The 288358-nt window shown below is 38.7% G+C and overlaps 4 protein-coding genes across 7 annotated transcripts; 1 reads left to right on the forward strand and 3 right to left on the reverse strand.

Annotated features, from left to right (window-relative positions):
• Positions 1 to 9292: 9292 nt before the first annotated feature.
• Positions 9293 to 15415, forward strand: gphb5 (glycoprotein hormone subunit beta 5). Its single transcript, XM_072364752.1, has 3 exons — positions 9293 to 9532; positions 11935 to 12133; positions 15091 to 15415. Exons 1-3 carry the CDS (start codon positions 9504 to 9506, stop codon positions 15280 to 15282), a joined length of 420 nt encoding a protein of 139 aa, XP_072220853.1. The 5' UTR covers positions 9293 to 9503; the 3' UTR covers positions 15283 to 15415.
• Positions 15416 to 56439: 41024 nt separating this feature from the next.
• Positions 56440 to 214569, reverse strand: kcnh5b (potassium voltage-gated channel, subfamily H (eag-related), member 5b). The gene is made up of 13 exons (XM_072364748.1): positions 214431 to 214569; positions 201355 to 201478; positions 196813 to 196919; positions 194047 to 194175; positions 181784 to 181899; positions 162076 to 162468; positions 149430 to 149587; positions 147929 to 148200; positions 114583 to 114782; positions 112750 to 112809; positions 106061 to 106253; positions 86136 to 86332; positions 56440 to 57543 (listed from the first exon to the last, which is right to left on the reverse strand). The coding sequence occupies exons 1-13, from the start codon at positions 214501 to 214503 to the stop codon at positions 56440 to 56442; spliced, it is 3126 nt and encodes a 1041-aa protein (XP_072220849.1). The 5' UTR covers positions 214504 to 214569.
• A 23866-nt stretch (positions 214570 to 238435) lies between these two features.
• On the reverse strand, positions 238436 to 277680 carry ppp2r5eb (protein phosphatase 2, regulatory subunit B', epsilon isoform b). Of its 4 annotated transcripts, none has more exons than XM_072366138.1 (14): positions 277281 to 277680; positions 269095 to 269255; positions 250277 to 250473; positions 248457 to 248558; positions 247327 to 247419; positions 246809 to 246939; positions 246052 to 246111; positions 244882 to 244990; positions 244642 to 244695; positions 243707 to 243757; positions 243498 to 243617; positions 243255 to 243382; positions 242158 to 242259; positions 238436 to 241229 (listed from the first exon to the last, which is right to left on the reverse strand). In XM_072366138.1, exons 2-14 carry the CDS (start codon positions 269249 to 269251, stop codon positions 241130 to 241132), a joined length of 1404 nt encoding a protein of 467 aa, XP_072222239.1. In that variant the 5' UTR covers positions 269252 to 269255; positions 277281 to 277680; the 3' UTR covers positions 238436 to 241129. The 4 variants fall into 4 exon arrangements, with proteins under 4 accessions (XP_072222239.1, XP_072222238.1, XP_072222237.1 ...); XM_072366137.1 differs by having other exon boundaries at positions 269095 to 269258; XM_072366136.1 differs by having other exon boundaries at positions 277073 to 277680.
• A 7002-nt stretch (positions 277681 to 284682) lies between these two features.
• wdr89 (WD repeat domain 89) lies at positions 284683 to 286648 on the reverse strand. Its single transcript, XM_072365621.1, has 2 exons — positions 286363 to 286648; positions 284683 to 286056 (listed from the first exon to the last, which is right to left on the reverse strand). The coding sequence occupies exons 1-2, from the start codon at positions 286387 to 286389 to the stop codon at positions 284890 to 284892; spliced, it is 1194 nt and encodes a 397-aa protein (XP_072221722.1). The 5' UTR covers positions 286390 to 286648; the 3' UTR covers positions 284683 to 284889.
• Positions 286649 to 288358: the final 1710 nt, after the last annotated feature.

Below are 288358 nucleotides of genomic sequence, written 5' to 3' on the forward strand. Positions count from 1 at the left end.
AAACACCTGTCAGAGTCACATTCCCACATGGGGCTTTCCATTGTCAATGTTGTGCCTCGCCCAAGTCCACATGACACCACCTTTCATTGGAACCCTCTGAATGATTTCCAGCAGGTCTTTATCTAAGGCTGAGAGACACATAAATCAGTCATTGTTGCTAAACCTGACAGTCAAAGCTTTGACCGACACGCCCTGGGGGGTGTGCTAAGTGTGTAAGTTAAAGCCATTTTCACAAATTTCTTTTCAACAAAAAACACATCATAAAGGACAATATGGAACGAATCGGGGAATTGCATTTTGTTATGAAGTACACTGTAAATTGTCATTCGGACTGTTTTGGCTTGAATGAGGATTTCTTTCTTTCTTTTGCTTATATTAACAAATGCTAAATGTTATCAGTAGTTCTAGATAGACAGGTCACAAAAACCAGCAGTGACTAAAGGCCTCCTGCTGTGTCTCCTCGAGTTGCCAGCATCAGGGCATAAACCAAGTTTGTTTGAACACACCTAGCAAAGTAAGTTCAGCTGCCAGGCAGGATGTATGTATGAACTATGCCTGCACAAGAAGACTTAACATTATCATACAAATATTATTCGATAAGGTAGACTAGAACACAGTGAAGATTTAAAGAAAAGCATAAACAAAGCAATGTTCGCGTTTTGTTTTTTTTGGTTATCTCATACAGAGGTGGCTTCTCCTGAATCCTGGTTGTCAGGGGGTCTTTGGTTTGCTTCATCACATTATCACGTTCTTGTGAAATGTTGCTTGTTTTAAAGGGATGAAGATGACAAATTAGAAGAGAGTGTGTTTAACATGTTGAATTAGTCGCTTCCATTCTCTTGCATTTGTTCTATGTGCTGAACAGTTAAGATCATCATCAAAAAGAATGTGGACGGGGTCTGCAAGTGCTAACGAAGTGCTTGCACTAAAAAGAGAAGGGTGACAGACAATCACCCACACTCGTGACATTCCCTACAAACAACTGTCAGTTTGGTGTAACGGGGCCTTTTTACAGAAAATGTCATCACTAATAAAACCACACCTCTTTGTTCCTTCCAAGTTCAAGTTCTAATACGACTGGAAATAATCTATCCAGAAATTGTTATGGGGGCATATTATACTCCTTTCTAAAAATGTGCTGTATGTCCTACATGTCCCCAGAATATCAAGTGCAAGTTCAAATTTCTGAACACTACACAAACTGTGAATTACCATCCCTGTAATACTCTTTTAGCTCTGTCCAAACTGACTATTTCATCATATATATTTCAATAATTTTCACCTTCGGTTTAGCAGGCAGCTGGTAAAACCACTGTACCGTTGTAGTTATTCCGTATGCCACAAATTAAACCAGGTCATACTACTATGCATACCACTTTATCAAGTTATAATCCAGCATGCTTAGCAAAATTATTGTCACTTCACTTCAGTTATTTTTTAATCAATGTTGTTTCTTTTGCAGCTTGAAAGAATGAATGGGCATGTTACACAGTTTAAAGCAATCGATTGTGCATTGAATTACAATGAAATATAAATTTAATTAGGTTGAAGTTAATACGAAAAAAGATTGACAATCCATTAAGAAAGTATAAATGTTAAGAGAAACATTCTGATAAGTGTTTGGGAGTTGTAATACTGATACTGATAGACTGTAATAGTGATTACAAGATTTGATATACTATGTGCTAAATAATGTTTTTTATGGTCATGCATTCATTGTCATTGGTGCTTAACTAGTACAACAAATGGTGTTAATTTTCAGTCAGTGTAGAATAGAATTTCAACTGCATTTAACTAGTCGCTATGCCACTGTTGTCTATTATCAAGTAGAACTAAGTGCTCTCACTTTGATTGCAGGAATGTAAGATAATGTTGCTGTTATTAAGCTTACAGGGCCCAAAAATAGCAGCAGGGCACACGTGTGCGTGGATGTTTTCAGATCAGTTCAGTTGAGGCATTTAATGAGTCCTTGAGGAAGACCAAAGGACTTTTTAATAAGGCGGATAACAAGCGGCTTCCCTGCAGGTTTAAAAAGACTAATGAGAAGCTGTTCTCTTCACACACAGCAAAGGAAATGCAGCAATAACTTAAATGTTAATACATGGGATCAATTACTATCAGTCAAAAGCCACTTACTATTCTTTAATCTAAACTATCTGATAAATAAAAAACATTCTAAAACTTTCTTGTACTTACAGGAAGCCACAGAATATGCTTTGGGTAGGGGGGTTGCAGATGAAAGTCCGGGCAGTAATGAACTCCAATGTGAAAGAACAGATCTAGCTCTGTTACGGTTGTAGTTGTTGGAGATGAAACCTGAAGCGCAGTTTGGCAGATCTGGAGTCTGCAGAGGTCCAGAACGGGACGGACTGTCATCGGAGAAGCCAGAGCCATACCAGGGCCAAGCAGAAAACTCACTGGAACACTAAATATAGAAACAAGTCAGGGTTCAGCACACACACCCCTTCTCTACTTCAGCACTGGTGATCTTCACCTGGGTTGAATTTTTAGCCCCAACAAGTGCATATAAGTTATCTTTAAATCTAACGTTATCTCACCAGAGAACATAAACAAAGCTTGGGTCTGAATGGAACATAAGAATATATACAACTAAGGAAATACAATGTATATCGTGGAGTTTAGAGAGAACAGAAACTGAGGCTGTGTCAGTTTTCAGCTACTTTAAATGCATTCATATTATTTTACATTTAGTTTTATAGCGGTTCCAAAGCATGTTGGATTATTGAGTTTTACATGGTGACCCTGGAATTTATGGCTCACCAGATTCTGAGACACGAAAAAATAATGATAATAATGATTAACTGTTAACCAGTTATTGTGAGAGAAGTTAATAGTGTAATACAAACAGACTTGTACAGTTAGGTTTCCATTACTATAGCCATCCCAATTTGTGAAACTTTTGCAACATGTAGATATAATCCTCTGATAGCTGGAAATGCAGGTAGGGGCTGCTGCTTTGTGTATGCTTGTTCACTGTCAAGGTTCAAAGGAACTTTTCTTTGTTTTACACTGGTGATATCAAAGTATGAGGCAAAAGTCTTTTTCAAAATGTTAATTTTCGAGGCGGGACTGATGTGCCTTGGCAGAGTATGGTGTTGCCATGTGTGTTAGAGTAAAGAGGTGGGACGTGATTAATGTTGATCCGCCGCATATACGTCCAGCTAAAACATCTATGCTAAATTTTTGTGGGGTTTGGCTCCTCAGCTCACATGCTCGTTCATAGCTGTGACAAGTCATGTGACTAGGAATCATCAGTACAACTGACATACATATGCATATATATATATATATATAAAAGATCATAACTGACTTATTAGCAACAGAGAGCAAGAGCTCACAGCTAGTTGATATAAATTTGATGCTGATTTACTAATAAGATCTTTAGAATAAATGGCTTCAATGTTTGAACTAAAAATATATAGGTTAAATAAATCACGCAGGAGAAAAATATTTTTTAAAAATGACACTGTTGAACATTTAAATTGATTCTATTTCTTTTTGTATTACCTTTTTTTTAAAGTATGCGTTGGTTTAGCAGATTGGAACAGGACATTGACTTTTTTTTATCAGTACAGAATTGAAACAAAAAACAATAATTATGCTAATAATGGAATTTTTCTCAAAATAGACATTAAAATACAATTTTTTTTAAACAGAATTTTAAAGAGCTCGAATCACATTTAGGTGGCTACTGAGTGGTTATGATGTCAGCTCTCAAGTAACAAGGGTTGAGAAATTGACATCAGAGGTCAAAGTTCACACAGCCTGGCTCAGCGGTTCAGAAACACAGTTTAGCTCTGCGTGTAGCTCCCATGTTCTCGCAGATTATATTTACAAATTGCGACCCATGACATTGTATTCTATCATGTTGCACACAATAATATGTTTTACTTGAATTCCTCAAGACCCAAATGTTAGTATCAAACCTAAACTACTTCAACCTAAACATTATTTGAATTAAATCTAATCTAAACCTATTAAATCTCAATGTAACTGTTATAATGTCACATAATGTGCTAGTGTTTTTGAGAAATCTGTCTCACAAATGAACACCAGAGGTCAGCAAAGCATCATATTACTTTTGTGGACGGCGATGTCTGCAGGAAACACAAAATGTTTTGCAGTTTGAGAAGAAGAAATAATTGATTGAAAGAAAGAGCACATCATCAGAGACATTTGTAACCTTTAAAAGTCCTAAAATTGACCAGATTTAAAAAACTGTACTTTGGAACATTGTATTTTTTTTTTTTTTTTTTCAACTGTCAAGCACAACATTTGAGCATCCTTGGAGAAGATTTCCTTCAAATTCATATTTTGAAAGCTTACTAGACACACAAAGCACCTTGACAAAGTCATAAGAGATCTCTGGAAGTCTCCTAAAAAAGCCTTACCAGTACGTTTAACATCCATCCATCCATCCATCCATCATCTGCCGCTTATCCGGGGGTCGGGTCGCGGGGGCAGCAGCTTGAGCAGAGAAACCCAGACGTCCCTGTCCCCGGCCACTTCCTCCAGCTCTTCCGGGGGGACCCCGAGGCGTTCCCAGGCCAGCCGAGAGACATAGTCTCTCCAACGTGTCCTGGGTCTCCCCCGGGGTCTCCTCCCAGTGGGACGTGCAAGGAACACCTCCCCAGGGAGGCGCCCAGGGGGCATCCTAACCAGATGCCCGAGCCACCTCATCTGACTCCTCTCAATGCGGAGGAGCAGCGGTTCTACTCCGAGCCCCTCCCGGATGACTGAGCTTCTCACCCTATCTCTAAGGGAGAGCCCAGACACCCTGTGGAGGAAACCCATTTCGGCCGCTTGTATTCGCAATCTTGTTCTTTCGGTCACTACCCACAACTCGTGACCATAGGTGAGGATGGGAACGTAGATTGACCAGTAAGTAGAGAGCTTCGCCTTCTGGCTCAGCTCCCTCTTCACAACGACGGGTCGGTGCAGAGCCCGCAACACTGCAGACGCCGCACCGATCCGCCCGTCAATCTCCCGCTCCATTCGTCCCTCACTCGTGAACAAGACCCCGAGATACTTGAACTCCTCCACTTGGGGAAGGATCTCATTCCCGACCCGGAGAGAGCATTCCACCCTTTTCCGGCTGAGAACCATAGTCTCGGATTTGGAGGTGCTGATTCTCATCCCAGCCGCTTCACACTCGGCTGCGAATCGCTCCAGTGAGAGCTGAAGGTCACGGCCTAACGACGCTAACAGAACCACATCATCTGCAAAAAGCAGAGACCCGATTCTGAGGTCGCCAAATCGGACCCCCTCAACGCCCTGGCTCCGCCTAGAAATTCTGTCCATAAAAGTTAGGAACAGAATCGGTGACAAAGGGCAGCCCTGACGGAGTCCAACTCTCACCAGAAACGTATCCGACTTACTGCCGGCAATGCGGACCAAACTCTGGCACCGGTCATACAGAGACCGAACGGCCCCTATCAAGGGGTCCGGCACTCCATATTCCCGGAGCACCCCCCACAGGACTCCACGAGGGACACGGTCGAACGCTTTCTCCAAGTCCACAAAACACATGTAGACTGGTTGGGCGAACTCCCATGCACCCTCCAGGATCCTGCCGAGGTTATAGAGCTGATCCACTGTTCCACGGCCAGGACGAAAGCCACACTGCATCTCCTGAATCCGAGGCTCGATTATCCGACGGATCCTCCTCTCCAATACCCCCGAATAGACCTTACCAGGGAGGCTGAGGAGTGTGATACCCCTATAGTTGGAACACACCCTCCGGTCCCCCTTTTTAAAGAGGGGGACCACCACCTCAATCTGCCAGTCCAGAGGCACTGTCCCCGATGTCCACGCGATGTTGCAGAGGCGTGTCAGCCAAGACTGCCCTACAACATCCAGAGCCTTGAGAAACTCAGGACGGACCTCATCCACCCCCGGGGCCTTGCCACCGAGGAGCTTTTTGACCACCTCGGCAACCTCAGCCCCAGAAATGGGAGGCCCCGTCTCCGAGCTCTCCGACTCTGCCTCTTCCGAGCACGTGTTGGTAGGATTGAGGAGTTCCTCGATGTACTCCCCCCACCGACTCACAACATCCCTAGTTGAGGTCAGCAAAGCCCCGTCCCCACTGTAAACAGTGTTGACTGTGAGCCGCTTCCCCCCCCTGAGACGCCGGATGGTGGACCAGAATCTCTTCGAGGCCGTCCGGAAATCGTTCTCCATGGTCTCACCGAACTCCTCCCAGGCCCGAGTTTTTGCCTCAGCAACCGCCGAAGCTGCGGCCCGTCTGGCCTGTCGGTACCTATCAGCTGCTTCCAGGGTCCCACTGGCCAAAAAGGCCCGATAGGACTCCTTCTTCAGCTTGACGGCTTCCCTCACCACTGGTGTCCACCAGCAGGTTCGAGGGTTGCCACGACAGGCACCGACCACCTTACGGCCACAACTCCGATCAGCTGCCTCGGCAATGGAGTCACGGAACATGGCCCATTCGGACTCAATGTCCCCCACCTCCCCCGGGATATGGTTGAAGCTCTGCCGGAGGTGGGAGTTAAAGCTCCTTCTGACGGGGGATTCTGACAAACGCTCCCAGCAGACCCTCACAATACGTTTGGGCCTGCCAGGTGTGATCGGCATCCACCCCCACCAGCGGAGCCAACTCACCACCAGGTGGTGATCAGTTGACAGCTCCGCCCCTCTCTTCACCCGAGTGTCCAGGACATACGGCCGCAAGTCCGATGATACAACCACAAAGTCGATCATCGAACTGCGGCCTAGGGTGTCCTGGTGCCAAGTGCACATATGGACACCCTTATGTCTGAACATGGTGTTCGTTATGGACAGTCCATGACCGGCACAGAAGTCCAACAACATAACACCACTCTGGTTCAGATCGGGGGGGCCGTTCCTCCCAATCACACCCCTCCAGGTCTCACTGTCATTGCCCACATGAGCATTGAAGTCCCCCAGCAGAACGAGGGAGTCTCCGGTAGGAGCATTCTCCAGTGCCACCCCCAGAGACTCCAAAAAGGGTGGGTACTCTGAACTGCTGTTTGGTGCATAGGCACAAACAACAGTCAGGACCCGTCCCCCCACCCGAAGCAGGAGGGAGGCTACCCTCTCGTTCACTGGGGTAAACCCCAATGTACTGGCACACAGCCGGGGGGCAATAAGAATGCCCACACCTGCTCTGCGCCTCTCACCACGGGCAACTCCAGAGTGGAAGAGAGTCCAACCCCTCTCAAGAGGACTGGTTCCAGAGCCCAAGCCGTGCGTCGAGGTGAGTCCGACTATATCTAGCCGGAACCGCTCAGCCTCGCGCACCAGCTCCGGCTCCTTCCCCAACAGAGAGGTGACATTCCACGTCCCAAGAGCTAGCTTCAGTAGCCGAGGATCAGACCGCCAAGGCCTCTGCCTTCGGCTGCTACCCAGCTCACATCGCACCCGACTCCCTTGGCCCCTCCCACGGGTGGTGAGCCCGTCGGAAGGGGGACCCACGTCATCATTTCGGGCTATGCCCGACCGAGCCCCATGGGCACAGGCCCGGCCACCAGGCGCCCGCTGCCGAGCCCCACCCCCGGGCCTGGCTCCGGGGGGAGGCCCCGGTGTCCCATATCCGGGCAAGGGATCACGAGGTCCAAATTTTTTGTTCATCATAAGGAGTCTTTTGAGCTGTTCTTTGTCTGGTCCCTCATCTAGGATCTGTTTGCCTTGGGTGACCCTACCAGGGGCTTAAAGCCCCGGGCAACATAGCTCCCAGACTCATTGGGGCACGCAAACTCCCCCACCACGATAAGGTGACAGCTCAGGGGGGAGTGTACGTTTAACAAAGCCATGAAATATTGTTCAGACCTTTAGCCATCCACTTATCATCACTGACATTTTGTCTATAACTTTAACTGACTGAGACATCTATCAACCCTTCAATTCTTTTCCATTTCAGTGTTAAATACAGCATTTAGAGTGGATTACAAAGTAATTTTCTGAGGAGATCTTAATGAAAAGTCTGAAAAGTGCTGGAATAATAACAAGTCTGCACACCTACAGCTGTATGTTAAAGGTGGTGTGTCATTCCACTAGGAGCTCCTGCCCAGACAAAAACTTCAGGGGCCAAATGTTAATTTTCTGAGGAGATCTTAATGAAAAGTCTGAAAAGTGCTGGAATAATAACAAGTCTGCACACCTACAGCTGTATGTTAAAGGTGGTGTGTCATTCCACTAGGAGCTCCTGCCCAGACAAAAACTTCAGGGGCCAAATGTTGCCCACTATTTCTTTGTAGTTCTGTCATTTCTGAGTTTACATGGGTTCTCTCTCCTTTTTTGTCCTGAGGCACAAGCTACTGAATTGGTCTGTGTTTCTAGCAATTTCCACCACAATATATTTTAAAATGTTTTTGTTTTTTTAAATGTGTTAAAAATATCAGTAAATGGAGAGTATCGAATTTTTCCTTAACAACTTGAGGATAATTACACCAAGCCGGATGGTAGAAATCCAGGCTTATACGTGTTGTAATAGATTAAAATAAACTTATATCTACTATCACAAACTTATCTAATATCATACTACTTCTACTACTACATCTACTTACTCTGCACAGCTCAGTAAGAGTCATGCTTTGTTCAAGCATGGAAGACAAGTTCTCTGACAGGAGTACAAGCCTGCCCCTGACTCATCATCCAGACATTCTTTTTCTAATTCGATTTTAATTACTTTGTCTCAACTTTACATTTAAAGGTTCATTTTCTTAACAACCAGAGAGTAGTTACGCGTCATTGGCTGCCCATTCTTCCCAAAGGGCCTCTGGCAATTGCAGTTTCCCTATTAAGCAGAAGTCACTCAAATCAATTCAACTTCCTACCACAGGTCTTCTTTGTCCTTTTTTTGTCATTGTTTCCTATGTGGGCTGACATGCCATCCCCTCTGACACAGCCTGAGTTGCAACCAGTCTGCTGTCTCTATCTGAATGTCATGAGAAAAAAAACACAGTGATATTAATATAAGATAAAAATATGTATGTATGAAATGATTGCAGCTGACATGTGGGAACAGGAGCGGGGGCTGATTCTGGAGCCATCTAATTGAGCTTGCATGAGTGAGAGTAGACACAGGTAGGAACTGTGTTTCAGTAAGTTGTTCCCACTCTTCCATGTGAATGACTATTAACAAAAGGGTAGACTCTTTCCTTAATTAAGGTAATGGAGTGGGAACAAGCTAGCAACTAAGTAGGATGGGTAGTGACAGGTAGAATGCCCTCCAGGGAGTTTAGGGAGTCAAGAGTAGAGGGAGAGTGAGGTGAAGACTTCAGCTGCTGATTGCCATCACAGGGGATGATAAAAAGCCTCAGTTAACACTGTCAGATCCTTTAGCAGACAGTTCAGGTCTGAGGACCACACAGTGACAAGCCCTGTGATTTGTTTTTTGCAAACTATACTGCAAACAAGTAAATTAAGAATCAATAGTAGCAGTTCATTACACAGCAAAGTTTAACTTTTGATTGATCGTACAGTACCTGCGAGTTCCAGCTGAGATGACTCTTCATTGGAAAAAGCCACAATGGTGAGTGATATAGAATATACTGTTGAATAAATACTGCTGATGCTTATTGATTAAAGGGCGGGTAACATACAGGAGTAGATTTATTTAGGAAATATTGCTCAAGCTCTGCAGCAACAATTCTTCACATGGACTGTGCTGGGGATGAACCCCAAGAACATTTATTTATTTATTTTTATTTCATTGAGTGAAATCTATGAGCAAAATGAAAGTACGAAAAACTGCCTGAATGATTGTTCACATTTTTCATCATGCTTAATTACTGTTTTACTGATTATTTTATTACTTAGCAAAGATTGACACTGACATAGTTCTATATATGAGTTCTACTTGAGAACTTTGCTGAATTAATATTGCTATTCTTGAATAGTTTTAAATACAAACTAATATAACTCTAAAAGTTGGCTGATGAGAAATTAGAAATATGTTGTTAGATCTGACTTTTTTCTTTGTTTAATTATAAGGATATCTTAATGTGACTTTGGCTAATTTTCTGCTTTGCTTAAAACATTTGAAAAGAGCCTTCTAAGGTCAATAGCCTAAAACTGGGCAGCTCAAGTTTTGCTGATAATATGAGCTCTGACACCTTGATGAAGTCATTTTGGCTCGATGTTATGCTTCTTCTGTAGGGAGAAACTTGTAGGAGATCCAGATTTTAGTATACAAAGCACTTACAGTCTTGATTAGAGCAACTGAATTGAGCTGAACTCATGACAGTCTTACAGTATGAATTATTGAGGATAGATAAATAAATGCATCGGTGTATTGTGTTTGTAGCTTGACAACAGCTGAACTGATGATTTGATATGTGGTGCCCTTGGGTAAAGTGAACTCTTTCAGGAGACAACATAGACATAAACTCACAGCCAACAGTTCTATATCTGGCAGAAACTGGCAGGCTTCTCAGTAAAATGTCCAGGATTACACCATCTGTAAACAAACAGGGAAATCCCTCCACTTTGATTTCTGCTTTACATTTTCTGCTCTTTTACTACAGCTTTGTAGATAGATGTCTGAGTCTTAAATATGTTCTACACACCCATGTCTCAGGTATGACTGCTGTATCCTCATCACTAATTCAAGCTCAGCCATTTTATTTGTCAGTGCTCTCACATTCCCAAATATGCTGGAAGGAAGAAATGGTTTTAATTCCTCCTCCTTTCTCTCCTGTCGTTTAGATGATCCCTTTTATAACTCAGCTGCACTTGGGGTCTTACTTTATTAGTGTTTTGGAAAGCTCAATGAGCTGCTACATATAAACAACTTTCCCATTGGCAAAGTTAATTTCATGCATCATATCAGATGTTTAAAATGACAGAAAATATCAGAATTACCAGCAGCTCAACATTCAAACCAGCGTGAAACAATCTTCCAAAAAACAATGTTTTCAAACAGAAAATTCTAAGAACATATGAAGAAAGACACAATATAGTAAGTACAGTTTGGGTCTGTCTTTATAAGGTTTGTCCAGCAGAGGATAGAGCACTAAACCTCAACAACAAGATAATTGAGTAAAAGTAACATGACAGCACTGTGGTGTGCTGCATGGAGTATATATGAATATATATATACATACATATATATACATATGTATATAATTGGTCAGTATCAGTGTACTAAATCATCTCTGTTGTGCAGAGCATTCTGCAGCATACTGCAATTAATTTTCTTTCTTGTCATAGGGTGGAGGAGGGATGACCTAGACTTCATAGCCTCTAACTAAATATTTTCATTAGATTCATTAGTTGATGATGATCAGTCAGGATTAGCGTAAACCAGTAAAAGGCATGGCCAGTAAGAGTATGGCCAGTGTGGTGGTTACAAGTAACTTACTTTGCCTTTTGAAATAATAACACAAGAAAATATGGATTTTGAATATTTTATTAAATAAATGACGAGGAAAGATGAAGCATATAAAGATACAAAAGTGTGTTTGTTTTAGGATTACAAACAACCTTGTGATGCTAATGTGTGGATGGCTCCTTTAAAATACATAATTATGAATGTAGCCCCCAAGCCTGTGGAGCAGTGCTAATTGCAGTTGGACCTCCTCTGTGGCTGTTACTTTCAATAATGATGCTTATTGCTTGAAGTCAAGCAGCAGAAGTTAATGATTTGCAAATACTACTACCACAGAAAAGTCTAACATGTTTGAGTTTAACAAAGGTTATCATCATTGCTGGAGAGCAAAAAATAAATTTGGGCATTCAAAAAATCATCATAGTAGTCTCATGACAGGCGTGAAAATATGAATATATATCATCCAATGAAGTGTCTTTCCTTTTTTTGTTCCTGCTGGTACTCTCAGCTTTAGTGCACTTGAGCCACTTAGTTATGATCTTTTAGCTCCCTCTGTACATTTAACCTGAAAAGAAAACATTAAAAATGAACTTCACGCCCTACAGGAGGCCTGGACTGGTGCTGAGTTGGTTTCTGGTCTGGACCTCTCTACAGTCAGACTCCCCTCGTCACGTTTCAGCTGTTAACCTGAGGCGCTTCATCGGTTGTGCTGTTCGGGAGTTTACTTTTCTAGCTAAGAAACCTGGCTGTGGGGGCCTGCACATCACCACCGATGCCTGCTGGGGGCGCTGTGAGACCTGGGAGGTAAGGAGAAAGAGGACAGTTGCTGCACTGTAAATGCAGAGTACAGCAGAGGAGTGGCTGTGTAATTTTTATCACACGGAGTCACGCGCAAACTTGACACAAAACAGCCTGTCGTTTTCTAACTAATCTTTCATTTCAGGAATGAGGACAATTAACCAAATAAAGATTCACCCAAATGGGTGACCAGTTTCACATGCAAGGAGACAAATACGATGGATTGGTTGGATGAGATGGGTGATCCCTGTGGGGAAGGCCGGTTTTCAGTTACATGCCTCCATAGGCAGTTCAGTGAGTGGTTACCGGTGACAGCATGCGATAGGCAAGGCAAGGCAAGGCAAGGAACTGTTTTCAGCCTGGATTTAAACATTGTCAGAGTTGAGGCCTGTCTCACATCTTCTGGAAGACTGTTTCAGATTTTAGGAGCATAAAACTAAAACGCAGCCTCACCTTGTTTAGTCCTGACTCTGGGCACCAGCAGGAGACCCCTCCCTGAGGTTCACAAAGTCCGAGTTGGTTCATATGGCTCTAACATGTCAGAGATGTACTTTGGCACTAGACCATAAAGAGACTAGTACACAAGCATAGCTTCTTTAAAGTCTAATCTCTGAGCGACAGGAAGCCAGTGCAGAGACCTGAGCACTGGACTAATATGGTCGTACTTCCTGGTTCTAGTCAGGACTTGAGCAGCAGCGTTCTGAATGTACTGCAGCTGTCTTACAATCTGTTTAGAGAGCTCAGTGAGCAAGCTGTTACTGTAGTCCCTTTTCTGAGCCCTGACTGACTCTTCTTTGCTCCATGGCGCCTTTTGCCTACTTTTAACCATTCTAATCTTGACAGGAGCAATGGTATCCAAAACATTTAAAACACTTGATGTGTAAGAGTTCAACAGATCATCAACATTAGAACTTTCAAACCAAATAATTTCCCAGTGACTCTGTGCTGTAATTTATGAGTCTTCCCTGAACAACTGCAGATACAATTGCTGGTTTGGGTGTAACAGAAAACAGTGTTAAAGAAAACACAAAAATAATCAGATAAAGAAACATAGACAACATTTACATTTGAAATAACACACCCTTTGAAATTAGCACATCAAGAGTGTGCCCTCTGCTGTGGGTGGGCTCAGTCACGTGCTGAGATACACAAAGCAATGACTACCGACAACGCCTCCCAGTTAAAGAGCAAGTTCTTGGTTTTCTGGGAACAACACAACAGAACTACCCAAAGAACATGATTTACACTATACACGGTCTCACTCAAAAATGGGCCGACTCAAGTACACATGGCGCACGTATGCGGTCAGTCCAAGTAGTTTGCTGAATCGGCTGGATTATCACCTCAGTCTGCGAAAGACAAAGTTGCCAGTATCTCCACACTAGAACGACCACTACAACAAACACGAAAGGTATCATGGTAAATATAGCAACTTATTATCAAAACAAAAACAATCCAGGCAAGTATGTACATTAAATAATGAGTTTTAGGGAGTGGGGGAATCCACACTTAAGAACACAACATTAAAAGAAAGAAGAAAGGACGAAAATAGACCGTGATTCCCAATTAGTCTCTCCACATGACAAACAGGCACGGATTCCGCTGCAGGAAAGATAAAGTATGGTCAAATATGGGAGAGGTAAATACGGTTGTCCAAGTTTTCTTGGAAAAAAAATAGATTCAGTATGTATTACCCTGCCAAGATCTTATTATTGTCACAATGTAATGAGAAGCAGCCTGATGTGGGTGTCTTGCAGAAGAATGTAGGACGCTTTGGGAGAAGCATTCACTGAGATTAGGTTAACGTTCCACAAAAATTGTGATCAGCAGGGAAACCAGAGATAGAAGTGTCAGCAGCAGTTTCCTTCACACTGCCTCATATGTATATAAGTCAGAATTGAATTTCAAAAGTCACCTCATTCTGACAACAAAAACCCCCTTCCGAAACCTCCAGTTTCATCTGGCACATTGTATTCACTGACAAGAAGCATTAAGAAACTGAATTCATTAAGAAATTCTGATTCTGATTCTGATTCTGGGAACCTCATGAGTCTCTCAGCTTTGTTAGCGCAGTATAGCTGCTGTGCATGCAGGAGGCCCAACCTTTTTTTGTGATGCTCTTAGAATCCCATCAAAGAAGACAGATATATTATTGCCTGCTGTTCCCCGCAGTGAGATAAGACAGCAGCAAAGGGAGTTGATGTCTTCCTTTAGGTCCAGCTGGAGGTAATAGTCAGTAGAGAGTCGCACCATCGCCTCACAGCGAGAGGGTACCAGGTTCAACTCCCAGCTGGGGCCTTTCTGTGTGGAGTTTGCATGTTCTCCTCGTGTATGTGTGTTCTCTCCGGGTAATTGTCCTTAGGAGTGAGTGTGAGCGTATGTGTGGTTGTTTGTCTTGTTTGTCTTTGTGTGGCCCTGTGATGAACTGGCAACCTCTCCAGGGTGTACCCCGCCTCTCGCCTGATGACCGCTGGGATAGGCTCCAGCCCCCCCATGACCCGACCGACAGATTAAGCGGGTATAGAAAATGGATGGATGGATGGATGGGTCAGAGAGTGGAATGGATAAAGGTCTGGTTCCAGGCAGTTAGGTCAGAGAACAGTCCAGCTTCTACTCTGAAGCTTTAGAATTGGCATTCTTGCCTTCTCTGTAACTGTCTTAAAATGTGATCCAGAATAGATTTTATGAGAGTGAGATTACTTGAAGATTTGCAGTTGTATCAAAATTCCCATGAAACATGGTTCCATAAGAAATCTAAGGTTCATCGACTGACTTTGTTAGAAGAAAATATTGACAAACAGATCAAAAGAATTAATCAAACTAAAGTGTTTAATAAGAAAACTGTCTAATCTGCTCACCAATTTGGAAATACCAATCAATCTAACACGCATCAGAGATTTAAAAAAATCCAAAAACTTGACAATTGGCAGTTTGGTGAGAAAGCTCTGTTTTTTCATTTTCAGAAGCCAGTCCTGGAGCCTCCCTTCATTGAGTCCTACCAGCGGGTTTGTACTTACAACAGGACACGTCTGGTCACTGTGAAACTGCCCAACTGCCAGCCCAATGTTGACCCAACTTATACCTACCCTGTGGCCCTAAGGTGTGACTGTGGGGTCTGTCTGACAAGCACCACTGAATGCATAACGTCTGTGTGAAGTCTCAACAGAGAGAAATTGTATTTAAGAAAGTGTACTTTTTGCTTCCATTTGCTTATTCTTTTACGGCACATTTGATCAACCAGCAGGGAATATTGCAGTACGGTTTCTCTTCTTCACTGCCAGGCAGGTAAATCAGGATGAATCTTTTCACCAGCTAGTTGCTTGGATTTTGAATGCAAAATTGAATCCTTTTCTTTTCTGACCAACTCAGAAGGTGACTCCATGAATTATTATTTTGTTTACTCATAATTACTTTTATGTTGAACAAAAGGATGTCAGATATAACATATTTTCAATTGTGGCTCTAAGGAATTTTCTCAAGGATACATGTAAACTGATTTCTTTTCCCTCAAATGTATCATTAAGGTTAATCTAACTTCAATTCCATTCAAATTTCATAGTGAATGAAAAGAAGTATAAAACATTTCTATGTTTGCATTGTTTTTTATTAATGAAAGAAGCAAGTTCTGATGCTGTGTGTTCTGAATTTTCAAACCATAATTTTATTCACCACATGATTTATGTGATCCCCACAAAGGAGATATGCTACTGACGAGCTGGAAGAATGTATTAAACTCCAGACTCAGGGGGAAACAGTATACACTCCTCCTATGATGAATTCCCTCCCTTACTCTGCCAAGTTGCTAAGGAAACAATGGTTCACTTTTAGTAAAGTAAATGCTGCTGAAAAGGTCAAACCCAGAATAGATAATCATTACGTTTCATTGATTTCTGCTCCTATTTTTTTGGAAATTCATGCAGTTCTCTAAAATAAATACAAGATTATTTTAATACACTTTTTGATTTCGAGAAAATCCTGATTTATTTTTATTTATTTTCAAAGCCCTAAACATCACATACTGTAACACTGAAACTAAAGACATTATAAACAGTAATGTAATATGATATATACAGTAACTTTGTTTAAATGTTAATAGATAGGACTTCCATATAAAAAAAATTAAGTCTTCACATAATTATAAAAATAATTTACATTCACATGATGAGTCTGTAAGTATTATATAATTACAGCTTGAAAAGTGTGAAAAAAGTTTACAACTTTACAACATTTACAACTGTTGATTTGGAATGTAATCAGACAATCAATGTTGAATTCCAAAGTGGTCAGAACATGAATTATACATTATGATGTATTTAAGTATTTAAGCAGTAAGGCAACAAGGACACAGGTCTTTTTTTTATTTACACATAAAATATGCAATATGTTGTCAAATCAAATTTTCAACTAAACAGGCCTATAAAAGAGGTCAAATTAATAGAACCAGACTCAAACAGAACTAAAGAAAACTCAAACAAATGAATGGACGTAAACAAACAGACCTTCCTGCACAGACACATAAAGGGAACTTAAATACTGCTTTAGCTAAACCATGTAAAACACAAAGGGGAAACAAAATGGCTGCTACATTCTAAACCAACAGAAAAAATAAATAAACAAACCCCAAATACCCCTATGACAGTGCAGCATATGGCTCAGTCCAATGAGGCTGGCCAGTATATTAGAGTCCTCAGCCGTCCCATGCCTTTTGCTGCACCAGGAAGGAGAAGCCAAACCCCAGGTAACTCAAAAAGAAAGACAAGAGTATTAATGCAAAATAAACAGAATGCTCCCTTGTAATGTTGGTACGTGTGTACTCCATATAAACATTACAAGGTGAGAAAACAATGTGTTGAGTAGTGTGTCTAAATCAAATCAATCAAATCACAGTACTTTATTCATCCTGCAAGGGGAAATTCTCTTGATGCAGCAGCAAACAGTAAGCACACATAAATCAAGTTATATTACCAACAACAAAAGTAGAGGATAAGCCAAAGAGATATATACCTAGTATAAAAATATACTCATACATAGTATAAATAATAAAGTATTTATGATTATAATACTGTAAACTGATATGATTGGTGCAAACCAATATTAAACTGTGCAAATCCATAATAAACTGAAATGGATAGATAAAAACAGAAAAGTAATGAAATGTGCAAACTGTTTCATCTGTGGCCCAAAGGAGAGCTGAATCGTTTGATGGAGAATGAGCTCCGCTGTCCCCGCAGTGTTTTATGGAAAGGGTGGGAAGGACTGTCCAGGATGGATTGCTCATCACTGACTCAAACGTCTCCAGTTTCAGTCCAAAAACTGTGCACGCCTTTCATATCAGTTTGTTGATCCTGCTGGCATCCCTGGCACTGATGCTGCTCCCCCAGAAAACTACAGCAAAGCACAAATCACAGACTGGTAGAAGATCTCCAGCATCTTGCTGCACAGATTGAAGGATCTGAGCTTCCGCATGAAATACAGTCTGCTCATCCCCTTCTTGTACACAGCATTGGTAGCGTAGTCCAATCATGTCATGTTGTTCAAGTGCACACCTAAATATCTGTATTCCTCAACAATTCCAGCCTCCTCGCCCATGATGTCAACAGGCTTTCTCATGACTCTTGTTCTCCTGAAGTCGACCACCATCTCCTTGGTTTTGTCCACATTCAGGAGCAGGTGATTCCGGTTGCAACAATCCACAAAGTTGTCCACCCAGACCCAGATATAGAAAAAACATTTTTTTTAAATTTTTTTTACCTTTCAGATATTGTTTTAGGAGGCCTCTGATATATCAATGAAATCGCTTTAGATTTATGATTTAGTTTTCAGTCCATATTTAATATGTAAGGCCCAACGTTGTAGAAATACAACATAGACAAAACAAGCTCTAAATCAAATTAGATTTTTTTTTCAAAATAACTAAATATTTACACATTGTAATAGACACAAAAAAATATTTAGGGAATTTTACTTACTTTAATCCTGACAAATCCAGTCATACAAAAAAAGGAGATTAGCTCAAATTTGCAGGTAGAGTGAGTTCAAGGCCAGATGACTGGCCCTATAAACACTTCTTCTATCCAATAGCATTGTGAGGACAAACAAAAGGACCCAATACCTATGTAAATGTCGTCTTAAGAAGAAAAAAAAAAACATTTGCCGGCCTTTTTTTAAAACATCACTTGTAAATTTGCAACAGTGGGTCTTACAGGATTAATACGCCCAACCACTGCAGAGTCATCAGAGAACTTCTGCAGCTGGCACGATTCAGAGTGGTACGAGAAATTAAAGGTGTACAGCAGTGGCTGGGGCGCCACCCTCCCTGATAAGAGGAGGGGAAATGTCAAATATATTTTTACAAATTAAGTTAAAAATGTCAGTTTACACACTAGTGTGTGCCTAAATGCAAAATACACTACATTTCCCACCTACCGACATTCATTCACCAGTGAATTTCCACAGACAGACTCGTATCGTTTCTGTCCTGGGGCGCTGGTCAGAGCGCCAAAGCAGTGCAGCCAAACAGCCAATCGTGTACTGTTGCCAGCGTAAATTAATAAATATTTGGCCAATCAGTGTCGCAGAATTTTATGGTCTTGCAGCAGATTTCAGGTTAAAAAAAGGCTTGTGCAGCATGGTAAATCAGCGGGATGATGGCGAACTTCATGAGCGAGGTGCAGCTTCCACCAAATTCGGTGAGATCGTTATCTATCTACCCGTTTGCAGGAAGGACAATGGAGGAGAACAACTGGAGTTTTAATAGGAGTTAGTTTGAGCGTAAGTCGTGGCTGACAGGCTGTGGAATAGCCAATGCACTTTTCTGTTTTCCCTGCAATCTTTAAGTGACAAATGTGATTTAACATGGACACAGTCAGAACAAACCGACTTGAAGCACCTCTCCGAACGCATCAAGAAGCATGAACAATCAAGAGTTCATATGAAAAATTGCGTCAAGATAGCTGTGCTCAGAAACATTAGCATAGCAGCACAGCTGGGTGACGGACACCGCGTTGCGGTAAGCCTTATATGCAGTGTTGGTAATGTGAGTTGACCAGAAAAAAAAATATTTGTGACAGCTGACTTGCTACTTATTAATTTACCCATTGAACGGGTCACTTTAGTCATCATCACTACTGTTGCCCCCCCTGAGAAATCTGTCAGAAGACGCCAGTGGTGTACAGGGTGAACAGGAATGGAGACAGAACAGTCCCCTGTGTTACTGAACACCACATCAGACAGACAGCTCCCAAAATTAACAAACTGCGGCCTATCTGACATATAATCAGCAACCCAGGAGACAGTAGATTAGCTGACATCCATTCCTAGCAGCTTTTCACATGAAAGATTTGGCTGAATGATGCTGAAGGCACTGGAGAAATTAAAAAACATGATCCGCACAGTGTATCCACCACCATCCAGGTGAGAATGAGCACGCTGCAGCAGGTAGATGACAGCATCATCCACACCCACACGAGGCTGGTAGGCAAACTGAAGAGGGTCCAGTGCAGGTTTCACCAGCAGTCTCAGGTGGGACAGAACCAGTCTCTCCAGGACTTTCATCACGTGTGATGTGATTGCGACTGGACAGAAGTCGTTGAGGCCAGATGGGTTGGTTTTCTTTGGTACCGGTACTATGCAGGATGTTTTCCATAGCGCCAGTATCGTCTCCTGCAACAGACTCAAGTTGAAAATGTGTTGCAGGATATCAGACAGCTGGGCTGCACAGGACTTAAGGACCCTCGGGCTGATGCCAGGTTCTGCTGCTTTGGCATTTTGGAGTCTCTCCAGCTGTCTCATCAAATGGCCAGATGTCACGTTGGGGGGCGTGGGTAATCCTGAAGAGGTTGTTGGAGTTGGGGGGTTGTAGTTAAAGGTACTCAGCAGGGGTGGTTGTGGGGAAAGCAGTGGTCCTGAGCTGAATCTGTTGAAAAATCCATTCAGCTTATTTGCTCCGTCTGGCTGCCCCCCTGCTGGTGGTCTTTCATGTTGAAGTCAGTTATCTGCTTCATACCCTTCCACACATCCTTGGTGTTTTTTTGCTGGAGTTTGCTCTCTAGCTTTTGCCTGTAAGAGTCCTTACATCTTCTCAGTTCCACCCTCAGTTCACGCTGTGTCCTTTTCAACTCATCCTTGTCACCAGATCTGAAGGCTCTCTTCTTTTTATTCTGAAGAGCCTTCAAGTCACTGGTGATCCAAGGCTAGTTGTTGAGGAAACAGCGCACAGTCCGGGTCGGGATAGTGGTATCCTCACAGAAGTTGATGTAGTCAGTGATGCAGTCTGTGAGGTTGTTGATATTGTCCCCATGTGGTTCACAGAGCACAGTCCAGTCTGTGATTTCAAAGCAGTCCTGCAGGGCTTCGCTGGCCCCCTGAGTCCACCTTCTCACAGTCCTTGTGGAGACAGGCTGCCTTGAGACTACAGGAACATACAGAGGCGTTAACAGGACCAGGTTGTGCTCTGATCTTCCAAGTGGGGGCAGAGCTGTGACCAGTGTCCTGTTCTCCCGAGTGGGACAATCAATAAACTGGTGGAAAGTTGAGAGAATTGAGTCCAGTTGTACATGATTGAAATCACCAGTTATGGCCACAAATGCCTCTGGGTTTGAGACTGTAGCCAAGCAACAGTGGTGTGTACAGTGTCACATGCTGCTGCTCCAGAAGCTGATGGGGGGATGTAAACATCAGGATAGCGGAGGAAAATTCCCGTACTCACAGCTAAAAGTTCAATGTCCGGGCTGCGGAGACGCTCCTTCACGGTGATATGGCCGAGGTTGCACCATCTCTCATTAACAAACACTGCAATCCCTCCTTTCTTCTTGCCACTTAACGATGTGTCTCTGTCCGCCTGAATAATCCTAAATCCGGGTATGGATACACTCCGGTCCGAGATGTCCGTGTGAGATCTCCAGTCAGCCACGTCTCCGTAAAACACATGACACTGCACACCCGATTCTCCCTTTCGACCCGTAGAAGCACACACAGCTCGTCCGTTTTATTTGCCAAGGAGTTGACATTTCCCATCGTAACTGAAGGAACTGATGATTTGTAAATCCTCCACTTCTCCTTCACCCTCGTTACCAGCTCGACACCCTCGGCGTCTCCTCTTGATCTCCTCCGACACCACGGGCCTGACTCAGGACAGTCTCAATATTGAGAGCGCAAGCAGCTGCTTGCGTCTGCCAAAAAGGCCAAGAAAAAGTGAGCGTGGACCATTCCAGTGACTAATCACACAGTCCAAGCTAAAAAAGGAGGAAAGAAAATGGCACATAAGTGTAAATAACAGAAATAAAGAATCTAGGCACAGGCACCGCTGCAACAGGCTGCCACTCAAACGGCACCATCTTGGAATTTCAAAATGTTTGGAATAGTGACAGTAAAGCATACAGTGGATATTACCATGTGTGGCTGGAAATCACAAAGGGAAAGAAATAACCTTTGTTAAACAGCCATTTCATGATGAGATGTGGCTGTTGCTCAATAGGTCCATGTTTTGATCCGCACACCACATATTGGAGACTTTTTGGACAGATTATGAACCCCACACTGTCCCGATGGGTTTATTGGTGTGTGTGTGTGCGTGCGTGCGTGTGTGTGTGTGTGTGAGCTAAATGCACATAACTAAAAAGCATCTTATGATTGTGTGCTAAGGAACTTAGCAATTTAAAGTTTTTTTTAGTGGTCAACAAGATCACAAAAGTAATATATTAAACAGTACATTTAGCATAAAATCTAAGATGTGACATTTTCCAAGAATGTAAATACCTTAGTTTGCAAAGGGAACATTAAGCTACAGACAATATAGTGTAAAATAAGAATCGAAACAACATGTCTGTCATTTCACTCATAATGGTGTCTTGTTAAGTGCTGCCCCTACAAGCAGCTGGAGGGAAATGCCACCCGTATGAGTATTTCTAATAAGTCTCAGTCTTAAGTGTTTCCTTTATTAGCTTTTAACAATACATATTAAACAACAGCATGAAACATGTGGACAAGACCAACATATGAAAACTGATTTTTCGTTACGTTACGTACACTTTTCCCTTCTGGTTGAGTTTAGGCACAATCATTTCTTGGTTAGAGTTAGAAATCAAAACTACAGGGTTAGAAAACTGTTACATCAGGGCTAAAATATTCAGCAAAGCAACCATTACCTTCATGGATGACAATTTTATAAATCATGTGTAGTTTCCCTAATGGCCACTAGAAATTGCAGATTAGTTTAACGTCATCATAAGTTGTTTTGGTCTGCATGAAGCAATGCCCCATAGCATGGACTCAATGCAAATGCAAATCATTTTTATAGGAACTTGTTCTGTTTTCACTTACTCATACCAATTCAATATTTTTCTATTACAGTTTGGTATTTTTTATATATAAAACAAGTTTGTCGACAGCAAAAGCCTTTAATATGAAAAGAAATCTCACCTAGTTTACCCACACTTTGAATAATTACCTGCAGTGAGAAGGGTTCTGAAATCTTTTTAAATCTAAGGGGTGGAAAATTTGTACTTTGTGGTAAAACGTATATTTTGTTTCTTTGTATATTATCTAGTCTGTATTAATCAGTATGTGGCATGGAGGTATGAAAGGTCACTGGTAGCCTCTGGCAGATTGTTCCTTTTCTTAGCCCCTTCTTATCTATTTTCAACTTGCATACCATCTGAAACCATAGAAACCACGCTGCCACAGAAACCATCTGTACACATGCATGCAATTCAAATAAGTATTTTTCCTTTAACTTTTCCTCATTGCCAAACCTTTGTGGTCTAATCTCTTATAGGGTGCCTGAATAAAAACATGAAAGTGTTAGTTTCTGGTAGAATATGATTCCACTATATTAAAGAAGCAAGTTTCTGAGACCATTTAAATCTTTACTTGAAATGGCCAAATGCTATCAACAATTTTCTTATATCTGCAGATGCCAGGCCATACGGGGTCATATGTGTGAGTGATGAAATATTGAGATCCACATCAGAATTTTGCTGATAACCATAAATGGGAGCCGAGAATTATGATTTTCATCCTGGCCGCTTCCAGCTGCGAACCACTCCAAGGTCTTGGCTTGAAGAAGCCAACAGAACCACATCATTTACAAAAAGCAGAGATGCGACCCTGAGGTTCCCAAACCAGATGCTCTCATCTCCCCAGCTATGCCTTGAGATCCTGTCCATGAAAATCACAAACAGGATCGGAGACAAGGTGCAGCCCTGGTAGAGTCCAACACGCACTGTAAACAAGTTAAATTTAGGGCCAGGAATGCAGACACAGCTCTTGCTTTAGGGACCGTATATAGCTTGTAAAAGCCACTCTGGTACCCCATGCTCCTTTAGTACACCCCACAAAACCCCTTGGGAAACATGGTTGTAAGCATTTTCCAAGTTTACAAAACACATGTAGACTGGATGGTCAAACTCCCATGATCCCCTCAGTAACTCTGCAAGGGTAAAGATCTGGTCCACTGTTCCACGACCTGGGTGAAAACCACATTGCTCAACAATCGGTTGGAGCCTCCTCTCCAACACCCTGGAGTAAACTTTCCCAGGGAGAATGAGTAGTGTGAAAGTAATTGAAACACACTCTGGGGTCCCCTTTCATAAAATGGGAAGAACCACATCAGTCTGCCACTCCACGGGCGTGGACCTAGATCTCGATGCAAAATTGAAGGGGCGTGTCAGCCAAGACAGCCCCACCAGCGTCCTGAGCCTCTAGCATCTCAAGATGAATCTCGCCCAACCCAAGTTCTTTGAGCTTTTTAAAGACCTCAACCACTCCCCCCTAGGTGATGGACAAGTCTTCCCCTAAGTCCTCAGACTCTGCCTCCTCAATGGAGGACATGCTAGACAGACTGAAGAGATCCTCACAGTGCTCCTTCCACTGCCCAACAATATCTTCAGCTTGGGTCAGCAGTTCTCCATACAGGTCAAGCACAACCTGGGAAGGTCCATGCTTTCCTTTTCTGATCATCAAATGGTTTGCTGGGACATTCTTGACCGAAAGTCCTAGTCTCCCCGAATTCCTCCCACACCCAAGTTTTAGCTACACCTATCACCAATGCTGCAGCCCCTTTAGCCACTCGGTACCTGTCAGCTGCTTCAGGTGACCCCTGGGACAACCAAGCACGAAAGGCCTTCTTCTTCAGTTTGATGACTTCCCTCACTGGTGGCATCCACAAGCTGGTCCTCTGGTCACTGCCACAAGAGGCCCTAACAACATTCAGTCCACAACTCTTGGAAGCTGTATCTGCAATGGAGGTCCTAAACATGGTCCATTCAGATTCCATGTCCCCAACCTCCACAGGTATGTTAGAAAAATTGTTCTGAAGATTCGAGTTAAAGACCTTGCGGACAGGGCCTTCACCAGATGTTCCCAGTTCATCCTCACTACTCGTTTGGTTGGGTACACTTATGAACCACCTTATGCTCAAACATGGTCTTTGTAATGGACTATCAATGGCTCGCACAGTCAAAAAACAAGACACCACTCAGATTCAGATCAGGAGGCCATTCTTCCCAGTCACGCCTCTCCAGGTCACTCCATGACTGGCAAGATGGGCACTGAAGTCCCCCAGAATAACGATGGAATCCCCAGGTGATACCCCCTTCAGGACGCACCCATTTTTTAAAGTCTCCTCTTTATGCATATTTTAAAAGACTTTTTTTTTTAATGCCATATTTATATGATGTCTCTTTTTCTTTCCATTCCAATTGATCATTAGTAGATGGCTTCACCCCTACAAACAGGCAACTTCTGCAACACAAACTGACTCAAATGTTACTTAATTCACCTTAATCACGTTCTAAAATCTGTATCTAAAAAGATTTGAGGTGAGAAGTAGGTATTGTAGCCATTTATTTTCATTCATATTAGAACTTAAACGTCTCAATTAAAATTTTGGCGAGACTTTCAGGTGCTCTGCCGCACTTCAGGTACCTCCTGTGAGCTTTTTTTTCTGTCTCTTTGCTCACAAATACAAAACTGAACAGAATTCCCAATGAAGCTTCTCTTATTCATGTATAAGGTGTCTTAAAATTGTCAGGTAAACATCCAGACTTCAGACACATTCAGTTTGGCATGTTTTTGGTATTCATTAATGTACCTTGTATGATCCAATCCAATTTTATTCAAATACATTTGAAACAACAGAGTTGACCCAAAGTAAAGTCAGGCATAAACTTAAAAATATACATAAACACAAAAATTAAAAGATGTATTAAAGCAAACATAAAATGAAATAATAATTAAAACAATGTATAAAAGCAAATGTGGCACTATGATAAAAACGAATACACAAAAATAGTAGCCCCCCCCCCCATTTTATTTTTAGGTTAGAGGTCACTTTCAATAAGAGAAACTATTCTTCATATCTTGAAGTGTAATATAAGTTTCGTCAGGAGAGGGCGCTCGGTGTCGTATGCATCAGTAGTTGACGCTAGTGTTGGGAACTTTGACTCTTTTGGCTGAATCGGATCATTTACTCTCGAACAGTAAATTGAACGAATCTTTGAACGAATCATTTTGTTCATTTTTCCAGCAGGTGGCGCTGTAACCCTACTGTGGGTGTTGCACAAAATGGCCGCGGTTCTAAACACTTAACACTGAAGGAAACATAGTTTGCTTCAGCTGAGCTAACAAAATACAATACACAAAATGCCACAAACAATTCAAACCATGTGAAAACCTGGAAAAGCAAATACACAATAAGATGACTTGTGTCTGTATCCTCCCTGCCATTGTTGTTTAAAGCCCGACACTGACTCAGTAGCTGTCACGTGACAAATGAACGAACAATAACGATCGTTCAGCCCTGTCACGTGACAGCTGGTAGAGAACAAGTGAATGTAAAACTCACATTGATTTTGACAATTAGTAACACAATTAAGTGAGAAAAAAAGTAACAATAAGTTCCCTAAAATGTTAAATAGTGCATTTATTGTGTCTTATTATTATTATTATTATTATTATTATTATTATTATTATTATTATCATTATTATTATTATTTTATGGTAGAGTATAACACAAAATCAATATGTTGATTTAATTTTCAAAAGTATCTATTCACATTATTACATTATCATTTATCTATTTACACACAACACTATACATATCTACAAGAACCGAAGACCACTAATTAATTATGATTTCATGACAAATGAATGAACATCACAAATCAGACATCATTCATTTCCTCCTTCGTTTCTCTGTCTACAGTAGAGTCCTGTGCGGGACTGTTTTCTTCACCCCGCTCCCGCTGAATTTCTGACCATTACCACCGCAACGTGTGTGTTACACTCCCGGCTGCAGCCGCAAAACTTTGAGAATTTATGCCCGCACAATATTAGAAATGCATTGATTTTGTGTCTTCTCCTGTCCCGCAGGAGAAAACACGTCATTTTATAGGCTATTAATAAAGAGATTCACGGACAATTGAGAAACTTCTCTAAATATCACACTTGCCTTGCTTTGTCTTTGTGCTGTAAAGACCTTTTTTGAGCTTCCTTTCCACATCATTTATTGACATCCTGTCGCTAGGCTACATCCCAATCTCACAGTGTTTTTAGCCGCCAGCCTCCAGCAGTTGAGTTGTGAACGAATCAAAACTGTTTCCTGTGCGAGGAGCCATAATCCGAGGAGTTGACTCGTGAACGAATCAAAACTGTTTCCTGTGCGAGGAGCAGTAACCCGAGGAGTTGACTCGTGAACGAATCAAAACTGTTTCCTGTCCTGCTGACTGAGCTCATGCAGCTGCCGCCTGCCATGTGGCGACAGAGGGTACTGCATGGAAATGGATTAATCATTTCTGTTTCCTGTCGTGCTGACTGAGTTTATGCAGCAGCCGACTGTCATATGGGGAGGAAGGGTACTGCGTGAAAACGAACGAATCACTCACTGAAACTACTCGTTACTCCCGAGTCATATAAACGATTAGTTAATATTGAACGAATCGTTCGCGAACGACACATCACTAGTTGACGCCCCGGCCGGCAGAGGAAGTAGTCAGTACGTGATGAAACACACACCGAGTATGCGTCTGTAACCTGCTGTGTTTGTGATTTTGCAGGTAAGCTGGGTTGCAAATAATAGATAAATGATTAACAACAGTAGTAATAGAAGATAAGTGCCTTAAGATGTATTAGTGTTAAAGTGGGGATTGAGTTCGCGGGTGTAAGGGCGTGTACAGGTGATTTGCTGCAGTGTATAGATAAAATGGCGGACTTCTAGTCCATGGCGATCGCGGTAAATGAAAAAAATCAACACCTAATGCTTTTAAAGTTAATTAATGTTACATACCTCTGCTTTGGGACAGGTTTTCCTCCTCCTGCTCCTTCCTTGCTTTATAAAAGCAGCGCCTGACGGCTTGGGTGCCCTTTTTATTATAAAAGATTAAAAAAAATGTTGCTAAAACTAACACCACAAAGTCCTTGTTTATTAATTGAAGAAGCTGGGATGCGCTGCCCCTCCCCCACCTCACCTTCCATTAGCGTCAGGTTCAGGGCGCATGTCAGACGGATTTTTCATATTGAGCTTTTCTGTTCTTTTTATTATTTATTTAAAAGAAAAAGTGTCAAGAAATTTGAAGGATAGGTTGAAATTTCAAAATTATTATTATTTTTTTCCATTTTGAGAATTCAATTTTTGCACCCCTCCAGCAGATGGCGCCCCAGGCGACCACCTTGTTCGCCTATGCCCAGAGCCAGAGAAGTGTAATACTTTTGGTTTATTTCATTAAGATTGGACATATTAAAAAGCATTTATTCAAAAAGGGTTTAGTTTGATGAATACAATTCAGAAGTGATTGATAAACGGGATAGAATAGTGGTTAAAGAAACAGTTGTTAAAAGCACTATAAAACTGTAATCCAAGTTCATTATGGGATTTGTTCATGCAGTAAAAGGTATTTTTGTGATTTAGTCAGTTCATGAAAGAGATGTATGTGGATATGGAACGGTATGAATATGGAGAAAGTTATGTTATGGGTTATAATAGGAACTGTTTGTAGTGATGGGCAAATTAAGCTTTTGTGAAGCATTGAATCACTTGAGCCGATTGTTTGGAAAATGAGTTCATTACTCGAAGCTTCAGTTACAGTGACCTGTCCTTTCGAAGTGCCAGGCTGCAGTGAAATTAGGCAGGCTAGTTGGTGGACATGCTTTTAATTAAAAAAAAACAAACAAAAAACACACACTTACACTTACTTTTTTGTTTTCTTATTGTTGTATATGTAACTTTACTTTTACTGCGGTATTTATTACATTATTATACAGCCAGTACACCTACCAGGAGCGATCAGATTGTTCCCACATGTCAGAACGACCTCTCTTCCTGGCTGGCTCCATAATTATCCAAAACGCAATACCAACAAATCAACAGCAATAGCAACAACAACGCTCCTACTACAACAACCCACAAATAGTGCATTGTTTAGAGTGGTTATAAAGTGTTGAAGGCGCTCAAATTCACAACCGTCTCAACCTGTCACCTGTCAGAATCGAGAGAGGCAGTGCCAGTGAATCACCTGCTTGGACGGTGAACCAGTTAGGTGATTCATTCCGGCAACAAAGCAGTTACTGCTTCGGACGTCATATGTCACGTTTTTTTTCACACCAAAGCAAGCTTCGAAGCAGTGCTTCTATGGAATTGTAGTTCATGGTTTGAAGCACATATCGAAGCATCAGTGTCGCGCTGCCATCACTAAGTGTTTCACTACTGTGGTATTGGGTTTTACAGTACATGGTGTATGTGTAAGTATATGGTGTTACTGCTATTGTTAAACGACAGAAGAAGTAGTCAGTACGTGATGAAGCACACACCGAGTATGCGTCTGTAACCTGCTATGTTTGTGATTTTGCAGTTTCTGCATAAATACATATGTTGCACAGGAGATGAGTTGGCCCATCATTTTCAAAAGTGTAACACAAGCAGAATAAGTCAAACAACTTGAAATAAAAGTTAAAAAACTCACATTGTGGTCAAAGCTAAAGAAAAGAAAAGTGATTATTTTTTTTAAAAGATTTAAACAGGGAGAGAATGAGTCTGCGTAACTTGGATAGGCAACTTGTCCCAAAGTTTGGTAGCTATGATTGCAAAAGCTGGGTCACCTCTGATTCTTAACCTTCTATTTTTTTAAAAACAGCCAAGGTCAGGTTATCAGCAAACCTTAGGGACAGAGAAGAAACATATTGATGAAACAGGTTTGAAGAGGTAGGGTGGAGCAAGACCATTCAGACATTTATATGCCAGAAGGAGAATTTTAAAATCAATTCTATAGAACACAGGAAGCCAATGAAAAGCAGAAAGACTTGGTGAGATATATTTATGTCTGTGTGTTCCAGTTAAAATACCAACAGCAGCATTCTGGACAAGATGAAGGCGTGAAAGAGAGACCTGACTAATCCCAAAATAAGGGCCATTGTGATGTTCCAGACAAATCGTAATAAAAGCATGAATCACCTTTTCAAAGTATTGCCTTGTCAGAAAAGGCTTTAGCTTAGCTATCTGCCTTGACTGAAAGAAACAAATTTGTAACAGTACTTTTTAGTATACCAGGCACCAGAGAACCAATGCTTAGAGGGTTTAAAAGTGGGGTTAAGAGGGGTGGCATGGAGTACCACATGGACCAAATAAAATGGCTTCTGTTTTCTTTTGATTAAAACTTTAAAAGTTCAACAAAATTGGACTCTAATAGTGACTGGATTGAGTAAGCACTATCATGCTTTAAAGGAATATGAATTTGGCAGTCATCTGCAAGGCAGTAGATATCCCATGTTTCCTCAAAAAAGAGCCCAAAGGAAGCAGGTAAAAAGAGGGAACAAAGAGGGCCCAAGAACTGAACCATGTGGTACACCACTGTAGGGAGGCACTGAAGAGGACATCAAATTACGTACACCAACAGAAAAGAAGCAGGAACAAAGCCAGTCTAAGGCTGCACCTTTGATACCCATCCAATGCTCCAGGCGCAGAGTAACGATACTGTGCTCAACAGTGTCAAACGCAGAAGTCAAATCTAAAAGCACCAGGATAGAGTTACCAGAGTAAAAGGCATTCAACTGGATAAAAACTTTTTTTTCTAAAATCTTTGAAGAGTGGCCTTTAACTTTACAAAACCGAGAGATTAAGACTGGATTTTTTTTATCACTGGTTTTACAGCAGCACGTTTAAAAGTCGCAGGAACAATACTAGAAGCAAGGCTGCTTTTAACAATGGAGACGATGGAGGATCAAACACCGGGGAGATAGCTGTCAAACAAATCCAGACTCAAGTGCAGACATAGGACTCAAGGGAAGTAAAAGGAAATAGTATTTATTAAGAAGAGGTGGTACAGAGTCGAGAGTAGAATCCAGGAGGACATGGATCTCTGTGGGTGGAGGGATTTCTAAGTTGGTGTTTTAGTCCAAAAGTGGTTTGTCCTTAATTATTTCCAGAGAATGTCTAAGTTGGAGGGTAGGGTGCTGGCTGTGGTGTAAGGTTCCTGAGTCAGTAGCAGGGCGAGCAGCCAGTTAAGTGGAACAGGCTGAAAAGAGGAATCCGACCTTGAACGTCGATGCAGGCGTGAAAAAATCGGAGCACGGAGGGTGGACGAGGGAAGCAAGCACTAGGAGACAAGGCAAGGTAAATACTCGGAAAAGAACTCTCAATGACAGAACACTGGAGTCGGCCTAATTACCACAATGATAGTGAGATAATCTGGTGAAGACTTGTTACTCCTGCAGCTCCTATAAAGGTGTCCTGATGAGGGCAGACGAGAAGCAGGTGTGACAGCAGGAGCAATCCAGATTCCACCCCGGGCTCCCAGGAAACCTGCCCAACCTCACCTAAGACCCAGAAACCAAAACAAAAACACAGCCAAGCATGATCGTGACACTTTAAGAAGATGTGGGGGGTAAAGCATCTGTGGGAGAACCGGAAAATTGTATATGATCAATAATGTCTTTTAAAAATTACAGTGGCACAGGTTCAAAATAATTAAAAACAGTAGCGCATCAGACATTGATAGATAAGTCATATGAAAAAGGTCAGATAAGTGCTCTAGTGGACTTGACTTTATCCCCAAAACACAAATAATGTAAAACTCAGAAGTGTAGGAAAGCAGTACAATGTGATTATAAATAACTGCCTGCCTCTGTAGACTGCTCGTCACTCTGTTACTGTCAGACCTTTCCTTACAAGGCAATAAAAACACAGAAAGATAAATATATTTTGTGTCTTTATTTCAGTCTCAGGTGCATATTTTTTCCCCCTAAAACATACACAGTGAGTCATATCAGGATTAAATGAGCTGTTTCTCAATCATTTTCTGAAAATACTTCATTCAGGTGTTAAGGTTACTGATGACGAATGTAATTGTTAAGTGCCTGAATAGAACTGGCAACTGTATTTTCATTCTTGGTTCTTGAAGACACTCAAGTTATCATCTGAAAGAAGTCTTCAGTTCTAACTAACTAGTTGGGAGTTTCAGGAGTTTAAGTCTTTGAGGTCACATGTGTACCCCTGACTCAATCAACCATTCAGTCAGCTGTCAAAGTCTTTGTCATCTGTGAGTTGTTTACCTGCCTGACCAACATGTTTTGTTCACAAGATTCTAGATGCAGATTGTTGTGAAACAGCGATTTCAGTTGCTGAATTTACAAACAACTTTGAATCTTGGATTGAATTAGTGGTCAGCTTTTTTAAAAGACTACAGCTATGAGTGCTGTATGAACTGATATGCACCAATAATGTGACATTTTTAGCTTCATTACGTCCTCTGGTGTATGTGCATAACTCTTATAGTGCAGGTAGTCTGACAGGTTGTCATTTCAATATAATAAGTTTACAATTGTGATTTTAAAACTTTAATATAACCCTGAGAGGGTGACATAATTTGAAAGACATTCACATTCATTCGAGGCCAATCAGAGAATATATCCTTCCTGGCAATGGTATTTCTAAAACAGGTCAGTCAGACTTATTCATTAACAGCAGACTGCCATAAAGGGCAAGTGAGTTTGCTGTGCAGTCATGCCTTAAGGGCAACATTTCCTAGCTGTTGTAACAGCCTGACAGGTACCTGATCCAGTTAATCAATTATACAGTAGCTCCTGCAGAGAAGTGGAGTTAGGGATATGTGAGGATGCTGAAGCTGTGATGGAGAAAATGGCAGTGCAGCTTTGTTTAGAGCTGTTGAGGGACAGAGATTGTCATGGCCTTTATTACCATTAACAAAGGAGACCCAAGTGAGGGCTGCTTGATAAACATACTAGTTAAAAAACACATCTAAATCAGCTCATCATCAAGCTCTGCAGTGGCCTGATAAGGAGCCATTAATTTGAATCAGGTGTGGTGGAGGAGGGAAACATCGAAAACGTGCAGGGCAGTGGGTCATGAGGACCGGAATTGAGAAACACTGACCTAGAGACTGTACACTAAGCAGAAGAACAAAGCCTGGGGCCTGATTAGTGTGAGAGGCACTAGGACCAAACAACAAGATACAGGAATACATCACAAAGAGGGCACCCAGTGTTGAACAGCGGAGTGAATGAGTCAAGCAGCTGATACCCAGTGAGGAAAAAAAGGGAACCATCATGGCAGGATAAGCTACTGCAAAGCAGTGGCTGGTATTGAGAACTCCCATCAGTGGCTAGAAAAAGCTGGCAGCATGAAGGCACTGATCATAAGAGAAAAACAGGTGGTGAACACAAGAGCAGTGGAGGCCTGGGATTACCACACCAGACAGGATCCCGAATAAAGAGGTCTCTGAAACAGACCAGCACATTTTAGCAGGATGTAAGCAGTGTAAATGCAACACCATAACCAGTTCACTTCAGTTTCTTCACTACGCTTCAAGTCTTTCTCTCAAATAATTTCCAGGCTCTTTAAAAATACAATCCAATTCAAGACAATTGAAATCCAATTAAATAAAATGAATCAAAATCCAGATTAGTCCAGTTCATACAGTATAATGTCAATTCAAAAATATAAAATAGCTAAGGAAACCAACATGCCTATCCAACTTCTCTCTGATTGAATCATCACTCCTGAGCATGCATGTCCAAGTGTACAGGGGCATCTGAATGGGTTGGAAGTCCCAAGGCACAGTGGGAGATACCTCCAAAGGTATCCTCTTGTTCAAGAGTTCTACGTAGCTGTGCTGCGCTCTCTGGAGAAAGATGTTAATCCTGGGATCCGTTGGAACCATTCTCCTAGTCTGTGTGTCACATCCTCGAGTATACTGGTTACCACAGGCACCACTATTGTCTTCGCTTCCCACATCTATTAGTCTTCCACTTTCAGTCCTTGGTATTTTTCACGCTTCAAGCTGTTCCTTCTTCTCCATTTTTTTGTTGCTTGCCGATACTACATATGTTACTGCCTTCCTATTTCTGTTGTTTGTCAACCACCACAATGTCTGTTTGGTTGCAATCACTACTTAATAAGTTTGGATCTTGAAGTCCAACAGGATCTTAGCTCGGGATACAAAATGAGAGCTGGTTTTACAAACCACTGAACCATACGCCTCTGAGCTTACACACATGGCCTCCCGTCATCACGAATCACCTCCCCACAGTATTTAGTTTCCAGGTTCAGTCTCACTCATTGTGAAATCCTCACTTCACGTCCCTTTCCATGATTGAAGTCACGTTTCGCCTCATAGTCACAGTATTGTTAATCTTGTCTGTAGTTCGTAGTCTTGTTTATTTATTATACCATAGTCTTGTTTTGTTTTGCCATAGTTTTTAGTATTTTTGGATATCCGTCTCAGCCGCGTTTTCTGTTTTGACCTTGCTTTTGGAATAAACCTCAGTTACCTTCTTATGAAGTCTGCATCTGGGTCCTCCCTTCCTGCATCAAACCTGACAAATATCAGACCTGTTTCGGAACATCACAGAGGAAACAGGAAAAATATGTGAACGAGAAAAGCTTCAATAATATTCTGTGTATGTGAGCACAGGGAGTAGGAGAGAAGCAGACATGTAAAGGGCTGGACAAAACAAAATGACAGGCCAGTGATGACACTATGAGCAGCACAAGTGATTTAGTTTCCAAACACAACAGATTAATAATATCCGGCATTATTATACAATTAGCACCATGGTAGCACCTTTATCTTTAACTATGAAAGCCTTCATGACAAAAATTATTATCTCATTTCTTTCTTTTAAGTGTTGACCAAGAAACTTGCAACAGCTAACATTGGCTCTCAGGCATGCTTGACAGCTCATTACAAATCCTTTACACTGGCGGCACAGCCAGATAGAGTGATAGTGATGAAAGGGTGAATGATCACCGTTCTGCCACAAAATTTGTAGGTCTTGCACCCTTTCTCAGCATTAGAGGAGCCACGATTCATGTAGGTCTTTAACAGTCCAATATTTAAAAAAATGTATTTAAAAAAGACATTTCTGACATGGGGGCTGAAATTATTTAGAATTTCAAGCTGCTTGCTGATATTTGCACTTGTTTAGCATTTTATTCACGTTATCTGTGTAGAACTTATAAATAATTATAATTTTCTGTTTGGGATTTCCGAAAGTAAGCAGTTGTGTTGATGCTGAAAACCTTTGTAGTGTATTTGTTTTCTTGTAGAAAAATGGTTCAAGAAATCGATTAGCAAGTTGATTAAGAATCGGTTCAATAAGAAGCATCAATGGTGGCATTGGGATGGAAATCTTGTCAGTTACCAGCCTTTATCTTAGCTCTGTCATTCTTTACCACCTTTGGTTGACTCTCCCACTCTTAAGCTTGCAGGAAAGCATTTCTAGGATCATTACTACAAAAGTGTACTGTACATCAGTGATTAGTAATTGCTCTCAAAAATGGTCAGAGTAGGGATCATGACATGAAGTGTATGTAGTACTTCACATCTGCTAAAAGACTTTCAGAACGAACTTTGTCTCTTGGCTTTGGGAGAGGGCCACACATGCTCTGAGTATCCAGTTTCAAATTTCAGGTCATTGGCTGCTGCGTTACGTTTATCAGGGCTATGTAATGGGGCTTCATCCTGGCTCTGCCTTGGTGTAGCATCTTTGTTGTACCTCATCAATCTCTAGTTGTAATATCAGATTCTGATTGTGGTTGTTTCTTTATTCGTCTGTTGTTGGAGTAGATATTAGGTTTTGACATGTTAATTGTATCTCTGGTCCCTTAACATTTTTATGCTGACCTTGTTTATATTGTTAGGATTTTTAAAATGAATGCCTCAATAACAAATGAATGGAAATTCCTCTTAATGCCACTAATCTTTTTGACGCAAGATTAACATAGGAATGTTATGTGAAAGTCATCTTTGGTCCTCCCTGTAATGCAGGAAATCAAGAAAGGATGTAGCCTAATCTTGTGGATTAACTAAAACGGATTAAAATAAAAAAGGGTCTTTTGAATGCCAAGTTCATCTTTAAAACCCTGCTATATGGTTCTCTCTACAAGACCAAAGTTGTCTGTGATTACTGTCAATGTGAATTGAGTCATCACCAAAGTACATTAGATCTTATATATCACTTGCCACTAAAACACACAGCTGATGCGGAGATCTTGTATAAGATTATTTTCTTAAAGTGAATATTACACATGAAAGAATCTCACATTCAGAGCAAAGTGCTCTTTCTATAAATCTATTCTGAAAATGCTGAAGAATATTCTGGAGTATATGTCAAGACATCTTGTTTGCATGTTCTCCCCGTGTATGCGTCAGTTCTCTGGCTTCTTTCCACCGCCCAAAAACATTCATGTTACGTTAATTGGTGGCTCTAAATTGTCCCTAGGAGTGTGTGTGAGCATACATGGTTGTTTGTCTCTATGTGTCCCTGTGATGGACTGGCGACCTGTCCAGGGTGTACCCCGCCTCTTGCCCAATGACAGCTGGTATAGGCTCCAGCCTCACCGCGAGCCTCCTAAATTGGATTATGCGGGAATAGAAAATGGATGGATGGATATCTCCTGTCGCCTGGAGGTATGTATGGGTCATATCTAATAATATTAACATATGACTTTACCCTATAATGTTTTATAGGTTGGATGGGTTTTGAAAAGCAGCTTTAAGGTATTGGCATAGGAATTCATTATATAGTAAAACAAGGCGGAATTGAAAATGCTTTAATGAAAAGAGGGGGAAATCCTATAAAGAAAAAAAAAAAGGGAGTTTAGAAAATACAATGTTGAGTACTTTTAGATTTTTTCTCTACTATCTTCATTGCATCTGTGTAGATCACCCACTGGTTTGAGTCTGTCAGCCTATCAGCTTAAAATACCATTGACATATAAGATAACCACGATGGGGGGTTTTGGTGGGGTCATAGCACACCCACCTGCTCTGTAGGAAGTAAAACAATAATGTCACTACATCATCAGGAGGTCACACGACTGCTACTATACCACTGTGTTTGGCATTACATCATCCCATTCAGGCAGAAGTCAAGTCAGTGGATAAGGAGACAGACAGAAAGAGACAGCAATGACAAAGCTTCATTTTACACATGGACAAAATTAATAGCAAATGAAACACACAATAAAAACTGGTAATTTGGGGGTGTTTGCCCATGTAAATAAAAGGACACTGGTCTGATTGTTGCAACATGTTTTCATCATCTGTAATTCAATTATGGTAGAGAACAACATCCTACTCAGTCATTGTTTGTCAAAGGTTTACTAAATGTTTAAAATATTATGTAAAACTCAGGAAGGATAAATCATTAATTTTATCAATATTGTGCAGTTGATAACATGTATTTAGAATAGGAGATGGGAACATGTATTTAGAGCATGAGACCACAGATATGATAAGCAGATGGTGGCTGTAGTTCAGGAGGAAGAGCAGTCGCCTGCCAATCGGAAGGTCAGTGGTTTGACTCCAAGCTTCTTCGGGCCAGGCTTCGAAGTGTCCTTGGGCAAAACACTGAATCCAATGTTGCCCACTGATGTTCCCATCAGTGTGTGTGAATGGACAAAAAGCACTGTGTAGCGTGCTGTATGAGTGTGTGAGTGAGTGTGACATGTAGTGTGAAAGTGCTTTGAGTGGTCAGATGGACTAGAAAAGCGCTATACAAGTACAGGCCATTTACAATTAGATGTGAAAACTGACAGTGACCACCAAATGCTACGGTGTGGTGAGCTTTGCAGCAAAACTGTGACTATGGCAATAATGTCTGTGTGAGCCATATACAATAATAATAATATGAGCCATATACAATAATGGCTCTGTGGCTCTGTGGGGTAATCGGCTCTAGATCCCGGACATTCCCCCTGTCTGCTTTATGTCCACCTCCTCTCAATGATGCAATCCAACAATTTTCCTTGCACGCACTCAACAAAGCCAAAACAGATACACACACAAGATCCAGAAATAATGACAGTCCATATACAATCATACTGTAATGTACAAATAAGAGTATAATGAGAAACCAGCATATACAGTAGAACCTCATGAAGTTAATTAAAATTTGCTTTTTAGAGTTTGTGGATTTTTGTTGACTTTGATTGGGTTTTGTCTTGGTTTTTTCTGGGTTTTGTTATTTCCTATTTGTTATTTAGTCATTGGTTTTTATTACAATTGATTAATGTATTGTCTTTATTTGTGATTTTTGTTAATCATGTCATTAGTCTTGTTTTCCTTTCATTCATGTAGGTTTTTGTTCACTATTCTCTCTCATAGATTCCTCAGTCTTCATGTCTGGTCATTTGCTCCATGCTTTCACCAGTATTAATTATCTCAGCTGTTAACCATTCGCTCATCAAGCTCTCTGTAGTATTTGGTTCTCTGGTTTCTCGTAGTCATTGTCAGGTTCCTGCTGTTATTTCACCTATGGGTTGTTGTCATTGTTTTAGGTTGATTCATGTCCTTAGTCATAGTCAGGTTTTGTTATTTCTTAGGATTTTGCTTTGTCACAATTTAGTTATTGGTTGTCTGTCTTGGCTGTGCATTTTGTTATATTTTCAAACAAACCAAGTTGAGTTATCTCCTACCTCCAGTTCTCTGTGTCCGCACTTGGATCTTCTCAGAACCTCTCACCCACCCTGACACAACTTGCCATATATTCAGTTTCACTGTTGGGAGCTACAATGAACAAGTACATTTTAAAGAGCAAATGTTGATCTTGAAACTGTTACTTAAATAGTTTTACCATCAGTCATCATGCTCCTGTCTCCTGAGTTATCATGTAAAATCCAAGGTTTTCTCCATGACTCTGACTTTCATTTCTCTCTAAAGCTGAACAGTGTGTCTCTTTAAAAAGATATATTTTCCATTCTGAGAATGGAAAACACTGTGTTGAATAATCACATACTGACACATGAATCTTATACTATATGCATAAGATTCATGTGTAAATGCAGTGAAGAAGATAATGTCCTTTCTAAGGAGGGGAATGAAAAATAAAAACTTGTTTCCCAAAACAGAGAAATAGTTTATTGAAACTCATTTTTAAATCCGCTTTAGAAGTTTCTCAGACAAATCTGGACTACAGCAGTAATGCACTTGATTTGTTTTTTTTTTCATCAAAAGTTACCACATGAAACATCCAAACACATAATTCTCAAAGGAACGTTACTCCAGAACCTTAAAAGCTCATGTTCTTTGAGGAGTCCAAGTCTAATGATAGCCTTTTCTATCCATCTGGTAAAGTAAAGAAAACTCCTGAGGAAACTCCTCAAATAATTTATTATGTGCATTGTTTACTTCAAAGAGTACCAGTCATCTTGCCTTGAAGTCTTGGAAGACTTTTGCATGTATAAGATTTTAAGTAGTTCTTGACATACCCATCATCCATTTTCATCCTTACCCCCTCTATTTTAGTTCTTCATATCTGAAAGAAGTTGCGCTCATCTCAAGACTCTCATCAGACTCTCCAGTTGTTTAAGATCGGCAGTAGTTCAGTAGTTAAGCACTTATTGATGTCATTAGTGACATACATTTTATAATGAATATTGTCTTGAATCAGGGATTCAAAATACTTTCCCACAGTTTAGGATTTGAAATAAGCAAAGGACCCTTTTCCTTGCATGCCAAATTAAATCACTCAAGTTTTAGGTCTGTATCGAAGCAAAACTGAGGAACACAAATGATGCCAAGCCATAATATCCTGGATGCAGATGAGCTTGATGTCTCGGATTCTGGTGAAGAGTGTATGTCCGTGTTGATTCAGCCACGACACAGGGATGAGGTTTCATCAATGGAAAGTTGGCTTAAAGCAGTAGCTGAAGTGCAGAGATAGATTGCACAGTGTAGAAAGGAAGTATCTGTCAAGGGAATGATTTCTAATTGTTTCTTTATCCTGGTGTTATCAAACCATGAAGTTCTTGTAAATATTCATTCACTGCTATACATGGCATGTGGACCATATATTCCGAACTTGGGAAGGTCTTGTCTTGATCCCTCCGATCAAGGTATGTGCCAGCTGAGGTCTTCTCCTCACACTCCATTGCCCTGAGATCTATCATGGTTGTTTTAGTATAAGCTGTATGTGTGCAACTCTTGTGAGAGTTATAGGTTCTCTACATACAGATTTGAAAAGTACTTCCAACGAACAATTTTTCTTATATATAAGTGATATGAAGAAAATGTTCCCTTTCATTTGACAAGTTTTTGCAGGAATATATGTGAAAACTGAAGTTACTTGTGTTGATTGTACTCTACTTTAATCAATCATTAATGTATTCCATGTCTTAAAGTGGAACTCCGGTATTTTTAAACCTAGACCTCATTTCTGGCATGAAATACGTTTATCTACTCACCGAGAACAGTTTGATGAAAGTCGGCGTCCTTCAGAAGATATTTAGATCCATATAGATCTTCGAGATCCGTATAACGGAGTGAACGGGGCTTAGATGATGTAGCCTCTAAATAAGGCATTATCCGTCTTTATTTCACCAATACTTTAAGACGAATGAATGAATTAATGAACGCGTACAAATTCACTGTTAGTTCATAGCTGCTGTGTTGTTATTATTGGCGGCTATTGGGAGGTTTATAGAGGGCTTTCTACACACTCGTCTACTGGGATGACGTCATCGACACGCGCTGCTGCAGCACAGCTTATTTATTCCATGCTCTGTGACAGTCAGATAACTTATCATGTAGTTTGCCACTGATAGTTTTGTGCAACATGGCAGGATATTTATCAGATTTCGACGACGTGGACGGGAACTTTGAGTACGATTGACATCCTTACCAGAGTGAATGATCTGTGCAGCAGCTGCAGTGTCGATGACGTCATCCCAGTAGACAAGTGTGTAGAAAGCTCTCTATAAGCCCCCGATAGCTGCCAATAACAACAACATTGCAGCTATGAACTAACAGTGCAATAGTACGCATTCATTCATTCATTCGTCTTAAAGTATTAGTGAAATAAAGACAGATAATGCCTTATTTAGAGGCTGCATCGTCTAAGCCCCGTTCACTCCGTTATATGGATCTCGAGGAATCTGAATATCTTCCAAAGGACGCCGACTTTCACCAAACTGCTCTCGATGAGTAGATTAACGTATTTCATGCCAGAAATAAGGTCTAGGTTTAAAAATACCAAAGTTCCCCTTTAAATGTGAACAAATAGCTGAATATGTACATGGATAATTGTAGATGAAGTCCTATATCTTTATAGAAGCATGTCAATAAACTACACTTGTAACGTCAACAGACAACAGCGGTACATAGCATTCCGTATACTGGACACAGGTAACGTTGCACTCTGCTGTTGCAATGACAAGTTCCTTGTTGTACACCTTATCCATACCTCAGAAGGTTTTCCAAATTTCAAAATGCAACTGTTCAACAAAGTGATGGCGTAACAATAATGATGATCTTTATGAAAATAGCCTGTAAGTTTGTGCATCAGCTTCATTACTAAGGCTGTTAGTATCAGTGCTTGATAAACAGAAAAATAATAAATACAATTTAATTTTTTTTAAAAGAACAAAGCATCAGCTCAATTATTTCTCAAAACATTTTACTCATCGGAAGTTCAGCCATGGGAGGCTAGAACTGCTCCCTCTTTGAGGTACAATTTCCTCAACTCCATCGCTGAAGCTGGTCCAAGTTGGTAAAACAGTCCAATGAAAAGTGGCTGCTACACACAGTCTTTTGCTAACTCTTCCAGAAACAGTACTCTCAAATTTATCCAGCTCTCATATCTTCTGAGGCTGGGGTTGTAGGATGCACAAAACAGTGCTAAGACAACCTAATTTCCTAGCTTCATCATTCTAGCAAGTTGAAAGAAATTGAGGTGGGGGCCCAGACATCAATGGCAAACAGGAGGGGAGATGGACCTGACAGATGTAATTTTACCCTGAAAATCTCTCAATAGTTCACTGAATTAGACATTTTGTGACAGTTTTTTGTTTTTTCATAGTGTTTTAGTGAACAGTTACTTCTGACATTGAAAGTTGTGCTGTCAAGAACAGATAAGTGTTTTTTTTTTCTTTTTTCATAACATATCCCTTTTAAAAGTATTGTTTGGGCTTTGAAAATACTGAGAGAAATTACCTCCACAGCTGATGATGCAAACAAAGACAAAATACAATACAGTACGCCATTACAGACACCAAAAAAGAAACCAGCAAATACACTTAAAAATCACTATAGCTTTTATACTGTAAAACTCAGGAGTTGTAAGGAAAAAAATGCCTTGTCAAACCTTAAACCAATTAAATCTGTTTTCCAAGAGACTTTACTGGTATATCCTCTAAGCTGATGGTTGTCAGTTGGGGTAAAAGAGTGTGTCTCTTCGTATCTGTTTTCCCAAAGCAGTGAAGAGACGCTAATGGGGATAAGCATGCTGTCTTGGCACCAAAATAAGGCTTAGCTCTAACTATTGGAAACATCGGAGGCTTTGTGTGCTCAGGTAGAGCCGCAGGTAAGCCTGCTGGAGCTGCAGCAGAATCTTGACAGGATAATTTCTTAAATGCGTTTCCTTTGGCTCACCTTCAGCACTCACTCTCCCCAGGAAACTAACCGTGATAATTGTGCTGTCTACTGGTAATTGGCTTTAGAGATTCAGAGCCTTTCACATCAAAAATGGTCCCTGATGTCAGATAAATGCCTGACTGGATTAACTGGATAGATTAATGGATGGAAACAGGTTAAAAATACACTAAAACAGATATTTAGAATGTGTTAACCTTTTCAGATGGCAAAATAATATCACCACAGAAATTATTTCAAGACTCAAAGCCTCGACACACCTCTAACCTGTCAAAGTACTTCACTGACATTCTGTGGGATTAAACAGGAGAAGAAAAATGTTTTATATTACACTTATCCTCTTAAAAAGCATCAACCTAGAGTCTGTAATATGAATTTATGTCTTATTGAAATAAAAAAGAGACTGAGAAGGAGAACAATAAATATTTCAAAAGATGTCTTAAAAGGCAAAAAACTGCAGAACAGGATGACTTGAGGTTTTGACTTCTAATGGAGGAGTTGGTGTATGATACAGAACCTGCAGAGGCAATCCAATTGTTAAAAACGATGATGAACTGATCTGACCTGAGTTTTATCTACTCACTACTAATATGAGTCTGCAAAATCATGCACAAAATCTGCAAATGTTAATCTCATATGCTATGTGGGAATTAGGCTAACCTGAAATGCTAATTAGTTCTTCACTATGGGAGATGGATGATTAACATTTCAGTTTTGCCTTGGAAGAGGTCGTATAGTGCTAATTCAGCATCCTCTCGACAGAGCAGCTTGGTATTACAGTGGGGCTTGAAAGTTTGTGATTCCTTAAATATCCTTTACATTTCTGCACAAATTTGACATAAAACATTGTCACAGGTCGTGACATTAGATGCAAATTAATCTACAGAAAAACACAACAAAGGATCTTTTTTAATGGAGGAAATTAATTTAATACTGCTAAGTATTAAAAGTATATGAACCTTTTGACACAGCAACTGATCTGAGAGTAAAAGCAGATTCAGGTGTTGTAAATCAAAGAGAAGAAAATCAAGTGTGAGTGAGTGCCCTGATTAATCAAAAGAATAGAATAGAATAGAATCAAATAGAATAGAAAAGAAAAATACTTTATTCATCCCCCAGTGGGGGAAATTCAAATTAGTCGAGTAGCTAAAAATATATATAAATATTTCCAATGATTGCATACTAGACAACAACAATGATAATAATAATAATAATAATAATAATAATAATAATAATAATAATAAATGACTAAATACATAAATAAATCAATTTGAGAAGAACATGTCAGCAGTCACTATTAAAAAGCCTTATTGCTGTGGGGACAAAGGACCTCCTGAATCTCTCGGTCCTGCAGCGCAGTGAGATGAGCCTCTCACTGCAGCTGCTCCTCTGACCTGCCAGGATATTGTGGAGAGGATGTCTATTATTATCAAAAACAGAATGCAATTTCCTCCTCATCCGTTGCTCCACCACAGCACTGAGAGGGTCTAGTCTTCTGCCTACAACAGAACTGGCCTTTTTTACCAGTTTGTCCAGGTGCCTACAGTTTTTGTCTGTAGTGCAACTCCCCCAGCAAACAACAGCATAGAACAATGCCCTCTCAATGATAGCGTGATAAAACATGCATATCATATCACTACAGACATTGAAGGACCTGAGCCACCTCAGGAAGAAGAGACTGCTCTGGCCCCTCCTGTACACTGCTTCTATGTTGGCAGACCACTCCAGTTTATTATCCAGCACCACCCCCTGGTATTTGCTGGTCTGAACAGTCTTCATCTCCCCTCCATCAATGCAGACTAACTAGTGTGAAGTTTTAGATCTCCTGAAGTCCACCACCAGCTCTTTGGTTTTGGTAGTGTTCAGGAGCAAAATTTATTTTTGGTCCAGCCATAGAAGGACTCCACAAGGTCCCTGTACTCCTTCTCCTGTCCACCTCGCACACATGCCTCAACAGACTACTTCTGTATGTGGCAGGACTCTGAGTTGTACCTGAAGTCTGATGTGTGCAGGGTGAAAAGAAAAGGAGCCAAAACAGTACCTTGCAGAGCCCAATACTGCCTTCTAGTGTTCCAAAAACACATCTCCCCATCCTGACATACTGTGGTCTGGCAGTCACATAGTCTATAATACACAATGTCAGGGAGGGGGCCACACCCATACCTAGAAGCTTGTCTTTCAGTATGGGAGGCCGTATGGTGTTGAAGACACTGGAAAAGTCAAAGAACTTGATTCTCACATATGAACCAGGCACATCCAGACAAGCATATGCCCGATGCAGCATGTACAGAATCGGGTCTTCCGCTCCTATGTGCTTCTGGTAGGCAAACTGGATGGGGTCAAGCTCCTCAGCAACCTGCAATCTCGTGACGAAAAAGGGAATCTCTCCAAGGTCTTCATGATATGATATGTCAAAGCCACCGGTCTGTAGTCATTCAGCTCTACCGGTTGCCCTAATTTGGGCACCGATTTGAGACAAGAAGTGTTTTTCCATCTGAAGGCTCATATTGAAGAGCCTATAAAGAGGGACTGCTAGTTGACCAGCACAGTCCCTCAGAAGCCTTGGACAGACTTCATCTGGGCCTGCAGCCCTCCCTGACTGAAGTCTCCTAGGCTCAGCTCCAACCTCCTCTATAGTTGGACAAAGAGGTTGTAGCAGAGGGATGACGACAGGAGTGATGTTACTATCAATTTTAGAGATGGGGGTTGGGGTGCAGCTGGACAGAGGAGGGTAAGTGGTGGGAGTTGCTGCAGATGTGGAAGAGCAGCTGTGCTCAGGATGCCTGGTGCTGGAAGCTGCCGCAGAGGTGGATGTGCAGCCTGGTTCAGGTGGTCTGGTGGTAGAAGCTGCCGCAGAGGTGGAGGTGTAGCTTGGCTCAGGTGGTCAAGTGGTGGAAGCTGCCAAAGAGGTGGAGGTACAGTTGGACAGAAGAGGTGCAGTCAGGCAGAGGAGGAGGCTTGGCGATGTGAGTTGCCATTGAGGTGGAAGTACAGCTGAGCAGTGGAAGCAGTATAGAGGAAGCAGCTGTAGTGATGGGGGTGGAGGGAGCAGCAGCAGATGTGGAAAAAGCTACACTATCAAACCTGTTGAAATATTGGTTAAAAGTATTGGCTCTGTCATCATCACCTTCCACAGACTGTGAGTTTATCTGTATCCAGTGATGGTCCTCATGCCCCTCCACACCTCCTTGGTGTTATTGTTCTCCAGCTGTCTCTCGACCTTTGTGTTGTACTCCACCTTAGCTCGACGTAGTGTCTTTTTAAACTCCCTTTGTACATTCCTCCGCCTTTCTCCATCCCCATTCTGGAACGCCATCTTTTTCTGGTTCAGGAGGTCTTTGGTGTCACTGGTGATCCATGGATAGCAAAAGGGTCTTATATTTAAAACTAAAGTCAAGGACCTTCGCCAACAAAAGGTTTCCCTGCAGGGAATCCTCGCATCCCCTGTATTTGGAAATAAAAATGGCACTTGGACACACTTTAAAGACCATGTCCAACTACCAACCAGGATGTACCATTTAAGGACAAAACTCTCCAGAGCAGAAAGGGGCAGTAGTCTAATCAGAAATGAAAACCAGAGAACCCCTTAGTAAAAAAAAAATTTAAACAAACGCACCCTTCTCGTTTGCTCACAATAGAAGGCTGTGTTTACAATCCCAATTCCAAAAATGTTGGGATGCTGTGTACGTGTAATAAAAGCACAATTTGTAAATCTCACAAACCAACATCTTATTCACGATGGAACACAGAGAACATATCGAATGTTAAAAGTGAGACTTTTTACCATTTCATTAAAATTATTAGCTCAACTGGTTTTGGTGGGAGCAGTATGTCTCAAAAAGGTTAGAAGGCTGGAAAAGTGAATGGTACTAAAAAGAAACAGGTGGAGGAACATGTTGCAATTAATCAAGCTAATTTACAATTGGTCAGTAACATGACTGAGCATTAAAAGAGCACCTAAGAAAGAAGTAAAGATGGGCAGTGGTTTAGCAATCAGAAATACTTCTGCTTTTAAAAATTGTAAAGCTATGTCGGAGTAATGTGCCTCAACATGAAATAGCGAAGGCTTCCAAAAGTCCATTATCTGTAGTACAGAATATCAAAGATTTAGAGAAAACTGAAACATATCTGTGCGCATTACCAAATATTACTATTAGATGCCCATGATCTCCAGACCCTTAGGCATTACTGCATAAAACACAGCCATGATTCTGTCATGGAAATAACTGCATGTCCCTCAGGACCACTTCCTGAAATCATTGGGAAGATAGTTCACAGTTTAGTTGCTGTGAAGTGATTGTGCTAACTATCACACTGCTGTGCAGACCGACATTTGAAATTCAGTTTTGAAATCCATTGAAGGCATGTCCTCTAGACTAAAGAGGGGAGGCAGTTGTCCTCGGCACTCAGTTCAAAGACCTGCATCTATGATGTTATGGGGTGCATTAGTGCCTATGGAAAGTATCTGAAAAGGCACCATCACTGCTGAAAAGTATATACAGGTTTTAGAGAAAGTTATGATCCTATCTAGATTACCTTTTATATTACAACAGCATGATTTAGGATTCTTGGTGTTGTCTGGCCTGCATGGTGTCCAGACCTTTCACCAACTGAAAACATATCACAAATTCAAATTATAACAAAGAAGACCCAGTACTGTTGAGCAACAGATTCCAAAATCGGACAAGACTTTCTTTCTCAAAAACCCATTAACTGTTCTCCTGAGTTTCCAGATTAAGAACTGTTGTTAAAACAAACTCTTTTTCTGTATTTTGCTTTACTCTGTCTGCAAATGTCCCTACCTGCCAGTTTTTATCCTTGAAAAGAATACAATCATTATATTTCTCATTCTACTCTTTGTTAGGTGTGAATCAAAGGGGATTGAAGCTGATTGAAGCTGTATTCCTAAAATAAAACAAATGAAACATCATTATATACTCAAGTACTCTGATATGATTAATTTGAAATATGCATTATAACAGCAGCATGTTAATGCATGTTATGTTATTTATCAGAAGTTGAAAAAAAGGTCAAATAATTTCTGTCTCACAGATGAAGCCTCAGTTAGCATCTCAGTTCTGTTTCAAACTCTCCTGACATTTCTGGTGGTTTCTTTTGTCAGCCCCTAAAGCATGACAGCAAATTCTGTTTTTTTTTTTTTATAACAGTGTTACATCTCACAACTGTAGGGGGAGCCAAAGAGCAAAAACTTGCCCAATTCTCAAGTGACTTTTCAAATCATGTCTCAAACCACTGAAGCCTGTCGAAAGCAAATGCTGTACAACTGCCTACTGCGAGATGAAAACAACATTTTCATCTATTTTTGCCTAACCAGAATAGGAACTGATAGAACACACTGCCTTTACAGTAACTATAAAAAAATGAACACTTAGTTAAATATTATTGGAAATTTTAGGGCCACAAAAGGAAGTTGAATTCTGCCAGCAGCACAGTTCTGTGTTGTTAGCAGAACACTGACTTGTTGATTAGGAGATCTTTCTCCTATGCACTGCAAAACTGTTTATGAGCTTTTAGGTATTTGTAACATTTATACAAAGGCAAAGTGCCTCCACCCAGTCCAAAAACAAAGTTTGCAATGTGCAGGAAAATAAGAGGAGGCAGTGCATTAGGTGCGGTAATCCAATCCAATGGATATATGATATTTATCTTCCTTCAGTATCAGCTTTATCAAAAACAAACAAGAGCTTATGAGAGGGAAGGAGGGGTGGCGGGGGAATATCTTGCTTTCATCTCAGAGAGCTAGACTCCTACTGAAAACTATCATTGTTTTCTTTTTTTACATTGGGTATCTCTGTTTCACTCTGTGGTAAGGCCTGTAACAGCTGTTCTTTTGCTCTTTGTTTAACTTTTCTTATGTTCTGTATATGCACAAAAGCTCCCTGGTTATGTTCACATTGAAATGCCTGATTGGGCTTAAGGAAATAAAATAGTCTGTCAGTGGTGGTGCTATCAATCACAGTAGTTGCATAACCAGCAGACTACTGTCTTTACAGTATGTCACATGGTAACAGAGATTGCAGGCTCTCTTGGCTGAGGAATGGACATACGATATGTAATTGTGGTTTCCTGAAACATAACACATTATTCTCAAAAGACAGGGCTGAGCCACCACAGCTCAATAGGATGAGGGGGATGTGAAAAGATGTCCTGGTGCAGCATAACTTTTCATGTTACTGTTTTAACTCCTGTTAGGTGAGAACACAGATCAGTAAAGGCCAGTGATTATTCAATACTAATTTCAGAAAAGAGATGTTTATAAAAACAAAGAAAGAGAGACAAAGCTGGTTTGAGTATCCCATATGGATGTTTATTATTCTGACACTACAGTTTAGGTGTGCAACTGTAAAACAATACATGAGTCAGTGAGGGATTTCAGTGCTTCTCCACACCACTGCCCTGACAATACAGCAGAAATTGATAACATTCCAGCAGAGAAATGAGAAAAGTTTTTTTCTAAAGGGCCCCGGTTATTAAAGCCATCCAATTTTTTCTGACAGTCTGAGTTAAAGCTGAGATGTATGAAAAAAATACTCCTGATGATGATGGTTCTGCAGGCTGAACTGATAAAACAATAGGTTTTATGTTGTATAGCAATAAAAAGTTGTCTTCCTATCAGAAAAATGAATCCCATTTCTTTTGGAGTCATCCTCAATACAATATGAAAAATCAAATCAAGCCAAAGGAGGATTTTAATAAATGAGGCCTTGTGGTCATGCCCACCCATTCCCCAGATTGGTGGGTTTGTGGTGTCAGTCATTTGGCACGACTCAGATAGACTGTACATCATCAGCATGCTGGGGAGAGCGTAATGGAGGTGGGATTAAAGAGAGGGGAGTGGAGAGGGAAAGTAGAGGAGACAGAAAATATTGTATGCTCAAAGAGATAAGAGGTAATTTTCAAAGAGAGATGGGGAACAAGAGAACCTCGAGAGAGTTTCAAGGCTGAAAGTGTTAGAGATAGATAAGAGGGACATAGATTCTTTTAAAGAATTAAGTAATGGTGAGAGCATGAGGTGGACACGAGTTAGAGGAGGGGATCATTGTACATTCAAGTGGTAACATCCAAAAAAATTCTGCGCTGAAATGTCTTTGTGTGGGTGTGTGCAGAGCACTGATAAAAGGAGGAGTTGCCCTCCATTTTTGTCAAACAGTAAAGAGAGTGAGCCCACTGGTGCCTGTATATTCTCATACTACCTGACAAGCTGCAAATATTCTATATTAGTATGGCATCATTCAAAACTTTTAAACACAAGAGACAAAGAGCTGGCAATTTCGGACATTTCTGGTTTGCAGAAATTGAGGGTGTATCCACATGCATTGTGAGAGCCAAAATTTAACTTTTGATGCAAGTTCTAAACACAAGTTATAATCCGAGAATGTAGTGCAGAATCATTCTTATTTTTTTCCAAAATAACTAAACTTAAGGTGATCCAACAGTTCCTAATATCATCGTATAAGTGACAATATAACCACTGTTGATCTGAGGAGATAATTTCATGGAACTGTTGTTTTTTTGGTAATGTTATAAAAATCCAATTTTTCCACTACAACTTTATTTTAAGTATTGTGTTAAGTGTACACCTTTATATTAAGTCAAGTCCTATTCTTGGTTGCTGTGGTATTGGTATCTTCATTTTTTTTTAGTCTTGAACAGTCACATTTTGTCCTTTCAAACAAAATATGATTTCTTAACTCTGAGAGAAAATGGGCCAATGTCGTTCAAGATACAGAAGCTGGCCTGGGTGCATTGGAGTAAGTGAGTTTTTAAGGGTTAAAAGAACTCAAAATTTTCAGTCTTTGCAAGACTTGGTACTAGCTATTTTAATATTTCCTGAGTGCAGCAACATGAAAGAAATTGCTATTGCTTGCAGCCACTTATAGATATTTTTCCAGTTTTTCTACTTTGGATGATTTTGGGTCCAGTTTACAGGGACCATGCTGTAAGTGAGGGGAATACTCTAAGGTCTTGAGAATAGTAAAACTGCATTATAAAAGTAACAATATACATGGAAAAAGGCATATTTAATGATTTCTTTGACAATTTTTACCTTCAGCTTCATGGACATTGATTACAAGTTTGCCACTCACCATAATTGTAAGTAGCCTGACAAAAAGGTGATCAAACCTGATGTTATATGTGTAAGTTGAGAAAGATTACTCTGTCAAAATGTGAACTTGTTCTCAATTGTGACTAATCATTCCTCCCCCACATATGTTAACAAACTAGAAATGCAGGATATGTTTTTTACTTTCAGAGTCGATATAGACATGGATATCTTTGTGAACTCTGGAGTATTTATCAAGCATATTGGAACATTTGGTAAAACCTTTTAGATCAGATCCTAAATTGACCCATGGAAGACATACCTGTACCTACAGTTTTCTGATAAACAAAATGCAAATTTCCATATCCAACAGCAGTGCAACAGGACCCTCATCCACTAAAGCCATCACCTACTGTAAATAGTTATGGTAACTCTGAACTTGTAAGTCATTTATGAGATTAAATTGAACAAGAGAAATTTCTAAATGATTAATTGTATATTTTATATATATATTGTGTATTTAATGTTATCTACCTATTCAATATATTATAAGTCAAATTGTAAAAGCAGAATGTAAAGATCTATTCATTCTACCTTTTGATTTTTATTTTGCCTTGTCTGTTCTTGAATTTAAATCAAGGTGCTGAAGCAAAGTCCACCTTAGACAAGATATGTAAGGCTTAGCTACAACCAATTAGTATGTTAACTGAAAACACATAAACTATATTATGTGACATCAACCTTGCATGTTTAACATGTTAACATATTAACTGGTACCCAATAAGCATACGGGCATCAATCAGACATTAAATGGAAACTAACAGGAATTTGGCTTGTTATTTTAAGAATTGCCCTGCAATTTTAAGAATTCCCGCAACCCTACATGAAAACTCATCAAATACCCTTAGATTTTGTGAAACAAAGCTTTGGCTGAACAGAGTTGCTGCCTTTCCTATTAGATGTGCTCATTTGGTTAATTTAAGTGTCTTATTCAGTTGGTAAATACGCAACTAATATAAGTGATGTTAATGTTATGTGAAACATCCACTCTAATCCTCGCTCACCAATCGTCAATATGTCCAATGAGATAATAAAAAGTTTTCCCAAAACAAAGCATCCATTACTTGAAAATCACTCATTGCATAGCTTGGAATTATACTTATAATGTGAAAAGTCTGTAAGTGATCTATAAAGCATACTGCCATGCAAAGTTTTACATAAGGACCATAGTAGCCACCATCTAAGGCAGTTTCTACATCAGTTCTTTGGGCCAAATTGCTTGAAAATGCTGCTGAGTTGCCACTGAGCAAGGCACTTACCCCTGATTTTTGCAGGGGATCTGCTCAGCTTCCAGCAGGAGACAAAACATGGACTGAGAAACTCTAAGTAGAGACTGTGTGAATGTGAAGCAGGTTGGTAGAGAAGAATGGTCTGTGAAACTCCCAATTAAATAAAGGTTATTTGCACAACAGATGCTAAGAAATGTTTTCTTTCCAAAACATAGCAAAACAAGATTAGCATGCTGTGACAAAAAGTGGTGATTTTATGCAAATTAGCATCATAAAGTTATAATTTCTCCTCATTTTCCAATCTGTTGACAGCAGGGATAAACAAATCTGAATGATGAAACATGTGGAAAATAGCTGGGTAAATGTCAGTGCCATTAGCAGGCCTGTTGGGAAAACTGTTAATATTTTGTTTTAGATTTTTTTTTCTTCCTATGATTGTAAAACTACACCCCCCAAAAAATCTCTTCTCACAAGTTTAGAAAAAAATAAAAATAAAAAAAACCCTCACTCAGTTACTTTTCATGCAACTAGCCTGTCAGGATCAGACAATGTAAAATTTTTCAGACTGGGTGATGACGGTGCCTTACACGTGACGCAAATTAATGGAGCAGCATGTCATTATGATGAACCTGAACTGAACACAACCTGAGATTTTTGAGAGCATGGATGACTTGGAGGGATGTGAGATGGAATATCAAAATGCTTTGAACAAAGTTCTATCAAAAGGCATTTGGGTCACAGTTTAAATAAAATTGTTTTTTGTAAGTAAATGTTGTTTTTTGACCATTCCGAAATGTTGATCAAAAGAGTATAGATCAGGATAGATGTCGCATTTTACAACTGATACACCTTTCTATGTAGCACAGCATATCTTATCATCAAGTGTGATCCTTAGGATACTTCGTACAAGCTAGTTGTTTTTGAGCCTATGAACCTCTTGGATCAGCCATGTCAACTACCCATACATATAAATCCTTAGTGAGGATTTATATGTATGGGTAGTAATAATTGGGTATGGGTAATAATTGAAACATAAATGGATAATGTGTAGGCAAGAGACACGCTTGTGGAACAGGCTTTTGATGCAGAAAGCTTATTTAAAATTGTATTTTGAAAATAACTGATTCAACCTTCAAAAAGTATCTGTTTTAATTTGAAATTAGCTGGATTTAATGGAAAATTCATTACAGATATGTATTTTACTCAGACCCCCACTTGCTACACTGGATGTGGCTGACTGTTGTCCTCAGAGGGATCGTGAACAATTGATGGTATTTGCAGATTTTAAGGAAATTAAATGGAAGGAAAATGTATTCTGTCTATCTGTCAGGTTATATGTGAAACTTGTCTAAGGTTTGGCATGTATGATACTGGAGCAGAGATTTTACAGTAATGGCTCAAAAGTGTCTCTCATTGAGAGGGGTGAGTTGTTAGAATGTTTGAAAATGGAGATAAAACCTTATATTTCCTAACTATCTTTCCTGGAAGACATCTGTGGTGTAAAACCCGCAGATGTCACTTGAGGGGTGACAGAAATAGCTTGTCCTGCACATGTGATCAACCACAGCATGGACAGGATGCGAAGATTGGATTACTGGTTTAAAACGTGAATGTATACAGACTCCTCTCTTTGGATATAAGAAAGATGGAGAGGATTTTTCTATAACTGCTCGTCCCTTAGACAAACACTTGAAGCAATATGCTGGCCCCTTAAATCTGTTCATATTTAGTTTTTATATCGTCTGCAGCTTGAGTTCTGTGGGGTATGCAAAAATTATATCTTATATATTGCCTTGCTATAAATAGAAACCCAGTCTCAACTCAGAAAATGTGTAAGAAGTAAGTTTGTCTGCATCTTCAAAACATAGTTGTTTCTCAATCCATGTGGTTTTGTGTCGAGCAGCTACTATGTGACATAAAGGAAAACTGGAAAGTGTAAAACCTAAGCACAATTAGGAACAACAAAAGGGCTATTGTGAAGGTAAATTTCAACAGAATAGTTTAATAAGCAATTTATCTGGAAAACATTTGACCTTTTACCCCCTGATTACATTTGAACTATCTATGCATGTATTTTGTAACAAGTAGACTTAAGCATTAACTCTAACCCTAAACAAGTAGTCCTAACCCTATCTGGGGTTAAAAGTGGGTAAAATCGCAGTGAAAAAGTAAGGAATCAAGAATGGGAGGTAGAGATAAAAGTAGAAATGTACAAGAGGAGTCCATAAATGCTGGATTAGTACCTTCCACCTTCCCTTTCTTCCTCCTTCTAAACACGTGATCAAGGCTTACGTTTAGCCACGTGGTCATTTCAACAATGGACATCTGCTATGCGATGACTGACATGAATAATCAACATCTTGCGACATGTCGCTACATCGTGATGTACAGTAGATGTTCCATGTCTCCTTACATCCATAACCATGTCCGCATATGACATAGATACAATGCAGACACTGTTTACTTGGCCATAAAAGGAGGTAGGAGGGGACACAGAGAGGCTTTAGTTTGCCAACTCTACAAAAGACATCCCAGTTCAGCACCTCCCACATTTTTTTTCAGTCTTAGACTTTTCTACTTTTGTTTCAATCATGAATATTTATGATAAGGAGCTGAAAATAGATGGTGTAGGTTAAAAAATAGTACATGGAAAAGGAAATGTCGAAGCATGCTGGTGAGAAAATTCTCTGACAGTCCTTTACCATTTCTGAACGTCTGAGTACAATACGCTCACATATTGGTTCGGTGTTATTTGATATACTTAAAAATAAAAACATATTATGTATTATTACTGTGAGTGTGAGTGCCAATTGAAATTACATGAAAACATTGCTCTTGTCATGTTCTATTCAGCATGTGTTAGGTAACAGTTTTTGTTTCATGTTGACAGTACCGTTTTATTCTTTTTTGTTTTGTACTGGATGACTCTGTTAAATAAATCGCTCATCATTAAAAAAAAAATAATGACTGATGCTTTGTTCACAATTTCTGTCAGAACATATGATGAGGCAGAGAGGTCTCACAGTTTGTTTTGTCTTATTGTTTGTTAAGGTGCCACTACTGTATTTTTCTGCCATATTCTATATATGCTGTGCCAAATTTTTCTTTTTGTCTGGATTCTTTGAATGTTGTTCAAAGCCTAATTCTATTTTCTCTGGACAAGCAATAAAAAAATTAAAAGGTAAACAAAGAACCCACAAAATAAGTGTATTTAAAGTTGTGTCGTTGATTAACCTCAGCTTCGCAAAAGCCTACGACATATTAGAATTCATGTGTTGCAATTCCTATCATGTCATGTAAAAGATGGTTGACAAAAAAAGAAAGACCTAGTGATATGTTATTATCTCACAATTTACAGGGATAAGACTGTGACACAGCAATGTTTTGTAAAAGTGGACAAATGTACCTGTTAGACATGTTCCTTTTGAGACTGGGCTGCTATTACACATTCTTGTGTGTAAGCAGGTTGTAAATACACTTGTGAGTGGAGTCAATATGAATTCACATTTAGCTTGTGAATTTGTTTTCCTTTGATCAGCCCATTTTCTGCAACCTGCACTCAATTCCAACACTGGAAACAAGAACAATGAAACATGAGTAACATAGATCTAGTCATTCATTACTAAATTAAGTCTTTATAATGGCTACTGTACTGTACATTGTTGTTGGTCTAATTCTTTTTATGGAATATGATCTTTTGTGTGTGTCATAGGGGGAATACTGGAGAGAGAAAGGACAGCGTGTGAATTACACAACACACATACAAACCATAAATTCTGAAAAAACCCACTGATCTGCCTTCCCTGAGCCTTTAGGGTTCACATCAAGAGATACCGTCACACTGTGCTTGCACCTGCATCGAGAGTGTGTGAGTTTTTTGTCTGTTCTTGCACAAAGGATATGTAAGACCTGAGAAGCACAGGACTTCTCTCCATGCAGATTTAGAAAATTGATATAATAAAAAAAGGACACTATTCTATTTTTCATAACTCTTTTTTGGCGAAGCTGCTGTTGTTAATATAATTCAGAGTGGACAAACCTGCCCTGTGTGGTTTTGGGACTGTGGGATCACATGTCCCTGTGCTGAATGGACTCTTATGTGATTTTAACTGTGTGTCATCTCCTCAAAGATTATTTGTCATCTATTTTACCAAAGGTGCATTCTGCCATTCTTGAATCATGCAGAGGAGTCGGACAAAAACAAGTGAACTTTCTAACGTTCATTAACCAATGGTGACTATTATAAGAATATTATACCATGTTCAATTGTATATTAGTCGTGTAAAATGGGATGCATAGACACAAGGGGGATTCTGACAAAACAATAACCTCAGGGTTTATTAGACATCAAACTGTACCCAGAGGGACTAAATGGAAAATATTCTAAGCACTAAATAAATTATTGATAATTGAAAAAAACACAGCAGAATATTTCCTAAGGGCTTCATCAGATCTGGCAATCTGAGTTTATAGAGGACGAGGTCATAGGCAAAAGTCAAAAAGTAAATTAATGAAAAGGAAGGAAATAATGATAATAATTAAAAGAAAAAAAAAGTAAAACCTCTGTCGCTTTCAACTACTCTGTTTATAAATAATCCATGCACAATCCCTTTGCCGGTAAAGCCTTTTTGCTATTCAATGTCTACAGTGCTACCAGTAAGCAAACCCTGAATGTCCACATATTAAATTATCAATGAAAAATATTCATATCAGTGTAGCTCCATAAAATGTCTCTTTAAATTTGTTTTGCATGCAGCAGACTGCATAATATACAGGCAACTAGTAAGTTCAGTTGTTGTTTCTTTGGCAGGCCAGAATCCAGCTGGACATGCATAGAGAGGTATGTACAATTTATAAGAAAAAAAAACAGGTTCCAGATCACTGAGAAGTCTTTACTCTAACATGATCTGAAAAAATCTGTGTGCAAATGTTATATAGGCCATTTTGAGACCAGTGGCGTAAATCCAATACCACTGGATGCTGAAATATAAGAATAACTTTAAACTGATCATAGTTCAAAGTTGTGCCACCTGATCTGTGATTCCAGTACACTCCTCTACACCACTGGTACTGCCCTTTTCAAAGACCGTCATCCTTCTCCGAGTCTGGAGAAACAGGCCTGGAAACGGTGAAAATATCCTGACATTGTATTTTGGTTTTGGGTGTGTTGGAGGCAGACGGCGCCCCCACTGATGGCCGCCTCTTGTCTGACAGCAGTTTGATAATTTCAGCTACCTGACCTTCTAAAGCACCCAGACGGCCTCCCAGAGTCTTGATGTCTCCCCGGAGCTCCAGCCGGGTCTCATGTAGTGCGGCTTGTAGAGCCTGCTCTGGTATGGGACAGAACGGGTGAGGGGACCCTGCCCCTCCGGGCAGAGGGCTGTGGAGGAGGGGAGTGACTGCTGCAGGGGTCCGTGCCTCTCCTGCTCGGTCGATCCTCAACTCACTCTTAGTGATGCCACTGTCGCAGGAGTCAGTCTTGCGAAGGGGGTTGTTACCAGAAACACCACCCTCTCTTATATCCACACTCCTTCCTGCTTCATGACTTTTACTGTCCTGAGAGAGCATCTCCACGGAAACAGCCTTGACATTGTTGTTTAGGCCCTCCTTCCTGGCCTCTATTGGAACCATGTTGTTTTTCAGGCGCATCCATCCACTGGCCTTGGCAGCCGGCTTACCAAGCACAGGGCTGGTGCTGACTTTGAGCCTGACGGGCTGCTCACCTCCCCCTGCTGCAGAACTGGGCTGTAGCTCCATTATGTCACAGTTATTCTGCTTGGCAGTTGCTTCACTTTGATGGTTGTAGGCCAGTGAACCCTGCATGGGTGTGATTTGAGACACGGTCAAGACACTACTGCTGGGCGGGGCCCCGTTCTGCATAGAGGTGTGCGGGCGCTGTAGGCTGAGTGGCAAGGAGTGCTGCAGACTGGAGTGATCCAGCTGCAAGGTGTGGGGGTGTAGATGTTGGTGCTGCTGCTGCTGCTCCACCTGCAACTGGTTCTTTTCCAGGTCCAGCTGGGAAGTAGCTGCAGCTCCCTGGTTGCGGAGCTCCTTTTGCTGCTTGAACTTCTGGAAAAGCTTGCGGACAGGATGGTCCTGTGGGATGGTGAGCTGCACCTCATTCTTTGCTCGCTGCCTCTCTTCTTCCTCCTTCTTCACTTCACTGATTTTACGGAAAATTATCTGAAAATTAAAAAAAAAAATAACAGTATGGTGGTCATCAGAACAACTATCATTTCATGAAAATACTATGACTAATCATTCACTCCAATGTTTGTCCCGAGTTGCATCACATTAATCATTTAAATTTAACTTATTTCTTAAGAACAATAAGGACAAAATTATTTTCGTGAAAATCTGTCAAACTGTCTTGAACATTTTTACTTGAGAACACTCATATGAATACTCATACTGTCAAATTTTTATTGATTTCAGAAAATCCATCAATAATTCATCAATGCTCCTACACCTCCCCCTGTATTATTCAGCTAAGTCTGGCGCCAGGCTCTCTCCTGGCTCTCCTTACACAATAATTACATTGAGAATCACAGAAATCCCTGCCAGCCAGCCAGCCATCCAACGTTGTATTTCAGTGTTATTCTAAGTAAAAATATAATATTCTCTGGATGGTAAGCTTTAAATTACTGGAGGAGGTGATGGGAATTACCTTGCTAGCTGTCCACCTCTAAAACTTTCTCCTTTCATCCACCTGTACTTCCTGCTCATCCTACCTGCTGCTGAGAGGTGACTTGGCAAACACTGCAGTCTACTCTAATCTAATAGAGAAGATAAGAGAGGGAAGAGGACATTCTATCAATCATTTCCAGTCTCCATCGCTATGTACCTGAAGGCATAATCTGAAAGATTTACGCTTTGTTATTTTATTTCTACTTGTCTCTGAAACTAATAACTCTTTTTCTCTTTGTACAAATTCTTACATGGATATGTTATGACTGAAGTGGAGAAACGATAACACACAATCGGTCCTTTCCACTAAAGCAATGACACTTCCTCCTTATTAACATGATATCAATCTGTTTAAGGTCTGCAAGGAGTTGAAACGTAAAATATATCACTAGTGTTTCTGTCTGTTCATACATTTTACATGTTCAGTTGGCCGCCATCACAGGTTACACAGCTTACTAGGTTTCATGTCACTTATGTGTCAACTACACAAGAGCCAAGTGTCAGCTGAGTCATATTATATTTTATTAGGTTTGTGATGATTCTGTTTCTGTCGTAGGTAATGAGGACAGAAGCTGCCAGCACACAGCTCATCATTCTGCTGTTAAAATAAGGTGACATGCACATGACAAAACCTCCGAGAGGAGATGAGGACTGCACACACATGGACCCTGTGGGCACCTGATATCTTATTTTTAATATTCTCAAACACATACTCTCAGTAATTCTCTATTTTGCTCAAGAGCTCAAGAGCTCTGCAATTCAAACCGACAGTAACAATTTCTGCGCTGAGAAAATACAATGTATCCAGTAAATTTAAATTTCCATCTATCAGACTGAAGAAACTTTACAAAAACAACAACCTCCTACTGCTTTTGTCTGGACACTGCATGTGCATGCGATCACTAAAGCAACGCAAGATGAATTAATTTAGTCAAGAAGAAACATTACAGAGGTCAGCGGGTTACGCAGGTACTCAGACAACCATAGTAATATCAGTAACAACCATTAGTGGTCACTCAGTGTTGTTTTGTGCAAATCCACATTCATGGAGAACTGGAAACTACCACCAACATCTACAGTGACCATTTCAAACCTGACAGTTTAAGTATCTTTAACTTGTCAGTTAAAGGCAAATGAGGATTCATTTCTTAGTTTACCAATGTCAGTAACTCAGGCCACAGCAGCAAATGTGACTTGACAAATTCCATGGACAGTGTCATAACTGTAGTTGGTTTGGTTCAAATGCACACAGCTCAGTTCGCCTGGTTAGTTCAGTACATTTGAGTTGGTCCAGGATCTGTCTGTGTTATCCCAGTGGACATATCCCCTTTGTCTCAGAGAACACTGTTCAAACCCCAGCTGATGGCCACGTATCCTGAATCTGGTTCTGCCAGAGGTTTCTTCCTGTTAAAAGGGAGTTTTTTTCTGTCCACAGTCGCCTCGTGCATGCTCAGGACGGGGGATTGGACAGAAGTAAAGTTTCCGTGCAGTCTTTTGGCTTCCTTACCTAGGCTACTTTCTTTCAATTGGCTGCGTATGTATGAATTTGACTAATTTGGAATTGAATTAATTGGATTTGATTGGATTATGATTGAATCAAAATTAATTGGATTTCAATTGGGTTGAACTGGATTGTAGTTTTTGAAATGCCTTGAGATGACATTTGTTGTTATTTGGCGCTATATAAATAAAATATTATTGAATTAGACTGTTAATCCTATACTCCTGTAAGATAATTTCATACTCTTTGCAGTTGTATAATAATCCATGTTTGACTGGGTGGTTCATAACAAAAACTCAGAAAACACATTTTTTACTCATTTGCTTGTAGTTTGATAGTTTCGCTGAACAGTTCACCTTAACGCCATAGAATAAACTTGACTTTATCCTGTTCACTGGAAAATTAGCCAAGAGTATGATTCAGTAGATTTATTCTTCATATAAACCTGTCTCAACAAGAAATAAACATCACACTGCCTGTTCAATTGTACTGATCCTTGCTGACTTCCCTGGATTCATTCCTGGATCCATTCCTCTAAGTCCACCTTATCTCTGACTAGTTTTGCCATGATCCTGGAATCTCAAACTTGATACAGATACCAAGGACTATATTCTACACTGTTTTCGAAACCACTATGGCAAAAATGACAAATGATTTCATGTTAGAAAAAAAGAAAAAAACAATAATAATAATAATAAAAACTTGATGCATGCATACATTTTGCAACAATTAGAGATACAAATCTTATTGTGTATGTCTCTATGAGAATGTATGTCTAGCCTCTAGGAATTTGGATGGTGCCTCTTTATTAGTGGTGTTGCAGACTCTGCAACTCTACAGGCCAAACGTTTAGAAACAAGGCCAATACAGAGAAAACATTTAGGAGCAAGTTTCTGTTCACAACGCGTTTCTTAAAAATCAGTTTCTGAGTTGTAAGAATTTTGTAATGTACTGACTGCATGGTCAGACTTTGTTTTCGTTGAAATGCACCACTTTCCTCAATTTACCTTCAGGTACATATTGGTGTTACCAGACCATTGCTGAATAAATGTTGACAAAAGAAAAGAAGGGCTTAGTTGTAGGATTCAGAAAATTTGCAAGAGTCACAACTTCAGTGAAAAGTAAAAAAACAAACACAGTTTGCATTATTCACTTTAGCTCTTTGGCTTTTGAGAATTTGCATATAAAATCCCTCAAAATCTCAGCAGTTTTCATATCTCTAACAAACTACCACAGGAATGGCTAGAAAGAAACAGCTGAGTGAAAAAAAACAAGAGAATGGATTTGCGCATTGACAAAAGAAGGATACACTGAGAGAGAAATTGTAAAACGCCTGATGTCCAATAAAGGAGAACTATACCCCGAAGAGACGAGAAGAAACTGGAAGCTATTGTGATAGGAAAAGGTCTGGAAGAAAGAGGGTGACTACAAAAGCAGAGGGTAAAAATATTGTCACGAGTAAGAGAGATGAGCAAAAAAACAGCACCACAAATAAGGGAGGAAGTCAACATGACGAGGTCAAAAACCATATCCGTGACAACTGTGAAATGACGTTTGAGAAAGGCTGGTCTGACGTTTTGTGTATCTGCGAAAAAAACCCACTACTTAGTCCATAGAACAAGAAAAATATGTTGTTTTTTTTCATCATTGGGTATGAGATTTGTTTGAGGAAAAGGGTGTTATGAAGAAGGAACAGTACCACTCCATTCTCCAGCATTATGCAGTTCCATCGAGACTTGTGGGTCGAAAGTTTGTTTTGCAGCAAGATAATGACACTGAGCATTCTTCCAAGCTCTGTCAGGGTTACCTAGATAAAAAAAGAAGAGGGAGGTGTTTGGCCCCTGAGTCACCAGACCTTTCTCTACCTGAGCTTTTGTGGGATGAATTGGATCGATCAATCAGAAAAGTGTGTCCCACAAATCAGCAGTCTCTCGTTGATAAACTTAGGAAAGCTTGGAATGCAATTCCTGGTCCATACCTTAAAAACACTTGTGGAACAAATGCCTCATATATACCATGCTTGTTAAAGCCAGAGGAGGTTACTTTGAAGAAAGTAAAGTCTAAGCAAGAAAAACCCAAAAACCCTGATAATTATAGTGAAAAAAAGTATTCGGATCAGTGACTCTTTAACAATCATCATGTTTATTTTGTTTCAAAGAATACCCATGAAACTGTAATCTTTTGTTGTACAAATTTGATTTTCCTTCCACATTTTTGGCCTGTAGTGTATACTGAGCTAATATGGCATATGGTGGACATCATTTAACTAATCAGGTGACTTTTAAGTCATTTTTACTTCTTAATTTCTTGTAATTTCTTATTAATGGGGTTCATGGCAAAGGGACTGAATATAAATACATACACCACTTCTTTTTTTCTTTATTTTATTCTTGTATTATATTCTCAAATTTTTTTTTAACAATATTGTAACTTTTTTTTTTTGTCGATTCCTTCACTTAGAATCCCCAAAACATCATTTTATTTACAGGTTGTTATGCCAAAAATAGGAAAACACCAAAGTGGGTCGATAAATGCTAGCCACTGTAGCCTCACAGAATATGTTAAATGAACATGGCCTCTTAACATAGCATTATGTAAAGGAAGCCTATCATATGTTAGAATTACATGTAAGGCTCTGTCCACATGTAGCTTTTTATTTATGTGTCACGTTTGAGGTCATTGACAATGAGCTTTTCGAAAAACTCAGTTTTCTATGAGAAAAACAGGAGACATTTGGTTTGTGACACCGAGGCAGGAGGTGTTAGTTAATTGTTTGATTACGTGAGATCGTTTATTTGGTACAGTAGTTGGTGGTGCAATCTGTCATGCCACTCGAAGAAGAAGAGAAACCAAATCACCATGTGGTTTGGTTTTGAAAAAAATTGAGTTCTTATAAAATAAGTACAGATTATAAAAATGTTGCCTGCCATTTGGAAATTTATAATGATTAAAGAAAGATGCTCAGTACTTGTTGGCAGTGTTTTGCATGCTAAAGGCATAATTCATATTAGAATGACTGCTTTGACCACATTGAACCAGGCTGAGAGGCCTGACTAATTTTTCACCACTTAGCCTAATTTCTGCTGAACCAATTATTCAGGCCTTATGTCTTCTTGACAGCCAGCACTCAACAACAGATTTTCATTCAGTTGGAAGTGGCTGTCCACCATGACCCGTGGATTACGTAACCAGGAATTATGCTTCTGAATAGATCCCCCTCATCAAGAAGTGAGAAGTCCTCGGAAAAAAAGGCAAGATAGACAAGTTGCTTCTAGTGATGCACTCAGTTGAATTGTGGTCAAATTAGTGGTTACAGAGATAAATGTAAAAGTAGAGGTGTCCGTTTGAAGTCTTACCTGAGATTTCACAAAAATAGGTTTCAAAAGTAGATGAAATATTGGTTTCTATCTATTGGATGGCTTTTTTTTTTTGGTAATTTAGCTTCCTTTGTGTTTATTTTTTTCCCTTTAAACTTCATGTGTCTTTGAAAACTTCTGTTTTGTTTTGTTTTTTACACAACAGACTGATCACAGCTCATTTGGAATGACTCCACCATGCTCCAATGAAATGCCAATACAGTGTTTTAAACTACCCAGACGAAGTCCACGTTCCACGTCCACATAAAACAAAATTTTAAAACAAATTAAAAACTAAGTGGTAGAGAATGAGTGGAGTTACACCATCCTTAGCCCCCATACTTTCTAATAAGTCTCCAAAGTCTAGATCTGATATGAAAAATGAGTCATCATACTCATAGTGCGAATCATCCCCCCTAAAAGAAGTACAAATAACAGATTTTTGGGGGGGTGAACATAAAATCATAAATATTACAATACACAGTAAATTCCATATTCATGCCAAGAAGATGCTTGTAGTAAAATGTCCGACACCCCTGAAGCGGACTATACCATTTTATTGTCTGTCTGCTTGTCACTAGCTCACGTCCAAGTTGGCGCGTGCATGAAAAAAAATTTGCGCCACAGTGTTGTTTTGCAAGTAGTTGTAGATGAATGTAAGTAGCTATCTAACTAGTTTATTACACTTAAGTTTCTCACTTTCAGAGTTTCAGCATTATATTGTGTCTGGTGACTTCAGACAAATGCTAATGTGTGTGTATGGCTTTTCATCTAAATGTAAAATGTCATCATGTGAATGTTAGCTTACATGTTATTAAATGTTAGCTTTGTGCCCTGTGCACGTCACTCTAGTGACCTGCAGGCATGCACTGTGGTTGTCATGTCTATAAGTTTATCATGTTTTAGATTTCTGTTTAGTTTTTAGTTTTGCCATGTTTTTTTCCCTCAGTCACTCTTGCCCTGGTCATCAGCTTCACCCACATCACCTGTGTTTTGTCTCAGCTGCACTCACTTACCAATCACCTCCCCTCAGTATTTAGTCTCCTGGTTTTCTCATGTTCACTGCCAGATCCTCACCGTCACTGATGAAGCCACAGCATTTCAGGTCAAGTCAGGTTTGTTTAGATCAAGTCAAGTTTTTTTCAGTCATAGTTAGATTTTTGTATTTCGGCCCAACCACACTTTGTGTTGTTTTACTTTTGAAATAAATCAAGTTTTTTTTTTTTTTTTTGTATCTGCATCCGGGTCTAAATTCAATCCGCCACGCACCACAACACCCACCCTACGTGACAGTGGCCAAGTTGTAAACAATGCCTAAAGCTGCTGCGTTGCCAGGCTTGACAGTTGCCCCCTTTTCTAAACCACATTAATTTGACTTGACAAGAGAATTATAATACGGATGTTTGCATGTTTGTAGTGTTATTTGTGTATTAGCGTAGCACATCATATTATATTAAACTATTATATAATATTGCTTAATTTTAATGTGCTTTTGAGTGGTGTTTTAGATAGGCTTTTGCGTGTGTGCATGTGTGTGTCTGATTTGCTGGCAGTTTGGGTCTACAATACTGAAACAAAAGTTGTTTGTGTGGTACATTATGTGCCCAATGAACTGTAAAATTTGGTTTATCATCTACAGACTGCAGACATTGAAATGATATAAAGACTGGGTGCTTGTGTTTGCAGGCATAGCAACAGCAATGTATACAGTGGAGTTACAGATAAACAAGCCATTTTAGTTGTTTGTTATTTAACAATTGTATCATATAACTCAGCTTAATTCTATGGTGTTGCTGTTGACTTGTGTTGTTTGCAACATTTAACACCCAGTGATTATCAGATGACAACAGTGATACAAATTAAATGTATTAAGTGTGTTACTGTGCAGTGACACACTTGAAATAAGCTCTAAATGATTTCTAGAAAAGAGAATTAGATTAATTTTATTAAATCAATATGGCTAATTTTCTTCTTTGGTAATCAATTTTACAGCATGTGGGGCCTTACACTTCATTCTATCAGTGTCCAATCAAGTACTGTTTGTGAAAGGAAGGGTGACTGAATCCATTGATCCAAAACAATAAATACAAATGGCATCATTCAGTTTTCTGATTTTTCAGCTTCAGACAGTGGTGATACTGCAAATTTATTTTTGACTTTAACGTTTGACTATAAATATAAACTGTATTTCAGCACCAAAAAAACGCAGACAGAATGCACCGAGAGTCAGCAAAAATGTAACGTTGTTTACAAGCTGTCCAAATGTGTATAGGAGTGTTTAAATATTCACGAGCAGAGCAGAATTTCCTTCCAGGTTTTATTTTAGGTTTCACTGAGAGATGTTGGTTAGGCTGAGTAATGTCTTCATTTTACTCAAGTCATGATATTCTGGCTGAAAATGAAGGAATGAAATGGAAAACTTTGCACTTTGTCAATCCAGACAGAGAAACACTTAGGAGGGAAAATGCATAAAAGAGAGAATTCAGATAACATCAAATCGACATACAGAAAGTTGACGTATGATCCTAAATTTAAAGCTTGTACTGTATATGTACAGAATATACTATGCAGTGAAATCATCACTTTTTATATTTTTTTTAATCTAAATTTTTTGCTGGAGATTGACATTGAAACCATGATGATAAAGCAAATTTGAATTTCAAATAAGGATAAACACACATGCACTCACAGGGAAGTCTATACTATGCTAAATTTGAATAAGTAGAGATGAAAGAAGGGACATAACTATAAAAGAAGAGAATATGTGAAAAAGAAAATATTAAAGAGGGAATGAAAAATAGAAATAAAAGAAGAAGATGAATTACACCAGCACAGCAAGAGGGGAAACCAATATAAGCTATCATAATAACTGGCCTGAGGTTGGAGGAAAAACATTACAAGAAATAAAACATAAATAGAAGAACAACATGACAAATGAGGAGACATATGGAACGTTAGGAAGATGATGAAAAGAAAGGCTTAGCCCAGGGAGTGAAAAATGTACAACTTAGACATACTGTACATTAAATTATGCAAGTAAGATAAAAAGAGAGAGGAAAAAAAACAATTGTTAATATTGCAAAACATCATATATGGATTCTGTTAAATGCTACTATGCCAATTTCTTCCACTTACACATTGGCTTTTCATGTTTCAAAGGTTTTGCATAGTGCTGTATGTTTCTCATTCACCTGTTCGTATGCACACAGATCCCAGAGCCCTGGGTGCAGGTATGTGGATGGGTTGTGGATCCAACTCTGTGATTAGTGGACAGCCCTCTGCAACACCTGAGCAACCACACTGCAGTGTGATTACAGCCCAATCACACATGCAGCTGAAGTACTGATTCATCAGCACATCAACATCCTACATCTCCTTTTCTTACATGACATTGTCCACTTTCCATGTCTTGCTACTGTAGTGCTCATTGTCGCTACAGATGCTTACAAGGAAAAAGGTTGGATGGGAAAGTGGAAGGTGTTAATCAGCAGACCTTTCAGACACACTGTGTAAGAGACTGAAGGTTTGAGACTAATCCTACACACTATTTTCAAGAGTCATTGGGCTGTTGTTTCCCAGCTCACAATTATTTACTTTTCTATTGCACACTTATGTTTGTTAGGTTTAGGATAAATGTAAATGGTTATGTCTACATGACAAAAATAAAATATGAGACATTTACAAAAAACCTACATGGTTGTCGCTCATTTCATATTTTGCCTTGAGATTCCCATCATGTCACGTGAATGCTGACCTACAGAAAGCAACAGCATGTGGCAGGCTCAGTATTCACAACTACATTTTGGACAAGAGGACAAATGTATGCGTTACCTATTTTCTGGTGAGACTGGGCTGATAATTATGATTATAGAAATTATAGTTTAAAAAATAGCTCAGTATTTTAGGGAATTATTCTCTCTTCTGTTCAGAGCTATATGAAAATATTGAATGTTACTGTTATGTTTCTCTGTCTGTTTAACTGGACGTAACAACATTGGCTTAAAGCAGTAATTGAAATGGAAAACAGATAGTTGACTAAAGTAGTTAAACCTCCAATAGTGGCATCTGATCATGATTTTGGAAGGCAGTTAGCCATCAATGACAACAGTTGGTTGTTATATTTGTTTTATAATTATATATGTTATATATTACCTTCTCGATTGGCAGTTGTTTTGTTGTGTTAATGTGCATTTATGAAAGTAATATAATGTTAGGTGTTTTTTTTATTTCCAGTTACCTTGTACTTACTTTTACACTTTGTTTATTGATGTTTTTACTTATATACAATTTAGTAAACAAACAAAACTTATCTTGCTCTTTATACGGCTTCATGGTATGGGTATGGGTAGGGTGTCGGTAAAAGTGTTGTTGGCAATGCATACTCCCACAGGAAACAACAAAAGTCTTGAGAGAGCGGCCAGTAAATTGTTGGATATTGAGTCTGATTGTTCAGGAGCAAGATTAAGAAGCTATAGAACAGTCTATAAAATGAAAATTCTCAACTTTGGATCAATCACAAAACATTTTTAAGAAGGTTTTGGGTTTTCAATTGAGAAACTATACTCCTCCTCATATTCTGAGATTTGTGTATTTCTCCACTGGAAGTACAGTAAATATTAGCCTAAAAAAAAAGAAAAAAAATGTCATAGGGGTTAATGAAATAATCAATGTACTTTATGGTGTATATCATCATAAGTACTACAGGAAGATGATTTCTGACTCCTTATCAATCAAACTCAATAACAAATGAGTAATTTGGTGCAAAGCATTGTGGACCATGTATGCATGAAGGCTTTCTCCCTCTCTGACCACTTTTTTTTTTATTACCACTCCCCTCCATCATTGGCACTGCACTATCAAGGAGGAAGTCTCAGTCTTTTTATTTTATTTTTTTAATTGCCGATGGTCTGTTGTTCATGCAGAGCTGCCCAAAATCACACAGCGCTCTCACTCATTCATCACCATAATTGTACGGCAGGAAGCAGCTGTGAGTAAATGTGGTGAGAGCTTCAGAGCGCTGTACAGGAATGACAGAAGAGCCCATTAGAGATGTGCGTGAGTTGTTTGTGTAACAGGTCGTATCCATTTGAAACAGCAACACCGCAGCAGCAGAGCTGAGGGAAGCTGATGCATTATTTTAGGTTGTTGCGTTTCAGACAGGGATGCTATTGGTTTGGCAATGATTTATTATTCTTTTTTAAACCTTACGTACCAGAATAGGTTAAATAAGACAACAAATGTATATTTTACTCAAACTAAACTAACACTCAACTAAATATACATTCATTATAATCATCCTGTAGACTTTTTTTTTTCATGTCTCTTTTGACTTTTTTTTTCATCACATTTGTCAGACAACATTAAGCAGTAGTGAATTTACATATTACATGAAATGAGTAACTCAACTTAGAATGGGATTTTTTTTTTTTTTAAATGCTGCTAAATGCTGCTGAAATGACAAGTCGAGAAATCAATTTCTCAATTGACAGGAAGTGTGCAACTATTATATATGATCACTTTTCAGAGAAACTGTGATGACATATCCAACCGGTGCTCATGCCAGTGCATAAGATACTGCCATTTTTCAAGACCTACAAAGATGTTTGTGTGTCTTTACAAAAGCATCAATCTTCCAATGGAAACCAGCTATATTCTGCTGTTGACCATTTACCTGTTTAAGGGGACAATATTTCTCATTGCAAAAAACAGAGCAAACTGTAAACTTACACAGATGCATCAACCATTTATTCAGAAGCTGACAATGTAACTTTTTTAAAATATCTACTAGACCCAGTTGGGCAAAAAAAGATGATGTGAGAGTAGAAATCCTATCCTGTCTCAGACTGCATATTTCCACACTTGTCTGCTTATTGTCAACAACATTACTTAATCAAAATAAATGTTTGTGCGTAAATAGTACACAAATATTTTCATTGAATATCAATAAGGTATAATCAAATTAATGTAACGATGATGAAACTGTTGTGATTTATGTTCATGCATGTTAAACTGTAATCAAGGGTGTAGACTTTTTTGTGGTCGGAGCCTCCACAGGTTCTAAATATCTGCAAAATGCATATAAAAAAAACAATTTTTAGTTTTTTTTTGTGCTTAATTTGATGTCAGTACACAAGGAGTACACACAGTACACAGTGTTTTACATGTTCATATACTGAAGTACATACTAACTTAAGTATCAAATACAAGACATGATACAGTGCAGGTTGCAACACCTAACACTGTGAAAGCATGTCTCATCATTAATGTGTAGTGACGGCCAGGTGTGTGTACATGCCTTCATTCTGTCTCAAAAGGGACGTGCGTAATTACTTTACTCTGCAGTCTCTGATGTAGAAAGAACTTCTGCAATTACCAGGAGGATGGCTGTATAAAGCCAAAGCCAGCTCAGTATACTGAAACGCATCCAAACTCTCACATCTGCAACTGCCAGCTAGCAGTCTGTCAAACTGAGTAAAATCTGCAAAGTGCTCAGAGTAATAAAACATGGCCTAACTGCTGTGGAGGCGTTTTTGCTTTTATCCCTCATTAGTTGTAGCTTTAAAATAATATAATCGAAAAGGTTTGCAGCAGTAGCAGTAAGTGGCTTTTGTAATAGCTCTAATAACAGGAAACACAATCCAAATGCAGATATATCTGGTTGAGTTATTGGCAGTTCATAGAATTAGAAAAAAAATCAATGAACAGGCTTCTAGCAGGCAGGGTGACAGGCGGGATCAGGGAAGAAAACCAGAAGAGATGCAAAGGTAAGATACATGAGTTACAGCTCTGATATAACCAAAAAAACAAGCAAGTAAAAGTCTTTTAAAACCTGTAGATAAAGCGAAGCAACATTTCCTGTTTAATGATGACGTTGTAGGGTCTTTGTTTCTTGTTGGTCCTACAGGTAACAATGGATCTAAAAGTAGAATGTCAAAAGTAACAGCTTTTTCAGTAAAAAATAAAACAAAACACAAGGTCTCTTAACCTGTCGTGATGGAATGATTTTAACATTTAAGACTGGACAATGGGATTTAAACATCCATTGAATCCAAGACCTTGTCAAACAAATCAGCACACTGCTGATCAATTCTAAGAGCACCAGGTAAATATCTCTGTATTTCACAGTTCATTGTGGGTGTAATCCCGTTGTCTGTGATGACAATCCCACATAGGCACTAGGAATGCTAATTTACATCAGCCTGCAATGACTGGTTTACCAGAGCTAACAGCAGAACAACCATAGCAGTGGAAACAAAGATGACTACAGGAATGTGGAGTGTAGTGTACCAGCAAAGTTTCTAATGCTCCAGCAAGAAAGAATCACAACTTTCAGGGAAACAATTCTGAACTAAAAAAGACAGCGATCAAACATGAAGACCAATATGTACCACCAGTGGTTCGGCCTTTTACTCAATCGAGAGGACTGAAGGAAGTGAAGAGCAGAGCAATTATTCTAAATGCCACGTGGAGAAGATGAAAGCTCACTACTGAACAGTTAAAATATTGACTGGAACTAATTTGTCCCCTGTTGAGGCTGTGGCTTGGCAAACCTATAGCCACTTAAAGTCAAGCAAATCGAATCAATATAATTAAGCTCAAGACTGAATGTTCCCCATACACATTCAGTGTCATGCTCACTCTCTCTCCCTCTCTCTCTCTCTTTCATACAGACACCCACGCACACACATGCCCACACACCCACAGCAGGAGACAGGATAATGGATTGATATTCCATTGGCTCATATGACAATAGCTGAAGTGAATAAAGGGCTCTAAACCTGACCACTCTGACTACTGACTGCAGTCAGGCAGCAATGAGAAAATCAAATAATAAGTTACAGGGAGCAACAATAAGGGAGGAATGTAACAGCCCCGCTCGGGCTGGTATTGAAGGAACTCATAATATAAAAATCTAAAAATAGCAACAGTGTAAACGAGACTGCTGGGGAGAAAACAAGACCTCAGAGATTAAATGAAATTTAGTGGTTTGAGTGAAGAAGGAGGAACAAGATCATTCTACATTATTTTCAGAGACTGCATGGTCTCCAGTCAATATCAGGTGAACCCAAAAATTAATATTGCTGACACTGGCAGTTATTACAGCCAATGTTAGCATAACCCCTCTATAAGTCATACTATATGAAAAATACAAAAATGATTTAAGTATATATTTTTCAAACCCAAACATTATAAATCATGTACTAAGTGTTTTCCTCAGATAGAGATTTTACTCATTGTCTCATTAGCCTAAAAGTTTTACTTTTTACAAAAAATGGAACATCTTTTCAAACACATTGTTTGAAAAGATGTTCTCCAACAGAAATAGTGATATAAGTTGTTTGTTCTAGTTCAAACTAAAACTAATTGGGTTGGGTTAGAGAAGATTCATGGTCAGTGTCAAAAATATTCTTTTTACAATGCCACTGTGCTGATAAGGATGCCATCTTTATCCTTTACATGCAGCTGCTCACACAACTGCTAGAGGTTGTGCATTCTTTGAATGTAATTATTGGCCAATGTTTACATGCATAAACAAATGCCACATGGGCATGTTTGAGGAAGAAGACAGTGTCCTTGTCATCTTAAAAAAAAAGAAAGTATTCAGACTAATAAAGTAAAACCTTATTTGAACTCTAAACTGTATTTAGGTGTAAGTAATTTAAGTAAATACAGATGTGAAAGGAACTGGGCCTTTAATTAAAGTTTAAGGAGGTAGCAGATGGGACCAGAACACAGTGTGCATAATATGTATTCTGTATGTAATGGTAAATGGACTTGTACTTGTATAGCGCTTTTCTAGTCTAGCTGCCGCATTCACCCCACTCACACACATTTATACAGCATGTCTTAAGATTCATAACTACGTGCTTTTCTAATCATTCATACACACATTCATACCCCCAATGATACACTGGGGGGGCAACGTGGGGTTCAGTGTCTTGCCCAAGGACGCTTCGACATGTAGCCCAGGGAAGCCAGAGTCGAACCACCGACCTTCCGATTGGTGGGTGACTGCTCTTCCTCCTGAGCTACAGCTCAGGATACATATGTATATGTATATGTATTATGAATAGATGTTTACATATACACACTGGTATATCAGTCCCTCCAGTTTTTCTCAATTCTGTGATCGTGGAAATTCACGCAAATTCAACAGAGCCCAGCATTTTTTCAGGCAAATGCATAATTGTGAGTTCACTGCAGATTTTCCGCAAAAATGAAAAAAAAAAAATGGGTTTAATTGACTACTAACTCCCACCTGCAGGTGGGAATTAGTAGTGAGACAGTTTCTGGTGACAGTTGCTGGTGAGACAGTTTCAGCCAGTCTGTAATGTTGACAGGAATGTGGACAGTTTCTGTTTAGAAAAACATGCTGACTATGTTTGTTTTCAGTCAGTTTGATTTATTCATTCCTCAGCAATGACTTTTTATTCATTTGAACACTTAATAGAAGTTCATATATTTACCATAAGCTTCTCAAATACATTTTTCATTTGTGTTCAGAATGTTCTATGTTCATTTGAAAAAATTAAAACTGTTCAGGACATGTCAGTATATGCTGATATCAAGCTATTTAAGTTCTTTGAAGAATAAAAATGTCTGTGTGTCAAATCTTTCTGCTTTTTTTCTCATCTTTTTTCTTCTATATGTAGATTTTGGAATCTAGATTTTTGGAAGTTTGATGAGGAAAAAATATTGCAAAATTCCCTCCAAATATTTCTAAAGTTGCACCACAAAATCAGTGATTTTGATTGCAAAAAAATCACAAAAATAATCACGAAATCCTGGAGGGACTGGCTATATGTATTTATGTACATATTTATCATTCCAAACCTTTTATCTTAACAAAAGGTTTTTAATGTGTTTTGATGAGTAATATTGTAACAACTGATCATTTTAAGAAACAGAATATATGCTAACATCACAAGGGACAGGTCTATTGCCAATTTTGCACGCACAAAATTACTTTATATCGGGTATATACTACTGGGTTAGTATTGGGTAGAGGCAGCTCTTCTTATGGCTCTCTGTTTCATGCCTCAGTGGTATATCACAAACAGGCTCTGAGGGACTGAGGGAATAGGAAGAATCCCCAGGAAATCTTGCCTGTCATCTCCTTTCTACGAACACAGTCGCAACCAGCACGGACTATAAGCATGCTACATGCACATAGGGACTCTAAATGACAACTAGTCACACACATGAAAGCAGAAACACACACGGTCACGTTACCGGGGCTGCCAGTGATGTGTGTACTGGATGGGAAGCTTTTCATTTGTAAGGCTACAAATAATTACTTTCATCAATGCGCAAGGAAACACATTTTCACATATTACCTAATAATCACTTCATAAAATGGGGCTGGGTGGTAGTTAAAATAAATTAAGAGGAGGCACTTTATTTGTCTCATGAATGTACTCTATATGGTTAATTACCTGCTGTGTATGAGAATACTCACAGTTGCATGATAGCACACACACTGTTCTTCAGTACTGGAGCAAAACAACCTTACAGAACAGCATCATGTGGGCTCTTCTGTGTAAGAACATACTAGATTTTCTCATTTCTGGCAACCAGTCTACAGAGATAATCCTCCCTTGTCTTTTTTTAATGCATCCTTGACAGAGAGACACACAAGGGGATAAAAATGAGTTAGTTTTTCCCCCCCAACTCCAGGAATTCATTATTCATCAGACAAAGGAGAGAAGTGAGATTGTGTGTGTGAATGACTTCCTCTCGCTGCGCCCCAGTGGTCCTGCCGACTTCCCACAGTCGAAGAAACTTAAAGGAACCTGCTAACACTCACAGAGCAAATGTGCATGCACATGTGAGCACACATTTACACACAGAAATGCTCCCCTGTAGGCACAAAAAAGACTCAGATATGCATAATGACTAACGGTCACAGACAGAAACCCTTAAACAGATACTGTAGTGTTTCACCTTAAATTTTCCTTTTTAATCTGACTGAGACACAAACTCAAATGAAATAAATATTTTCAAAGCAGTCTAGCCCCGAATGTTGTGACATTGCAGCAAGTCACAGCCAACGGTCTCAAAAATATATAGTAGAGAGAAATGTATATTTTAGGATCAGTACTCCTGATTTCAGAATATAACTGCTTAAGAACAAATGGAAAGTATCCCCTGCACAGATTCTGAGCGTTGGTTAATGCTCTGCCAGAGCTGCTTTTAACAACAGGCCGTCTTAACTGTGATTCCAAACAACCACACTCCAAGGGGGAGTGAAAAGGCAGGCACGATATTGGGCATAACAACAAATATTTTTCAGACAATTCCGCCAAAAACAGATGGAAATAATTTGGTAATGAATTTTTAAAAAGATATCCAGAAAAGAGAGATCAAGACTATTCATGGCAAGATGTGGGTGAGAAAGCCAGACTTGCTGGCTTATTACAAATTTACAAAAAGAGTTTTATGGCAAAATACTTTAGAATCCTTTAGAATAACCTTCCGAAATCTTTCAAAACATGTTGCCAACAGTGATATGAATAAACAGACTAAATGACAAATCTGACTGTGAGCCATTGTACTGCTACTTAACATTTTCTACTCTCCTAAAATTACACCACCAACAGTGTGCTACTTGGTCAATGAAAAATAGACAGACGAGATAAACTGAATATGACTGACGGAGAAGATGACATGTTGGAGAAGATGACAGCTGCCAAATTTTGGGGCTCAGGTGTAAGACTGGTCACCTGCTAATCGGAAGAACAGTGGTTTTACTCCCAGCTTACCCACATGTCAAAATGTCTTTGGGCAAGACACTTAACCCCACATTGCATTGCCACAGATGGCTGTGTATAACACACTGTAGTCTATAGACTAAGAGGTGATGTGCGAGTGAATGTAGCGTAATGTGGCGCTTTGAGTGGTCAGCTAGCCGAGGAAAGTGTAATAAAAAGAACAGTTCATTTACACCCAAACTCCATAGGATTGGCAGATGTATCTGTAACCAAAGTTGTATTTCCAAAATCACACAAGAAATTCTAAAGAAGAAGAATAAAAATTATGACCAAGATCAGCTGAGCTATACTTCAGTTTAGCACGATTAAAAGTGGGAGCCTGGTGGTGAAAACAGTCAGTGGCAGTGTGAAGGGAAAGTGACCGTTGACACAGATCAAGTGTTTTTTTACTTTCAATTCTCTTGAAGGTGATTGACCATTCGTTTTTTTACAAGATCAGGGCTTCTTTTATTCCTCTCCAAGCCTATGAGTAATCTTTAAAAGCTCTAAGCAATCTTTGGACCAAAACAAACCAAATCTTCAGACATGTCACATTATGTTGCCCTTGATTTCATATCTTCAGCAAAACTGGCGCTGATGCTGTTTGGAGAGATTATGCCATTTTGATGTGGGATGTTTTTACACAACTGACAGGATGGTTTCTCGTCTCCAAAAGCTGAAAATTCCAGCATGATTGTCAAAGATGCTTTTTCAATATTATACAAGAGTTTATAAATTCTTTGGCACCTGTACATTCAAGTAAAATCTAAAACTAAATCTAAACTAAGAATTTATGAATAAGAGCAAATTACTGCTGTGCAACTCAGATGTAGCGCAATTACTGGGGGATGATACAATTCCTGGGTAAAAGTCCTGCATTTGAGAAATGGTCCCCTATATGCTCCTACCTCTAAATATGGATTTGGTCAGCCTTTTCATGATCTCAACTGAATCAGGTTATTCTTATGTCCACCATAGCAACTTGCATGTCATAAAATTTCAATCTGCATTGTTTTTGCTAGATTGCAAAATTCAGCACAGAACAAGCTACCTTTGTATCATGTGGCATACAGAGGATGTAGTTATTTTATTTGTTTATTTGAAACAAAATTGTACATTGACTGAATTTAGTTGCTTGACTATTGTGAATGTACAGTGTAGCTAAAAGTGATTTGAATAAGGCTTCAAATTTTTACCCACCATTTCCTCTTTTTAAGAAGACACTTACAATATATGTGACAAACATTTACATATCTGCACACGCAGGATCTTTTTTGCTCCATCTTTTAAAGATTAATAAATACATACATACTGTATGCATCGGTGCACATACTGTGCACATAGTGTGTCTCCACCACTTTTTATCTCCTTTTAAAACACTGCTGTGCACACACATTTGAGCTTATTAATAATTGAAAATCCCACTCACTTGAAAATACACTTAATTCTTAGAACAATGTGAAGCTGCAAAAGGGTTGTATACTATATAGTGATTTGCTCAATGGAGTTTTCACTATCATGTGCAATGATATTGCCATATTATTGTAATTTTCTAAGTGTTAAAGAGCTAAAATTAAACACAGAATAAATGTTTTTTGTAAATGTTTCACAGTACTTCTCATCAGGTCATAATTTATTTCAGTTTATGACACTTTGACTGCATCTGAAGAATCTTTCCTCACTTTATTCTTCCTTTGGTGCTTCACATAATAGTTGCTGACTAAGCTTCACTCTGATATAGAACTAAAATAAAAGCGAAAAGCCTGTTTTCTGGGGAAAATCGTCAGACTGTATCTTTGTCCCTCAGAGGCGGAGAGATGTGAGAAAAGTGCATACTAACATATTGGTAGAGAGAAAACATTTTCACGGTTCTTCTTGGAGATGATTGGTGGTTTGTCTTCACAAGACCAGGATTTCTTTTAATGTCTTCCAAGCCTACGAGTAATCTTTAAAAACTCTCTGCAGCTGAGGCCCGTTGGAACCAAATAAAAACAAACCTTCAACAAACATGTCACATTATAATAATATGACACCCACATTGGCCTTGATTTCATATCCACCGCAACAAGCAGCGTGGGTCTATGGTGATGTTGGCTGGTTGGAGTGTCAGCTAAGATTATGACATATTGATATTGGATGCTTTTACTCATAATGTTCCAACAGTTCAGGAAGAGATGTTAAAGAAATGTTAAAATAGTCTAAGATATCACTCAGTAGTGGAAAAATCTCCTCTTAGCATAAGGTATTTAGGATAATACGGGAAGGGAGGATAAAATACAAACACAATATTCTAAACTTACACAATACTGGTCTGAAATCAGAGAGCTGGCTTCCTTTCATGCTGATGGGGAAATAAACAGAAAGCAAAATATAATCTTGAGAGTTGATATGACGCCTTACATCCCCAAATTTCTATCCATACATTCACCTTGGCTGTTGATTAACAAAGCACGTCTGAGTGCAGCCTTAAGAAACATCATCATAAAAATTAACCATGTCTGAATGAACAGTAAACAAAAGATAGCATTATTAAAATGATAAAATCTAAACACGGTTGAGCCCATCTGAAACACTGATCATGGGAGAAATGTGACACTATTTTCTTTATCCTGGAGACATCCTGATTTGCTAGCTGAAATTTAGCCTTCAGTGCAATTCCATCTTTTCTGACAAACTGCCTGTTAGCTCAAGGTCATGTTCTACATTTCTATTTTTATCTTTGAAAGATCGGGGATTACCCTACAGCAATAGACAGATTTTTTGATCTTTGAAAAACTGGTGCTAACCTTACAGCAAGTCATAGATTTAGCCTGGACAAGCTCTGACTAATCTGCCATTTGCTTACTGATCACAACATCTTCAGCTGGGAGTGAGAACAAACATGTAGATACATAAACAGTGGTGGACGAAGTAGTAAGAGCTACTTTGATCATGGCCAGAAGTCTATTACAGGCCCTAGATTCAGCCTTTTATTTGAAAAATTTTCAAAGAAAAATCGGAATCATTGAAATAGCAGTTAACTAATTCCATATTAAATCTGAAAAACTGAACATTCGTAGGTACTTTTCTGGTAGTAAAGTAAAACTAATTTAAGTTACTTGGATGAAAACTAAAACAAACTAAATTAAATTCAATCACATTTTAAATTAATAAAATGATTGAATGATGAAAGATTAATCAAATAGCAATTTTTGTAATTTTTTTCTGAAGTTGGTAAGAAAACGTCAATAATTGGTATCATAACCGTGTATTTATTAGGTATTTATGTTATTTTATTTTAGGGATATGCAGTGGTTCTTTAACGGGCTCCCAGGGGTGAGATGCAAATAAAATAACATATCAAATCAAAATATGATAACGTGCATTTTTTAAGAAGGTTTGACACACTTTTTGCTGTTACTTGCCCACTGGTGGAAGGGCTTCAATGCAGCAGCATGAAGTTAGGAACAGGGCAACAGCAGAAGTAGCATCAGCATGTAATTAGGTGTAGGTAATGTAGGTAGAGAGAGCTGAAATAGATAGCTAAGATTGGGAGGGTGCACCCCGATAGCTGTCAAGGGAAGTGTGAGGAAGATCACGTGAGAAACAAGACCATCCACTTCCCCGAAACGTGCCCATGGGTTGTATGTTCATGCATGTGTCGTAGATACAACTTTTAAATACATAAAAAAAAACATACGCAACCTCTAGTGATCATAAGAGCAACTGCATGTGAAGTGTAAAGATGGCAACCACGAGGTTGATCGATGCATTTTAAAAAGACTATTTAAGCCCTGACAATGATTGTTTGCTAACCCTAACCAAGTAATGTTATTACCTAACTCAACCAGGAAGTGATAAAAGGGTTTAAAACAGTTTGAAATGGGAGCCTATTAAAAAAGCTCTTTTCTCGAAGGATTCTGTGACCCAAATAATTTTGTGCATCTCTGGTGCAAAAAAATAAATAAATTAAATTTACTCTGTTAAAGAGTGGCGTGGACAGAGGACCCAAATGAGACACAAAGGTATGAGACAGGTAGATAAGGAAAATAATTAACTTTTATTTCAAATGAACAAAAAGTGCTACCAAGGCAGGAAATCCGAGAAGCTAAACTTAAAACAAACTGGAAACTAGGTAGAGCTGGACATCGGACGGACGGACTGACTGACTGACTGTGAAGCCATGGCGAAGATCTGACAAAGAACAATAAATAAAGTAACATATACAGTATACTTGGAGAGGTGAGTAAAGGAGTGAATACAGGTGAGTAATGAGTGCATGTGTTAACATGGGGATCTAGATGCAAGGCAAGAGTACTGAGGATATCAAGGGATACTGACAGGTAATCAAGAAAAAGACTTAACAGCATACAAAGAGGAAGAAAAAAAACTTAGACTAATTAAAGGTACAACAAGAGCTGAATAAAGGCAAAAACACCAGCAAACCAGCAATAATCCATCAAAACTCTTATTTTCAATAAAACCCAGACCATAACATACTCAAGTGAGTGAACCATTGATGAGTGTGGATGAATAAACTGTGTAATATGTATGCTGAAACCTTATGTTAGGTGAGATAATGGTCACACATTGTTTCTATGCATGAAAGTAAGAGAAACACTCCCACAAGCAGGAACTGCCTTTAATGTTGGTCACATGAATAATACAACAGAAATCTGGTAAAAGCCTCCCAGTTTACAGACTTTAGCCCTCAGGTCTGTTCCTCTCAGAACACAAGCTGTCCCTAAAAACCAGCTCTATATGTGAAGCCTTCCAACAGGCACCCTTAACAGCTCATTATCATCAAAAAATATGTTTACAAACTCTGCTTCCTTGCTTATCAATCATTTTAAAACTCTATAGAGCAAGACTGAATAAAAGGCAAACTGACCATAATATTCTGCAGTTATTCTCTATGGTTGCACTAAAAGGCTGATGTTTGTCAGGGTAGAGAGGGTATACATGTGATGTCATCAGACATATTCAGTTAAGCCCCACGGAGTGTCAAAAAGACAGCTGTCTCGATGGTCATAGACTACAGAGCTGGCTCGAAAACATAGAACAAATTTCTGAAATGGGGTAGATCTGTGTACAACTGATTGTATGAACAGATTCAGAAAGAGTTTGGAGTTTTATTTTTCTAAATGTACAAAAAGTAAATAGCAGAGAGCAAAAGGATTGCTCTACTTTATGAAGACAACTGGAGTCCAGGCTCAAAAACGTGGCTTTGTCGTGAACACTTATGAACAGTATGTTAGACTTTTTTGAGAAAGTAATTACTGTAGGCTTCAATGTTTTTAAAAAAAACAAAAACAGAAATTGTATTTTTCATTCCCTGTCTATAATCTGTGCAACTGCAATGTTTTTTAACTTGATGGGAATAATGTGTGTAGCAGTCACAGGTTTCGGTCTGTATTGTTTGAATGAAGGTAAGATTTCTGATAGAGTCAAGAGTTACAATGACATCGATGAGTATATTCTGAAAATAAAATCTGTACAGAAAGTGACTAAATATCAAAATTTTGCTCCAAATATTTCTGATTAGGTTTACGATCGTCTTTTGATGCGCGATTAAACCCCAATCCTAAACTGTCTTTCTAATATCGATCCCCTCGTTCACAGGTCAAGTGTTTTGCCAAAGGAATAAATCAACTGGATGAATGCTTATTAAAGGCAATTATATAGTAGCATGTCCAGCCAAAACATTTTAACTGTCTCACAAGTCACTCCATAGGCAGCACTAAACTATCATTTCATTCATGTTTACAGTTTTGATTACAAAAAGTTTCAATGAAAATAAAACCATTAACAAAATGTTGATTGGTTTCTTCATCACTTTATTTTCACTGTAAAATTCCACTGTGAAATATAACTAATTAACTTTTTTTTCACAAACAGGTACAGTTTTCTGAAGTCCAAATAAAATGTCTGGGATCTGCTTTGGTTAAAATAACAGAGCAGCTCCTTTCATCTGAAGATTTATACCTCTTCAAGTGGATCACTTAAGAGGCACTGATTGACCCACTGGACTCAACTCTGCCCCTCTCTTCCTCACAGTCTGCCTCTTCCAAGATCCATAGTACGTAATAACACAGAGGAATAGGGCACACAGAGTCTCCGAGTTTTATTCTCAAACACTCCCCTGGTCTGTAGTTGGACCATGTACAGATGGAAGGCTACAGATACCTCTTTAAGGCCCATCCCAAGTCATGTGTTGAACAGTCCAAGTTGTTAAAACACACACTGCAGAACATAATGGCTGCTGGATATTACTAACACTCAGTGGGTCGACATGATGAGATTAACTCGATTATAGCTATAGTTGGGTTATGCTCCTTATCTGAGCAAGGGTAATTGTCCTTGGATGTATGGCGGTGAATCGAATCACTGGCACAAAGCATATCATACCCCAGTACAATAGGTAGCGCTGTACCCATTTTAACTATCGCTAATAGAGCCACTTCCGGTTGACGTCTTCACCAACAACAACAACAAAGGCATTCGAGAAAAATGGTGAACCAAGAGCACTATGAAGCTACGTCCCTCTACATTTCATTTGTGATGAGCATGGTTATGGCACAAAAGTGATGCACAACGGTGCATTCTCCATCGCGTTGTTTATTTCTTTCGACGACAACAACAGTAATATTGTCTCCTTCGACTTCCGGGTAACGATCCCTGGAAATGCGCTGAACACTAAATCCGAATCACTGCCGTCTACATGCACATTCAGTGTACATTTGGATTGAGTTATCTCGGGGTCTTAATCCGATCGCGAGTAACCCGATCTGATCCATTTTTTTGTCAGATTAAAGTGTCTACATGAACTGAATAACTCAGTCTTATTGTAATTTAGCCATTAATCCGATCAGATGGCACTCATGTAACCCCACTGACTATTGAGAACTCGTGTTTTAAATCCTCCATCACATATTGGCTCCATAAATTCTGAACTTCACTGCAAGTTTTTGGAGGCTAACATTAAGAACTGTAGTCAATGCTATGGTGAATGTTTCATCTTGTTAAATTTTTTTAAATGGCAGTTGGTGCATTCAATGACAAATGGGAAATCAGAATTTCGACTGGTAAAAGATTACAGTCTGCCAATTAGGAGTCAGACTTCCTTGTTGGTATATATAATATTAAACAAAGCACTGGTAGAGCATTGTAGACTGATTCATTTGTTGATAAGTGAAACGCATGACTAATGATGAAACCTGATCTCTTTGCTTTGACATTAACAACACATTTCATCATTTTTTCAAGAGATAAGGAGTTTTGACTTCCCAATCCTACGGTACAGTGAATGAAGCATCATCTAAAGAAAAAAAGGTCTGGATAATGTTGTAAGGCGATGTAAGGTTTCTTTACAAATCTGAACAACTCACTGAATGACACCTTTTCAGATACGTTTTTCATAGTGTTTTAGTAGGTAATGACTTTAAACACTGTTCAACAAATACATTTTTTTTCTATAATATGTTATAAGAGGCTGCACGGTGGTGTGGTGGTTAGCACCATTGCCTCACAGCAAGAGGGTTCCAGCTTCAACTCCCAGCTGGGGCCTTTCTGTGTGGAGTTTGCATGTTCTCCCCATGTATGCATGGGTTCTCTCTGGGTACTCCGGCTTCCTCCCACATTCCAAAAACATTCATGTTAGGTTAATTGGTGTCTCTAAAAAAATTGTCCTCAGGAGGGAATGTGAGTTTTTGTCTTGTGTGTCTCACTGTGGCCCTGTGATGGACTGGCAACCTGTCCAGGGTGTACGCTGGTTTACCCTGCTGGGATAGGCTCCAGCCCCACCACGACCCAACCGACAGATTAAGCAGATATAGAAAATGGATTGATGTTATAAGATTATTACTCTTTTTTACATTTTGAAAACTGGAGACATTTAGGTTTATTTAATGAATATGATTAACAGGGCATGGTATCCATAGGGAAATACTATACAAAAAACACACAGGAAGTGTACATATTACACTGTTTTCAGTGCAAATGTACATAATACTAAAATAGAAAAATGACCTTTTTTTTTTTTCTTGGTTTCACACTTTCTTCATAAGCTAGACTCTTGCTTGATCTTTCAGCTGATACAGGTACAGTCATGGTCCAGCGAATACAGCCATATGAAAAAGAAAACACCCTTGTTCAACTCTAACCTTTTACATATTATATTACATACTCAATAAAAAATCCTTTCGTCTTTACACGGTCTTAAACTTGGGTAATACAATCTCAGATGAGAAACAGCACATGAAATATTATGCTGTGTCATTATCTATTCAACAAAAAAGGCTAATGTAAAAGCAGTGTGTGAAAGACTATAGAAATAAAATGGTGAGTAGCAATAAAACCTTAGATTTGAAAGAGGGCACTTTTATCAACTGACTATAGTTTACAGGGATTTTGTTATACTGTCTTTGGAAAACAGCCATCAACATCTGTTGAAAATGATGCGGGTGTTTTTGTGATGATACTGAACCATTTAGTAAATGAGCTGAAACGAAGCCCAAAGAACTGCTGAGCAGCATGGAGATAACTGTCAATAAGATAATTTCATGAACTGAGAAAATAAGCCTGATCATTATTTTAAAAATGCCAAACGATTGTGTTTTAGGTAGCACTTTCAATCTAATCCCCAAGAAATACAGCCTCTGTGGGGTCTGCTGGCGTGAAACCTCAGCTGACACATCTCCACTTAATTTTGCCATTAAAGTTATTTTGACTTTGATGAAGAGCCATTAGAATTTCCCCAAAGGTGATTCTTGAAATTTTTACTGGCAAAGAAAATGCTGCAGAGTTAACAAGGTCTCCTGATGCTTTGAGAGCAGCAACTGAGAAAGAGCAAATCTGCACTTTTTCTAAAGGTAATATATATCTTTGACAGGTGAAGAAGCATTTAACAGCCTCAGGGAAGTCATAAAAAGAATTGAAAAAAACAATTACATAATAGGAGCGTTGGTGACTGGAGGTTTGGTGTAGTATGACTGAAATTCTGTGCTACACCTTGCTCTGACTCTCATGTGCTGTTGCATCTGGAAATTCACTATTTATTACTAATCAAAACACTAATGTGATTCATCTCAAGGGGTGGACCTAATAGCTACTTTCTCTTAAAGGTTTTTTCACTATTTCTGCTGACTTGAGTCAGAGAGCAAGGATTTACATTGTAAAATGTAAAATTGTTGCTTAAGTGTTAGAAAAATAAGTTCGAAACAGCAAAATCATCATAAGATGATGTCATTTCTCTATTCACATGTGAAGAGGTTTACTGTCTCATCACTCCACACTGACGTAATATATATGAATGTTACAGTGGAAGCTTGATTGACATGAAAGTAACATGCTTCATTTGGATCATCATTTAGTCTCCAGGTCTGTTTGTGTTGCACTTTGTTTCATTTCAATGTTATACTCTTATTTAATGTGTAAGAAGCAGAATTTCTGGGATTAAACAACTTTTTATATATATATTTCATGTATTATGTTAGCCTTGGACCTTAGGGTTGGTTTTTACATGTTAAAATGTCAATTCTTTATGTAAGTTTTCTGTACCTATATTATCCAGATCCTAATTCGTGTGTTTCTGTATTTGCCACTCACAAGGGACAGCGACTGGAAGTAGGTAATAACATTACCGACCTTTCTGGATTAGTACCAATGAGTCGACAAAACTTTGAGCGAGAAAGAGAATAATACTGAAAATGGGCAAGAAAGAAAACATAAAGTGCTTAGGGGTGCAGATTGGTAGGGAGCCATTACTGCATGAGCGACAGGACAACTGAGGGCTGACCCACATTCTGCTCTCCTCAGAGTCCTACCCGCCCTGTCTGAGCTCCCTCTATATGTTATTTATCTTCATCATACGATAGCAGCTGCCATGTTTGCCAAAAGGTAGCACTAACTGAGGAGAGGAGAAAGAGTTTTGCCCACACTGCTATTTCTGTTCTGTGTGGACATGAAAGTACTGCCTGCTGCACGATTAAAAAAAATCTTGAATTGTTTATATTCATCATATGGGTATATAGTTTCGAGATTAGAATTTCTTGATGTGTTGAACATATCATACAAATTATACATGTTGTATTACATAGACACAAGCACAATGTGAAGTAACAAATCTCAATTGACACCTTGCTGCTATTTTCTTAGCAGACTTGGGTCAAATTTTGGCCCTGATTTGTCTGTGTTTTAGCTGAGTATTGTACGTAAAGGTCCCTTTTTATTTGTGGGTTATTGCAGCTCATTTCTCATAGATTGAATAGCTCACCTTGAAAAGATTGTGCATAATTTATTACTGGATGCAAATTAGCCTGATCTATAAATGCAATGGTAACTGATCCAGACAGCTGGCAAAAGAATTGGACAGAAACTGGAGATGTCTCTGATCAAACTGCTCTCCATCATGGACAACCCTTCAGATCCCCTTCATGAAACACTGTAGAGACAGCGGAGCTCTATTTCCAACAGACTGATCCAGCTCCGCTGTCACAATGAACGTTTCAGAAAAACCTTCCAGCCTATAACAGCTCACCTCTGTGCAATAGATGATCCCGGGTTCTGCTGCCCATTTCTGTACATCTGTTCATAGAGTCAATACTTTGTTAATAGTTATTTAAACCTTGTTTTTGCACTGATCATTTGCACAATAATTTCTACTTAAGTTAAAAATCAAACCATCTGTTGATAAAGCTCTTTGATTTTTAAGTGTTATTTTTTTTTGTATATTCTTTTCCCCCCATTTCTTTTTTTAAGTTTGGGATATTGTCAAAACTTCTGAGGACATTGTTGAAGACAAAATGGGACACCTGAAACAGTACTTAACTAATCTACTTAACAGCTGCTCTTTTTTTTTGCACCACTGATATTAGTTAGTGTGCTTTTAAAACTCCATTGTGCTCATAAAAGTGTGAAACAACATTTAAATCTTTAAAAAAATAAAGGTTATTGCATCACCATGAAACTCTTCTGGCTGAATCAATTGTGCAAAAGATGAATCATTGCTTTAGAAAGTATGTGGTTCCTGTGGTAAAAACAATACAGAAGTACAAGCCAGTGGGCAAACAGTCAAAGAGGAGAAACCAGCTAAGGGCTTTTGATGAACAGCAACCAATTCAAATTTTCAAATTCTAACACTGACCTAAAGATTGCCTACACATTATAGGGATCTGTTAATAAATTCAGAAAGATAAGTTAGTTGATTTGGATCAGTGAAACTCAGCAACTATGCAGGTTTATCCCTGTCCATGCGCATCATCAAAGCTTTCTGAATTTGCATTAACTCTTAACTTCCTCAGTGCAAAAGTAATTTTGGCATTAAAGCGAACATTCTGTCTTAGAGTATTGCCAATAACTAAATTCTTTCTCCAATGCCAATTAATTAAATAAAACCACCCTACAGGAATGAACTATCTCAAATTGCCATGTCAGCCTGTACCGTGGGGTGATAACAAAATGGCTGTCTACCAATGATATCAGTAATTTGTCTCAAAATCTTACCCGCTTGCGCAGGTTGCAGGTGAGGATGAGGTTGCGGGAGAAGGAGTTGGCAAAAGCTGTGTAGAACTCCAAAACCTTGAGTAAGGCTTCCCTCTTGATGACATGGAGGTCGCAGTATGTTAGTGCTCGAACATTGGCACATGCATGGGCAAGTGTGGCTTCTTTCCAAAACACATCTCCAAACACATCACCTTTACCTGGGGACACAACAAACAGGAGAAGGAAGAGTTTCATAGACCATGTTTGGTATAAAGAGTTTCAGTGACAACTGGCAGTTACGCAGACATGAACAGTTTCTACACCTGATGTTAAACCAACAAGAATACTTTTGCAAAGAATAACGCATATAAAATAGATATTTCAACAATATTTTAGAGATACTGGATATGGTAAAGAACCTCTATCACCATCTAGATTACTCCTGGGCTGAGACTTCAACCTCGACTGGCTGCATCAAGGAACTAGATCCTCTGTAGTTCCTCAGTAGTTTAATGTCCTGATAAGGGCATATTTCTATATGCAATAGTAAGGGTGATCTCACCCAGCAGCTTCAAAACCAAACTTTTAACGAACAGGGTAAAATAAGTAGACCAGATAACAGGTTCTAAATTAGAGAATAAACGTGAAGTAATGGAGATGCCTGAAAAAACATATTGTGTCATGGAGCAACACATGCATTTCCAACGTTGCAACTTCTTGCCATCACAAGAGCTTGAATTTTCTTGAGAGGCTCTCTCCAGTTAAGTAGAATGAATGTAATTTTTTCTTTTTCTTTACAGGCCCATCTTTGTGATGGTATAATATTAAATCAAAGCATGGTAAATGGCAGTGAAGAAAGCTTTGATACACAAGAACAAGGACCCTGATTACACACACCTGGTGTACACCCTGGTGCACACCTGCACCGGCAATACAACTTTGAAAGTAAACCATCTACTGTTTCTGTATGGATCACACTTTTCCTGACATCTGCACTTTTCTTTCCTTAGCATACATGTACCTTGCCATGTCTATAGCAACAAGAGCATCTACTATAACAGATGAAATATCAATGAATCAAAGGAAGGGAGAAATTACAGGAGTTACGACATAATGGACACAACTGCTCACCCAATACACAAAATACTCATCAAACAATGAAGACTTTCTTTAGCTTCACTGCAATAAGGACTGGTGCAGGAGGCAATCCTGCCTACAGTGATCACCTTATACACTGTAATGACTCTACACGATTTTAGTATATTTACTATAACAACATGATTTACCATAGGGGATTAATAAAGTATTTTTCAATTAAATTCCCCGCCATACAGCATTTGACAGTTATTTCATACTTTTATAATCAAATTTATACTTGGGGGAGAAGCCATGGAACAGGCACAAAAATGTACAATGCTTTTAAAGCAATGAACTGCAGTTAGGCTTCTATTGTATCCTTGACTGTTGATCAGTGATGTGATAAGAAGATACTTTACTGTAACAAATTCGTTCTGAACTGTAACAAATTCAAAGAGGTACTGTTAGCATGACTGAGAGCAAACAGGAAGGTGGTGCCTTGCAAGTTACGGGAAACCGTCCCATGAGGAAGTGAATCATCCACTTACTAGGTTAAAGCATCCAGTTTGTGTGATAGGTGTCAGCCAAAGTGAACCATGCTGTGGGAAAAAAAAAGAAAGACAAGAAAAAGGAAAAAACTTTTCCTCTCAACTTCTATTGTGAGGTTTGTTCATCTCCACCAAATAGCTTGGGATCAAACATGGAGAGTTCCTTCAATGAGGCCTTCATTCTTTTATTCATAAGTCTTTTGTTTGTTCACCCAAGGTGGCTTTTTCTATTCATAGTGGTGAGAATGGCCCATTGTTTTTAAATAGCTTGGATTTATTCCACACATTCCTAAGCATTTTCATGTTATACTATCCTTCCTCTTTTTGTGTAATTTCTAATTTTTGTTTGTTGATCACATGACTCTATCTCAAATAATATTAACATGTGTACTCATGTTCATGTGTTTCATGTGTTTTGCTTACACTGAATTTTAACAAGTTAGACCAAGTAAAGTTACTGTGTCCATTGTATTTTTTATTTTGCTTCAAGTTCTTAAATATTTGACCCTAGGAGGCAATGTTTTGTTAATAACAGTTGTTTTTCAGAGGGTAAATAACTTCTGATGGTTGTCAACTCGCCTCATTTAGAAATAAAACAAAAGTGACTTTGTGGACTTAGTTTTGTCCTTGAACATATCATATGTGATACATGAATTCATCAAGGAAAATAACCAATTCTAAGTTTAAGGTAATATTTCCTCAAAATCACTTTATTCTAAATTTCAGATTTTAAAACTAGCCAAAAAATGATGAGTTGTTATGAGAAATTAGAGGAAAAAAATGCCTTCAAACTGAAAAGGAATTGGCTGCGTTTCCCAGATTCGATCATTCTTAAGGACTTAAGAAGGCTCTTAAGAAGGGTTCGGCTAAGGAGCGCTAAGATAGGGGTGTTTCCCAGACGCGTTCTTAACTGCCTTCTCAAGATCCCACCAAAAAGCTTCATAAGAAGCGCTTAGTGGGAGCTGTCCCCCGCTGTGGTGCTGAAACTAAATCAATCGATGCCAGGCAAATCGATCACCCACCACTTTATTAGCGCATAAATCACACACAACGCCCTATGGTCCCCACACACAGGTGCAATTAGGCTACGCGCCCGCGTGTGTGTGTGATCACAGCTAACAGGTGTATCCAAGGAGTAATCAAGCCCATTAACGCATATATATATATATATATACCCCTGTGGCTAGGCACACACATGTGAGAATGGAAAAAGCAGCCAGCAAACGGAACAAGAGGTCACCCTCGCTTACCGCAGAGGAGATGGCCATATAAGTGGATGAGGTCTGGCATCACCGTGATGTGTTATTTGGGGGAACAAAGGGCAAAAAAGACATCGCATTAAAGAACCGAATTTGGCAGGCCATAGCCCAAAAGATGACCCCCCTCTCGTCCCTGTGAATGATGATTCATTTTATTATGTAGCTACAGGAACAAACGGGCAATTCTTTATTTTTATATTGTTATTTTTCTTCTTATGCTATTTTTCTTGCATCAGTGTTCTGCAGCTATGAACGCACATTCATCATTATGCATGGTTTTAGTATTCCTTTGAGTGTCAGATGTAACTTTACCTGACGCGGCTGCAGTGAGCGTTTGGTCGCTAAGAAGGCTGTTAAGAGTGGGTCAGGGCGATCTTACGTTTCCTTCTTAAGTTAAGAACGACTCTGGGAAACACGTCCTTCTTTCACAGCGCTCTTAAGACTGGTCCAAGAAAAATAACGTAGGACATATTACACTGTGATATTATTTATTACCAAAATCTCAGTCAAAATGCAGAAGAAAAGTGAGAAAAGAATGGTACACCCAAAGATTCAGTATCTTGTAGGACCAACTTTAGCATCAATATCTTAAGGATATATCCAGAAACACAAAACAGAATTGAAAGAGTAATATTTCAGTGTACAGTTGTACAATAATGATAACTTAATAATATTCTGTAACTGCTGCGTATGTTCTTCAACGGTTTACATGGTTGGTTATCATAGCAGTCCTTAACTGTGGTGGAAATGCAGGTCAAATCTTAGTATAACAAAAAAAAACACTGGAAATTAGGCAGCAGTGTATGGATAGTTTTCACCTAAAAACAGTAAAGCAATGAGGAAGGAAACAGCTATTTAATTTTAAAAGACAGTACGTGAGAACGTTGCTATCTCTTGAAGAAAGACAAGGCTCAGTGAGGACTTGGGGAACTTGCAGCACCTATTCAATGGGTTTGCTTTCTCTCATTGCTCTCAAGCCAGCTGTAGCCACCTGGACACTTGACTTATCAAGTGCCAGCATAAATTCCCAATGCTAATCACCCATTGCGGACAAATATATATTTACACTTGCAAACATCTCCAAGGCAATGTGTTGGTTGTTATTTTGACAAAAAATAGAAGAACAACCATAACTGCGAGAAAAATCAAATGTGTCACATGTCAACATCATCAAAGCGTAACTGAAATACACTAATCAGTGCTCAGAATCTTCTTTGACTCATAAACTTCAAAATGCCTTACACAACAACAATGTAACATCAGCTTTTAAACTATGGTGATAATATAAAAGAACAACACAATAATGTATATTTTGTTAGATATTTGTAGGTAGCATCTAGAACAATACTAGTATTACACCATTTTCCCTGAGAAACCCTAGATGGACTCTGACTGGATCAGGCACAAAAAAGTAAAATCTGCCCTAATTAGGAGTCAAATCTGTGTCAAATCTGCCACAACCATCAGCTCAGCATTTTTTTGACAGCTGACCCAGAAAAGATGTGACGAGAAGGAGTACTCACTGTCCACAAGCTGTCATAACACCCTGGATAATAGACCAAAACTGCTTCCAATATACTATTGCTAAATGACAAAAGGCGGCGTATCACTGTGAGTGCTGATCTCATATTGACCCCCTTTTTGTGTCAGTAAGATTGCCCTTTCTGTTTAAACACCTAACAAAGACTCAGGCAGCAGGACTCTTCTGGAATGAGCTCCCCAGAGATACACAGTTCCTTGCCAATTAGCTGTGGACACAGTCACATGGGCCAGGGGAGCTGGGAATGGTGGTGGTGGTAGCAACAAGCACTGAGCGTAACACTACTGTAACAAGGTTAAACATACTAGACTGCTAAGCTTGGAATGGGTGGAGATGGATGTAGATACATTGGATACATTAGAGACAATGAGTGCTATTTGGAGACTTTATAATGCTCATGATAACTCATTAACAAGTAAAGTCAATTCTGTTGGTATTCTGTCTGAGTGAATAATATGGACAAACTCCTGATGATAGATACTATACACAAGGTAGAAAATGATTCTAGTAGAGTATTCCCTCCTCTGATACAATATGCTTAATGCTAAGTATTAATGTACAGCAAATTTGGTATTTGACTGAAGTGAGAAAAGGATAAAGGTATACGTAGTTTTTCTTACTATGTGGGTACTGCTGGAATCCTCAGATTCATATTTTATGTCACATGCACTTTTGTGTCTTTAAATGCATTGTTGATAGCCTGCCAGTGCCACTGTCTGTGTGAGTGGCTTCAGACACTGACAATAACATTACTTGGTTAGGGTTAGACAAAAATCATGGCAACATTCTTTTTACAATGCAGCGGTCACCCTCATGGACAAGATTTTACCTGTTGCCTTGGTTACATATAAAGACAACATGTTACAACAAAACTTTGTCACTACCTGGTTGGGCTTTAGGCCATAACATCACTTGGTTAGAGTTAGAAATCAAAATTTCTTGGTCACCGTAACAAATGATCACGGTTAGGCCTAAAAAAACACTTTAATGCAACGATCACCACCATGGCCACCATTTTTATATTTCACAAGCACTTGCTCTTACAACTTCTAGAGGTCACATATTCTTCATATGTAATTATAGGTATGTGGCATGTATCTGTTTGCTAGAACATATGACCTATTGGCACATTTTAGGACTTTACATTGGATTCATCATTCAGCTTAAATTAAATGCCTTAACCCTATCTAAGGTCTACAAATTGTTTTACAATGTGTTGCTAACTCAAACCTTCTTTTTATACATTTACACTATATACTATATATATATACAGCTCTCACTGGAGCGATTCGCAGCCGAGTGTGAAGCGGCTGGGATGAGAATCAGCGCCTCCAAATCCGAGACTATGGTTCTCAGCCGGAAAAGGGTGGAATGCTCTCTCCGGGTCGGGAATGAGATCCTTCCCCAAGTGGAGGAGTTCAAGTATCTCGGGGTCTTGTTCACGATTGAGGGACGATTGGAGCGGGAGATTGACGGGCGGATCGGTGCGGTGTCTGCAGTGTTGCGGGCTCTGCACCGACCCGTCGTTGTGAAGAAGGACCTGAGCCAGAAGGTGAAGCTCTCTTTTTACTGGTCAATTTACGTTCCCATCCTCACCTATGGTCACGAGTTGTGGGTAGTGACTGAAAGAACAAGATCGCGAATACAAGCGGCCGAAATGGGTTTCCTCCGCAGGGTGTCTGGGCTCTCCCTTAGAGATAGGGTGAGAAGCTCAGTCATCCGGGAGGGGCTCGGAGTAGAAACGCTGCTTCTCCGCATTGAGAGGAGTCAGATGAGGTGGCATCTGGTTAGGATGCCCCCTGGACGCCTCCCTGGGGAGGTGTTCCGTGCACGTCCCACTGGGAGGAGACCCCGGGGAAGACCCAGGACACGTTGGAGAGACTATGTCTCTCGCCTGGCCTGGGAACGCCTCAGGGTCCCCCCGGAGGAGCTGGAGGAAGTGGCCGGGGACAGGCACGTCTGGGTTTCTCTGCTCAAGCTGCGGCCCCCGCGACCCGACCCCCGGATAAGCGGCAGATGATGGATGGATGGATATATACAGTAATTTATTCACAGCGATCACACACAGAAAAACATATTGGAGGCAATAAGGGGGTTTAATGTCTTCCCCAGGAATACTTTGACTCCAGTGGTGACTGGTGGTATGAAGCATAACATTATAACCTAAATAAACTGGAGCTGACTGGGGTCAAAGTTCCTTGGACTAAATTCAAAATCAATATCTTGAATAGTGATTTCTGAAGAATTTCGGGCAAAATAAATTGACAGACTGCACTAGCAGAATATAACAAATAATTTTCAATTAAATACAGCACTAAACTATAAAAACTGAAATATCAACTCAATTTATCTGAGAGCTGTAGTAAAGAATGACTTTTCAAAATACAATTTTGAAAAAAATATATTTGGATCTTTTGTATGCAATTTGTTAAATATTAACTCTTATATAAAAGTAGAGTTGAAATGTTTTCTTAATTATCACCTCATAAGAAACCATTCTTGTTACTCATTTAAAAAACATTTGACAGAACTACAGTTTACTATCTTATCCAAATGAGGGTTGAAAAAATACTCAATTCGTCTTTTACCTCAGATTTAAAGGTGCCAAAAACTCCATGGTGGACAACACTTGGATACGCACTAGACAGTTTTTATGCAAGTGGTATCTCTGTGCAATGTGGGTCCCAAATCACAGCATACCCAGTAAATCCAACAAGATCTCTTTTCAGAGGCGTAATCTGCTCAGGAGCTGCTCTGTGCTCTCACCAATTAAGTCAGTTCATTCTCTGGAAATGCACTCACTGTGGAGTCAGCCATGATATGTTTTCAAATATCTGTCAGTTAAAGGTGTCTTTTGTAAGTTTGGACAGCAATTTGGGAACATGTCTGTTTCCAATTAAACATAAATGTTAATCAAGTAATCATTAACTTGAGATAAAAAAAAGTCAATGTTAAGATTACATGCTGTGCCTTTTCCTGCTCTAGCACTAACATCTGCGCTTGTATCTATGCATGTTCCCAGTTATAAATACAAGGTTGTACAATTCCACACTTTGTATGGGAATATCCTTACACACTCATTACACTCACACACACACACATCTGTGCATAACCATGATGGATAAATGAAGGCTCTGGAGTTGGACAGTGGGAAGGGAAAAAAAGTCTTGACAAGAAAACGCCTCCAGCAGAACCAGACTTGGGAAGGAAAGGCTTCTGATGGTCTGGATGAAAAATAAATTCTGCCTTCAGAGAAAGTAGAACAGTCTAAAAAAGAAAGTTATTGACAGTGAGAAAAAAAAAACAGATTACCATTGGCGAGGCTTTTCTTGTTTGGAGTTGCTTGACAAAAGACAATCTTTGTGCAATTATACTCACTGCCATTAGAGACACAAATATTACATAAATCTAATAAAATGCTGATGTAGGAGGCAAGTTGATTTTTAAATTTTAGATTTTTAAAAGTCATGAAGAGTACAGTTTTAAACAGTTTTGTCCTAATCACCAATCTTAGGACTGTGAGAGGAAATCTAAGAAAGGTTACAGATGTGCCTTGAAACACTAAGTGCTCTCAGTATTCAATTTGTGGAAAATGCCTTACATATTTCCTAATTTTGTACAAAAATAAATTCAACCACAAACTGAGACAGCTGTGGCAGACAAAACAGTACATGTACATTCCTCCATTCTAAGGGTGTAACAGAACGATACAAAACAATTCAGTGACTTGAAATCAATTCTGTAACTTTTTAGCCAAAAAGTCAACCAGTGTGATTGAAATAAATACCTATTTACTGGACAGTTTCCTACATTCCTGTTGTTTCTTGTAAGGGAATCAGGTATGAATGATGGATATAAACAAACAAGGAAAAAATTAATGGCAAATGCTTTCACATTTTGTTTGAATAAAGTGCAACCAACACTTTAGATTGAATTAACAGGAAGTTAACCTTTTCTGCTCTCATTTTAAATTCAAACGTTCAAATTCAAAAATTCAAAACATTTTAAATAAAAATAATACAGTAAGTGCAACCAACATTCCAACAGTAGGTTCACCTGCTACTTCTGCTTTTGTTTTTCAACATAAAAATATTACAATATTAACATAAAAAATAAAGTGCAACCAACATCTCTTCAGGTTGAATTAACAGTAGGTTTACCTGCTACTTTTGTTTTTGTTTTTCAACATAGAAATAATACAACACCTCTTGTTTGCAGAACAAAACTCTTAATTTTCCACTTCGGATCAATGTGGTGAGAGGTAATTGTCACATACCCATGATTTGAGCATGACGTCCAGCCATCCATTGTCACTACTCGTTGAGCTTGAGAAAGCAACAGCTTTACATCATTCTTAGTACTTTCGTACAATACAGAAATAACCTTTTCTGAGAAGTCTGGTTGGCTCGATATCTTATACCTTGGCTCCAATGTTTGAATCATTTCACAGAACCCCGGATTTTCAACCACACTGTAGGGACGCATGTTTTTGCAGATAAACTTGGTAATTGTTGCCTTGATGTTTATCAAAAGAACTGAGTTTTGGCCTAGTCTCTGACTAAACATGCTGGCGAGGTCTGAGGCTTCTGCAGAGCTGACTTCACCTTGCGCCGCTGCTATAGCAGGAACGCTTCAAGAGGTGCCTGGACCGTCGGTGTTGTGTGATGAAATCCCATGGCGCCTTAGTAGGTGGTTGGAGATTTGTCGTGTTGCCGTGGTACTTTACTTGACTTTTACATATCCTACAAACAGTGAGCGACTTATTTAGAGCATCTCCGTCTTTGCAAAAGCCAAAGTGTTTCCACACACTGGACCGCAATGGTGGCTTGATAATTTCTCACTCACTGGCTTCTCCTCTGCCATCATGCTATGTTTTGATATTTGCAATTATACCCAACTGCAGCCACCGCAGCCGCTACAAACCACACCTTCTATGATTCTGATGGAACCCTGGAGGACTCACTCACACAAGGGTATCAACTTTAAATAAAACCCAAACCTGAAATATTTACTCTGTAAATGTCCTTGTCTACCTAAGCACCAACTCACAGTTAGCATCACAACAAATGTTCTAACCTGTATCCCCCATCAGCAGAAAAAGAAATTGCCAGTAGGTATGTATATGACCTGATATTACCTTATCTTGCAATGCAGTTTGCTAGATGAGTAAAAGGCATTTCTGGCTGCAACTCTCAGCTGATGTGCTGATGCTGCTGTAACCTCTGTCAGGCCATTATCTTGAATTGTGTATATGGAGAGACAGTTGTATTACTGCAGTCTGGTGACATTGATATCCACCAACAGCAGGAATAACGGCCCTTGGATTAGCAGCATTAGCATTCCATCCAACACCTGCAACACCATACTTCTGACAAATGTTGATCCTACTGCAGCAAAATTTATAGTTTCTACTCTTCATATGTTCACCGCTGGAACAATTAATAGCCCACTTAAATGAAGCTCATTCTTTTCTCAACCAGAGGAACTTGATCTGCCTAAAAATTCTAAGGTCAGCATATTAAACATGACCACTTATGCTTATGAGACCATTCAATAAAAATCATAGATGAATTAAGATGAATGTATTCAAGAATGTTTCTGCATCTTGTCTACACAACACATGGACAATATTTATATGAGCTTTGGATGATTGAAAGCTGATATGATATGGATTAAAACATTTCTTAGATCAATGTGCTAATGTATCCAGCAAGGACCTTCAAAATGGGATAAAAGCAGTAGTAGCCCAAGCCCACAAAAACATAAGATGAATTAAAAATGGCACTTTTGTTAATTTCTTCTTACAACACATCTGAATTACAAGCCATAATGAACAGTTGCTATAGTGGAAAAGAGTTAAATGTCACAAAAAAGGAATTTGAAAAAGATATTTGCTTGAAAATGTAGGAGGATTATTTACAACCACTGTGATACAGTGATTTATGTAAAACATTCTACCTTTTAACAGATTTAAAAAGACACTGATTCTAGATATTTATGAAAATGTGCTGAAACAGATGTCAAACACAGATAACAAGCTACATTGTATTCATTTAGTTTTTATTTATTTTCCAGTCAAATTTGATCCAGTTTTATGGGATAGCTAGATAGGTTTTCGCCTAAAAAACAAACAAAGAAAAACAACTGAATCACATGAGGCTGTGCTACTTCGCTACTCCAGTACAAAACAATCAAATGTTATACTGGAAAACCGAAAAAGTGTAATTCACAAGTCATTGCTTAATTCATTTCACTTCAGTTAACCTTCATTGTACGTTGAGCTGAGCAGAGCTGAGTGTCTGTATGACCCTGATCTCTTGCTGACAACAATAGTGCTAAATAATTTAGAGCCAATAATTCCACCTTGATGATTTAATAAGTTTTACATTTTTACTTTGTGATTTCAAGTAAAACATCCTAGATTGCAATATTATTTATTTAATACATTACTGTAAGGAACTTTCACTGTAGTTTCACAAGAAACATGCTGATTGAGGTTTTTTCATTACAACATGATAATATGTCATATATTTAAATCAAGCAAACAAACTACCATAAATTCTGGACTATAGAGCGCACCTGAATATAAGCCGCACCCTCTAATTTTAAACAGAAAATCCATTTTGTACTTGTATAAGCTGTGGGTGTCCACATTGTAGTATGAGATATTTACATAGAAAGATGTTACCTGTGAGCGTTTTTAATTTTTTTTATTAAATGTGTATGGTAACATAAACAAATACATACTGCAAATGCTTTTTTTCCCGAACGGTGCCTGTAACACCAATGGTTTTAACTTAAATACCTATTGGTAACGCACAAATACATGGTGTAAATGTTTTTTTTTTAGAAAAGTGCCTGTAACACGGCTGGTAAAAAAAAAGTAGCCTACCAGGAAAAGTCATTGATCGCCTTCTTCATCTTCCTCCTGCGCACTGAAACTATCAAAGTCATCTTCTTCAGTGTCCACATTGAACAGCCTCAGAACTTTGTCATTCACTCTAGTCTCTTCGATGTCGCTTTCATTCTTCGTTTGTTTTCCATGTTGAGGGTCAGTACAACCGATTTACAATAATTTAGCGGTGTAAGTGTGTTTGATTTATCATACAATTTCATTGGACCACTGTGAACCATTTGTTGATTTTATTGGTCTAATGTTACAGGGTAAATGTTTTTGGCGGCATGAAAAAAACATATTAGCCGCACCGTATTATAAGCCGCGGTGCTCAAAGCCTGGGAAAAAAAGTAATGGCTTATTGTCCGGAATTTATCAGGTTTTTTCTCGATAAATTCCATGCGCTTCAGTCATGAAGCAATATTTTGTGTGTCAAATTGTAAAGTCTTTCTGCTTTTTAACTCACATTTGTTTTGAGACTGCATTAGGAATCTTTACAGGAACCTCAGGTTGGATTTCATCATTGTCCCTTTACACTGCTCAATTAATATATTCCTCTTCTAACCTATTCAACATCAAATAGCCCTGAGTTATTCTTATTAGTGTATCTTGTATTTATGCATATGTGGTTGAAGGCTTATCTCTTCCTACTCACTGCTGACATGGTGACTGCTGGGCCAGATCATTTTGCAGTGAATAACAGCCCTGACTGAAAAGCCCTTCTCATAACCAAGCATGAATAATGGATTGTAAAAAAAATAATCTGCTCTAGTTTTGATTTTTATCCATTGTTGATTATCCACAGCTCTCGCCCATAAAAGGCTGATATTTGTATGGTCAACCATTTACAAAAGGAGACATATTATGCCCCTTTTCCACATGCTGTCACACTTTCCTGAGGTCTTACCAAAATGTCTGTGACATGCTCTGGTCAAAATTACACAGAGAAACACTACAACAGCTAATTTTCCTTCCATCATTTTGCACTTCTAATCAAGTGGATAATTTTAGTGGCATGAAGTGATCCACCCGAATACACTCCGCCCCTTCCTACCTCAGGCTCTGCCCCTTGGAATATGTAGTACTTAATACCCCTTAGAGCTTGTGGACAACTAATAACAGCAATGCAGTATAAATCAGTGTATCATATCTGTTTTCAACTGCGTGAGACTTCCCAGTTGCAAGTTGTCCCATATCAAGCCCTAAAGATATTAGCCAAAGTGTGACTGAAAGACCAACTCTATTATGGACAAGCCCCTTTCAACTCAAGACAGTAAATATGTAAAGAGAATTTTAAAAAAAGCTTAAATTCTTCTACCAGTTCATTTTTATCATCAGAGTATATAACAGAATACACAGGAAGGTAGTGCATGAAGCTTGATTTTATATGATATGAAATGTTATCATAGTAGGTGCATTTTAGAGGCATTTTAGAATAAGTTTCTTACATTTTTCAACGCCATGTGCCAATTCAACAGAGAGCTGTTGCTTTGACTTTGCTCTTTTCAAGTTTTTTGTCTTGTTAAAAGTTACAGCCTTCATGTGTACAACACTTGATAATGTCAAAGAGAAATGAGGTAATTCACAGCCCTGTGCTTGAAAGAAAACTTCTCGAAAGCTTGGAAGAATGTGGCATTCCACTAAATAAGAAGAATTTCACTTAATCTGGAAAGAAAGTGTAATCACCTATAAGAAAGCTCTTAACTTAATATTCATTGTGATAGAAAAGAACAAGAAAAATCCCAAATTTCTTTTCAGCACCATAGCCAGGCTGACAAAGAGTCATAGCTCTGTTGAGCCATGGGTTCCTTTGACTCTCAGTAGTGATGACTTCAGGCTACACCTGAATCTGCAACCTTTCTTTTGGACCTCATCCCAACAGCTTGTCAACAGGCTATGTATCAGATGCTTTCTGTAATTAACCTTATCAATTATCATACACTTGATCCAGAAAGCATCATAGCACTGAGACAGCACTGGTAAAAGTTAACAATGATCTCTTCATGGCATCTGATGGCAGACTTGTGTTTGTACTTGTCCTTTTAGCTCATAGTCTGGCATTTGATACTGTTGATCACAATATTCTATTAAAGAGACTCAAGTATGTTGTTACTAAAAGAGCCCCATTAGGCAGGTTTAAGTCAAAGTTAAGGTAACCAACTTCCTGTGCAGTGTAAAAAAAGACTTTGAGGATACTTCATTGTATTTTTTCTTTTCCATGGTGGGGTTAAAATTATCATTGCTATATGCTATAATAAGTGTTTTAGACACGGAAATTTGATCTTATATTTCTTCTTCTTTTTTTCCGACACAAGATCATAATCAAAATGTCTTTACATGGTTACTTTAATATTTCCAAGGTTTACACTTTCTCTTTGATTTTCATCAACTTGCTTCATTTGCTGAAGATGGATGAAACGGTAAACAATGATAATTTTATCTTATTTTATTCATTTGTTCTATGAAAGTATTTGACTCCCAGCTCTCCTCTTTGTACATTTAAAAGCTGGGCCTCAGGCCATTCTTCTAATGATAAAGGAGGAAAGCCGTTTAGCTCCTATTGAGCTACAGCTGGTCTTAATGCAGCTTCAGCTTTTGCAATAGTGAAGGTTTCTGGATTCATACTACATTTCTGGATAGATAACTACATTAAGGCTGCTGGATGATGGGGTGAGGAGGCAGTTATTGACTCTCACAGTTTATTGTTCTTTTTGTTGTTGTAGTGCATTTACTGTATGTTGCTAATGCTTATGTGCTTGCTAATCTAAACTTGCCTTTGTTGATTTACTGTTGATTCCGTGTATTTAGGTGTCCAAATGCAAACAGCTTGCTTTTCGTTTTATCTTGAGGCTTTTTAATGTTTTTAGGATTATATTCATTTCATGCTCATGTGACTGACCCTCACTTACAAAAAACCTTATTCTACTGCCTGGCTATGGACCTCACATTAAAGCAGCCATACAGTGTGGTTTTAGCCATCTTAAAAGTTTACTGCAAGACACACTGTGGGACAGGCATCTAATCTAATGAATAAGAATTTTTAGTGAATAGTCTTTGTTCCTAGGGATATGGTAGAAACCCACATATTTGGAAGAGCCAGGCTAGCCCTTATGATCTAATGGAATTCCATTAATATTCCACTATATTCTGAGGGTCTTCTTAAATTCCCTGCATCTTCAAAAGTTCATCTCTCTGAAGTGCTTTTCATGTATGACAAAGTAGCTAAGTTCAGGAGCTTGTTGTCTATCCCCCTTTTCTCTTCTGATTTTCTTATGCTATATGTGTTGTGGTGAGTGGTTAATGTGTTTTGAAATTATCTTTACTTTCATTGTTTTGTCTCCATGATTCTGTCCAGATGGCCAACTCTCTCACTCTTTTCTATTGCTGAAACCATCAACACCTTAACTTTCTCTGCATTCATCTATGCTTTCAAGTAATTTTTCTTTTACTCTTGACAATCTTTTACAATAAACTTTACTACAGAATATTTAATTGTGGAAGATTCTCTTCCATGAGCTTAATTTTGTTACATTCAGAAAAATGCAACTCCCTTCCCCTATCCTGCTGTTGTCCCTCTACACTCTCAGTGTTGTTTTACTTCACATAGTTATTATAATACTTGCTTTCTTTCTCCCTCTCCTGGTTTCTCAACTATTTCTCAACATGAGGTCTTGCACTGGCACAGTTTTCCTTCTTCAATGAGAGAAAAAGGAATCTGGCTGAGCGATCGCAAAGGAAAAAAACTTCAAAGAGGAAAGAATTTTTTAGAGTAAGGACTCTTTTTTTATGCTAAATACACAATGTACACACACAAAAAGACATTGAAATCTTATCAAGCTTTCTTCACCCTCTTCTAAAACTTATACAATTTATTCCAACTCTTCTCACTCCTTCTAGCTTGACAACTGGTGGCAAAAATGTTTAAACCTTATACATGTCATGTCTTGTGTTTTTTATTTTTCTGTTATGGCTTTAGGTTTTTCATGTTTTAGGTTTATATTAAGTCATTAGTTCTACCACTCATGTCAAGTCAAGTCGTGTCAAGTCAATTCACCCGCTGTGACAGAAAGATTTTGCCAGACTGGACCCGGCAGATTTAAAGGAGTTTCTGCACTTTGGACCTTCAAGGAGAGAAAAACTAACCCACTGAAAAGACTAAAGGTATCAAATGAACTGCTTGTCTTTTTTTATGAGAAGCCTGTTCATCTGTTAGTCATAGATATCTCACACATCTGGGAGGAGGCCCAGAGGGTCAACCGTGCAGCCCCGGAGGAAATCTTTGGGCGGAGGTCTGCACGGGTGGCTGACGGGGCCGCTTCTTCCCTCGTGCCTCCAGTCAGGCCAGTCCCTGTTCCAGAGGGGACCCAGGAGGGCCCATCACTTCGTCGCTGGAAGCCTGACCGCCAGACTATCGTGGTTTCCAAGTCCCTTGTCGCCGTAGTTCTGGCCTTCCATCAGACCGTCTCCGACACCTGCACCCTCATGGTCTGGCCGCCTGATCGCCGCCGGTGCCACAGTCGTCACAGTCTCCAGGGCTACAGTCATCAAAGTCTTCAGGGCCACAGTCGTCACAGTCTCCAGGGCTACAGTCATCAAAGTCTTCAGGGCCACAGTCGTCACAGTCTCCAGGGCTACAGTCGTCAAAGTCTCCAGTCCCTGGTCCCACGTCGTCGGATGTCTGGCCGTCTGCTGGGCCGGCTCCTTCATCACTGGTCGTCTGGTCAGCCACCAGACCGCCTCCAGTCCCACGTTGGTCCCACGTTGCCAGATGTCTGGCCGTCCGTCGGGCTGGCTCTCTCGTCGCTGGCCATCCGCCACCCAGGCTTTGGGATGTGGTGGGGGGGACGGACACATTAGGTTTTTCATATTTTAGGTTTATATTAAGTCATTAGTTCTAACATTGTTTTTCTCCAGTCACTCTTGCCCCAGCATTAGGTTCATCCATGTCACCTGTTTTATTCTCAGCTGCACTCCATCACCAATCACCTCCCCACAGTATTTAGTTTCCAGGTTCCCTCATGTTCACTTCAAAATCCTCACCGTCATTAATGTTTGTTTTGTTAATGGTTCATGTTCACCTTCATTGTCAAGTCGTGTCAAGTCAGGTCAAGTCAAGTCAAGTCGTGTCAAGTCAAGTCAAGTCAAGTCAAGTCGTGTCAAGTCAATTCACCCGCTGTGACAATACACAGGCTATATCATTTTGACAGTATCATTCTTAATTGTAATTATCTTTCCTTCTCATTATTTGCTGTCAGCAAACACTCACTTTGAACTTGTTGATGTTGATGAGATTGTGCACCAGATGGGCAGCTGCAACCATTTCCTTTTTACTATCAACAGCAGTCAACTCAGCGTTGTTTTTAATTTGAAAAGTTCAAGCAACTCATCATTCAAGTGTGCTCACGTATGAGGTTATTATGTTATCATAATTTCAATATGTTAATGCATCTCTCTTTAAGAGACAGTAAGAAGAGTACAAGAAGTCTCTGCAGGGCCAACTTTGTCTCTCAAAATGCAAAACTCTGATCCCGTTATAGGACTGCATCTCTTATAATGACAAAGCGAACATAACTGAGGTATGCCAAACGACGCAAGAAGAGAACTGAAAATCAGTGGCAATAGGTCTTACGGAGTGATGAATCCTCCCCAGAGCCCGGACCTAAACATCACTGAAGCAGTGTGGGATCATCTCAAAGGACAACAGAAGAAAAAGCAGCCAACATCCAAAGAGGAGCTTTGGAATGTCCATTAAGAAGTCAGGAGAACCATTTCTGAAGACTATTTCAAGAAATTACAAGAAAGCTTGTCAATGTGGGTTCAGCCTGTGTTTAATAATAAAGGCGGTCATACCAAATATTGACTCTCAAGCTTGTTAGAGTATTACAACCTTTTTGCCTTATATGCTCTATTTTCATATGTTTCATATATTCTATGTTTCAAGAAATTGCTGAAATTTTTTCCACTTTTTCCTGACAATATGTAAATAAATAGGTTTGTTCAAGACTTGTGCAAAGTGCTGTATATGCAATAAATCACTTAGAAAAGACTAACCATTCATTGTCAGGAATAGTGTCTGAATCTGTAGTGTCTTTGCATATTTGATAACAAATTCACTTGATATAATCAGCACTGTCCAAGTTAACAGTGTGACAAGTTCCAGCCTGTCCCAGACTAAGCTAGCTGTTACTCATGTCTTGCACAGTATGTTTGCAGTACTAGTAATCTTTGTTTCATGTAGCCAGTCCCAAAATCACCTTGCAAGTGGAAATGTCCAACACAGGACTTGAGAGAATTAAGAAACACACAACCAACACCAACAAACAAGGTAAGATCATTAAGAAATATTGTGAGCTTACATCTTCCAGCTTCCATCTTGCAAGTGTGTGCTAACACTCGGAACAATGAAATTATGTTGAATGATTGAGTGGTTTCATGATGTTGTCTTGGCTTATGAAGTTCATTCAGAAGGTAAAATATGCATGCATTCATGATTTTGTAAAATGATGACGTTCTTATAGCATTTCATCTAATCGAGTCATGTAATTCTTTTTTTTCTTCTATCTATTTTAGCTGGTCAAACCTCGTAGGCTGCCAAAATATGCATATTATGCATGCATATTAGGATTTTTGAGACTGATCCCAATATAGATTATTGAGTCACTTGGCATTTACTTTGGCATGGTTTGGCACCTATTAACCATTAACCTTGGGAGAATTTTTATTGAATCTTTTTCTTCTTTTAATATGAGCCCCTACTTTTCTCTATAGATGCTTTAATACTGTACAATAATAAATAACAGAGACTAGATTTATACTTTCAGAAACTACATTGAATCCACACTCCCTGCAGATAATTAATCATTCATTTTCCATACCTACTTTATAGCATTCAAGATTGCTAGGGGGCCGAAGTCTATCCTAGCTATTTTCAGGAAAGAGCAAGTTACCAACGTTCTCTTCTTAGCCTTAGATAGCAGACTTGTGTCTGTGCTTGTCCTGTTGGATCTCAGTGCTGCATTTGATACAATTGATCATAGCATTCTATTTCAGAGACTTCAACATGTTATTGAGATTAAAGGAACTGCATTAGGCTGGTTTAAGTCATAATCTGATAGATTCTAGTTTGTTCTTGTAAATGAAGAATCTTCCTCGCACACCAGAGTAAGTCATGGAGTTCCACAGGGAGTACTTGAACCGATTCTAAATTCAGACAAAACTGAAGTCATTATCTTTGGACCTGAGCACTTCAGGGAGAAACTCTCTAGCTATATAGTTACTTTGGATGGTATTTCCTTGGCTTCTAGTACTACAGTAAGGAACCTTGAAGTAATTTTTGACCAGAATAGAATAGAATAGAAAAATACTTTATTCATAACCCAGTGGAGGAAATTCAAAAAAATTGATTGGACACACATATAAAACAGGTTTTCAGGACTGCCTTCTTTCACCTTTGTAATATTGCTAAAATCAGGAACATTCTATCTCAGAGTGATGCAGAAAAACTAGTCCATACATTTGTTACTTCAAGATTGGACTACTATAATTCTTTATTATTGGGCTGTCCAACAAATTCTCTGAAAAGCCTCCAGCTGATCCAAAATGCTACAGGCAGATTTCTGATGAGAACTAACAGGAGAGATCATGTTTCTCCAGTTTTAGCTTCTCTTCATTGGCTCCCTGTTAAATTCAAAATAGAATTTAAGATTCTTCTTCTCACATATAAAGCTCTTAATGACCAAGCTCCAGCACATCTTAAAGATCCCCATTGTTAGATAATTTCCCAACAGACCACTTTGCTCCCAAACTGTAGGTTTACTAGTGGTTCCCAGAGTTTCTAAAAGTAGAATGGGAGGTAGAGCCTTCAGTTATCAGGCCCCTCTCTGGCTCAGGTGACCCTGAAACATCCCATAATTAAGCTGCTATAGGCCTGGACTGCTGGTGGGCCTCTCATGTCACATTGCCTCACTTTGCTCTCTTTTTTGACCATTTAATTTCTCATATGACATTATGTACATTTGGCATAATTGTTGTCATTAACTTGTGTTTCCCTGTTCCAACAAGTATCCTTTGAATGGTGTTATGGTGTTTGTTGTCCCCTCTTTTCTGTCCGGTCAAACCCCAGCTGGTTGAGGCAGATGGCCACCCTTCCTGAGTCTGGTTCTGCCAGAGGTTTCTTCGTGTTAAAAGGGAGTCGATTCTCTCCAAAGTCACAGGCATGCTCAGGACGGGGGATTGGACTGAGGACAAGTTTCAGTGCAATCTGTTGGTTTCCTTAGCTAGGAAATTGTTTTTGAATTGGCTCTGTATGTATGAATTGGACTAACCTTTAATCTAATTAATTTGATTTGATTGGATTATGATTACAATGAATTGGACTCTAATTGGCCTGAATTGGACTGTATTATTGAAGTGCCTTGAGATGACATTCGTTATGATTTGGCGCTATATAAAAAAAAACTGAATTGAATTAAAGAGGTAGGGTACACCCTTGACTTGTCACCATGCCAACACAGGGCCATAATAGAAACAAATCATCTAAATAACCATTCACACTCATGGTGTCATAGTGAATCATTCACAATCGCACAACACAACCCAACACTTCCTCCAATTATGTAACTACATACCTAAAATGGCGATTACTTCATCGTCCTGAATGACCTCCAGTGAACCCGACACAACGAAGCAGAGGGTGTCAACACTCTCACCGGCATGGAAGATCAGGTCTCCCGGGGCACAGTGGATGGTCTGGAACTCCACAGCTAGGGACCGTAGGCAGCCATCACTGGCTAATCTGAAAGCTGGATGTTCGTTGAACACCTTAGTTTAGAGAGATAAGATCAAACAGTTAGAAATTATTCTGTAAAGTAATGTTGTTTCCTGAATAAAAACAGTGTAGCAAAATTTGTACACAGTAGTTTAAGATATTTGTTTCTCTGTGGAAAGAGAGACAAGGAATGCGTAAATATTACGGAAAACATTAACATAAGTTAGCAATGATTAATTACCATTAAAAGGTTAAAGCACTGAAATAATGAAAAAACAATTTGTTCTACAAAATAATCAGTGATCAGTGTGAAACAATGATTAGAACACAACCAGAAGATTAATAGGAGGTCAGAACTTGAACAGAACATCTTTGGAAGTTTTTTTCAAACTAGACAAATGTCTAGATTTTGTCTCGGAAAATTTTTATTCATTTACATGTGCAGGATGATACAATTTCCACATGGACAGATCATTAATCAGAGCAGCAGGGGAAGTCTTAATTTAGTTTGCTGCCTTTCAATGATTGTTTTCATTTCAGTTTACCAGTCAATCAACTGGAGTCCTCAAGAGAAAATCTATGTGTCATGTTATTCCTCACATGTGCGTTTAAAATCATGCATATTGTCTAATATGCTTAGAAACCTCCCATGATGTAATGACCATTAACCATGCAGATGCCATTATTGCTGTCATTATTTATCTATTTTTTTCCCATTTTATAAGAACTATCATACTGAGTTGGACTGCACTGAATAGAATTGGAATTATTTATGTTGTAAATGCCTGTGAAAGCTCTTAATGACCGAGCTCCATCATATCTTAAAGATCTCATTGTAAGGTATTTTCCTAACAGAGCACTTCGCTCCCAAACTGCAGGTTTACTTGTTGTTCCCAGAGTTTCTAAAAGTAGAATGGGAGGTAGAGCCTTCAGTTATCAGGCCCCTCTCTTGTGGAATAAGCTGCCAGTAAATGTCCGGGAAGCAGACACCCTTTCCACTTTTAAGATTAGGCCTAAAACTTTCTTTTTTGATAAAGCTTATAGTTAGGGTAATCCTGAAACATCCCATAGTTAAGCTGCTATGGGCTTAGACTGCTGGGGACCTCATCTGTCACACCTTTCCTCACTTTGATCTCTTTTTCCCTTTGTTTAATTTCTCAATTGATTTTATGTACATGTGACATTATTGTGGTTATTAACTTCCAACAGATATCCTTTGAATGGCGTTATGGTGTTTTTTCCCCCCTCTTTTCCCTCTTTTCTGTCTTCTCAAACCCCAGCTGGTCGAGGCGGATGGTCACCCTTCCTGAGTCTGGTTCTGCCAGAGGTTCCTTCCTGTTAAAAGGGAGTCATTCCTTTCCACAGTCGTCACAGTCTCCAGGGCTACAGTCATCAAAGTCTTCAGGGCCACAGTCGTCACAGTCTCCAGGGCTACAGTCATCAAAGTCTTCAGGGCCACAGTCGTCACAGTCTCCAGGGCTACAGTCGTCAAAGTCTCCAGTCCCTGGTCCCACGTCGTCGGATGTCTGGCCGTCTGCTGGGCCGGCTCCTTCATCACTGGTCGTCTGGTCAGCCACCAGACCGCCTCCAGTCCCACGTTGGTCCCACGTTGCCAGATGTCTGGCCGTCCGTCGGGCTGGCTCTCTCGTCGCTGGCCATCCGCCACCCAGGCTTTGGGATGTGGTGGGGGGGACGGACACGTTAGGTTTATCATATTTTAGGTTTATATTAAGTCATTAGTTCTACCATTGTTTTTCTCCAGTCACTCTTGCCCCAGCATTAGGTTCATCCATGTCACCTGTTTTATTCTCAGCTGCACTCCATCACCAATCACCTCCCCACAGTATTTAGTTTCCAGGTTCCCTCATGTTCACTTCAAAATCCTCACCGTCATTCATGTTTGTTTTGTTAATGGTTCATGTTCACCTTCATTGTCAAGTCAAGTCGTGTCAAGTCAGGTCAAGTCAAGTCAAGTCAAGTCGTGTCAAGTCAAGTCAAGTCAAGTCAAGTCAAGTCAAGTCAAGTCAAGTCGTGTCAAGTCAATTCCCCCGCTGTGACAATACACAGGCTATATCATTTTGACAGTATCATTCTTAATTGTAATTATCTTTCCTTCTCATTATTTGCTGTCAGCAAACACTCACTTTGAACTTGTTGATGTTGATGAGATTGTGCACCAGATGGGCAGCTGCAACCATTTTCTTTTTACTATCAACAGCAGTCAACTAAGCGTTGTTTTTAATTTGAAAAGTTCAAGCAACTCATCATTCATGTGTGCTCACGTATGAGGTTATTATGTTATCATAATTTCAATATGTTAATGCATCTCTCTTTAAGAGACAGTAATAAGAGTACAAGAAGTCTCTGCAGGGCCAACTTTGTCTCTCAAAATGCAAAACTCTGATCCCGTTATAGGACTGCATCTCTTATAATGACAAAGCGAACATAACTGAGGTATGCCAAACGACGCAAGAAGAGAACTGAAAATCAGTGGCAATAGGTCTTACGGAGTGATGAATCCTCCCCAGAGCCCGGACCTAAACATCACTGAAGCAGTGTGGGATCATCTCAAAGGAGAACAGAAGAAAAAGCAGCCAACATCCAAAGAGGAGCTTTGGAATTTCCATTAAGAAGTCAGGAGAACCATTTCTGAAGACTATTTCAAGAAATTACAAGAAAGCTTGTCAATGTGGGTTCAGCCTGTGTTTAATAATAAAGGCGGTCATACCAAATATTGACTCTCAAGCTTGTTAGAGTATTACAACCTTTTTGCCTTATATGCTCTATTTTCATATGTTTCATATATTCTATGTTTCAAGAAATTGCTGAAATTTTTTCCACTTTTTCCTGACAATATGTAAATAAATAGGTTTGTTCAAGACTTGTGCAAAGTGCTGTATATGCAATAAATCACTTAGAAAAGACTAACCATTCATTGTCAGGAATAGTGTCTGAATCTGTAGTGTCTTTGCATATTTGATAACAAATTCACTTGATATAATCAGCACTGTCCAAGTTAACAGTGTGACAAGTTCCAGCCTGTCCCAGACTAAGCTAGCTGTTACTCATGTCTTGCACAGTATGTTTGCAGTACTAGTAATCTTTGTTTCATGTAGCCAGTCCCAAAATCACCTTGCAAGTGGAAATGTCCAACACAGGACTTGAGAGAATTAAGAAACACACAACCAACACCAACAAACAAGGTAAGATCATTAAGAAATATTGTGATACTTTCTCACATATAAAGCTGTTAATGACCAAGCTCCAGCACATCTTAAAGATCCCCATTGTTAGATAATTTCCCAACAAACCACTTTGCTCCCAAACTGTAGGTTTACTAGTGGTTCCCAGAGTTTCTAAAAGTAGAATGGGAGGTAGAGCCTTCAGTTATCAGGCCCCTCTCTGGCTCAGGTGACCCTGAAACATCCCATAATTAAGCTGCTATAGGCCTGGACTGCTGGGGGGCCTCTCATGTCACATTGCCTCACTTTGCTCTCTTTTTTGACCGTTTAATTTCTCATATGACATTATGTACTTTGGCATAATTGTTGTCATTAACAAGTATCCTTTGAATGGTGTTATGGTGTTTGTTGTCCCCTCTTTTCTGTCCGGTCAAACCCCAGCTGGTTGAGGCAGATGGCCACCCTTCCTGAGTCTGGTTCTGCCAGAGGTTTCTTCGTGTTAAAAGGGAGTCGATTCTCTCCAAAGTCACCTCAGGTGTGAACATGTCTGGCACAGATAAAAAACTTAAGCAGATTTTTAATAATAAAGGTGTAATTACACCAATACACAGACCACAGGAATTATTTTAAAGTTAAAAGTCGGTTATCAAATCAAATTTCTGTCAGTTCTTTGGATTCTATAAGAAGACAATTAAAATTTGACAAAATTGTATCAAAAACTTCATTATCTGTTACATTTATATACATACAGATGGTCATAATGTGTATTTTACTTTTTATCTTGTATAGACCAGTGCCGAGGAAGCCACGTTCACTTGGGGGCTGAAAGTTGGTGTTGTGATAGTGAAAGATCAATGGTTCTTGATAGACAACTGGTCCTGCCTGCTGTGACGGACATTCTGCAGGCCATCGCCCTGCTGATGGGTCTTCTTTTTGCCAACAAGATAGACTATTGTAGCCAAATTATATATCACCGGCACACAAGGCACCAACAATATATATTTATAGCGGACACACGTAGCGTGATGTGATAAGATATAAGGATTTATCCGAAAGTTCTCACTATCTGAATAAGCCTTATTTAACCTCGTTTTAGGGCACCACATTCAATCGAAGGAAAAAAGACAGAATCTTACGTTTCTGGTATGTTAAATTAATAATCAATTATTACTTAATAATTAATAAATTCCAGTCTCATATAGTCGCTGCTCGTGAATTCTCGTTTTGTTGGACTCACACATACGTAAAGAACACCTACACAAAAACCGGTTGATTTTATATATGTATAAATATGCACCATTTATTAAAATGATATGACCAAAGACATGAACCTTAAGACAACAGGAGAAATGCTTTGAATATGAATGATTATATAAGAAACACTAAGGGGAGGGGATGGATGGGTACCGGAATCATTGAAATAGTCGCATTTTGTTACTATTTGAATTTAAAGACTAATAACTTGGGTTCATTTATCATTTTAACAGCGAATTCTCTCGACACCCACGGCATACCGTCTGAAATGTAAGAACAGGGCAGATCTTACGGTTAGGTCAGTTCCGAATCACAGGTAATCGCCAGTGGGTCCCACTGGGTCTCTCTCGGTTCCGCGTCTTGTGGCCTTTGTTGTGGTTGACTTTCAGGGACTGGACCGGTCGCTTTCCTGCGCCGGAGAATGGCTTCCTTCTGGTAGCTCGGAAGACGAACGGGGTGGTGTGTCGGAATTCACCGCAAATAATGATAAAACTGTCCAAGGGTCGAGTTGGTTTTGGTTGCAGACCAACTCTGATGAGGTGAACTTAAATTCACCAAAGATTGACAACAATCTTTGACAACAACGCTGGCTCCTTTTGGTGATCAAAATTAGGTGAGGAGGCATACAGCAGCAGAGTTTAAAATGTGCTATAGAGGAGACAGGATGACGGACGAACAAAAACGCAAAATGTATCTTTCTACTACATTCTTCCCTTTCTGTCTTTGTTCAGACCTTTTTCTTCCATCTCTTCTTCTTCTTCTGCCATTTCCAAAGACTCTCAGCCAGACTCTCATTCCATCAATTAGAACTCTCTGCTCTTCATCTTCTCTACTGATCTGGACCTTCAATATTCTCTTTCAAAATTCCGTCAATATTCTATTCAATAACTGACTTTTCCTCGCAGTTTCCAGAGTTTGATTCGCAGAGGCGGGGCATGACGTAGGCCTACGCTACACTTTCAGCCTATGGTATGCCTGAAACTGTTGTGACGTCTGCCTGGGCGTATTTTGTAAGGCGACCTGCAAGGAGGGTGCCTCAAAGGAAATCGACTCCTGCATTCCTCCGTCTCATAAACATTTGTTCAGAGGATTCTAAAACACCATAACTTGTTAAGACATAAAGGGTAAAGATATAGCATAAACTTAGGATATAAAGACAGCAAAAACAACATAACATAACATGATGGTTATGAGTCTCAAAATAGAATAGAATTATGAAGTATGAATAACGAACCAACCAATGTTATTTTCCTGAATACAATAAGAAACAGCTGAAGCATTGGTTAATAGTTGCATTATTTCATATAAATGCCACATGTCATATGCAAGTTGTTGACTTAGTTTTGGGTTTGACTATTCAGTACTATGAACCACTCGGGGGCAATATGGCTCCATAAGCTGATTAGTAATTTTCCAAAATAATAACATCTTCCGTATCGTTCCACGTACGATCATGAAAAAGGTATTAAAATGCAGCTTGTGATATCACTGAGAACATGAAAGAACTTGTACAAAGATACAAAGCACATTTAATACAGTTTCAAGATTCAGCTAAAAAGTGATTCTGGGTGAGATCCTTTTGAGAGGTCCATGCTGCGACTGTCTCTGGCTTGAGTCAGAGTCAGGGCAAACCATTGTTTACTTTGAACCATATAGGGTCGGAAGGGTCCTGTTCTGGTTTTCCCCAATACTCTCTTGAGAGGGTCCGTTGTTCGTTCAGCTTCGTTAGCACTAAGCTATTAATGCATTTACCTAAATTTATGGCACAGGTCTGTGGAAAGAGGCGCTGAGAAAACTCCCCCCAAAATGCTTTCGTGGGCAAAGGTTGTTGTAAATTTCTCTTCTTTGATGTAGAGATCCCCCATCTGGTATTTCCACACTGACCATCCCCACAAAAGAATGTTGCAGATTTAAAATCTTAAGTTTGTATTAAATTCCACACTTGAGTTCATTCATAGCTTCATTTGATTATGTAGTGACACCATCAACGGACTGCAACTCTCGACATCCAGAAAAGTAAGTGAATGACTATCCAACTCCAGGGAGCTAAAATCAGTTTTGTGAAGTTAGTTTGATCTTGGTTTTGTGGCCAAAGACAACAATGGATACATACCTTTCTGTTGAGGTGGACACAGATGTCAGCCCGCATGTCCTTGGGACAAATGGATAAGACCTTAAAAACAGAGAAAGGTATGGAGTTGCATTAAAGGCTACTAAAAAATCCTGTAGTGCTTCAACAAGACAAAAACTGAAACTGCTAACATGAGGAGCATAAAATCCTGTAAGTCATGGCATCAGACTTGTTGATGTCGGTTCTCATCTTGAATGCATCACATTCAGACGCACATCATCCACATACATGTTGAAGATCAGAGTCCAATGCCACCAACGTGATGACATAATTTGCAAAGAACAGATGGCAAATATGACAAAAGGTCTGTCTTGACTGTTGTACTGGATTTATCTGTTGCAGGTTAGTTTTCAAAGTTATTCAAACTAATTACAAATAGACTGATGAAAATAAAATTTTAAAAAAAGAATTTAGCACAGGAAAAACAGTCATCATTTAAAGGCATGGAAATGCAGTCAAAGGGAGCGTATGCAACACAGCAAGGCCTCAGCCTACCAGTACCAGATTATTTCTGCTGTGAACTGACAGTGATAACAACTGTGCCATTGTACAAAAAGCTAAATATACTATGATAAAGTCCAACCAAAAAGCAGAAAAGTTGAGTTGAAACTTCCCTTTCAAAATTCTTCACACATTCTCTGTTGGGGATGGGTCAGGACAACAGGCAGACCTGTCCAGTACCCATACCCTCTTTTTATACAGCCATGCCTTTGTAATGTCTGCAGAATTTGTTTTTGCATTGTGTTGTTGAACATGTATGAGCATCCCTGAAATTTTTTTTTCAAAAAAGTCATCAAGAAGGCAGCATGTACTGCACAAAAATGTCAATGCTTTTTTAAAAATATACTTTTCTGCATTGATTATGCCATCACACTTCCCAGCCAAACCAACCTTATACCACAGCATCTGCATCCAAACTGAATCCCTATCTCTTGCTCCATCAAAGGTAGCTAGAAACTTGGGTGTCATAATTGATGACCAACTAACCTTTAAAGATCATGTTGCCTTTGTCCCTCGATCTTGCTGCTTCGCATTGCTAAGCATAAGAAAGATCAGGCCGTACCTAACCCAACACGCCACCCAGCTCCTGGAGCAGTCTATGGTCATCTCCCACCTTGACTACTGCAATGCCCTCCTAACTGGTCTCCCAACCTGTGCTGTGAAACTTCTGCAGATGGTCCAGAACGTGGCGGCGTGTCTGGTCTTCGATCAGTCGAAAAGAGCACACGTCACCCTCTGTTCATTGAATGCATCAAATTCAAAACACTGAACTGATGTTCTCTCTGATGGTCACATTGTACAGTTATTGGAGCTGGAGTGGTATAAAACTGTCAATTTCAGAAGAGTTTTTTTCAAGTGGGACTGAATGACCATTTAACATTTTCTCACTGCACTTAAAAGCCAGACGCTGGTGGATATTTTTAGGAGTGTAAAGGGGCTTAATTGACGTAGGGCTCATATTGTGACAAACATTTTACTTCTTGGCGAGGTATTTATACCTCATGAGCACAAGCCACTTGATGTATCTTCGAGTGAGTATTATTATCTCCACATGCTCTTAGAAAATTGGATCGATGGAGAGTAGGCTGATCAATATGAAGAAGAGAGTGGTTGGAAAAAAATACACCAACAGATAAAAAAAAAAAACGAAGACAAAAAAGTCCCAGTCAAGCAGATTAAAAACCTAATCTGTCTGTAGTCAGTGTGAATGGCAAAAAGCTGCACAGTTTGTACACAGTGGATTTTTAAGACATTAGTTTCAAACCATTTGAAATATAGAAAAAGCTTTTCTGAACTACAGCCTCTCAATCTCACCTTTTCTGTGTCAATGCCTTTTGACATGGACCATGTGGAGACAATGTAGTCCATCACCCGTTCACTCAGGCCTTTTGGAACCTGGTAGAGCTTCAGGAAGTCCCTGACATTGTTGAGCATCTCATGGTAGCGGTTGGTGTTGGCGTACATCTGCTGGAAGATGGTGGTTACATTTCCAAAGATAGTGGCATAAAGAAGAGCTGCACAAGGAAAGAAAGAAGAACGACTAAATATAACTTCTTTTATTTTCCCCTATGGTTTGCTTTCAGACAAAGTGAAAACGGTGAATATACTGCACTTATAGTTTACACTACATAAGTTACATTCACAGACACAGCACTTTTTAGTCTATACAGTGTTACTAGATATGCAGCACTTTTACTCTATCACACACCAATAAATGAATTGGAGGCAACATTGGGGTTCAGTGTTTTGCCAAAGAATACTTCAATATGTAGACAACCAGATCCAACAACCAGCCTTTCGATTAGCAGACAATATCTCTTCCTTCTGAGCTATAGTTGCCCAGCTGTAGATGATGGGTCATCATAGTGTCATTAGAACATATGCTTACATTCTCCAAGACAAACACATGCATACGATTTCCACAAAGCTGGCAGTTTCCTTTGTATTAAATTTTCTTCAGCAAACCTTTCTTGTGAAAATATAGTATTAACTAATCATTAAAAAATATCGAATGAGTTCAACATTGTGTTCACCTGCAGAATATTCTAAAATAGGTTAAATGCATATTGCAAATATGGAGAGAAAAATCATTTTGACAAAGAGGTCATATTTTAGATTTTACAAAAATGCTCAAAATTTCTGGTGGAAATTTTTACCAAATAATCATATTCTTAACAACCAATCGTTTTAACTTTATAAGACAAAATAAGAAATAATTTTGTTATTCAATGACTTATGAGAGAATGTTATTTAGTTTTTTGTCTAAAGTGTGAAGTTTTTAAAACTGGTGCTCTTATTGTAAGCTAGTCTCAGGCAAAACAGGACAAACAAAATGTGTAGGGAGATGCACTGCTTCACAGTTGGGATAAAGTTTACTTCTGATATATCAAGTCAAAGAAGTAAGAATTAGTTGGATAAAAATGACTGTTACATGTAAGAAGAAGTGGGTAAGCAGAACTTTCAAACTTTAATTCATCGTGCGTCATTGCTGCCAAGCTGAACTTTCAGCCTCCTCTGTATTCTGCTGCTGTTTTATTGTTTCCATAGAGACCTCACTCTAGATAGTTTTACGTTTCCATTTCTCTCAGCCAATACAAATAGAAAAGAAAGAGAAGAAGAATCTAAGTACTGCAGATTGGTAGGAGATGGAGTGATCTGATTATGGAAGAAGAGCCAGAAAATATATAAAAAGTGTATGGCAGAGTGAATGTGCAATTTAAGCAATTAGTGTGCAAGCATGGGGAAACAAAGAAAGAATGTTTGACAATGCATTTTGGTGAATGTTTATACATACACTATACTGCCAAAAGAATTCACTCACCCATCCAAACAATTAAATTCAGATGTTCCAATCACTTCCATGCCAGTGATACCACCTGTGCAACAAGTCCAGTCATGAAATTTCCTTGCTACGAAATATTCCACAGTCAACTGTCAGCGGTATTATAACAAAGTGGAGGCGATTGTGAATGACAGAAACTCAGCCACGAAGTGACAGGCCACGTAAAATGATAGAGCAGGGCGCTTCTGGAAAGGTGCTTCTGGAAGAATGGTGTTATAGCTGCAAAGGGTGGGCCGACCTCATATTACACCCTATGGATTAAGAATGGGATGTTATACAAAGCTATAAAGAAAGTGGGTTTTAATGCTCAGGTGTTGTGTTCCTCATTAAAGTAAGAGTAATATCAAGAGAAAATAAAGAAGACATAACAGTCATAGACAGAAAAGTGTAGCATGTCAAAAAAGTAACATAAACACCATTGCATCTTCAAAGTCAGCTGCCTTCCAGGACCCTCCAGGACCTTTCCAGGACCCTGTCAGATAGAGAGAAAGGATTCTGACAACACTACCGATGTGGAACTGAAGGTGCAAAGACGCGGTTCTTACCTCCTCCAAATACAATGTTCCTAATTGGATGACTCAAAGGCTCCATGGGTGACCATTGTCACCTCAGCACAAAGAAAAGTAGAGGTTGGACATTTCAGTGCCGAGCTAAGAATAAAGAATCCTATCCTCTTGTTCCGTTCATTTTATCAAGGTAAGAATTTTGAACTGATGTGGCAAAAAATTGAGAGGTGTGAAGGTGTGGATGAATGCAAAAAGTGGGTATAAAACAGACTAAACAAACTGAAAACTGTACTTTTAACAATGTCAGGGAAGAGGGATGAAAAGAACCATCCACACTTTGTTATACTGTTTACTTTGTCAAGGAATCTTGAGGTGAGTAACAAAGCTCATAGTAAAACCCAATTTGCATAATTTAGCATCCAAAATAATTGCACTTGTATGCAAGTCTTCTGAGGAAACATTTTGCCAAATATTTGTTTTTTTAAGTCTAGAATGTAAACAGTTTTCCAAAAAAGCCAACAAAATCTGAGCTGATTTTAATCTTGGTTAGTCTTTTCAAAATAGTTTTTCATCAGTTTTCAAATTTCAATTGAGTCAACATCTGAACCGATCATGGCGTTCAGGAAAATTGTTGTCAATTTTGTGAGTCAAGAACAACAACAAAAATCTCAGGAAAAAGCTGTTCAGTGAACCACCAGTGTTGGTGAAACTATGCCAAAGTCAAAACCATTCACTGCATAATCTGAAAGCATCAAAGTTCATGAGTATCCTTAACTATTGACATGAATATTTACACACACACACATATATATATGCATGTTAATATATATAGATATATTATATAGTATATATATACATATACATTTATATGGTGTTGGCATTTTTCTAGCTTCTCATGTTTTTTCTTCTTGATGTTGCTGTACCTGCCTCCGTCTTACACCCTGCTACTTTGTGCAGGACTGTTTCGAAGGCCTCTTCCACAGCCTGTACCTGGGGTCCTACCTGGTGTGGTAGAACTCAGACTCTTTTGCTCTTGCGTTCACTACCTGTTCTTAAGCTGCCATGATTATGACTCTGTGACTCTTTGCTGTCTTTAAGACCAGCCTTTTCTAACCATTGATAGGACTTCTCAATATCAGCCGGTACAGCACTTCATCCGCCTCTCTTCGTACCTTGATGCACCCATTACTCTGGAACATAGTAAATCAGGACTCATGAGACCACATGACCTTCTTCCACTGCTCCAGAGTCCAATCTTTATGCTCTTTTGCAAACTGAACTAAAAAAAATTTTCTGACCACATTTCTCTCTCGAAGATGATGGTTCCCCACTATCCTTCCAGTTTTTAATAATGTGTTGGACAGTTCTTAACCCAATTTTAGTAGTTTATGTAATTTTCTTAGATGTTCTCTCTGCTGGATGCATGCCAATGATTTGACCCTTTTCAAACAAACTAACATCTTTTCCACGACCACGGGATGTGTCTTTCGACATGATTGTTTAAGAAATGAGAAGCAACTCATTGCATCAGTTGGGGTTAAATAACTTGTTGCCAGCTGAAAGATTATCGCCCATGCAGTAATTGTCCAAGAGGGGGCTCCTACCTATTTGCTTAGTTAACTCCAGGTGGCGACTTTTTTTTTGGCCAGGCAGTGTATATGTCATATATATATACTGTATATATTAGGGCTGGGCACATTAACACGTTTTTTTTTACGTTAAGTAATTAATTCATTATCGCCGACAATTAATTGTCTCCCATTACCGCAGTTTTCATTATTTTGATTGTAAACGTCTGTTGCTCACAGACTTTTGAAAAAGTCCATCGTGAGCAAGCCTAGTATGTTGCTTACTGCTGTGACGCTCACAGGAAACAGTCAGAAAAGAAAAGAAATAGCGGCTGAAGCGGGCTAAAGAAACATAGATAAAGTTACGGAACTTTTACATGGCCATTTTCATTTCAAAGTTCTTCCAGATGGCGCAGTTGACAGAGCCAAGGTTATTTGTAAGCACTGCAACGTTAAATTGTCTTATCACCGGAGTACTTCGATCATATGACAGTATAGTTCCAATAAAAGTGCATTACTTTACTTTTGAATTTATTATTGGATTTTGCAAATAACAATGCAATTAATCCTAATTAAGGTATATCGTAGATGTCATTTTTCTGTTATCTTAATACCAACATTTAGATTTGGAAAACATAAAGAAAATTTAGAATTTTTCAGTCACATTTTGGAATGTGATTAATTGTAATTAATCTACAGCTGACCTGTGATAAATCGGATAAATTGTTTGACAGCTCTCCTATATATTTAAAAGCTGCTTACGTAGTACTATATTTAAAGTCAAACCTGTCCCTTGTGGCTTTATGTGCTTTATTTCTGCTATAGAACGAAATAAAGAAAGATAGATAAACAGATTAGCTGATGGAGCAGCCCACGGGAGAGAAGAGCAGACACTGTCAAGCTCCAATAAGCTGGAGAGAATGTTTGTAAGACGTTTGGCTTCAAATTGAATCTGACAAAGAGATTGAAACTATATCAGAAACAATCATTTGGTCATGGTTACACACACACTCAATTCAATTCAACTAAATTCATTAACACTAGTAGTCCCTGAAGGAAAATTACATTGCTGAATTTCCACTTGAAATGCTTAATGCATGTGCCTTTTTATTTGATCATTTTTTCTTTTAGTCAAATTGTCAAAATATGGAAGTGCGGATGATGAAATATTACTTTATTTTCAAAACGTTTTTTATTTTAATCCGACTGATTTTGTGTGACGATAAAGAAATTGTGTTGCTTGTTTTGTGAGAAATCAGGAGCAACAAGAGGCTTTCTACTTTTGTGTATTTTCTTTTTTCCATTTTCAGTGCTTAAACAGTCTGCCAGAAGAGCATAGTACGACATGTCAGAATAAATAAGTGTGAGAGACAAAAATCTGTCAGTCCAAGTCACCGGTTGCAGCCCAGACACCAGGAAAATATCCATCACAACTCTATGAGGAGACAACCTCACCTAGCTTGTGACAGTATAAACATATAAACAGGCGCACAATGCATTGTGTGGATATCCTTCGCTCCTTCGGTTTTCCATTCATATAATCCTCTACAATTACCACAGCATCCATCATGTAGCATTATATACAGATAGTACTATTGTTTTAGTTATGTTTAGAGCAAACACACATAATTTATCAAAATGATTGCCACAATCTCTGATTACTAGAATGTCATTTGAAAAAAATTAACTCTCTTTTCAGCAGTTAGTTCTTATTTTTCTTTTATGTCATATTGGGCCTCCATAACTCATTATAATATTAGTATCAGTTAACCTAATTAACTTTATCTGTTTAATAAGTGTGGTTGAACTGAAAAGGACAACTGCAGCTGTTAGAGGGCCAACATTTTGGCACTGATTTGAAATGGATCCATATAATAAATAACTTAAATTTGTGTGCAAATATTAACCCGAGCATGGTCAGACTTGACCCGAGTCTAACAAGTATGAACTAACCTGCGACTAACCGGAAAACATCCTGATATACAAACAACACACACCTGCAGCATCATGATGTACCGTGGATTACATTAACAAGCAGACAACTGAAAAGAGAAGAAATAATGTTTAACTTTCTTATGTGGACAACTAAGAATTTAAAAAAGTGAACACAAAATTATCACCTTTTTATATATTTAAAAGTTTACATGAGTCAAAGGGAAATTTCTATTCCAAGTCATTCTAATATCTCCAGCACAGCCATGAAATTAGAAGAGATCACCAGAACAAATAAACCTCATCACCAAAATTTCTGTACAGACTGCAAGGACGGTTTGACTAAAGCTGGATCCTGCTAAAGAGCTCTGCCGTGGCGTGTTTATGCCTATCATGAAAAAGAGTCCTGAGTCCTCTGGAGGTGAGAGGAGTCATTATAGCAATAGAGACAGCGAGGACATATCTATGTCTATTTTCTGTTTTTATCTTGACCAGACACATAAAGTAGTGTCTGAATGTATGAAGTGATTGGGATGAAGTGGAAGGCAGGTTAACAGGATAAATCCTGATCCAAAGGAAATAAAGGTATCAATTAAACTAATCCAGTCTCTTGAATGAACTTCACAGAATGAAGATGGTATCAGGCAATAGTCTATTCAAATCCATCAAAATATGGAACATTTTGACAGAGAAATCTTCATTCTGAACTTTTTATGCCTGCTCAAACAATTATAGCAAAACTAAAACAGAGTTTTTTTAAACCACAAGAGTTGTTAAAATAATGTAACGTAAGATCTACTATATGATAAAAGAGTGATCCGTAGTCATAGCTTTACGAGGAGCCATCATTGGCTGACCATTTACTGGACCGTTCTGATGATACCATGCAGCATCACCACTACTAAATGGCACCCAGGAGTAAAATCAATACAAAATTTCTACTTTTCACTGACATCTCATCATTCTAGGCTTTACTGAATACTTTGTGTCATTTATTGTCTCAGATTTCAGATAAAGAAATAGATTGCAATGCATTCGACAAATCAATACTGCAAATGGGAGGCTGATGTCATAAACAAGGACATATAAAAACAGAGTAATAAACTTTAGAGAGGTTGAACTGTGAGGAGACACTGTAACTTGTTTCCACTTTCTGATTGATTACGGGGTGACTTCTATGTTCCTTTGTGAGAGCAATGGTTTAGTTGTTGGATACATGCTGAAAACATACAATGTAACTAAATCCATTGTTGAGTTTATTCATTTTTACTCGAGTCAGTAAAAGTGAAGCAGACCCACAAACTTACTCCACCAGACTATGGATAAACTAAATGAGCATCAGTGTTGACTTTGAACAGGTTAGATGTGAGGGCCCTGTCAAATAACTTGTGCCTGTGAATTCATATGTGGTTTTAGATAGATGAAGCTACTTAGGGGCAGCGTCTTTCAGTAAAAGCCTGAGCACACCTACGTGACGCAAACAAACAAAAATAACAACACAGGCTAAAAACAAAGCAGCCGGGGCCTTAAGAAGAGTCACTACCATCAGGAGCCATTGGGACTAGTCCATTTGCTGCTCAGTGTGGCAAATCAGCATTCAGGCTGCATTACAACACATTATACACTGACAGGGCATTGCGCTCCAGCAGCCTAACACTAAGAGATTCAGTCATCCGCATGAAAGTCCAAACCCCCCTGAAAAAAAAAAATGAGAGAAAATCTGACTGTATAAATCTGTTTTGACAAGCAGTAAGTGTGCATCTAGCACTCTCTGGGAAAGTAAAACATTCTGGTTGATTGTATCCAAATAAATATTGATTAAAAAATGTGCAGAGGCATTTCAGCCCTGCCCCCTACTGAGTCACAGTAATCATTTGTGGAATCTCACTCAGTGAGTATACCTCTTTTTCACCGTTTTCTGCAGTATGGGTTTACTTCTCATTAGGTCAACTTAATGGCCTATTCATTGCTGTGCAAAATGATAATGTGTTTTGAAAAGAGTGAGTAACAGATGGGAGGGTTGATGTGAAACAAATATCTGTATTAATAATCCCCACACACCGGTAGGTAGTTTTACACTCATCAGAAGAAGAGACTTTACAATTGAATCATCTATATGATTCTTACCAATGACAGAAAATAAACTCAAATCTGAGACCTAAAACTGGTAACTTCAAATAGCTGGCAGAGCTGCAATAACCTTCAATCCAAAGGGACTTTTTTTCAAAACCCAATTTAGTCTCAGTTGATCTAGTATGACAAGTAGCTTTTGGTTGAAATGGTGATCCTTTTGCTTAATGAACAGGAAAAAGCTCAGTTTGAGATATACACTTATTTTCTCTTTTGCTAATGGTTAGGAAAATAATCTTTTAGCATTCTCACACAATTTTAAGCTACAGTCAGCAGCCAAGTGGCTTATCTCTGCATAAAGACTGGAAATACTTTAACAATTAAGCCAACTTCCGAACATTCTCATTCCCAACTTATCACATTGTCCTAATGGTCAAGAGCTCTAAGCCTCAGTTTTCAACACATGCTGTACACTTTTATCCTCACTGTCATGGCAACCCATGTTGCCCAACCTTTAGACAATTGTTTTGCACCTCTTTTTTTTTCCTGTCCACAACTGTACTTTTTCATCATGTTAAAGAAACTTGCTCTAGGTTAGGAAAACAATGTGATTAAGCATAAACATACGCAATAACATACCATTTTTTCTTTTGGAAAGCTCTGCTGATATTATCATATATATTATCATATATATCATCATAGCAATAGCCCTGCAACTAGTACAATACTAGCTGGATTGAAAACTGAGACAGATCTTCTGTGAAATTTCAGGAACGTTTCTGTGTATCCTCAGCATTCCCAAAACACTTGCAATCCTGCACGTCCCAGATCTTACTGACAGAAGATGGATCCATTTTGCCCCAATATGCATTTAAATTGTATATAATATGTATTTCACCATAATTTATATCAGCATAAAGTTGTTCGAATGGATCAACTTTAATGGGACAGCATAAAGCAGCATAAACTGCTTATATTAGATAGCCAGCTAAAAGTTTTTTCACAGCCAGGTCAATGTGTGTGGGGTGTAATTGACAGTGAGATAATTTTGTAATGTTTGCTCACTAATTACTGTTCCATTATCATGATACAAATACAAGGACGGAGTCTTTCCTAGCCTATGAAGGGGATGACTTAGAAAACATCCTTGACTTTGATAAGCACGGTCACAAAATCATCCTATCTGTGCCTAATGTTCCCAAACTGACACGTGATATGTCAGTTAGGCAGTTAGTGATACAATGATATAAATAAAAAGTAACACAATGTGCTGTTAAGAGGTATTATGTGATAAAATAATACCTTACACGTCAATAGAAGCTATCATATAGATCCCTCGTTCATACCCTCAAATACGACCCATCATGACATCCTGTAAAGTACCATCCCTTCAAGAGGCAGAAGGATAGTCCAACTCACAAAAATGTTTCCACATTAGAGCAGACATCATTCAAGAATGTTTCCTAAAGAAGCCAGTTCAAAAGGAGTTCATGACCAACACAATAAAATTGCTTTTTCACTTTTGAGATACTTCCAGTTAATGGCACTTCAATACTTTATTAAAAAAACTTTTCTGGTTCAGTTTAGGCAATTACACTGGTTAGTCAGAGTTAGCAGGAGATCATGGTTAGAGCTGAAATACATTCTTTGAACAATGCAACCACCACCCTCATTGACACCATGTTGCTAGTTTACTTCGTTACATTTAAACATAACATATGATCATGAAACTTTGTCACTTCCTGGTTGGGTTTTGCCAATAACCTTACTTGGTTAGGGTAAAAAAACTAAATTACTTGACTTGCTTTAGAAAATTAGTATGGTTAGGACAAATGATCCAGAACGCGGCGGCGCGTCTGGTCTTCAATCAGCCTAAAAGAGCACACGTCACCCCTCTGTTCATTGAACTCCACTGGCTGCCCTTAGCCGCCCGCATCAAATTCAAGTCACTGATGTTAGCCTACAAAGTGCTTAATGGAACGGCTCCCATCTACTTGAATGCTCTTGCAAAGGCTTATGTCACAACTCAGTCCCTCTGTTCGTCCCAGGATTGTCGTCTAGCAGTGCCTACACCACGCCTAAGACAATCCAAACTCTTTTCATGTGTCGTCCCACGATGGTGGAATGACCTACCGAGCGCTACCAGAACAGGGGCGTCCCTGTCTATCTTCAAGAAGCTCTTGAAAACCCAGCTCTTCAGAGAGCATCTCCTATCCTAGCACTTACCTTGTACTTCCCTACCCCCTCTATCTCTGCACTTTATCTTTCTGCACTTCTTTCTATGCCTACATCCTATCTCTACTCTGTCACCTTTGACATAGTCAGACTAGTGGGTTCCTTCTATGTAGTTTATTGTTAGCTTTATATAGCTTGTTAAATCTTCATTTGTAAGTCGCTTTGGATAAAAGCGTCTGCTAAATACATAAACATAACATAAACATAAACATGTACATAGTTTTTACAATGACCAGGACTGTCACCTTTAAAGTAACTACATTTTTAAAGTTACGTGTACACCAATCAAAGCTCTTTCAACTATGTGAAGAAAAATTGGGAAAACTGAGTTAGAAAAAGCACACCTTGAATATTGGCATAAACTTGAAAAAGGAATGAGTCTCTTCGTTCTTCAACTGTGAAATTTAACCAACAATAATTACACACAGGTCTTGTTTTCTCTGTTTGTTCACAAATGTTTTTCATCTGATGTTGTGAAGTCTCAAAGACAGAGAACTGCATTTCACAGATAGCAACAAATTAAAGCACACCACAAACAAGGTAACTCAGTTTCACTGCTGAAGTTAACAATGCCATCAGGGGCCAAGCAGGGCTCCCATTGGGCCCTAGTAGTCATAATGAAGTCACTTAGGACTACTCATATCTTATCACAAGCACCGGGTAAATAATGGCAGAGGTTGGTTATGTAGGGAGGGACAAGTGAAGCAGTGCCAGGGAACACTGGAAATCTGGGTTAATTGTGCTAATTGGTGTGTACTATGAAATGACAGCGAATAAAGTGTGTCAGAAAGTCATGTTCAGATAAAATGAAGTGAAGTGAGATGCAGGGTGGAACACAGCCAAGATCAAAGAGAAATTTAACCTACTTTTAAAAATCTGAACTATTTCCAACACCAAGCCATGCAACTAATTATACATTAGTTTACCCAGAGTGAATCAACAGGCCTAATTATTGAGTTAAAGAAAGACATATTTTAGTGCTTTTGGTGAGATGCCCCTTTACCGTATACGTGGAAACAAGTGTAAAAAAAATGTTATGCTGACACTGTGTAGAGGAATAGCAATAACCACATTATCTCGGATTAACTTTGTACCAAAAATAATCTATTCTCAAGACAAGTTGATTCTCTTAAATTTGACTTGAAAGTGTGTTTCTAGAAACACCTTTTATGAAACTACTATTGATGACAGGATGAGAGTTTCTACACCCGGGGTCACTTGGGATAAAGTCATCTACGAGCGCCGCTGTGCCAGAGTATACGGATGAGGAGCTCCTGGAAAGGAGGATGCAGAAGCATCGAGAGAGGAACAGCTGGCCAGACAACAACAGACCGCTGCAAGTCCGCGAATCAATGCTAACTGGTAAGCTGGGTGTAGAAAGCCCCCAATAACAACAACACGGCAGCTCTGAACTGTTCATTCATTCATTCGTCCTAAAGTATTGGTGAAACAAAGACAGAGAATGCTTTATTTAGAGGTTGTATTGCATGCCCGTTCACTCCCGTTATATGGATATACGCGGATCTCGAGTGATCAAATAGCATCCAAAGTACGACTTTCACCAAAATGTCCTCGATGAGTAGATGAACGTCTTTTGTGCCAGAAATAAGGTCCAGGTTTAAAAAAAAAAACTTACCCTTTAAATGGCTTGTTTTAGTTATCAAAGTTTCATATTCTTAACAATACAGATGCCCCGTTCATCCAATCTAGTTCTCTTATAACTGCATGCTATTATAAAATAAGTTCAAATCATTGATAAGAGTGCTGCTTCCCCCGCCCCTCCCAACAAAAACCCCGCCCACCCTCTCAGAAAATAGTTCCGACATCCATGCAACCAGGAACACATAATTAGCAAAGATAATGTTCAAGACTAACCAAATGTACCCCAATACTCAAAGTATCAGAATGTAGAATATGCGAGGACATTAGACCAATGGGAATGTGTAAATTTTCCAGTGCTATAATTCAAAATTTTAAAGAAAAGTGATAAGGCTAAAATAATTACATATGAAGTTATTATCTACTTACAATGATTGTGTTCACAACCGGAAACTCAGAGGTTTCAGAAAGGTTCAATTTATGTTGTATTATTTAATGTTTACATTATGTTTATGTTTATGCATTTAGCATATGCTTTTATCCAAAGCGACTTACAAATGAGGATATAACATTACAACTAACATCAAAGCTAACAATAAGCTTCATAGAAGGAAACCACTAGTCAGACTCTGTTAGAGGTGACATAGAGGGAAGTACAGAAAGCGAAAGTGCAGTAGAGGGGGTAGGGAAGTACAAGGTAAGTGCTAGGATAGGAGATGCTCTCTGAAGAGCTGGGTCTTCAAAAGTTTCTTGAAGATTGGTTGGTAGGTCATTACACCATCGTGGAACGACACGAAAAGAGTCTGGATTGTCTTAGGCGTGGTGTAGGAGCTGCTAGACGACAATCCTTTGACAACCGGAGTGACCGAGCTGTGACGTAAGCCTTTACAAGAGCATTCAAGTAGATGGGAGCCATTCCATTAAGCACTTTGTAGGCTAACATCAGTGACTTGAATTTGATGCGGGCGGCTAAGGGCAGCCAGTGGAGCTCATTGAACAGAGGGGTGACGTGTGCTCTTTTCGGCTGATCGAAGACCAAACGACACTGTCGCATTCTGGACCATCTGCAGAGCTTTCACAGCACAGACTGGGAGACCAGTTAGGGGAGTTTTGCATTAGTCGAGGCAGGAGATGACCATAGACTGCACCAGGGGCTGGGTGGTGTGTTGGGTTTTCATCTTAGAATTTAACTCTCAAGAATCTAAAGAATTTAACATGAAATGTGTGACGAGTGGCTGGACGAGAAAAAAAGGGAGGTGTGTAAAATGTAAATAAAAACAGAGTGTAGTGCAAAATCACACAAACCAATATCTTATTCACAATACAAAATAGAAAACATTTCAAAAGTTCACCATTAGACATGTGTCTTATTCATTAAAAATATTAGCCCATCTTGAACTTGATGGCACCACAGAAAAGTTGAAAAAGGGCAACAAAAAAAATTTAAAAAGCAACACTGCAATCAGTGAGGTTAACTGACAGTAGCATAACTGGACATAAAACAAGCACTTCAAAGAGACTCAAAGTCTCTCAGAAGTAAAGATGAGCAGAGGTTCAGCAGTCTGCAAAGAAACAAAACATTTCTGTGGAGCACGTTCAGAATAATGTTTCTTGACATCAAGTTGCAAAGACTACTTTGTATATCATCAAAAGATTAAAAGAAGGAACACTTCCAGAAATCATTGTCTGTGAACAGAAAATGCTGAACTGCATCCTGTATCAATTAGAACAACATGGCTTCATAATAAAAGAGGTGATAGACTGGCCTGTCCGCAGTCCAAACTTTTAACCAATTGAAAACACTTGCCAGAGCATAAAACTAACAAAACATTGAAGAATCAGGACTGTTGAGCAGGTAGAATCCTATATCAAACAGGAATGGGACAGCATTAATCTCCCAAAGGTCCAGAAACTGGTCTCTTTAGTTCCCAGATGTTTACAAGCTGTTAAAAGATTACACAGTGGTAAACTTAGCCCTTTTATGTAACATGTTGCTGCCATCAAATTAAAGCTAATATTTATCATGAAATTGCAAAATGTCTCTTTTTTAAACATTTGATATGTTCTATGGTGACTCAAACTGTTTTATGAGATTTATAAATCAGTGGATTATGTTTTTATTCACACTTGACACCACATCCCCACTTCTTTTGGAATATGAGTCGTAAATATTCACAAAATAAAGAAGCCAGCACAATAGTTGTAGTCATATGGATAGTCATTTCTTGCAAAGTGCTATTGCAAAACTTCTTTAATTTAAGACAGCATTATATTTCTAAGTAGGAAATGCTTACAGTAAACTATTTGGATGTGCCCTGAGAAAATTGAAATTGTTGAAAGTTTCGGGTAGAGTGAGGCGGGGGGCAATTTGTATGGTTACAACTATTCTTTGCCATTAAATTTGACTAAATTATGCGAACTGCACCTCCTAATGTTGACATAGTTTAGTAAAGTTTTTTTTTTTTTTTAAACTCACACATACAACAAATTCCACATGAGCCAAACAATGGCACCATACTTTCTTTAGTTGACACCAATAAACATTCTAAACACTGAATAAAATGATTGATCGCACGACATACAGCTTCAGAAATACATTGTAAACAAATAAGTGAGTTGGACTGAGTTTAAAGAGCTCATGTAGAAACTTTGTCTGACATAAGTTCTGAGTGAAAACACACAAATAGGCTTCACCCAATCAATATCTGTCAACAGTTTTAAGACCACTGGTACATGTCTGTGTGGTTTTATGCCAACTATGCAACCCCTGACCTGTGGATGGCCTCTTATATAATACCATTGCAGAGGCTGATGATAATCTGTAATGACTGTCTATTGATTGTCTGCATATATCTTTTTTCAAGCCTACTGTTTTACCCGGATTGATCTTAGCTCATCCTATTCCCCTGAAATTTTCAGGAGTTTGATTAATTATCTTTTTTTTTGGAGCAATTCTAGGATTAATTTGCTTTTTATGAATATCACTGAATTATGAAACATGAATGCAATTTTTTTTCAGATATTCATTATGGTTATAAACCAAAATATTAATTCATTATGAATAGAGGTGAAAAGCTAATAGTATGAGAAATGGATTATTAATAGTGTCACTGTGTCTTGAATTATCAGAACTGATAACTAGTTTCTCTTGTTTGAATAAAACAACATTCAACTACAGAAATCCCCAAAATGAACAGACTTCACTCCTAAAAGCACATCACCTCAGAAAAGTAGTGTGTACTACTGTAAAGAACAGTTACTTTGATTAGTCCTTGATAGTTCATCGGTAGATCTAGCCTGCCCTGTTCAAAGCGTTGGCATCAGATAACACCTGCACCAGACATTGATTGACCTTCTAGCTCTTGGTTTTGTCTGTCTTTGGATCAGAGAATTGGATTCTGAAGCACATGTACAATTCGAGGTCAAAATGACAGCAGTAAGATATACCGTATGTCAGGGGATCTAACATCTAAGGCCGTTATTCGTGAAGTGGCTTTTTGACTGTGTTGACTTGTAACAACAGGTGAGTAAGGTACAGAGTGACTGTGAAAGCTCACATGCGTTGGGACTCGTGTTAATCGCAGCTTGACCCCATTATCACCACTGTCAGCAATTATAGTTAAGGAAGACCAATCTTTCATGTCTGGCACCTGCTTGATTCAGTTATCCCCATACTACCTGCCTGACTGAAGGCTCAACACTTCTGGCTCTGGCATAAATTTCATAAGCATAAATTAAAAAAATTAAATATAGAGGTGAATGGCTCTTTCAGAGTGTTTCTACTGTGGAAATGATTTGGAGATTTATGGGCTTAAATTTGTTTATGATCTACAAATATACCTTGAGTTGCACACGTGTTTTGCTATCCACAAATACAAATTTCCTATTTATAACTTGTGTGTTGTTTTTTACAAATATGTGTGTATTTGTAAATATATAATTTTTTATTTGTAAAACAAAGAGTCATTTGTGAAACTGAAACTTCTGTTTGTGAATTGTGCCTCGTATTTGTGGATCACCAATCACATCTTCGTATTTTTGAGACATTCTTTACGCAAATTCGCACAGATTCACAGAGCTCCATCCAGTAGATGGCACTGTTGTTCACTGCTGTATCTAAGGCTCAGCTTAAGAACGAAGAAGAAAGAAGATTGCTGATTAGTAGTAACCATAGTAACGACGTGGACGCGTCAGTTGGATGTGATAACATTTATGGATAGTGTTTGTTGCTTGTCTGCAGTTTTAAAGTTTTAAACACTTGTGCAACTCAAGGTATATTTGTAGATCACCCTCTGTGCATTTGCAGCTATTTTTTAAACAAATTTAAGCCCATAGACATTGGCTTCATAATTGAATAAGCAGGAAAGAGATTTGGATGAGGACAATTACAAATGGGGATAATTATGGAAATGGGGTTCCAATCACAGCAATAAAAAGAAAGAAGAAAAAACAAACCCACTGATGATTTGCACAGCAAGCATAAAGCAGATTTATAGCTGGTAATGTTTTTGTTTTATTTTGTTTTTCAAAAAGTTTAACTAAAAGTAGGTGTGAACCCAGCACAATATTAAACATGTGTAAGTGAATGTGCTCCCACATTCAATTGTTCACTCTGTGCCTGTACAGACTCTCTGACACAAGTTAAACCATACATAAAGTGCAAATATGCACTACAGCCATGCTAAGCAAAATCGCACATATATTCTTTCAATATTTATTTTTCAGTGTTAAAGTTAAAGGAAAAATTGACCAGTCAGATTTTCGTAAGGTGTTGATCCATGACAAACTTCCACCTGTGTCTGTGCCATTTCAAACATTTTTTCTAAATTTCTGTAGCGCCAGTGAACATGTTAAAGCCATTTTTATAAAACATGCATTGTGAATGATGGCCAATAACCACACACCGCTTTGCTTTTCTTTAATGTTGGACTGTTTTCGGGTTCTAATTGTATCCAGAGTATGCCAGAACAATAATCACAGCACAAACACTCTTAGAAAGTAGATTTCCTCATTGGACAGACCAAGTAGCGTAGCCTGAACATTTTCTTGTATTAGAGCATTAATTTGCCAGATTAATTTGAAGTACTCCAACTGAAACGTTTCTTTAATGATTTTGTGCAAACCCCCTCAACACGTCTCATAACACCATCCCAACGGAGCAAATATCACTGTCAAGTTTCTTTAATTTAAGGAGCCACAAAATCCTCCTAAGGAGGAAGTGAGGTGGGGTGGGGGTGGGGTGGGGTGGGGTGGGGTGGGGTGGGGTTGGGGGTGTGGGTGTGGGTGTGGGTGTGGATGTCGGGGATGGATGGATGGATGAAGCAGCTAAGCACTGAGCTTTCAACTATGGAACTTAGTGTGACAGGCTGGATGGTGGTGTGGTGGTTAGCACTGTTGCCTCACAGCAGGAGGGTTCCTGGCTGGGGCCTTTCTGTATGGAGTTTGCATGTTCAATGAGTGGGTTCTCTCCAGGTACTCTGGCTTCCTCCCACTGTCCCAAAACTTGCATGTTAGGCTAATTGGTGACCCTAAATTATCCTTAGGAGTGAGTGTGAGCGTGCATGGTTATGTGTCTGGTTTCTCTCCGTATGGCCCTGTGATGGACTGGCGACCTGTGTGTGTACCCTGCCTATCCGACTCAAGCCCCCCGCAACTCTGAGTCGGGTTAAGCGGGTATAGAAAATGAATGGATGGACCACAGATCATATAGGCTGAACTTTACACAAACTTTACACAAAGTTCAGCCGATATAAATAACCTCCTATTTTCACACAAGTGTCTGTGACTGTGAGGAGTCATTTAAAACTAACAGCTCAATAACACTGCAGCCTTCTGCCCGCAACTGAAATAGCTGTATACAGCTGTTATTTTAGAAAACTATGAAAGTGAACTTGTGGTGTGTCACTGCCCATGTATGTGAAAATGTGGAGCGTGACATCCCAGCTAATTAACTTTTGGTGCGTTAATTAAATGCAACCAATGTTGCACAACTCCTTCTACATGGAAGTTCCATATTATCTTAGACTTCCTCCAGTCAGTTAAAAATAATGTGGCTTGGCAGTCTAAATGTTCTGATAATATCTTTCATGACACCAAGTTAATTTACAGAAACAGAAAAGTGCTTTTCCCTTGTACCATGCATCTTCTTCTCCTATTGGTGATGAAATTATGTGTCGTCCATGCAAGCCATGCTATGTTTAAGATTTAAGGACTTAAGACTTTCTGTCACCACTGAGAACCTGGTTCCAAATGTCCAGTCTTATTACATTTTTTACAAGTGAAACCTAAACTCTCTTCATGTGTTTTTCAGACTGTAATTTGTAATTTGCTTACAGTCTCTATTTATTTTTTTTCTTTTATTTTCTTTTTATTTATTCAGTCTCTATTTATTTTTTGTAAATTTGATTACTATGTGAAAACGGTTGTCTTTAAAAATAATTGCTAGAAAGCTGTTAAAAATTGTTGTTACTTGTATAAATAAAACTACTGCCATAAAAGGTCATGTTAGTAAAGACTGTAATGGACCACAGTATGTGAAGGTCCCCATATCAGGCATGTGACTTTATGCTATCAAAAAATAAAAATAACGCTGCCTTTGAATGGTAAAAAAAAAAAAACAAAGTCAAAGAAAATGATGAACGTTTGACAACAAGACACATCTACTTTTAGTGAGTTTCCATTGTACAGATAATTAACGATTTGTCCCAGTTAAAACACACAGGATCTGAGCATTCTACATTCACAGTCCTTTTGTGTATAAGTTTTTTTCTTAAGTTTTGCACGAGATATAAGATGATGTTGAACTCCATTTCAATTCTACGATTGCATCAGCACATAACAATGCAGATTAGTGTAAGGAACATTTATCTAGACATCTGAGTGTGTGTTCTTTTTCTGCTTGCAACATCTCAGTAACTTTGGTTGGTGAGCCACTTTCCTCAAAGACCTTGGGCTGAATACACTGCAAGGAAAGCAAGAAAATTATACCGCTCCCATTACATTTATTATTTAGTGTGCCAGGGTGCCCAATGTGCTCCCTCTGCCATGTTTAGCATTCTGTTACTGGCACTGTCATGACTTTCTAAAGCTGCTGAGGAGAGAAGAGCATTGTGATGAAAGAGAATAAGGCAACTAGACCATGAAGGGTACCGCAACTTCCAGAGGGCAGATTGCACATGCACACGCAGTTGGAGCATTCACAACCATTCATGCACACGTTAAGTATTAACCTACAAAGTAGATTGACAAATTCAAAATAGAGAATGATAGCGTAAGAATGGCCCAGCAGAGGTGTGAACTGCACAAAAGTAGACTAGAGTTTGTGGACAGCCAACAGGGGGATATGTATGAATATAAAAGCAGGTAATTGCTGAAAAACATCAATTGAGAAAATGCTCTCTGAAAACTTGAAATGTGTATGAGTATATATGAGTAGACCAGTCAGCTTGACATAAAACTTACCAACCACTTTTCACTCATGAAAATTATCGACAATGTTGCATTAAAAAAAAACAATAATTAAGTAATATAAAACAATTCAAAATCAGCCATAGTGTAACTGCTTCTGGTGAAGGCAGTTATGCCTGCATGTTTAAATAAAAGGGAAATAAATATAATCGTGCAGGAGTTGGGAAAAGGCTTTCATCGTGGGACCACTCAAGAAGAATGAATTTGGAAAGTCTTGCTCGCATGGTCCTAATTTCATGAGTAAAACCCATGATGATGTGACATAGACAAGATCAAAAATATATATACCTGTCATAATATCCCCTGTCATACATGACACTTGATGTTTTTGTGACTCAGCTGGAATTTAAAAATCAAATCTTTATCTATGCTGACAAATAGAATAGGAACTTATAGGAAAATCATATTCTTGGCAAGTTTTCTCACTTAACAATGGTGCCCATGGCAGTTATGGCACAAAAGAGTTTTTTTTTTATCTAACTTAGACTGTTTTATAACTCTATCCTAGCAGTTTTAATTTCTAGCTTTAACCAAGCATTATCTTTTACAATAAACCAAAAAGTGTCAATGTTTGAGTGTAATATGATGAGTTTACATGTAACTAGGGCAACCAGCAAAATGGCGACCATAAGGGTGATGATTGAGTAATAAAAGTATTGTACTTTAGACCTAACCATCATCATTCTCTACCTTCACAAAGTAATGTTACCACCATTAATAACCAGAAAGTGACAAGGGGATTAAATGTTTTCATCTTATTGATAGAGAGGATGTTGGTGTTGATCTAACAGGAGGTCTTTGTGGCTTCTTAAACAAAACACTTGAGAATGTCTTCTCCTAAGTGGAAATGTTCAAATGAGTCGTTCTTCCCTTCTGCCGCTAGTAAGAGCAGTATTTTAGAGGGTGCTGATATGAGTTGTATGAAGGGTGTGAACAAGCAACCTACATGACTGTTTCAGTTGGAGGACTTGCTGTTTTCATTAATCGCTAAGAGGAAATCATTATTGTTAGAGTGTAGTAGCCTTTTTGTAAAGAGGAAAAGTTATTTGTCTTTTTAAATTTTTTTTTTGTAAAAGATATTTGCAAAAATGCCCTGTGATGGACTGGCGACCTGTCGAGGGTGCACCCCGCCTTTCGCCCAATGACTGCTGGGATAGGCTCCAGCCCACCCGCTACCCGACCGACGGATTGACGGTATGGAAAATGGATGGATGGATATTTGCAAAAATCAATTGAAGTTACTGATAAACTTTTAAGTTGGATTAAGCGGGTATATAGAAAATGGATGGATGTTAAACTTTTATAGTAGTATATATGGCCAAAAGTTACAAAAAGAAGGGGTGTAATGTCACTAAGTAAAGCATAAAGCTGGAGTTAATAAGAATATAATTTTTTTTTTTTAATTTACAACCCCATCTGACTATAGCACTAAAGACTGAAAAGGGTAAAATACCACCAAAGATATTACAGTCACCCTGAGGTGAACATGAAAATGTGCATAAAAGTTCATGGTAATCCATCAAATACTCTGAGACATTTGAGACAGTATGAAGAGAAACCACTGGGACCAAATAACCCATTAAATCAATAACTGTGTCTGTGTGTCTGAGCCCACTGAACTTTTCACTACATTTCACTAAAATTTGAGTGAGAGTTTATCCTTCTAACAAACAAAGCATAAACAGGACAAGGCTCTTTACTAATCTGGAAGAGGTGAAGAACCAGTGGATCTAATTTGACAGGGCATACTGTCTCTAGAACTAAGGCTCTTGATGTTCACAGACCAATCTCCCTGATGATAAATGAAAAACAGAGGTTCTGAGCCACTATAATGAAGGAATGCCATTGTTCACAATGTTGGAGGGAAAGTGAGGGATTATGGAAATTCATAAGTGTGAGCGAGAGAATGAGATCGAAAGAGAAAAGTGACAAAAGGACAAAAAGAGTAAGATGGCTCCATGTGGATTAGGAGACTAATCACATTGCTGTTGCTGCTGTTAGAGAGAGGCCACACAAAGTACAACCTGTCCTCAAGAACAGCAAATACAATATTCACATTCCTTGACCATCCGACTGTTTCTCAGTGTGTGCGCTTTTGTTTCTCCATAGCTCTTGCTTTCCAAACTAATCAGTGCATCTCAGCTGAATGGCCAGAGGGGAGAACAACACTCCAAGCTGCTACTTTCACTCTCCAACTCCGCATCTTTACCACCCACTCCTCTAAATTTCCTTTCTCCTTTTCTCCTCACCTCCCACAATTTCCCTTGTCCTTCCTTCTTTATTGTCATATACTTCTCCTTCCGTCCAGCTCCTTTATTTTCGTCAACCTCCATTTTCTACTCCAAAACCAACATCTTCTCCTCCCTTTACTCTCATGTGAGCAACCATGGAGAGTTGGATAAAAGGCCTGGGGGTGGATGAGTGGGAGTGGCAAGTTGGAGGACTTTGAATCCGCTCTGTGAAATCCACACTGCTCTTGGGAGTTTGTGGAAGCAGCTACAGGCTCCGGAGGAGTCATCGCTGGAGCACTTCTTGCATCAGGCAGGGTTTTAAGTCAGATAAATACTTGGCCAAGGGCGAGAGCGTCAAAGAGATCTGTGCCTCTTTATTCTTCTCTTCTCTCATACATTTTCCACTCTTCTACCTAGTAAAGTAAGTATCTTCCACTTAAGACACATAGCCATCAAGTGGGACTCTCCAGGCCAAATCAGCTGCATCTCCCCACAGTGCTGCATTTATCACTGGCAAAACCAAACAATTTTAAACCCAGGTAATTTCCATAATTCCCTTTGAGCTGAGGCCTGTCAGGGGAGCCTCGTCTCTTTTTTATTTTGTTTTTTTATAATCTCATACCCCTTTTTACTGCTTCACCTCACTTACCCCTATGATCTACATGAAAATACCCACAACGCCAAATTATTTAATTTAGTCTCAGGTTTCAAATTAGTGTATTTCTTGAAAAGATCGTCATTGGTGCTAAATGGATGGTCAGATTAACCCTAATGGATAGGTATTTCTTTGACTGGAGTGTCATGATATAGTATTCGTTGAACAAATTATTTCTTGGAAGTCTAATAGTGAAGTCTATTTTACTGCCATTTGACTTGCAATAAATGTAAGTGGAACTGCTCAAGCACAGTTGTAGATCTGCTTGACTAAATGACTTGTTAATATGGATGTCTCTTTTATGTTCAGAACTTTCCGGCTCGACAGAGCTTTACTTTCACTGTGCAGCCAGGATTAGAGCAGCAGAGCTTTCTGATTGTTTAGTGGTCTTCACCTTTCTACCCTCTGTGATCCAGGAGCCTTATTAAATTGCTTTCACACCTTTCTGTAATGCTACACGACAACAGAAGCTACCATAGTAGTGTGGTTTTCATGATTTGTCCGATTTTTATGATTTGTCAATATATATATTTGTCAATATATGGGATTTGTTTTTTTCATCTTAATGGAAAAAAACAATTGGATAAGGTTAGAATCAAAGAGGCTGGATACACTACATTAAAAATGTCAGAATTTACACTTGACTCAGAGCCTTATTTTTTCGTAACCTTTTCAGTTTGCTGATGTTAGTGTCAAGAACAAGAATGTACTAAATGACAGTGTCAGCTGGTGGGGGATGATACAGGGATCAGATAGAGGAGCTTCAGTTTAATAGACAGGTCTTACACAAGGCTTATGCAATGTTTTCAGGGCTGCAATCACTGCCCCTGCTTTAACTGCAGTTATTCTTTAACATTCCTTATTCCATTTCATCTCATCAACAATTAAACCTTTAAACAGACATTTTTTAAGAGTTTTAACACATTGTTGTTTGTCCAATGAATCCTTGTCATTTGGTTATTTGAATTATTCAAGACAATGAATGAGACGGTGCATGAATGAAATATATTTACTCCTCTTAATAGACAACAAATACATGTCAGTCATTGTGTTAGTAAACTGCATCATTACTTAAGTTATAAAAATCTTTAATTCATTTTTAACCTTGGAAACAGCAATCTGACAATAACTCAACTCCAAGCTCAGTTATAAAAGACAAAGCAACAAAGTGGATGTAGATCTGTCTGAAATAATTTCCCCATCAATTTCCCCAGACAATGACTGCTGAGAACAATCAACCCTCTTTTTGTGTCCAACACAAACTCACCAGGAAACACACATCTATTTATATAACAGGTACGTTTGTACTCATTTCCATAAAATAGTAGTCTCACAATACATGGTTCAAATAGTGAGATGAGAACATATCCCTTGCATGTTGTTTAGTGGAGAACTGTGCCACATGATTTGACAGGATACCCCAAACCATGAGTAGTAAAATATCTAAACCCTAGCCATGGATTGTGTAAAGTCAAACTATAATCCATTGCAAGCAAGTTTAAAAATGAGAGGATGTGGAAAACACCATGTGATGGATCCCAGACCTGGGTTCTGTCCACCTACTCAAGTAGGATCCTACCTTTATATATCTCTTTGTGCCAAAGCAGTGTTGAACAACTATATTGTTGTGTAGAGAGAGGTGGAATGTGTAATTTGTGAAAGAGGTGATTACATCTGAAACGACTATGTCATTATGTAATAAGATGTTGCAAGATGTTGAACATTCATGACATAACTCAGCAAACAATATTTAGGGAAGCAAACAAGCCAGAAAGAAAACTTGTTTTTACAGTTTCTGAGTTCTTATTTTTCAAACAAGCAATGTTTTGTGCTGTGGACAGTTTCAAACATATCAATCAGTTTGAACAGCTGACCAACTTCACCATCTTAGCTTTGTGGATTTGATTAGGCCTTAAACATTAAATGGTTAAACTACGATTAATAGAAAATTAACTTTCCAATGATGAAATAAATTCTAATAGTGGGAATTTGTGTTATTAAAGCAGCACATTAAAAATTGTAAAATGTATTATTAAAGAGAAAATTGAAGTTAAAACTCTTTGCAAAACAATTGAAAATACTCACTACTACGGTGTACATTTTAGGACATCCTCAGGATCAGGCAATTCAGCGTCATTTCTCAGATGAAAAGGTGTTACACTCGCACCAAAAGCGTTCAAGCGTTGTCATTTAAAACGGCTTGAGACACCTTTTCATCTGAGGAATGACGCTGAATTGCCTGATCCTGAGGATGTCCTAAAATATACACCGTACACAACAGCACAAGTGATGATCTCCTGCAAGCCTTACCAGGCACACATTCAGAGGTGCAGACAATTAAAGTCAACTCGGAAAATGATACTCAGTAACCAAAGACTGCTATGCTGCCACTGCAATGCTAGTGGAGATCCAGGGGGACATAATAAATGTTACAAATTATGCTCAACTGACTACAACTCTGTTTTTTAAAAAGTAGGTGCACTCAACACCAGATGCTGAACTGTTTTAAGGGATATCTCTCACTGTCAGAAGCAACTCTTTTTGGAGACATTCTTTATGTCTGAGTTTCTCAACCCATACTAAGAATGAGCCAAGCCACCCTACAAACTTCATTTTGACTACTTGTATCTAGATTTTTTTTCTCAGTATTTTCTCAGTATTTCTATTTTCTGCAATGTTCACTATGGTAATGATTTCAATCAGTTGAAAAAGGTAGGCTCTCCATCCATCCATCCATTTTCTATATCCGCTTAATCGTCGGTCAGGTCGCGGGGGGGGGGGCTGGAGCCTATCCCAGCGATCATCGGACGAGAGGCGGGGTACACCCTGGACAGGTCACCAGTCTATCACAGAAGGTGGGATCTGTCCTCTTTTTTTTTCCCGGTAGATACTGCTCCTGACCTGATTATTTGCTCATTTTTTGCTGCATTGTTTCACTTCTGCCATATTAACAAGCACAAGAACCATCCATACATTGTTTAATTAATCGTTAAAGTAGTGTTAATCAGAACATATGCAGTAATTTACCATGACTCCTCGTTGTATAATGGCATGCAACAGTACAGTTGAGTTGTTGTGTGTTTCAGTAGTGCTAAACAAGGTGTCATTACCGAAAAGCCCAAATAAGACCTCTAATTTTGCAAGCTACTCTGAGAAAGTATAAGAAATTATTTAAATTTTCATCATAATATTCAATCAAACCTGCACAGATTAGTTATGTGCAAAAGACAACAGAAAACTGAAATGTTACTCCAAAAGGATAGTGTTTAAAACTCCCCTGTGGAGTGAGATCACACATGCAGACAGTGGGAAGAACCCAAGGTGGTATCACACTTATAAATATAGTCTACTATAACTTACTTCTGCTATTACTGTATTGAAAATAATTTTTTATTGATTATACTATGCTAATTGTTCTGTAAAGGTGCAGATTAAAGTTGCAGTTTCAGTGGCCAATTGACAGTGATGAGTCACATGACAGTCAGGGTGTGAGACATGTGGGAGGACAGCTGGGAGAAAGACAGGCATGAAGGAGGAATCATACAAATCAGCCTCTGCTCCACTACAAGTCATTTAGATGTACATGCAGTTGTTTGCCTCGGTCTGGGTCAGTTATGTGAAATGATGGCAGAGCGACAAACACACTGACAGATTCACTGTCAGGCTAACAAACAGACACATAGAGTCAAAGGCAGAAGGCGAGACAGTCATATGGGAGATGGACAACTCAGACTTGGTCCGCTTTTTTCACGTTGGTGTTAGGACTGCTTTACACAATACAGGTGAACTGCTTTTTTTTTATCAGTCTGACAGAAAACATTTTTTCCATGTGCTGACAAGTGATATTATTTTTGTGTCCAGATAAACATTAAAATAAAATTCCAGACATTTGCAAGATTTCAGAAATTTGTTTTCTAAACCATTCATCAAGATTTGTCCATTAAGCCATATAGTTTTGTACTATGGGGTAATCATCTTGCAACATATTTCATTAGTTTTTTAATTTGTTTAGTACGTATGTTTTCATGCAAGGGACTGTAGAATGCTTTATATAAACCCATTCCAAGAGATGTGAAACTGATCTGCAATGGTTCTGTCCAGCTGCTTCTAAATAAGCTTCCCTTAGAGAGGAAACATGTCATCCAATGCAGCGGATGTGTTTGAAATAATTTTTGGATAACAATGAGCTCAGTGACACAGAGGAACTCAACAAATCAGGCTTTGGATAAATTGACCACGGAGAGTTAGTTTTTCTTATTTTTTAGATTAGATGTCTTGGTGTAAAATACAAAAAAATAATGGGACTGTGTGTCGGAGGCATATGAGACAGCATTACAGACACATTTGAAGTTGTTGACTTTTTGTCAGAGAATGCAAAATTACTGTAGCGGGATGGTGTCTTACACCTTGAACTGGATTAATTTCCCTCTGCTATTAATGTTGCCAAACTCATTGCTTCCAAATATAACAAGTCAGTGCTCCACCACAGCCAACAACAAATCCAGTGCACACACACCAGAACTCATCTAACTGCCATTTTCCCTCAAGACGAGTCATGCTCTGCCTCCTGTCGCCAACAGAGATCATTTGTCATGTGAATTAATGTTAAATAAACTGAAAAGAGGGGGACAGAGAAGAATTTAGACTTCAAGTGGGCCTGACATGCTCCACTTGACCCAGGCGTTGTTCTTAGTCTTATCTATGACAGACTATCTTTCTCTCATCTCATCAACATCAATGCAGATCTGTTGAACATTTACACTTGTATTAATTTTATCTAACAACTTTTTTTGTTTGACAAAATTGATAAAGTGAATTGTTTGCAAAACAGGTTATTCAATCACTGTAATCTGACAGATCCTGAACATTCAACAATGTTCAGGACCGCCTACGGAGGTCAGAGGACAGGAAAAGGATGAACACCTGACTCCCAAGCATGGTACTTGTGTCAGAGTACTACTTTGTTGTTCATTCCCTGTAAATTTATTTTCTTCTGTCCCAGTTCTGATTTCCTTTAATTTAATACTGTACTACTTTATTACACATTAAAACTACTTGGTTAAAAACATGATAGATATACATTAAAATGCACAATAAAACACATTTGTCAACATTTCCCACATTGCTGTGGGACTTTAAATCCAAAACACAAGCTTTTCAGTGTACCCTGTAAGGTCAAAATCACTACACCAGTCTCCAGAACAAGTGTGTGTATGTGATGAGTTGGGGGCAAGAACAGTTGTACAAGACAACTCAGTTTCAAGGACCATGTTTTTCATAAATCACATTACCTTATCCATTAACTTAGTTTTCTTCTAGGTAATCAGGGATGCCATGACACCATGCTGCAATCTATCAACTTTGTTAAAGTACCAGTACATTAATATTTACAAAAGCAAACATGACTACTTATGTTAAAGTGACTTTCTAACTTTGCTAACTTTTACTGATGCTAATTAGCCCAATGACCTTTTCTAAAGAGCAAACTCAAAGAGTACTCCACAGATTTAGCACCATACTCTTCTCATGTCATTACAGTTGTCATTGTGAACAGACCTCAAAATTGAAGCAGCAGAGTAAGAGATATCTGCATTTCCTTTTTAATTCAGTGTAGGTTTTATTGAAAATCTGGTACTCGCATACCTACAACACAACTGGACATCTGACAGTGGGAGTTTGAGGTAATATGAGGTGTAATGTTAGCATTGGTTTATGTAGTATGCAGCCTTTACCCTGCAGAACTGAGGTAAATTCATTTTACTGGTGCCAAACACCAGAGATTGAATTTTCAAACCTGTGGTCTTTAGCGAAATGGCAGAATTCAGGCAATATATGCAGATATGTACTTGTTTGTGCTTAGTGACATGTGACATCACATGTGGGTGTAATTACAGACTTTAATTGTATCTTGTTGTTTACGTATTATGTACTTGTACTCTGTTGTAATGTTTTCTTCATTCTTCTCAATTCAATTATTTTAGTTCAATTCTATTAATCATATTCAGATTTAGTCAACAAAATTCAATAAAACTTTGTAAACCACTAAGGGTAAACTATATTCCTGCAGTATACATTTTATACATTATACATACTATTGTAATAGATGGTCAATTAAAGTCAATTAAAAAATAGTTGGAAAAACTGAAGGGTAGAAAGGTAGAAACCTTCAAAGATGGATGAATTGAGGTGTTTATGTCACATGCAGCATCAGCAGATAAAAAAGGGAAACCTGCAGCCAGCAGTTAAACTTTTGTGACAATTTCTCATGACAATCAAGGGAAGAAAGGGCTTAAACCTTCTCCTTTATTCTCTCCATTTTACTCCGGCTCTACATCCTTAACATCCGCTCTTCAACTCATCTGGATTCCAGGTCTTAGACCAGGCATTACTTTGGCTTAGGAAAGCTCAATCAGCTTTACCCACAAGAAGATGCAAATTAAGACTCAACAGAGCTACTGCAGCAGCCTGCCACCAGTATTATGCAATTCTAGAACATTTTCTTACTGGTCTTGGGACCACAGATGGAAATGCAGAAGTCTTGCTATATTTTAACATGTTCACGTCATATATTCTTCCATTGATGTTCATTATCTTACACTGTTCTAATAAAATAAACATAAATTAAAAGAAAGCAACAAAGACCTAACAGAGCACACAACTGACCACATGAAGCTCTGTTGTCTGAGGTGCAAGAAATTTGAAACTTAAAACTTAATGTCTTATTCTAAAAAAAAAATTGAGACAGTCTGCATTCAGTAGCGTCCGTGCTGATATTTATTGCAGTAAGTGGATTTCTGGATGAATTTAAGAGAAGTGAAAAGCAAGAATGAAAAAATAGATAGAAAAACTCACTCTTCTTTGCATCATTTAATAAGGTTATGAACCAGAATCATTTTTTATCAGGATGTACATAGTACTGATGATGGGATCAGTCATATCATTGCATAAGGTTCCAGCACATCCCTACAATCCTCAGTGGAGTTAGAGTATGGACTCCGTGGTTGTCAACTAACTAAAAATTATGTCTCATACTCCTTTCACCAGTCTTGCACATTTCAAGTCTAACGGTGCCATCATTAAAGAAAAAAAATGGCTATTCAGTTTATTTAGGTAGTAAGCTGACCAAATTTCTTATGGGAAAAAATCATGATGCTGCACCAGGACTTCATCAACCACTTTTCTTACCCTCAATGTGCCCAAAACTCTGGAACAGGGTAAATCTGGAGTCATCAAAGCACATGAGTTCAGGTCTTTATGTTCCCCAGCACGCTGATGCTTTTTTTCCATTTTGATTACCCTCACAGATAAGGATTTTTAGGGCTACGCAGCTGTTTAGTTACAGTACCCTGAGTTCTCTTCACGTTGTGCATGAGGAGATGCTCTGACCATTACACATTAAACATTGCCATGAGTTCATTTGTGTTATGGCTGTTGAAGGAATGAGAAGCTACTCACTGCATCAGTTTGGGTTGTTGCCAGCTGAAATATATTGGTCAGAACAGTAGTTTTCCATTGGAAGGTCCTTATTGGTTTGGAAAATCTTTTTTGTTTTTTGCCAAACAGTCATTTACATAAAACCTTAAAATGCCTTGTTGTTTATAACTTGTTGTTTCTTATGTTATCATATCAGAGCTCTCCAGTGATGTAAAGAAGTTTCTTTTTATCAGAATGTATTTCCATTCTCAGAGTAAAAATAGCCTCTTTCGGTTTCTCGGTCACCACCCTGTTGATGAGGCCAAGAAACTGCACCACACCATCAGAATCCGCCATGCTAAGAAGATCATTGGTCACAGTCAGACAGAGCAAACACAGAAGAGCGTATCATGTCTCTGTATTGTTCACCACCAAGCTGAGGCTGTTTATTGTCCAGTTTCCAAGAACAAACAACACGGACAACAAACCAGGGAGGCTCTGGCTCGGCCCAGATATTTCACTCTCGGGCATGGACATATCAGCTTGAGACAAAAACCAAACCACAGGTTGTTGTTTTTTTTAAACAAGACTAAGCTATCTTAAAATGTTTGCTTTCACCAAGTGAACTGATATCAAAAAGGTTTCACAGTACACCAGCACACTGAAGAGAACGGACAGAAGTTTAAGAAATATGACAATGCTCAGCAGACATATGAAAACACTTAAACATCTAAAAATAATCTTTGGCCTTGTGCTTTCAGTTGTTGGACTTTTCTCTCTCTGTGTCCAGCATTTTAACATCTACAATGAAAGAATGATGGCCCATTTTTGGAGGAGGTCTGATGTTTTCTAACCTACTCACCAAACTAAGCTTTTACATGTTAATGTCACACAAGCACTGAAATTTGATACATTTCCTTGCAAAACCAAAATAACCAGAATTTGATTCCAAAAGATGCCCCAACAGCACTATCAAAATGCAGTCACCATCTAAGCTTTGACGCAATTCCTTTTTTCAAGTTCTCACTATGATTTTAGCAACTGCATGAATTTTAGAGGATCAGGGAAAAACAGCCAATATAGTCAACTAACTGTTGTAATATATATATATATATATATATAAATATACATATGGTTAGAGAAGTAAACAAAAATACCTGAATAAACATCAGAACAGCAACAAGTTCAACACCCTCCACTGTGATGTCAACCCCACACCATTCTGTCATGGTTGTGGTGGTTTGGTGTGTGTTTTTCCTTTTCTAAATTTTAGGCGGGCTGAGGAAGGCTGAGGAAGTCCAGGGCGGAGTCTGTGTTGCTCCTGCAGGCACACCTGTGATCCATCTGCCAAAAGAAGATGCAGGAGAGCCAGTCTCCGCCAGTTTATCACACTACCTTAGTGCTTCACCGTGTCCAGTGTTTTTCCTCATGTTTGGTCACCAAGGCGGTCTTTCCTCACAGCAGATTCTGTTGCCTCGTAACTGTGCTGACAATCCTCATGTTGCCTACTGCCTGCTCACCCCGCCAGTCCCTGATGACACTTCAGCCCCACTTACATTTCAGCCCCAAACTACAGATAGCTTACACTATATCCATATGCTGAGGTGTCATGGACAACAAAGCATCTCAAGAATTTAAATGTTTCCTGCCTACTAAAAACCAATACCACAGAGAAGCTTACAGGTAACTGCCACACACAGCTCTGAAAACAAGTAGCCAATAGAAACAGAAACTGTGTCTCTTTTTTCATTGGTGATTCATTGGTGGTCATTTCAGAATTGCCTCATTGTTGTGAATAGAAAACAACATCTCTGAGGTGGAACCATCTAAACAGACTTACACGTGTAGAGCTTATTTGCATGAGACTCAAAAGCAGTCCTTAAGATTGTTCAAGTATAGAAAACGGGATGAATAATGTACAGCCGCTGCAGCCTAAGGGCACAAAGCTTCCGGGTAAGAAAAAGGACGACTGACAATCTGTCACACAATTGCAAAATAGAAGAATGAGTACACTATTCCGGGCTCAGGCCCATATGAAATGTTAAATAGTTTGTAGATAAAAAGAAAATGTTCTATCTCCTAGAGTGAATACCCATTTTCTCTTGTTTAATAAAAGGTTCTTAGAGGCTGCATATGTCCATTTAACTTTAATATCAATCTCTTTTGTTTGTTAGTCCTTCTATTCAAAGGCTTCGAGAGGGTCTAAAAAAATCATTATTGTAAGAGTTTGTACTGCCTGTTTTGAAGACTGTGCATGCAGTTTAATAATTAATGACCTAAAAGTAACTTTACCTCCAGACATTAGTATTAGACATTCTTACACCAACCCCTTCAGGCCAGCAGAGACAATACAAGAGAAAAAATTCATGTCCAATAATACACATCCTTCTCAAAGGTCTGAAAACCTAAAACTCAAAGATAAACATTAGTGGCTCAAAGCAGCTGTTGAAATCACAAATGTGGATAACAAATGATACACAAGATTGTTAGCATCCCAATATTCTGAACAATCTGATTATTCTACAGATTAACCACAGGGAGCGTAATTCACCATTATCTCAGGTCAATGCTGGATTCTGTTTCTATGTTCAGTTATTTTCTGCTTTTATCCTACTATGTAAATCTGAGCAGCTTCTGACATTGTTCAAAAAGCTGTTTCGACAGAAAAATGACCTGTTAGCATTCTTCATTACTTTGAAGACTACTTTAATTCCACAAGGACAACCTGTTCAAAAATCCAATAACCTTAAAATTGGCTGCACGTGAAGATCATGTGTGTTTTTGTGAAGAGCAAAAAATACACAACATGCAAAAAATAATAATAATTAAATTTCTTTTTAAAAAATCACAGAAATCAATCAATCATATTGAGAGTTACACAAGACAACCAAAATCCCAAAGACATGCTCCTGAAGCTTAGACTTCAGTTATGTAAAATCAAAACTGCTACTCTTATTCTGCTGAATATTTCCCTACTACTTGTGCCAATATTTGCTAAATGTGATTTTGTTACTCTATTAGGGGTTTGGCACATTCATTATGGCACGACAATAATGTGCAATAATCTTTATAGATTGTATCTGGATTAAGAGGTTACGAGATTAATCACTGTGATATGATTGTAGGATCATTTTTGTAAAACAGAACACTGTAAACTTTGTAAAGATTACTGCCACTACTAGTTTGAATTAGTGTTTGTTCATACCAGAGCAGGCAAACGTCTGCATTGGCTGCAGTACATTGATATATTTACACATTCATTCATTGTAATTTTTGCAAAACTTTTTTCTGCTTCCTTTATCCTATTGAATGTTTTTTTCACCTACACTAAATGAAAAGTGAGAGATGGACAAATGAAATAATACAATTTGATGTTAACAAATACAGAAAGCTGTTTGGTCATTATAGTGGATTCCAGTTTAAAATCTGGACCAGTTTCTTAAAAGAAGATGCTCCATGTTGGTAAAGCAAAACTTGACAATCAAAATAAGATGGCATTTCTTTGTTAAGGCTTAGAATTCCAACATCTTATATGTATGGTTCTCTCAATTCACTCAATAAATAAATAAACTGATATTTTGGTAGTTGTTTTAATTTGTATATCGTGTACCTACTTGCTGTATATAAAAGCTGTTTTAATTATATAAACTCTGTAATTGAAAAGCATTTTCAAAAATTAGCCTGGCCTGTCCAAAATTGAAATCCTGGTGCCGTGGCTGATGAGTAGATGCAAAGATAAATTATCTACTTAGATAATTAAATAGTTTGTAATGTTTCATGACAATTTCATCTGTGAAATACACAATGAAAAAATATATTAATCAACTAATGATACTATTCACCTTAGGTCACATCTCTAACACTTCAACACAAGTGTTTCCACACAGCCCGTCACACAGCTTAAATTGTGAGCAAATATAAAATCTCCTCCATCAGCATTCAAGGCAATTTGTGTGTCGTGTCTGAAATTCATAACAGCAGCATGGTGATACCTATTTAAAAACCTATAGTTGGCACAATAGGAAGCAATATAGTAATATTTTACTGCAAAGTGATAAAATCAGAAAATGCAGACTGGTTCCCAGAAAGCTGCCACCACAGGGTACGTGAAGCAAAAAGCATCATTGTGTACTCATACTTACATCCCACCATCATCATAGCCACAGAAAAGATTTTCTCTCCATCAGTGGTAGGGGCAATATTTCCAAAACCGATGGTTGTCAAACTTGTCATGGTGAAATACAGAGATGTGATGTACAGAGAGTCCTTGCCAGGGCCACCCTCCCATTGGCCAGAACCGCTGGCATTGTATCGGTAAGGTGATCCAATATTGATAGCCAGCTGGTAAAGCCAACTATCCATCTTGATGGTGTTGGTGGCCTCATCAATTACCTCATAGTCCCCTATGCTGTACCTGTTAGGAAACAAAGTAGAATATCATTAAATTTACTACGAATGACACTGGACTTTATGCAAGCTAACAAATCTTGTTAGATAAAAATGTTAGATCAAATTAATTGAGCATCAACATTTATCTCAACATCCCTCTTATAAGAATATCTTTAATTCCAAACTCCCTACTTGTTATCAGCAGTGATTAAGGATTTTTTATTGATTGTCCTAAGCTTTTTGAATACTTGTTTGAGTATGTGAGTGCACATATTCTGTTTGCTCTCCCACTCAGTTAGTAAAAACAAACAAATAAAAATGTCTAAAAGATATTTTTTTAAAAAATTTAAAAAACTTTGTTTAACTTCACATAAAACTTGATAAAAATGTGATGAGGTGTGGGGAGAGATTTTCATTTGACACATAAAGCAGGTTGAGCTTCCTGATTAAACATGCAGGATTCAGGATGAAGTCAGGTTTTCAAACAAAACGCAAACAATATAATCCAGGAAAGAATTGTAGTTCCTATCCCTAAATAATAACAAAATCAAATCAATATAATACGATTACTATTACAAATTCAAATCAACACAGGACAGAACATATCAATCGTTTTAATCCTATGTGGATGCCCCGCATATAAACAAGCTTTAACTCTTTGAACTTGATGCTGAAATTTTACTTCATTTGCTTGTGGGAATATTCAATAGGCCAGCAAACCTTATAGTAAACCTTTACTGTGGTTATTAAAACCATCAGTCACGACCACAGGAACAGGCTATGGGGCATAAAAAACTTTTGGAGTTTCAGTGTGGCCTATTGAGACTCATACTCTGTTAGATCCTAGGTGCCTTATTTTATGGGCTTTTAACATAAGAAAAAGGTTTTGCAGCTTCAGAGGTATGTGCTTACAGTATTTTGGTGGTAATTTATATGAATCACAATTGTACAAATGATCTTACACTCATTGACTAAACCAAATGCATCAGAATAAATATTGCTATTTGCAAGTACAGCATAATATAAAAAGGCCTTCTATATTTTGGGTTATCAAAAGAAAATAAATCCTATCGCTTGCAATAGAGCTCAGATTACGAAAAATACTATGCTTTAGATAATTTAGAGAGGAACAATCTTTATCACACATAACCAACTAGGAATAGTTTGGAAAACAGCAGCCAGGAGGATAGCACTGAGCTGTGCCTCAGTGACTGTGAAACACTTTAAAAAAAGTAAATAAATAAAAACAAATACCAGATGCAAGCCAGCCAGTGGGCCACCAGTCCAAACACACAGACAAGCAGGACCAGAACAGCTGCACCATATTCCAGGTAGTGGTCCAGTTTCCGAGCCACCCGACCAAGACGCAGCAGGCGGACCACTTTCAGAGAGCTGAACAAACTGCTAATGCCCTGTGGAGGAGGCAGAGGAGGAAGGGAGAAAAGAGAGATGTCAGGAGGTGTGGTGTAAGGAATATAAGTGACGGGAGCAGAAAAGCAGGGGAGGAGTTGGAGGAGATTTTTTGGTCATCACAGGTAAAAGTTCAGCTTCCACTGCATAGAAAGAGAACATGTTGCTTGGCAACTATTTCCTCAAGCTGCACTGATGTCAAATCACAGTTACACTAATTACCCATGTAATTACGGACAGAAAAGTTTATTTTACTTTCCTTGGAACACTAAACTTTCAGTAATTTAGGAGCTTGTGTCACTTTGTTGCTAAAGTAATGATGCAATTAAATAATATAAAAGAGGCCCATAACTCTGCAAACAGTTTTAATTACTGCTGCAAGCGACAGCAATTAAAAACTTTTGAAATGTCTGAAAAGACATTGTTTACAGTGGAAAAAGAGGAAAACAAATTAATTAACCAAACTGCAAAAACAGTGGGTTCGATGCATTATTTAAAATCACTTTCAGTATTCAAAAGTGCTTCATGTTCATCCCTGAAAGCCACACAGCAAACTTTGCAAAAACCGAGAAAATACTTCTTAAACTCTCAGTACAATTTTTATGAAAGTAAGCCTACTTTTTGCATTAGTATTTAGTCATTATTTTACATTACCCTTTTTTTTTCCTTTTGTACGTTTTACAAACTGCCTCAGCAATGTGCAAAACAGTAAGTCCACCCCTCGTGCTACTACAGGAATTAAAGGGGAACTCTGGAATTTTTAAACCTAGACCTTATTTCTGGCATGAAATACTTTTATCTACTCACCAAGAACAGTTTGGCAAAAGTTGGCGTCCTTCGGAAGCTATTAAGATAACTCACGATCAACGTATATCCATAAAACGGAGTGAACGGGGCAGGGACAATGCAGCCTCTAAATAAGGCATTATCTGTCTTTATTTGCAGTATGCACTTGAATCATTGATCATGGTTAAGTGAGAGCACCTCTGTAAAAGAAGAACTTTTGGCAGTTTGCTGGTCAGAGGCATTCAGATGAGTGTTAAGTGTTAACAAGGATGGAAGACATCAGAATTGAGTCAAAGAGTGACTGATACTGATAACAAGACTAAAGCCCACAAACTCCGTTGTATGGTCTACAAACAAAATCATATGTGGGTTACTCTAATCCTAAAAAAACTTTTAAGTTTGACTTGTAAAAAGTGACTTAAGAATTTAATATGATTATCGTACATTTACCTAGGGATTTTTTGTTTAAAATGATTTCATATTCAGCAGCAGGGCCAAGAGAAATGGAGCACAATGGGGTAGTGTGGGCTAACTATCATACAAAGAGAGCTGTCACTTTCCTCCAATGCAGGTGAGGACGAACACACAAATATCACTTGCTGAGGGCTCTGTACAGGTAATAATGACACCAATACTAAGTGTCATTTACAGTCAAGAAGAGCGCAGTGGAAAGAGCTGAGCAGAGAAGGCCAGAGCTTCAACAACATTCCATGACTGGATCAATATACATAAAAACTCTAGTGCTCTTTCAGCAGTGTTACTGTAGATGGTGGCCTCACAACACATCAGTGTGGCGGCGCCTGAAAGGCAAAGGTCCATCTACAAGCAGAGACATGGTTTCAGGGAATTAACTCAAAATAAGACTTTGCACGTGTATATAAAGAACGACAAATCCAATTACTTTTGTTGTAGACACACCTGTCAAACACTGAAAAACTTTTGTCATCTCCTTTTACCGTCTAGTTAATCACACGGCTGTCAGTTTCTTTTTCACATTGTTTAACAGCATTCTCTGTATCATTCAGCATTTCATATATATATAGCAGGACAGCTATTAAATTAAGTATGCCTAACACTGCAACGGAGTGGACTGTATGAGACATTCTGCTTCTTATTTGTTAAAGTTTCTTTATAAATTATATCAAATCTAAATATCATCATACATGTAAGTATCACAAAAAACACTCCCCAGATGTTATCTTTGAGTTATTTGAATGCTGATTGAGTCAGATGACACTGCAGTCATAAAATCATGATTCGTCAAGAGTGACGATCTGGAAATGCTTTAAGTGATCTTAAGTTGACGTGTAGTCTTATTGGGCTGATTTTAAGAAACAATTTTTTACACATTTAGAAAGACATTTTGGTTTTTCATAACCTCGATTTTGGTCAGACTAACATGTTAACATGCAAGTTAACATGTTAAAATAACACGCAAGTCCATTTTTGTTCTGACTAACATGATGATTCTTTTTTTGTTTTTTCTTCTTCTTCTGTCATGTAAATGTGCTAACTGGTTCTTCATGCTTCACTCAGAAATGCCTGTAAAAGTAAAAGAAAGAGCCACAGGCATGATATTGGCCAGTAAATCAATTGATGCATATCATTGAAGTTCTCATAGAACCAGTTTTCTTGGGAGACTACTGGTAAGAGGAATCAGAGGGAAGTGACGCTTTTCAGTCCATGTCAATGCGTCTTTAATTAGCATGGGTACTATGAATACACAGATTCAGCTATGTCAAATAACACCCAGACACTGTAAGTTCCAGACCATAAACTTCTCCAAATACAATCAGCTGAGATCAAAGCTCAGAAAATGACAGCGGTAATTCTTTCAACAGCAGGCAGGTCCCCGAGGCGTCAGCGTGCTCCTTATGATCTATTTTACTCAGAGCAGCAGGGGGCAACGCCACACAACCTCTAAGCAACCTATTTACAGTAAGAAAAAATTACAAAAAAATTAAGAAAAGTATCATCTATTATTTTGTAGCAAGTAATAAAAAACACCAGCAGTATTATCTGGTGATGTTACGCTATGAAGCAAAAAACTGCTGAGCTGGTGAAGCAAGCTGCTCTCTGCAGTATTCTGTAAGATCATCACTCTCGTCTCAGCCTTTATCTCCATCCTGACATTTATTTTCAAAATTTTTCTCCCTGCGTCATGCTGCAAATCAGCTTCTTTCTGCATTGGTTTATCTTTTGATCCTTCAACATGGTAAATCTTCACTCTTTTTCTCCACAGAGAAATAATTGAATGTGTGGTGTAAAAAGTTTTCACAAGACTAAGTCTGACATTTCTGTTTATTATTAATGAGTTTTTATAGTCTCTAGGCATGTTCTGTGCTGTTTAACTCTTCTTTTTTGCCACATTGAACCAAACCCATTTTCTTTCCTTGGGCTTTCCCATAAGATTTTCCGTGAGTGGTCTTCATTCAGGGCTGAAACGTGTTTAAACTAGGATTTTATATCCAGTGACTAAAATCAGTTCCATCCAGTCCATTATTCATTAATTTATTCATTCATTCTTCATTAACTCTTGATCCTTTTCAGGGTCACAGGACCTGGAACCTATCCCAGTTAACCATCTGGCAAGAGGCAGGTAACACCCAGATTGGGTCACCAGTCCATCGCAGAGCCAACCCAGAGACTAACAACCATGCTGACACTCATCTGTACAATAAATTTAGAATCACAATTTAACCTCACATATATGTTTTTGGACTGTGGGAGAAAGCTGGAGTACCCAGAGACAACCAACACTGACAAAGAGAGAACATGCAAACTCCACAAAAAAGTCCCCATCTGAGACCCGAATCAAGAACCTTTTTTTCTGTAAGGGAATAGTTCAAATCAGCACACCATTGTGCAGCCCATGTACTGTTCAGCAGGTACTGTTCAGATTTTGACATCATAGCAAACTCTTGTGCATTATGTTGTTTTCCTATGGGATAACATTTTTTTTTACATGAGTTAAATCAAAAGGCACTTTCTTTCTTTCTTTCTTGCCTGTTACAATTATTTAGTTCAATGACGCGTATATTTCCATGTTGAGAGAAATCACAACTTATTAAAAGCACGAAGCAAATAATACATTAGTAACAATGCTATTCTGAAAAGTTGTAATCAAATTCATCTCAGTCTCAGGAGGTCTGAAGCCTATTCTAGCTGCCCCAAGGTTATAGGCAGGGTACACCTTAGACCGGTCACCAAAAGAGAGACAAACACAACACAACATGTATGTTTTTCAACAGTGGTAGGAAGCTGGAGTACCCGCAGAGAACCAGTGCAGTGTGGGAAACAAACACCTCACAGAAAGCCCCCCCACTGAGATTCAAATCAGGAACCTTCTTTCCGTGAGGCAACGTCATTACAGATGAGTGCTTTCTGACATGTCCTGATGTCCTGCCTCCATGCAGAGGCCAAGATGAAGTTTTTCTATGAATCCATACCCAATTTTAAAAACATGCTCCATCCATTTTTGTGTGTGATCGTAGGATGCAGTTCTTGTCACAACTATTCTGACACTAGAAATTATTTTTTTCAGTTCCACAAATACGTGAAATGTATGAAGGTATTAAACAAAAAAAAACGTATGGTTATGCAAATGATCTATTGCTCATCCTGAAGACAGTTGTAAAAAAAGCTTCCTGCTTTCTCCCTTATTAATCTGGCCTTGCTCTTGAATATAACACCATCAATATTAAGTTCGTCTTTATCTAAAATTTTATCAGTCCTGGTCCTTTGTCAGTGGAAAAAGGATGTCTAAGCTGCACATTTGCCTTACTCCAGGTATTTTTTTCCTTCTCTGTGCAGCTAAAATAGGCAGCTCTCTGCAGCCTCCCTCGCTCTCTCAAGCCACAGCTTCAAAGGCTTGTCCTGGGACTTGGACTGTCCCCAGCTCATATGTAAATGCCTCAAAATTAAGAATCCACAGGACAGAGCAACACAGATGAAAAGGGCCGGAGTCAAAAGCGAACAACGCATGTAAAATCATGGCTATTAAAGCTAAACCAAGGTGATGGGATATGGCAAATAAAGGGAGATGATGTGCCCAATGGGAAAGTTCTTTCTCAACAAAGAATTATCTGCATGTTTCTAAAAGCACTTATAGTCTGCAAGATTTCAATGGTCAACTGTCTTAAAAATCAATTCTCATTTTTCAAACTATCAGAAGATGCCTATACCAATCCTACAAGCAGCTTTAGAACTAAAAGTAAAGCACTTATACAGCCTTTAAACCTTTAAAAATCTATAACAAGGATTAATGTCAATCTACAAGTTTTTCATGCCACAAAATATCATTGGTTTATTTTTTGTCTGAAATTCAGCTTATAAAATATAAACCAGCAGTAGGGGCTAAGAGACATTAAGCAACTGAAAGCAAATCAAAGTTACATTTTGGAAAATGTTTAAAATATTTAAAAGCTATTTCACATCCCCAGATAGCGTCTCTGGCCATGCTGACTGACAGTGGCTCAGCCAGCTCCATGCGTTTTCCTATAAACCACGTTAGTGAACGCACGCTGTGACAATTCCTGTAAGATTTAAACGAAAAGATACTTGGAAATTTTACTGCTGACTGAAGATGTTATGACTTTATTGGCCTTGTGATAAAAATGACAACATTGAAGTATTTATGGCTACTAATTTTTCAGCGTTTTTATTTGTGTGCGAAAAAAAGGGCTGTGTATGAGGGCTGTATATTATCAATGACATTTAAATATAGCTGCAGTGATAAAGAAATAGCTGTAGTAATGCTGTATGTATTCATATGCTAACTAGCCATGTGCTTATCACTTTAATTTGAAGTCTGTTTGGACATTCAGTTTGAGTGCAATAAAAGAAAAGAAAAAATGGACCCTGATTGTTGGACATATGCTTCACATCTACACAGAACTAATTTTAGATGGATTAATACTTTTACATTTATTGAACTTATTGAAACACAAAGACATGCCGTTATCTTCATTGATGTTATCTTTGTCATGCAGGGAAGTTTACACCTCACTACTGTGAGGTGTTACTGTTGACATCTGCTGCTTGTGCTGAAATTGTCAGGTGAGCACAAGGTTTTTTTTTCTGTCTATATCATCTACTCGTGTGTGTGTGTGTGAGAGAGAGAGAGAGATAGAGAGAGAGAGAGAGAGAGAGAGAGAGAGAGAGAGAGAGAGAGATCTGACCTGGATATTAAGCCTCAGCAGTTCAAAATGAATAATTACTTGAGTACTCACATGTCCCTCTATAACAGGCTTTGCTTGAGATGGTGCAGCTCTCCACTCCATTTAAGAATAATAGTTAATTAAAGAATGAACTAAGGATCAGCCCTTCTAATTGGGATTTTTAGCAAACCCCATTCAAATTATTTCTTAAAAACAGTTTAAAAACGCAAAAAAATTGACTCAGCCTCTATCGAGTCAGCCATATGAGAGTTTAGAACTTTTGAGTGTCGGTTGCAATGCCATAGTTGCAATAAGATTACTGAAGCTGTTTTTAGGTTGAAGATCATTATCAAAACAAGATTTTGAGCAGAGACAACAAGCTACAGAAATCAAACCTTTAGACGTGTTATTTTTTTCCTAAAAGATTCAACAAGTCTGTTTGAGGTAACAAAAACCACTACATGATGTTACTTGTTGCTGTACTTATTATTGATGCAATGAAGCTAACAAACAAAAATCTAATTCAGTTTGTAATCTGCTCCTTGAAGCATCATGTTTTAACAATTTACAACACCAGTGATTAGGCTTTTTCAATCAAACATATACAGGGCACCCATCTACCTTTCTGCAGTAGTCTCACCAAAAACACATTTCGGAATTAAAAAAGACGCCATTACTCCTTTTTTGCCTCTTCCGATAACTTCATGTTTTCATGCATCATTCCACACCACGAGTCTGCTACATTCCTCCTTCCTTCTTCCAATTCTTTTATCTGTTGTGAGTCTTCTTGTTTCACAGCTGCTGTTTTTCTATTTCTATTTCTCTTCCTATGTTTTTAAGCAGTCCCTGTTTTGGATTTAAATCATTCATTGTTCCCATTTATAGCATCTTCTACCATATGTACATTAATCTATACTCCTCTTATTTCCCCTGACCCTTTACAGTCCCTGCCTAATTTAATTCCAGCCTCTATTTATTCCCCTCCACTTCTCTCCATCTCTGTTAACCACCCCCAAATTGCATGACACACAGCTTCCACCCAGACATGGTGATGGCAACGTGCACACCACTCTAAAAGGTCAGGTTAGACTAGACCTTTTGCAACGGCTAGGCACCTGCAGACGCCCGCTGTGAGTCCCCATCAGCCTGCTGAACTCTTCTGTGACATCAGGTGGATTCAGGCCAGGGGGGGGGGGTTCTTCCCAGCCTGAGTCCTCCACCGCACATCCCACCCCACCACACATTCTCAAAGCCAACTCTGCTCCAACCTGAGGGAGCAACTCATGAGAATTTTTCTGCTGCAGTTGTTTCAAATTCATAGCTTGAAAACTTAGCTCAAAGCAGCTGCTGAACTGTATGTGTCTTCGTGTAGGTGTTGTTATTCTTGAGATACTCAGAGCTATGCTATTGTTCTGCCTGTCTTTAAAAACTGTCACCAGGAACAAACACATAAGTACAGTGGTAGGTTCTAACAGCTTAAAGAAAAAGCTGTTTTCTCACAATGCTTCTGGTTGTTTGTTCTACTGGCTTGTACAACTTTTTCCTTTTTTTTTCAGATTTTCACTGCTAAGTAGAGCAAAATCATATATAGGCTATTAAATCAAAACATTTTATAGTGTAAAAACCACTAGAGTCAAATATAGTGTAATAACCACTAGAGTCAATTTTCTGCTCTTAGCACTTTTATTATTAGTACTTACTATAATACTATTACTACTATTACTATAATATTACTATTTACTTTTGGGGGATCTGGTTAAGCAAAGAACACCTGCACTGTTAGTGGAGTGCATGCAGATATCCAAAGAAGAATTAGAAGTATACATACGTTATTCAGAAATAATAGTTGCAAACAATGGGCACAAATTTACAGGTTGTCTGACACATCTTTTGCAGTTTTTTCCTGTATACCAAGACATTTTGGTCACAGTTATGAAATATAGAACTGGCACAAAGTGCAGACTGTCAGCTTTAATTTGAAGGTATTCACATCAAAGTTAGTAAAAATAACAGCTCTTTAAAATCCAAAACCTTCCTTCTCAGGAATATAAGTGAATTCAAAAGCTGGACCAGTCTTCTTTGTTTCTTCATTACTGATTCTAAGCATGGCATATTCATTTATACAATCCTTTAGGGAACCCACAATTTTTAGTGTATTCTGAGAAAAAAGAGGAACGAACCAATTGAGTTCAGCAACATTGTCTATGATGGTCACCAGTGGGGAAATTATCAATGCTGTTAACAACCACTTCACAACATCTAAATGAATACCATTCTGGAGGAGGCAAGTATAAATTTCCAATTCTACTGTAAATTAGGAGACTTCAGGGGAGTAAACCCAAAAGGTTCAATGCAATTCAAAGTGCAAACCATTCATAAGCCCTGAGACAAGAGTGTACAGATAAATCTAACCAGATCTGGAAATAGTTTGTTCTAACTGATGAAACTGAGATTAACTTTGGAGATGGTTTAAAACAACAAGGATATAATATCATATGTAAAACTAAAGGGAACAGGATGTACTGTTTTTTTCAGATACAGAAATGTCCCAAAAGAATGTTGTTGTTTTTTTAAGGTATGGCCATATCTGAGTTGAGCAGCTGATCTCACCCCAACTGAGCTGCATTTTATTTGCTGAGGCAGACAGATCGAAGAACAAGTTATGACTGACAAGGGTTTCAAGACACAGAAAAACACAAAGAAAAACAGGACACAGATGTGTGTCAATGTCTGGGGTGTCCAGACTTCAAGTTGTCATTGCAAAGAACTTACAAAGAAGAATTCAAAAATAACATATCAGTATTTGTCATGTTAATATGGGCACCTGAAAAGGAGATTTCTACATGTACTGTTGTTTGTATGTGCATACTGTTAGAAAACATCCAGTAGAAACTATAAATTAGTTTAAGAGAAAATGTTAAAATGCAATAAGGGTGTCAAACCTTCACTGAGAATAGCTCAGATTCAGATTCTCAAGCACTACAATGTTTTTTTCTTTATTGGCGCAATTCAATTCAATTCCACATTATTTATACATCTGTAACTTGAGTATGTTTTAAATATGATTTTCTTGATTCTACAGCATTTTTGGTCCCTGTTGCTCATTGTTGATCATTGAAAATAAATTGTCATTTTGGACTGTTGCTGAATAAATTATTGTGGTTGATATGAAATGATTGCCAAAAGCAACAAAGTAAAGCCCTGCACTGTGAAAACACTATTAAATAAATGCCACGATCATCTGAGAATAATGTTATTTTCTGAATTGTTGCTACTTTTAGAAAAGAAAGTTCTCCAAACCCAGGTTTGTGGTGAATTTTGGTCATGTCTTTTACAGCACTCGAAAAGTCACGAAAATGTGTGTTTTTCCTTAGTGTGGCGTGTGTATGCACAAAAGTTGGCAGCACTTGCAGGGCTTGGCATGGCCCACCAGCATCTTGAAACCTGCATTAAAACACAACTAAAAATACCTCTGGCCTCTACAGCAATCAGCCCCATCAGTAGAAATCAAACTGAGCCTCCAGCTATCATATTTCAAAGAGCACCTCTAGCCACACACTAGCCTCACTAGGCATCCATTTATTCTTCTACTCTGCTAATACCCAAAAGCAGCAATAGAAATGTTAATTTAGAAAAGTGGAGAAGACAAACTGTTTCCCACTTCATTGCTGGAACTGTACACACGATTGATTTCCTCTCAGCCTGCCTTCCTGCTGTTTGAAGGACAGCAAACAGAAAACTCAGACCAGCATAAGCTCATGGAATCAATCAACAACTGGCAGTGAGACACTGGAGAACAAGAGACACCTGAACTAACACAGAGTGACACTCCAGACGCTTACTGAATGATGCACAATACAATACACCATTTAGCCAAACATAGAACAGCAGCAGGAAAGCAAATGCAAACATACAGAGAAACCTGCTAGGAAGGAGAATTAATTACTTCAAGCTTAAAAGTATTCACAATTCACAATAAAAGTATTCACAATTCAAAGGACTTGTAGATATTGTTAAAAGACACAAATTACATTTTAAAACATTGCAGGACCAAGGTTAAGGATTTTTTCTAATTGCTAGGACTCAAACATCTTATAAAGCCATGTAAAACAGCAGGACATTTAAAAAAAACAAAAACAAAAAAACTCCAAATTTACAACAACCCACCAGAGAAGCGACTGAAGAGCTAAACTGACACTGTGTGGATGAAACATGAGAACAAACTAGCTAATTTAGTAGACTGGCTTCAACCATAATACTATACTTTGAGATGTAAATCAGATAAGTGACCTTGAGAAAAAAATCTCTGTTTTTTTCATCTTTAGTCTCTTCCTGCTTTATTTTTTAAATGTTCTGTTGTTGTCGACGTTCTGCCTTTTGTGCTTCTACACCTATGTACAGTCAGCTGATTATTCCACATCTTTGTTCAGTTAGCCATCACTCTCCCTTATATTCTCTGGTTTCTTCTTCCCACTGCAAGATTGTTTTTGTTCACTCTGAATTTTTGTGGCTCTCGTGTTTCTTGGTTTCACTTGTGTACTTTCTTTTCTTTGCTCCCTATTTATTAATTTATTTACTTATTCATTAATCTATTTATTGCTTGCTTGACTGACTTTCTGTGCTTGACACCTGCCAGTGTGATAAACTGCAGATTTTTGAGTAAACCATCACAATACCATCTGCCTGGCAAAGACCAAGCAGGTATTCTTTTTGAGGCTACACTTCCTGATCTCTCATATACACTCCTGTACATTGCTGGGGTTGGTAAAGGACCTCCATTCTGGAGATGACAGCAATGCCTATGGCATGAAGGCAAGTGTTAGAGGGCTCTTAGGTGCAGAGCTCCTTAAGTTTCTAAATACCCCTGACGCACAACCTGCCCCGATCTCTGAGCAAGCTCACACCCATATGTTCCCCAGCAATTGCACTTTCTGAAGGTGCCAAGCCAGCCAGCTCCCTGCATGATCATACTCTGGACCAACCTTCCAGGAAACCCTCCCAAAGGAGACTGAGGTACTGGACGACAGATCGATGACGTGTGTACCATGTCTCCTGTTATTTGTCCTGTCGAGTGCCAGTAACAAGTAAATCAACTCCACATCCTGAATTAGAAGGTCATTCATTATGCACATAGAGTTGGCCACATTTTGTTGTGAGAGAATTTTCATCAGGATCAGAATTTCAGTTTTGGTCAAAATATTAACAGGAAATAATGCAGATGAAGGTCTGGAATAATTTTGGCATGAAAAATTAATAAATGCAAAAATCAGGCTACTGGCAGCATAAATGTGGGAATTATTATCATTACTGGCACTCAAGCACTCATGTGATTAAACACCCACTTTGCAGACACCCTTCTATACGTACAAAAAAACTAAGTAATGGTTGACTGGGTGATTGATTGCTGCTTCCACTCAAGCTGTCTAATAATTTCTATCTTAAATCAAGTGGAAAATCACTTCTAATGGACTTGAGGCCATATTGATATAACTCCATGACTTCTGATGGGGGTAAATGGCTGTGAAAAATCCTCAAGAACAACCTGATCTCCTCATAAATTATCAACCAGAAATCAAACAGGATCAGAAGCTAAAAGCTCGGGTGTGTAGAGGCAGATTCATGTGAAAATCTGTATATTTTGGAGCACAAAAAGCTGGTGGTCCATAACTCTGTCTCCAGAAACCACAATTGATATCACCCTGTGGTGAATATACATGTGGACAATGTGCTGTATGTGAGAAAAAAGTTAAAAAGTTGGAAAGTATCACTTTCAGAACTTCATATACTTGTGTGTGTGTGTGTAGTATTTTTTTATTCCTTCATAAAGATTACAGTAGAGTAGAAACACTACAAAGTCGCAGTTAAATCAACCATTCAATTTGTGCTTTGAGTGACAGGAATGTCAGGAACGCAAGCTTAAACAATACATATGTAGACATGCTGAAAAACTAAAATCTTAACTATTTGACTATCTGAGTCCAGCCCAGCATAATTCCAATCATACTATGTTGGAAAACAAACAATAAAGCAAATTTTGGCATGCTGGTTTTAAAAAGCAAAAAACATATTTTGCAAACCTGTCATTTTACTGTTGCTGTCATATTTTTGATGAATCGCAATGTCAACCTTACACTGTGAAACAATTAAGTAGATATTTTGATTTGTAATGGCAATGCAGTTACAAGTAGTGAACTTCAAAAGTGTTTTGTGCCCATTACCGGTTATCAGCAGAAAGACAATTAATTCAAATATGCTAGTTCTGATGTGGGGGAAAAAACAAGGAAAACCAAAAATAAAACTGTTAGAAAGGAGAACGGTGGAAATAAAGCTGATATGAGATTACTGCTGTATTATAGGCTCTTCACATCCTCTAAGCATCTTTTTTCATCAATAAAATTGTTTAACCGGTTTCTGCTGTGCTTCATTTTCACTTTGGAAATTAGGATTTAGGGAAGTTGTCAGTTATAGTCATTACACACCTGAATAACCTCCTTTCACAACTACCTCCACAGCTCTCACATAGTCATTTAAAAGCTAAGCCATACCTCATCCACATTCTCAAAGGCGTTGATGATGTCGTAAGGCAGGCAAGACAGCAGGTCTATGACAAACCAGGTCTTCAGGTAGTTCATGCGGATAAGTTTTGGGTCAGAAATCACCTCTCCACCAGGACCCACGAAGGTGGTGTGGAAGTTGAGGACGATGTCCACCAGGAAGATTACATCAACCACGCTATCCAGCACCAGCCAAACAATGTTGTTCTGCTTGGTTTTGAAGGAAACATTGTAGGGCACCATTATGGCTGTGTAAAAGGTAAGGATAAGGATGACCCAGTCCCAGGTGGTCTTGAAGGTGCAGTAGTGAAGAATTATGTGAGGAGGCGTCTTGGGAGCTTCCTGCTTGTATTGTGGGAGGATGTCAGAGTTGAGCTGCAAAACCTGGAGACAGGAAATAGGAAGAAGGTATGATTATGATACGTATTTCTTTGGTTTCCACTTGCCAAGTGCTTTCCTCTTCCAAGAATTTAACAGTTATTTGAAGTAACCCAATGATCAAAATGCATTTAAAACACCTTAATACTAACTATATGTTTAAGTTTGTGTCATTTAAACAAAGTAACTTGAAATATTTGTGCTTTGCACCATCCAACTGTGATGTTGTCTTAGACCTTTGTTTTGTGTGTAATTTTACCTTTTCATTGCATGTACTGTATGTAATCATGTTATGTATGTATGTATGGATGTATGTATGATATTTTCCAGAGGTGGAAAATGGCTGAATTTAACAGTGATTTGGTTTTGATGTGGACAGGTATAGATATGGATGTTTGCCAATTTGTCTATTAGCAACAATAAACACAATCTACCTAAGTGAATGTCATGAAACTTAGTGGACAGTTGGTGAATATAGGGATTAGCTCATGATACATTTTGGTACAGAATGGGATCTCTTCTGTTAGATCTGCAATATACTGTACCAGTTCGGTGGGGGATACTTGTTTGTTTGCTGTCTGTTTTACAAGATGAGTCAAATCGACAGATATCACCAGGTTTGCATGAAAATATATTAGAGTGGAAGCACAGCCTTCCTAATGTTGGATCTAGATTCTTTTTTTTTTTTAGTAATTATCTTTTGGTGCCATCATCCAGTCTCAAATGTATCTAGATAATTTAGGCGGAAATAGGAGTTTTCCATTTTTTTGATTAAATTTCTAAAATGTAGATGTTGGTAACACCACCCCATGGAAAAGAGTTTTTCATATATAAATTCAATCTCATTCATATGGCAAAAATACAGAAGGAGAGCATTAAAATGAATTAATGAAGTAAGTAAAATAGGTAAAGGTGCATGATGTAAGTTAAGAACTCTATCAGTCTTCTTTTTGTCTGTTAATTATCATCTCAAGCTGCTGCGTAAGGAGCAAAGTTTTTGTTCCCCACTCCTCCTCAGCATTCATCTCTTCTGCCACACTGTAAAGCAATTAGTGGCAGAAACGCACATTAACTACAGTTGGCTTGAGATGAGATGGGACCAGAAGATGACTAAAATTAAAAAAATAAATAAAATCCAAAGACAGGACCAAGAGGTTGACCAAAAAAAGAACATCATTGTATTTTACAGTGTGGAGGTAATCTAGAGGGGATCCCGCTGCTGAGCTCGGCCTCCACAGTAGAACACAAACCCTATTAAATCTATAAAGCAGCCCTTTGTCTGTTGTCCACACACACGCAGAGATAACCACTCAACTCATTATCTATACAAGATAATAGTCTGTTTGAAATTGCTACAGATATTAACTGTAATATATGATGATGATGATGATGATTCCTCCTTCTTATTCAATTAAAATGCCTGCATAAAGACACATGTTTAGCTTTGTTGATGATGTTTCAACCCAAGTTCGCTAGGGGAAAAGGGGAGTAACATAAAGACACTACAACGAAACAGTTTTCCAAAAATAACAATCATAACCTTTAAATTAAATAAATCAAGTGACAAAACAACCAAAAACAGAACAAAAATTACAGAAGCTAAGGGAGCTACTGAACACAGAGAGACAAATATAACTAAAGAAGAAACTAAATTTTCCAAAACCTGAAATACAGAGAGTGACATCCCCCCATCCCGAAGCAAATGACCATGGGTTGTAACAATGGTGTTGCTTTTTAAAAACTACCAATATTTATCATAATATACTTATGATTGTGTTATTAGTTATTTTAGTACCACATACACTACTACATTTTGCAGTTTTAACCAGCTCGTGTCCTCAGTTACTGCCTGCTCATACTGCTAGTAACACTGCTAACAGCACTGCTAACAACACTAATCAATAATTATAAATGCAACTACAAACTTTTTTGATGCAACTATTGTGAGTACAACCAGTACCATTACCAATCATTAGTGTCACTGTTGCCAAAACCACATCTATTATTACTGCTGCAGTTATTACACAAATAATCCTCAATGTACTGTAAATGTCAATGTCTGTAAAACTGCTATTTCTCCTACTGCCACCATCTAATAGTTTAACTGAGCATCTATTATTACCATTACTATAACAAGTTCTACTAGTGGTGGAGCCAAACCCAAAAACGATATTCAGAAAGGGACAAAAACTTTGTTTCTCCAAATATATAATTTTTTTTGTATATGTAAAAGAACAAATATTATGTCCCCTTCTATTCATCTTTCTACTTTTCCCGAAAAGTGAAGTCTGCCGACTGGTATTAGAAAGCCTGTACAGCTTAATCAACACTCTCATATAATGTTGGTGTCAAAACGAGGTGTGGCATGGTGGTGGTGATGAAGGACCCGGATGCAGATATAAATGAAAACTCTTCATTTATTCCAAACAAAAAGCGCAGCTGAGCCGGATTACAAAAAATCTAAACTCACAAAACAAAACTTGAAACAAACAAATACCTAACTATGATGATAAACCTGACATGGACAACAAGGACAAACTTGATACACATGAGTGACGGTGACTACACATCAGTGATGGTGAGGATCTGACAATGAACCTGAACAAACATGGAGACTAAATACTGAGGAGGGTAATTAGTGAATGAAAGCAGCTGAGGGGAGAAACACAGGTGATGTGAGTGAAGCTGATGGCAGGGCAAGAGAGAGACTGAGGAAAACATGGCAAAACTAAAGATTAGACAGAAACCTAAAACATGACCAAAAAATGCAAATCGTGACAGAAGGCTATTAATATAAACTGATAGTAGTTAATTATTATTATTATTGTATGTTACTATTCATTGTTGACTATATTATGACCAATGTAAGTAAGTATACTCAGATAGGCTTCTTTTAATAGGCGTTTTCTTTAGCTTCAAATTATTGTATTTTGTTTTATTTTAGTTTTTGATGCTGTTGGAAAAATTATATAGTTATACTATGACAGAAGAGTCCCTCCATCTTTTCCTCTTCTATGATTCAAGCAAAAGTGTTTTGACTCTGGTTCTAGTCTTTCCCATAATATTAACTGGTGAGAAGCACCTTTTCCCATAACATTGAATGTTCCTTCCCATAACAAGGAATGGGGAGAGAAGCACCTTTTCCCATAACATTGAATGTTCCTTCCCATAATAATGAATGGTGAGAAAAGCGCCTTTTCTCATAACATTGTGTGATCAGCAAGCATAAACAACATAAATAGCTGGAGCACCATTTTGGAGGAGACAACTCTGAGCGATCTTCCTGACAGGTTGTGCGGACTTGTCTCTTTCTTGCAAGAAATAAATGTTTTGTGTTAATCGTATCCAGCGACTCTGAGCCTAATTTTGAGAGAATTTTTCTAACATAATGGTCCTTCGAGCCGGATTCTAAGTCCTTTCCACCTTCCAGAATCAGAGCTGAAACCGTGCACGGGGGAGTCCAGGATTCCTAACTGAAGTCCTCTCAGCAGAGTTTCTGATAGAGGCCAGCTGCCACTGGCTGGAGGAAAGGTGACAGGATCTATTTTTGAATCAGTGGACAGACTCGCTGGATTCTTCGTTGTTTAACTTACCCTTTGTGTTACTATTGTTGGCGAGAAATAGTGTGATTATTAGGGAAAATTTTGATTAATTAACTAACAATTGGTGGAAACTGGAGGCCTTTAAATAAATTGGGGCGTTGCTATTTTCCTAAGAATATTACTATTTCGAATGCAACCTAGTAAAGAAGCCTTTTAACTGATAACTGTGTATAAGTTATGTTGGAACACTCACAATTGAATCAGTCAGAAAAAGTTAGCCTTTTAACTGGTAACCGTGTGTAGGTTGTGTTGGATTAACCCATAAAAGAAGCAGTCAGAAAAGGTCAGCCTTTTAACTGGTAACTGTGTATAGGATTAACCCATGGAAACCTAATAGCGGTCAGAGAAGGTCATCTTTTTAACTGGTAACTGTGTGTAAATTGTGCTGGATGAACCCATAAAAAAAGCAGTCAGAAAAGGTGAGGCAAAGGAAATAAGCCTTTTAACTGTAAAACTGTGTGTAAGTTGTGCTGGATAAACCCATAGCAGAAGCAGTCAGCAAAGGTGGATCAAAGGAAAAGCCTTTAGCTGGTACTGTAAGTAGCCTTTTAGAAAGGTGAAAGGTCTATGTGTGTTTTATTAAACCAGGATAGCAGAAGCAGAAGCAGAAAGGTCAGTCCATAGTCTGTGTGAGAAGACTACAGGAATAAATAACTCCGCGCCGCGCGTTAGAAACAGAATCTTTCTTAAGAGAGTTTGCGATGAAATATCGTATGTTTGTTTGTTCGTTCGTCTGATTGTTTGTTTGTTAAATGGCCTGATTGTTGAATCATTTGTTTGTTAAATGGCCTGATTGTTGAATGGTTTGTTTATGAAATTAATTTGTTTGTTTGTTAAAGGGGCTGGTTGTTGAATTGTTTGTTTGTTAAATTGTTGTGTTTTTTCCTTCTTTGCTGCAGTGCTGGTTTATTTGCTATGTATGTATAAGAGTGAAACAGCTGCTGGTGTGTGATGTTGCTGATGGTGACGACAGAAAAATGTATTACTAACTAGTTCTACAGTGAGGAACCTTGGAGTTATTTTTGACCAGAATTTATCATTTGACGCACATATAAAACTGGTTTCGAGGACTGCCTTCTTTCACCTTCGTAATATTGCTAAAATCAGGAACATCCTGTCTCAGGGTGATGCAGAGAAACTAGTTCATGCATTTGTTACTTCAAGATTGGACTACTGTAATTCCTTATTATTGGGCTGTCCCACATATTCTCTGAAAAGCCTCCAGCTGATCCAAAATGCTGCAGCCAGAGTTCTGATGAGAACTAACAGGAGAGATCATGTTTCTCCAGTTTTAGCTTCTCTTCATTGGCTCCCTGTTAAATTCAGAATAGAATTTAAGATTCTTCTTCTCACATATAAAGTTCTTAATGACCGAGCTCCATCATATCTTAAAGATCTCATTGTAAGATATTTTCCTAACAGAGCACTTCGCTCCCAAACTGCAGGTTTACTTGTTGTTCCCAGAGTTTCTAAAAGTAGAATGGGAGGTAGAGCCTTCAGTTATCAGGCCCCTCTCTTGTGGAATAAGCTGCCAGTAAATGTCCGGGAAGCAGACACCCTTTCCACTTTTAAGATTAGGCTTAAAACTTTCCTTTTCGATAAAGCTTATAGTTAGGGATGGCTCAGGTAATCCTGAAACATCCCATAGTTAAGCTGCTATAGGCTTAGACTGCTGGGGGACCTCATCTGTCACAACTTTCCTCACTTTGCTCTCTTTTTCCCCCTGTTTAATTTCACAATTGATTTTATGTACATGTGTTTTATGTACATGTGACATTATTGTGGTTATTAACGTATGTTTCCCTGTTGACCACAATATATTACTCAAACAACTGGAGAACTGGGCTGGTCTTTCCGGAACTGTACTAAACTGGTTCAAAACATACTTAGAGAACAGGAAGTACTTTGTGTCAATAGGTAACTTTACATCTGAGCAGACAAGAATCACATGTGGAGTTCCCCAAGGTTCCATCCTGGGACCTCTTCTGTTTAACATCTACATGCTCCCACTGGCACAGATTATAAAAAACAACCAAATAAACTACCATAGCTATGCAGATGATACACAGATGTATATAACAATGTCACCAGGAGACAGAGGGCCTGTACAGGCCCTTGGTAAATGCATTGAGGAGATTAATGACTGGATGTGCCACAACTTCCTCCAGCTAAACAAAAACAAAACTGAGGTAATTGTCTTTGGAGCCAAAGATAAACGATTGAAAGCCACCACAGAGCTTCAATCTATAAATCTAAAAACGACCAACCAGGCCAGAAATCTGGGTGTAGTGATGGACTCAGACCTAAATTTGGACAAACACATTAAGGCAATAACAAAGTCAGCCTACTATCACCTTAAGAATATATCAAGGCTAAAAGATCTGATGTCTCAGCAGGACCTGGAAAAGCTAGTCCATGCATTCATCTTTAGTAGGCTTGATTATTGTAATAGCATCTTTACAGGTCTGCCTAAAAAGTCAGTTAGACAACTGCAGCTCATCCAGAACTCAGCTGCTCGAGTCCTCACTAAGACCAAAAAAGTGGAGCACATCAGTCCAGCTCTGAAGTCTTTACACTGGCTGCCTGTCCATTAGAGGATAGACTTTAAAGTTCTGATGCTGGTCTATAAAGCTCTGAATGGTCAAGGACCGAAAATACATCAGTGACCTCCTGACCCACTATGAACCTTCCAGACCCCTCAGGTCATCTGGATCCGGTTTTTTATCAGTTCCCAGAGTCAGAACCAGACATGGAGAAGCTGCATTCAGCTTCTATGCTCCACATGTCTGGAACAAAGTCCCAGAAAGCCTCAGATCAGCTGAAACACTCAGTGTATTTAGTCCAGGTTGAAGACACACCTATTTTCAGCTGCATTTGAATAAGCTTGAGTTTCAAAACGGAATCATGTTTTAACTATTGATTTTATCTTTCATATATATATTTTTTTCTGATTTTATCTATTGTTCTTATTTCCTTCTTTTGTTTAAATTTTAAATCATGCTTTTTATTTCTTCTGTTTTAATGTCTCTGTGAAGCACTTTGAATCACCTTGTTGTTGAATTGTGCTATACAAATAAACTTGCCTTGCCTTGTTCCAACAGATATCCTTTGAATGGCGTTATGGTGTTTTTCCCCCCTCTTTTCCCTCTTTTCTGTCTTCTCAAACCCCAGCTGGTCGAGGCGGATGGCCACCCTTCCTGAGTCTGGTTCTGCCAGAGGTTTCTTCCTGTTAAAAGGGAGTCGTTCCTTTCCACAGTTGCTTCAGGCACGCTCAGGACGGGAGATTGGACTGAAGACAAGTTTCGGTGCAATCTGTTGGTTTCCTTAGCTAGGATATTAATTTTTTTAATTGGCTCTATATGAATTAATTAGATTATGATTACAATGAATTGAATTCCAATTGGCTTGAATTGGACTATATTACTTAAGTGCCTTGAGATGACAATTGTTGTAATCTGGCGCTATATAAATAAAATTGAATTGAATTGAATTAATTGAGTTGAAGTGAACATTGAACATAACGACAGAAGTAGTTTTTCATTCAGTAGTACTCACAATAACTCCACTGAAAATCGATTAGCTGCAAGAGGACAGTATGGGAAATACCTGTTTTAAAGCTAACTGGGAGTTAAGTGGGAGTTCTAAAATCATGTTTCAGAAAAACCCCGAAAATATTAAATATTTAGACAGATGAGAAAATAAATTTGGGTTTGAGGGAGAATTGAACATGGTAAAATTGCCCAATCCTAGAGAAGGGGAAGACAAAAAGTAATGTACAAAGTAAATCTTGTTTAAAAAAATAAATAAATAAATAAAAAAAAAAGAACAACAAGGATTAAAGCTAGACATTTGTACAAGTTTGTGTATTAAGATTTAGCAGCTCTCTTAAAGAGTTAAAGTTCAGAAGATCTCAGACAAACAAACAGAGCATTTCAAATCTTTACTCCTTTCACAAGAAAAACTGTCTGAGCAAAAGATGTTTTACAACATAAGATTTTTATCATTTCCATATCAAACCTGCCATTCTTAGGCAAAGTCCAAGAAAAAGTTGTATACTAACAGCCTTCTGATTTTTTCCTGTCTAACAGTGCTTTGATACTTTCCTCTCACAGTCTTGATTTTATGTGTTCAACTGAGAGATGAAACGACAAGACCGAGAGTCTTTGTGCCATATTCAGGGACAATATACCCACTCACAAGATAAAACATATATTTTTGTCCTTAATTCGAGCATGTGTCATTTAAAAATGGAGATAAAACAATCTTAAATACTTTGTCTCACCGCAGAAGGATTTTATTGATGATTTTACTAAATTTCTTTAAATTGTGTGCACTGCTGTTGACTGTTTAGTCATAACAGGTGACTTGAAGGTGCACATGGATGTAGCCCATAATAAGCAAGCTAAAGAACCCCCCCCCGCAAATTATCAGTTTTGAAAATACTCTGTGTTCTAATGATGATGATCTGTTGAGCTCTTACACATCAAGTCTTTTAAATGCTTTGGATACCATTGCCCCTATCAAGGTTAGAATGGATAAAAGTGTGCAAAGGGCACCATGCGAGAAAAGAAGAGTTGGTCAGGGCACAGAAAAAAAAAGTGCCAGAGAGCCGAACGAAAATGGTGCAAGTCAAAGCTCCAGGTTCATGATGAGATTTACAGAGAAAAGGTATGAGTGTTCAACCAGACTTTGCATAGATGAAGGGAGAGTTATTTTTCTGAAGTCATAAAAAAAAACTGCAGTAACAACTCTCATGTCTTGCTTGCTACAGTAAACAGATTAACAAACCCTCCAGGTTGCATTTAGAACTCATTTCTACATATAAGGGTAATGAAGTTGGAATATTCTTTAATGACAAAGTTCAAGGCATTAAAAAATTAAATAATTTCCACTTGAAGCAGGTCTGAGACCAGACAGTCAAACCTTTCAGGTGCAGATGGTTTTCAAGCCAAACTGAAACATTTTCTAAATTTGAGATTAGCTCTTCTGCAACAAAATCATAAGTGTATCAGAAACATAAGCCGGAAATAGAGAATTTAACATATTAATGTTAAGTTAAGTAATGCTATGGTTAAGTAATGCTTCATTACTTCTGATTGACTAACTAAAACTTAGGAACTCACTAACTAATACTCACTATAAAATATATTTTTTTAAAAACCAACACAGCAATGAAATATGCTATGTGAGCACTCTAACAACAAAAAGAAAAGGAAGAAAGGACTAAACTTTTTGTTGGAAGGGAGAGAAGCAACTATATATGTGATGAGGGAAAGCAAAAACACAGATCACAACAGGAGCAGTGACGTAGAAGGAGAGACAGAGCAGGAGGAGATACATGTCGGCTGTGTGGAAGGAGGGGGCATTGGGCGAGGGACTGCAGGAGCAAGAGTAAGATAGAGGAAGAGTTTGGGAGTCAGTTATGACTAAATAAGAAAAAAAAACAGGAGCTGTAACCAGGGGAGAAGCAGAAAAGCCAGAAAAAGTGTTAAACTTAGAGGGAATTGAACTTATCTTATAGTATGACATCAAACCTGAGATTACATTGAATGTTTCCGGGACGGAGGTAACTTTTCTATGCGACACAGGTGCAACACGAACTGTAATCCATCCTGATGACATTCCGGGAGTTGAGGAGTCCAAAGAAATTATTTGGGTCAAATCAGCAAATGGTAAGAGCCACCCTGAGCGTTTATCTTGACAGTAGATACACGGACTGGAGTGAGTGCTGATTGTCAAGTTGTCTTGTCCACTCTGTGTCCCTGTAACTTACTGGGAAGGGATTTACTCCATTTATTCCAGCTAAGAATAGTTCCAGAAGAAAAAGGGTTAACTGTAGTTCGAATGAATCACGCTTCCTCTCCTTAAGAAGGCAAAAGAACACGTCTCAGGAGAGCTCACCCTCAGGTCACCACATGAATTACACTGCACTATGTCTTACAAATATACTCAAGGGGAGTACATATTTTATTTTTTTTAAACAAATGAGAAACGTTTTTTTTAAAGAAAAAAAGACCATGTTAAAGTTAAAACACTTATACTGGAATAAAGAGTGGTGTTGTGCAGTCAGCTGCTCACTCTCCCACAGCATGAGAAAGTTTTTAAGATCATGAGAACGTTTTTAAGATCATGAGAACGTTTTTAAGACCATGTTATGCACCTCATGTACCCACAGACGACCACTGGAGGCGTTTAGGGGTGTTTGTGACTGCATGTGAAGAAGCCTCAGATTGGGAGAAGGTGGAGCCAGGAATAGAATATTCTGAGAAACTGGATGCATATACTAGTCCATTCAATTGGACCATGGATGCAAAACCAAATGTACACTTACAAGGACAGATCTGGAAGAATAAAGGTGCCATTTACTATGAAATGTAGAACTTACACTGCCAAAGAGTTTGTTTAAATATGCTGCAGTATTGAGCCATGGAGCACATCATGTCTCTACAGGAGGGATGGTAGCAACAATGAACAAGGTTTTTACAGTGTATGGTTTTATTTATAATAAATAATAATATCATAATATGATAATAAAGAATTTTTGTCTAACATGTCAAATATGTGCAAAATATGATCCATACATATGGCCTAGGACCGGGGCGAGGGCAGTTCCCGAGGCCGGAGGACCCTTTTCAACACGTTTGTATGGATTTCATTGAATTAAATAAAGGTGTCTCCCTGGTGATTAGTGATGTTTTACCAAATGAAGTGAAGTATTTCCATATGCACAGGCAGATGTACCCTCAACACTGGTGAATTAAATATTACCTAGATTTGGAATTCCTGAAAAAATCTACAGTGATAACAGGGACGCACTTTGTAAACAATATTATCTTCCTGATGGCAAAGAACTTAAAAAAAAAAAGATCTCAGAAACCACTGTGCATATCATCGACAATCAGCAGGTTTGCTGGAGAGACACAATTGAATAATTAGGTCAAGACTGAAGAAACTGGGAAGAATTGGGTTTACTGTTTACCACTAGTAGTCCTAAACATGCATATTACTCTAACTAGCACAGGATTAACTCCACTTGAGATAATGTATGACCATTTTTACTACCACAGAACTATTCACCGGACATGATGAAGAAACAGAAGAAACCTTAGCAGGATACATGGTTAAAATGTTAACAAGTAAAGAGATCTCTTCTGTCTAGTCTGTTCCAGGTGACCCTGTGGAGGAATCTCTAATACCCGGAGACTGGATCCTCATCAAAGTGATAAAGAAAGAGAACTGGTCCAGCCCAAGGTGGGAAGGTTCATAGCAGGTACTGCTTACAGAAACCACAGCAGCTAAACTAATATATCCTGGATTCACTTATCACACTGTAAACTAGTAAGGCCACGACCTGAAGAAGTAGGGAAAGATTAGTTACCCACCACCGTTCTCTGAGGCATAAGTCTGACTACAAAGGGGAATTCTCTCAACAGGAGGGGGTTCGTCTCAACCTCAGTGAAGAAAACAACGGCTAAAACGAGAACATAGGCTGTGGCTAAAATAAGACATAGACAATAGACAGACAGCAGCTGTGGCATCCATTTAAATTGCCAGGATTTTGTAGGTTAAAAGGAACCAGCTGTGTATTGTTAATCATTATTCTTATTATCGTATTGCTAATTCTATGGGATTAAGCACAGATTAATAAAAAACTAAAAGATAATGCATTACCATGAATCACCCTCACACCCTTGACATAGACTGACCACAGAGATAGGAGGTCCTTCAGGTCCAACAGACAACTTGTCAACCTATTTTTTGTTGCAGGAATAGATGGGGTGGCTGACATTGACTTATGCTCAATTATTTTATGTAAAGACAACCAAAAAACCCATGTGTATTCTGAAAAGTACATATGTGAAATGTATGTTAATACAAGATTTCTGTATCTGTTGGAATTTTGTTAGAATGTATACAGCATGACAAAATAACCAATCTAATTGTATTGAATGTGCAAAAGCCAGAATATAAATTTAGAAATTAAGCATTACAATTGCATTACAATTGCATAATGAATCTTTTGTACCTAACACAGAGCAATGTAAAACTCTCTCTCTTTGTTGTTCCCAACAGTTAAGAAAAGAGATGTACTGCCCTCAGCGTTGGCTTATAAGGGTAATTATATATGTTTCATCCACAGGGGTACAGGTAAGAATGTGGGTACACTCATGTCAGATAATTGTCAAGAATCCATCAATATCACTCAGGACGCAGGTAACTACTCAGCATCTTGGTTTCGGAACCAGACTTCCATGAGAGCAGACCTCTGGTGGCTGTGTGGGGATATGAAACTGAGGTCCGTCCTGCCGCCTAACTGGCAGCTGCACAATAGCCCAACTACTGATGCCTTTCCGTCTGTTCCCTGTGGGGGACTTTAAGGCCTTTAAGCTGCAATGTCTCAAGCATTTAACTGCGTCTGGAGGTTCATTTGACAACAGACTGTACCTAGATAGCATTGGAATTCTGAGTCCCAGATGAATTTAAAGCTAGAAATCAAGTAGCTACAGACTTTGAATCTTTTCTTTTCTGGTGGGCAACAATAAATAAAAATGTTTATTGGATAAATTACATCCACAAGGCATTGCTGAACAATTAAAATGTTTGGAACTTTTTCCTATTCCTTTATTCCTAACAATACTTCCGCAGATGGCAGAATCACAAAGAGGGACTCGCATCACTCTCTGCAGAGCTGATAGAAAATCAACGACCCCTTCACTGACATGATGCATTGGTCTCTGTCTATTGTAAGAGCCATAGTAGCCACCTGTGCTTGATGTTGTAGCACATGCTTGAGAGGACTGTCCCAAAGACTGATTGAAACCATCCTTACCCGCATAATGTATCAACAGGTAGAGGGTGACGATGACAACGAGCGACACATGGATGATGGAGATGATGATACAGATAACATTTAAAGTTCAAAGTTCAAAGTACTTTGAATGACTCCGAGTGAATTCTCAATGATTTCTTTATCAATGAACATGGGAATTGGACCTATTAAAAGACAATTCCTGAATGTAGAGCATTGTAAAGATGATATGTTGCTTTTTCCTGCTAACATTTGTCCACAGGTTAAATGAACTGCATCAGCAGCAGAACCACTCCAGGACTCAAAGTCAGGTAACTGACCAGGTTTCTGGAATTCTGGAATTCCCATCATGCCAAGATGATGGTGGAACAATCACAAATTTTTATCCACATGTGTACAAGAGGGTGGACGGCGAAGCTAAGCGCTCCACCCCAACTGAATGAAAAGCTGATTTGAAGAGTTCATTCCACTAAGTAACGTCTAACAATCTACAGCCTCCAACCACTGTATGGCTGAATTATATCCTGAAGTGTCCTAAAAGAGGATTAGTTAGGGAATAAGAGGTGGTAAAGACCTCTTCCTGGAAGTGAAGTGCTAGTAACCTCTCCTTCCAAGATAGCTTAGCAGTTCCAGACCCAGCCGGACTGATGTTCGGCCAGAAGCAGACGATTGCAGAGTGGACTGAATAAACTGCATTGTATTATTATTATTATTGTTTGACTATTCTTGATTTTCATTTATTATTATTTTTCATTTTATTATTTTTTCCATTTAATATCAATTTCATATTATTTATTAATTGCATATAATCATATTTTCATTTATTATTCATTATTTTCATTTAATTAATTTTTTGTTTGTGTCATATTTCCATTTTTATTATTCAATTGTATTAATTTTGTTCATTAATCATTTAGTCATAGTTTTATTGATTTTTGTCCATTTTTTAATCATTTAGTCATAGTTTTATTGATTTCCATTTTTATTGATTTTTGTCTTTATTGCCATGTATTTTTGGTTGTGTATCCGTTTTGTGTTTACTGGTCACACCTAGGTCCATCACCATTCATTGAAATTAACGGTTCGGAGTGCGACCTTTGATACTGAGTGAGTGACTAAGCGGTCGGTCGCCAAGGAGAGAATGGGGCCATAGGAGAATTTTCCCGTAAATAAAGCAAATGGGTTTTTCGCTCCTATGCACTGCGAACGGTAGAAATACATTCAGGGGTTTTGGAGTTTGGAGTTTTAATACTTCATAGCATAAACAGGAGGGAATGTTGGAAAAATTATATAGTTATACTATGACAGAAGAGTCCCTCCATCTTTTCCTCTTCTATGATTCAAGCAAAAGTGTTTTGACTCTGGTTCTAGTCTTTCCCATAATATTAACTGGTGAGAAGCACCTTTTCCCATAACATTGAATGTTCCTTCCCATAACAAGGAATGGGGAGAGAAGCACCTTTTCCCATAACATTGAATGTTCCTTCCCATAATAATGAATGGTGAGAAAAGCGCCTTTTCTCATAACATTGTGTGATCAGCAAGCATAAACAACATAAATAGCTGGAGCACCATTTTGGAGGAGACAACTCTGAGCGATCTTCCCGACAGGTTGTGTGGATTTGTGCGGACTTGTCTCTTTCTTGCAAGAAATAAATGTTTTGTGTTAATCGTATCCAGCGACTCTGAGCCTAATTTTGAGAGAATTTTTCTAACAGATGCTGAAAGATGTTTTCGTGCTCTTTCAAATGTAAGTGTTTTTGTTGCACTCTATAAAGCAGTTTAGTCAGTATAATTTTGTTCTGTATGTCCAGCAGACTTCTGCAAATTTGTGGGTTCAAATCTTATCAGATCTTAATAATGATCTATTAAATCTTAATCATTATGATTGGTCCTTACAGCTGCAATGATTTGGCTTCTGTCTGCTCTGTAATTCATTTATTCTACTCGAGGGCTCTAATGAAGTGATTACTTGAGAAGAACTAAACAGGTTTTTATCATTTGTTCCTATTGCTCAACCAACAAATGCTTTTTCTAATGAATGGGCTGTCCAGGAAAACATTCCTGGGCACCTGTTTATGATGCAGCTATACTTACTTCTGTGTTAATGGTTGTACAATTCAGACATATCAGAAAATGGATCCATGTTTAAACATGATTACACATATTCATTCTTGGTTTTTGAAAAATTAACCAACCATTTCAGTGTTTAAAATTAGTACTATGGTATATTGAGCAACAGTGATACACTTACGTATCCTGAAGCATAGTTAAGACAAAAACTTTATTTGTAACACTATTTGTAATTTCATATGAATACAAATACTTTTTTAGCCTTAAGATACACAAATGCAAATCGTGGGCTTTCTGCACACCCCTAACTGCCACGTCTTTAATTCTCAGCCTACTTTCACAGAGATTTTAAACTTTTAAATACTGCTTTATGTGGTAAAGGCAAAATAACCATGTACCAGTACCACATAATCATATCCTGTGTCATTTACTATAGTGAGTAAATAAGTCATGCTCATTTCATGTCTGTCTGCCTGCTTAGTTGCCAAGGTGACAAATCCTGCCCCAAGTGACGCTGACAACACTGTCACTTCTGTGAAAGAGTCAGAGATTCATTAATTTTAAAAGAAGAGCAGAAATCGAGCTCTATTGTTTTTTCTAGGTAACGACAGGCAGCCAAATCTAGATACACTATATGACCAAATATATTCACTCATCTGCTTTTACACTTATGTCATCCCAGTAGAGTGCCTGTGTAGAAATCCCTCCATTAGCTCTCCTATAGCCGCAAGTAGCCACATAACAGCACCTATGAGCTGACAGAGCTATAGTACATGTTTGATCATTCATTCTTCTTAAAGTATTGGTGAAATAAAGACAGATAATGCCTTATTTAGAGGCTGCATCGTCCCTGCCCTGTTCACTCCGTTATATGGATATACGCCGATCGCGAGTTATCTAAATAGCTTCCGAAGGACGCCGACTTGAAGAACCCCACACCATAATCCCCCCTCCACCAACCTTTACACTTGGCACAACGCAGTCAGACAAGTACCGTTCTCCTGGCAACTGCCAAACCCAGATTCATCCATCAGATTGCCAGATGGAGAAGTGTGATTGAATCACTCCAGAGAACGTGTTTCCACTGCTCTAGAGCCCAGTGGCAGCATGCTTTACACCACTGCATCCGACGCTTTGCATTGCACTTGCTGATGTATGGCTTGGAAACAGCTGCTCGGCAATGGAAACTCATTCCATGGAGCTCTCTACACACTGTTATTGAGCTAATCTGAAGGCCACATGCAGTCTGTAGCGATTGACTCTGCAGAAAGTTTGGCGACCTCTGCGCACTATGCGCATCAGCATCCATTGACCCCGCTCTGTCATTTTACGTGGCCTACCATTTAGTGGCTGAGTTGCTGTCGTTCCTAACCGCTTCCACTTAATACTCCACATAATACCACTGACAGTTGACTGTGGAATATTTAGTAGCAAGGAAATTTCACAACAACAACAACTGGACAGCTGGACTTGTTGCACAGGTGGCATTCTATCATGGTACCATGCTGGAATTCACTGAGCTCCTGAGAGCGACCCTTTCTTTCACAAATGTTTGTAGAAGCAGTCTGCATGCCTAGATGCTTGAATTTATACACCTGTGGCCATGGAAGTGATTGAAACACCTGAATTTAATAATTTGGGTGGGTGAATACTTTTTCCAATATAGTGTATGTTTAGCCAATCATTAAAACCCTGAGCAGGTTTTTTAATAACCCCGAGCAGCAACTTCAGAACCAAAGCAGCAGTATTATAGAAACACTAAAGAAATTGCAGACGGGAAAGGTTTTAAGCTACCACCACAACAAGTTTAATCACTCTGAAACAACTTCACAAAGCAGTCTTTTATCTCACATGATCTCTGTCTTTTTTTCTGTGCCAGGAAAAAGCTACAACAGCAGCAACACAAGCAAAAGTAGCCTACACATCACAACCACATATTTTGGAAAATGCTCCAAAATGGTACCACAATGAGGCACACACATAAAAGACAAAGGAGTGAAGCAAAGAAAAAACTAGATCACACAGTAAGGCCATCATCATCATCGTCATCATCATGAAGACTTCCTGCCATCTTCATGACAGAAACATTCTGTGGTGTCATCCACAGTGGGATTCAGTCGGATGTTAAATAACAAGATACGGTAACAGAGCTAAAGAACAACTACAAGCTTCATACTTGTAGAGCTGCATCTCTTGTAATCCTCTTCGTCAGGGCTGCAGATCAAACAACTCATGGTTAAAATCATAATTGCTGCTTTAAAAAGACGCTGCCAACTTGTCCAGCAGCACTGAGGGGGGGAACATCTGACACTTGTCAGCATCCTCAACAGAAGATGCCAGCTGTGCCTTTCAGGCTGCGAGGCAAATGGATCACCTGCGATATCAAATGAGCACACTCAGGTCATTATGCAAGTCTTCGTGACTCAGCACCAGACTGAGAAAAAGGGAAAGATGGCGTTTCAGTTTGGCACACCTATTCCTCCCAACACTATCGCTTTTTGGTTTCCTTACAAATATCTTTCTCTAGTACCCTCTCACTTTACTTGCTATTTTTCTTCTTTCATAACTACGTTCTCGTTTCCATCCTTCCCTCAAAGTAACACTTCTGCTAGGTCACAACACTTTTTACCTCATACACTAAGCAGGGATGTGGCTCAGACTAATTCTGATTAAAGGTGAAACACTTAGCTCAAACTTTCTTAAATAAAACAGGTGGGTGAACTCATAAGCCACATTCTCCATGCCGTGAAATCCATTTTTCAAATTCCAGCAGCAGTTACAACCATTCAGAGTACCCACACCACTGTGCCTCTGTTTCTTCACCAACATGAAATATTAATATCATCCGCAGTCAACATGAGCAGTGAGGAGAGCACCACTCGTTTAGTCAAACAACTGCAGTTTGAGGGAAGTTGTCATGTGACTGTGGCAGAGGGTGGGGTGGGGTGCAGGTATTGAGGTATTGAGGTATTGACGGTGTGCTTGCATGCCGACGTCCATCTGTCAGGCTATGTGTCTGTAGGTATGAGTGTTCCTAACTCAGCACAGAGAGAAAGCTCTGACTGTGGTTGTTAATGTTTCATATGAGGGTGTATTTGTGCAGAAATAATGCAAAGAGCGTTGAAATGGTGGAATATTAATGTGTGTGAGTATGCGTGTGTGCATCAAGGCCACTACAAACTTACTTACAGGGATTCACTACAAGGTTAGTATAATTTTATTTTCAATATATTACTATTTTTAAGGTATTTATGCTTGATCACATCCAATTTAATTACAGGCACTTAATTACAGGATGATGAACGAACAGGGGTCAGTGGGTGAAATATGAGTTGAACAGATTTATGAGTTATGAAACCAGCTAAACTACAGCAGTTTCAGTGAATTGTTGAAATCTTTTATTCCATATACAGCGCAAGTCAAAAGTTTAAATTAAATGTCTCATGCACACATTTGTCCACTCTCCAAAAAGCAGTAGAGTCACAGTCCATGATTCCATATTGTGGTAATGTAACCCGAGGCTGTTGTATTCTGGCAGCAATTACATGATGGGAATCGCAATGCATGAATATCAAAATGTGTCAACAACAATCATGTAGATTTTTTTTAACTGTCACAGTTTACTAACATGTAGACCAATGTACTGTAATTCTAATCAACCATGTACGTCCACCACCTAACACTGATTCTTTTTTAGTAAGAGTGCATGAGGTTGCGTATCTTTAATAAATGCATCTGATTAAGTTTTCCTTTTACCGATGCAGCAGCTTGATGTTGAGACTAAACGGACATGACTGAAGATTAATCAAATAACATTTCAGATGTATCTTACACGTTATAGGCAGAGTGGACATGTCTACTGTACTGTCAATGGCTCATTTATAAAACTATTTAATTTGTAGGCATTTCTATTAGTTTTGCTATATCACATAAACGTTTCTGATAACTTTCACTTTTTAAACCACCAAAAAAAGTGTGTTGTTGCTAGTCCCTTGGTGTGCCATTCTTATAACCATCAACTAAAACTGTGAAAACACTGCTTTTAGTCATGTATTTGTAGAAAATTCTCAGGTCAAGCTTCTCTGTCTTAAAGCAAGTTTAAGCCCTATTATTTTACCTGACAGCAACTTTTATGTTTTTTGTTTGTGCTTCACTTTGAGAGCTATTGTGTGCTTTTCTTGGCCATAGCAGCGACTTCTGTCAGCGAAACAAGTCTAGAAAGTAATATGCTACCTGCTCTAAAATAACTAGCAATGAGACATAGCTGGAGTCTATCTGAACACTATGAAGCATTTAGCAGTCAAAGCCACATAATTTCTTCTGGTTCTGGTAGTAACCCAAAACAGAGCTAAAATAGTCATTATATTAGACTTAGATTTACAAAATGAGTAAAAACACTTTTTCAAATGAATAGTCTTGCTCCTCTGTTGCTGTTTGATGCAGTTGTTTGTCCACATTGTTGGGTCAACAGTGGTTGACATTTTTTTTTACATGGTTCAATGTAAGATCAAGCAAGTTCTGTGTAGTTCTCTGAATTTCTAAGGTCCAAAAGATGAGAATCCTACTTTACATTTGGAGTCTAACATGTCTTACAAATAAGGACCAAATGGTGGACCTCATATGTTTAAAAGGGATTCTTTTTTGGAGGATCAAAGCTTGATTTATGATCAGGGTTAGAAATATGGTATAGTTAGGGTTGGGGATAGCTGTAATGGTTATGGGTAATGTAAGGGGCGAGGGAATGCATTATGCCAATGGTAAATCACCACAAAGATAGAAAAACAAGTTTGTGTGTGTGTGTGTGTGTGTGTGTGTGTGTGTGTGTGTGCAAGCTCACCTCCGCCAGTCTTGATTGTTTATGACTGACTTCATGTTTGCTAATAGGTGCCAGCTGCTGCAGCGTGTTGCGGTTGTTGGTGAGCGCACGTGTGAGCCGTGCAAATTTGGTCCATCCTGCAAAAAGGAGACATCAGTTATTGCTTATTTCATATTCCATCACAACTTAACTAGATTAAGATTGAGTATCAGCTGGTTCTTAATGATCCATACAGATATAACTAGCACCCAGTCAGCCCTCAGCTACCACTGTTGATACAGATCCCCTGTCTGTGACTCCAGTGGGGATATTCTGAACTGACAAAATATTCCCACAGCTTCTATTTGTTCTTGCCATAAGAGGACTGTCAGAACAGTTTTCCCTAATTGGTCATTTGTAATTGCAATAATTCTAAGGTAACACCCACGCAATAGAAAGTATTCCTAAATGCAGCAGGGTTTCTGATCAGTAGATGGCCGCCACTGTGCTGTAACCTCCACAGAGATGCAGAAGTAAAAGAAAAATGTGTTCCTTGGGGTATCCATAAAACACACAGCTGCATTTACTTTATGCAAACGTGAAAGTTTAATCAATAAGTTGATCAAAACTTTAAAAGACAAGCATGATAAAGGGTGTTAGTGCTGTCCTTGCTTTCATTGAGATATTGATAGGATATATAACAACTGCATGTACTCCCAGTCCAGACAAGGATCACACAATGTGCATATAATGTATTGTGGACCTTAATCAACCTAATTGTATTTCCTGTTTGGTTCTTTACAGTCAAATGTATACACAAAACTTTAACTTATAAATGAGATTTTTGTTTAATTTCAATGTCATTGATTGTCATACTTTTTAAGACTGATAAGTATTTGATAATCTTACTTTAAAAGTGTTATATGTATACTAAAGTTTACTATAACTACAGAGAAAGGACAAATGTCATAAACAAAACATTCTCTCTTCCCCCTGTGTTTCCTCTCCTAACACATTCTGGCCTTTTTCCAAAATTTAGTAGCAAAAGCTTTTAGTTGAAGACATAATGAAGCTCCTTTTAATGTTAAAAATCTCTAATGCTAAACATGAAAACCACTTTCAATTCTGTTCCAAGTGTGCCAGTGCAAGTGTGTCTGAATAATACAAGCCTGTCCACCAGCTGCCAGCCACCATTCTAAAAATAAAATCAAACGCTTTAAAGGGCATAGAGTAACACTACAGAGGGATAGCACATACAGTAGTCACACATTGTGATTGACCTAACCCTTTGAAGGGACCATTTTGAATAAAGACTGGACTTTAAAAACAGCTTTCAACCCTCGTGCCTCCAGCCATATGACACCCCCATCCCTCCCATCCATTCCATGTTAAAATGGAGGCAGTCTAGCATGAATATTAACACAACATCCAGTTTATCCTATGCAATGAAAACCAGTCACTTGGCTTCCAATTGTGAAAATTGCCGTAACATTTCACAACTTATTGGATATTTTCAGAGTGACCTTTATTCACTTGATTTCCAGAGTTCCTGATAATATGTTTGATTGATAGTTTTCATGAAATGTCCTGGAAGGAAATTCCAAAGAGCTTGTGCAACTCACTATATACAGTATAGCATCCTGTAAAATTATCTGTTGAAGTGCTCAACAAACAAATTTTTTATTTAATAATTTTTTTTTTAAAAAAGGGCTTTTTATGCCCTAATATTTTAAATGATTCATGTCTACAAGGTATAAAGAGACTGTCCTCCTCCCAAAAACAATCCCATGGATCTTTTGTAGCGACAGCAACCGATAGCTATTACATTCGAAGGAAGGAAAGAAATTGGGAACTTTGGCGATGCTGAGAGCAGCCACATGTACAGTGTACAAATCGGGGCAATTCACATGATGGTGGCATAGTGCAAAGAACATACATTCATTTCTAACTCTAGCCAAGTTATTGCCTAAACCCAACTAGTGAGTGACAAAGGAAATCGTAAAATATTGTTTTGTTATTGACTGAACGTAACCTAGAAATGAAAAAAGAGCCTCCCATCCTGAGGCTGCAAACACTGCAAGTAATCACATCAACTGCCTTCCTACTTAAGAGGACCTTGTTGCTTGTAAAAGAAAACACTTCAGAATTAATCATATTTCCCTCCTGCCACCTGCAGGGGCAGTTGTTTATAGAACGTCTCTATTCAGGGGAGTTGCACGACAGATGAAATCTGTAGGCGCCTGGACAAACTGGTGAAAAAGGCTGGTTGTGTAGTAGGCAGAAGGCTAGACCCTCTCAGTGCTGTGGTGGAGCAACGGATGAGGAGGAAATTATATTCTGTTTCAGAGAACAGGACAGAGGAGCAGCTGCAGTGAGAGGCTTATCTCACTGCGCTACAGGACTGAGAGGTTCAGGAGGCCCTTTGTCCCCACAGCCATGAGGTTTTTTAACAGTGATTGCTGACTTTGATGTTTTTCTCAAATTTGTTTATTTATATGTTCATTTTGTATTATTATTGTTGTTGTTATTGTTCTAATATACAATCATTGTAAATATATATATTTATTTTTTTAAGAAACTTTTTTGAGCTACTTGACTAATCTTTGAATTTTCCCCACTGGGGGATGAATAACGTATTTTTCTATTATTTTCTATTCTATTCGTCGTATTTACCGACATACAATGTATTTTGTCATTTTCATTAGAGGACTGTTGTGTATAAAAAGTTCAATCATCACAGTCAAAAATTTATAGTTTTTAAAAAGATTTATTAAAAAAAAAAAACAGAACCTACAGTAGAAATCTTATACGTCTGTGAGAGGTTAAAAATACGTGATGCTGATGATAAGCTGCCGAACTGCATGAATATGGTTATAAAATGACTTGTGGATACCAGAACATTCTCAGTTTTGAACCAATGAGCTAAGCTCATGCATGTCTACATCACAGCTCAATAAAGAATTCCTCCAGTAACTGAAAACTAATTGTGAGACACAATGATGGTACAGATACAAGTTACAGCTTTACAGACGCATTGAAGAAAAATTATAAGTAACTTTTCATGTGTCATGTGTCATGTGTATTGTTGTGGCATGATTTACTGTCTTTTGTGCCTGCATTTCAAATCACCATTTAGTAATGTGTTGGGGAAAAAGTCAAACAAACTGTGCAAACAATTGCTACAGAAAGCAAGCCAATGTGCTCTATTTTGAGCCAGGAAGAATTAGTCTAGGTGGCATTCATGTAAATACAAACTGACAACCCAAAGGCCTCCACTCTACATACTGCCACATAAGGACAAAAGGACCTCACACTGAGCAAGGAGGAAAACCGTGGGATAAATAAATAATCTGTCTTCTTCACACTAATAGTTGTGCTCTTGTTATTGTCCCCTTCAAAAAATCCAACACCATGTGAATTAACAGAGTACAGCACAATGGAGGCGTAAAAGAACTTTTTCTTTTTTAAAGAGTAAAAACTCAGGCTAAAAATAACACAAGAGCAGAACTGTTCCAGTCTAAAATGGGATATTGATCAGCAGTTCCACACCAAAGACCTGCACACAACTCACTGTAGTGAATGAAATAGAGAGTCTATGGATCTCACGTGACAGTGATTTGTTCAGTAGAGGGACAGTCGCATGGTAGACACATGTACATAATTTTTTGACATCTTTGATACTCTATAGTTATTAGAGCTATCATTTATGTCTTCACCAAGCGTACGTAAAGTAACCAAGCCTCAACATTTTTTGTGAAGATCAATATTTTTTTCTCAAGAGATGCTCAAATTCCAATGACTAATATAATTTTGCTTTTGCACCTTCACATTTCGCCTGCATCCATCATCCTTGCTGTATTCCAGCCCTGACGGGAACTGTTTTGATAATATAATCTATGCAATTACCATGAATTGTGACTGTGTTTAAGCAAACAAGTAAGGTTAGCCTATGGACTTTAACTAAAAAGCACAGTAATTTCTGTGATTTGGAAAAACGACAAACTCACCAACATGAATAATTTGTGTCCACTGAAACTTTATGATGGGACTGATGTCTAGGTCCAAAGCACCTTAAATCCACCAAACTGCTGGCTGACTGAATATCTGCAATTTGCAAGTGTGGTCATCTCAATACACTCGTAATAACCATACTATAAAAGAAATCGACAATATGTTAATGACAAATATATGAAAATATTACACCTAATAGAGCTTAAACAGGTTCCCAACAATATAGTAGACAAGTTGAAAACCCGCAAATGGATCCTTGGTTATGTTTACTGATCGCTAGTGCATCTGGGCTCGTAAAGCCACGAGCGCATGTCTCTTCATTTCCATGTTCAAAGAGAGCAGGACACTTCCCCCACAGGAATATGGGATATGTTACCTTAAAGTATTAGTTTTGTTGTTAAAGTTACCATAGAACTGATTATGTTTTCTCTTCTCTGATTATGTACTTATGCATCGTCAGAGGAAGAAGTGTGAGCTGTTTTGAAACTATGAATAAGGAAAGGAGATCAGGTGAGGACAGAGCACATCCAGGATGAAGCTATTACTAAATCATTGGCCTACTTCGTAGCTGAGTTAATGATGCCCTTTAGAATTGTTTGAAGAGCTTATAAGTGTAGTTGCTCAAAAAATGTGTTCCATACTCTAATATTATTTGAATTAACATTGTAGTGGTGACATAGCATAGTTGATGTTTTGTTTTGTTTAGTAGTTCATTTGTTTGCCCTTCCACATAAAGAACATTCTCCTTTATGTTCTTTGCACATTAATGTCGATCAATTCTTAGCAACTCTCTACACCTCACCACAATAATATTTTCAGTGTGATGCATTTGTCAAGACAAGGACAAATTGTGAAATAAATGTGACTCAAGGTCTTGTTTTTTATGAAGATAATGCAATTATCTATTTTTTGTGAATTCCTTCCTTGACGATGTAAAATCGTCTACAATATTTGAGTCCAGCTACAGCTAAATAATAATATACTTAAACCTGTTACAATAATTCAGCCTCCCGCAGCTGCTTTCCTGCCTCATTACCTTACTCTCATAAGCTGTCTTGCTGAAATAGTTCACGACCATTTGTGAAGGTTTTCAGGCTGCTAACAAACAAAAAAAAAAACAGTAAACATGACAACTCACCAAAACAACATGATATTCATTCATTTAAAGATTTCTGCTTTGCCATATGTTTTTCCTTGCTCCTCATCCTTTTTTTGCTACCTTCCTGTAGGTGTACCTATACCAGTTTTTCTGTCAGGATTTTCTATCTTGTTAACCACCACCAATCAGGCACAAAGCAAAGGCTTTTCAATCCCAAAGGTTGCAAAATCACTGAAATGGAACCATTATGGCAAGACACTGGCAGCAATGCAAAGTTTTGTTCTTTTCACCCAAATAACCAAAAAAATTTGTTGAACAAAACTAGAGCAGGGAGCCTACATATAGGTCAAGGAATTAATATAGGATGTTGTAACAATACACAACACAGTGCAAATTGAGATTATTAGAATAAAGAGAATGGCTAGTTTAAAATGGGAAAAAGGGTAATTTTAGGCAAAGCGTGGGCATGTAGAGAGTCACAGATTGAGGAGTTGTTACATTTATTCCATTGTAATTCTTTTTAGCTGTAGGTGGACGTCTTTAGCAGACTTGGATGTCTCCCGCTCAGCTGATGCTGACGTGTTGTGGCATGCTAAGCCGTGGGAGCAGCCAAAGACAGAGCTGAGAGCGAGATTCAGTGTGCGGCACAAGCAAACTCTGCCAATGCCTGCGGCAGCAAATCTCCATTCCCCACGACAGCCTCTTCCACCCCTTATCACCACGCAGGTTTAAATACAGCCCTTAGTATGCTACTCTGTGGCACAGCAGGCTGATGCTGCATCCTCTCTGTAGCATCAAGCAAGCAGCATTGAATTGCACCATAGTGTTTCTGGCAGTCCGGTTGCCTCACATCAGTAAAAACTCCAACTGCAGCATACAGTCTAATTGCCAAGGTGATTTTGTTATAAAAGATCCAATCATAAGTATGTCTATGAAAGTCTACAACATAAATAGACTACATTTTAATAGAGGATTATACTTCCAATTTCTGATAAGTAATTTATTTATATAGCGCTTATCACAGATAAAATCACGAAGTGCTTTACAATAAATAGTGCTTTACGATAAATTCTATAGTAATAGATTCTATCTAAAATGTTACCATTACTAACTAAGTGAATCATATGCCGGATTGCTTTCACCTTCATTCCCTTACTCCACTCAATCATCCATAAGTAAGCAGGTAAGACCTTTTTTTAGTAAGTGCACATGTAGAGCCATAATCCCTCACGCACTCAGCATTTTGCTTCTCAAGATATCACACACACAAGCAAACCATGCAAGCTGTTCACCTGATGATTGGGGAAATCTTGGGTCAGGAGTCTTATTCAAAGACATTTTGATTTGAAAACAGAGGGAGCAGTGGTTTCATCTCATTCAGTTTGACCGCATTTTACTTCATTAAGTACTTGAGAAGCAATTTTGCTCATTTTAGTTATTTAACTAACAGATTGTAGTTAATTCAGTCACAAATTGTTGTTATAGTGTTTGCAATGTTAAGTTAATTTATTCCAAGAGTATAGACAGAATGTAAAGAGTACTTTTTATATTTTATATTGTCCCTGTTCATATTCTCCCTCAGTGCTTTATGTGTAACTGAGGGCACTGGCTGTTCCAGTGGTTCAGGTGGCAACACTTTGATTATTAAATGTCAACCTACATAAATCATGCTATGTTTACAGTGACATTTTAGTTTGAACAACTCGCACCAAGGCTTTTTCTTTTTCCGATGTGCTTCAGGTGGTGTGGATTTAGTGGTGAAAACTCTTAACTAGACACTTTACATAACCTAAAATGTATCACAGTACATAAAAAAAAAAAAACTGCTACAATTGTCCACATGCCCAAAAACACAATGAAGGTTTAGAAACTGTTTTCATGACCTCTTGTTTTGTACACGTAAGCTTTCCTGCAACATGACGCGAGTCTCAAAATAATTCTTTATGGATATTTATGCCTAAACATATGTTTTTATCCCTAACCTTTAGCGTATTTTGATTTTATACCGAAACTGAACCAGTTTTTTAAACCCAAACCTGACAAACCTTGACAGCAGTAGAAATGAGTCAAATGATATTTGAACTTGCTTTACTTACATTACAATCTTTGGTGTAACACCACAGTCCATCCCCTCCTACCTCCTTTAGATGTGTTTTGGAACATCTAATAGTCGTGCAATACCACATCTGTAATGTATCACCTAAAAGTGTGACACTTTGCAAAAGAAAACACGGCATGTAGCCTTTGGAGCCGTGAAAATGTCCTGATTTTACAAATGTCAAGCATGTGTGACAGCGCCATTTGATGCAAAACGTAGGCATGTTCCAGTTTTGAACGTCAGACCCAAAAAGTTGGAAGGATCATGAACTATTCAGGGTTTAGCCCAGCTCAAAAATCTTTGGATTGTCACACAGGAATGGAATCATATGAATATGTTGTACCAGCTTATACAACATGAATGAGCAATGAACAATGAGAATAATCTGAGTCTTTTTTTTATTTTTTGTGACTGTGTGAGTGTGCTAGCAGCAGATTTGGAGTGGAGCATTGATATTGAAGACAGTCATATGTAAATTTCTAAAAAAAAAAAAAAATTGTAACCAATTTTTTTTTTTCCAATATCACAAAGTGTCTACTCCTATTGTGTGACATGGGTTGCTTGTGAACTGTGACAGCCAGCGTTAACTATATCTCTAATCCATCTGATACCCTCTTCTTCCTCACCTATCCAGATCTGGTGTCCCATGCATGTACCCTTCATCACCACTGCTCTTCCTATCCTCTTCTCCTTTCTCCATTCCTGCTCATAAAAAGGTAACTGAAATCCAATTAGATTACTAGTGTTTTGGCCTGACAATTAGGCTAGATCCTAAAACATGTTACTTATTAAACTATTTAATGTGTTCTCCAATTTAACCAAATATTTTAACACAACAAGCGTGCCTTTAAAAGTTTTAGTCATGATGATTTCTCGTCGGATCACTCAACTTCTGTTTTTGTTCAGCTTAGCAAACTGTGGATTTCCAATGATATTACAATTTCCATATGTCTGCTGGGACCGCCTCTTCCCTCGTGTCTCTGGCCACACCTGTCCCTGCTCCAGAGAGGGCCCAGGGGGACCTGCCCCTTGTCGCTGGAAGTCTGACCGTCAGACCAACTCCAGCTCCCACGTCGCTGGATGTCTGGCTGCCTGCCAGATCGCCACAGTCGTCACGGTCTCCAGGGCCACAGTCGTCACGGTCTCCAGGGCCACAGTCGTCACGGTCTCCAGGGCCACAGTCGTCACAGACTCCAGGGCCACAGTCGTCACAGACTCCAGGGCTACAGTCGTCACGGTCTCCAGGGCCACAGTCGTCACAGTCTCCAGGGCTACAGTCGTCACGGTCTCCAGGGCCACAGTCGTCACAGTCTCCAGGGCCAAAGTCGTCACGGGCTCCAGGGCCACAGTCGTCACAGACTCCAGGGCTTCAGTCGTCACGGTCTCCTGCTGCGCTGGTCCCTGCTCCGAGTTGGGCCCGCCTCCACGTAGCCGGAGGTCTGGCCATCCGCCTGATCGGCTCCGACTCCCGGTTCCTCCTTCCAAGCCCCCTCCTCCAACCCAGGTTTTGGGATGGCTGGGATTCATCCCTTGAGGTGGTGGGGGGGCTCTGTCACGACTTTAGGTTTGTTTGTTTTTTTCATGTTTTGGGGTTTCTGTTAAGTAATTAGTTTTGCCATTGTTTTCCCCTCAGTCACTCTTGGTCATTAGGTTCATCCACATCACCTGTGTTTTGTTCTCAGCTGCACTCCATCACCAATCACCTCCCCTCAGTGTTTAGTTTCCAGGTTCCCCCATACACACCGCAAAATCCTCACCGTAATTTATGTCATGTCAGGTTTTGCCTCATGGTTTTCACAGTCAGGTTTTTGTTTATGTTTTTGCTAAAGTTTTCTCCACAGTTAAGTTATTTGTATTCCGGCTCAGCTGCGCCTTTTGTTGTTTCCTTTAAATAAATAAATTTTTTTACTTTAAAATATCTGCATCCGGGTCCTAAATCTCCACCACACCACGTATAACCACCAGTTGTGACAACCTCAGCTATTGTCAGTAGTAAAAGTGTGGCTTGGAAATATTTTAATTTTTTTTTAATTTTTTTTAACATTCATTCAGCTCAGTTCAATAACCCAGAAGGAAAGTATATAAATGGTGTACCTTGTTTCAAAACTACTGAGCCATACCATCTGGCAAAAAGATCCCCCTTTTTCACCAACCTGCTATCGTAAGTGAAGCAGCATTATTCTGCTGCAGTAACAGGATCATTTTCTTCAACAGCTTTCCTTGCCTTGGAAAATAAATAAATAACATCCGCAACGCAACTGATCTACTCCATGATCCTAACAATTATCAATCTGCCGAATGTGCTCCGTATGCTTATGTTAGACAGTGTTTTTAATTTAGCAAATGCTTTTATCCAAAGTGATATAAAAGGGTTAGGGTTAAAGAATGGACTGGGGTGCAGAATGGCTCAGTATCTTCTACCTGCAAACTTTGACATGTAGACAGGAGCAGTCTGGGATTGAAGTAAAGTAAACTAACATGTGAAAACAGTGTAATTTTAACATGAGAAAAAAATAACAAAATGAGCAAACAAGTTCTATTTTTTCCGGGCTCTCCTTTGTGGCCACTAACAAAAAAATCACTGAACTAAATTTGAAGTGTCACATTGTCAAAAACTAACTCAAAGTCGTCAACATACTGATGCGACAATAGTAGTTCCACTAAAGCCCGAAATTGCCAGTTTAACTCATGTTATTTACGTGCCGCTGAACACACATAATGAATAAAAAAACAAATCACCCGACAACTCTGGGCAGATCGCTGCAGTAAGGCATAGGAAGTGGGTGGATATCACTGCATGTATGTGCACGTGTTTGCTTGTACTGTATGTACATAATAAAGAATAAGTGGGGGGTTGGTCTTTGTCAAAGAGCAAACACGCCCTTTCTGCCGTGCCAGGATTGACTCCCAGGGCTAGAAACTGACACTGTGCATCAGTCAGGGCACGGAGGACAACACCGCCACCCACATCTCCTGTGATTCCAGACAGCATCACAGCCTCTTCAAACACAACCCGACAGCTTTAGAGATTCCCGCATGGCAGAGAAACAAGACTTGACTAGCTCTTTTTTATGCAGCCGCAGCTTGGGATAAGATGAAAAAGGGGTATGATGTGTAGCAAGCACAAATGTCCTGAGACTTCTCCATATGAGAGAAAGGACAGGGAAGGAGCAGAAAGTACTACAGAAATGCATATAAATAGGAAATTTCAAAAGAGAAAGACAGTTGACAACGATAGTTAACATAAAGGAAGATGGAGATGAAAAATGAGATGGAAAAGGGAGAAATAAATGAGGAACCAAAGTGAAACAAAAAAAAGAAGAAATTAAAATACTGTCTCAGAGAAGAGGAAGACAATTAGTCTGAAAAAGATGAAAAAGGACATGAAGAGAATGTAGAAAAGAAAAGTTATATTTATGGACACAAACTAAACATCAACAAAATGATGGTGATGAAAAGAAAAAACGCTAATGCTGTTTATGCTAAATGTACTGTGCCGAAACAGGCTTTTTAAAATGTGGGTATACCTGCTGAAACAAGGCATTTAATACCTTCCCATTGCCAATAATAATGAGGTTACCCTCAGTGCTTTAAGGGCTATGGCATATTCAGAACCTGTTCAGTAAATGCCATTATTAGGCCACAAGATTAGGACTATGACAACATGAGGGGTTGTTATTACACTGTATCCTATCATCTGGATTACACCCAATTTTCTAATAAGCACAACTTTCTAAGATAATGAGTTGATTATTTTTGACTGGACTGCGGATGTTCACTCATACTGTGAGACTGAGAGTGATGAGCCAGCTGCCTTGCAGTTTGGTAAAATGGATGAATATCTCCTCTTTTTGTTGTTTCAGGGTCTCTGTGAGATGTTACAGTAGGTAAACGTGCGTTTCCGTAAAGACGGTGAGCTGTGCCCCCTCTTGTAGCCCTGACTGCAGCATTTACACTGAAAATTAACAAGTGGACCCCTGTTGTGTCTCTCTCTATACTGAATGGAGGTGGAGCCTATAAATATCCGCAACTACTGCAGAATCCTTTCAATTGCACTAAAAAGCCAGAAACTTCTAAGATACTGAGACATACAGAAAAGGTCACAATCTGACCTACCTTACAATGAACACAAACCTTTTCAGACTAAACTCTGGCAGTTAAAACCTCATGCCAGAAAAGCAGCTTTTTCCCATAATCTGTTAGTTTCATTAACATAGACGAACATTGACACTATCCCCCACCTTCCAATGAATTATTACATTCCATAATGCACCTTCTCCCAGGACAACTTATTGCACATGTACATACAGTCATTTTGCATACTTATTTTGCACATCTTTGCAACAAACTGGTTTCTTTGTTCCATATCTATACATATTGTTAGTTTGTTTAATTTGTGTAACACTCACTTTATTTATCCCTTTATTTATCACTACATACTGCTTATGTTTAATGTTACTGCACCACAACAAGAAAGCAAATTCCTTGTATGTGCAAACAAAGCAACAAAGAGAATTCTGATTGTACTCTTTTTCTGATTTTAAGATGTTAGTTGGTGTCATTATTTTTTTTCAGCAATCTAAGGCTTAATTATAGCCCAGCAGCCTTGTGAGGTTTTGACACAGCAAATTCAGACATCAGCTTGTTAACATGTTTAAAACAATTTCAATTCACTGACATTCAAAGTCAGACAATGAAAATAACAGGGAGAAGAATGTTGAGTAACGGAAGAAAGAAAACAAATAATTTGACAAAACAGAAGAAGTGGGGGAAGAACGAAAAAAAAAGATTTGGATGTTCTGGATTTAAAAAATCCAAAAGGAACTTCACATTGAACAATGTGAACTGTATTGTTCAGCCCTCCATCAATTAATTTTCTATACCTGCTTAATCCAATGGAGCCCATCCCAGCTGCCACCGGGAGAGAAGCAGGATACACCCCGGACAAGTCACCAGTCCATCAGTCCATCACCTAACTCTGTTGTGAGTTATCTCATAACAGAATAATCGTTCCCCCAAAATAAATGGCAAAAATAAAGAAACCCAGACACAATGCTGTTGGTTGAGAGCACTTCGTGGAAAAGTTAAAATACTTACCTTTGGTGGATTCATCTTCGATAGGCTGCTTAAAGAGTGTTATGTCCTTAAAAGTGCAGAGGAACAGAACCACTTTGTCATTCTCATTCCTAATGGGAGCCACTTGCATGTAGAACCACACTGGACTTCCTGCAATAAAAAAGAAGCATTTTGTTTCATTCAAAATCCTCAAGATTTTCTATTTGAACTTTTTTAGGAAAAGTCCTAGCAGGTGCAATGAGAAAGGTTTCTAATTTATGTTGCCTGAAAAATTACTTCTAACTATTTTGAAATGTTAATGACAAATTGAACTGGCTTCACGTAAATTTCTTCTTTAATAAGATATGGGTTTAATGGTCCACGTGTCAACAAGCCTTTGGATGTGTTATGGTTATTCATAAGGGAAAAGAGCAGAGACTAAAAAAAAGAAAAAAACATCAAGAACATCTTGTAAAAGATTCTTCACATCATGCGAAAAACTTTCCTTGTACTGTCTCATGTTCTCAGGAAGCAAAATATTAATTAATTGAAATGTCAGTTACAGAGTTTCACATTCAAGTCTGCTTCAAACTAAATATGTTGCACTTGTTTGATTCAGTGTGTTTGAGCTGGTGTGAAGTAGATCAGCTGCCATTATATTGCCAGTAGCAATGATGATCAGTCGAGGCCTGAAGATTATTAAAGGAGATTAAAAAGAGTGGACTTTGGTGTGGTCTGCTGGATGAACACGAAGAATATCTGACACCATTATTTTAGTGTTTGATTCTAATTCATAATCAATTAAAAAAATATTAAACCCATATACTGATACTAAGATTTTAAAATAATATGTAGATATTATTAGGGAAGCCTCGGAACTTATCATGAGGAAGAGTTCAAACATCTACTGAGAATCTTAAGCAACTTTCACCAAGAAGGAGATCATCCTCCTGTGGTCTGTGGGTTTTTGTTGAGTTTTAGTTTGTGTTTTGTCATTTGATTTCTTGGGTTCATGTCTGGTTTGTCTGATTAGATCTTCTGGTTTTGTTGAGTTGTTCTTGGTTGGCTGGTATTATTTGCCTTTGTTCAGTTCCTGTTACACATTAGAAGTATCTGTATCAGTATCTTTTTGCTCATTTCATTTTGTAGAGTCTTATTTCTTGAATATTCTATTAAGTTTCTAGTTTCTGGTTCCTGCCTGTTACCTGGCATTATTCCTTGATATCCTCAGTTGCTTTTGTCTTGTCACTTGATCACTCTGTCACCACCAGTTTCCTGTACTCAGTACTCACCTGTATCTTCTACCTATCATACATCCCTGTATATATGCTCCTCGGTTTCATTGTTTTCTGCCAGATCCTTGTTGTAGCTTCCCCCTTGTCTGTCAGTCTTGCATTTGTTTTCTCCTGCATAGTTTAGTGATTGTTTTTTGTTCATTACTTGTATTTTCTGCATTGGCAGTGCTTTTGATTGCATGAAATAAAAGTTTTTTTCATTTCTGAATCCTGCTCACCCCCTGTCTATTTAGTTCTACATTTTGTAAATACTACACCCATAACTGATTCTGAAATTAGAGAATACAAGCAAATCTGTCCTACCTTTTTCCATACAAATCTGGAAATAATTAGGAAGCCATAATATTTCAGGCTCCTTACTATTTCTATGTCAGATATCAAACTGAAGCAGAATAACCATGGCAATGTTAAAACTTTACTACAAAAGGTCACATATTCTTGAGCTGTATCCTTCCTTTGAGGCAGTATTAGATGGCACATGGTATTAGAACTGAATTGAAATGTCAGAAGTCAGACTGTTCTTCAAAGACAAGAGAAGCGTATTCAACATCAAATCATGGTACTATGTATAAAATACTGGGATAAAATGGGATCAGTTGCAACAAAGCAGGATCAGGGTGACCAAAAGTGAGCAAACGAACTTGTTCACAGAGAGATACAAATGCAACTTTACCGACACAAAATCTAACAAATAAAACCACAAGATTCCAATCAGCAGCAGCCCTGTCAAAAAAAGAGCTGTCTAATAGTGCCTCTGAGGAATATGCAGCATCTCTACACCATTTCTCAGGCAGAGAAACAAGGTAAAGTTATCGGGGTTAAGCAGTCAGAGTACAGAGCAGAACCATGCGGGTCAGGTACGTTACCTGATGTACCCAAAAATCCTCATAAAGAAAAATGATCCTGCTCCTCTCCATGTACATAATGTCAAACTCTGGTAACATCATGTTTAAATTACCTTTATTCAACTTGTATGGTTTTCAATCCATAATATTAAGGTCAGTACATGAAGGTACTCACTGTACTTTCTGCACAGAAAAACCTTAAACCAGCTGAGGTTTTCATGACTTTATTACCTCCACACACACTCTCAAAGTTCAAGACCGTTGCACAAACCTGTCTTGTATCCGTAGATAGAAATTGCTCATAGTGATATTCTTTTCATACATTGCCTCTTGTATTGGACCTTGTATTTTGTATTTTGTTTTCGTATTGGGTTTGTTTTTGTCTAGACATTTTGTTAATTAAGTTAGTCATCACTCTGACGTTGCTCCATCACAGAGGACAAGATCACAAAATCAAAAACACAGTAAGAAATAAATGGTGCCTGAATTACTCTCCAGAGAGAGAAAAAAATTGGGGGGGGGGGGGGGGGGGGGCAAAAAGTAAAAAAATATTTTATACATAATTGCACCAAATGAACAACAATCTGGGAAAGGAGCTGCTATGCATAAATTTCACTGATACAGACAAAGGACATAACAGACACCACGTCAAGAAAATGAGCACTCACTATTCTTTCTGTACAGAAGGATTTCAAAGCAGTTGGACTCATAGTTGTCAAATGTCTGCCTGACTTTGTCGATGGTCTTCTTGTCCGTCAGCTCTCCATACATAAAACTGGAAAAGAAAATTAGCAATGTGAGAAAAATATTCAATCAACACAAACTTCAGCTGTTTAACCTGCGTTAGCATACACTAACGCAGGAGCGATAAAGAATGAGGCTCAGTCTGAGGGTTTGGCTGGATGAATCTGTTCATAATTGACTATCATGAGCAAACTTCAACTAAAGAACCAGTCAGTATATCAGTAGGCCTTTTTATGCACGTCTTTCAAGCCAGGACTGATGTGCCTTCCTTGCACATCTGTGTCATGTGTAGAAGTGAGTGGGGGTTGGGGGTGGGGAGGTGTTAAGCCACCAATGGAGTTTGTAACAGTAGCAAAAGGGTAAATGTAAGTCAATGTTGTGGAACTCTTCACTCCAACCAACAAAGCTGTTGTCACTCAGCTTCTTCTGCAACCTCAGCTTGATGTGTGTAAGCACACACTGATGTGGGGCTGAGGCCCTTTTGTTGATCAAAGAGGAATGGCAGTTGGTTAACGTGGAGGGGGTGTGGTGCATCAGCTGCAAGAGAGAGGTGTGGAGAGAGCTCAGGGGAGCAGGACCAGGTGAGTGATAAGTACACCGGCATCCACTTGTCTAATCACTATTCTCTTTTAAAACGCAGTAGCGTGCTGGACCTGGGGGGGAGTGGAGCAGAGACAAAGAGAAGAGGAGTCAGCAGCAGAGAGGAAAGACCTGCGAATGACTCAACTTGGCCATATTGTCCGTATGACTAAATAAATATCAAACCGTCCTCAATCTCAAGAGCTTCCTTGCGGAAAGAACCCGCAGTGGCATTAACAATTAGGCTTGTGTAAGCTGGCATCAGGGAAATCACCACTTTAACTAACACTCAGTTGATTCAATGATGCCAGCTTGATGTGTATAAGCACACACACTAAGGCAGGGCTTAGCCACCTTTGTTCTGAGATATGTGAACAAGACGGTCCTTTTTGCGGCAACAAGCTTCAACCAATATATGAAAAAGACTAAACTCTTGCTGACTACCATTGGGAGAACAGCATAAAAATATGTCCCACTGAGAAAAGCTTTCAGTCTCCTTTCAGTCTTTATTACACCAAGAAATATTTCCTCATATAAAACCCCTCCGGTATAGGTGATGCTGTAGGCATCTAGGTGAATCTCTTCAGAAGCCAGAGTTGTTGTTCATTTCTTAATATTTTCATTGAAACATTTCATTGCAAAGCAGGGACATGGAGAAAGTGGTCCTATGTAGACTGCTTGATTGGCAGGAAATAATAGCCTACAGTACAACACTAAAGAATGTTCACCTCTTTACCTGTTGTTCAGGAGGAAGAGCAGACGTCTGCCAATCGTAATGACCACATGCCTCTCTGGTACTGTTTTTAACTGGTTTGCTTCCTGCCTCACAAATCCTTCTTTCCTTCAAATCCATACTTCTTTGTAAGTATGGATACATGTTCCTCAGGAACCCATGAGATCAAGTGTAGGGTTCCCCAGGGGTCAATTTTAGGTCCAATTCTTTTTAATCTGTACATGCTTCCCCTGGGGGATGTCATCAGGAGGCACGGCATCAGCTTTCATAACTATGCTGATGATACACAACTGTACGTTGCTGTGTCTCCTGATGACACAGGGCCACTTGATGTCCTTTTTAACTGCATTTTAGATATCAAGTCATGGGTGGCAGTGAACTTCCTACAGCTCAACCAGGACAAAACTGAGGTTTTAGTCACTGGTCCTGAAGGCCAGAGAGAGAAACTTTTAACAAAATTACAAAATCTTAAACCAACAAAAACTGTATTAAAAATCTGGTCGTGATTTTTGACTCTGAGCTTAGTTTTATTCCACATATTAAAAACATAGATAGATAGATAGATAGATAGACAAAGATAGGTTTTTACCATCTTAAGAATATAGCCAGAGTCCGCCCGTTTGTCTCTCAGGCCAGCACGGAGGTGCTGATGCATGATTTTATCTCTTGTCATTTAGATTACTGTAATGTCCTGCTCTCTGGTCTTCCAAGTATTTTTAATCTTCAGCTACTCCAGAATTCAGCCGCACGAGTGTTGACGAGGACCAGAGAGCGGGAGCACATTACACCAGTTTTAAAATTGCTGCATTGGCTCCCCGTACGCTTCAGGTACAATTTCAAGGTTCTTTTACTCGGTTTTAGATGTCTTAACGGTCTTGGGCCTTCTTATTCGTCTGACTTACTTTTACCATATCAACCCTCATGGACCCCGAGGTCTTCCGGCACTGGCCTTTTAACAATACCACGTGTTTGATTGAAAACACAAGGGGAGGCGGCTTTTAGTTATTATGGCCCCCGATTGTGGAAAAGCCTGCCGGAGAACCTAAGGGCTGCAGAGAATGTTGATGTTTTTGAAAGCCTTTTTAATCAGGCTTTTATTTGATTTCATTGATTTTCTTTATTCCTTTTAATCAAACTTTTTTATTTAATTTTTGTTCTATATAATTTTAATTATATGTTTTAAACTTCATGTTTTAGTTAGACGTTTTAACTTCATGTTGTGGTTATATGTTTTAGACAATTTAACTATATGAGCTGAAAAGCTTTTTATCTATTTTGTTCATTTTCCTTTTTATCTTATTTTACTGTTTTAGTCTTTCAGTTTTTAGCTCCAGTTTTTCCTCATGGGGGCCTACCACACTGGGAGCTGCTTTTGGTCCACTGCCGGGGGTGCTGTTCTGTGGACTGCTCTGACCCGGGTGGCTGGAGGACACTGCACCTTGGTGTGGGGCCTCTTGTCTGCCCGGGTCGGGACTGTCTCTGTGGCGGCGCTCCCTGTGGTCGTGGGCCAGGAGCCCTCTCAGTGTGGTCGGCCCCCCAAAGTGGCTTTTTCCTTGCCTTAGGTCTGGGTGCCCGGCCATGTCTCTGTCTGATAGGTGTTTGTCTCCATGTCTATCTGGGTATTTATGGGGATGGGTGGCTTGGTATGTTCTATCATTGTTGTGAGGGACTTTGTGTTGCTTTTAAAGTACGAAAGGTGCCATATAAATAAAATTTGATTTGATGATTTGATTTGATGCCAATGTGTCCTTGGGCAAGACACTAAACCTTACATTGCCTCAAATGCATCTATTAGTGTGCAAATATGTGTGTGAGAGAGTGCTGTATAGCCTTTAATACTGTAGAGACTAAGACATGCTGTATGACTGCGTTTGAATGGGTAAATGTGGAAATAAATATCCAATTCCAGGGAAATAATGTAATAAATGTAGATACAGCAACACAAAGGTGTCACTTAATGTGGCTTAATTCAAATATTCTATTATGTCTGAAAATCGCAGCAAATACTGCAAAAGGAGGCCAAATGAATATTTTTTTGTAGCACAAGAAGATAAGCAGTGAGCCCCTAGATTATCATAGTGCCAACCTAAAGGGGTCAATCACTAGCATTTTTTTTTCTTTGCCAGGGAGCACATGTCTTTCTGTGACTGTGATGCTATTAGGTGTAATTTCAGTCCAACTAAAACTGTTCTAAAGTTAAATCCTTATTCAGTAGCTAGAAAATAATAAATTATTCCCAAAAAATTGCCTTTACTGTCTTGCACTCTGCTGAGTGCAGGCTGCAAGTTCCAACTCTCAGTGGGCTCTTTTATCCTCTCTGTGTCATGTCTGAGTCCATTGTCGCTGTCAGTGTCCTCCTCAGCCCAGAACAGCTAGCAGTGCACAGATAAATCTGTGTCTCTATTCAGCTTGATGTCCAAGAGAACCTTTTTTCGCTGCAGGCTATCCAAGACCGTCACCCCCGGTCAGATCTGAGAGCTGCCTGAAGAAAAAATTCATCCTTTGGAGTCAAAAGTTAAAGCGTCTTGACTGACAGGGGAGCAAGACACTATATTTGATTTGGACTGGGAAAAGCTCGCCTGGCAGCTCTAGATTTGAGGTATTTCAGACAGAATGGTGATCCCCTAAGCATTTTTAAAGCAAGATTTTATTTATTTTTTCAGTGTGACTGCTGAGGTCCTCACTTCTGCGTGCATGACATCAGAGCAGCTTTCAAGTAGGGACCACTATCATATAAACAGGTCTCCAGAGCAGCAGAGTACAATTCAACTGACTTTTTACAGCATCATACACTCAGGGAGGCACAAAACAATTTTCACTTTTGAACCGCTCTCAAATTCTCACTTTGTTAAATAAAGGATAACAATAACTTTGGAATACACAGTGTTTTAGATTGAACATCAACAAGTCATGGCTTGTTTAGTGTAGTTAGAAAAATACAGATGCTTTTAAATTAATTGAATTATTTTTATTATTTTCATTTTATTTTCACTGAAGCAAATGAATGATTGAAATGGATAAAAAGCAGGAATGTGGATCAAAATGTAAAGATTGAATTCAACACAATATTTCAGCATATCTCTGATTTTCAATCATTTGTTTAACATAAAAGATAATTTAATGCTGCAAAATATAGAGAGATTATAACATTTACCTGCATGTGCTGCTCTTCTGCATGACCTCAGCTCTGTGGAAGCCAGACAGCTTGCAGAATCCGTCATTGCTGTACACTACAGGCCACTCGACGATCTGGGCATTTCCCAGGAGAAAACTGGTCTCTGATGTGCAGGAAAGAAAGAACATTAGCCCAAGCAATAGCATCAAATATACAAATGAAAATAGGAAAAAAAAAAATGGAAAAATAGAAAAAAAAAGTTCAAAATTGCCAATGTCCTCTTGTGGACACAACAACTGGTCATTGTTATAAGTAGCAGTTGATGTTGTTTAACCTTTACCTAATGTCTCATTTATTCCGTCCTATAATCCATTTTAAAGTAGTATTCAACTTGAATTTACATTTCATAGTAAAGCAGAATGTAGTTGAACCACAATTAACCTTAACTACAGTTTAAATATTTCTCATTAAGGGCTTGTTGCTGGTGTTACAAGCCTACACACAGCTACTGTACCCTACCACAGTGAGTCAGTAGCTCAGCTCAGCAGTGTCTGACCTACAACAACAGTCTCTTAGTATATGACAACAGCTAATTAAAATATTCAAGAATGAAAGAAAAATATTCATGTATGAGCTGAATGTAAAAACAACAGCTAAACTGTACCCTACACAAGCAACGAAAATTTAGTACATTTGGGGTGCAAGGGACTTCCTATGTGCGCATCTACCTCTATGCTGCTCATTAGTGAGATGCCTGATATAATTTAGGAAGAAGCCTCAGTAAAGAGAAGCACAGTGTATCTATATTAAACGTAAGTGCCTCCTTCAAAGTCTCCGCAAGACAAAAGTCCTTAGAACTAGACAGACTGCACAGAGACTATGTTTTCAAGTAAATCTTTGTATCAGCAGAGCCCTTTGCCAAAGCTATATCAACCAACTACAATTGGCTGGGTTGTTGTACAGCTCTCCTTGTGAGTGAATAGGTACAAAATTCAGCAGTAAGCCAGAGTCAGGGTATATCATCTAAGTTTCTGGTGCTTTATTAGGCCTCGCCCTCATATAAAGTATGAGTAAGAGTAAAACTGGAGAACATAGACATATTTATAACAAATAATCTACAAATAATATACAATAATTCAGGCCAAATAGTGATCTATGGCTTGTCCTCCCAACACTACTTACAGACGATTCTTTCGAGGACATAAAGAAAAAAAAAATTGCAGCAGATTGTTATTCAGTCCATTCAGCAGGAATGTAGTTGAGCGTCAGAAAAACTATGATGGCCAACGTCCTGTTACAAGTCAAAGAGTAAGTCAAAATAAAGGAAACCTAAAATGGGCAATAAGAGATGGGCCCATTTACCAAATGGGTGGCAGAATGTTGATAATATGCCATATACTAACTTTATTTGTAAAACACTTTCACACAATCACAGCTGAAACGAAGTGTGGTACATCAAGAATGAAATTAACATAAAACATAAAAACAAATAATAAAACAATAAAATACAACTAAAACAGAAATAAAAGACAAAAAGTCCAACAATAAAAATAATTAATAAAAATTAAGACATTTTCTAATACTGGGTTAAAAGCCAATGAGTAAAAGTAGGCTTTAAGATGACTTTTAAATGTGGACAATGAAGGGACCTGTCAAACACACAGGAGCCACTGGGACCTAAAACCAACACTTCAGTTTTTTGTTAAGAAAATTTAAACGGTTAAGGGCCAGAAAACCTTTAATGTCATTGAGGCATACAAAGAGAAAATGGATCCTTCTTAGTGGTTTAGTGGTTTAGTGGTACATAAATCTGACTGTCATCAGTGTTACAATGGAAGGAGATACCATGCTTTCTAAGAATAGAGCCCAGAGAAGTAAATAAAGTGAGATAACCAGGTGCTCTAAGACTGAGTCCTGTGGAACCCCACATAACAGGGGAGCGGAAGAGGATTCAGAACCTGCAATATTTACACAAATGGTTTTATCTGCCAGATAGTGGTCCACTGTATCAAACGTTGCAGTTAGGTCAAGCAAGACAAGAATCACATAGTCAACCATAATCCGATGCTACGAGGATGTCATTAAAGACCCTTAACAAAGCTGATTTTGTGCTATGAAGGGTTTTGAATCTTGGTTGAACAATCTCCAAGATATTGTGCTCATCCAGAAAAGACTTCAACTGAGCAAGTTTTTTTTAAAGAAAAGACAGCTTGAATTGGCTTGGTTGGCCTAAAATTGGCCAACACAGAGTGATCGAGACCAGGTTTCTTAATTAGGGGTTGCATTACTGTGTTTGTAACCTGACCTATGCTCGGAAAAATCTCTTTAAAAAACATAGGAGAGACAGTATCACTGGGGGAACCTGAAGACTTAATATGGCTAACCACCTACTCTAACACTGACAAAGTCACAAGTTCAAACTGATCAGCAGAACAAAGGAACAGGGGAGGGTTCAGAAGCAGGAGCTGAGATGAGAGCCCCTGTGGTGGTGACCTTATCAATAAAAAAAGAGGCTTCCAAGCAGGTGATCTGAGAGGCATTAAGAACAGAATCAGTGGTTTTTTAATTTGGAACGAAAATAACCTTTAACAAGTGTTCCATTTCTTTGCATTTTTTTAAGAGTGTTCTAGTAATTACGCCAGGAGTCCTTTAAGATTTGAAGTAACACCTGCAGCTTGTCCTTCTTCCACCTGCTTTCAGCTTTGCGGCACAGCGCGAGTTCTGTCATTAAACCAGGGCTAAGGTTTAGCCTTAGGGTGCTTGATTTTAAATGGGGCCACAGAGCCCAGGGTGGTTTGCCAGGAGGAGTGAAACCAGGAACCGAGTCTCTCCATATCAGAAGACATCGAGTCAGCAAAGACACGGAACAGGTCAAAGGCAGCAGAGATCTGACCAGTAGTGGAAGGGTTAAAAATCCGACAGCACTGAGCAGGAGTGCAGGCTTTAACCGCAATACATGAAAAACTGACCGAAAAACGGTCATATGATCTCCAGGTTTAGCACAGACAACCCATTTAAGAGAACAAGATCAAATGTATGTCCATATTCGTGTGCGGGACCAGACAGCGCCAAATTGAGTCAATTAGGTTTAAAAAGTCCTTCACCAGTGGCTGATCAGGACAGTACACATGGATATTAAAATAAACAATAATTAGAATGCGGGCGTAATCAGGCATGATTCCAGCTAAAAATAATTGGAACATTAATTCATAAAGTCCTCATTGTATTTGGTGAGTCAGTAGATGACAGCATATCACACTGGGTCAGAGCGACCCACCTCAAATAAAGTCGTTTCAAAGCTAGAAATGAAGAAAGGAAAGCACTGCCTATATTTCTATACATTTTTATTCATATTCGCCGTTCCTCATCCTCGACCCGAAGTCTGTAACAACAGCCGATACATGCAGCTAGATTTTTTACAGAAAGTCAAAGATCCAAGAGTTTTTAGCGATAATACACAAGCAGATACTTAATCTGTTTTGTGCCAATGGTCAGAACCAGCAAATATATAAAAGTGACCGGCACAGACAGCAAGCCACACATATCGGCGCCATCTTGGGCTGAGAAATTGTGTAAAATAATGTACTTTTAACTCCTCAAAAGAGACTCCCAATAGAGCAATTCCGGACTATGAAAACAAAGTCTTGTCTGGTCATAGATCTCTTGCGACTCCACTTCACGGAGAGGAGTCTTTTCCATAGTTCTAACTAGATTGTTTTCCTTTCAGATGCTATGGAAAGTCACAAGGCATTGGATGAATGGAATAAATTAAGAGATATAAAGTCAATCTGTAATTATCTTGGTAGAAGTTCATTTCATGTATGTACTTTCAATTGTTCTCTTTCTTGCTAACCTAGCCATGGTAACAACCATAGAGCGGGTAGTTGTGGAGAGTTATGTTCAGCAGATTTGACATAGTTGATAAAAATCAACAGTTTCCAACCATCATTTCATCTTTGGGACTTTCTGCTTCATCTGGAGAACAGGGAGGATGCAAAAAGTTGGAAAGGGACTCTTGACCATCAGGAAGATAGAAATCCTAAATTCTGTTGCCCATCTCATCTGACTCAAGAGAACCGCTGGATTGATCGTATTGATCTGGGGAGCCTTGACCAAGAGTCAGTCAACGATGAACCCCAGGACCAGAAGCTAATATTTTGTCTACCATACAGTGCCAAAACTCTAAGCAAATGTAGGGACAGTTCATTGTTTTTGCTCTATCAACATTCACTTCTCCCAGTCTCCCCAAGATGATACGTTATTCTGAGGTTCAACCCCTTGTAGTTTAACCCTACTTTAAAACATAGCCCCAGTTTCCTTGCTGTATATCTTCAAACAACTTTAAGGGCTGTTTTGAGATTCCATATTGTTTTATTAAGTCTCTTTGTGTCTGCTCTTATATCTTTTTGCTACCTTTCAAGTGACATTTAGTTGGTGAGACTATCCTACCACCACAGACAAAGCAACTGTGCCCAAAGATATAGGCTGTAATGCTAAGCACAATTCTTCATCTGACAATTCAAGTGTGTATCTGAAACTTCCATAAAATTCTAGTAAGAATGCTTTCGAGGTTAGATTGTTTTGCTGCTCAACTGAGGTCATGAATTTGTGCTTTTTCTAGACTTACATGTCAATGCTTGCATGATTATATTACGAGTGACAAGAATTGTACTGAGTTAGCATAGCAACAGATCCCTCTATTTAAAAAAATAGTAAGTAACCCTAGAGTTACAATTAGTTTATAAAACAATGCAACAGTACTCAAGGGATATGTCCTTGCATAACAAGCTTTCAAAGAAACATGTTTAGAGAAAGGTAAGTCAACTTCACTGTGATCTTGGAAAAGATTTTTCTATTCTTAAGCTAAACTTTATGCACTTCAAACAATATTCAACCCAAAATACTGTAATTCTACTGCAAAATATAAGCAGTAATTTGTTCTCTAAGTTCCTTTTCCTCTAAATAGTTTTAGAGAAACAGGTTGCATCTGAAGTGCTCTTTTTTTGATGAAGTGTACATTGGGCAGTTCCGAAGTACCAAAAAGCATCACAATGTCCCACAGCAATGAAATTATTATAAGAGATGGGAAATCATTTTTCTCTTTGTTACCCCCCTACCCCACCCCCTTCTTACACCTCAATTAGTTACTCAGCAGTTATCATGAGCAATTGATACAGAGAGCCACACAACAGCAACATTAGAGAAGAGGAAAACAAGACCAGCAGGTTGTTACTCTGTCTCTCTCGCTTTCAAATCACACTCAACTATAAATGATTATTTTGATATATTCTGCGTGGTGATAGCTTGTTTATTTGGGAGACAAATTACAACTGTATGAATATACTAGGTAGTCATTTATATTTTGAAAAGTTAAAGAAAGAGCTATGTAGTGTAGAGGCTGTTCTCCTCACCAAAATGTGCCCACGAGTAATTTGTTCAGGCAGGCAGATACGGCCAATAATTGCGTTCAAAGAATATGTGACCTCTGGTGGTTGTGAGAGCTACAGCATATGCAGAATAAAAAAAACAAAAAGGGTATCCATGATGGTACAATTGAGTTATAACTCACCATTGATGCTTTCTAAACATACCCATGTGATTTTATTTTCTAAAGCCAACAAGAAAGTAATGTTTAGTTGTAATGTGGTGTGTTTGCATGTAGCTTCTTAAACAAAAGTTTTGATGTGAAAATGCTCTATCGGCCGTATTTCTTTACTGATGCTTGTCGAAGCGATACTTAAGTGCCTTGTTAGGAGACATATTGAGTACTATGAATAAATGATTCATTTAAGTTGGATGACAGTTGGATAAAAAATATCCTCTTATATCCATTACACGTGCAGGTCAGCAGTTCTGGTAGGAAAAAATTATATTGAAGTTTTTGGCTACAACATAACAGAATCAGCTTAATAAAAAAATAAAATCAGATCTGTTTTCAGGTTACAATAAACAGTGACAAGTTCTTTGTGCTAGTAACGCCTAAGATAAGGCTGACAACACTCATCAGTGGGAAATATATCTCAGAGGATCAAGGATAAAACTAACAGAAGCGATGGTCACACACATAGATAAAAAGTGATCCTTTAAAGTACATAAAGTAAACCTTTAAAGAGGAGGTTGAAAGGCAGAAGACTTAAAAAACATGAATCTTCATTGTTGTTCTTCTTATTACGTTGCATCCAGCTTACCACTGCACTATGTTTAATCACTATGTCAAAAAACAATGTTAAAGGCTAAATGGCTGTTATTACATGGAGATCTGACTGCATGATACTATCAGAGTGAGAATGGGCCAGCTAAAACATTGAAAATCACAGTTAATTGTTTTTCTGTCAAAAAACATTGTACTGGTCAATAAATTAATAAAAAGGTAACAAAAAAAACAGCATTCTAATAATGCAATTTTGAAGATGAGATACTGATGGCGAAAAACCTCCAATTATACTCTGAGCTCATAAACACAAGACAGACATGCATGCATTTCAGAGCAAGCAAGTATATTCTAAGGGTGGACAGTGACCTTTTTATAGTGCTAATTATCTGGATGAAGGTGTGACAGAGTAGAGGGAGAAAGTACAGCTGAGTGTATTTCATTGATTTTCTCAGAAAGTGTTTCACGAACAATAAAAATTAACAGAAATTAAGAAATGATGAGTAAAATTACTGCAATTTTGTTTCTGTTGGTCAAAGAATCACAACGAATTCTAAAATAATTTTAAAAAGTGCCAAGAATCAGGTTAATGCAAGGGAAAATGCTGTCTTCAGTCTATTCTGTATTCAATAGAAAATTATTCAAAATGAGGTATAAAGCGACATCTGTGGGGCTATAATCTTTGCACAAAATTACAGATCTATTGTGTTACAATGCTCTGGCCACAATAGGAGACTGGTTGACAGGCAACCAGTGAATAACAAACTACTTTGACAACTATCTAAAAAAAGAATTACATTTACTGATAATTACATTTTCAGTTGTTGTGAGAACTTAGAATTTTTAGTTGCACAATGCAAGCAATTCTAACCACTACACGACTCAATCCATTCTCTGACATTTTTCAGAATATGGTTATTAATAGAGAAAATATTCATTATAATAGGTTTATCATATTGAGTCCAAATAAACATGTGTCAGTCTTGACTTCAATAAAGTCATATAGTTAGATATACAAAGGTTGAACCAACCCTGCTTAGCTGATTCTGATATGCTTTTAATTAATATACCCAGATGTTGTTTTTTCTGTTATAATACATAAGCAATTCCAGTGGCAAATTTAAAATATGTTGTTGTGAACATAGCAGAGATTTATTTCACTTCAACAATGTTCCACCAGAACCACCCTGTTGCAATAGTTCTATACATGTTTTGTCTCCTTTTTTTGGCATCTTCTGGAGATTTTCTACTGATTTTTTTCAGTGAAAACATCAATTTCTTTTTCAAAAACAAACACATTATCTGTATTGGTTTGAATCCTGTGCTGCTGCAATGACTTCTGCTAGTAATTCTGGTACTTTTTTTCAAATCTGTAATGATGCATCTCTTTGGTGGTAGCTGGTGAGCATTCTATAGCCCAAGTAATGCTTGGAATAAGACCCCAAAGGCACATGTCTAGGAGAGGAGACGTAGAGGGCAAGGGCAAATGGAAAGGAAGCAGGGGGAAGTTTAAACCATTGATCATCATGGGGAATGTGAGGTCACTGACAAATAAAATTGGAAATAGGAATGCAGTATTATCTGTTTCACAGAGACATGATTGTACTAATGTGCACAGGGCTCCAACACCTTTCTACCTGCCTCTCGGTTAATATGGACAGAGATCTCTCTACACAGCTCTTAAGTCTGCAGACAGTGGTATCAGTAAAGGAGGAATTGCAGAGCTTATTAACAGATGGTGTCACCTGAACATTTTACTAAGTGTCTATGTACCTAATATGTTGAAATGATGGCTGTGAGATTTGAGCAATGTTTTCTATGTCAAGAGGTCGCTTTGCTAACCGCTGATTCCAAATGTGATGTAATTTTCTCTGTTGTTTTAACACAACAAATAAAGCGCACTTATGCTGATTTTTGGCGATTTCAACCACGCCTCTTTCTGCTGTACTTCCCACAATTTGTAAACTTCTTTTTGCTGTCATTAATACTGCAATAATTTCATTTCCCTTTGGGGATTAATGTATTGACATTCAATTCGATGAAGTACAATTCTATTTGTCTTTTAAATTTCCAATGTAGTGACATTGAATCCTGCCTAAGGTTAAGGGAAAATTACAGGATTTTTAAACCTGGGACACATTTTTCTTTATATGTAGCAGGAATTTAACAGCGTAATTCAATGTGGAAAACAATTCTATTTGCAACTTTCAGATTAAGATTATTATCTAAAGTCTAGTAACCCTAGGGAGGGGATCTGTACTGCACTCTGTAGGATCTGTACTGCACTCTGTACTTGTACTCTGTACCTGTACTTGAGTCTCACTGAAGAAATCAGCATTGTCTCAGAAATAATTTAAATGAGCATGACTTGATAAAATGTTACATCCTGAAGGTACATAACACATTAAAATGACATGTCAGTACGAAAAGCAACAAGCCTTACTCTATCACAAAGATTAAAAGCATTGATTGGATGTAGCAATGTTCAATCATCTGTTCTGATGAACTTGATAGTTATCCAGTAGACTTAGTCTTACAGTAAGACTTAGTTGAGAATTTGGGGCGACTGTAGTTCAGGAGGAAGAGCTACCCTTTGGAAGGTTCAACTCCAGGATTCTCAGGGCCACATGTTGAAGTGTCGAAGACACTGAACCCTAAGTTATCAACCCCATCAATGTATGTGAATGATTAGAACCAAGAGCACTGTGTAGCATGCAATTGGTGACTGTGACTGTGACACGTAGTGTGAAAGCACTTTGAGTGGTCAGATTGACTAAAAAGCCCTATAGTACAGTCAAGTACAGTCCATTTACAATTTCAAATAGTTCATTTAAATTTATGTGAACTAAACAATACATTTATTCAAGTTAATGTGAACTTATTTAACAACAAGTAGCAATATCCCAGAAAACAGGAAGGAATTAGGATATGGAGCATTTACAACGAAGAGTTGAATGTCACTTGCGTTAACATCTTGCAATGATTCTGCATTGCCTACATACCCTTCTCTCCACAAAAAAAAATAATTTGCATACATGAACAACAGAGACTGGACTCATCACAGTTAAAGACAGGACATGATGAGAAGATTATGCAGTGAAAATTGCTGTTATGCTTACAGCACCTTGAGAATTATGGATGAGGCTACTTTATGACTGCTTTTTGTGTTGACATCAATACCAAATGTATTTTGACACATCCAACAAAAGTTCATCCAACAAGTTTTTACAAACTGTGCAACTGGATTCACTCACTGTGGCTAGTTTTGCTACAAAAATATGCAATCACTCCTGTCTGTCTACTGCATCTTACAACATATTGTGTTTGCAGCAGATATTTTAACCAAAAGGATAAAACTCTTGTAACTCTCAAGGTGAAAAACAAAAAGGTATTTCTCTGCAGGCATCCTATCCACAATGTGCTAAGAAATGTATGATAACAATCTGAGCCTGTCAGTTGAAAATACAAGCATTTTTACTTTACCATGACTGAAAACCCATTGTTTATAACATTGCAGCTATTTAGAAATGGACAGTCATGGCATTTATGCTTCGTATGAGCCCAATTGCCAATTTGCCAATTAATACCAACAATGCACCAAAATACAAATCCTGAAAATTTCCTTAAAAAAAAAGATGGCTTAACAAGTAAAAAAGCACAAACCACAGACTGGACTTATTTTTGTCCCTGGTACATCTCAAAATAATGTTTAATTAAATCTAATTTAAATTGAAAATAAGTAAATAATAGTATTGTGAATGTAGTTTCCAGGGTGGTAAATGAGGGTTAAATGTACACCAATCATTACAATAACAATCCAACAAGACTTAACAATAGACAACCTTGAGATGAGACAAGTTAATCATCACCTTCTCGTGTCAATGTTCCATAGAGTCAAACAATGTTTATATCCTGCAACAGTTTTGCATTAAGTTAAAAATTTTCTGAAAATATAACTTGAGATTGCACCACATGCAAAAAAGCTTTGATCTGAATGGTTATACATCACACCTTCCCCCAAATACTCAACCTAATCTCAACCAAAAAGCTTCTGTGTGAGTCACATTGTGACAGCTCACTTCTCTTATTCAGACTCTTATTCAAACAGCAGTGCACTTTTAAAGCTATGAGGGTCATACCTTTTTTCCTCCCCACTTATTCTGCTGAACCAAGGTCCCACATATGACTGCCTGAAGCCCTATACCAACAGCCTGAAGAAACACCCTCATGTAAAGTGTGCAAAGACTACTGAAACCCAATAAAGAGACTAATCAAGTGTTGAACCCTCTGATACAATTGTCAAGATTCTGCTACATAAGACCCCTTTAGAATAGAATTTACAACACAATGAAAGAGCCACTTGGAAGATAGCTGGCAAAAAATAGTGTTCCTGCAAATGTTCTAGCCACTTATGTATAAATCAAATATAAAATAAAAATATAAATATATTTTCCAGCAGACTATATATACTTATTTTCTTACACAGGGTAGTCTTCATATCTATGTGATATATTGTCTGTCATGTAAGACTACCCATCTTGTATTACCTCGTAATATATTTGTTTTAATCTCTAAATGAGACAGATGACATTCAGTTTTCTCTACATGACTCCCTTTGTAATTAAGACAAAGCACTTTCCATAATATCCAAGTCGACATCATGTATTCTACTGTTGGGTAGAACACGGGTTGCAGCAACGGATCTTACAGAAAACAGAGAAAATAATTAAAGAAATATGTCTGCTCAAAAACACAAGCTGGGAGAATGTCCTCTCTATAATTGCCCCCAAAAGCTAGACAGAATATGTGACTTCTAGTGGTCATGATTGGAAGTGCACATGAAGCGTCAACCGTGATGCCAAAATGGAGTATAACCAGAATGTTTTCGTTTATTTGTTTTGTCCAAATCATTATGTGTTTTTTTTTTTATGGTAACCAAGTAGTTCACACTTCTAACACCAAAGCAGGTGATGTTATCGTCTAAACCAAGTGGGGAATTAGAAAGTGTCAATGTAATATGTCAAAGCCAACAAAAAAAAGCCCCTGTATGTAATACCCTATTTCCGTCTTCCTTGCTGTTTGTAGGGGAAGTATAAAGGTGGACATTCCTATGGCTCATATTAAGAGATAGGAACAAATAACCTACTTGGTCATTTCTGACTGGAGACGTTGTTTCTGTTTCTCTGTAAATCATTGAAGCGCCATCTGCTTCAAACTATTTGGAGCCACAGACTGTCTAGGCCTGGCACACACATATTTTGCAAACCACTACAGGGTGAGAAAGTGCATGCGCACCAGGCTGGACATTGCTGGAACTGAGTGGTGGCTGGGTCATGTTGCAGACTTTAAGGTAAGCCCGCAGAGGCTGCCTTATTTGCAAGCTCGGGTTGGTGAAGATGAGGGATTTTTATCTAACTGAGACTGGTCCAGTTATTCTGAAACGTTTCTGTAACAAGAAAAAACATTTCTGAAAACATTTATTTCCAAGGCACAGCTATTATTATTACTAGCTATTATAACTAAAGCCAGCCTATGCAAATGACTGGTAGCACATCTTATCTACAATTTACTTTAAAAGACCTTTACAACGACGCAACTGTTGAATGAAAATCAAAGGATTTCAAGATTGGGCTTAGCCCACAGTGTTTAAAGAGCCTAACAATGCCTTAGATGTCGCTATATGTATTCATTTTGACTTCCCCTGAGGGCTGTGGCATCTGACAGACAACAGAGCGGTCCTTGAGCACAATGATCGTCATCATATCAGTCCATCGAATTTCATATGCAAATTCTCAAACTGATTAGAGAAACATCTGGGATATACACCAATTGCAAGAAATGTGTATGAAACTGGAGCTGGACGCCTACAGTCAACAGTTCTCAGGGTAATACATCCCAAAGGCAAATAGAAAACACTTTCTAGAACATTCTAATTGAGCTTAAGTCCACTCAGCTGCCATAACTTCCACAAAGTGTGAACCTCTATATCTACAACTTTCATTCCTGACAATTAATACAATGACTTTTCTGGGAAGATCAAGAAAAGCAATCAGTCCCATAGATCAGAGCAGACCAATACACAAATAATAAATCATTATTTCTATAACACAGCAACAACAAGAAGAGTAAAAACAGACAATAATAATGTCGAATCACAGTAATGCTCAACAAATTAAGATTATGACAAAAGTAAGCAGTCTGTCATTATTTTGGCTACCCCTCATTGCTCATTCCATATCACATACACAGAGGAACTCTGCGGTATTACATAATACTAGAGGAAACTAACGCCTGTTTAATTATTTCAGTCGGAGCTTCCCCCTAAAGACCAAATCAATTGCTTTATAATAATGAAAATAATAAAAAAGAGAGAGATTAAGTTAATAGTCAATTAATGATCAGATGGTCCCAGCTTTTTTTTAGTTGAGCAACTGTCAGTGTTTATTTACTTCAATGAGCGTCAATGGCAAAAATAAACTTTGAATCCGCTGTGTTCTCTCGGTAACACTTTCATTTTGATCTTGATAACCATTTCAAAGGGTGCAAAGTTACATTTTTCGGTGACTGCAGAAAGGTCAATGCAGCGGTGAACAAAACACAGCCTAAAATGACTGATGGCACAGGAAGCATCATAAAAACAGACTACTGATACTAACACTTCTCCTTCTCAACTCACATTCATTCACCTACTTATGGAATTTCCGTTTCTTGTACGTGACTTATATCAGTTAAACGCTATTCGTGACATTATCATGTGTAATCCTGTAAACTTTCAATTAGCCTTAAGTGGGCGGTAAACTCCGAATAAATATGTTTTAAAAGTCAGTTTATGTCGGCTGTGCTTCAAACCTTCCTGGTTGCAATGACAAAAACAAACTGTAGGCCATCCCAGCTAAGTCCAAGCCCAATTGTCATCTGTTGGAACCAAACCCAAAACAAGCTTCGCTTCAGAGCGCCGACTCACCACTTGAACGCCGGACGATATTCTCCAAAAAAGTATTTTGTGGTGCCACAAGCCCTCTCTTTCCCCCGGGCATCCTGCTGCGGGCGAGCGACTGGAGCTGCTATAGGTGGCGGTGTGTCTGCTGTTCGGAGGTCGGTACTGATGCTGACTCTCAGTCTGACCGATGGTGAAGTGCATTGTAACCGTGCGCTCGGGCTGCTCGGAGCGCACTGAGCCAAACCAGCGTGCTGCAACCCGCTGCCTGCCTGGAGCGCAAGGACGCATGCGTGGCTTCTGCTGGGAGCTCCGTCCTCGATATAGTGATGCTTGGAATTCATCACAGCACAAGTGATGCATCTTCAAGCAGTGTCTAATTGAGAGCACGAGAACATTAGTGTATGTACATAGAAAAAAAACTGCCATTTATATGGATTTCAGTCATTATAAATCGTTTTTTTTACCATTAATCGATGTATTCTGTAAGCTATATTAACGGAAAATTTTATCCAGATTTTACAGAGCACTCCTGCAGAGATTTTACCAGCACCTTGTGATTTTATGGTTGACAATTTTAACAGAAATCTTAAGTCAACGCTGGACTCAGTGGCTCCTCTTTTAACAAAAACAATTAAGACAAAACCTACACCGCAATGGAGAAATGAGGAAACAAAGAAACTGAAAAGAAACTGCAGGAGTATAAATATCCAGTATCACTCAAATAATCTGAGGATTCTCAGCGCAGCTTCCAGTGCTGAGATAACCAGTGAGGTGTGTTGGAGTCTGGCCCCACAAACAAGATGTCATGGATGCAGTATCCAGATCTGCAGATCCAGTATCTGGATATTTATGGGGGTGGGAGGGTTGGTATGTTTTATCATTGTTGTTTTTAGCCTCTGTGAGGCACTTTGTGTTGCTTTTAAAGCATGAAAGGTGCAATATAAATAAAATTTGATTTGATTTGATTTGGAGTGTAGCTACTTGCCCATAATACTGGATGAGGACTTTAAAAAAATCCAAGACAAAAGACCAAATCGTAACTGGAATTAACAAATCTTAATTTGTTTAAAGTCTGATTTAAATGACTGATCATCTAAAATAAATATAACTGAAGACTATTTTTCAGTCACTCGCTAGAGCAGCTGACTAATCCACGGCTCTGTTTGTCAAGATTATTTATCAAGATGTTATAAATAGGTCTCGTGACCCTGTGAATGATTAGTAAGGTGCCTTAGTTGGGTTACAACATCCTAATTCCACCAACATTCTGTCACAAAGAAAGCATTTTGAAAAAAAATTAATTCAGTAAAAGTTGAGATAAAAGTTCATCCATCAGACACAATGCATCGATCAGCTCACCAAAGTGACAATATATGGGTTGTCTCAGGGAGCAGCACTGAGGGTTAACAGCGCCTCTGGGAGATGAAGGTACCAACAGGAGCACGGACCGATGCTGCATCCATGACATCTTGTTTGTGGGGCCAGACTCCAACACACCTCACTGGTTATCTCAGCACTGGAAGCTGCGCTGAGAATCCTCAGATTATTTGAGTGATTGATTGGGAGAATGTGTTCTACTTGAAGGTAAGTAAGGATTGCATGCATATATATACATACATACATATCAGTTATTGGGTTTTGAAAGCTTTATAGAGAACAGGAATACATACACAGGTTTTATTTCATGTCCCTTTGAATAATGTGGTGAGCCCTTAGATTTTCCTGGTCAACCCTTCAGAGAATCAGAACTCAGATTTAAGACATTCAATATAAAGTATAAAAGTTTTGGAAACTTGGTATTACCCAGTAAGATGTGCTGTATGAACCTGTTTTTTTGTACTCATTAAGTCTTAAAGGGAGGTGTTTAGCTGTGATGGTGAGGGCTGGGAATGTACTATAACAAAAAGGAATAAAAATGTGTGTGTGTGTGCGTGTGTGTGTGTGTATGTGTGTCTGAAATGGGCGAATACGACTGGTCAACAAGGCCAGAAAAGCGTGAGCCAGAAAAAAAATTAGGATGACAACCTAGAAGAGGAATTGAGAATGTTGTGTTTTCGTTTTCAACACTGATGTAAACAGTGATAAGATCAATATGGTGATAAATCAAAGAAAAGAGAACTTATACATGAGGACTCCAGTGAGCATGCAGCTGAGCCATAATAAATCATAAATATGTATATTATAGGGTTATGATAACATGTGTTAGTGTTACATTGAATCTCAGTTATATTTACAAATCTCTCGTCTCGTACCATCATCTGCCCACTGACACCATCTGTCAAAGAGCCTTTTGAAATATTCTTAGATATTACAGGACTGTTTGTGTCTGTATGTGTGTTGTCAATATATGTACTTGGTGCCAAACGCCCCCATGGGATGTCTTTAATTGGACCACGTGCATCATAGAGCATCAAACATATGCGACAGCACAGATCTGAAGGCTGTTGTCTGCTGTAAGAGGTTGAGCTCTCGGGGTAATATTCATCTTCATCGTATGTAAAATTTTACTTCACCAAAATGCTGTTGGAAATGATTCAGTCATTTGCGGAATTAACTTGTTACCTGTTAACTTGTAAGTGATCAGGGCGGAGGCATAGCTAAGGGTTCCAGGTAAGGGGAATAGTTGCATGAGTAGCCTATTGATTTACAGCATTCTATTATCTATCACTCAGCTGAAAATCAATACTTTTACAATCAAGCCCCTTTTTTTTACAAGCTAGCGAGTGGTTTTCAGTTTACTGCACTCTGTATGAAGCCCACTGACAAGTAAAACTATTCAGATCATTATTTTTGAAAGGATCGAATCTTTGCTTCAGGGCTTTGAACACTAACACAGAGTGCAGACAGATTTCCCAGTGTTGTGTCATCTGAAGTGTGTCAATCAGTAGACTCAAGTACAGAAGAGGAGGTGTACATACTGAGAGATCCCGTGTGATGAAATTGCTTTGTGGATTGTATATGTTTCACTCCATCCCTCCAAAATAATAGTGTTGCAGCAGAGAAGAATACCTTAGTAGGAGCAGCAATAGCAGAGATACAAGAAGTAAGCCTACAACATTTCAACATAATGTCATTTTCCCCAGAAGTTTTAAAGGGGACATATTATGCAAAAATCACTTTTCCAGCTCTTATACACTAATATATTTGAATTCTGGTTGCGTACATCATCCCACCCCCCACCCCCCACAAGTGTTAAAAACAACAACTGCATCCATTTCCAGTGTGCTGCTGTGGCCACTTCTCACTGGCTTGTCCCTCTAGTCTGGGCGATGCGCTCAGATTCCGCTCCCCTTCCTACGTAGCGAATCTGAACTTCAGCAGTGGCCAACACCCAGTCTCCACCCAACACGTCCTACAGGTTATAAACCAGCAAAGCTCAGGTGAGGCGCCTCTATTTCATTCATCGCAGCGAAGAAAAACGGTTGGCAGCATGGTGAATTTGAGCGCTAAGCATGTAAGTTGCTCTGTTGTTGGCTACAGTGACCAGCACAAGACCCTGCATAAGACCCGAGTCTCAGAGGACCTACGATGGGAGTGGATAAAGTTGATGGCGAAGTTCCGGCCATGATCGGCATAAACCTAACTGTGTGTGCCAAACATTTTGACATGGACTGCTTCCACAATTTGGGTCAGTACAATGCAGGACTGGCAGCAAAACTCTTCCTAAAAGAGGGATCGATACTGACCATCTGTGGGGAAAGGACAGACGATGTAAGTGTGCTTTGTGTTTCTTTTCTTTGTGATCTCCTCTTAGCATCTGATAGCGGACTTGTTTCTGTGCTTGTCCTGTTGGATCTCAGTGCTGCATTTGATACGATCGATCACAGCATTCTGTTACAGAGACTTGAACATGTTATTGGGATTAAAGGAACTGCATTATTCTGGTTTAAGTCATATTTATCTGATAGATTCCAGTTTGTTCTTGTAAATGAAGAATATTCTTCACACACCAGAGTAAGTCATGGAGTTCTTCAGGGTTCTGTGTTTGGACCGAATCTTTTTACTTTATATATGCTTCCATTAGGTAACATTATTAGACGGCATGGCATAAATTTTCACTGCTATGCTGATGATACTCAGCTGTACTTATCTATGAAACCAGAAGAAACCAATAGGTTGGTCAGACTACAAGCATGTCTTAAAGACATAAAGACCTGGATGACTCAGAACTGTCTGCTTCTAAATTCAGACAAAACTTAAGTTGTTATCCAGGTATTTCCTTGGCTTCTAGTTATACAGTGAGGAACCTTGGAATTATTCTTGACCAGAATTTATCATTTGAGGCACATATAAAACTGGTTTCTAGGACTGCCTTCACCTTCGTAATATTGCTAAAATCAGGAACATCCTGTATCAGGGTGATGCAGAGAAATTAGTCCATGCATTTGTTACTTCAAGATTGGACTACTGTAATTCTTTATTATTGGACTGTCCCACAAATTCTCTGAAAAGCCTCCAGCTGATCCAAAATGCTGCAGCCAGAGTTCTGATGAGAACTAACAGGAGAGATCATGTTTGTCCAGTTTTAGCTTGTCTTAATTGGCTCCCTATTAAATTCAGAATAGAATTTAAGATTCTTCCCCTCACATATAAAGCTCTTAATGACCGAGCTCCATCATATCTTAAAGATCTCATTTTAAGATATTTTCCTAACAGAGCACTTCACTCCCAAACTGCAGGTTTACTTGTTGTTCCCAGAGTTTCTAAAAGTAGAATGGGAGGTAGAGCCTTCAGTTATCAGGCCCCTCTCTTGTGGAATAAGCTGCCAGTAAATGTCCGGGAAGTAGACACCCTTTCCACTTTTAAGATTAGGCTTAAAACTTTCCTTTTTGATAAAGCTTATAGTTAGGGATAGCTCATGTGATCCTGAAACATCCCATAGTTAAGCTGCTATAGGCTTAGACTGCTGGGGGACCTCATCTATCACACCTTTTCTCACTTTGCTCTCTTTTTCCACCTGTTTAAATTCTCAAATGATATTATGTACATGTGACATTATTGTGGTTATTAACTTGTGTTTCCCTGTTCCAACAGGTATCCTTTCAATGGTGTTATGGTGTTATTTCCCCCTCTTTTCTGTCTTCTCAAACCCCAGCTGGTCGAGGCAGATGGCCAGCCTTCCTGAGTCTGGTTCTGCCAGAGGTTTCTTCCTGTTAAAAGGAAGTCGTTCCTTTCCACAGTCGCCTCACCCATGCTCAGGACAGGAGATTGGACTGAAGACAAGTTTCGGTGCAATCTGTTGGTTTCCTTAGCTAGCATATTGTTTTTTAATCGGCTCTTAATTAACTAGTTGGATTTCATTGGCTTATGATTACAGTGAATTGAATTCCAATTGGCTTGAAATGGACTATATTATTTCAGTGTCTTGAGATGACATTCGTTGTAATTTGGAGCTATATAAATAAAACTGAATTGAATTGAATTGAATTACCACGAGCTAATGCTAACCGCTAGTTCTTGCAAGTACAAACGATGCTAAAATAAATTATTCATACAGCAGGTTGTGTTATATTGGAGTATATACATTCTCAGGGTCTGATTCTGGCTCAAACATGGTTTGAGTTGGCCATGGTTGCAATGATGTGTGTGCAGCCATGACCAGTGCTCGTGCTCGACATAGCAGCCTAATGCCGAACCGAGGGGCTGAGTGAGCATTAGCAGCCGCATCCACGGCATGAAAATGAGTGCTACAGAGAGTGTACTGAGAGGGCAACTGTTTTTGATCTGTGAGGAATTTGACCAAATAATTTCACAGACATGTCATTAAGATGCCTGGGACCTGTGTGAACTGGTGGAAAAGGGGTATAATTGTTCTCCTTTAAATTTTCAAAATGTTTGTAGGATCTCCCTCCACCACTTATATGCCACCTTGGAATCCCCATGCTCCCACATTCACAGGTTACAGAGATGCCTGTAGAGATGGACCTGCTCACAGACTTGTGTGTAGCGCTGCTCTATTTTGCAAATGGGCTGGGCATCACTAAAACGCATTACATGCATCAAATCACTTTTAACACGCACTATTATTTGCAAGATTGTCACTGGTGGGCATAAACTAAGCTTAAGGAGTGGGATGTCATTTTCTATGACCTTATAAGGCAAGATATTGTAAATATGGTTGTGTCCTAAATAATTGTAAATAAATAAATAATTTGATCACTCTTAATCTAAAGCCTGATTCTTCAGATGGGAAAACAGCAAAAAAGGGTAATTGTCAACTAAAAAAACTTTATTTAAGCTACTGTAACCTTAAAACAACTGATTAATAGCATTTTGTGTCTCTGCATACCTACACATAGTATACATATGGCTTCGTCTTCTAGAACCGACATTTATATAACATGTAACTAATTTGTTACCTCATCTATTTTTGACTGACATGTAACATACTCCAGATTACGTGTGTGATTGTTAGCTGAATATGCTAAATGGCAAAGTGGTGAACTAGCATTACATGGACACAATTTCTAGTAGACAGAACCAAAAAGAAGAGTATGTGTGTGTTAATGGGGTGAATTATATGATAGGAACGCATATGAAATATAGGAATCCAGTACACCATAACCCACTGTGACCACTGTTGTAAAATTAGTATGAGAGAACAATACTCAACAAAGTTACATAGGAAAATGCAATACAAGTTCACATACACACAAGTTCCCATAAACACACACATGCAGTTACAAATTAAAGGCTTTTGAGAACAGAAATATTTTGAGTTATTTTATTAATGTAGACACAGTTGTAATGGACCCTAGATCAGCAGGGAGTTTCTCCCTGAGATCTGGACCAAAGTAATTAAAAGCACCCTCTGCAGATTTGGATTTAATTCTGGTAACATCTAACAGACCTGCATCTGATAACCTGAGAGACCTTACTGGGTCATACACAGTGAGCAAGTCAGAGATATACTTGGGGTCCAAACCGATAAGGGCTTTATGGACTAGTATGAGGATTATTATCATTATCTCGATCATTGTTATTGGTAATATTTGTATTTAGTATTCTAGTTTATTCTAAATTAAATTACCACTTGTAATGTGCATGAGGTTCCTAAAAGTAATGAAATAACAGCAGCTTCCGACTATTTTTTACCCCATACCTGGTTTATAATGCATTTTAAAAAGCTGGTGAGCACTTTTTTGGTGAATACGTTCTGTTGGTGTTTTTCTGTGATGGTAGTATAGATGGAGTTTTATTTTTAACTCAACACACTCACAAAATGACCATTGTGATCTGGGTAAATAATGTTCAGGTCCATTAAACAGATTGTGGTTGTACAGCAGAGGAGCACCTCACATTAAAGAGCAGGTGCATTTGGACTTGATGTAGGAACTTAACTTCCACAAAGCCTTATGGGGGAAAATAACATCAAAGGCATGTATTGTTTTTTAAGTGAATTACTGTTAGAATACAGTACAAGCATGAGCTGAGTAACCTCCAGTTATATCTTTTTGAATGAATGAATTAATGAATCTGCATTACGTGTGTCTCACTGGTCATGTTAGGACAAAGGACTCTCCACAGGAATCTGATGACTATAATCATTCTAATTTTGTCACCTCACTAACCCTCAATTATGCCCAATTAACATTTGGCAGGCAAGCTGGCATGGTTCATTTGGATCAGGCATCGGTGGCCACTGACCCTGACAAATATATTTCTCAATGCAACAAAACAGGTCCTAACAAGCAACAAGTTGTTGGAAGAAGCAAAAGAGAGTTTCTGTTTCTGAATCTCTAAATTCAATGATTAGTTAGTTCTGTGGGATGACACTGAAGCCTCATTTAAGGAAAGAAAAGTGGTGAGAAAGGACAGGGTTAGAAGGAATGAACCACCACGAGCCAATCAATGCCTGCAAATCTGGAGGTAGGATTAGCTGCATCTCTCTGTATCGATCTCAGAATTAATTAGTGGCCCTGGAAACGGGAAGAGGCTCAAAAATCAAACTGCCTTTCTGAGCGACCAGCACCATTTCACCTGATGGCCCTCCAACCACAAACTTTGGACATCAAAAAGAAAAGGTTTTGGTGGTGGTGAAGTCAACGCCACGTGCAGTGCTATTCTCATCAAAGAGAACGCGGGAATAACAGAGCTGTGGTGGTAAATGGGTTTCATCCTGTATAGGTCTTTGTTGTATTGCCAATAATGTGTCAGGGGACCAGCGAGAGGCCTAAATTGCCGTTGTGGTCAATAAAAAGAGCTCCATTACACACTTTGGATAAACAAATCTCCCAGGGATAGATTGATCTGATTTATCTAATTAAAAAATTGCTGTTAGTTCTTCATAGACCGCCACCACCAGTCTGTATCACAGCGTGTACTTGCCCTGTCACCTTTAAGTGGGCAGGTTTTAGCATACCTGGATAAAATCATTGACAACAGCACTTTACAGAGAACTAATTAAAATTACAATAATAATGTGGGCCAGGTCTGTTAACACCATGAAAACCAACTCTGATAACAGCCCTGTCTCACAATAAGAGGTAATGTTTGTGCACATGTAAATATAGTGTCAAAGTAAAGGCACAGAAATTGTGAGAGGATGATGTTTTACTGTGCCAATTGTTTTGTACCATATTTGGAGCTTTGCAAATATAGTAGTTTTAGTAGTAGAGAATTGGTTTCATGAAATTGAAAACATAGGCTCTGCATCAGCAGGGGTGTTTACTTGTGCATCTATGTGGCAATATGGACCATGTGAATTAATTTGGTGTAACAGTCTGATGTAGAGGTGATACGATGCAAGAATCCACAAATTTTAAACTTTAAGTTGTTTCTGATTACAAAAAAATCTCTCTTCTTATGATCTTGTTCTGAGTAGCTTTTAACTTCGCTGGCCCATCTAGAAACCTTGTGATCTTCTAAACTGAGAGCGCTCAAACTGCTGCCTACTAAATCTAGTACTGTAAAACACTGACTAATCACAAGTACTTCACAACACCACTTTGTAACAAAAAAGTGTCTTTGGAAAAACAGTCTCTTCTGAGCTTTCTTGATCAGGATGGAAATGTTTGATGACCGTGTTCTTTGTTACTGAATCCCAGGAACCTAAAACTTTGCTTGCTCCTGATTGTTACAGTGATAATTAGTAGGAAGTTATTCTAAAGACTAGAGACTAAATTTAGGCCTCTGACTTTCCACCTTGGCCAGGGACGTGAGTAAGACCACGTGAGAGGTTCATAGACATAGACAGGTTTTATTGTCATTCAGATTTACAAGTATACAGAGTGAAGTTTTGATGCATGGCTCCGACAGTATAAAAAGTAATAAAAATAACAGCAGCAGGCAATGTTGAAAACTGTTGTTGATAGATAATTTAGGCTATAGATAGAATAAAAATAAAATACTTTAAAAATGAGATAAAAATATGTATAAAACAGGAGATACATGATTTGACGGTCTGTTTCTCAGTGTGGTGCATTAGGCTGTGTTAAATATTTAGCTGTACTGCTGTGAAACAGCCAAAATGGATGTTTAGAGATCTCAGTGGGTTTTTAACCTTTTCTGGCCTGCTTCCTAGCTTCCCAACATTTCCTCCTAATACACAAGCTGAGCTCTGTCAGAGCATCTGCTATGTTTACCAGGCTTAATTAACACCACAGAAATATGCACCATAAGGAGTATGGAACAGTAATGAATAATTGGTCCCAATTTAACATTTAAGTAAGTGCAAAGATGCAGAGGGCTCCACTGTTTTTATCAGCATAAAGACACGCAATATTCCCCCCAAAGCAGATTCAAACTTTTCTTTTAAGTATGGTCTGTAAAGATTGCAAGATCATCTCCCACAGTGTGACATACAAAAAAATACTGAATTCATTTAGTGCTGTTTTAGTCATATTGACCATTCAAAGCAGTTTACACTGTTAGCCATATTCACCTCCCAATAAGAATGCATACAGATAATTTATTGTTTACATACATGTAAAAAGAGCATGATATTTGGCTTCTATTTCTCACCTAAGAACCCTTTGCCATACAATCTAGAGGACCGAAGTATCTAAACTATCTACCTTCCAATTATTGGACCACCAGCTCTGCTTCTTAAGCCACATATAAAATAACAATTTTACTGTGTCTGTGGCTTCTGCAGGATCTTCCTTTTCAACAGACCATGACATAATGGATTATGCAACAACAAAACACTGAGCAATGACTTGTAAAAGCCCCCCGAAACCTTTCACATTTTTGTTTCACATTTTTTTCACAGACCCTGGTTTTTGTGTCTCGGATTTGTTTGTATCTCAGTGTTTTTTATTATTTTGTGGTTAGTTGCATCTTTAGTCATTTTGTGTCTGCTTGCATTTCTTTTTTAGCTGGTTTGTGTCTCTTTGTGGTGCTTTTTGTATTTCTTTGTAGCCATCCTATCTCTGTTTGCAAAAGTTGAACTTCTTTGTCTTAATTTTGATTATCTTTTTAATTGGTTCTATCAATTCTGTTGTGGCCTATTTAGACCTCTGTCCATAGTACATTCGAGTTAATGTTGGAAAGGCAATCTTATCACACATTAACTTGAATGTTTTTCAACTAAACTAAGGTTTAAAGTGGTTTTCTCACTCTCTGAAACACACTCATGTCTGATGAAAATTGAATTTTCCTGTTAAAAAAGCAAGTTTACTACCAATGCTTTGCAAACGCAAACTAGTTATTTGTGTAGGAGTCTATTATGACTGTGTCTCCAAACAACTGTGCAGTTCTCATACCCTTGGATCCCATTTCACTGAAATGATCTGAAACATGTAGGAAGACATTATGATCATCCTCTCATCCAGATACAAGCTCAGATTAGATTTACAATTAAAAATACCAAATGAAGTCAGTTACATTTATTTGAAAAAGTATTTGGCTTGGCTTATTTTCCCATTTTTGTTACTTTGCTACTTGTAATTTTCAGTGGGATTGTTTTGACATTCTCTGTAATGAACCTACACAAAATACTCCAAATTGTTCAAGTGAAATTAGAAAGAAAAACACACATCAAGCAGTAAAAAACTGAAATGGGCTGGCACTATCATCATTTGCGTGACCTATTTGAATTCAATTCAATTTTATTTATATAGCGCCAGATTACAACAATTGTCATCTCAAGGCACTTAAATAATATAGTCCAATTTAAGCCAATTGGAATTCAATTAATTGTAATCATAATCCAATTAATTCATATAGAGCCAATTCAAAAAATAATATCCTAGCTAAGGAAACCAACAGATTGTGTGGCTGTGTGGCGACTGTGGAAAGGAACGACTCCCTTTTAACAGGAAGAAACCTCTGGCAGAACCAGACTCAGGAAGGGTGGCATATTTATACCCTGGTCAGAGGGCTCTGATTGTCCAATCAGATGGTCCTTCCAGAGAAGATCATTATAAACTCTTAAAAGGGCAGTTTCTGAACTGTGACGAGACTTAAAACCAGACTGAAATTTTTCATGAATACTAAACTCATTTAAAAAAGTTTGCATTTGATTAAAACAACTCTCTCCAAACACCTGGAGTTTAGAAACAGCAAGAAAATTGGAGAGATCAGAGGGGTCCAAATTCTATTGTACAACTCTGAGGTTGCACAATAGCATGTTTAAAAGCAGCTGGAAAAACACCTGATCTAATGTAGTCACCAGAGTTACAATACCAGACCCAATAGTGTCAAAAACTTCTTTAAATAAAAGAACAGAGATACTGTCTAGGAGGCAGTTAGCAGGGACTTTGTCTGATAGATAAGTACAAGCAACTGAGCTCAAACCGCAGGAAAACAGCTGGACACAGAGCAGAGGCAGAGGGATCTGTGATACCAGGAGTAAGTGACATTCTAAGACGAGAAACTTTGTCTATAATAACATTCAGAAAGTTCTCATACAGCGTATTTGATGGTACCACCCAATCTAAGACACAAGGATTGATGAGAGTGTTAAAAACATTAAAAATATCCTGAAGCCTATGACTATTATTAGCTATGAGATTGGATAAAAACTCTATTTTTGCATTCTTCACAGCTCTTTGATAATTAAACAGTAAGTCCTGTAGAATTTCAAAGGAGACGTGGAGTCTGCATTTCTTCCATTTTTGTCTGCAGGCACGTCTGAGAGAGCGAGTGTTGTTGTTCAACCAAGGTTCATAAAGTGCTATCAAAAACAGTGATAAGCTCCTCCGCACTGTAGTCACCATCAGATTTAATATTTGGTGTGCATCTCTGCCTGTCAGGAAACGTCTCTCTCAGGTACTGCTCCAGAGTCCTTTATGGGTACTGCCAAAGAGATTCTTGACAAAGTTGTTGGGATCTCTATAGAAAGCTGTCCTTGTTGTTCCTTCTTTTTCTGTTGCTTTCACAAGCTTTCTGCTCTTCACAGTGTTGCCAGACGCTGCTTGAGATCACACTACAGGGCCTCAAGACCCTCTCTTTCAATCTGTGTACCTCATTCTTTCACAAGTCTATCGATCTGTTGCTCTCTTCTGGATTTGGGTTGTGTTGGGGGTTGTTTCGGTGTCCTTGAGTTCTTGCTTCTCGTCCCAAATCTCTCTGCACCATAGATATAGATTATCCCCCCAATCTTTTCTAACTTAATTTGGACATCTCCTTTCTGACCTTCTAGTAGCTGGACAAGATCACCCAACATGTCCTGCCCAATCACTGGCCAAAAACATTTATAAAACTCTACTGATAAACCATCAATTCCTGGCGCTTTACCGTTGTCCATACTCATAAGTGCAGAGTGGAGTTCATGAAGGGACAGAGGTTCATCCAAAGCAGTGGTGGCTGATTTTTTTTATTTTGGGTAACCCATTGTAAAAGTCACTGGCTATATCTGCTGCATTAGCAAGCTCGCATTTATACAGACCAGCATAAAAACCTAAAGCGTGCTTACGAATATCAGTAAGATCAGTGAGCTCATGCCCAGTGTCTGAGAGCAGGCATAAGTCTACCCTGCCCATTCTTCCTCTCTAGATTAAAGAAAAACTTGGAGGGTGCATCCATCTGGGTGACGCATTGAAACCTAGAACGCACCAGGGCTCCCTGGGCTCTTGTACCTAACAAATCAGACAACATGTTCTGTTTACGCTTAAGTACTGTAGAATGTTCTTCATATTCAGTGGCAGCTACCAGCCCTTGCAGATCAAGGATTTCGTTCTCCAGGGCTGTCATCGCTTGAGCCATTTCTTTTGTTACATTCAGTGTATGCTGTTGGCAAAGCTGCTTAATTTGTACTTTTCCACAATTCCACCACTGCTGCGGGGAGGAATACGTTCCTCTTTCCTTCCTAAAAGTTGCCCAAAAAAAGGTAAAAATGTCCAGAAAGTGCTTATCATCTAACAAAGACACGTTGAAATGCCAGTAGGCACTTTTAGGCTTAATCGGCTCCATAATTACACTACAAATTACTGCACTATGATCAGAGAAGCCAACAGGGGATATTTTGCACAATTTCATAGAGCTTAAATGATGTTTAAAAACATATAGTCTATCCAATCTTGCAAGAGATACAAGGTTGTCTTTACTATGCGCCCAAGTGTACTGTCTAGTGTTCTGGTGGAGACTTCTCCAAACATCACAAAGGTCATTGGCTTCAGTTATTTGTATAAGAGCCCTTTGAGAAGCAGAGTGGGGCTCCGAATGGTTTCTATCCAAAGTGTCATTCTCAGTGCAGTTAAAATCACCACCCAAAAATAATAAGTCATCTGTACATGCACCTTTCAAAATTTTATTAACTACATTCAAAAACAGAACTCTCTCTGGACCTAACGTAGGTGTGTATATATTTAAGAAAATCATGGTCGCACCATCAAATTTGGCCACAACCTTTAAACATCGTCCCTTAACAATCTCATCTATCTCATAGTGAAGCGGCACAGAGGTCTTAGAAAAAAGCACAGCCACGCCCCCACTCACGGAGGACTTGTGACTTAACACAGACAAACCCTCCCATTCCCTATTCCAGTCAACCTCATTGACCCCATCACTATGTGTTTCCTGCACAAAACATACATCGATACATCTCAATTTCAGAAACTCATAAGGCATCATTCTCTTCTTAATGTCCCTTGCACCATTTAAGTTAATAGTTCCAATAGTGAAGTTCCTCACAATGTTGAAACAAGCCTAGTGGAGATGTTATGAACCACGGTCAACCGATAAACCGTAATGTCACTTAGAAGCATCTTTACCGTGCAGTTGTTTTCGAATCTGGCTAACCTTTGCTCGAAGCCGATAAAATTCTGGCTTGGGAATGACACCCTCCCTCATCCATACAGTCGCATCATTAACAAACTGTGGGAGATCAGGGAATTTCTTTCCAAAGTCAACACCTCTTTCCCCTTTATGGGTTCTAAGGAAACCCAATATTTCTTCAGACGTATAAACGGTGTTTGATGCATCAGTCTGTGAACACTCCGACCAGCTAGACTCCCCAGTGTCAGAGGGGTCAACACTATCCTCCCCCCTCGTCATTTTGCTGGCATTTTTTAGAGTTCTCCGTGGCTTTCTCTTTCTGTCTGGTACCTTAAACTGTGCGTCTGCCTCCATATCAGACACTATATCTACCATAAGATCATCTACCTGCTCTACCTGCTTAACAGGCCCAGCGTTGGGTTCAGGTGAAATATATTTTGCAACTTTACAGTCGACTATCGCAGGTCCAGGCACCATCCTGTTTGCCAAGGCAGCCCACCCATGAACGACACTGTCTTTGACAGCTTCAGTTCCAGCAGACCCACCCGGTCCCTGCTCCGCATATGTTGCTATAGTTACAGCAGCCGAGGGGTCTCTCACAGAGAATACAAGATCACCACGAGAAACATTTTCAGGGGAACCAGTCTTAGAAGGACCGGCTGCATCAATAGACGCTGGGGGGTCAGTTACGCATCCTGCAGACTCTGTCGCAGCCGCTCCCCCCAGCTCTGTGCTTGGTTCATCACCGGCGGCCGCTGCCTGCTCACCAGGGCAGTCGCGCACCAAATGCCCGACTCTGCCGCAACCAAAACATTTCAGTGCTACATTCGAGGTTACAAAGGCTACATAGTCAAAACCATCATCATTAAATTTGATCGTTAGGTCTAGCTCATTTTGACCATGATTTAAAACCATGTAGACTTGTCTCCTAAAAGACACAAGGTGTTTGAGCAAAGGTGACTTGCAACCAGCGGGGATCTTTCTTATCGGAGACACCAGTTTTCCGAAACGTGATAATTCACGGGCAATATGCTCATCTTTTAGAAAGGGGGGGACATTTGACAGAATTATCTTCCGTGAGGGACTACTCAAGGGGAGAACAGGTGTCAAGGAACCCTGAATAACAATACCATGTTGAGTGGCCTCATTTGCTTTTTCAACAGAACTAAGAAATAAAACAATCGCCCGATTCATCCGCGAGGCAGAGAAAATATGCTTATGCCCCACGACTTCCCCAACAGCTAGACTGCACTCCTCTATACTGACATCAGAAACCACCTTGATGCCATGGCGTCTTGTCAAACTTTCAAAATCCATTGTTCTCCCACGGGGTGCCGGCCTCCCAGCAAACGCTGGAGCGCACCTCCGCAAAAAAATCAAACAAACACCACAATTATCCTCAAAACAAACCACCCAACAAACAAAGAAAAAATTGTCACAAGGACAAAACAAAAAAATATAAAGTTAGAGAATCAGTCACTCGCACTCGGCTCAATCTCACACGCATATAGATAGATAGATAGATAGATAGATAGATAGATAGATAGATAGATAGATAGATAGATAGATAGATAGATAGATAGATAGATAGATAGATAGATAGATAGATAGATAGATAGATAGATAGATAGATAGATAGATAGATAGATAGATAGATAGATAGATAGATAGATAGATAGATAGATAGATAGATAGATAGATAGATAGATAGATAGATAGACAGACAGATAGATAGATGACTTTATTCATCCCCGAAACTAGGTCATCATGGCAGTCTGGTATACAATAAAATACAAAAGAATGAAAAACTGAGGTAGACGAAAATAAAGATGAACAAATAAAATAAAAAATGAGAAATTACCAGTAACAAGGGAAATTTACAAAACAACACTGTACTGCCAGTGTGTGTCAGAGCGCAGAGGAGCAGGAGTCAGTTAGACGTGGTTCATACACGTGTTTCAACCCCACACAGACACAGATGGAGAATGTGCATTCATGTCTATATGTGTGGGCTCATAGCTCCTCCAGTAGCAATATTTATGGCAGGTGAGTGGGAGGCTTCACACCTTACCTTTCTGTCTTGTTTGAGAGAAAGTATTTTATCTAATTCGCATTATTGTCAAACAAGAACATAAGGACTTTTTCCATATCTCAATGACATACTTTACAAAAAATCTTTCCATTCCATCTCCATATCACAGTGAGCTAATGAGGATTTAAGTCATGTATCAAAAATCATAAAATGTCATAGATCAGCCCAAAGCAATGTAGGAATAATAGGCTTATATTACAATGCATACATGTGTTACTGCACAGAGATTAAAGTGCAGGAGGGAGAGATACATGCAGAAAGAAGGTGGCAGACATAGGACAAGAGGCAAGAGAAAAGAAAGGAGAGGGAGACAAAAACAAAACAAAACAAAACAACAGACATATTGGACTATGAAAAGAAAAGGGACAAAAGAAAAAGGGTAAGAATTTGAGAGATACAGAGAAAGTGGAGGTGGGAAACAAGATAGTCAGAGTGAGACAAGGAAATCAAAAAGGAAGGAGGAGAAGATGCTGCCTCTGCAATGATTTGGCAGAAATAGAGAAGGGGAAGAAGAGTTACAGAGAGCCACACATGGGAGGGAAGATTTTTCTTCTTTTTTAGTGGAGCAGCTGCAGAAACTGGAGAAAAAGTGCAATCAGAGAGAAAGTGAGCATGACTCAGCCTGACGTAAAAACGCATGAGACAATCACAGCTTCATATCAATTTTACTCCTGTAGCAACACATTCAAGGTTTCTTTTTAATAAGTTAACACAATTTTCCTGAGATCTTATCAAACTGTATGAAACATGCTTTAGTCAAAACTACGATTAGGTTGAAGCACAACAGCTGTCTTCGCACTCACATAGAAACAACACTGATCAGACCTGTCTGCTTTAGGGGACACTCCTGGGGGCACCTGTTGAGACCAATGGCTTCTCCTTACTATAGCAAAGGCTGAACGAAGCTGGAGAGAGAGAAAGTTTGTCTAACAGAACCACATCTTTCTCTGAAAGAATCATGCCACCAAATCAGTTTAAAGTGGTGTCATACCCTTGACAAGAAGGAGCTTCTAAGAAGTTCAACTATCAAGGGTTCCTCATCTGAAGTTCAGCCACAGAGAGCTAGAATCCTTGTGAAGGTCAAATTTCTTCACAAGTCCACCACTGAACTGGTCCAGGTTGATAAAATAGTCCAATGAAATGAGGTCATTATACACACAGTCTTTTGAAAACTATTGCTAGAACATTACCCTAAAATCTAAAGTTTATCCACTGGGCTCTTGTGTCTTTTGACGTTAGGGTTATAAGATGCCTGCTGTACGAATACTACAGAGCTGAATGCAGAACAATTCCATGTTCTGACAGGCTGAATGTAAGCAAGTAAATGAAGGCTGGGCTCAGAGGAAGTGGAAGGAACTTAACAAGAAACATAAGTTTCCACTAAAATTCTGAGAGGGTCACTGGAAGAGATATTTTGGAATTGTGTTTTCTCAATTTTTCAGTTAGCAGTGACTTCAGAAAAGATTATAATCCCATACAAAATAAATACGACAAGATTGTTGCCTCATCGAGTGATAACACTAAAACCAAGGGCTTTATGGTGTTGCTGTCGCAGAGAAGCTCCCTTTCTATATAAGGATGTGGTAAAAATCAAACTGGCAGGATATCTTGGTCTATCACACAAAAGTCCAGCAACAGGTGTTACACATGTTCAGAACAGTAGTGGAATATCTCTCTAGTTTACAGATATCTGGAGACTGCACAATCCAACTAGCAAAGATTCAACTTTCTTTTCTTCAAATCATCTCACTTACTAGGTTAGGTTAAGTTAGGTAACTTCATACCCAAGGGTAGATTTGGTATTGGTTATATGTTATGCTCTAGTGAGCTTAGGCAACAGCAATGGAACCAGCCATTCTGTCTGATCATAACCCACTGATAACCACATTCCAATGTGATGCTTTGGAGGAAAGGTCTAATTGATGGTAATGTAACACCTCCCTCCTCCAGAACACAGAATTTGATGCAGAATTTAAAGCCAAAATTACAGAATTATATATAATTATATATATCAATTGATACAGTATCAACTTCTGATCCTGCATTTGTGTGACAAGCAGCAAAGGGTTTTATCAGGTATTTTACATCCTCCTTTTTAGTCAGTCTGAAGAGGAAAGACAGGGAAGAATCTCTTAAAAAACAGTTTTTCTAGATCTACACCTGATTACACTGTCTGCATTATTATTCTAATGGGTGTAAACCAAACAAATTGCTTGCTCTTGAATGAAACAAAGTGAGTCCAAAGCTACAATTAACAGTATTTGTACAGAGCATGGCCTTTCATCAAACCCCAAAGATATCAACATCACTTTTAAATCTTTTTATTCAAAGCTGTATGGGTCCTCCTTCAATCCTGATATAGCAGGATGGCATGAATTCCTTAAAGAATTGGATCTGCCTCTTCTTGACCCAGAGGAGACAGGAGAACTGGGCCAACCAATAGCACTCAAGGAACTTAAAACAGCATCGAATCAAGTTAAAAAGGGAATAACACTAGGGTTAGATGAAATTCCATCAGAACTATCATTACAGTTATTTTATATACTTGGACCGACAATCTTACAAGCTCTAACATCAGCAATAGAGAAGGGCACTTTTCACCGACAGACAAACACTGCATTAATTTCTCTCATTACCAAAAAAGGCAAAGATTCTACTGATTGTTCAAATTAGCGACCTGTAAGTCTCCTTAGGACTGATAAAAAGCTTTTCTCCAAAATCTCGGCACTGTGCTCAGAGCACTTAATTGAAAACCTTGTCCATTCCAACCAAACAGGGCTTTATACTAAAGCAGATAATGTACACAGGTTGTTGCATGTAATACAAGAAGCCAGGAACCTTCCACCACCATCAGCAGTTTTATCTGTGGACGTTGTAAAGGCGTTTTAGCATCTTAAAGTGGAACTATCTGTGGCAAGTTATGGAGACATTTGGTCTCTGAGAGTGAGTTAATGTCCAAATGAATTGGCATTATATGTACTCTAAATACAAATCCCACAGCTATAGTATCAACCACTGGATTACATTTGCTGCCATTTTCCAGAGAATGAAGCTCCCAACAAGGGTGCCCACCAGCAACTGCCGAACAAGTTGCTGACCCTCTGCCATAATTTAAGCTGATATAACACAGTGAGTCTATATACTCTGTTGTGTGAATGTTACTGCACATAAAGAAAGACATATAATTGTGTAATTACGGTTATTACTAAAATCAATGCACAGACAGTTTTTTTTTCATATTTTGATGTTGTATCTCAACACACATACTGAAAATATAATACTAATATTTTCAGTATATATGAATATGAATGTCACGATCTGCATTTTATGTTTCTGTCTAGTCTTTAGTTTTGCCATGTTATGCCAAATTTTTCCTCAGTCTTTCTCCTGCCCTGCCATCTGCTTCACTCCCTTCACCTGTGTTTGTTCTCATCAGCTGCACTCAATCACCAATCATCCTGCACAGTATTTAGTCTCCCGGTTTGTTCATGCTCATTGTCAGATCCTCTGTCATTGTACCCATGGTTTTCCCTGGCGGTCTTGCTCCTGTTTGGTACTATCTAGTTTTGTTATTTTCTTAGGTGTTTTTGGTTTTTCAAGTTTAGTTCTTTTTTTTGTGGTACTCCAGCATTGGCTGTGACTTTGATTTCTAGTATAATAAACTGTTTAAGTTTCCTCCTGGCTCCTGTCCGATGATCAGAATATAAATGAGAATATACAATAAGACGCCACTGAAAAACGTTCAATGGAAGAGTTATCACACTGAGAAGGCCTGCTCATGCTCACCCTCACTGGACAATAAGGAAGTTCCTTTCTGTAACATTTAGAGGATGCAGCCAGCTCTTATCATGGATGTCACTTGGATACTTCTGGGTCTTTAACCAAGATAGCAACCCTCCAAAGCAAGAAAAGATTTATCTCATCCTCTAATTCCTCAGTTTGGACATCCTCGAGAGACACATGAGCAGAGGGTAATTAAGGCAACTTTTTACAAACTCTCTCACATTGGGATAAAATGAAACAGAAATATATTGGAGCCTAATGGTATCATATAAGATGTTTTGTTCCCCAATCATCATTTTGGTTAAATTCTGTTTTATTTGTACTGTGCCAATTCAACCTGGGCAAACACTTGATGATGGCAAGTCATCAAATCTTTTGCCAGGAAGAAACACCCAATAGAGAACAGTCATCTGCTTTAACTGTTGGGGAGAGTCAGAACAAAAATGAAAGGACAGACAGAGAGAAAATGGGTTGTTTTTGATCTGGCCAGTGACTACAGATCAGAAACATGCAGCAGAAACAAGAGATACTTGGAGGTCCCACAAGCCTGGTCCTTAGCAGGAATCACCCAAACCACCACTTCTTTTAAAAAGTAAAGTTTTTAGATTAATCTTACAGGTTACTTTCATCCTGAACTCATATTGGGAGCTGGTTCAACAAGCAGCGGAGCCTGATACCTGAAAGCTCTGTCTCGCATTCTACTTGTGGATTTACCAGAAAGCCAATGAAAAATAAATCCGAATGAAACTGGAGAAATATAATCTTTCTTCCTTTTTCCCAACTGAATTCTCACTTCAGCCTTTTGGATCATTTGGAAGTTTTTTTAGGGTGATATTTGGACATCTCAATGAAAAGAAATCGCAACTATAAAGCCTAAAAGTAACTAATGTTTGGACTAAATTTTCAGTCATAGAGACTTGTTTTATGTTTTTACCCCAGCTCTGACAAATTAACACCTCCGCAGCATCATAAATTAGGGCCACTAACCATAAAGACAAGAAAAATGAATACAGTGGTTAATTCAGCCAAAGATAACCTAAATGTAAATCACACAAGCCGAACCCTCCTAATAACCCTGAACTGCTGGTCTCTGCTGACCTCTCTTGGCAGACTTATGTACTGCAATGACAAGAGATTAGCTCAGCAAACAGAGGTTTTCATCTTTTCATGAATTTAAGATTTAGATTGTTTAAATTTTTTTTTTTTTTAAGTTTCTGAATGTGATAAAAATTGAAGATGACACTAAGGTTTCCTTTGAAAAAGTTGTTAATTGATTTAATGCCAATATGTGGGCTGACATATGGTATTTTTTTCTCTCTCTTGCACTGTCCAAACTATTTCACTCTTCAGCAAAGATCATGGTATTTTTCATGCTACTCTTGTTTATGGCAAAGATTCATTAAAAAAAAAAGTTTAAAAATTTAAAAACTCTATAGCCATTGACTCAGTAATGGTTCAGTATCTGCGCACGGTCAGTTTAAACGCCAGAGAATGGCCAGTTCTCACAGCAGAATCAAGTGAACTTCACGCTGCAGTACAGAACACTTATCTTATGTCAATTTGTGCAATCGGCACACTAAAAACATTTCCGTCAAATACAACTTATACCAAATGTATGTCTGTTGAGGGGGCTGCACGGTGGTGTGGTGGTCAGCACCGTCGCCTCATAGCAAGAGGGTTTCTGGTTACAATCCCGGCTAAGACCTTTGTGTGGAATTTGCATGGCTCCCTTTGTTTCTATTCTTTTCTTCACTTCACTTAATTTATATCACTGAGGGAGGGAATAAATAAACTGTAAATGTGTGAATTGTTTTTCTGTGGGAAGTAGTGGACGTCAAGTTGAGACAAATGCTGTCAACCTGAGAATACAGAAATCTCAAATTTTCATGGGATTAAACAAGCCAATTTTTAAATTGGCCTTGTGTAGACAGGGAGATGGTATTCCGCTGCATATTAGGACTAAACGAATATTAGGGCTAAACGAAGGAAAAAAAACAGGAGGAGGCAGCTTATTTCCTTTTTAACTCAAATTTTTAACTTCAAATCAGATTGAAGTCAACTTGTAGAGAATAAAGTCAAGATTTTGAGAATAAGGTCAAAACACTAGTTCATGACAAAGTCAAAATAATGACAATAAAGTTGGCATTTAGCTTAAAGGTTACAGTCAAAATGACGATAAAACAATGGACATTTCAAGATTAAAATAGATTCCCTAAAATGTCAACAAAATGCCTTGTGTAGCTGAGCTGGTGATGTTCCATTTCAGAATAGGTTTTAGTAAAAAGGAAAATTCTTTCTCTTTTAATTAAAACATAAACACACTGTAGTATTAAGCATTAATACTTAAAATATCCAATGCCTTCCATCTGTTCAGAGATGGAAACCACACAAACTTGTAAGACACAGCCACATCCCTACATGCTAATATAGTTAGTAATGGACAGATGCAAGAATACAGAGGCCCTCCAAATTTGATCTGACAAATGAGTTATTTCTTAACTTTATTCTCGATATTACTTAATTCTTTTAATAGAATATTTAAAAAAATAAAAAATAAAAATATGTTTCTGCCAATGTTTCAAAAAGGTTCTTGTCAAGTCAGGAATATTTCTCTGTCTCAGCTTTCAAGAGCTCCATGATGGCTGAGGAGGAAAGTCAGTGACAGTCAGCGCTCTGGTTTTTAAGTAACGCTTCAAAGCTATGAAGTATTTCAGCTCATTATCATACTGTAGCACAAATCCTTCTCCATAAAGGATGGAGCATGTCTCTTGGTAATTGAGGACAACTTGACCTTGATCAGGGCAGCACTGAGTTGATGCAGGTGCAACAGATCAGTCATGCATAATGTTCCACTGAGGATTTGATCTCTTGGTCTTCTTGTGTGCACCCCTCTGTAGCTGCCGCAAATTTCTAAAGGTGACTCATGCGTATTGTAGAAAGAATTTTACCCCCAAATTTTATGTACATCGTCAACGGTGAAATGAAGGCGTGTCCAAGCCCACTTCTATGGCCTTATTTCAATCCGAGAAGTGGCTTTGAGAGTCCAGTTCTCTGAAAGCACAAAGTGGCCGCGCTTTATTTATAGACTGGACCTTTGTTGATTGGAGTTTTGTAATTATCATTTGATTAATTCCGTGTCTGTGATGAAGCTGCTTTTCTTTAATTGAAGAAAGCTCTTCTTCCAATGGTGCCCTCACTTTTTTGGTCTCCCAGATCCTACTTTGGAAACATCTGACACAGTTCGCAGTGTTAAGAGTGCCACGCCCTGCCCCCCAAGAACCACCACCCTCGTAAGGAAACCCTCTCTTTAAGTATTTTGAAATGACCAGCCTGACCTCTGAGACTTCCATTAAGCGATGCTGCCAATAAACATAATCTAAACAATGTGTTATCCTGGAAACTCGAGGCACAGCCATATTTTTTTTAACAAGTGAACAGTGGCCGCTCGCATCAAACAAATCAATCGACAAGCTTCTGGTTAGTCAGTTAAATCAAAAGTGGAGTATATAAGTTAAACCATTAGGACCAAAAATGCCCCTTTAAACAGAGGTACTGGGATACGTGCATTTTACATCAGGTTTTCAAGGGTTCAAGAAATCAAAGTCAATTTGTTGAGTGACAAATGGGTTTTTGATTGTTGCCCTGAAAATAACTGAGAATCTGAAAAATGTATTTTCTACCTGTCAGAAGAGCAATTAAAAAAAATAAATAAATACATTTTTTAATTTCCTCAAACATAATTTTTTGGTTTCAACTGAAAATACTGCATAACAGGCAGTACCTGGATTGGTGATATTTTGTGGATTTATTATTTCTTTGGTCAACCCCCAGACAAGACTATTTACTCATATTTTTGTTCCATTAGCTTTTCTATAACAGTCCAGTGACAGAAAAAGAGGAAGTAAATAAATAAATCTCGCATGCATTCATACATCACACCCTGTCAACCCAGTAAATAAAGAAAATCAGCATCTGGGCGTTATCACAAAACAGGTTTAATTTAATATCTCTTTATTTTTATTTTTTTTTAAATAATTAAACATTTGTATTTCTCCAACCCTTTTTATCTTTTTTTTTCAGCTTTTAAATCATGTTATATCTGGGCCATTCTAAAGCACACATTAATTCTTGCGAAGAAGGAGGGAGAGGAGGTTCACTTTCAAAATACTCCCAACAGGACAAAGTGGTCTCCTCCGTGCCTTCCCTCTACTCTCCACCCTGGTCGTTGCCTGGCCTCCTGTCTACCTGCCCTTACCTGTCCCTAACCTCCCCAACTAAAAAAAAATAAAAAAAAATTATATCCAATGGTCAAAAGAAACTTAATCAAAATATCCAAAATAAGATAAAAGCCAAGAGAAGAGGGAGGAGTGAGACAGAAGAAAAAAAAAACTGACTAAAAGTGGGGAAAACACTATCATAAATACCAGGAAGTCTTGTTCCATAATACCTCTTTATATACCGGATACTCCTCTCCACAGTTTCCTAAGCAAAAAACATAGGCTAAATTACTACAAGATACAAGATTATCAGAGTACTGCATTCATTAACAATGTACAGGGTCGCCTTTTGTCGCCATTGATGTAATACTGTGAAGTCAACGCAGCGTCTCCCCCCCATGGCCAAAAGGGGGGTGGAGGTGGGGAGGTGGATGTGATGAATAACAGGGCGCTGGTTTTTTCACAAGAAGAGGAAGATTTTGGTGCTCCTCTAAAAAAAAAATTTTTTTTCTTTTAAAGTTATGGCAGGACGGTACCAGTGCCAGACTGTTACCAACAATACTTGGTATAGTTTGAGGGAGAGAGGGAGGTCAAAGGTCAGCCAGAAAAAAAGATGAAGGAATACAAAAATTTTTTTAAAAATGTCTTTGGAGCAGGTGGAAATAAATGGAGTGTGTTTACATGCAAACTGTTCTTATTCAAACCATTTCTGTTTTACATGTATTATTTGGATTCTATGTGGCCTTTGTAAGCAGACGCAAAAGGGTGATGGGAAAAACCAAACAGATACAGGGTGTTCAAAAAGATCTGAAATATTCAGGAAGTGAAATGCTGGACAACAACGCGTCATTTTAAAACTACAAGTATCACAGGACAGATTGAAACAATAACCAGTGGTACAACAGGCTAAATGCTGGTCAGAATGTTTGCTTAAAATTGCAAATTTGTGTATCCAATACATACAGTTTTCTCTCGGACATCAGTTACTCATGTCTATAGATTATTTATATGATTCTGACAAATTTAAGATTGATTTCTAAGTCGTGCCTCTTTTTTTTTTTTTTTTCCCCCCTTTCTTCTGTTCATCACCATCCCTGCTGTTATCATCACTGATAGCAGCAAAGCAAAGGAAAATAAATAGTGGTTACATCAATCAACATTGTGATTATTCAACACCAAGTTTGACAGTATTTTTTGATTTAATTTAAGTGGAAAAAAACAACAACTTTGTATTCAAAGGGAATGATTATCCAACCTGAACTGAAGACTTTCATACAGCTAAATCAGAGGACAGCAACAACATGGCAAAACATTGTTTTGTTTTTTTTTTTTTTGTTTTTTTTTTACTGTGATGCAGCCACAGCAAATAGTGTGATATAAAACTGGACTCTGGGAATGTGGTAAATAAATGCATAACAGAGTGAACTATTCTTTCCCCCCTTTAAATATAAACATTAACCTATTAAGACTTGAGGCACCCTCTAAACATAGGCAGAGCTACACTCATATTTATGCATTAATTCACCTGTTACTCATTCAGGTATGAAAATATATATATGCTGTATATATTTTAGTACTTTGTATTAGAATACTGAGAAGAAGCAGTAATAACTGAGCCAACAGTTTCTCCCCTGCATTCCATGAACATGCATGTGAACACGCATGTAAACACACTCGGAGTCGATGGTTTGTAAGTATTGAGAAAGTCCCTGTTTGTACGGTTTATTGCCGACTTAAAACAGGAGGGCAACCTGTAGACAGGTGGGTGAGACCAGAGGGTTGGCTGGAGGTATCCTTCGGGAATCTTTGGGGAGGGGAGGGGGTGATAATAATTAGTCTGGGCATCCCATGTGAGGGGATACGTGAAAAAAGGAAGGCGAAAGATGGAGGCAACAAGAGGAAAAGCAAAGAGGAGAACCAGGAAAATAAAAATGACATGTGGGACTGAAGAAGAGGAGCAGGATGAAGAGATAAAAATCAATCCATCTTCTTTTTTTTTTGTTTTTTTGTTTGTCAAGAGTTCATTTCATGTCCTACAGTCCAATATTTTTTTTGTTGAAATTCCCCTCCCATACAAGTCATTTCTCATTTTCTATTTTTTTTTCTTTTTTTATTATTATTGTTTTGTTTTTTTTTCTGTTTGCAATAATATCAGTTTAAGGGAAAAAAAAAGAAAAATAATTATTTACAGTGCTGTTGAAATAATGAAAACAGACGTGATGAATCTACTGTAAAGTAAGTCGCACAAACACAGAAGAAAAAAAATAAACAAGAAAAAAAAAAACAATTAAGAAACCAGCGGGCGCTCTGTGTCAATCCAAAGACGACGGCCTGTGTCAGGAGCTCTGGGCAGACATGGCTGAGGTGGAGGGCAAGGGCAGGGAAGTTGGGGATCAGGAGGGAGGAGAAGGGGAAGTTGGATGGGGTGAGGACGAAGGGAATGGGCAGAGGGGAGCGCAGCACTGTCTTCGTTAAGTTGGGATGATCCCGTCGCTCCTAAGGCCCCGCTTCAGCTCCAGGTCCTCCAGCTTCTTCCACAGCTCCTCTCGCTCCTTCTCCTTCTTCTTCTCACTGATATACAACAACATGGAAGACAAACGTTTAACGACTGAGGCCAAAAAACGTGACCCTGTGATCCAAAGATGGAGAACAAACATTCTGGCATGAACTCCAACTGATGAACTTCATCTTGTTAAATGTGTAAACTCACACAGCAAGTTTAAATCTGCCTCTCAGCTCACACTACAAAGGTCCACTGACCAGCCTTCACAGTGAAATAAAGCACCAACCGTCACTTGATTAGGTTCGATAAATAGTTCAATAAAGGTTATTCAAACACGATGGCCGTTTCCTCAGTGCTCAGAGAAAGAAAGGAAGTTTGTCTTTGTGCAGTTCCGAGGCCAAGACTTAATGCCTCATTTAAATTATTTTTTAACAATCTTAGCTCAATTAATGAAACTGTAAATATGACATTTACCAGCTTTTTTAATAATAAAAAATAACTATATTCAGTTTTTAAGTGGTTTAATATTTCAGTAAAGATCATGGCCAAATTTGTTCGGAACTGTAAAGATGTTTGCTTTCCAAATAATGACTAAATGACAAATTAAATTAAGTCTTGATTCAAAGATTTGTCTGGTTGTCAGAGACAAACGAGACATACAACTATGCACGCCCATGCTCCCACTCACTCCTAGGCTCAATTTAGAGTCGCCAAGGAACCTAACATGCATGATTTGGACGGTGGGAGGAAGCCGGAGTACTCGGACAGATCCCACGCATATACGGGGAGAACATGCAAACTCCACACAGAAAGGCCTCTCAAAACCTTTTGTTGTGAGGTGATGGTGCTCACCGCTTTTATTAATCAATAAATCAAACATTTATCTTGATATTTAAGGAGTGATGTATGTTCCTGGATTTTTTGGAGTTGCAACCCAGAACTATATTCATGAATCCTACGTGAGTGCTGATGACATGAGGGCAAACAGCTCCTTACCGCTGGCGATCTGACTTGTAAGTGGCTGTGAGTTCATCAAATAAGGTACTGTTCATCTCCATGAAGGCCTTCAGTACATTGTATACCAGCGCCACAATTGCCCTGAGGAGGGAAAACAGACAGAATTCACAACTGACAACTTAAGATGATAAAGGAATAAACTGTTAGATGCAAGGTAGACACATGTCCTCAATCTTATCCATTCACCTGCTGCTGTGTTGACAGTTGTTGCTTAAACGATAAAAAAAAAAAAAAAAAAAAAAAACAATAAGTAAAACTATGAAATTGATTTTCTGCTCAGGATTTTTAGTCTAAATGGGGAACAAAAGCCGACCTCATTCTTAACATTGAAATGTTATGAATATGCCTACAAGATACATTAGCCTTGGACAAGCAACTAGCTAGCTACCTGTTCTGCCTGTACTATGGAAATGCATTTTCAGTGGATGCCAGAATTAGCAGAACCTGGTCTGTCTACTTACACTGCAGACAAAATATGAGAACAAACGGTGAAAAGTGAAGCTGCAGTTCAGCACCACCACATCCCTGGCAACGCACCAGCTAAGTCTGTAGCGCACCCGCGGTTCGACAGCAGTACCCACTACACCCATGTATGAAGACACCGTGAATATGTAAGCTCCATTATTCAACAATACTGCTAAGCTGGAAGGTGAACAAAGTATCTAATAATAATAATATAATTTTTGTTTAAGATTTCACATCTGAGCACTTTGCTTCGGTTAAAATAAACTCAGTTGATCTTTCAAGCCAGTTGTTATGCAGACAGCATCAGAGAGTAACGAACACAGCTCGTTTTTCTGTGATTTGATACTTCATTTAAATTACTTGACGACTTTGAATTTGAATATTACTTGAATTTATTTCTGCTTTACTCAAAGCATGTACTACTCAATGTGTCCAACTAGTGTCAGATATGGATGCATTTTACATAGGTTTCTTTTTGAAAAATCAAAACATATTTAAACTAACAGCCACATTTATGATAAGTTGTGTATAATAATCATGCTGGATTGGGGTTAAGCTCGATATGAGTTACACAAAGCTGCGGTTGTGCTTGCATTTTTAAAGCTACTCACGGGTTCCAGTGCTCTTTGGAGATCCTGTAGAGACTGGAGAACATGATGGGCAGAATGACACTTGAGTTCTCCTCGATCAGACTCATGATGTATTCATTGTTCCAGTAGTACAGAGCTCGCTCTGCAACCTGCGACGAAAAAGACAAACCTGAGCTGAGCCACTTCTCTGTGGTCTTAGGAGAGTTCTCATTAACCTCAGTCAGTCCACACTAAAAATGACAGGTGAACAATTGTTTCCCTGACCTGGAAGTGTGGGCTGGAAACACATCTGGAGATCTGTTTGAAAAGAGGCTCTTGGATCTTGACGAACTGTGTGGGTTCAATGACGTCCAGGATCTCCTCCAGCTCTCCTAGAAACATCACCTGAGCCACCACGTGGGAAATGTTACTATATACACAGAAACACACAGTATCTACACACACTTCAAGTGGAAAGAAATATTGAGCATCACCTCTTTTTGACTGCAGGTTTTCGGCCAGAACTTCAGTAAGCCTCTGATAACCTGAGGAGGAAGAGGAAAAGGAGAGGTGAGACTGTCACTTCCTACTTTTGAGTCAGCACGTCCAAATGGTAAATGACCACCCACTCAACACTCAAACAGCACTTGTCTGTACAGTGTTCTGGCCGATGCTGTATTTATTTTCTCTCAATCACACACACTAATGTGCTCATCGGTGGCAACATGGGGTTTAGCATCTTGACCAACAACATTGTGAGATCCAGAGTGGGAAAACCAGTTAATCTAACCATCAATCATCACTTTCATTTTAACTTTGAAATTTGTGGTCAAACTTTGAACGAATTTATCTGAAATCTATTCAACATTTTGTTTAACTCCACAAAACTGCAGAATGCTTTGAGGGCAGAGAATATGTTTACATGCAAAGCAATATTCCATTGTCAACCCAGTTTACCATCTTACAACACTATGTAAACAGCATGTTTACCCTCACCTAAATAAGGTCTTATTAGGAGTAATACAATTAAATTAGGTTATGTGTACGATCAAGAATTTTTAAGACATCTTGGGACACACACGCTTCACAATCTATGCTTTAGGCTCTGCAACTTTGAGCAGAACACAAAGAATATGTTTTAGGGAAAAGGAGGAACTCAATTAGGCAAAGGCTCTATGCTTTAAGGATATGAATAAAACCAAGACTTTGGCTACTGCATGTTCGCACCCAACTCCACAGGAGAATGTAATGTCGGCATAAAACATTAATAGGACCATGCTCTGCAACATAAAGCAGAATATAAATGGAATATCCTATTTGCAACTCATGTGAACTACCAGAGTCTTACGGTCAGCAGTCAGACTATTAACATGTGTGTATACACCTAAATACACATAGTATTTAGAACAAGGAGTGTACTGATACTTACTGGTTCTGTTAATGTTGGGTCTTTCTCTAAGAACTGTACAATGCAATATGCCAACTGCAAGAGGAGAGGAAACCAGGTTACAAATGTCATAACTCAGTATAACCTGTTAGCAAAGCTTACAAAAGCAGCTCTGTTCAACAAAAAAATGTTGAAGTGTTTACAAAGAATTTTACTGACTTCTGCCAAATATTAACAGAAGGTATATATTCCGTAAAGTTATTTCATGCACAGCCACCTTACCTGTGCATGGAAGAGGGACAGACTCCTGACAGTATGGAGGGGGATCAACACTTTGACCAGAAACTGTTTATGCTCTGCTTTCAGTGGCAGAGCAAAACCATTGATTATACTAAGGAAAAACAGGAGAAAGGGAAGAGACAAATATGAACACAAATTAAACAGAAAAACTTGAAAGAGCTTAACTGAGATCATATGAAAGCAAGTGGAAGATCAATGGCAACGAGAAGACCAAGAAGGGGAACGCAGCCCCGATGAGTCTGATCTGAACAAAGAGAACAGACACGATGAAGCTTTCAGGCTCCAGATTCCCAAAAACAATGCTGCTCTCACTATGTTTTATGTTCCATAATCAAACATAACAATCTGAATCTGTAACTTTTCATGTTAATCAGTTGCAACAAATGTCACAAAAGAAAAAAAACATTCATGGTTTTACTTTGACCAAAGTACATGGATGTTTGCTTTCATAAAAGACTTCTTAGAAAGGCATTTGTGCACTATAATAACCTCAAATGTTGCGGTCAACTTCATGTTTATCATTTATTTGTTTCCGAACCTCTGCCTTTAACTCCATACCTCTGGAGAAAAAGGACTTTATTACCTGTGGAATCATTGTTCATGCTGTTTTTCCATTTTTTTTTTTTTTTTGTTTAAGAGTGCAGTTCACTCAAGATGAACAACACTTTGGGGTGTATTTCTATTTGTATTTTGGTCAATTATTTTGTTATTTTGACCAAAAACAGTGAGTTTAAAAGTTTATATGGGACAGAAGACTAAAAAAGAAAAGATAGCATGACCCTCCTAACTTCTACACAAGAAGTTCACTGCCTTGCTTGTGTTTCAAGTTGTACTAAGAGTGTGTTCATATTTCCAGAAAAGCTAATCTGGCTAATCTGTACTAATCAGAAGTAATTCTGAGGATATCATGTGGATACTTATTAGTATATTTGATGTGTCTGTATGTCAAATGACCCAAAAGTTTAATCTTTTTTCATTGGAAAGGATTCAAATGAGTTCATCTATAGTTGTAAAACTATAAAAATATCCCTACCAGAGCATTAACAAATAAAGGAAAGCAGGAGCAGAGTTCAGTTCTGCTGGTACTTTTACAGCTCACCAGCTGTGATCGAGTAAAATGTCATACGTCTGAGGCTCACAGGCTTCACATACCTCCCCAAGATCTCCAGCAACTCAGCCACCCCGTTGAAGTGCTCCGTCTCATAAACAAAACTGTAGGTCAGACAGAGAGGAGATGTGAGACATAAGACACGAAAGAGGCTGTAAAAAATTCACAAAAAGGGCAAGTTTGCCAGAATATACCAACTAAACTGTAGAAACTGGCTGACTCTACAACAAAATATGAATGTAGCTCGATAACAACACTGAAATCTTCAGAAACCAGAGACTTAGTCAGTCAGAAGTTCTGTTTAAAAAGATAGTAACTTTTGATATTACAAGACAGGTTTTCTTGTTTCTGTAATTTCAAAACCATTCTTGGATCAAGATCTTGAGATTGCATTGAATGTGTTTGTTTGCAAGGATTGACATATAAGGGCTATTATCACTTTTTAAGTTAATGTGGCGAATGGGTTAGTACACAGTTTCTGACTTACATATCATGACATGCAGCTCTATGATAAAACATATGGGGTGGTGTTTATGTTATTTTTGATTCCAGCATTTATTCTGTTTTAGCCTTTTCCGATTCAACGTAAATGCACATCAGACTCTGAAGTGCTGCACTGTGTTCCCAAGAAAACCTGCGTCTCTCTGCAGAACAGGTTATGATCAGAAAATTCTTTTAAAGTTTTAATTCTGGACTAAAGCTCTCGTTTGTATGGAATAAAAGCCTAACCAGCAGATAGGGATTAACACAAATTACAGCATAACAATTCTTCAGACATCTGAAGAACTGATGTTCACTCACCGTAGAAAAATATTATTGATCTGTTTTCGTATAAAAGCCCTCAGCCCCAGGAATTTGCCATAGATTCTATGCAAGACTGTCTTCAGATAGTCTCTCTCTCGTGGATCCTCACTGTCAAACAACTCCAAGAGCTGGACAGAGGGAAGACAGACAGGGATGAGAGAGAACCGACAGAAGTAATGTCACAAAGAAGGAAAAATGACAGAAAACAAATGCAGAGATGATGGAACTGACAGATCTGGAAGATCATGAAAGGTTGACAAATACCGAGGAAAACAGACACATCTCAATCACAAAAAACTCTATCTGTCTCTGTTCAACACACATTTGATGTGGAATTAAGCTCTTTATTCAGTGTTAAAACTGACTGATGTGCAAAGAATTGTTTCAATCTAGCCTTAATGAAAAAGAGATACAGCACAAAGAGCATGGAGGAAAAAAGGGGATGAAAAAGCTGAGATGGCAAGTAAAGCAGGAGTCAAAGTGATAGGAGGTAATGTATGAGTTAAGTCACTCACCTGTAGGACAAACTTCTGGTCTATGTACTTTTTGGCAATGCTGGGCTGGAATTCCTGACTCTCCAAGAACCGAATGAAGAATTCGTATACCAACTGGGCAGAGGAATAAAATATAGGGAGAAAATGAAACAAACACAGTTAACAAAACTGTTATGTTCAAGTTTCAGATATCATCTACTTTATTTAGTTCATTTATTTGCTGGAAGATCAGATTCAGTTTAACTCGGCAGGTAAATACTGTTCATGAGCTGAAAGTAGTTTTAGTGTTACAAGGGGGAAAAAAAGGCACAAATCTCCCCAAATCGGACAATTTGCACCTGGAAACAACTTTCTGAGATCTGCATCTGATTACTAAAAGGAGTCCTGAGCAGTAGGCAACCAGATAAGAAGGAGGGCAGGAGATTGAAGGGGAGGGGGGGGGGGGAGGACCAACTTGCTCCAACATAAAACATCACGAGCTAGTCCAGGTCGATGGAACCTACAGTACCAATGTTATAGAATTTTGGAAAACATTATTTACTGCTTTCTTGAGTGAGAAAATTAGAAATTGAGACTGGAAGCAATGACAAAATGTTTGCTTGGTGTTGCCTTGGAGTAAAAAAGGGGCCTGCAAACAGCTCACAAGTTGACTAAATAACATTCCATATGCCATTAATTCAATTTGCACAGAGATGTTCACTCTACAATTTGTGCTTTTAGAGGGAGCCACGTGGAAGAACTTTCCTGACAAACAACAGCTGGTGACTACATGCAGCCATACAAAGGCTTGTTGTCACAGTCCATCAATATTACCGTAATACATGTCCCACAACTCAATGATTTTTGCGTTCATAAGGGGAACAGAGTACTGGACAATAGCTATGTGGTGTTGACTGAATCACAATAAAGCCAACAATGATTGATCTTTACTGCAGACAAATCAAACCCACGTATTCTTACCAGTGCTTTTTAACAACTTGCCTGATACTGCGCAGACATGCTGGGCAGATGGGGGAAAAAAAAAAAACTACTTTGAACAAAGAAATGGTTTCTTAGAAGTGTATGCTCTAATAACTCTGTTTAGTGACAATTAAAAAATTTTTTTAAAAAGGAAGTGTTTTACTAAAGCACAGACGCATACAAACACTTACCTGTAAGTGTGGCCAAGAGGCCTCGAGTGTGGGCTCATCCTCTTCAGGGTCAAATTCATTACTGTCGCTGGGCGGAAGGGTCCGGAATATGTTGTGAGACACCTGCAATGAAAAAAAGAAAAAGAAAAAGAAAAAAAACTAGGCAATTAAGACATCTGATGTTGTAAAAGATTGTTAGCTCAAATACAGCTGCGGGTCTGTCCCACCACAAACACCTGTGCAAACACCAAAGTGTTCGGCTAGATAATCCGCAAGTGTGCCTGAGGTGGAAAAAACACCAACACATATCGAATTTAATCTTTCCTAATCCTACAATTCACCACTCTCTGGAAACCACTGCAAAAAAACGTGCCTTTCATTAGACCTTTGTACTTCTAACTCCATTTAACTGCATTTAATTCACCAATTGCAGATGTTCTATTCAGCTTCTAAATGTGTGTGCTTGTAACTGTAACCAGACACTTGAATAATTACAGTTTATAGTTCGAGTGTGTGTTTCTTGACTAAACCTCTCTGACTCTTCTCTATGTGCATGTGGGTGTTTGTCTCAGACATAATGAAATTCTTTCCAGACATTTTTTTAAGATACAGTGTTCAGATAACAGGCTGAAAGTGAGGGCACAGCAACTGCCAAAATCTGTTGTGATAATCTTTGAAGATGAGAGAATGTTTGAATCAAATTAGAAGAAATTCCCTTCAGTATTGTTAATGTATTGTGTTGAATGAGACAGATGGACAAGGGTGAAGATGTCAGGCAACCTGAGAACAGACTGCCTCCAGCTCCAACTGTCGCAAATGAAGTAAAAAAAAAGTTCACATTTAGGGAAACTAAGTGTCTAAGACTTTATATGATATGAATTTAAAAAAAAAAAATACTCTAAGATCCATACAAAATGCATTAGCAGCACAACAACCTGACACATAGCTCCTGAAAAGCAAACCACATTGAGAAGGTGAAGATGAGCTGTAAAAATATGGAGTGATATTGTCTGGAATTGAGATATACAAACTAAACAGGAGGAGGATATGTCTGAGTGCACATATAAGAGCAGTAAATTGTATCCTATGGTGTTTAAGCAACTATCGATTGATCAGGCCACTGCTGAAGTGGTGCTGAAACAATCGGAGGAATTAAGACAGCTGTTGTTTGTATATGCAAGTTTTCACTGATGTGATGTTTTTGTAATGCTGGGTTCTGGAGTTGCTTTTGTACATTCAACCAATCACTGTCTTTTTGCATGGTCTGGACCACTCACCCTAAAGTTATTTCCCAGTGTGGACACAAAAGAAGCAGAACATTTCATCCAGTAGTTTGAAAGAACTTGGAAAGGGTCCCTGTGGTTCAAATGCCCAATAATACTAATAGTGTACACAATTAGCTATATTCTAAATTATTTTTTAAACAATTTGCCACACGAAAAAAACAGAACAAAACGGCAATTGAGTTATTGAACATGATTCTGCTCACACCCAAATAATAAAATACCGGTGAATGTAAACCTCGTGAAATTTTTCTAAATAAAAGTTGGTGAATGAGTCTTGTTCTTCTGCTTCACAAATTTTCTTACCAGTTTAGGTCAAATGTATTCAATACAAATGTATCAAAATAAGACATCTGACAGAAGCGGAGGTCCTGATGTGCAAAATGTTTGTCAATGAAGGAAATGCTGCTTTTTTTTTCTTTTTTTTTTTTTTTAAATATGAGTCACAAGTTGTTGAGACACTGGATTTTGATCAATTTGTCAACTGGAAAATGATAATGAGCACAGGTTCAAGTACAATGTATATGCTAAATGCATGTGTTTGTCCATTTGTCTTACCATTTTGACGACCTCAGGGTAGGCCTGCTCTGTCAGATATCCCCGGCTAACGGTCACATAGTCCACCAGCTCATTGAGCGTGGAGCGCTTATACTCCTTCATCTTGAGGTCCGACAGCGTGTCCATGAAGTCAAAGACAGTACAGCACTGCTGCAGCTTCTTCAGGAACAGCTCCGGCTGCTCCGGCGCCGGCACGTCTGCAAACAAAAACAAAAGCACAGAGGGGAAGAAAAAGATGAAGCGCAAAGTCAGATAATCTAGTAAAAAAATTTAAATTAAAAAAATTTAAAAATCAAGATGTTTCAGACTCCCACAGAAGTCAGAGATGTATTTCCCCAAAAAGGTCAAGATTTGTGTGATGTGGGAGGCTGACAGACAAAACAATGGATTCTACCACCACAAACCACAGGTGAAAGAAGTCAGTTTCCTGCTTCTCACCTACTCATTTTCCATGCAAACTGTGCCTGAATAAGGTAGATGAATACAACAATCTAATTATTCAAAGAGCAACAATCTTCCCAGATCACATGACATAGACCTGGCCAAGGCCTGGTCACATGACAAGGATTGGGCCATTATCATAAAAGAGATAAGCAACTGCTCTGAAAGTCGCACACCAGAAGTACCCCCCAGAGTCAAAATGACAAGTCTAAGCAGCAGTATTTACGTTTCAGAATTTGGTTTAATCAGCTTCAGAATGAAGACCATGTGGCATTCTCTGCTTCAGCTCCAAATATCTGATGCTAAATAAAAAGATGACCATGTGCTTCTTATCATTTATGTCCTGTTAACATTTCTGACCATATTCAAAATTAACTTAAAGGTGACAAAACCAGCTATGGAAATCAACCACTAGCCCGCTTCATCTTTTCAAGCTGATGCTGACTACTGGGTGCTTTCCTTCAAATTTCTTTTTTTTCTTTTCTACAACACATCCAATTAAGCTTTTCAAGCAATAGTGGCTTAAATGGTCTTCCTGGAACTCCAATTGTTCAAGGGAGAAAGTGCAGTTTCCTGTCCGAGGGAAACAATCCTCAGTAGATCTCATCAAGCAGATTTAAAGAGATTATTCTGAGCATGTTTTGAACCTAATGTCATTAGTTACTCGCGACCTGCTAGACTCCTGCTTCAGTTCAGTTTATTGGGGCTCCTTCAAACTGGGTCAGTCAAAAGCATACTCAAAGTCGGACTGACTGGTAGAAGTCCTGCACTCCGCAGGCTTTTCCTCCCTGCTCTGCACACTTAGCTGGGTGATAGAACACTCTCACAGTAACTACTTTATTTATATTCAGATGCAGATAGTCTACAATCTTTGTTGGATTGTACCTCACCAGATACTCGTCTATAATAGGAAACTAGGTCTTCTTTACCATGCACATAATGTGATCCTTTTGGCTGACCAGAATATAATGTCAGCTGTACATTCTATGTACCCGGATACATTCTATTCATTCCATACAGGCACTAGGGGGAAAAAAGTCAGTAATCTAATGTCAGAAATAGAATAATGAAGACAAGAAAATCAGAAGGCAACACAGCAGTATTTTTAAAAAGGTGTGAATCATCAAAATATTTGTTCAATGTTTTGAGTTTACCTTCTGTAACGCAATCACCATTTTGCTTCCACCAAGTGAATAAATAAACCATTTCAAACAGTCTAAACCAGGGTCATACACTAAGTATGCATTGTCTGTTTTACTATTCAAGATGTCTCATCCCCTTCCATAAAATAAGACTCTGTGCCACCTTTGAACGAACTACACAGCATTACAAGGATATAAGTATCTGCATTATTGCTCATATGTTGCAGGAATGAACAATCTGGCTTTAAATACTGTCAAACCTCCATAGTTTGTGTTGCAGTATTGTATTTCCTGGCATTGTCGGGTATTGTAAAATATTTAGGGAAAAAAACAAAACAAAGGTGAGCATATACCTCAACCAAAATTCTACGGATTTATGCACCAACAACAGTGACTCTTGAGGCTAAACAGGCCTGTTTGTTGTAAAATGCTCTGATCATGATATGAGTAGCAAAATAAAAATAAATAAATGTACTCAGTGAAAAATAAAACTCACCAAGCTTTTTGTTACAATTATCTTGCTGGTATGCATGTGGTTGTTACAGATACATAGCTCCAACCAAAACCAAGCGCACCCTCTCAGAGCAGAAGGACTCCCTCATGTTCGCTGACACCCCATACAGGACGATGCGACCCACCACTGTTCTACTAGCACAAAAACTCAACTGAAACATCTATAGGAACATGAAGAAGCCCAAGTTGCTGACCTGGGTTGCAAACTTTGCAGATTCAAGCTCACAGAACCAATCCAAGAGGGCCTCACCACACAACTCTAAAGGACCCACTGTCCCACAGGGGACTCAAAGCGACACTGTCCATGCCAAATAAGTCATCTGTGTTATGGCACGATGAGGCGGGACCATCACATTATTCAGCTTGTGGTTTTAAGGTCATGATTGATTTGTGTATATTCACTTGGTGTGGTGGTGTTCTGCATCTTGTTTAACACTATGATTTGATGGTCAAAATGTACATTTTAAAAAGCAACTACCGGGTATCTTAATTTGGACAATTTAGGTTTTTGTTGAGTCAGGAAATTCAAAATGATCAAACATGTTTGAATAGATGCGTAAACTGTGCATATGAGTTCATGAGTTCATGTATGAAAAATATAAAGCTGTGCAGAAGAGAAGGGAAAAAAAATATATAGCCTGAGTAAACTGCCTTTTCTTTGTCTCTCTGTGTTGGATATATGGCTAAAGGGATGGCAGTCTAAAAGCAGAAGGCAGAACAGTTTCTGATAAAGTTTATCTGGAACTTTACACAGTTATGTTGGCTCTTGTTATGCTGCAACAGAGTATGCAAATGGTTGCTTTATATATGATCTCGCCCTCTATGGTGTGGGTGGTGAGGTCCTTCCACTCAGCGTAGTAGTATACACTATGCTGTGGTTCATTACTATAATTACTGGCTACACAAATCAGGGTTGACTTGGGTTGTAGCGCCTGGGGCTTCGGGATCCAGCAGTTCTGCCGCCATTAGAGCATGTGAACAGCCTTAAAGGAAGTTATTATTAGACAGATAATCACACAGGACACCGTAATCCCTCTGCAGAGACACAGAGAGAGCTAACTAGCTTGGAGCAGGACAAGAAAGTATGCATGTGAATGGGCAAAAGAACAGAAAGAGTGAAATGTGCAAATGTGTGAAAGTGTGTACAACTGTACTTAGTGTGTAAAATAACGCATGTGCAACTGTGAGTGTAAAAATATACATTCAGAAATCATTGCTTACATACATAGACCTATACATCAGTAGAAAGCGCAAAGGGCAAACTATGATGCTACTATACCTTCATCCACTATCAAACCTCAACAACAATTTTCTTTGTGGGAATATCAACCAGAAATCACCTGAAAATATATTCATGGAGCAAGCAAACACACATTCACTCATCGATCTCAATGTTCCACAAGATACTGATAAATCAACACCAAAAACAGTTACAGCAGACAAGTAATATGGCTCAAAACAACAATTATAAATACATGACAGGTGGAGTTCTTTTAACTGCTCATCACAAATACTGTGAGGTGACAGTTATGTCAGTTGGTTACTCGTTTTTCTCTTTCAATGCTTCTACAATTAAAAAATATTTACAATTCAAAAATATTTACATTAACATATATTTACATTAACAGCATTTTCACCATGTCCATGGTCGGCTTTCTGTAAACATCTTATTTGCATGTTATAGCCATGTTATAGCCATGTCATAGCGTGGTTACCCAATCGCTGCCCCAGTGTCTGCAAAATATCAGAGAACTTGGTCCATTATTACAGGCCCATTAAGACGTTCTAAATCACAAGCTGATATCCATTTAGGATGGTAAGAATTAAGTGTTGATCAGTCAAATTAGAGGTTATACATGTTATGAACTGCAGTTTGTTGAACTGTAGGTACAGATTTAACATTTAAACCTGACATAGCACACTGAGCTCAGTCTAAGTTCTACTTCCCAATGACTGCATAATATCAGTTGATCAAAAAGCAAAAAACTGCAAGCATACCACCCAAAATTGAAGGCAACGGGGTTCTCCCAAATCAAACAATACGGTCAAACAAAGCTGTCTGTGTCTTTGCACAGTACAGAAGAGTACAACGCTATCAAAGTGGAAGTAACAAAACACAACGATGCATAAAACAAAACAAAAAAGTAAAAAAAAAAAAAAAAAAAGACCTAAAATATTACAAATAACCTGCACAATTAGTTAAACTTGCCCTAATAAAACACCTACACCTGCTTATATTCTGAGGTTGCACAGATGTCCTACTTACACCATCCACACGTGTAAATTTGTTATTTTCAGCCTTTTAAAGTTGATCACTGTACACAGTCCAATTTGTCCCTTGTCATTCAACTTAAATTGGAGCTCATGCCTATAGTGACCTCTATCACAGCAGCCACAGTGGCCACTGGATGAAAATCATGAGTGCAGATGCCCATTTTCATCAATCTGTGGAAAACCATTTGTAATTTGGAGGATTATTGTGACTATGACATAAAATCTGGTCAACAGTCCATCTTAATGTATGAAATTCATTCTGATGGCTGATTTGGGGCAGTGGAGACCACAAACAATCTGCAAAGCTCATCTGGACAGCAATCAAAGACCAGTCACAAAATCTCTCATTCGTTCATTCGATATTTCACTGTTTACAAATCAGAAAAAAATCAAATGAATAGTCCCATAAACACAAGCAACATATGAAGAAAACTTTTCTATCAACATGATTATTCTGAGATACTTTACGAGTGTGTCCCTGGCCTGTGGAAACACTGATGCACTGCTCTGGCTTCAGCCTAACCCTGATTTCCTCCTCCCCGTTTGCATGTTCTGTTTCTCTGCTTTGGAACAGCAGACACTCATCTGGGCTCCCCTGGCAGAGGAAGAGAGAAGTCACTGCTGCTTAATTAATGGTGGAAAGAAGCCTAACAAGTCACAGCACAGGAGAGAGCAGTCAGACGTCTCCCCACAGGAATTCCTATAAGTTAATCTAATAACTGCATCAACCTATTGAGCACAGTGTCAAAATCCAGCAGCTCGCATAAGTATAAGTCCACCTAGAAAAGCAGCAAGTAAAATATTGTTAACACACTATAGAATGACGGCAGCACACACAGGCAGAAAAAAAGAAGCAAAAAGAATGTTTTTCTCTAACTGCCATTGAATGGCATATGTCTCACATTACAGCAGCCTCTGATTATTTCAGTCATCAAAACAAAGAGCTCATGGGAAGAGCCATAAGACTAACTGCTCCAGTGTGATCAATGAGAAAAACTCAGTGGCCTCTCGTATTGGCAGCGTGTCCACACTAACAAGAACTTTTTCTTAAAAAAGGCAACAACAACTCATTTGGTCACTTTTCAGTTGGATCTGGACTACAATAACAGGTGTCAAACGTGCAAGAGAGCACATTCAGAATCGAAGAGCCATGCTTTCGACAAAGAGGTTGTTTAGATCTGGATCAAACTGACCAATGGCTTTGGTTCATCTTCTGAGTGAAAACATTATTTAGGGTTCCGATTTTTTTTCCCCCACCTTTACAAAACACAGGAAATTACTGCAAGCTCTAGCCAAAAAAAAACCCAGAGAGATAAATTAACCATTGCAGCTGTTAAACGAGACAAGACCAAGACTCCCCCCATCCTTAGCTCACCAGTGACAAAATTCAGCACATCCAACCATGTTGTAAAAAGGAAGAGCTTCCATTCACTACATATACGTCACATTCAGTTATTTAAAAAGGGAATTTTTGATAATCAATAGATCGTTCAGCCCACAGAAATACCCAAAATATGTTTTTCTTTCTGGAAAGGATTTATATTAAAAAGGGGTATTTTGGCTCTGTGCTTAAAAGAGCAGTTTAACTTTATACTTTTGCCCGTGTAAAGTAAGACTTTACTTAGACAACTTACAGAATATACCGGGGGGGTTATTTCAATGGGAAATGTCAGTTTGTGAAAAGAGTCCTTAAGAGTAAAAAGGGAGTCATCGGGTGAACCAAACCCATCCACAAAGAATGTTTCTGCAAACAAGGAATAATGGATACAGGCTACAGATAGAAAATACAGCAGTGAAAAAAAAAAAAAACAGAATATATTGTTGTAAGGTGTAACGTCAGAATAACCTCACACCAAAAGTGCAGCCAGATCCCCCATTTCAACTCACATCACAGCCTTAATTAACAGTTATTCGTATTAAGATGCATGTGAGCTTTAGAAGGTTTTTATTTCTACATTTTGTGGCAGGTAGATAAGTGATTACAGAACGTCGCTGACATTGTTACGGGAGAAGAAAAAAATTTAATAAAAACAAGTAAGATGCAAATACAACCCATTTGTGTTCTATTTGTCTTTATATTTATATATTATCAAAAACTATCATATTTTATATATATATATATATATATATATATTCAATGGAAAATAGCTCACTGCTGCACTCACAGATGATATCATTTTGCATGCAGCTCTTCAGAGATTTTAGTGGAAACAAGTCTTGGAAGGGAAGCAGAGAAAGGTGTAAGGTGAGAAGGAGACACACTCTTTAAGAACAGAGAACCAACACACACACGCACACCAAGTGTCAAAGGGAAAGCCCCTCGTCTCTAAAAGCAGTGAACATGTGTGACGAGGCGAGTGGGTTTGAGTTACAGCATGAAAGAGAGTGAGCAGCTCCAACAGATGGACTCAGCAGGTGACTGGACCCGTGTGAAGGGTAGTTCATAGGATATTTTGTTCTGGGTATGAAGATATTATGTACTCTATGTACACACACTCTCCATCAAGCCCACTGACTGCCATCGTAAAGCTATAAACAGGCAGGACTGGAGATTAGTAGAATCAGGAAGACGCACAGTGCTATTGATAGAGGAATGTTGAGTCGCTGTGGGCACAACCTTTGCTCTCCTCGCCACCGCTGGTGGCTTCTTATTAACATTATTTACACAAGATCAAGGTGTTTCTTTTCAGATACACCCTCTTTAACTGCCCTGCACAGTGTCAAAGTGAAAAACATCAGTTAAATGGGACCTCATCTATGGTTATTCAGGAAATTATGATTTTGTCATCTGCTAAGGGGGGACTCAAGGTAGAAGCTTACATTGGCGTAACTACTGATGCAATTTGATGCTAGTTGTACTAGTACTAGTAACCTCAAGGCATCGTAATCTTCTAATGCAGCAAACAAAAGAATTAAGAATTCAAGCACAGATGTAACTTAATCAAACTGAAACAGTTTGTCTTGTTTCCCCTCTGCAGTTTCCCAGAGACAATACAGAGCCTGCAGGCCACAGAGGAAGACATTACATAAGGGATTACTGTGAGAAGAGACTTTAAATGCTGACTGTCAGAACATCTGTTCTCTTTGGTCTTCAAATAATGAGGACAGTCATGACCCAGCAACATGGCTACCATCAGCTGTTGCTACTAATCACCACTGCAAACTGGCTCTCAACCAACAATTGCACTTTGTTGACATACACATGTATACATATACACACACATACACCCACAGCCATGAATGATCCACATAAACATTTTTAGTCAATCAAAATTTTATTGAAAGGTCTGTTTGGGGTGGGGGAGGTGTTGGTACTCTGTCTAGAAGCAATTGCATCTACTTACATTTTCAACTATTGTAATTAAATTAGAAGCAACAGAAAACTCTAGTTTTCCTCTCTAACTCACATTCATGTTCTGGTCAGCTGTCATATCGCTCCTTGTTCATTGAATTAGCTGCAGCGCATTATGATGACATATGATCATTATATAATGCTCATATACATGGTCTCCTCTCTGTGCTTAAAGCAGAGAAGCAGAGACAGACTACACAGAAAATAATGAAAGGACCCAAGGCATGCTTTTCCAGGTTTTCTGGCTGATCTGCAGTCTTAAGATGATGTATCTTAGATGCCACCCAAATAGCATACTGGCATACGTTTTAATCAGCAGTCTCAAACTCTCGCATCACACTTTTTTCTACAACCTGACCACTTGCAAGTCATACTTCCAGATTTCCTTGTATGGTCAAATTCTCAAGGCAGTATCTTTAGCTGGAGTGTACACATTATCCAACATGACAGTTCTAACATCAAAGGTTTTGCACGGGCAGGAATAAGTGATCCAGAGCAGAGGACTTTGTTTTTGATAGATCTCCAAGAATATATGCTTTTGGTTGAGGGAACAAGTTGTTCCTTTCAGCTTCCCTGCAGATCCAGCAATCTTGGAGTCCAGTGTGTGCAGATGGTTTCCCTGGCCAGCAACACGGACACGGAAATGTTTGAATTTGCTCTCTACACTTTACGTATGACATTTCTACAACGCTGTCTTTGGAAGGAGACTGAAGCTAAAAGTTGAGGCTGTTCCAATAATAAAAGAGCACGAGTCTGAACCTCAAGTGTTGAGTGAAATGGTTTCAAATGTCTGTGTTATGTTGGCATTTGATGTGCAAACATACATTTCAGCATATCATGGGTACAATGACTGAAATGGCAGCTCAACACTTACTTGTCTAAATACTTAACAAAAAAATAAACTGTTCATGGGACAATCGAAAGTGACCACAGTTTGCATTGTGTACAAAAGCCATTAGCAACTTATCCTCAGCAAGCAACAGGGGAATGTGTAACCATCATTAAATTCTCTTGTTTTTAGATCAGTTGGCATTTGACCACACTAACCACATCTGCATCTATTAGCACAGGAGTAAGGTGAAGAACTGAAATGTGACATAATCCATAATGTTGCACAATTTCTCCCTTGTTTACGATTTGTAATTTCCCGACCGGTGTAACCCCTCATAGTGTCTGTACACCTCTTGTTTTCAATACAAAGCTTCACAAAAAGAAATCTCTTACTCTTTAAAAAAAAAAAAAATGCAAACCATTTTAATCTAGAGGTACCCAAGATCAAGGATTGAATGACTGGAAATGATTATGCCACAAAAAAAAAAAAAAAAAAAAAAAACAATCCACTATTTGCTTTAAATTGCAACTGAATTGCAACAAAAAAAGAAGTTTTAGTCGAGCGGCAGCCCGACAGAAAACAGTAGCTTGTCATTTTGTAAAATGTCGGTCTGCCAATCTTTACTGGTGCTGCACTGGTGCATGGTGCTGTGGTCATTGGAAAGAAACAACTGCTCAACTGGATTAAAGTCCACCAAACCTACAACAAGTTCAGCCATTCACACGAGTTTGACTTTATTGGTCTGAAATTATTACTTTTATTAAATTTTTTTGCTTCATAAATGTAAAAAACAAAAAGCTCATCACATAATTACTTACTATTGTTGAATGCTAAATCCTACTAGAATTTCACAGAAATATGAGTAATGCAAAAGTCAGACTTGACATTATAGGTTCCGACCCAAATATCGAGGTCACTTTGTCAGAATCAACCACTATAATCATTCAGGCTGATATATAAATAAGAAACTAAGTAGCATTTTTTCTTTCCTTTCAAGCACATTTCAATGGACTAGTAAAAGATTCTTCCGATAAGTATTACTTAATCTCCTTGTATAGAAATTACTTCTACTATTCAGACCAAAAGAAAAAACCTTAAAACATCAACCCCCTCTGATAAAACTGAACCACAGTGAGTATGTGCGGACATCAGATGAACCAGATGTAAGGTAACATTCTTGTAACAGAATTGAAGTCAAACTCTGGTATCATGAAAACACACAGTATGCTGTTAAATCATGACATGAAGAGGTCGATACCCATTAGCCAGTGAATGGTTCCAAAATGCAATAATATATTCATCCAATGTACAAATATTCACAAGCTGAGTGTAGGTAAGAGGACAGGACCTGTGTAATGGAAAATCTCAAACATATAAATATATATTATGACCCAGATACCCCCACCCTCATCTCCATGTTCTCAGGTCTCATTTAAGCATGCTAGCAGCTAGACGCCAGGCTGCTGTCAATCATTAACACATGCAGTCGTCCTGGGTAAACTTTGCTCTCTGCTACTGTAGCCAACAACACCACAGATGGCAGAGCTGTGGAGGGCCTTGTCACTTTCACTCTGGTGTTTACGCAACAAAGGGCCACAAGTACTAAACACCCAAGTTATACCTCACTATGAAACAAATCTAAAGTTCAAAACAAAGCATTTTTATCATTTCCTTTTGAAGCACTTAGGGCTGTTGCATGTTAGTCTAAAGAGCATGCTCTTTAAATCCCAGTGACTCTAAGCCAAAGAGCAACTTTCGTAAGGCCAAACGCACACTAAAGTCTGACAGCAACATCCTCCAGTTTGGCTCATTTTGAATTTCTGTTGATCAACTACGAAACAATTCTTCACAGGTTCCAGAGGTCCCACTGAGTAAAACACTGCCTGCCAGAATGAAGTTTTCATTCATTTTGAATACAGAATAAAATGTGTATTATCTGTTGAGTGTACAGTTCCTAATGTGCTACACATAAAACAATAAATACAAATAGATAAGTACTGAGCTGCTATGTCCACTCTATATCCATCCATTTTCTACACCCACTTAATCCAATTCAGGGTCACAGGGGGGTGTGGAGCCTATCCCAGAGAGGCCCAGGCCAGGATTTGAACTAGAAACCCTTTTGCTGTGAAGCGACAGTGCTAACCACTGTGCAGCCTTTAGCTGCGACTGTATACTACTTAAATATGGATACTTACTTGTTTTTACATCGAAGTAAATAAAATTTCTGTTGCTTTTGGATTGATGGTCAGAAAGAAAAAAAAAACTTTAAAACATCATCCTTAGCACTAGGCAACTGTAATCAGTAATTGATGCGAAATAGTATAGAGTAAAATAACTTCAGTGTGCACTGTAAAGGGCACTACATTCATCTACCAGCAATAATCATATGCACTGAAAATTAAAACTCCCCTAAAAACATTGATTACTTAATAAAATTATTCATTTTCAATCCATGAAAATACAGTTAATTTATCATTAGAATGTAATATATGCGAAATATCACGTTCTAATATTTCTGCTTAATACAGCAGAAAAACGTTCTCATTTACCTTGAGTAATCTGTAAGAGAAGTCTTTCTGACAATAGGGTTCTTTAATATCTAAAGATTAATTTTATTTACAAAACATGCAGTGTATTTCCAATAAGTGACAACCAGGCCCAGCATGTGCAGATCAAAATCAGCTAGTACCAAAAAAAATACAGCAAAAGAGAAACAACATATTAAGAGTGGGTCCACTTATTTAAGAGATGAAGACTTTTCCACTGATCCATGTCAGAGACTGAACATCTCTGCATCTGTCTACTTCCTCACTCCGATCAGACGTTAAGGAATGTAGAAAGATTGTGGTGAGCCCCAACCTTTAAACTGCATTTTTCACACTACACTCCCCACCACCACTAAGAGAGAAATTCTCAAATAAGAAAGAAACTTTTAAGGGGAGTAATAATAATGGTCCCTTACAAACAGGCAAAGAAGAGCTTCTCCAGTGTCTGGTCTTTTAACAAATGTGTGTCAAGTTAAACTGCATTTATTTTGTTTATAGATGTCTAACTATATTAATTTTCTATGCAAGTGCACAATCACTCCAGAAGTTTTCTTAAGTCAGACACTGTTTTAAGGGCACTGGCTCAAAGTCTGATAAGTAAAATCTGCTCCAGGAGGCAGTAGCAGGACTGATCATCTGAGAAAGTTCACACACAAAAAGCCTTCTCTAATCCAGCTGAGAGGCCTGAGACACTTGCAGATGTCACGCAGCAGGAATTCCACCCGCTGTGAACCCCACCAGACTCAATTAAACAGTGCAACATAGGTACCTGTCCTTCACTTCTGTTTACACACAAGCATCAGCTACAGTGTCCAAGCCTAACAGCCAAGTCAAGCATGACTGTTTGTGAGGTGTCGCTGTGCCTCTATCTTGTTCTCTCACAAGATTTGCCTTATCCTAAATACAACTAAATTGAGGGGTCTGGATTCGTCTACATAAAATCTAGCTGTGGTTTAATAAAAGAAAAAGAAATTAGAAATGTCACTGTTTTGATACTAAATCTGAGGTATCTCATAAGAAATAGTAGTTAAATCTTCAAACATTAACTACACCAATAATGAATCGTGATTCCATCCCCGAGCATGCCGAATCCTGATTAAGATCGTTTAATTCTATCAGAGAAATGGTAAAAGCTAAAAGAACTAGGCAATAAAATGATCAAGTGAGCAGCTATTCTAATTTTAATTTTAAAAAATTAAAAACAAAACGAAACTTATCCTTCCATATTTTACAGGCTTAGGAATATTCATTTCCTTAAGACACGTGTAGCTGCCTGCAGTACAGAGTGAAGCTCTGCAGGCTACAACCTCTCTTCAAACTACAGTGAAGCAGCAAACAAACATTCTTCCACATGGAATCATAATGATAAAATGTTCACTTTACAACACCAAAGTTTCTATTACAACTCCAGTCTCTTATAAGTCTTCCATTTCCCACTCACACATACATATACTCACAGACACACACACGCAAGACCGGCTACCCCAGAATTCACAGGCTAACTTTACACTAGTTGCTCCAACGTGACCAGCAACGTACACGCCCACAACACTCCATGAGAACTGTAACTTACTTAATCAGATTTCCTCCCCCCGTTACAATCCAACAGCAGAGACAGTAATGAACGTCGTTGTGAGAGCTGATCTGAGTCAAACATGTGGACAACAGAGGTTTAACAAACCCAAGCTCCTCTTCTGACTTGTTTGTAGCAAGCGCGGCTGGAAAAATGTAAAGAGACACCTTGTGGATCAGGTTTCTCCTGAGGGGTGGACGTGAAGGGGAGGGAGGGCGAGGGAACTTGTCAGTGGGCTTCATTGGCCAAACAGAGTCCAGAGGAAGCCAGTAGAGAGAAACATGGGCGGGCTGGGTAGCATTGTACATCTCTCTCTTCTATTTATTGCTCCTATCTTTTTTAAAGCTCACTGCCCATGGAGGTCAGAGACTGATCAGTCCTCCTACACAAGCCTGAGACATGAGAGGAAGCTAATTCTGGCTGAAAATGCTGACAACACCTTCAGCATGGGATGATATGGCCCCATGTTAGTCAGGGGTTGCAACTGACATCAGATATGTAGTCTTACCAGGCTGTTTCTGTCATCATTTTTCACATTTGTAACACTGCCTTTGACAACAGCAGGGGTTATCTTGTAAAACATTATGAAAGCTAATTGACATCAGTGTAGAAGGAGAGGGGACAAAAAACACTCAACTGATTGGAAGAGCCTTGTGTTTCAGTCAAATCTCTCTACCTTCTTCATGCTGCATGCAGTGTTCTGCAGATGTATGTTGGTTCATGAACCTCACCAAAAAGCTTTAAAGGGGAACTCCGGTACCTTTAAACCTAGACCTTATTTCTGGCATGATATACGTTTATCTACTCACCGAGAACAGTTTGGCGAAAGTCAGCATCCTTCGGAAGCTATTTAGATAACTCGCGATCCATATAACGGAGTGAACAGGGCAAAGACGGTGCAACCTCTAAATAAGGCATTATCTGTCTTTATTTCAGCAATACTTTAAGACGAATGACTGAATGAACGTGTGCTATAGCTCTGTTAGCTCATAGATGCTGTTATGTGGCCATTTGCAGCTATAGGAGAGCTAGCGGAGGGATTTTTACACAGGCACTCAACTTTTTTTTAATAATTGAAGGTACACTGATCCTTTTGCCTTTTTAAAATGGTATCCAAATTATTGCTGAGATAAATCTGCTGAGCCTGGTGTAGAGCCTTTGTTATGAATTGATAGAGTGTGTACACAGAGAATTCCTCAGAACATGTGTCATCGTCCCTGGGATCTCCTTAAGGAAACTGTGCCTTCCTCGTCTTCCTCTAGGTGTGAGCTGATAGCCCAATTCCTGGATTTGTTCAGTGCAAAGTGAATTACCAAGTGCCTGTTGGTCCTATCTGGCTGCAGCCTGACCTGTGACTCCGACTAACCAAAAAAGAGAAGGAGGAAGAGGAGAGAGTGTGTGTGATTCGATTTGTGTACCCTGATAATGTGCTTTAACAGTCTGATAAACCTTCAACAATCCAGCTGTCCACATATACACCCACCTTCTGCTCCATACACGCTCCATTAAGGCAGGAGGTACACGCCGAGCGATTACAGAAATGTGGAGGAAAAATAGCAAGAGAAAGATAATTTATGTAGCCAACAAGGAAAGACTAAAGGACAAGCAGAAGAACAGGAAAAGAGAAAAAGGACAAGGTGAGCTCCCAGTCAGTTAATAACATATACGCACTTCCCTGTCAGTTGCATAATGCAGAGATTTGAGGCAGAAAAGCATGTCAGTAAAAGAAGAAGAAATGACAATACGCAGTCTCTGTGTGGTGTACCTTAACTCCACACTTTCTTTGTGGTCATCTGAAGTTAGCTTTGTTTGTTCTAAAATGGCCCATTTCATTGATTAATTCCATTTGGATGTGTGGTGGTTTAACGGGGGACTTTTGGCATTCATCACAGGGAGCCTGCTGTTTATCTGTGGCTTGAAGCTCACAACAGGCAAGAGGAAGAGACAAACTTAATCCTTGCTCTTCCACTAGGTTTATGTGGACATATATGGGAGTGCAGGGAGACTCAGAGGTTAGAGTAGTTGTCATATGACCAGAAGAAAGCTGCACTGATTACAGTCCTGGGAAATAACATAGAAACTCTTTTATAGAAACTCTGGGACATGGTGAGCATGTAATTCAGCAGCAAAGGATAAACAGAAGGAAACTTTTCAGTAGAATTACTGGTAAATTTCAACATCTCACAGCATGCTTGAGTTGTCAAAGTATAACTGTTAATACACTGAACCAATTAGTCATCTTTAGCCTACTTTGTTTACCCAACAAATTAACGCAAGTCACTGGCTGGATGAACAAACCTAGCAGGCAGCAGCTCTTTTCTCCACAGTTACAAAAACAATCTGCGTGCGTAATGCACTTCACCTTCAGACCGGTGCATACAAATGGTCCTCAACTGAAAAAAGCAAGTTCAAAATGCTTCAAGTTATATTCAAGTATATCATTCATATCATGATATTGATAAGTATTAATTCCTGTACACAATTACTGTACCAGACAGTAATTCCATCTAATATAGGTACCAACAGCAGCTGTGTGTAAAATACTAGCTGAGATTGGAAGTAGTTGTGGTATGGCCAGTTCATCCAACCAAACTGTTGCAGGTGGCTTTCTTCACATCCAAGAGGTCAGGGTTTGTAGAAAAGTGTTACTTTTTTTATTTTCCCCCTCAGGAGAGGACCTCCAGATCCCCCATTAGTTACGCATCTTTCCAAAGCGATGCTGCTATTTTAAAACAAATGCGGTCATGTCTTTAACTGTTTGTGATTAATTATGCAAAGCTGCAGCAGTGTGTTCTCGTTGAGGACTATTTACAGCACGTCAATTAAGAGAAAATATCTCAATCCAGCCATAGTCACTCAAAGACTATTAAAACAAGATCTAATTTGATAGTTAATGTTCAGTTTAACACAGCTCTAACTTCCATACTGACCAGCCAAAAGCTGTTTAACAATACGTTTATGGTAGTGAGGTGTGTGAAGGAAGTGATGACAGCTGAGGACTAAACTGCAGTACTATATTGCAGAGTAGCATTTAGATCTAGTTAAGCTTCTTTCCACCTAAAACCAAAGGCTATATAATTGATGCACTAATGTTATTAATTCAAAATGCACAGCAGAGAACGTAGTACAGAGGGCAGCAGATGGGGAGTAACACCTCGCTGGGAAATCTGTTATCAGTGTTTCAAATTCAGAAGAGCCAAAGTCTGTTAAAACTAAACCACCAGCTGAAATCACTACAAAGGGCTAAAAGCAGAGTTTCAGTAGAGGTGGTGCCGTGTAGGACAGAAGACTGCGACTGTACTACGGAGGTGAAAAATGTGAAGTGTGAATCTGTAATGCTCAAGCACAAAAAAAACTGTAAGAATCACCAAAATGGACAAATCAAACTCCAACAAGAAGTGACAGTATTTTATCTTGTGCTTGTTTCACCACTGATATTGTTCGCAATTGTTCGTTGCACACTTGAATATCGATAACGTTCAAGAGAAACTACACTAACAAAAAAAATACTGACTGAAAATGTTCAGACACTTTCAAGTTTTCCAAACTTTAATTCACTTTAAGAACAATCTTAAAATTGCCCTAATTCAATGTTCTCATCAGTCTACACTCACAATTATCCACAATGGCAAAGCAAAAAGGGGTTTTAAATGTTTTATTACATTTCCATCATTTTCTACCAAAGGAAATATCATTTACTATTCCCAGCTTCCATTCCCCATTCACAGCCATTTTCAGGCTCTTTCACATGTGCACAACAAATTTCAGGATCAGAACCTCACTGGGTCACTAAAGGCCATGAATGTGCTGGAAATTGTGGCCAAACAGTTCAATGATCTCACGTCAGGTGAAAGAATTTACTTCTCATGTCTATTCAATAAGATGTATTTCTGGCATGTTAGTTACATTGTCCTGTTGAACATTTGAAATGCTGCAGAAAGATTTGTGTCCATATCCTTGGATCTGTGTCTTGATAAAAACCCTTTCAAACATTTTTTTTTTCCTCACCCAGACATACATCAGGGAAACCTTAAACAGAGAGACACATGTGTTTCCATATGTTGTCCAAAGAAATCTATTTGGGACTAGTAAACTCAGTCAAGATCTACAATGTTTCAAGGACTAGTAGTATGAAAAGGATGCACCAGAGCTCAACTGCGAGCAAAAATGGGTCTAAATACTCTAAATGGAACACTTACAACTCTTACATACAAAACACTTACACAACACTCCACAAATCTGTTTTGCCACATCAATATGAAGTATATTGTGCACAATGAGGGAAAAAAACTAAATATAAAACCCACTATAAGATGAATTTTGAAAAAAAAAAAAAGCATATGTGGAATGTTGGAATTACAGCTAAACCAAGCTGCCTGCAATGATCAGCATCTGCGCAGATCCAGCCATATCTTAATAGACTGATAGTCTTGCAGCACTGCACTTCTTAATGTAATGCTTTCTCTCTCTTTCAACGTGTCATCAAAAATTTTAATCAGCATTTGGGAAAGAATTTGGATTAGACTCAGTGCAAGGTCACTCAAGATATTAAGGAACTTGTACTGATCAGGACGTCTCTGATAGGAATGCGATTACCAGGTGCCATTTTCAGAGACTGTTCAAGGGTGGTCGTCAGGTGTACTGCTGAAAGCTGGCAGAAGCCATAATTACATAAGGACATTAAAGGGCAGAATGTTATTTAAATCTTCCCATAACACATTATTACCATTATAACTCTATTCAAAATTATCAACAGCATGTCACTTTAATTGAAAAGTAACTAAACAAAAGGTTTCCATGTGAAATCGCTTTTGGTCAATTTATTTAATTTTCCCTTCTTTATTAATCTTATTTCTATTACTTTTGTATATTGTTTGCAATTGACTTGTGACTAGATTGACCTTTTCCATTCCTAGAAGTGAATAAATAACTTAGGACACAATGTATGATGTGATCCTGGGTATTTCTGTGGATGACAGTGCTGCTGTGTTCTGGGTATTTTTTAGGTTGAAATGTCTTGAATTGGTTGATCCGTTTTGACAGCTGAATTTCTAGTAAATATGTGAACACAAGCTTGCGGTTTGACTTAATTGACAGAAACGTTTTCCAAGAACATCAACAGTTAAAGAATCAGAAGATTAAAGATAATGCTATCCCACTGGAACAGAGAGAAAAAGTCACTGCGTTTTATCATCATCGAGAGGATTTACCTGTCGAGGCACATGTCTGTAACAAACTGAAACATCTATAGCGTTCAGACTGGGCAAGTACAACCAGACTTTGTATGGATTAATAGATTTACACTACAAAGTAATTTTAGCAATTCTGCACAAATTTAGAAAAAAATACAATAAAAACAATACATTAAACAATATACTAAACAATACAACCAGAAAAAAAAATATTTCTGTGCTAAAGTTTAGCTAATTTGCTAATTTACAAGCTAAACTAAAACTACTCAAGTATCATGCAGCAAAACCAAAATGCCTTCATTTTAAATTTGAGTTAATTTCCTAAAGTTCCCATCAATTGTGTTAAATAAATTTTATAATAAAATAAACGTTTAACAGTCATGGAGAGAAATTCTGTTTGGTTAGAATAAAAAGCACAAGATCTCAGTGGGACAGAGATTAAAAGCAAAACACTGAAAACTAGCGTGTTCTTCTTTCTGCCGTCCGCTTCTTACTTTTATACAACCAGAACAAGATAATTCAATGAGAGAGCTGAGATTCTTCATTTGAAATACACTCTAATATGTAACACACTTTGTCACAATTAGTAATAAAAAGAAAAAAAAGCTATTATTGTTATCAGAAAGAAAACGGGAATAGACCTCCGATTACTGACTACTTTACAGTAAAATTCCATGTGAACCAGTTCAGATGCATCAACAGCTCAATGCACTTGAGAGTTCATTCAGAAAGTTATTTAAAAAAAAAGGGGGGGGGGTAAAAGTAATGCAGTTAAAATGGATCAGTGTTTAAATAAGTTGAGCTCGATGATTTTATCTGATCTGTTCATAATAAACAGAACACAGAAACAAAGCTAAACGTGGGTCTCAGGAGTTACCTTATGACAGTTTTTACTTTGTTGTCACCGTCCCAAACCATAAGCTCCAACATTCACACATGTTCTGTCTTACCCTTGAGCAGCGGCAAGGGCGTGAGCTCTATGGGTTTGCCCTGAGAGCGGAACTGGGACGAACTCTGTGACCGCTTCTGCTTGGCCTTCCTGACAGACTTCCGTGAAAATCCGTCCACTTTGTCCACAGATGGAGATGTGGTGGGTGCCGAGGACATAGCCCTGCTGAGAGAGACACAAGGGGGGGCACGAGAGTTAACAGAGCACACCTGATATGCATTCGAGAGATATAACTTCACTGAATTATCAACCACACAATACTGACAGCATTGCAAAACTGAAACTGAGCTTTAACCAATGTGAGTATTTGAAGGTTGGATGTACATTTAGCAATGAAGGTCACCAATGAAGATGCCATTAGATCAAGTGGTTTTCATGCGATATGAATACAAGACCTCTGTTTATTTCTTCTGCTTCATTCCTCTTAAAAGTAACTTGATTATCGAATTCTGTCTGAAGACCACCAGACTGTATGGCGCTCAAAAGTATTCAATGCAAGATATCATAAACAGAATCTATACCTGAACCAATAACTTATGAAACCTTTATTCACAAGAAAGTAATTTAGGTTAGACCAGAAAAATCACTTTGGTATATTATTATGGTATTCTGCCAAATTAGTTTAACTTTACATCTATCAACATTGCATTCTACAATTATGGTGTGTTTTTTTAATAGTTGACAATACTGTTATTCTTGTTCATTGTTATCTCTTGTTTTTTATTCAACCAATTTAACTCACTGCAAGGGGTTAGCCCTAACCCTACTTTCAAGTGCCCCTACACTCAAAAGTACTACTAGTATGCAGGTAGATTGAAATTAAACATCCAGTACATACAACATTGCATACACGTAATTAGATATTTCATTAAACAGTAGCAATAATGGCAATAATCAAACCCAAATGCAAACATTTAGCATATCATTTCTATCATAATTTAGGGGTTGATGTTCTCTCCACTGAAGAGCACCAAGTTTAGATGTAAACCTTTTTAACAAAAGTCATATCCTTTCATTTTTATTAACAGTCCTCACTAGAAAACATCAAATAAAAGGGGAGGGAATTTAATTAAGGTCTCAACTAAAACATGGCTGCAGCACAGACATGGTTTCCTTCATTCTATTAGACCATCAGCATCTCTCTCACATACAAGCACATGCCAAGAAGAAAATACAGTTATCACCCGCAACAATGGAGGTGGTTCTGTGGCTTCAGGCCATCGCCACTGTGGGCGGAAGCTGAGGAAATGTCTACAACCGTGTGCTTGCCACCGATCAAGTGTAAAAAATAAAGAAAATTTGCACTGCAAACTACATTTTAACTCTTCACACAAATTTCTAAGAGAAGGTGCAGAACTATATTGCCAAATGGTTACTTGACACTAAGTCTGAGGCAGTGAAGCAAGATAAACACACACCATGTACATAAATTGGTGACCAAAGATTATCAATATAACATATTCAATTAGAGTATCATTCATAAAGAAAGAAAAAATGCTTGTGTGATTAAAAATATTAAAAAGTTGATTTTGCCATTAAAAAAAAAAAGCATATGAAGAAGCATCTATGGATGCACGTGAATCATAATCTAATCTAATTGTGAGGCAAGCAATGATTCACAGCTATAATTAATAATAATAAACACGATGTTCACAAGCTCGATGTTGGTCAGACAAACATGTTTACATCCACAACTGGTTGGATTAACACATTTACCGTTTGTTTTTTTGTTATGTTGTGTAGCTACATGTAGGTCTGTTTACCAGACTGGTTCTGAGCATCTGTTTAACTATTCATCTATAAGTTGATGTAAAAAGCATGTGTGGAAATATAGCTTAATAACAGGTGTTGAATATGGGCATTGGCTGTGGTTAAATGCTTTACTCGTGTGTTTTGATCTTCGTTTCAATGAGTCGCTTCTCCACCTCGCTCGAATACTACTGCTCGACTTCTTAGTCCTGAGGAGCTGGGAAAGAGGGGGGGAATCAATGCTGTTGGGAAAAACTAACTGAAAAGCTTATCATGGTCTTTACATAACAAACATCAATAACTTCTGACTATTTGCTGGCACGAGAAAAGTCAGATATGATTAAAGCAACTGGGACTCACTGGATACCAGAAATGTTGGTGCTTAACATCAACCATCCAGTAGGTGTTGAGAAAATTTCTTTGTGGCAATGTTGGGCAAAGAGGATGGTACTGTCATAGTCCGCATAACGCAGATCACATTACGAATCAAATCCCATTTCTAAAGTCACTGCTGGACAACAGTAATGGAGAACTGGAAAACTTGCTGTTATAGCACAGTTAATTTCAGAATTACAATACAAGTTAGGACATATGGAAGATTAGTGGAGAAACTGACATCAGGAGGGTAAAGATCCTGATCCATGTTCACACTAAATCAACTGGATGACATGAGGGTCAGAGAGGATGTGAATTACAGCTCTAGCAAAAGAATAGTTAAGTAGTAACATGTGAATGAAATGCTGCAGGCCGAGTTGGCTGCTTCTCTGCATGCTCTATAAAAATCACAAAGCCTTTGTGCAGTATTGCACACCAGGTCTTGTGCACAACAGTGAGGACAGACAAGCAGAGGCAATGGGCAAGCTCATCCCTCAGTAAATACACAGGCATCAGCCTGTAGCCTGAGGACACAGACAGCACTGGCTGACAGTCAAGGCCTTTTACAAATTATGGAAGGCTGCACGGAAGATCGTTGATCAGTTTTAAAAGTGATTCATGGTTGCCATACCAACATGGTGTTGATGCCATTTGACAGTAATAAGGAAAAGATACAAATCACGACTGGTTATAAATAAGAATCAGTTTCATTGATAGACCTTTTTTAAAATAAGCTTTGGACAAGTTATACACTTTTAAATCATATCATAATAGAAAGAGGACTAATTGAGAAAATCAACATTATATTGACAGAAGCTTATACTTATTTATACGTATTTAAATGAAAAGGCAATCAACAGAAGTCCACAGCATTTCCAGACAAGTGGATGACGGGTCCCAAAACGGTAAGATCGGCCTTGAAATCAAACTTCTATTCAAGCTGGTCAGCTTTCATGCAAAAGCATGTCATCAGCAAATTAACTCACACAGAAACAAAGACATGCAACTATGTAAATATACCTTTGATGTTTAGAACTTACAAAACCAAATTTAATTTAAAAAAAAAAAAAAAGAAAAGAAAAGAAAATACTGGTCAGAAGTTTTTTTTCTTCCCCAAGAGCAGACAGCAAACTTTCTTCACAATTTACAACTACAGATAACGACTCTCACATGACAACACAATTTCATGACTACAGTCATCTGTCAGCACTCATTGTCTTCGCTTTCCACCGAGCAGCTTACGATCCAGCTGTATCACTGTTGGCATCAGTGTCATTATGCGAGAACAAAATCACCTCCAGCAAAACATTTATCAATCTCCTTCTTGGCTGACAAGTTTAAATTCTCCAGCAGCCAGTTTGGCTGGTAACAAACCAAAAGTGCTGCTGTGACCTAAACTCTGGTGTGAGCGGACAAAAGCAAAACCAGAGCTGCATAAGAAGCACGGGTTGTTGGTTGTAAACAACATCAAAAATCAATTTTGCCATTCAAACTTTGACATCAGACAATTCAAATTTAACAAAGTAGTGAGACCAAATCATTTTTATTGCAAAGTTTTGTATTAAAAAAAAAAAAAAGAAAGAAAGAAAAACAGCAAAGTGACACCTGGACACCTGCTGTCTGTGTAACTGCAGTTACTGGACCAGACAGAGCAGACCAGCGTCTCTGAAAATCACCGTCACTCTGGGATTATGTGAGACTAATGCCTTTCAATGCAACAGTTCTGACGTCCACTTTTAAACACCACGCGGAAAATCTAGTGTTACATTATAGAAAATACACAATCAAATACAGTAAAAGGTTTCCCTCACTGACCATCCGTCACCAGGCACATCACTGTTCATTTCAAACTATTTAGCTGTCTGGTTGCAAATGTCTACTTTTCTACATCTCATTCGGTTTGGAGATGAACGTCATGGCCTTTGATCAGACAACATGCCACCAGGCACATTTTATGACAAAGCAAATGATTGATTTGAAGGAAAAGAGTTGGCTGATGAATTAATCATCACTAAACATGGTAGCTCTGTTGCTATATGTTGTCGATGCCAGCATATCTCTTATATTGGGGTACACATGCAACGCTACATCCTTATACAAATGTAATTCTCCCGCAAGTATGGCAGAGCTTCACAGTTCTTTGCTGTACTGAAAGACACATCCATTAATATTTACATCTTGCTAAGCAAAAAGGAGAGGACTCAGCTATTGACTCGACTTCTGTCCTTTACATCTCAAAAGGCAACAGCAAATAGAGCAGTCTGCACGTTAGACCTTCATCCACAAGCTAACTTCCCTTACCTGTGCAAAGAAGCACCGGAATCCCCATTTACAACCATTAGTCCCTCAATTCCAATCGTCCTTCAGACGACACAGCAAATGGTAACAACGCTCCAGTGCCGTCACAACACAAGCGTGAGAGCAAGACTATGCCGGCTGGTCAGGCGTATGGTACTCCAGCATCAAAGTCATCACCCTCCCGCATCTCTTACATAAGACACCAGATGACATACAAACAGGCTTGGGGAGGGTAGGATTAAAGAACAAGGAGGAAGGAGAGAGGCGGAGAAGGGGGAGAAGGGGAAGGGTGGGGGGGGGGGGGTGTACAGTGAGCAACAGACTAAAAGAAATGGAGGAAGAGGAGGGAGTGTTCGACAGGAAGTCAATGAACAGGCAACAGAAAGGTGGAGTGAAAGGAGCTGGTGTGAGGGAATAGAACAAAATGCGTGAAAACATACAGGGAAACACACATGGGGAGGGGGGACAAAGCTGGTACAGGGAAAGCTTAAGGGTTACTCCTGTGGTCCAAAGTTAAAATTCAAACTATTAAGGTCAAACTTTACAGCATTTTCTGCTTTTACTTCATGTGTCTGTAGGTAAACTCACTGAAGGTGAACTCAATAGACATCCAAAGACCAAAAGTTGATGTCAGTCAGCAAAAACAGTGAGCTCTCCTTTAGAAAACGTCATCATAGAGATGCACATGCAGCACTTAGAATCCAGAAAAAATGTCTTCTTTAAACAACAAGAAGTTTGCTTTGAAAGGTGAGTTTCATTTGAGCTTTAAAGCTATAGGCTTAAGACTGGCTTTGATCAATAATTTGGTCTATAAAATGGCAAAAAATAAATAAATTTAAAAAAAGAAAACAATAGTTCCTCTATCATTAAATCTAGATTTTTACTCTGAAACAAAATAACAAAACCAATAAACAATCGAATCTTTACATCTGATCATTTGAATGAGGCAATCTGTTTTTCTTCTTTCTCTGTTGAATGACTCATAACTTTCTGTTCTAAATAATACATCAATACTGAACTGTCCAAAGATTTAGATCAACCTTCAATATTTACGTCTTCATGCAGTTTCAGAGAGGAGAAAAATAAATTACTTATCATCAAACTATTTTCTGCTTTAATAAATCGGGAATTCTCCCAAGATTACTTGATGGGATTATCTAGGGGAGGAAATGTGAAGGGAGTGCAAAAATCAACCCAGAAAATAAAAACTAATATCTGGAACTTAAAATTTGATGCTATAGAATAACCTAAAATGATGGGCTGATACTTTCTCTTTTCCCAAACCTGCTCTCTCAGCAGTGTGCAGAATGCTGTTGAAAGGTGCAGCATAGCTAAATCATGACTATCTAGAAAGTAATAGAGATGCAAAGCTCTGGGTGGTTATCGGTAACTGTAGGTAGGGAGACTGACACATGGAGACACAATGGGCCAAATCTCCAAATCTTTCTTTCTGCTGGAAGGGATGCACAGGTGGATGCGTTGTTTCTCTCACTCTGAGAGGAATGAGTTTGACCAAACAGGAGGCTCCACCGTTACTCATATGAATAAATCGGCTCACCTCTCCACCACTGCGTTTCTTTTTGCAGCCAAATATTCCTTCTTATCGTTCTTCTACTGTTCCTGGCTAATTTCACTGTGCTGCACTATTACTTAGCAACACTCTGTTTTGTGAATACAGTTCAGAATAATATTCAAGAGCCTTGACAAGCAACAAAATGAGGCTTTTTCACACAAAAAACCTTGTCAATTTAGTTTGTATCATGCATCCTACTTGCCATTGTGTGTCCTACTGTGAGACTTTCACGCAAGCCCAAACAAAATCTAACAAAATAAAACTCTATCAAAGAGTCATTTTTTCCCGTCGTGGTAGCTGAGTACACATTAAACTAATTATTTGTGTCCATCTTTTCACACATGTTGATGCTTGAAATTCCAAAGAGGCGCAAAGAGCATCCTTCATGGCAACTTAAAACTATTTAATTTCCCCATAAACTGATGATCCATATCAAAGCAACATTTTTCTCCTGCACTATTGTTTCACATACTGAAGCTAAATCCGTGGCAAGAGGATACTCGTCTCAGAACAAATCATTTCAGAAGGAATCCCAGATGAACCATTTCAAACCCTCGGACAGCTCACTTGTTTAGAAAGCGTCCTTTTGCAATTACTGACTGAATGCTGCAATCTGACCACATGAGTCATTCATGGGATAATTATGCCCATACCATCAAGTACAAATGAACTCAGCAACTTTTAAACTCACAATCACATCCATACAGAGCTGATAAGGAGGCAGTTATTACACCAGTGTCATCATAAACACAGCAGACTTTGGATGCAGACTTATCTTTGCCAGCACTGGACCTGCCCTAAACATGGTGTGGCATCCTAAAACATTAAAGATCACCAAGAATGAGAACACCAAGTCTAAGAGTGTGACTTCCCACAACGCAATGCAGATGCCTTAGCATGTAATATCATTATGTTACACTAAGCCTGTGGCATGTTACAGGACTAACACAGAAAATGCATAGTGAAAATAAAAGTAAAGCTCACAGAGTAATCTTATTTTATTCAATCCAGCAAAGTCTATCCAATATACTCCACCAACACCTACATTCATTGTGCCTGTTACTCATCACCCCAGCTTTTACACCGTCAACAGTGTTGTTGATGATTTCTCGGACTGAACACATACAGCCCAATATGCTGAAATAATGTTGGTCTATGTAAGAAAACATGTAAGACCAGTGGCGTATAGGAGTCAGGGGATAGAGGGACACAATCCCAGGAAAAGTCATTCAAAGTTCATATCTGATTGTCGCCACATGTGTGAAAGTTGACTTCACTTAGCAGGGAAGCTGAACCTGACTCATACGAGGTTCACGGAGTATTTCCACTCATGGGGATTAAACATCAGCATTTACTTTCGGCAAACCCAGTCATGACAGAGTGCTTAATTGAGACCAACTCTGCCTTAAAAGATCGGTCACTTAGCCACTACCTAAGCCAAATAACAGGAGGATAATAATATCCATTCACTATTCAGTTAGATGGAATATATTTATTGTTATCAATTATTGCAACAAAGTAGGCGATCAACTACAATAGGTCAAAAATCAAGCCGTTAAAAGCTGGCTTTTCAGCTTGGCCATGTTGGGCCTGTCAGTAGCAAACTTGACAGCGCGATAGCCGTACTAACGTTAACTAGCTAGCAACGTTAGCTTCCAAATCAACCCTAAAATTGCATCGTATGACCTTCGCTAGTTGTCTCCACGTAGTGCATGAAAAAAATCAAATATCCCAGATATGGAGACAATCCAGCATTTTATTCCAGAAATCTCAAGCTTTATATCAGAAAACGACATTTTAGGTCGCTAGCTAACGTTAACGCTACGGCTATCGCACGCTAGCTCAAGTTAAGCCTGTAGCCTTAGCTTAATAGCCGCCAGCAGCTAGCTTTCTGTGCATCCTGCAATGGAAACACAAAAAGCTCATCTAAAACAATTAATAGATCAAATCTAAATTTAAAAGTGTGCTAATGAGATAACATTACCTGGGCGGGCTTGGGCGATCACCCATCATCCCAGATGTAAATACTTGGACAGTGCTAATGCTGCTACTGTTAGCTAGCGCTCACAGACTGACACACCGACTGGAATGGGAGACACACACCGTCCCGAGTCCCGACCCGAGTCCCGACCTGAGCCCGACAAGCTGCAGCCGACCAAGTGGCTGTGAGCTCTCCAGTCGTAGTACTTTACCTTGATCCTCTGTGGTTCGCAACGGAGACGGCGGCGAGGAGTTCTCCTATGTTTGGATACCTATCTAGGCTAACTGTTTGGCTGCCTCCAGCTCGGTGCGAACAGCCTCTCCCCAGCAGCGACTGAACAGCAGCAAAATCTCGGCCTCAAACAGCCAAACCCACGAGCACCTTTCCTTCCAACGGAATAACCCTCAAACTCCCATTAAGAACAAAACACGGCTATATAAAACGATTAGTTTCACGCAATTACATTCCTGTTACTGATTTAGCGGTTCGTCTTCCACAACCCCTTGAATTTTCGTGTTTTCCGTTGCTCGTTTTCGATTCGGGGCTGTTTCTTTTCAGCCTATTGTCAACACTGCTGGGTTGAGACCATGGCACACATAACAGAAACGCACCATAGCGTGCTAGAAGCGTTCACATCGACGTACGACAGTGATTGGGTGTTGAGAGCAATATCAACGGATATGATTGGACGCCACGCCCTGTCAATCAGCTCAGAGGGAAACGAGTCTTTGAATCTGTTGGTTAGGTAGAGAAGAAGGGACAAGGGAAGAGATCGAGGCAGAAAGCAAAGCGATGTGTGTGTGCGTGGAGTCTCCTTCACACAGCGTGCCGGAATGAGGATAAACCTGTCCGAGGCCCAGCCCAGCGCTTCTACACTCTAAACTCTCACTTCGACGGCCCGAATGACTCAATTTTTACTGTAAATGTATTACTATAATTCAGTTCGCCTGAGCCAATGCAGCAGTGCGACGTAGATGTGTTGATTTCCGTGCAAGACCCGAGGTTAGAGTGCAGTATAACAGGAAGAGTTACATAACAATCATTTTTAGGTCTTGTGCTTTGAATGTACGTAGTACTGTACACTTTTGCACGATCACGCTCACATTTATGACTCCCTGCTGGTTCATACAAGATTTTTTTTCCAGTAAACAAGGAATAGTTGCCGTACTCTCTTTTTGAAGCCTTTCCATACAGTGTAGTGAATCTAAGAAAAAACTCTAAATATATACTCTATCATGGGTACAAGTCTTCATGTAATGACACTTTTTTTTGTAACCTACAGTACGCTGGAAAATTAATGGAAAGTTTCAAGGGCCCATACATTTTGACAAACAAAAGGAAACTTTAAAATGTTTATTTACACAGCAAGAATATGCTAAATGTGACTTGTGAACTTCTGTTAACTCTAGAAGGCGTCCAACAAAGCAACGTGATATTTGAATTCACATCGACACTGTTTGCACTAGTATTAGACTAAATGTGTTCCTCAGGAATCATTTTGTCTGATAAGATTGTTAAGCTTTTATTAGGTGTAGGTTGTGTGATTTACTTATGAGTAGTTAATACTTTCCCTGCAGTATGGCAGTCAGAGCACTCTGTTCAGGGAGGTTCTGAGGAATTCTCCTGGGGGGACTGGGCTAAAAGTTACTGCAAGCAGGAACAACACAAGAGCGGATTTTTAACCATAGAAAACAACTCAAATCTAATCGTTTAGCAAACGTAGCCACTGCAGATTTTTTTCAACAACTCATCACTATTGCACCAGACCATTGTTTACTTATTCTCTCAGCTCATGTTGTTCAGTGTCACTGCATGCGCTAGACTCCCAGTTTATCTGCCACTGACCAGCTGAGTCTGCCAGAGGTTGTTTAGAGTCGTTGGATATCTTCTTCCTGAGCAACTGTACTTCTGCAAAGCTTCACAAGACGGTACGTGTTTGTTGCTTTCCAGTTTGCTCCGGCAGAGCAACGTCCTGGTCACTGTATAAATTTCTTACTTGCTGATGTTTTTATTGTCTGGTGGTTACTGATTTGGGATTAGACCTGCAGAACTGTGTGTCACAGGTGATCAGTGGCAGGATAGCCAGGCAGCCGCAATACACACAGTGATGCGGAGCAGCACACGTTCTGTTAAGAAAACTGTGAAAAAGCAAACAACCATCTGATGCAATAGGACGCGTTGTAACAAAAAGAAATAATCTGCAAAGCAACAGAGGTTTGAGTTGCAGAGAGTGCTCTGACTGCTGTCCACTGTAGGAAAGGTAGGAAACTACTCATAAGTGTGTCACACAGCTTAAAAAAAATAGCTCAAATAACTGAACTTAAGAAATATGTTTTCTCAGCTAACTCATTCATTCAGAGGTTTTAAAGCAAGTCCAAGGTAGAAGTAACACAAAATGACAGAAAACACTTTCTGTAACTCAGAAATACTCAGTAACCAGTAAGCAGCCAGCGTTTCTTTTCAATAAAGGCCTTGAACCTTCACCTCCAGCTGTTCACGATCAGCTTTTGCTTGTAGAGCAACCTCTTTCTTCCAGATGTAATTATGCCGTATTGTCTTCTCTCAGACTAAATGTCACAGTCGAAGTAGCATTTGAGTCAGGTGAGGAAGGGATCCATTTCATTATTTGATCATTTTTAAGGCCTGCCAGGCCAAACTATGGTTCACTTGCACGCATGTGATGGAGCCATAGAGGCAGTCTTCTTGAGCACTGTAGATTTCTTCCTGTCCTAAGGTGAGAAGCCCATGGCAGTTACCCTCCTCCACCATGCAGGTCTTGGCCCTCTTTTCCTTCTCCACATCTCTGAGCTCTTGACACCTTTCACTTCTGGGCACACCAGTTAGATGGCATTTCTGGAATGAGGTGATAATGAAGGATAAAATCCCATTTAATTTACATTTTATACTATTTGCAATTAAATGTGTATTGGAGAAATATAGTGTTAAAGAGTGTTAAATACTATATAAAATATTTTAATGGGTAATTTTGAAACTGGGATAAATTTCACACTGTTGCTTATTACAGTTGATATTGTATTGTAATTGTCTGATTAACAAAGCACTGCAGTTGATGATGTAATGCATATGGGTGAATGTTACTTGTGGTCAGTGTTACAATGTGTTTCAAAGTATTTTTATATAGCTGACAATGCAGCTGGCCATTCAATGTCATTTTTATGTACACCTTAACAAAAATTTAAAAAAAGATATAAGCCCCTTTTGTTCTCACTAGTTGCTAACACAATATGACACCTTATCACATCCATACTTCTGTGTAATACGCACTCTCTGCACTCTGCTGGAAACACTACCTCAGAGTTAAATAATAATACAAGTACCGATGCAATAAACTTGTAAACAGTATTGATTGATATTGGGAAAGGTTTGCTACAGGATTATTTTTCATTCGTTTTAATGTTCGATGGCATGGAAGAATTATTAAGGAAAATAGGAGCAAATCCTCAAGCTCAAAAGAGAAACAAGGCAGCTTTTTGAATGTGAGCAAGTGCCATTGTGCAAGTTTGAAGAAGGAAGTGGGTCCAATTTGATTAAATGCAGAAAAAAAAGATAAAGAAACTACTTCCTGATTTCATCCATGTTGTCAGTCAAAGTTGAGTCCAAGTACTGATGTCTCCTCCAAGAGTTTACATAAATGTACATCGAGCCACTTACAAATGAGTCTTTATCTACTTTAGTCCAATTTAGTGTAAGAAAATACTTTTGTTTCGAGAACTTGAATGTATTAGGAATTTAATGTTTACAATATCTGTCACGGTGGGTGGGTGTTGCGTGGCGTGACGAAGGTAGGACCCGGATGCAGAGGTTTCAAAAGTAAAACTTGATTTATTTAAACACAAAACAACAAAAAGTTGACGCTGAGAATACAAAAAAAAACTAAATATGGGGGGCAAAAACATGGGCACAAACCTGACTGACATGGGATCAGTGACGGTGAATATCTGGCAATGAACATGAGAAAACCCTCGAAACTAAATACTGAAGAGGGTGATTGGTGAGTGAGTTCAGCTGAGGGGAGAAACGCAGGTGACATAGATGAAGTTGATGGCAGGGCAAGAGAAACTAAGGAAAATATGGCAAAGACTAAAACTTAAAACATAACAAAACTAACAGACGGGACAATATCAGCAGTAGCTTGTGACACACACAGCTTCACTTTGACATGAGTGTGGTGTCTGAGGGAACATGCAATATGTCACTCTGTTGAGACATTCAAAATTATGAATCCCATATAATATCCCATTCTGGACTGATGATTCCAAGTGCTTAATAGTCCCGGGTCTTCTTTACTTATTTTGGGTTTCATGATGCACCAAATATTTTCAGTTGGTGACGGGTCAGGCTTGCAAGCAGACCAGTCCAGCATCTACTGGACTTTTCTACTACAAAGCCATGCTGTTGGAACAGATTCAGGATGCAGTTTAGCATTATCTTGCTGAAATATCCAAGGCCTGGATAAAGTCATAATTTGGATGGGAGTAAATATTGCTCTAAAGCCTGTTTATACCTTTAATTTATGATGGCGCCTTTCCAGATGTGCAAATTGCCACTACTGCACCCCCATGCGATCAGATATGCAGGCTTCTGAACGTAGCACTGAGAACAAGCTGGATGGTCCTTTTCCTCTTTACTCCAGAGAATGTGGCATCCATTATCTCCAGAAAGAATTTCCAGTGATGACTTGTTTAACCACAGATCAAATTTCTACTTTGCATCTGTCCATTGTAAATTATTTTTTGGCCGAGAGAAGACTGGATCATTTTCGCATCTGGTTTTCATCTTTGCATGATAGAACTTTAACCTGCATGCGTCCGGTGAAGTCTGTCCACAGATGAGGATTTCTGGAAGTGTTGCTTAACAAATGCATTCATTTTCATGACAGGATTTTGCCTAATTTGAATGGAGTGCTGCCTTAGGGATGACAGCCATTCAGTTACTGTGTAACTGTGAGATGTCTCAAGGTTCCGAGAGTGTTTTGATGATATTATGTACTGTGAATGATTTGAAAGCCTTTGCAGTTTTTCATTTCGGAGAATTATTCAGATGTTGCTCAACAATCTGTAGTGTTTGCAGATTTCCTAAGCTCTGCCCATCTTTACATCTCTGAGACTTCTCAAATGTGCTCTTTTTAATGCTTAATCATGTTACTGTTACATGTAACTTATTTACCCTAATTATTTGCAATATATTCATCTCGCTGTTTCTTTTCATGTCTTGATTATTAATCAATTAATATAGGACATAGATTACGTAAGTGAATAAAAAATATGGCATATTTACATTAGACATGTTCAAATATCTTAATTACATATATGAAACGCATACCAGGTCAAATCCACTGATGGTAGCGAGTTCGAGCTAGAGGTTGGTCCAAATGATGATTGGAAGTTTGGTCAGTCTAAATCTTTCTGGAGCCACATTTGATCACAAGCTGCAGCTGCTTATTTATCTTTCTGCAGTATAGTTTTAGTGACTTTGCCTCTTTTTTGGTCTCTCTTTGTCCTGCTTAAGATTTAGACTTTGTTTGTTCGTCCTATTGTGTCTCATTTTGCATCTTCGTGTCGTTAGGTGTTTGCTTTACTTTTACATATACATTTGATGTTCTTCCCCCTTTTTTGTGCAAATTTGTCTCATTTGTCACTTTGCATTTCTACTGAAAGTGTGCTTTGCTTGTTTTGTAGTAGTTTTGCATCTTATTGTGGCCATTTGACATTATTCAGAAGTTGTTTTGTGTGTCTTTTTCTGTTTTATTTTCAAAAACATTGTAATTTTATATAAAGTATTTGTATATCCCATTATTTTGAATTTTTTAAAGTACTCTTGCATCTCATCTTGCACATTTCCGTTTTGATTTTTCTGCCTCTGTAACTGTGAATCTGGTTGCTTTGCATCATTTTGGTGTTGTTTCTGCTTTTTATCATTCTTTCAAGTCTATCTGCATCTCTCTATCATTGTTTTGCCTAATTTTTCAGTAGCTTTGAATCTCTTAGAAGGTTTTTCTATGTCTCTATAGTTTGTGTTTCACAGCTGAAGCTCATTCTTTGGTCCAATCATCTTTTGCGATTTAATGTACAGGATTATAATTATGCCTGATATTTTAAATTCTCTTCCAGGTTTTTTTAAAATCTCTATCTACGAAGTAATGTGGAAAACGGCTTCCAAATACACCACTCTAAATTTTAGATGACTTTTTGAAAGAGTAATAACTGCACCTGAACTTTTCTCGTTCTTTATTAAAGTCTTGTTCATCTATATTTAGCAATGCAGCGACCTTTCTCATCACCATCCAGTCATGCTGCCGTAAAAATATGGAAAGATATAATTAAAAGTTGTACACAATTATCAAAACCAAGTCGACTTAATGAATCAATGATAGTCTTTAAAGTGAGTGAGATTTGGCTTCAAGCCTTAATCACAACACGATCACGAGTCCTTCAGACACACACTTGCATTGCCAGTCATGTTATTCCACTCTTCGCCATTTGAGAGCATTAGCTGCCCTCTCAACATGATCCTGTTGTCGGACAGCTCAAGGGGCTTTCAAGAAAAGATCCAGCAATACCAACCCTCCACATGGATGAAACTCTGCAGCTTTAAAAGAGACACTTGAAAAGTAATCATTTGAAAAGTAATGAAAGAGAAATCTGTGGGTCCTATTTTGTAAGATACAAACAACCAAAGTAGAAAGAAAATATGTAAAGATACGTTTCTTTGTGTTCTATTTTGTTGTGCATTTACTTAAACTAATAAAACCAGAAAAACTTTACTAATACACAAGACTTTTGACTCAGTCTGAAATCTGCTCTTACACTGTGCATTTCATATGCCGTGGGTTCTCTCCGGGTATATTCCAGCTTCCTCCCGCCACCCAAAAGCATGCATGTTAGGTTAATTGGTGACTCTAAAATTTACCCTAGGAGTGAGTGTGAATGTGGATGGTTGTTTGTCTTGTCTCTCTGTGGCTCTGTGATGGACTGGCGACCGGTCCAGTGTGTACTCTGCCTCTCACCCAATGACAGCTGGGATAGGCTGCAGCCCCCCTGCAACCCTGAGTTAGATTAAGTGGGTATAGAAAATAGATGGATCATCCGTAAAGCTGCAAATGAAGGAGCCAATAACACAACCCCCAAAAGACTGACAGTTTACAAGGAGATTAACATGAAAAATTTTAGATTAAATCACACGAGTGGAAAATATCCATTTCCAAAGACAAGAAAGCTGTCCCACTGGCTCAGAGTGCAGAATTCAATCTGGCCAGAGTCTAGAGGATTCACTGAAGATGATGTGGTTGATTTTGTACTGAAACGGCACTATTTAATACTACTTATGAGCACATTACGATTGACAACATATACATACTTTTACCTTTCAACCCATATATACACACACACATTTAATTATTGACAAATATGAGGGAACAGTTGATAGTTCACAATAAAAGCTGGTGTTTTAACCCAACAAATGTTTTTTTCTTCACACCCTGCCAATGTTTCCACTTTTACCTAATTTTTACACCTGCAGAGCGATCTGTTCTTGGTTTGTTTTAGCACCATCACTCATTTCCCCTCTGCCATGTGTTAGCCACAGCTGCCAGATCAGTGGTTAGAAAATATTTTAATACATCAATTGCAATACAACAGCTGTATCGAAGCAGTGATGAACAACAAATTAACTTTTTGTTGTCAACAAATTGTAATGTTAATGACAGAGAATATCAACAACAAATGCAGTTTGCACACTGACATCATACTTATCTAAAGAAAAAATTTCATTCAGCATTTTTGGTTGACATCGTGTCTCGACTATGTGCCCTTCTTCTCTCTTTGGAATCCATGTTTTTTATGAGGTCTAGATTTTAGTTTCACAGTAGATTCACTCTTCATCGTTTCCCTTTTTCCTGTGGTGAGCTGCTTTCCTCCTGGTTTCCACAGCAACAACTGAGCATCCTCTCCCCCAGTAACCAGGGCCTCTTCTGCTGCACCCCACAGGAAGCAACGCACTGTGGAGGTGTGGCCACCCTCGAGGCTCCTGAGCAGATTAAGCCCTTTGCTGTCACACTCCATCAGTTGGAGATCCCCGCTGTTCTTCCCACCTACTACCAGCAGCTTCTGGGCTTCTTCCAGCCACTGCCCCCCCACCAGATAATCCACACCAACACCATCAGGCAGTGGAGTCAGACTGCGCACATCGGAAGTGCCGAAGATGGTAAGAGGTTCTTCTGTGTCCAGCTGGCCCACATCCCACAGGTGCAGCCCTTCATCATGGCTGAGACACAGCAGCTGGGTGTAACCTGCTCCAGACCAGCACACTGAGCCTGCTGAGGAGTCGCTGTTACAGGTGACAAGCAGCGCTTCCTCCTCTGCTCCTCGGCTCAGGTCAAAAACATTAACAAGGCCATCTGTGGAACCAGATGCCAGGCGATCTTTGTCACGTGGGTGGAAGCACACCTGTGTGATGTCATCACTGTGCGACTCAGAATACACCCCAAGAAGCCCACTGCCAGGTTTTCTTGAATCCCAGAAGACCAGAAAACTGTCCTCATCGTTAACCTGCTCGGTGCCAGCACACAAGAGCATGTCACTGCAGTTCAGATCAAAACTGCAGTAACAATGCGATGGGTCACTTTTAAACATCTGGACTGCATCTGTCCCAGGGCATCGGACATCCCATGCCTGGACCGTACCATCGGCAGAGCCAGAATAGAGGAGATCAGAGGAGTTGTGAGCGAATGTAAGCCCACAAAGTGGCCCTTTGTGACCCCGGTACTCTCCGACCAGGTTCAGACCTTCCACGTTATGCAGGTGAATGGTTAAGTTGGAGCAGGATACTGCCAGAAGGCCAGATGGCTGCAGGGCAACGTGTAGCAGGTAGGTGGGCTCTTCCGGATTGGACCGCCGAGCAATAGACAGACCTTTGAGCGTCTCTTCTAAACACTCCATGGAAGCTCTGTCTTGTGAGTTGTAACCAATCTGTACAGGAAGAAACAGACAACCACACAAAACATTCAGCCTGTGAGCAAATTCACCTTATGGAAAATGTAAAAATGACTTGGTGCACTCTTCAAAAGTGCAGGAGTCTAGAATTTGAAGATGAAAATCATGTAGTTTCAAAAAGTTTAAAGTGGAAATAGTCAGCAGTGTCCTGCATTCAATATCTCTGAAACCTCAAAGCAGATATTTATAATAAAAATTACATCAAACGTTGCAGCATCAGTTCAGTTTCTGTTGTAACAGACAGATGTGAGAGGACTGCATAGAAAATCACGAAATACAGACTTGAGAATGGCGGTGATTTCCCTTCATCAGATAAATACTGGGCCTCGCTCATCATCGTCGTGTCACTGTCTTGAGTTGATAATTTTCTTGTTTAGTTGTTCAGTTCAACATGCCTATCTGCTAGAATTGTCCACAAATGTAAGAAAAACAAGCGTAAATGTGACTAATTACGATTTTGCGGACACGTGAGTCGACATACTTGAAAATACACCACATAATTGTGTGAAGATATTTTTTGAACAGAGAACCATAAACAAAAGATACAAATCACTCTACTACAACTTACACACGCGTAGAGTGGAGGGCGAGCGATGTGTTACAGTATTTTGAGACCGCGTGGAACCTTCTTTTCAGACCATAGTTCCGCTCCTGTTGGATGCTCAATACCATACAGGGATGGCACTTTGCCACTAAATAAATACATCGGAAAACAAACACAAAGATAAATAAACAAAGTAACAAATGTAATACTTTGTAAGGTTATTTTTTTCCTCGGATCTTGTGTTGATGAAGTCTTTTTTCAAATCTTAGCCTGGTTTTACCAGCCTGGAATATGCTGACAAAGCCAGGTTAAGACAAAGCCCAAAGTTTGTCTTTGAGACTTTTATTTAACGTTTCAGAAAGATTCACAGTGGGACATGTAGTTGAAATCAGAAATATTGAAGCCCCTCACCTCAAAAGACAAAAATACTTTGTACATATCTGGGTTATTTTTTTTACAACAGAAGTTGATTTAACTCTGAAGTTCAAATGAGACATGTTACTCTTTTAACATGTGCATGAGCAGTATTATCTGGCGCCCATCTTCAGTCCTTTGTGGAACATCCTTTAGCTTTTATAACAAACGTTTTCGGTGAGTACTGGCAAACTTCTTACACCTCTCAATAGGAATTTTTGCCCTTTCTTTACATGCAAAAAGCCTTTAGCTCAGTGATGTTTGATGGCTTCCGTGCTGCAACTGCCTTCTTTAAATCCCAAAAAAGGTTTTTAATCAGATTTAAATCTGGTAACAGACTAAGCCACTCCAAGACGTTCCATTATCTGTTTCTCAACCAAACTTTGGTTGACTTGGAAGTGCGTTTGTGATCACTGTCCTGCTGGAAAGTCACCAATATTTAATTTGTCTACAGACTGTAAAGATTGCCAGTTCCTGCCGCAGAGAAACAGACCCACATCATAATTTACCCACCTCTAAGCTTAACCATGAGGATGGTATGCCATACTGTCCATATGTCCAAACAGTTCCAGTTTGTTCAATAGGTCCATAGAGTTGCCCTCCAAAAATCTGTAGTCTTGTCCAAATTCCTCCTGAATATTCTAGGTGACTATTGATGATCCTTGTGGTTAAGAGTGAAGTGTGCCTTGACGTCCCTGTTTATTCAGTGGAATATTATTTGGTTTACATATGCATCATAGATGTAGCAAATGAAGGATCAGTGTAAAATTCCCTTAATTGTGTTTCAACTTCACTTTAGGCCATAAAAACTGTCAGAAAGCTTTAATAACAGAAATAGTACATAGGGGATGAATAATTGTGACATGACTATCTTTACAAAATATTCTGTTACACATAAATCCTACATCATGCCTTTTCTGTGTTGATTTTACGGATCATTCGATTCATAAAGAAGTCACCCAAAGCAGGATCTTACTCTTTGAACGAACTTTAATTGATCAATCCTTCAAATATTTGGGGGGTTGAATATTTCTGATTGCCACTGTATTGTATTGTGGCCGTACCTTTTGTCGTGGTAACATTGTGTTAGTTTGGAATAATTTTGTGACCACTTTCTGTCTCTCTGTGGTCCTTTTGTTGCTTGCAGTTTATTCAATAAGTATGATGTTGGTTCTACTGTCATTGAACATGCAACTGTTGTGCTTTATTTCTGTTGCATCAGATTTGGTGATGTTCCAATTAAGAAATCTTTAGAATAGCTCCAAAATCATCAGAATGACTTGCTTATTGCAACAAGGATGTAATTCATGCTTCAGTTTA

This window comes from Leuresthes tenuis, unplaced genomic scaffold (genome assembly GCF_036924035.1).
Source record: "Leuresthes tenuis unplaced genomic scaffold, fLeuTen1.0.hap1 SCAF_15, whole genome shotgun sequence".
Taxonomy (NCBI): domain Eukaryota; kingdom Metazoa; phylum Chordata; class Actinopteri; order Atheriniformes; family Atherinopsidae; genus Leuresthes; species Leuresthes tenuis.

What these genes read in the sequence shown, in the direction of transcription:
- wdr89 (XM_072365621.1), bottom strand. Translation starts at nt 286,389, where the DNA reads ATGAAGGGAAATCACCGCCATTCTCAA. An exon ending in GAAATCACCGCCATTCTCAA is followed by an intron (nt 286,057 to 286,362) that starts GTCTGTATTTCG and finishes CTTCCTGTACAG; the next exon opens with ATTGGTTACAACTCACAAGA.
- gphb5 (XM_072364752.1), top strand. Translation starts at nt 9,504, where the DNA reads ATGACTCTTCATTGGAAAAAGCCACAATG. An exon ending in CATTGGAAAAAGCCACAATG is followed by an intron (nt 9,533 to 11,934) that starts GTGAGTGATATA and finishes CACGCCCTACAG; the next exon opens with GAGGCCTGGACTGGTGCTGA. An exon ending in GGCGCTGTGAGACCTGGGAG is followed by an intron (nt 12,134 to 15,090) that starts GTAAGGAGAAAG and finishes TTTCATTTTCAG; the next exon opens with AAGCCAGTCCTGGAGCCTCC.
- ppp2r5eb (XM_072366135.1), bottom strand. Translation starts at nt 277,101, where the DNA reads ATGATGGGTGATCGCCCAAGCCCGCCCAG. An exon ending in GCCCTTGCCGCTGCTCAAGG is followed by an intron (nt 250,474 to 269,094) that starts GTAAGACAGAAC and finishes TTTTGTTTGCAG; the next exon opens with ACGTGCCGGCGCCGGAGCAG. An exon ending in ACCAGAAGTTTGTCCTACAG is followed by an intron (nt 246,940 to 247,326) that starts GTGAGTGACTTA and finishes CCCTCTGTCCAG; the next exon opens with CTCTTGGAGTTGTTTGACAG.
- kcnh5b (XM_072364748.1), bottom strand. Translation starts at nt 214,503, where the DNA reads ATGCCCGGGGGAAAGAGAGGGCTTGTGGCACCACAAAATACTTTTTTG. An exon ending in TATCGTCCGGCGTTCAAGTG is followed by an intron (nt 201,479 to 214,430) that starts GTGAGTCGGCGC and finishes CCTGCACATCAG; the next exon opens with AGACCAGTTTTCTCCTGGGA. An exon ending in CCTTCTGTACAGAAAGAATA is followed by an intron (nt 194,176 to 196,812) that starts GTGAGTGCTCAT and finishes TTTTTATTGCAG; the next exon opens with GAAGTCCAGTGTGGTTCTAC.